Source organism: Pezoporus occidentalis, unplaced genomic scaffold (assembly GCF_034315485.1).
Source record: "Pezoporus occidentalis ecotype Australia unplaced genomic scaffold, CSIRO_AGI_Poc_V1 ctg116, whole genome shotgun sequence".
Lineage (NCBI taxonomy): Eukaryota > Metazoa > Chordata > Aves > Psittaciformes > Psittacidae > Pezoporus > Pezoporus occidentalis.
The window spans coordinates 1,151,602-1,357,950 of record NW_026912951.1 but is presented as its reverse complement, the minus strand read 5'-3'; the positions used below and the strand labels follow the sequence as shown (position 1 = coordinate 1,357,950).

At 40.2% G+C, this 206,349-nt stretch overlaps 3 protein-coding genes across 12 annotated transcripts; 1 reads left to right on the top strand and 2 right to left on the bottom strand.

Annotated features, from left to right (window-relative positions):
- The first annotated feature begins 15,718 nt into the window (after nt 1–15,718).
- KAT6B (lysine acetyltransferase 6B) lies at nt 15,719–131,530 on the top strand. 7 transcript variants are annotated; one of them, XM_062639287.1, is made up of 17 exons: nt 15,719–15,828; nt 23,503–24,397; nt 74,931–75,039; nt 83,592–83,707; nt 83,875–83,956; nt 84,948–85,080; nt 88,761–89,692; nt 90,609–90,730; nt 92,239–92,354; nt 94,421–94,562; nt 97,634–97,795; nt 100,149–100,242; nt 121,008–121,239; nt 123,349–123,508; nt 124,129–124,395; nt 125,635–125,941; nt 127,664–131,530. In XM_062639287.1, exons 2-17 carry the CDS (start codon nt 23,777–23,779, stop codon nt 130,144–130,146), a joined length of 6,078 nt encoding a protein of 2,025 aa, XP_062495271.1. In that variant the 5' UTR covers nt 15,719–15,828; nt 23,503–23,776; the 3' UTR covers nt 130,147–131,530. The 7 variants fall into 7 exon arrangements, with proteins under 7 accessions (XP_062495271.1, XP_062495298.1, XP_062495287.1 ...); XM_062639314.1 differs by lacking the exon at nt 15,719–15,828 and adding an exon at nt 16,158–16,378 and having other exon boundaries at nt 88,761–88,816; XM_062639303.1 differs by lacking the exon at nt 15,719–15,828 and adding an exon at nt 16,158–16,378 and having other exon boundaries at nt 88,761–89,143.
- A 5,146-nt stretch (nt 131,531–136,676) lies between these two features.
- On the bottom strand, nt 136,677–161,833 carry DUSP29 (dual specificity phosphatase 29). 2 transcript variants are annotated; one of them, XM_062639378.1, is made up of 5 exons: nt 161,678–161,813; nt 160,313–160,409; nt 152,805–153,017; nt 142,776–142,996; nt 136,677–137,681 (listed from the first exon to the last, which is right to left on the bottom strand). In XM_062639378.1, the coding sequence occupies exons 3-5, from the start codon at nt 152,987–152,989 to the stop codon at nt 137,434–137,436; spliced, it is 654 nt and encodes a 217-aa protein (XP_062495362.1). In that variant the 5' UTR covers nt 152,990–153,017; nt 160,313–160,409; nt 161,678–161,813; the 3' UTR covers nt 136,677–137,433. The 2 variants fall into 2 exon arrangements, with proteins under 2 accessions (XP_062495362.1, XP_062495360.1); XM_062639376.1 differs by lacking the exon at nt 160,313–160,409 and having other exon boundaries at nt 161,678–161,833.
- A 17,079-nt stretch (nt 161,834–178,912) lies between these two features.
- LOC134174350 (dual specificity protein phosphatase 13B-like) lies at nt 178,913–201,530 on the bottom strand. Of its 3 annotated transcripts, XM_062639252.1 has the most exons (4): nt 197,126–201,530; nt 188,816–189,007; nt 187,901–188,121; nt 178,913–180,384 (listed from the first exon to the last, which is right to left on the bottom strand). In XM_062639252.1, the coding sequence occupies exons 2-4, from the start codon at nt 189,004–189,006 to the stop codon at nt 180,170–180,172; spliced, it is 627 nt and encodes a 208-aa protein (XP_062495236.1). In that variant the 5' UTR covers nt 189,007; nt 197,126–201,530; the 3' UTR covers nt 178,913–180,169. The 3 variants fall into 3 exon arrangements, 2 of the variants coding, with proteins under 2 accessions (XP_062495236.1, XP_062495242.1); XM_062639258.1 differs by lacking the exon at nt 197,126–201,530 and having other exon boundaries at nt 188,816–189,693; XR_009968615.1 differs by lacking the exons at nt 188,816–189,007; nt 197,126–201,530 and having other exon boundaries at nt 180,246–180,384; nt 187,804–187,966.
- Between the last annotated feature and the right edge of the window lie 4,819 nt (nt 201,531–206,349).

The window sequence follows — 206,349 nt, the reverse complement described above, 5'->3', positions numbered from 1 at the left end:
AGGCTGGAAGTAAGCTGCAGGTCCAGGTCTTGGTCCAGAGCAATGGGCTCAAAGCCAGGGACAGGCATGACTGCAACACAGCAGGAGCTTTAGCTCAGGCAGGGGCCAAATGGAAGGGGCTTAGCCTAAAAGCAGGTCCTGCAGGAAGTGGTATCAGCCCTGGCTGAGGCCTCTCTGCAACACTGTGTCCAAGGCCAGTAAAGAAGGTGGGGCAGCTCTCAGCCCTAGGAGCTCCAAGTTGGCCCTGAGCCCAGGCAGCCAAACAGCCAGGAAGTGGGATGCTTTCAGGACCCTTAGACAGTCCTCATCTCTCTGTGTTTGCTCTTGCTGAAGCATGCAGGAATAAGTCAGAAAGTTGCTATGTGATGTGGAATGGTCCCTGATGGCTTGAAAACCCATAATCTTCCCTTTTGGATTTGGGCTTGCCAGATATAACTGCTGCTTGTTGCTTGGTGGTCCAGTAAATGATTTTTCCAACCCTATAAAGTCTGAAGAAATCATGAGGCTACTCAGCACCTGCTGGTGAACATTCTGATGGACACGGGATGGAAAGGACCCTGGCCCTAAGCACAATGTGAGACAGATGACCATCTGCAAAGTCCAAGGTGTGGAGTCATATTAAACCACAGAAGCTGAACAGCCAGAAATGAAGCACATTGTTACTGCTGAACTATAATTAAAATAAAGTAAAATAAAATAAACACCAAACCAAGAAAACACTAAACTCTTTCTGTATGTACACAGTTTGAGCAGGAAAGTGATTTTGCTGCATCCATGTAGCAGGGGTACAGAGCTGCTCCTGTATGCGCTCCAAGCCACATAAACTCACCTAGCTGCTGGACTGGGGTCTTATTCGGGATCTGAGCTTTCAGCCAGGCATAGCACAGCACAGAAACTGAGTATTGCAAAGCAAATTGCCAGGAACTCCTAGCATGAAACTACAAGAAGATTCTTGTCCTATAATTAGGATCTGCATATTTGTTTTGATTGTTTCACTGCAAAATACCTCAGTGAAGCTATAAAGGGTATATTTGACATCTATTGCTGACAGGTTTTTCTACACCATTCATGAAAGCGAAGTTTTTGTGTGCCTTCTCTTCTGTTCTATTTACTACATGAATTATCCGTGCATTAACGCAGTTTACAACCACCTTCATTTTTGTTACTGTTGCATTCTCACTTTATGGGTAACTTTGTTTATTAATTCCTTCCCACTGACTTGCCTGAAGGTAATGCTTTGTTCTGCACCAGCACTGCCCTGCTAAAATGCACTGTGCTTCTCTGAAGAAAGTCCACACTGTTAGCTCCATTTGCAGGATGGCCTAGGGAGGGATGAGCAGTTGTACTGGGCTAACAGTTTCTATTGGAGGTTCTGCTTAAATTCCAAGGCATGACATACGCCTAAAGGAGTTTCCCACATTGGTATCTCTTGTCAGACCTGCAGTTAAACTGATGGGGTGAGTCTCTTGTTCAGACTCAGCGCTTGTTGCAAAAGGCGTATTTCCACTTCAATCAAACAAGACCCAGCCTGAATCTGTTTGGAAAAACAATCTTGGAGCCTTAGGATGTCTTCCCCCTCCCCCCCAAATCCCTTTTATAGCTAAATAAGTGAATACAAATGTTGTAGGAACAGAATTAAATTGTTCATCTTATGGCTCTCTTCTCAAGATTATAATTTTGGTCTTGTTACTGCACTTTTTGCTGGTAATCTGCTTTGTTTCCTTAATTTATGTTAATTTAATAGCCTATATATAAACCCATTATAATATATCACTAACTAAAAGTGTGTGTGTATATGCACTGTGTATGATTAAGCATCTACAGTTTTATATAGATATGAACTATTTTGGTTTTTAATATAAAAGTTGTCTTACTAGATTTTTAAATGCGGTGCCAGCTTTTCAAAGTCCTAGCTTAAAATAATTGTATTAATTTGGGAATAAGATTGTGTTGAACTTCCAGAAGAATTTTAAGACACAACTGCAAAATGCAACATAGAATGGAAAATATAAGACACATTTTTGCTTCTGTCTGTTTTAAAAAACATATGAAATGGGAGAAATCGGAAATTAAAAAGAAAATCATAAATCAGCATCTGATAGAAAAAAAGTGTTGTTGTATATGTTGTATAGAATGGAAATATGGACAATTCTTCCTGGCTGCCTTTCAACAGGAAAGCATATATCAAGGATTGAAGTGAAAAAGAATGGGAATATTTGTCTGGACTTAAGGTTGGTTCTAAATAATGATTCTTCCAAAGGACTATTTTAATTCTCATAGCCAAAAATATTTGCCACTCTTTTTCCATGTGCAATTTTATATATTAGAAGTAAATGGATATTGCAAAAAGTTCTGAAAGTATATGGATGAGTTTTCCAGTGAGCATTCAAGAAACTGGAAATGTCACAGACCCTTTAATTTAGCCTTGCTAGCACCAACACAGCATTTTCACTGAGTAGTGACTCTTTGGAACTGCTCACATACTCAGATGTTTGCAGTGGCATTTTTATGCACGGCATACTTGCAGTATGGAAGATTTTCTTTTCCCTGGCAGTGCAATATGCAAATACACTCCACTGATGCAAAACTGAGCCCACTTAGTGCAGCTTATCATACTGAAATAGCTTCATCAGTGCAAACACCCAGCATCCTCTTACCCAGGCTGTAATAAGATCTCAGTGACATATACAAGAGTTTGTAAGATCAGGTTATTATTTGTGTAACATCAAAGTCCTGCTCTCTGTGTCAGGCAAACATATGGTACTTTTCATGGTGTTCATTTATAAAGAAAACTTTAAAACATCTGGTATATAGTGCATCTATACATCAGAACATATAAGTATTAATGCCCCTGACCAGCTTCACCTGGGCCTTCCTGCCACCCCACCCATGCCCAGGAGCCCCATTTCAGCTAACCCTAGGCTATGCAGTAGGTGTGGTGGTTTCTACCTCAGCTGCAGCTATACTCATGTCTGGCCATGGGCCCTGTTCATCCATACTGCAGCCCACAAGCTAACTTTCCAGCTTGACTTTGGCCCTGCCTCATCACCATGAACCTACTCGCTCATCAGTGTACCCAGTATAGATTCTGACTTGTGGATCGACTGCCCAGCTTGACCTTGGACCTGCCTCATCACCACAAACTTGTGTGGTGAGCTTGACTTTTGGTTAAACCTGGCCATGATCTCAGGGTCTGCCCTACCCTGTTCCCGCTCTGGATATCCCTAGGATACCCCTCAGCTCCTGGGCAGGGGGCAACTGATCCTTGGTCCTCCCTAACAAATCATTATGTGTGTCCAGGAACAAACAAGTAAAATCAGGAGATGAGTTACTAGCTCAAGAAAACTCATTCATAACAGAATCAGTGACTCAGCACCCTTGCCACCAGTAGGATGCGCCACGTGAAGGATTTTTTCTAGCATATCTCAGACCCTGTTCCAGCAGTATAAAATATAGATCATGAATTAATTAGAAACAATTCAGTTGCATGATCTTAAAATTGTTTTTCTTTCTGTGAATGGATATAACTCATCTGTCTCCATCACAAGTGTTCAAATTTGTCTCTTAATTGGATTTGGAGCCTCCTGTTTCAGATTCTCTCTCATTAGGGTTTTTAAAATTATACATGTGGTCCTGAGAACATCAGTCTTTTGGGGGGTTTAAATCTGTCTAGTAATAGGGTATAATAATCCTGCCTTAAACACAGCCATTAGGCTTCCCATGTACCAGAGAAGACTTGTACCTAGAAGAGTTGACATGCTATTGCTGCCCATCATTGCAGCAGGGGACTAAGTAGAGCAGAAACAGAGCCACAGGCCAGAAGCACAAGCTCTGAAGAACCTGGCAGCTCCAGCTCTTTCTCAGTTCTTCTGATGTCCCTCAGCTCAGCAGCACATCACACGAAGCCTCCCTTTTCATTGAACTTGTAATGACTGCTGTTCTCCATTGTAATTCATCATGAAAGAAGACTTTTGTCCCTGACAGAAGCCTGTATGTCTTGAAGTATATGCACAGTTTACAGGGTCAGTTTTCTAGATTCATGTTAATGACACCATTGTCAAGGGAATCTGTACATAGTGGTGTTTCTTGATGTATGGGGGATAGCTTTATTTCTTCACTGCATATTTTGTGGCCTGTCACAGCTTTTGACTTAAAAAAAAAATAATAATCCTCAACAGTTTGTAAAGCTGTGTTGAAAAATGTAAGACGCTGCTGAAATTACCATTGTTTAAATCCACAGATCATGTAATGTCTAAAATCTTCTTTCTCCACAACATGGAGGAGATTAATTTAAAAAACAAACACATGCACCCCCACAGCTTTCCCAAGGTTAACATGTAGTCATTCAACTCAAGTAGTCAGTCCTGCTTGTAAAGAACAACACACTTAATATTGCTAGACTCATGATGGAGATCACAGTGGTGTCAGTTCTCAAATCAAAGAAAATGTTCATGTTCCTGTCCCAAGAGAAGGCAATTGGTTGTGAAGGGTTGTCAATCTAGAAATTTCTAACACAAACATGTACATGTGCCAGAAAAGTCAGTCTTGTGAATAACCTTTCTCTAGACTGGAGAGTATAGCACAAAGCCCTCTAAATAGCACAATGTATGTGGTGGGTTTTCTTAATCTTTCAGCTGAAAAGTATTTCAAAACAGAAAGGTAAGTGGCTACAGGTTGATTAATTGGTTACTGGTGAGGAAGATGGCAATTGCTTACCCAAGATAATAATTTACAGTAAACACTAATAAGGGAGACAAACTGAGTTAGGATTATAATTAGGGTTGCAATGGCTTAAAACCTAGTAGAGAAAGATTTAGAGCATCAAGAAAGAACACCTGGAAGCAGCAATGTGTTTGTTCTATGAAATAAGAAGATATTGAGGGAACCTCCACACAGGTCACTTTAAAGTAGTTCACTGAAAAAAGTGCAAAACTGAGGTATGCATTTATTCTGGACTTCCCTTTGCAGGTCATCTTTAAACCTAAACTCTGAAGAACACACTTTAGGGAGCAATCTTACTGGAAAAAAAGTAAATTTGTCAGTATTTCCTCCTTTGGATGTATGTTATCTGCTTCCTTTCCATCACCCTATATTTGGAGCATTTAAAGAACTAAATCATCAACCCACACAAGTAAGTTTTCTTCCTACCTTCTCCACAAAAGAAAAAAAAATAGAGAAATAACAAAGATAATTTTGACTAGGTAAGTCAAGGAAATTTCAAATGGAAGTAGGCCCTTCTGTTTAAAAAGTGGTTAATTCTGTTACTAGTTAGAATCACAGTAGTGCCTAGATTTCTTAGGGGGGGGGGGGGCGGGGGCAGGGGGGTGTAATGTCATTTTCTTTAGAATAAAAAGGCAGTCAAAGGAGGTATTACTGTTTCTATATGATAGAAGATGAAACTCTGGGAGGCTAAGTGACTTACTGATAGGAAGTGTGTAACAAAGATGGAAAATGAAGCCAGAGCTTCTGAGTTTCAGTTCAATGCTTTATTCCAGACTCTTTCCCCCTGTCAGGAAGCTTTGTTAAGGTAGGGCTCTAACAGGGTTTGCTGTTTTTTGACTAGTACATTACTACCTATGCAAAATGGGAGCTACATTGCTTGGATCAGATGGGCTTTGTGGCAAGAATTGGAGCCAGTTAACGTGGCTGGCTGCGGGTTAATTCTTTATGAAATGAGATTGTTGTTCATGTGTGTCATACAACTGCACTCAAGAGACCTGATTTTGATTGCTTGCTTTACCAGCTGGGAAGTCAGAAGTTTGTAATTTTAGAAGCAAAAGGAGAAATGTAATTTCCTGGACTACAGATGATTTTTTTAAAAGCAATTATCCAGTGTCTATAGAGTCAACATATAAACTCAGTGCTAATTCTTTTGTAAGAGGTTAATTGTTGTAATAGGAAAAGATCTCATATGCAGCAATTGAAATTGAGTGGGTTCATCACCATATTCAGAACCCCCCTCCCAAGCTGAACATATTCTCTCAAATAACCCCCAGCATCTATACAGACAGGAGCATTTCTAAGCTCCAAGTCTGCTTCACCAAGACACATGTTAATATTTTTCCTATTTAACAAACGAGAAAACTGTAGCAAGGAGCTTTCAGCAAGACTAGAGACAGTACCATGTGTTTAAAATTCAAAAGATCCTGCTGCCCACTGTTGTATTTAATCTCTTCAGCCATATTATTTTCCATTAGATTATTTGCCTCTGATAGTTCTGGATAGCTGTGGATTTGGAGCTAAGGAAAGATTAAAAAAAAAAGGGGGGGGGGGGGGAGTGAAACCCTGAAAGAAACAAAGGACATACAGGCTGAGTGGGCAAAAGGATGTGAACAAGAATGCCCTACCAGGAGTTTCTGGGGTTTAGGAGTATGTTGTTAATGTATATAATTTCTCTGTGAGAATATCACTACTATTTTACAAGTATTATTGATTTATTTTTACAGATTTCCTCTGCAGAAGATAAACAAAAATAGCTTATTTACTGTCTTTCCTGAAACAGCTACATGTAGGCCCAGAAATTCAGGGCCTGGTTTGCAGAGGAGATGAGAAGCAGAAAAAAAAAGGGTCAGGCATTTACTTTTCCTGCATCTAATGAAGATGGAATTATTTTTCTTATATTCCTGAATGTTCTCCATTTACAGATAACTATTCAACTATGTTTATGTTTAAATTTTAACCAAATTATGGTGGTGGATTAACAGCCAACACTTGCTAATAAAAACATTGAGCTTATTGTGAATGCTCACTCTTTGAGATGCTGTCTGCATTCATAAAGAGAATTTCTACCTCAACAGGTTTAAAATTTAAATGGTATTTCAAATCATACCACATCCAATTCTTAGTATAAGGAAAACTTTTAGGGTAATAGATAAGTTGATGGTATCTATAAAAATATGCCAGCAAGATGACGAATTAGAAAATGCATATTTCCAATGTAAATAATTTATTTGTTTATTCAGTTTTACTACTAATTGAATGGCCTCCTAATAGTCTTGGCATCTGCAATGACAGCATTTGTGACAAAGTTATTTTTATGATGTAATGTGGGAATTTATTACACATATTTGGAGATTCCTTTCCTGTTAGATAATTTGATATTTGCTGTCTTTTTGATTCTTTTATGTATCCCTTGCTTCCCAGAAAGAGCACTGAGGCCACAGATGAGCTTTTTATTTAACTTTAAATTATTGTAATTCAGTCCAGAGTTTCCAAAGATTAATTATTTTGTGCACTCTACTTCAGATTGCTTAATTTGCAGGAAACTAATGTTCAGCATTACTTGGAAGTGAAGGAAAATGAACAGATCATTTTTAAAAGTCTGTCTTTAATATAATATACATATTTTTCTATTCTTAATGACTATGATTTTAAATCAGCCATGCAAACTTAAACCCAAACATGCAAACACTTAAGGTATGATGGTGAGCTCATCAATCAGTGGAAACCTTTCACTGGTTTTAAAAGATTTGGGATTATTCCCTGAAGCAGGTGTATAACTTCATAAATACACACATGAGTATCCCCACTAAAAACTTCAAGACTATTCAGTTGCAATGACAGATCTTGTTCAGGCCCCAGCAAAGCTGAGTGAGGACTGATAGAGGTTCTTGGTACTACCCACCTTCACTTCCCAGACTGTCTGTTCAGGCATAATTACATCTATAATCAGTCCCTCACCTGACCCCGACACAATTTATACACTTTTAATGAAAGGTCATTTCTAGGATGTCTGAAAGTTCTCTGCACCTTCTGTGGGGCTGCTTGCATGTAAGCAGGTGACAATTCAGGGGATGACACACTGGATGCAAGTTAAGAAGCCAACTCTTGTTGAAAGACGGTAAGTTGATTAACTCCCAGCTGAGCTTTTGAAAATACCCAACTTTGCTCTTCGGCCACCTTTCAGCTGAAAATAATGCACACAGAATGCTGCTGGTTGCAGTGGAGCAGAATATTCATCTTAGTTCTTAGCTCAGGCAGCATGATATCTCACTTAGCAGCAATACGCTGTGTTGGGAGTTTTAAAAAAAAAAAAAAAAGCCATAGAATTTGGCAGCCCAGAATTAACAGAGTGGGTGAAATACTGTCAAGAGCAAGAGAGACAGCAGTGGATGTTATGGAAAGACACAGGGTCTGATTTTCCAGGCGTTGAGAGGGATGGGAGGGGGGGAAAAGAGGGGATGTTCTGCAGCTTAATTAATGGAAAGAGGCTTGTGCATCTGACAGCAGCCCCTCTGCAAGGTGAATTCTTTCATGAAGAGCCTCATTCATGAGTTGCCAAGACATCCACAACCTATTCTTGAATTCACACAAAAATTAAAAGAAAAACAACTGACTGACTAATTTAGCGACTTGCAGGATGCAGCTGGTGCTACTGTTTTCACACAAAAAAAGGCCTTTTCCCTTCCACCTCCTAACCATTCCAGCGTTCCTCCCCACCCCCAGCTATTTTGTATCCTGCTGCACCAGTGAGGAGTGTGACAACTCCGGACTTAGCTGGCACTGTGGGATATCGAATAACAAAGGAGAATAATATCAGGATAACACAGGGGTTCTGGCCAGTGCTAACGAAACAATTCTGACAATCTCACTGCTTGCCCAGGTCCTGCCATCAGCAGAGAGGCAGAACTTCCCTCTTTATTTTTTTTTATTTTAATGAAATAAACAAAGGGCTTCATTATGCTGGATAATGCAACTCCTTCCCTGGCATCTTGATAAATCACCAGCTACCTATCTTACGTACCACTGAGGAGACAGTTTGTGTAGTTCAGTGTGTATGAAGAAGATACTTCATGTTGCCAGCACTGATAAATTATTACCGTAGCTCTTTCTAGCTTCCACTTCACATTCTTATATTGCTTGGCACAGAAAAACAAGTCTCTCCTGCCCCCCCAAATCCCTTTTCACTCAGATTTTCATTCCCAAAGGATATTTAATACAAAATCCTACTGTGCGTGACAATAATTCAACAACCAGAGTTAGTCAGGTTGGGAACCCTAATACAAGCTAGCCACTGGCTATTTTTAAAGCAGCATTGAGCAAATCTAAAGGTTTCTGAAAGCGTATTTGAAATGATGTGGCATATTGCTACCTGACTCTGACAGCCCTCCTAGTCTAGCTAACAGAGGTGGAGTTGCTCGAGTATCGGCAACTATGGGAAGTGACTGAAATAAATTGTTTGTGCAGTCAGAGCTTTATTTAGCAAGGGACCCTCACAACCAGTGCTGCCAACAAAGAAAGTAGAGAAAACATCATACAGACACAGCTAGAACTCCACCTGGAGAGAGCAGTTAGGTCCTTGAGATCAGCCAATCTCCACTTGATTCAAGCTGCAAAAGGAAAATACTAGAGTGGAGGTTGCTCAATTTTCAAACAACACAGAGCAGACCTAAAGTTCTTCTAAGCCTGGGCTCAGCAAATTCAGAGCTGGTTCATCACATGGGTTATTTCCCAAACTCCCATTCTTCTATGAGAAGGTGGGTGTGCCAGGAGATGGTGAGCAGAAGCTGAAAGGGGAAGTGTTTCAACCAGCTCTGCAATAGGCAAGGGTTTTCACTGTCCATTGAGTCTGAAAAGTGGTGGGTGTGCCTTTCAGTCATATTTCTTATAGCTCTGCCTTCTTGTCTAGTGCTGTTGTACACTAAGGGCTGGGCAGCATCAGAATGGTCTCCAAATTATGTGGCTGGTAACAGCCCCTCTTGTCATTCCAATTTCTTAGCTTATTAATAGGATAATATAAATATATATATAAGGGAAACTGTATGAGAATGGGATTAACAAAAATATGGTCAAACTCTCTCCTTACCCCTTTTTCTCCATGTTTCTTGGCAATGTCTGACCAATAAAAGACTGCAAACAACTTCAAGTCTGGAAATTATCCCCTTGCTGAAACTGAACTAGAATGTAGTACACCCACATCACGGCTGGAAATTCTGAGGATTCATTCAGTTACATTAAGGGCTGTCAGGATCCTTTAGAGGCTCAAAGTAACCTTATTTAGCAAAACTGCCTTTGCAGCCTCTTTTATTGGCTTCTAAGTACTGAGGATGGCCTTTTCATCTGAAGGGGTCTGCAAGTCTGAGGCATTTTGGAGAGACTTTTTCTTTTTATTCTCTCTCTTCTTGTCCAGTTGGATCTGAAGAAAGTTATAAAAGTAATATTAATTAAAACAGAGAGTAAGAATGTATTCCAGCAGTTTGGAGAGCACAAAAAGCTGTTGGGAAGCTGTGAAAGGGATTTTGTGTGAACTCTAAAAAGAATCATAACCCCCTCCCCAAAGTGACAACCCAATATCCCCAAAGGGAACAGCAGGAGGGAAACCTAAACCTGTCGACAAAGTCAACCGATAATGATTGGAGAGTTAATTACTTTAAAGCTCGCAAAGACAAGCTGAGGTGTTAAAATGGCTCCTGCAAACACCAGCATCCTCCGCTTTCACCTAGACTAACTAATCACAGCAGGATGGTAGCAAGAAGGACCTGAGCATCTACCGATTATGGCAGCTTTCACTACCTCTGAGCAAACTGATCTTTATTCATTTTTAATCCCATCCTTTATCTCATCAGCTGCCCTCACAAAGTATTGCTGTAAATGTGTATAAAAACACAAAGCTGCATCAAGTTCATTGATGCTGGCTGATATAGAGACCTGCAATATCCCAGGCCTTCCTCTTGGGATTAGCCTAGAAAACACTACTCTTGCAGACAGCAAGCAAAATGCTTCCTGTCATATCAGTGCATTTTACATGGCAAAAGGAGAAACTTAAATCCAGTATAGCTATAACTGACAATTTACTGCAGAGCACAGGTGCTAATCCTTTTTTCTCCAGCAAATTTGTTTGGAGTCACACTTTATATTAAGATCCCATTTATGAGGTTTAACACAAGGTTAGCAGGTGTTTCTATGTAAAGCATATAGAGTTTAAATACATCAGTAGGATGTTTCAGACGATGATGAGCTATTGTTAAACCCTATTGACCCACTGGACTCATAACAATTGATTACCATTTACTGAAACATCTATTAATCACTAATCCTTTAGCATGTGTGTATAAATAGAATCTCCATATGCAGTACCATGAGATAACATGTATATGAAAGACACCATTTTATCAGACACTATCATGTATAAGAGGTACCTGTTTTTTTCTGCTTTGTTTTTAGCATTTTCCTCTGCACTCCTAAATTCTATCCATCCTGTTGCTTCTTTAACATGTGTAATAGTTAATGCAGCAAAAAGACATGCCCCTGCTAAGGTTTAAATGCACATTAAGAGGCTGCTAGTTTATTCTCCATGACTAGGACAGCTGCTCTTTAACTGGATCTCTTGTGGCTAGAGCAAGGACCTTGGAACTCAGGTGGACAGATTTTTCCTTGAGCTGGCATCCTTTTCTACCACTTTGCTCTATCCTTTGTAACCCTGGTTGAAGATCAGGGAAAATTATACATGTTCACCTAAAAAAGCTCTTATAGGAACTAATTAATTAAGGATTGTAAAGTACTTTGACAAAGTAGTGTAGTATATTTGCCAGAGTAGAATGGAGTGTATGCGACTTCTTATGAAAAAATCATTGTCTCCATTCCTGTGAGATGACAGCTAATCTACCTATCACCATGTAAGGGATTGGACAAGGGGGAATGGCTTTAAACTGAAAGAGGGTAGATTTAGATTAGATATAATAAGGAAGAAATTCTTCCCTTTGAAGGCGGTGAGACACTGGAACAAGTTGCCCGGAGAAGCTGTGGCTGCCCCATCCCTGGCAGTGTTCAAGGCCAGGTTGTACAGGGCTTTGAGCAACCTGGTCTAGTGGAAAGTGTCCCTGACCATGACAAGGGGGTTGGAACTAGATGATCTTTAAGGTCTTTTCCAACCCTAACCATTCTATGATTCAATGAAACACTTCTTTCCAAATTACAGTGTTATGCCAATTACAACTCCCAAGTTGAGACTGTTACAGCATTTACCTTATAATCTGTTAGTTTCAGGAATTATAAAGTGCCCAAATCAATAAGATGGTGGCATGAGACTATTTTATTCTATTATTCAGTTTCATTAAATGTAATAGATGAGACAGAAAATTATCAGAAAACATGCCCACTTTTCGGTGTCTGTGGTGTGTATAAATATATGCATGTATATATTAATATAATCTACACTAGTATTTACTAATAGTGCTGAAATTGGGCAGTAATTCGTTGTTACATTCAGCAATGCATAGCCTCATACATAAACCAAGAAACTTCCTGTTTGTATTCAGAGTTAGTTACATGGATTAATCTTTCAGGTTAAATTGCAATATAAAAGGCTGTAAAAAAAAAACAAACAACAAAAACTCAAATCCAAAACTCGTAAGTGAAAAAAGAAAAGGCTGTTTTAATCCAGAAGGGATATGAGATTGAAAGTTAGTGTTTCAGGGAAGCTGCTGAACCCATGGCAGGGGAGCTAAGCAGAGGAGGTGGTGTAGGTAAAGAATCTATGTGTTCAGCTCATCAGCAGATATATGCTCAGAGTGACTGTAGAGGCTGGGAAGAAACTCGCTGCACTCTTAGGATGACTTTTATCTCCAAGCCAATTTCTTCCAACAGCGTATGCCAGGGAAGGCAGTTTTGAGGTGACTGTAGTACTTTATGTGGTTATGTGTGGTAATAATCAAAGGAACATCCTGGCTTTGTTGAAGCCATAGGAAGTTTTGCCAGACTTTGATGGGGGTCAAGACTTCACCCCTTAGCAGCTCCAAAGATAAATGGGGATTTGTCACCATACCAACATGGACAACTGTATAATTGTTTCTAAATATGTAACAGCCCCACCATTTCTAATGAAACTGCACCAGCGATTAAAACCCTCATAGGGAAATCCTTATTCTTATATGTGGCAGTAATTTCATGCACAAGAATTTTCTCACTGTTTTAAAATATGTGTTCAAACTCTAATTTACTGTTCTTTTTTGTATACTGATGAATTGGGACTGCACACGGCTGGGCTTCATCTAAGCAGTAGTCTCCAGCTTGTCTTACACCACTGCTACACACACAGCAGTTTTAAGATTTTGATTCTTGAGAACTGAATTTAACACAGACCATGCTCAGCGCTTAACTTTTTTGCTTTCTCTCACTTGTGATCTAAAAATAGCAACTGTACATGCTTTTTAGAATAATCCTAAGGACTGTTAGAGAGAAGGATATGCTTACTATGTACACTACAATATAGACGTGCAATCAAATATATTTTTCAGGTGGTGAGGGGGTGTCCTCTAAATAAGGGTATTCAACATTAAAGCAAGGAAACCAATGGAACAGAGTGATCCAGGCCACAGCACTTCTTTCTAAAAGCAGATGAAAGAGTGGTTTTGATTTAGATACTTTTTATTTAATATTAGGGACATCTTTTTAGCAGATGGAATGGATGTGTCCAATGTGTAGGTGTCTAGGCACCTGTTACTGCTCAGGGGCATTAACTGTGGTACCTCAAGAGTTTCACAGTGGTTATGGGAGAATAAATCCACTAAAGTCTGGCAGTAGAAGACATGCTAAAGTGTGAATTTTATTGCTTACATTAAATTCCTTGATGGGCTTATAACTTTTCCAGGGCTATTTTTAATGTAGGTGTTGGGGTTTTTTCCATACAATTAAAAAACCAAAAGCATTTCTTATCTAGATCACAAACCAAAACACACACAATGTATTAGACATTCTTGAGTAGATCCAAAGTGTTTCCAGTACTTAAGGCTTGTCTGTGTAACATGCACTGTCTCCAAACTGAGCTGTCCTAAATTCACATGATGCAATTCATTTGAGTCATTATTTTAGGAAATAGTATAATTGACAGTGGTAGTGGATCTAAGTTCACTGGAGGATGACTCATGTATAAAGAGGTTTGTGTGCTTGACTTCACAATTTACATAGTGTAAGGTACACCTGTAAATGTCAAGATCCATAGGAATCTCTCTTCAAACAAAAGGTTCATGAGTATGTTAAAAACTGGAACACAACACCCAATGACATATTATGTTGTATATAGCCTGTTTTTAGGAAAAGAATTAAAATAAGAATTATTTAAACCAGAAACTTTTGTGATTTTTCTCTGTGCTATTACTTATGCCTTCAGCACACTCATGATTTCAAAATGGCCAAAGAGATTGTTGAGTTTTCTCCAGTGTTTTGTTTCCTGAAGTGGGACATGGCCATGCCAAGTTTCAGTTTCAAGAGGTTAGTTTTCTGTTTTACCACTAACCAAGTTGTAAATTTCCCAGGAAAAAAAAAAAGTTTATAATGGAAATGTTGACACAACATTCGGAATAGTGTTGCTAATGTGATGCTCTGCTACAAATTGTGCTGTAATGATTTATATTGTTTCCAATAATCTAAAAACTATTTTCAATCCCAGCCAAGTCCTGCATAATACATGAACCATGAAGGATTCTCCAATAAATATTAGGTCACTAGACATTTCAAGTTCCCATTCTGTGCTTAAAAGGCTCTATCTGGCAGTTAAAAGACTAAAACCTCAGTCAACAGGTATGGTATGATATATACATACTGGAATATTATTTTCACCCAGTAGCTTTCTGTAAGTAGGTCATTCAGTTTTACAGTGCTCTAAAACATCGCCAAAGAGCTTCCTTATACAGCAACTCCAACAACTGCCTCTGAAAAAGTTGCAGTAAGCCTTAATGCTTAGTATTACAGCAACCTTGTTTGCTTGCTGGTCTACATGCAGTACATGACCTAGAAAAGACCCTCGTAATTTTCCACCCACTCTAAAATGAGATTATTGTTTCTTTTCTTTCGTCTTTATCTTTTCTTCTTTGGGACTAGTTATTTTTAGAAAACTTTGCAGACGGGCACCAAACACAACACGTCACCCACAAGACATGGGAAAGAGGATGCCTGGGAGATCTCCGAGATGGGCCACTGTAAGTTTGGGAAGCTAATTGGGTGTCTAATTGGTGTTTGCTTGAGTAGATGTTCAGGCGGTTAGATTACCTTTTCTTCCCTTGCATGGTACCCTGTGGTATATATACCCTATGGTGTTTTGTCATGCTATACTTCGGTGAAAAGTGGTGTTTGCTAGTCATAGCTGAGGAAACTATCATGCTAAGTGGCCTTTGGCAGCACGATTCAAGACAGCATGGGGAAAACCTTTAAATGAGTTTTAAGCCCGTATGTGTTATCACCTTGCCCTTTAAAATATATTCCTCACAACATCTTGTTACATTTACAACAAACTCAATGAGCAGACAACATCTGTAATTTGTTCACTCTCCTTTCATCCCTCAGACTAATTATGGTTGCCTCAAACACAGCCCTCTCCCTCCGGGCCGAGGAACTGTTCAAGCCCTTGAGAAAGGATTCACCAGAGCCTGCCTGTGACAGTGCTCCCACCGAGACACGTTAAATCGCCCCACACTGCCCGAGAAGCCCAGACCAAAGCCCCGAGGGCAGCGTATGAGGGCCTCCAGGGAGGTGGCGGGGACCACTTCCCCTCAGGCCGCCTTCCCGCCCAACGCGCCCAGCCACGGCCACCCGCGCGCCCCGTCCCTCAGCCCCACAGTGCCGGCGGGGACGCGCCTCCCCCCAAACTTTATTGCCTTTTCCCCCCTTTCTCTCCCCCCCCCCCCTTTTTTTTTCTTTTTTTTTTTTTAGGGAGAAAAGGTGGGGGGAGCTCAATTTCCCACTTGCCAACAGCAGATAAAAAAGTGGGGAGGGACCTCTTCTGTCACAGCCTATGTAGATTAACCTTTCAATTAACTGTTATCAGGTCCTGTGTTTTAGCACCAGTCCTCGCAATCTGCGTCCGCTCGGCATCGGGAAGGCTGGAGGTCTGGGGTGGGTTTCTGTTTTAATTTCTGTATCACTGATAATTGTTCGTGTGGCTCCCCTCCCCCGCCGCGAGCTGAACGCTTGTGTCTGATCTGCCCGTCCACCTTTTCTAGTATTTTGGAGTGAGAAGAGGAGCCCCGCGGAGGAGGAGGAGGGGAGACAAGGTATTCTCTCTGTATTCATCTTCTTTTTTTCTCCCCTCTTGCGAAGGGGCTTAGGGAAGGTAACTGGTGCAATCAATCCGCTGGCTGGGGATTCCCTCCACCCCCTCCCCGGCTCGTCTGGCTCTCCTGGCTGGGTCTCTCCAGTGTGTATGTGTTTGGGGAAGGGGGTGGGGGGAGGCTGTGTTGTTGTTGTGTTCCTGGCTCTGGTTGCAGCCAGGAGAGAGAGCGAGCGAGCGAGAGACAGAGAAGGGGAGAGCGAGCGAGCGAGAGAGAGAGAGGAGCCGCGATCGCGTTTCAGGGGCAGCACATTCCGCAGGAACCGCTGCTGCAGAAACACACACAGGCAGAGAAAGGAGGTCATTGCAAGCAGAGGGGGGAAACCTGCATCGGAGGTTAGATTCCCAGGAGTTTATGTGGGGGGTAGCAGGGAGCATGCGATGGGTTTTGTTTTGTGCTGGGTGACAGGCTGCAATTTGCCATAATAACCCCCTTTCCCTCCCCTCGCTCAGTGCAGGAGGCTTGTCACTAGGCTGGGTACTTTTTTTTCCCTTTTGCATTGGAGGCTGATGCACGTGTTTGCAGACACTTGTGCTTGGTAAATGCATTGCAATGCTCTGCGTTTTGCAGGGGAGGGGGAGCAGCAGCAGGAGGTGATGGCTGGGTTGGACGGGGTGGGGAAGGGGGGAATGGAGCGGCGGAGGGAGGGAGGCAGGGGATGGCTGAGGGTTTTGTGTTGCATGCTCCCACCCTGTCTTTCTGAGGCGGCAATTGTTCCTTCGCAGACGGGGGTGACAGGGAAGTCCCCTGCGCTTCGTATGGCGAAACTTGCAGGGACCTGCATGTGGCTGTAGAGCTGAGAGTCATTGTCGCCGTCCCCGCGCCCATCCCCTCCTCTCCTCCCCTCCCCTCCGCGGTGCGGGGCGTGCGTGTGCGCGATCAGCGCCTGCCGGTGCCGGGCACCTCGGGAGGGTTGTGCTGGGAGCACGCTGTTCTATCTCGCCCGCCCGGGCCAGTGGCAGGATCGGAGGCACGCGCGTGACGCTCAGTATTTAAGGCCGGTTATTAGTGTGTGTGGCGCGCCCGCCCGCCCTGCCGGGCCGGTTCTGGCAGCAGCCGCCGGTGTCTCTTGCTAGAGATCACCCTCGAACAAACTTCAGGAGCGGGTGGGGCGGTGGCGAGCGGGTGAGTGGGGGAGGGTGGTGAGGCCGGGGGGGGGAGGTCGGTAAGCAGACGGACGGCAGCGGTAGCCAACGGCAGGGCGGGCTTGCGAGAGCCCGCGCCTCCGCTTGCGGTGGGGTACCAATTGCTAGCGGTCGAGGCCCAGCGATGAAGCAGGCGGGCGGGCCATGCGGGTGTGTGGCGGCGGTAGCAGCCAACGGCAGCCTCCAGCCCCGCCCTTTCTGCCGGGTAGGCGGAGCTGAACGTGGAGGGAAGGGGCGTGCCTCGTGATTGGCACCTTCTGTCTTCCAGTGGGAGAGGCAGGCTGGTTGCTGGGCGGAACGGGCCGGTGTGGGCGGTTGATGGACGCGGGCCCGCGGCCTGTGATCGTGGAGCGGCGTGCGCAGGACGGCCCAATGGCGGGCGCCGGTGGGCGGGGCGCGAGGGTAGGTAAGGTTTTAATGAGACTCCATTGGGCTGTAATCAGTGTCATGTCGGATTCACGTTAAGTACAACAGGGCGAAACAAAATGGCGGCGTAGGTGAGGCGAGCCGAGCCGAGCCGAGCCGAGCCGAGGCACGGCGGTAGGGGGAGTCGCGGCTGCCGCCGGCAGGGAGGCAGCCCAGCAGCGGGGCCAGCCGCCTCGGCGCAGCCTGGCAGCGGGAGCAGGGGAAGAGCCGGCAGCAGGGGGAGCCGCTGCGACGCCTGGAGGAGGCTCCTCCCCCCGCGGCCCCGGTCCCGCGGAGGTGAGTGGTACCGCGGAGGGGGCCTCCTCTCGGCCTGCCTCCCGCCGGCGCGGCGGGGAGTGGGAGGCGGCGCGGCCACTGCCCTCGGCACCGCCCGCATGGGGTGGGTGCAGGTGCACGCCGTCGCCGTCCTCTCCCGGCTGCCCTGTCCTGCGGGGTCGCCGTGCCCCGGGGAGCAGAGCCTGCGGGCTTGGGGTTGTGCCTTTGAAATGGGGAAATCCCGGAGTGAGGCTCGGAGGGTTCAAAAGCCAGCCCCAGCTCGGCCCCTGTCAAACACAACAATGCCTTGGCGCGAGGCATGAAGTGTTGCAAATCTCCGTGGTTTGGATATACTGCAAAAATGTTAGGCAAGTTGGGGAGGGGAGTGTTCAAGCCTCTAAAGCCACGTTTGGGAAGTGATGTTCACGCCGTGTTTTCTTAGGTCAGATCTCTTCTTCAGCATTCTGTCACTGGGCACTGAAAATAACCAGCTCTGCAAAAAGCAGACGGGTACCCATTCTGTTAAAAATCACTATCGCATCAAGAAATGTCTTTAGTGAAGCCCTCTTCCCAGGTTAGCTGCTGGCAGTGAATATTACCTTCCCCATACGCCCTGGTATTTTCTAGTACCATATTTTCAAGTGCTCAGAACTTCCATGGAAGAGGATGAGGAGGGTGAATTTTGGTGATTTTGCTGGTGTTGTGTTGTGTTAATGCTGTTTGCTCTAGTGGTGCTTGCTGCTGTCATGTTGTGAGCTGCTTTTTTGGCATATTGATCTTAAACTAGCTTGTGGGGTATTGCAGAGTGTGAGCACTTCATCAGTTTGATTCACATATACTACTTCCCACACCACCAAGTCTTTTGGTGTAGTTTTGAAATTACTATGATGTCTACCCTTCTGTCTTTTTAAACCATGTGCAAGCGTCATTGCCCTTCCTTGTTAAAATGGAAAACTGGATGTTATTTAAAAAATAATGCAATAGCTGGCTTTATGATCTGAGTAATTCTAAGGGTGTCATTTATGCTGAGAGTCCTTGCCGGGATCTGCTTTTTCTCTGTTTCTCTGTAGGTGCATGTATTTTTGCAATGGGGAAGCAAGAAGCTTGCCTCTTTTTGCACCATTAATTCAGATGGGGGTGGAATGCAGAGTTGATTAGCTGCAGAATTCTAAGTAATGGCTTGGAGGAAAGAAAAATGGCAAAAAGCTTACCGAATGCAATGGCAGTCAGGCTTACTGAATGCAATGGAAGTCTTCTCTTCTTCCTTCCCCTTTGCTGCAATCCTTACCTGACCCTGATGCTGCAGCAGAGAGCTGGCCTGCTGCTGCTTCTACTGCTTGTGTGCAGAGCAGGTAGGAGGGAGCAGAACGAAATTATGCTTCGCAGGTCACCGGGAGGTTGCACAAGTTGCTGTCATCTCTTCCCCGAGCTCATGTCTCTCCACGTCCTTCCCCCCCGTTATTTTATTTTATTTTTTTTTGTAGTGTTAACCTCAGTTTTTAAAAGTTTAACTACATTTACAGTTAAGACAGAAAAAGTGCATTTTTCATCTGCTTCTTTAAGAACTTAGGTTGTAGTGAAATGCTTCTTGATTCTTGTGCAGTAACTTTTAGTTTTATTTCTTTGTGGTGGGGGAAAGCATAGCTTTTTCTCTTCTCTTTTTTTTTCTCTTTCCTCTTTTTCTCATTTTTTTCCTCTTTTTCTCTTTTTTTTCCCTCTTTTTCTCTTTTTTTCCTTTTTCTCATTTTTTTCCTCTTTTTCTCATTTTTTTCCTCTTTTTCTCTTTTTTCTTTTTTTTCTCTTTTTTCCTCTTTTTCTCTTTTTTTTCCTCTTTCTCTTTTTTTTTCCTCTTTTTCTCTTTTTTTTCCCTCTTTTTCTCTTTTTTTTTTTTCCTCTTTTTCTCTTTCTTTTTCTTCTTCTTTCTGACTGCACAGCTTGTTTTCACAATCTGGTTCGCTTGGAAATAGTTCCAGGTACTACTTCAGTCTAAAAAAGGCCTCATTACAGGATTATAGGATTACTGATGATACCTAAGATTGACATGTTCAGTCAGTGCATTCTTTAATTAGAATCAGCTGTACAATAGGTGTGTGCTGTATAAAGGGCAGTCTTGCATTCATTCTCAATCCCAAGATGCAATTTTGCAACTTCTTTGTATTTATCTGGTAATTTATGATTTAAGGACAAGCCTTGACTAGAGATGGCTTTTCATGTTTTAAAGGTAATGTATTGTACTTAACCTTCCTAATGCTTATGTTCTGCAGCTCTTCTGTGGTAGACTTGTTAATAGATGTGGTCAGTAATAACAGGATAATCAAATTTTCTCAAAAGTTCTTATTCTCAAGATAAGGTACCATAGAGTGCAGAAACTGAAATATGACATAGGAGGAGTTTGAGGACTGTTGCCATAAAACTTTGGAAGTGGTCCTGCATGCTTAACAGTCTGCAAAATCTAATCTGTGATTGGAAGGGTACTGTTGGGGGTTTGATTAAAAGGTATTTGATTATAATGTGAGGAAAATTAATATGTAGACATTATTGCCTGCTATTAATTAATAACCTTTAAAAATGTCCTCAAAATCAGGGTAAACATCACACTTTTTGTATTAAATGATGTATGGCCACCCTTTTGTGGTTTTGGTGAAATTACGTTTTAAACTTAGAAACCTGAATGTCATTTTGAACTTCTGTACATCCTCTTATGTTTAATCTGGAAGGTTTGTTTCTGGAGCAGTTTGTTTTGTCTTTATCCAGTCACTCAGTATGTATATCTCTCTGAATTGCCAATCTTGGATCAATCTGTCTTGATTTATGAAAGGCCTGTTTAACTTACTGCTGCAGGATCACGGAGCTGAATTATATTGCTGGCAAAGATGTTTGTTATTTAGAGGTTATTCTGAATCTTATGTGTGATAGACCTTGTCATGTCAGAAGCTCAGTTCAGGGTGCTACACTGCAAGTACATATTGGAATCAAAGTGGCAGAATAACAGAGGCTCTAGGTTGTAGCAGAACGATTTCAAAATTTGATTGGATGAGCTTTTCATGGTTTCCCAAAGCAGGATGAAGTCAGATTGTGTTGGAAGGTGTGGATTTAAGATGTATTGATTTTCCTCTTGAAATACCCTGTCCTGTGTGTAGGAAACTGCTCTTGCTGATAAACTCAACTAGTGTTGTTTATAGAAGGTGCTAGTATGCAGGAAGTTATATTACACATAGGGAGTTTTAAGAGAATATATAAAAATGTGGTTCTGAATGTATATTGCTGTGAAATTCCAGTACCAAGCAGCGGACTTTACACAAAGATATGGGTCACCTTTTGCCACAGTCACTGGCCAATGAAAATTCCTACAACCCCCAAGTTACAGCATTTATGCTGAAATGTTCATTGGTGTCCAGGTGCTTGGAACAAACCCTTCACTGTGTTCTGGAATTTAATGGGAGTGATGTGGTTACTTGTATGAAATTTAATACAACATTACCGCAGTAAATTTAAAAATGAGGCAAGTATGTCTGAGTCAGCAAATGCAGTGTTCAGCACTTAATTAAGTACTGAGTATCTTCACAAAGGCTTAGAGCAGAGCATCCTAACTAAATAATACTCAAGCTTAAAAGTGGCTTTCTAGGAATCTGGGGCTTTATACGTAGCTATAGAGAACTTCCAAGTCTATAGGCAGAATGTATAAAATAGTCTTGGCGTGATGGAGCCTCCACTATGTAAAGAGTTCTGCTTTGATGTGACTGTGATACTGAAAATACAATTATACAAGATGATTTGTAGGATTCATAATACCATGGAAACTTTTTTCTTCTTTATATCTGTCTGTGTTTTGCAGCTACAGTGTTATTTTGGAATTATATGAAAACAGTGAATATAAACAATGCTGTTAGGGGAAGAATAGCTTTTGCTAGCTGGATTAAATTGTCTGTTTACACAACAAGTTGTTGTATTACAAATATTTGAAGTACACAGAACTGTTATCAAATGTAACTTGTATGAGTACAGTCAGGAAGCAAGAAATAGGATCCAGTCTCTGTAGATCAGTAGGGTTCAGTATGACAGTCAGTTAAACACTGAGGCACTGTATTTGTATTGGGAATGTGTCTTTTCGTTCTCTTAGTCAGTTAAACTTTCATATTTATAAACCAAAAAATGCTTAAGCTTAAACTTAAGGAGGGACAAATTCATAAAAGAAATTTATTAGAATTTCTCCTATTTTGAGTATAGAGGAATTTTATGTTCACCAATAGCCAGCTGTTCTTTTGTTAGTAATGTAGGTATACAAATGTGTGATCTGGAGCTTATATTTAAGAAATTTTTTTGAGGAGAGTACAGGGAGGAGAAGGTATGGGACCAGAATTGGGCTCTACACACATTCTCTTCACAGTTGCAGGAGAATCTTTTTAACAAGATGAAAATAATTTAGATTATGCCTTAATTTTTTTTTTTATTCATAATTTATTCAAGTTTTAAACATGATTGAAGTACAAGATGACTTGAATAAATGAATAAAAATGAGGTCCAAGACTCGTGTAATCATAAATATTACTGCTAGTTATAGGCTGCTTGCCATAGTTTTAGAATTTGCTGGGAAACTGATGAATCTTCTATTTTATAAGACCAGCCGTTTATTGAGAATGAAGGTTTTTCTCTTCCATTTATATTTTTTGCTTTGATTTGAAGTAATTAAATGATTTTGTTAGTCTTCAAAAGTTCTCCATCACATTTTGTGGCGGAAAAACTTAATACCTTAAATGTATTTTATTCCTTAGCTAGATGACTACTGCCTTAGTTTTGTTTGTGTGGCTTTTTATTTTTTATTTCACATATTGTCCTGCCGAATGGATGAAGTCCTGATCAAGATATTCTTTCAGGTTTCTTATTTAAGTTTTTGCAGGCATTGAATTTTCTATTAGAGTGATCCTTGTCAAAGTGACCTCTTTATATGTGTTTAAATGTCTTCATGCTGACAAGGTGTTTGTGGGAAAATGCAGCTGTTTCTTCATTTCTGTTCCTAAGAGTTTGTATCAAAAATGCGTGCCTCTCCACACCTTAGATTGAGAAGTGCCTTCGTGATTCATTTCTGTATTGTAATATACTGGGGTATTAATAAGGATGTAACTAGTAACTCAGTTCTGATATTTTGTTTTTAATTTTATTGAGTTGTATAATCAACATATGGCATGACATGGGCAATCTACTGTAAGAAATAGTAGTGGTTAATAATTTTACTTTCATTGATTGGGCATTGCTTTGGTTTTTTTTGGTTATGGCTGTGTGGTTTTTGATGGTTTTTCTTGGTTGTTTTCTTATACCAGTGGGTGTAGAAATGGGTGGTAGGCAGTTTGGTGTAGAGAATATTTTCAGGTAGAGAATATTTTCAGGTATCTGGGTGGATGGAAATGGTCCAAGTCAGTAGGAGGTTAAGTGTTGGGGTGATGGAATTTAGGAAAACTGAATGTTACCAGAAGTGGAAGGATTTAATGATGACGTAATTGATGTGGTGTGGGAATTGATGCACGTTTTATATAATCGCACAAAGATTTTTGCATCCTGTAGCATCTACAGTGTAAATAAGTGTCTACTTAAGCGTTAACTATTCTCTCCCTGCCTCTTCTTTTTTCTTTTTAAAGGTTACAACAAACCTTCTTGTAAGGATGTACTAGTATCATTACGAATGAATCCCATCTACCTTTCCATAACAGTAAAGTAATTGGAAGTTTCAGTCAAGAGGTATTTCCCTGCCTTTTACACTCCTCAGGATGGATATTTTTGAGATGCATCCAAGCAGTGTGTGGTATCCTTTGGTTTGTGCTTGAAGTGTGAACAGCCGCTGACAGATCTGCCAAAAGGATAAGGAGGAACCTCTATGGGTAACCCTTGGCTGGAAGCAATTACTGGTCAACCATGGTAAAACTTGCCAACCCTCTTTATACGGAGTGGATTCTTGAAGCTATACAAAAAGTTAAAAAGCAAAAGCAAAGGCCTTCTGAAGAGAGAATATGTCATGCTGTTTGTGCTTCCCATGGATTAGATAAGAAGACTGTTTCAGAACAGTTGGAACTTAGTGTTCAAGATGGTTCTATTCTTAAAGTTACCAACAAAGGCCTTGCATCATACAAGGACCCAGATAACCCTGGACGGTTTTCAGCTGTTAAGCCTGGCACTATTCCTAAATCTGTTAAGGGATCTAGAGGAGCTTGTAATGAGCTTCGTAATGTGGATTGGAATAAACTCTTGAGAAGAGCAATTGAAGGGCTTCAAGAACCAAGCGGTTCCTCACTGAAAAACATAGAGAAGTATTTGAGAAGTCAAAATGACCTAGCAAATATTTTCAACAATCCTGCCTTTCAGCAGAGGTTGCGTCTAGGGGCCAAACGTGCTGTGAACAATGGGAGATTACTGAAGGATGGACCTCAGTATAGAGTGAATTATGGCAATTTGGAAAGCAAAGGAGCTCCAAAATACTCCAGCACTCTCCCAGCTTCACTTCCACCTGTCAGCCTTCTACCCCATGAGAAAGACCAGGTAAGTCTGAAAAATGAGAGTAAATTTAGTAATGCAGAAATTATTCTTACTATTCTTTATTTACTTAAAGCAAAAATACTGATTTTTTTGTGTTCTTTGTTTACCTGTTTAAATGTATAAGAAGGACGTATATCAAAGATCTGTGCAGAACTGGTTCTGATAAAGGAAATTTACTTAGCTCCCTGTATCTTGTCATTCTGTGTTGGATAGTTTGCTCTCTGGATTTTTGGTAGATAAACAGAGGAGCAGGGAAGAGTACAGCTGCATGCTGTTTTCTAGGTGTGAGATTCTTCTGTCTTGTGTGGCAGACTGGCATTGCTGAAATCTTCAATGTGATTTGATTGTGGCCTTTCACTTTAATTTTATGCCTGGACGTACTGATTTTCTTGTAATTTGAACATCGTCTAAAATATCACTAGAACTCTTGATATTTAACCCTGTTAGAATTATTATTTTGAAAGATATTTGTATGCAGATATTTAGTGTTCAGTATACAGTTGATAGGAACTGGAGTTAATGTAAATATTCCAGGAATGTCAGTGAAGGTGTCAAAGTAACAAATAGAGCTAAACTGCAGAATCTTTCTATTTTGTTCCTGCATGGGTTTATTTTTGCTATTACTTGGGCCATGTTTTCAGGTTAATTATTCACAGGGTTTAAGCCTTGAGGGTGAAGCATGTGTCAATTAGTGTTTTGTTTATGAGAGGATAGTGTCAAAGGCAGGTCTGTAGGCATTCTTTGATCATTCTGCATTTAGTATGGTGAAGTGTGTTTTGAGTTTTCAGTGTACTTGGGGGGGGGGAAGCTGCCTGTTCTACTTGAATTGGATTACTTAGAATATCTGTAAGTTGGTGTTTGTTTTGCCCTTCTTAGTGGTAAAGTTTCGAGGCAATTCTTTTTGGCTTGGAATAACTTTGCCATTGTAGAGGTACAATTAGTGTCTTCTCCTAGAAACTGCATTGTAGTTCTCTCTTTAGCCAGTTGTGAGGCTCTGGAGAATGCAGAGTAGAAAGTGCTTATGCTAGAAATATTTAGTCAAGTCTGCAAGAATGGTTGCTTGTGGAACTGTCAGAGATGACTCTATGAATGTTGGTAATTTAAGGTTGATTTTTGTGAGCTTCTGTATATGTTGATTGCTTCTATGCATGGAGACGTAGCTGTTTCTTTCAAATTGGACTTCTTGGGTATTTGAAGGATGTGCATTGTGCTTCACACTCAATAATCAGAAAGGAAGATCCAGAAGTGTTGCTTACTATGTGATTACTGCTGTAGCCATACACTATAAAGATTTAATTACTTGTAGTGATAAAGCTGTCTTTCTTAAGTACTTTCGGAGATTATTCTGTAATTCTGATACTCTACTGACATAAAAAATTGGAAGGCTGGAGTACTGAGTAACCAAAATGCTATGATGCTTCATGTGAATTCTGTTGAAGCAAAAATCTCCCTTTTTAGGCTATGTACTGGGACTGGCATCCATTGCAAGACATGTTAGTTGGGTCATGCTGCTGAAAAAGTCGTTACTTCTATACTAAAATACTGGTATAAGGATAAATCTGTCTTTATAAGTTAGCCAAACAAATCTGTTCTGTAGCAAGTGCTTTGGCAAGAAATAAGCTTTCATTTGGGTGCCTCAGAATTAGGAGTGTGACTTGTGTGTTTAAAAACTGTTTGGTATGCAGTTTTCCTGACAAAAATAGTTTTGGTGTGAGGTTGGTAAATCAGTAGTTGCAGATCAGAGTAGTGCACTGCTTAGTTGTACTAATTGTGGCACAGGTTACTGGGCAAATATGTATAGACTTGTTTTAAGTACAGGCTTTTTGCTGGTCTTCAGACTGTATGGCTTTAAATACACATACAGGACAGTTCTGAAAGTAACTATAGGTAAGTGTGTTTTACTGGGATGTGACTGCATGTTCATTTGAAATTGGGAATTCATGAATAAGCAGAGTAATACTGCAAGGCAAACTTATTTTTATTGGGAGATACTTAAGTGGTAACGTGGGACATGAAAAGATTGTATATTGAATTTTATACAGTAAAATGTAGCCAACTGACATCTCTCAGGAATGGCTAGTCTTTGAAGAAGTTGGTGTATTTGAAAATTTGACTGTTCATGTAGCTAGCACAAGTAAGAGCTGGTCTTCTGTTTGGTTGTATGTTTGCTTATTTTTAAATACAGTTGAAGTTCAAGTATTTTTTTCTGTTGACTATCCTTGGGGAGAAGAAAGAACAGAAGGATATACAGAAATCTGTTTAGATGACTGCAAAAATTTTAGTAATTTTGACCTTTTTAATGCATGATTAACATATCATCAGGATGAGACAGTTTACAAAAGTTAGCTTTGCAGACCTAGAGCCTTGACTCTGTTATAAGGGGGTGTTGAGTGTTTTGCATTTGGGAAATACTTACATGGAACTGGAAGTGCTAAATTTTCTTCGTGGTGGTGGTGGTGGTATGGAGGTGCTTTTCTTGTCTTAGTATTAACTGGGTGATCCAGTGATCCTCTTGTTTCATTAGATGTAGAAATAGATGCAGTTAGTTACAACAGCATAGCTTATATTGCTGTATTCCTTCCTGTTATCAATAGGCCTGGAAGGAAGCATTTTTAGAAAAAAAAAACCCCAAAAACCCAGAAAATTAAAAACCAAACAAAATAACAACCAAAAAAACCCCACAACAAACAAACAAAACCCCCAAACCACAAGAAAACCAGAACAAATATTGGAAACAAAAAACCCCAAGCAAATAAAAAAATCCCTGCTCCCCCTTCCCCCCTTAACCCCAAAACCGCCCCCCCCCCCCCAAAAAAAAAAAAAAACAAACCAAAAAGGTATGTTTCCTTGAAGTGTTAATCTGACTTGTCTGGATTTGGGCAAAGGTGTGTCAGCTCCAGAGTTACAGGAAGAGGAAATATGCAGTGCAGCTGTTTAAATCTTCTCTTCCTCCACCGCTTTCCATTCCCTAGTGTGTGTGGAGGGTTGTTTTTTCACTTCTGTGTAGAAGAGATACAAGCTCAAGGCTCATAGGAAGGACAGATGAAAGGTCAATAGCTGTCATCAGCTATATGGTATCTAGACTGTACATCCTTCAACATGTAATGAGTAATAAGAATTACGTTTCAAAAGGACATCCTGGTTATCCTAAATATTCTGGTGGTTACATCATGGTAGATGCTTACTTGATGTGGACAGGTACTTTGATTCAGAGTGCTTCAGAACAAGTGTTAAATTGATGTGTTACAAGGACCAGCCTTCAGCTGGAGATGGAGCTGCCCTTACGGTGAAGGGAAACTGAATCCAGTGGTGTCCTTTAGGATGTAGATTTGTAAGGTGCTTTTTCTTTCCTGAAAATAAAAAAGCAAAACCACATACACAAGAAGCAGATAAGAAGGAAATTTGTTGCTCAGTAGTTTGATCTTGTACACTTCACTATATTGCAGTACATAGTTTTAACAATTTAACTGCTCTTATGTGTTCTTCCTTATGTTCAGAGTATCTTGCAGAGCTATCTTCTCTCTTGTGCTTCACGCCTTCTCTCCTGAAGCACCCTCTGAAAAGGGCTGTGTGAGTATGTTAATCAGAAAATGCAGTGTAAAAACTGATAACATAGTAGGAAAGGGTGTGAACAGAGAGGAAAATCAACCTGAACATATTGAGTGATACTTAGCTTTTCGATAAGCCTTTGATGCATTAAAATACACTTCCAGAAATACAGCAGTAAAGTGGTATTTAAAAGATATGGTTAACATCTTTAAATGGATGTTTAATTTTTCTTTTAATGGTGTCAATTGTACAGTGGCAATATTGGTGGTGTTTTCTGTGTGCATGCATGCCCTGTGTTTTTTCTTGTTTCTGTGGTCACTTGGACAAGCATTAGGAACCTTCTGCAGTTTGGGAACGGCATGAAACCTACCTAGGTTTTACGAGGTAGTGGTATCTTAAGCACAAATGTGTGACTGTAAACAAAAATAAACAGGTCTTTGTAGGCTGTAGGCAGCTCTTTACTTATTTTTCAGCATCATTTAAGATGATAAATCCAGCTTCAAAAGATGAAGCAGTGGCCATCATAACTTTCCCAGAGGGCTATGGGAGTGTGTAGTACATCTCTGAATAATTACTGCCTAAAGTATTCTTTGAAAGTTGCAGTGCAAATGGAGATAACTTGATCCATACAGCATTTTCTTGGTTCTCCTGAGCGCTGTCTTGAACAGATCAGCAACTGTATTGGTGGTTGTTTCTATCTCTTTCCTTGGCATGAGAATACCCCATTCACTTTAAGTTTGTCTTTCTAAGCTGACTTTCATGCAAAATCAAACTTGTTTTATTAATTTTCCATACTCTGAACTCCTATCTAATTTTGTTTTCACTGGCCTACGTACATTTAGCTTTTCAAAGTGTAACTTGGCATGTGTTGAATTTCAGTTTTCTGGTATGTAGCTTGTGCCAGTGCAGACATTGGGTGTTCCTCCTTCTGTCTTTCAGGCAAAGAGCCAATCTACAGAGAATTGATTTTTTGGCATCCAGGCTCCTCCCTGTTGAGTTTTTCAGCTTCGTGCCTTCCTGTGGGTAGGCAACAAGAGACTGTTGGCTGAGATTTCTTTGCTTGCTCCATCTTGTTTCCTCTGGCCTCTAGCCTTTCCACTGAGTGGAAACAGAGAAGTTAGGCAGAAAGCACATGCTACATAATTTATCTTACCAATTTACACATAGGAGGATATTCATAATTGCCTTGCTTTGGAGCTGGCTCTTTGTGAAATCTGTGCTCCCTCAGGTGGGTTTGAGCACCAAAAGGCAGTGAGAAGTAAGCGTCTGGAAGAGAGTGTCTGCAGTGCTACTGTTGAAAAGACTGTAGACTGGTAGGAAGACAAAGAAGAAAAATGAAATCTAGGCTTGAAATTTGCCAGTCCATAAAATGCTTTAAAGACAGCCTGTGTTTCTCTCCTTGTAACTCTTCATGGTCATAAAAGACTGTGGAGTGTTAGTGTTACTTGACAAACAGTAACACTCATGTTTGTGCTTCTCATTATCACAGTTCACAAGATGGCTTTATTTCTTGAAAGGATGGCCTTCACCTCAATGCATGTAGCTTTTGTCCTTGGACTTTTGGGGTGATTACTAGGTGCTGCTGCTTTCTCTCATTTCTCTACTGTCCGTGTAGCTTCTGAAATGCAAAAAGTATCAACTCCATACATAAGCCAAGTGAACACTTAAAAGTGGAGCCTGTTCACACTTGAGATACTGAAGCTTACTAGAAATTGAAGAATTACTTACCCCATCTTTTGAGAATTTAAAACTAAAGTGGAAAAGTCTTGTCATCTCATATCATGGATAAGTGGCTTATACAATTGTAGATAGGTATATCAGGCTTTGTTTTTTTTTCTGTGTTTTTACAATTCAGCACATTTGGATCAAACCATGAAGCAAGCTTGTAAAAGTCTCGGAATTGTATGGTGGGAGTGAAATTTAAAACTACCATTTCCTAAAGTAGATTGGCCTGCTCCTTCCTAAGGCCAGGCAGAGGGGTAGGTTGGGTTCCAGTTAGTGGTGTCAGTGACTTATTTTCTGCAAGGAGGTCATTTGCAGTTTCCTCTAGACCCATTAAGGAAAACCCTTCTCAAACTTTTTTTCCCAGGCTGGGTATTTTAGAGCATAGTTCTGCATGGTGCACTCACAATTCTTGTTTACTGCAAGAAGTGGTTCCAAGCCTTACATTGCAAGCTGCTTAATCCTAAGACTTGCTAAAATTTAATTCTCCTGGCAGTTTCTCTTCAGAATTAATTGGTGTGATGTACTGCAGTGAGTCCTGTATTGAAACTGACAGCAAAAGAAATTCTGTGTAGTTCCAGCAGTTCTGTGTGTGTTCATCTGTGCTGTTTTCTGAGAACTTTTCTGTCTTAACTGGGAGTAACAGTTGATTCCTAAACTACAGTTAGAAGTTTTACTCTTTGGACTTTTACTCCAAGATTTTATTTTTAACTACTCACTACATGGATATCTATTTTGTGAAGATTCCTTCTAGAATATGGAAATACCAGAAGCCTGCCTTAAATATAAGGAGAACTGCCTTGCATATTTTCTCTGTGCTGTATCCTTAAGTATCTTAAGTGTCTGTCCTCTCCTATGTTGAATAGCAGGGATAGTCTTGACTCTTTGGGTGTGTTTTCTGTGGCAATTGAAATGTGGTAACAATTCCATGATATTTCTTATTGTTACAGGGACTTCATTATAAAACAGGTGATGAAAAACCTTGGTAACATGCAGTTGAGGTTATCTGCTATTTTTTTTGACAGCTTAATTTATTTTTTTTTCTCAAGAAAGATCTTCAGGTGTAGATCAGCTGTTCATCAACCATAGTTTTCCATTTTGGTTGTTGGAAATGGCGAAAGACTGTGTTTTGTTAAAATTTCCAGCTAGTATTGAGAAAAAAATTAGTTACTGTCAAAGTCTTTACAACTTTGAATCCATTCACGTTCCTATGATTACCTTCTTTCAAAGGGTAACTTTTCTCTGTATTCAGGACTTGTTTGCCTGGGTGTGAGGACAGACCCATAGTTCCTGTGATTGTGAGGGCTTGTTTCAAGTTAGGACATGAGGACTTTATAGAACCAAACAAGAGGGAATTGCTGTTGTGTACCGGAATGACATTGTTAGGGCTCAGGTTGTGGGTGTAGAAATCTGAGGGGTGATGCCCATCAAATCAGGCACCACTTAGGTGATGAGAGTGATAAGAGGGAAGCCAACTTTTAAGCTAGTATGATTGCCTTTGGTTGCAAAATCACTTGTGTTTGTTGTTCTTCCCTGTCTGCTTATATCCCTCCTCATTGAGGGCAATTATAACTGGTTTAATTTTTATATATATATATATATTTATTTTTTTTTTCCCCTCTCTCCCCTCTTCTTTCTCTAGGTTCTTGAAGAAGGTGCCTGAAGTTTTAAATTTGCAGGCACAGGCACTATTCTTACAGTATGAATTGTGTAAAACTGTTAAAGGGTTATTTGTGTAGGCAATTCCAGGACTGCTGCATTTAGTCCTAGGTTTGTGCAGATTGTTGTGACTTCAGGTTGTGCTGTATGTAAAATGTTATAAAAGGAAAAAGTCGGGGGGGGGGGGGGGGGAGTGATGAGGGAAAATTACAGACTTGTAAATAGTCAACTCTTGTGTGTTGGCAACAATAATAGACACACATGCAGGAATTCCTGCTTTTTCTCAAGCTTTTTGGCTTTGCCAGGGGCACAGAGTCCCATTTATCTGCCCTTGTGGTGGTACAGCCTGTCATTTACCAGTGTAATGGTACTAGTAATGCAGTACTAGGTGGAGTAGGCTTGAGACTTCTGGTTTTAATTACAAACTGGATTCTGGCACACGAGAAAAGCTGTGTATGATCTCAGCAAAATTGTCTGGGAGGCATGTCTGATGTTTCCTCATCTAGGAAGAATCCTTAATAGAAGTGGGGGCTAGCATAAGCTGTGATAAGTTCGACATACAGTTTCCACATGCTCTCCAGCATTTAATTTCATCACTAGTGGTGTTTTGAAGTTGGCTTCAATTTCACAGCTCTTGTTTTTTCCAAAATGGTGAACACGACTGACTTGTTCTAGTTTTATGTAGTGTCCATGTATCCGTGGCAACATTAACTAGCAGTGTTTGCTTTTGGCTCAATAAGAGACAAATGTTAATGGCACCCTCGTTTCAGACATTGAGTACATACAGTTATTAACTAGCAACTAAGTAATTACAAGTAACAGTTGAAAGGAGTATAGTCAAGAAAGTAAAGATAATTTTATCATAGCTGTGTAGAATTTTTTTTGTCCTGTGTGGCACTGTTGTGTTAAGGCATCTTTTTCAGCACCATCTATTGGGTGATTATAGTGAAGATGAAAACTGGTATTTTTCATATGGCAAAAGGATGAGAGGTAACTGACACAAGTTGCAGATAGATGCAGGAAGTCAAGATAGATGAAGGAGAAAATTCTTTGTAGTGAGGGTGGAGAAACATGGAATAGGGGTTTGGAGTGGCTGTGGGATAGTGGGACATCTGTCCTTGGAGTTGGTCAGAGTTTGATGTGATACGGTCTTGAGCAGCCTGAGGGATCATTTGAGTCTGGTTTTGTTTCCTGTGGGTTGCATGCTCTATGGTCTGCCCTAGTCTAGATTATTCTATTTCAACCTGAATTGGAAGTTTGTTTGCTGCTTCTAACTGTTGGCTAATAAAACAAAACCCATAGTTTCTTTATGAAAGACTAAGATGATGAAGATTTGCAGACAGCTGCATCAGATAGCCCAAGTGTAAGCTAAAGAAACTGAAGAGGGATGGAAGCTTCACCTGGGAAAACCCTTGCTGGAGGATTCAGTGTATTTGTTACAGTTTCTTTTGTAAGTGCATTTTGTGCGTGTTGCTTTAAGAATAGTGAGCACTCTGATTTCTGTTTTCTTGGGACTCTCTGAAATCTAGAAAAAAGTCACTGAACTTTTAGCTTTATGTATCAGACCCAGAAGGCTGGGTCTGAAGCCTGCTAGGTTTCATTTACGTTTCACTATTATGTTGTGTGGGTAACTTCTCTGGTGCTGTTGTCCTTTATATTGACCTGTAAAAACGTGAGTGACACCTTGCTTGCAGTGCTGTGGAAGTCTCTGAAGTGTTTAGAACTAGTGGATAATGAGCAGTAATTAGCAAAGGGGTTATGCAAAAATACAGTTAAAGAGTGATGAAAAAAGCAGTGTTTGAGCCTAAAAGAATTCTAAAGACCTAAGTAACCTCCATTATAAACACTGAACTTAATGGTAGTTAGTTAAGTTCTATGATTCTACAGGCTACTGTATCACTCATTTCTGTTCTGAGAACTTAAAAGATTGGTGGCTTTCATTTCTTTTTTTTTTTTTCTTAATTTTTTTTTTTATTTTGTCCTCTCAACACTAAGTGTACTTGCTGTAGGTGTCAGGTTAACAAGGGTGTATTAGTGGTGGAGGAAGAGAATGGTGTATTGACTCCTGCAAGTAATGTTTTGCTCCTCAGTCAGTTTATAAATATGCACATGGAGGTTTATGTAATAAAGAATGAGGTTACTTATGAACAAGGTATTTTCTGATCTGAATATTCTTGTTCTGCCATGAACTGTCCAGCTCTCTTCCCTTTTTACCCAATTGTGAAAACTGAAAGTCACTGAAAACTTGTGAATGGTGTTATTACAAATATTATTCTGCTTTAATATCAGAAAACTGTATAGTAAACCCCTTTTCTCTTTATTTAGATGTTTGGCACACATTCCGACGATTCAGCAAAGTGAACTTTCATTCAGGTGCTTCAGATGTTACAGATTTTCTGAAAGTCTAAAAGTTATCAGTCAAGAAATGACTAGAGAAAACCAGTCACAGGGTAGATTCTCAAGTTAGATAGCAGCATGTGCTATGTGCATACAGAATGATCCTTTAGTATGCTTGTAGATGCATATGAAAACTACATGGAAAAGTATTGGAGCTCACAGTGTCTTAGAAACCAGTGACTTGCTCTGCTGTGGCCATTTTAAAGAATTCCACTTGTTGGGTCAATTGACTTGCTTGTTTGCCATAATCTTGAAGAAGGAAATTATTGTTACTTAGGTCATTTAATGATTCTAACTGTTCTTAAAACAAATTTTAAATTACTGCATTTTTACCAGTGACAGCTTCCATTGTAGTCTTTATAGCTATGGATTTAACTTTGTTCATTCATGATTAAAAGCCAGAAGTGTTTTACCCTGAACAAAACACGGAATGCAGTAGTGGTTTAAAGTACCTGGCATTAGCTAGTCCTTCTGCTTTACATTTAATTGACAAATATTTAAAAATTAGGAACGTGAAAACATGAGTTTGCTTCTGGGCTTTGCCATTGGAATTTATGTGGCGATGGGCAGTTGTTTTTGCTTTATGCATTTGTGAACTGTGTTTAAAAAAGAACAAGTAGCTTGTCATCTTGCAGGCATATTTTTAGATTTTCCAGTAGAGAATTTCATATCTGAAAATGAAATTGATGGTAGGGATCTTTTATTGGGAATATTAAACCACTAGAGAAATCTTCCTGTGTTTCCAACTTCCTGTATCGCTCTGAATTCAAGATGGTGCCTCAATTCTGCTTGTGAATTTAAGGAAATAAGCAAATAATTGTAGCTGCTATTCAGCCCTGGATAGGCAGATTTTGTCCTATGTCTCCCAGAAAATACTAGTGGTGGGAGAGGGATGTGCTGGAATTTTGTTTGGTACCTCTCTTCAATATCAATATCTCTGCCTTAAGTGACATTTTCAACATATTTATTAAGCACCTTCAGCTTGTATTGATAATTTTCAGAGTTAGACTAGAAATAAAACTGATTTATCTGTTTTTATGTTAATAAACCTTCTGGAGTTGACTTTATTTGATAAAATGACTTTGACAGCTGGCAGCTCTATTCTGCCTGAGAAAAAAAAAAAAAAAGAAAAGCTGGATGTTCGGGCTTCATTGTGTGAACATGCCATGTTTAATTTTCTGTATGTAGTTCTAAACAGAATTGCTCATAATTTGCTAACATAAAAATGAATCTTAATGATTTATATTGTTTCTTTCTCCATACTGTTTGGGTGTATTTTGAAGAGACTTCTGAAAGATTTGATTTCTAGAGAAGAGCTCCTGATACAGCTGAGGGCAAGCTTTTTTCCTTTCCTGATCTCTGTCTGGTGGTAAAATTCTAATTTGCTTGCCATTTTGTGAAAACAAGTTAATTTCTATCTGTCTTGGAAGTTTTATATGGGATTAAATTGTAAAGCTTGATGCCTTAGAATTTTACATTTTAACTTAGAGTTAGTTAAGATATAAATACTTTTGTTCTCTTTTCCAATTAAGAAGACTACAGTAACTTTCTCCCCCCATGTAACCAAAGAGGCTTCGACCTTGAATCTTGTTTTTCTTTTTTTCTCGAGCATATTTGTCTTTATTTTTTAGCAGACTTGTGTCTTACCCGTCCATTTCTGGCAACAGCCCTAAGAATAATTTTTTTCGTCTCCCCACAACGTTATTTCATTGTTACTGATATCATTGCAAGGACAGCAGCTTTAAATGAGGTTAACTTTTGTGTTTTATGTGCACAGCTATAACGACTCCCATTGTTATTGCTTTCTTAAGCCGGGACAACTTGACTTTTTTTTTTAAGTATGTATTTAATAGATTTTGCCAATTAGAGTAGGCATCTGTTTGGAGATCAGTAGCAATCAAAATCACTTAGGAAGAAATTGTTGGCTCATGATGCATTTAAAATATTTCTGGAAGTACAGCTTCTTTTTAGCTGTTGCTAAGAGATAAATTTTCATTGACATGAGGGATGTGAGGACATGTCAGCATGCTACCAGTTGTTTTATAGGCAGTTAGCTCTGCCGCCTTGCAGATGGTTGGAAAACTCTTGGTAGTGCGTAAATGTGTGCTGATTATCTCATTGAATTAAGGTAACCTTTTGTTATTCATTGAATTCTGCAGACCACGCACTGAGCAGCTGCTCTGCTGTTGAATTCTGGATTTAGTCAACATAAAGATTATGCTAAAGGGTATTTAGTCCTGTTCCAGGTACTGAGCACTGGACCACTGTAAGATTATTTTAATTTTTTTTTATTTAACGCTACCTTCAGTGTGTTTGTAGTCCGGGCAATCCAGTAAGATGGTATCTTCATTTTCTCTCAACTGTATTTTCCAACTTTGTTGTCACCTTATGCTCATTAAAAGTTTGGAAGTAGGTCAGAGACAGAGAGTTTGCAAAGGGCCTTTGCTTTCCCCTACCTCCTGCTTCTTTTCCTCTTTCTTAAAGTGTTGCAAAGAAAGTAACTCTTGTTCTTACCCGCTTTTAGCGTTACTAGTTTGAGGTTGGGTTGTGTTCTGGTGTGGTGTGTTTAGTGATGATACTTGCCTTAAAAAACAGAGTAAGCAGTCTGATTATTACAAAGTTCATAAATCTGGTTATTTTGGATTATACTTCTAAGCGTGCATCTCATCTACTGGAGGGTATGTAAAGGTCATAGCTCACCGTCACATTACAACTTGCTTGTAAAACCCTGCCCTTTTGAAAATAAATTAGTAGGCAGAATTAGGTTTTTGATTTGGTTGTTTTTTTATTAAAGAGTGTTTTCAAGATTTAAATAAAAAATTAGTTTCTGGAATGATTTTGGAATGGACTGGGGAAGGAATCGAAACATCCCACAGGTAAAGCTCAAACTATTTGGACTGCAGAAAGTGAAAACGCTTCTGGATTGCTAGTGTTCACAGACTTTCAAAAAACAGTTAAGGTCTTCAGCTCAGTATGGGTTTGTCTGAGAAAATTCTATTCTGCAAAGATCTGGAAAGTTGGGTTGAGAATAATTTATTGCTTTGGAAATACAACAGATAAAATTAGGATAAGGTATCATTATAGCAACTGTATATAAAGGGTTATACTTGTATATTGTGCTGTATAGGAGGGGTAATATGCTGTCATTTGTAACATAGTAGAGGATTGAAGGCTTAAGGGATCTCCTAGAGAGCTGCTTTCTCAAGCTATTAGGGTCTTCTCTGAGAGATTCAGGAATAGATTAGAAGTAACTCTGTTTGGTATTACAGTACCTATTTTTTTTAGGGTAAAAAGTAAAGAAAAGGGGTCTAAGAGTTTTAAGGGTCTTTAAGGGTCACTGTCTAAGGTACCTTATAGGAGAAGATGTTTCTGAGATCTCATTTAAGTTCATCTTTCCAGCCCTGTTTAAGAGTAACTTTGACTTTATTCATAAAAGTGTGGGGTTTGTGGTGGTTTTTTTTTTTTGGTGGTTGTTCGTTTGTTTGTAGGGTTGTTTTTTGTTTTGTTTTTTGTTTTGTTTTTTTTTTTGTTTTGTTTTGTTTTTTTTTTTTTTTTTTTTTTTTTGTTTTGGTTTTTTGTTTGTTTGTTTAAATCAAGTATCTAATGTTTTCATGGTGGCTTTTTGGTCCGATCCCTAAACCAAATCATATGTACTGGTTAGATTTCTGCCAGTAGATAGTTGCCCATCTTCTGTGCAGTTTCAAGGAGTATTGTTGAGCTGTTTCATTTGAAACTACGTCATTCAAAAACTAGTCTATTTTGATGTCAGGATTATAATGAAAAAGCTGATTAAAATTAGTATTTGAAAAATATAGTTTAGAAAATAATCCCTTTTTAAGATTGATTAGTTTTGTTACATAAAACTACAGTAAGATGGGCATATGATATTCTGAAGAAATCTTTGCAGGAAGTCTGGGAGCTGAAATATTTTCCCTGCTGTAAAAACACCACAGTAAAATAATACATCTTTTCAAATTATGGAAAAAAAGAAGCAGCATGTATTTGTTTCATTGCCCCCAGTACATTTTTGCCCTAGTAATCAAATTTGCTTCATTTTTGAATACAGTGTTAATGCTTAGGTGGAATACATTCCATCTTGGACTGAAGAAATTTCTCTGTACCTAGAGGATTTATTTTTTTTAATACATTTTCCACCCTCCCCTTCTAGTTCACTGAAACACTGACATGTAACTCCATTACATTTCCAAGAATTCTCCTCCACTTTTGTTAAGTATCTAGCAGGTTTCTTTTGTGACTTGATTCATCTTTGCAAGTCAGTCATGTTCATAAAGTTAAGAGTTAAGTCTTTCATTTCTGAGCAGCCTTTCCTAGAATATATTAGGTGATTAAGGTAAACTGACCATTAATGCTTGCCTCAGGCAAACCACACCAAAATATAACAGCTCATGTAATGGTACCTTTCAGGTGTTAGGGATTGTGATCGCATTGGAGACGAGTTATCATGAGGCTGTGTGGTAGCTTTAGAACAACCAACTTCTAGTATCAGAGCTCAAAATGACAGTTAATGGCATAGCCTTGGTTACAGCACTGCTGTTTCTTGGTGGTGTTATGTGGCCAAAAATAGCATTGATAAGCATCGTGTATACATACTACAACAGGAGGTTTTACTTGGTTTTGTAATCTAGCAGTCCATTCACCTCAGGTCTGTTTAAGTCGTCTAGTAAAGCGTGCTTGCTTTTGGTTAGCTTTTTAACAAAATTTTGCAAAATGCTACAGTTGGAGAAAACCCAACTGAGTAGGCTTAATAATACTATGAGTTTCACCAGGAGGAGGTACTACAGGGAATATTGTACATTACCTTATTATATTACTCTTTATTGAAAACAGGCTGTTAGACTATAAAGCCAGTAAGAGAGGGTAATTAAATTCTCAATTGGGGCTGATAGTAGCAGAGGTACAACAACAAATGTTTTGATACAAGCAAAATAGCAACAGGGAAGCATTACATAGAGCTGAATTTCAAACTAAGACAACAGTTACTGCTTGTAAAGAGCTTCCTGTAGTCTGTTAATATACTGACTTACATAGAAGTAAAACCACCAGTTTTGCTAAGTTTTTTAAGTAGATGTACAAGAAAGCAATGTATATATTTTGAGTTTTAACTCATTTGTGTGCACAAACCAGTAAATATTTAGTGAAAATATTTTGGTAACAGTACCTCTGTTAAATTCTGTCACAGGTCTATCTGATGCAGCTTATACTTGCTCTCAGCACCTATTCCCTCCATGGTTATTACCACAGAAGACAGCTTTGGTATTTATGCCTGGCTTTGTTTCCTAGGTGTGGGGCTCCAAGTGATTTTCAGCCAAGAGCAACATGATCTAGAACGGACAACCCACTTAGTGAAAATAATAGCAAAGCATATCTGGCTTTTTTGTTTGTTTGTTTCTGAAAAATGCTTTTTATGCAGACAGTGCATCAAAAACATTTTGTGAGATTGGTGTTTGTTGTTTAGCCTCAGCTTAAAGCTTGAGGGAAAAGCTTTATTAAGTACTTGATTAAAAGCTTTCATGGAGGTACTAAGAAATGACCTGGTATGAAAGTGAGAGACAGTAATGTATAACCCATATAAAACCCATTCACTCTACATACTCTACGTAGCTAAATTCTCAGGGTAGTTTTGTCCAAATTACTGGTTTATATTCAGACTCTACTTCTGAGGTGCTATGAGCATCAGTGAAAACAGTATCATGTAGGGTTTTTTGTTACTTTTGTAGTAATTTCAAATGCTTCTCCAGAATGCTAATTAGGAAATCACAAGTACCACAAGTGATAGATGAGGCCCCCCTGTTGCACCAAGATGGACAGATTTCGTTCTTCTAAATTTGTGGCTACTTCAGAAACTTCAAGCTCAGAAGTGCTTGTTTCTTTGTACAGCTGTTCCTGAACTTTTCCTGTGTGGGGACCTTAACTGATAAGATCTTAACATGGGTTTTGCGGTTTCACTGCTCATAATTAGGGGAAGGAAAAAGCCAACTATGATGTTGAGTTTACCATTGTGGTATAGGACACAGCATAGCTCACGCTGTTTCCTGTCATGTCATAATCTTTATTGGGTTCCCTTGCAGAGTTACATATTTTAATATTTAGCTTAAAATAATTCGGGGAAATTGAGAACATACATGCTGAAGTGTTGTGCTGATCATCTGGTGAAGGCGGAAAAAATTCTTTCTCACAAGCACTATCTTCTCCCATGCACCTATCTGCCTTCCGTCATCAGTTAACATAGCTTAAAAAAATAAAAAATTGTCTGGGTTGAGGCCCTGACTACAATGTATGTATTTTCTTCAGTAGAACTGACTGCAGGCTTAAGGCAGTGTTTAAATTTCTAAAACCTTGGGAGAAACTGACTAGTCCCAGATATGGTATGTTGTACTATGGTATATGGTAGTAGCACAGGTGAAGCTTAAGTCTTAGCTCAAGCTTTTATAGCTGAATTAAAGTAACATTTCTCTGCTCATGAGTTATAACAGTGGATTAAGTTGTGACTAAGTTAAATAGACAGTCCATTAGAGTAGAATCAAAAGACCAAATGAATGCAGTGAAAATAGTTTTTTTAGAGCCTAATGCTTAATTACTCTGACTCAGGAGAAGAATCTGTCCCGAGAGGTGTCATGCAGATGTTTTATTTGAGGATACAAAGGCTTTTACATAGATTATAGGAGAGAGCTGTTCTGCAAACAAAAAAAGGTGGAATTCTGTTATTCGAACATTACTCAGAATTGAGTAGCCTGCTGTATTCTGCAGAAGCAGTTCTGTAGTACAGTACTTTTTTCTGTTTAACAGCTGAAATAATTCACCTGATTTAAGACAATCCTAATTCTTCTCCAGCATATAACAAGTTAACTAATTTATCCTGGCAGCCAACATGGGATTTATTTTTTGGTCACTGATTAAGGGAACCTGAAGACTAGCCTCACTAGCCACCTTTTCCATGTCTAAATAATACATTTCTCTTAAAGGATGTCTTGTTTGAATTTGTGTCTTGAACAAAAATATTCAAATCTCTCTAATGGAGTACTAAAAAATTCCTGGTTTGTGCCTAACATTCTACCAAAAAGGTCCCTTTCTTCCTCAAAAGTTAGAGCATACTGAAATTGTGATGTCATATAAGTAAAATACTATTTTCCTGCTGTATAACTTTGCTGTGGGTTTGTTTTTGTATTCGTAGTACATTAACATAAATGTGTCACAGTTGATACGTTAATGAATGATAGTCTTTTATGTTAAACAAGAAAACATTGGGCTGTAAGAAAACGATACTGTGCTACAGAATCTTAGTTATGCTGCTGTGCTGTTATATCGTGTGGCGATCCTGTAAGACTGGGTGAGGTGTTTTGCCTTGGTTTTTGAAGACTTCCAGAATTTGGTCAGTACAGATTTTTATGTGCAAGATCCTTAGTGATCTTAAGTGTTGTTGTTCTTTTATGGGGTGAAAACCTGGAGTATCTTTAATTTTGTAAAACAAGAATGCCAGATCAAAGCTTAAGTGTAGTGTACAGGTTCTGAGGTGGAATTTTGCCTTCTTCTGCCTCTTCCCTTTCCCGGTGGATTATACAGCTTCATTTGAATGATGCTTCAGACAACATAACCACACCAGCAGATGCTCGAGACACCTTTTCAGCTGTCATCAGTACTGATGGGCACCTACCTGTGAAAACTTCCGGAGACATTTGGCTTGTGTGTTATCCTTGATAAAATAGGCTCTCTCTGGAGGAAAATGTCTTGCGTGCTAGCAGGTTTTTCTGTCCTGGTTGTGAGGGTTGACAAGTAACACATATTTAAAGTGCAGCAGCTAAAAGGCAGAGTTTTTTGCCTCATGACAGGAAGCAGCTTTGTTGCTCTTTGTTGTGTTTTTCAGTGTTGGGGGATTTTTTGTGGGGTGTTTTTTTTTGGGTTTGTTTTTTTCGTGGTTCTTGTTCCTGGTAATACAAAATAAAATACTTTAAATTGTCTGACATTCCAAGCCATCACGGATATACCTGATGTGAAAACAGTATGAACAAACCCCTTAAAGTCCATAACAAAAAGCTGTATTATGCAGCTAACAGGTATTGTCCTTTAAATTCCAAGCAAGATGCAAAGAAACATTTAAAGGAATGTTATTTACTTTGATGCTATAAAGTAAAAAGTAGAAGTGAGGGGGGAAGAAAAATACTTCCTTCCTGTGTATTCTTCTTTGTGTATGCATGGCAGTATACAAACTTTTAGATTTCAAAAAGTAAGTTTTCCTCATTGCTTTTTGCATTGTAGGGATAAAGGATGCTGTGTACAGTACAGTTGCAGGCTGTTGAATCCTGTCTTTCTTTCCTGCTGCTTTCTCTTTTGATTCATTGAAGACCAGGCTAATAAAAAAGGGTTTCTTAGCTTTCAGACTTTCAGACCTTCTGTGCTGATCAAGGTGCAGGTATTCTCTCAGATCTCCTTGGATATAAGGATTTGCAGCAGTAGATGAAAACATCTTAGGGTTTAAGATGGCTATTTGAAATTAAATACTTAGTGAATTGTCCGTTGTCTTCCATGTCTGTGCTATGGGGAGTTGTGATTTCAAGTTGCTTGGGTAGAAGACATAAGAACATGCATTGCAGGTTTTTCCATAAGGATTTATGGTAGAATTTAGCATGTTGGTTGCTAATTGAGATTTCTGTCAGCTAGGACACTTCCTGCCCCTTGTTAGTACAGGAGGGTATCTGATGTGATTGGACCTGCAGAACTATCTGCATGTCTCATTCACTGCTGTAATCAGAAGTAGATGTATTAATTTCTAGTACCAGAGGTAAATGAATCTTGAGCTGCTTTTCAGTTTCTAAGTAATGAGTCTAATCTATTGCAGTAAAAGCTCTACCAGTCAATGAGTGTGGTACTTTAAGTAATTCTGTGGTTTACATCTAATTACTGTACAGTGCTTTTTAAATCAAACTTCTGCCGGCTGCAGGGCAAAGCATCTTAAGCCTTGCCCAGCTTAAATTGTACACTATGGGGAATTATTTTAAGAGTGGTAACTATGATCCTGTCTTGTGCAATATGTTTTGTATTTACACAAGAAGAATTGCAGCTGTTGAAGTTGGTCAGTTATATAGGAAATAATGGAATTGACTATACTGAGATGCCAGAAAATAATTGAATGTGTAAATGAGAGCCAGACTCATTAGTCTGTGACATCATACAGTGAATGCAAGGTTTTAATGATAAACTAGGTACTAATTATGAAGCTTTTTCTATGCTGCAAATGAGCTAATTTATAAACTGCCAGCACCTGAAGAAGGAAGTCCCTTAGGGCCAGAGGGTGTGTATTATAACGTATTTATTGGTTTGATAAAAGCTGTATTGCATTATCTGTCCAATTTAACCAGGAAATATTTTTCTTACAATTTAACTGTAAATCTCAAGAGGAGAGAACTGTAGGAATGTGATTTTTATATTGTAATGCTACTTAGCAGTAGAGATTCAGGAATTGATGCAAATAACTGTTCTAAACAGCTTCCAGGGAAGAGAATTTTCTTCTGAGAGTGATTTCTTGTGCCTTGGGGTACTCTCTTTTTTTAATACATAACTTACATACACTTGTATGTGAATGAATATGTGTGTGTGTGTGTGTGTGTGTGTGTGTGTATAAATGGTTTATTTGCATAACCCTCATTTATACATTGAGTTACCAACCTTGTCTTGTGAAGACTGACAGATTCTAAATCTAAAAATAGAGTGCAAGATTCAGTGGGGATGGAAGAGAAAAACTGAAAACTACAGGGAATGATAGGTGAAAGAAAATAATACTCTGTGTACTGTTAACTTTGTAGTGGTGTTACTTATGGTTGAGAGCACCTTCCTTTCTGCAGGTACTGGCAGCCATTCTGCTGTTTTCAACTTTGTCACTTGTCTTTTCAAGTTAGTTGAGTAACTTGGTGATAGCAGAGGTCAGCTGCAAATGCTTGGGCCAAAAGATGTCTGGTTGCTGTAAAAAATGGCAGGGCATCATGTCCCACTGTAATAAACTAGGCTTTTATTACTGACATGTTGTTGGCCTTCTGAAATCCCTAGCAAAATTGTCCTGAAGCCTGTGGTGTCAGTGTGTTCCTCACTGGTGGGATAAGTTTGTGAGAAAGTCGTCAGGAGGAGTAGAAATTCAGTAGAACAGCTGTTCTGGTGAGTATGGATTATTCATACTCTCGTAAGAATTTAAGGAATGGTCTTTGCACTATCAGACTACCTTAGTGCTTGCTTATGGAATAAGTGATAGTCACCTGAACATCACTTAACCTTGTTATCATACTAGTTTTCAGAGTTGGGCAAGGATTTCTAGGTACTCAAATCCCAGTTCGCAAATTGGTGCCACAAAAGTAAACCAGAATAAGCCTTATGGAGAGTTAAAGGTTGTGAGGAAGACAAACTAAATATGTCCTTCCCTCTTTCTTTTGCTCTGCTGTTATAATTTGTGAGCTTAATCTTTACCTGGAACACCTTAAGTATTCTGCTGATTAAAGTGATAGAGAATTAGTTGAAGAGCTGTGCACATTCTCTGAGAACTTTCAGAGTTGCCATTGTCTAGGTGCATACCTGTGATGCTTCACTGAAATCTTGATATAACATGTAAAGATTGTAAGTTACCGTCTTTTTTTTTTTTTCACGCCATTTTCAGATTTAGTTTTTTGCAATACAGCTTTGTATTTACTAAATTATCCCTGTTGAAAAACTAAGCCTTGAGAGATTTTTATGTTCCTTGCCTAGCTGGTCCTTGGTTTTCAGGTCTGTCTTACGGACCTGAAATTACAAACTTAATCTGCTGCCAGAAGACTGGCTTGTTGGCAGCCAGTCTTCATCACCTGTTGTCTGTGTACCAAGTTCATAGCAATTGGAGCTCTACATTCCCCATAGGTAGCGCTGTTGCTGCTGACGTGCAGATGTCATGGAGGAGCCAATGCCATTCTCTTACTACTGCAAGAGGAGGGGAGTGAGGCTGGAAGGTGGTGTTTTCTGCCTGTAAAGCTGTAAAGCAACAGTTTGCTGTTGCAAAGACTGCTTTTGAGACTCTTACTGGTGAAAACCTCGCTATAAAGTTGCAAGGATCAGCATGTACTTTTAGGGGGTGTTCTGCTCACTGGCATTTTTTCTAGCACCTCTGTTACTTGTGGTATCTTATGTCTTGTCACGTTATTTTCTCATGCAGAGTAATTTCATTGCTGCATGTAGGAGTAACCAGGAGTGGTTTGAAAGTAGTGCAGCCTCCATAGCTTTTGGTGGTAGCAGCTGTTTGTTTTGAAGAATGGGAAAACCTTTTCATAAGAGCTCATAAGGATGAGTGGGAATTTTTACTTTTTTTAATTGCTGAGAATACTATTGTATTTCATGTGAGGTTATCCCTCCCTTCCCACCCCAGTCTAACATGTGACTGCTATTAACTCATTTGTGGCAGGTATTATACTGTATCTCATAGTAAGGTGAGTACATGTGTCTCTTAACAAAAGAGAGGATGTGAAAGCATAAACTATGGGTAGTTGTAAGGGTTTAAGTCCAGCCAGTAACTCAGAACCACATAGCCACTTGCTCACTCCCCCTTCCTCCCCCTGCTCCCAGAGGGATGGGGACTAGAATTGAAAGAATGTAACTCCCCCGGGTTGAGATAAGAACAGTCCAGTAACTAAGGTATAACACAAATCACTGCTGCCACCACCAATAATAATAATGATAAGAGAAATAACAAGGGAAGAGAATACAACCGCTCACCACCTGCCGACCGATACCCAGCCTGACCCGAGCAGTGATCTCACCCTTCTGGGTAACTGCCCCCAGTTTATATAGTGGGCATGGCGTGCTGTGGTATGGAATACCTCTTTGGTCAGTTTGGGTCAGGTGTCCTGTCTCTGCTTCCTCCCAGCTTCCCCTCCCCCATGGCAGAGCATGAGGCTCAGAAGGTCCTTGGTCAGAGTAAACATTACTGAGCATCAATTAAAAACATCGATGTTACCAGCGTTGTTCCCAGGACAAAAGTCAAAAACGCAGCACTGCACCAGCTGCTAAGAAAGAGAAAAATGACTGCTACTGCAGAACCCAGGACAGTAGTGAAAGCAGGGTGGGTGGGATGGGACACAGCATTATCTTGGAAAGATTAAAACGTAATTCTTCACCTCTTGATGTGTGTGCACTTTAAGAAAATACAAATTTTCAGCAGATACATCAGTTTACTCATATCATCTTGGATTTTGCTTGAGTGCCTACCTGAGAGCAAGCAGTCCCTTTGCATAAAATGTACTGCCTGTTTTGTCCCTTAAACTAGAACAGAGTAGAAAGCTAAATGTGTGTCATTGTGATTAACAGCATGCATTTGATTTACTGCACACCTATTAAGCACGTTTTTAGTATAACTGTCTCTATTGCCAGAGGTGAATTCATACTGCATTGTTCATTGACTGTTGTGCCCTGTCCTGGAAGAAACTGGGGTAAAGACTTCAAGCTGGAGGCATGCCCAGGCTGCTGAACTGTTTAGTGTGTCCTGGCAGCTATAGACAGAGCTGTGATTGCTGACACCTTTTGCGGAGTTGCTTCTGACTTTGAATTCAAGTAGAGAGGAGCGTTGGTATAGTCTTCATAGCTAGATCTGTCACAGTGCAGTCAAGTGACTGCACAAGTTTCCCCAGCCCCTGGATGTGATGTCGCCCAAACTGGCTTTACACAAGCCACCTGTTGCTGCTGTTGATTTCCAAGGCAACTAAGTCTGGGAGCCAGAAAGCTCAACCACATCTGTATTAGAAGAATTAAATGTAACTCTTAAAACAGGAAGCTGGGAGGTTGTTGTAATAGCCTGGGCTTCTTAGCACTTTATTTTGGTGGTCTTCCTGTTATTTGTCACTGAGTTTCTGTGGTCAGTAAGAGTATCTCTGTGCCTCAAGAAAATACACTGAAAGCAGATAGGTATTAATGTTGGTTTTTGCTCAGATCAAATGTAAATGCCTTTATTGTATTATGTATTAAATAGTTTGTTTTGGTTACTTTATAATGTAGAATTGTTTTAAAGGAGATGAATCTTTTTTACTTTGTTCAAATACACCAAGCTTAATAAAAGGCAGTTCAGAGTGGTTTCATTTAATGAGGCCCACTTCTATCAAATTTACTGCTTTAAACCCAACTACAAATAGAGTGAATTAAAGACCTAATTATTTCAATATAGATGTGCATTGAGTCAGAGTGTTATAATGATTCATTTCCTCAAGTGTTTGATTCCCAGTAGGTTTTTGTGTCAACAGCCAAAAAGGAATTTATTGACTTTACAGTACGTATAGTTTGATCTAGTTGATTATATTGTTCAAGTGTAAATTAGTGGGTGGTAGAATACTGTGTTGTATTGGAATTTTATTTTGTCTTAAGCAAATTGTCTGAAGCCTTATTAACTACTAGTGCTTAAAATGTATAGTTCTGACTCTTGAAATAGATGCTAGGGCATTCGGAAGTGTTTTAGTGGTTTTCTCCTACTCATTATGTAGGAACATCTGTATTCAAGCAGTGTTTTCCCCTACCCTGCCCTGAGAGAGTGCTGTTAAGGCTGCATAGTAAATTTGAATGTTCTGTGGCAAATTCACTAGTTGATTTTTTTTTTTTTTTTTTAATTTACTTTAGTTTACAAATAATAAGATTCCTAGGTTCAATTTCAGAGTATACAAATTTACAGGCTATTTTCTCATGTGGGATAAGCATAGTTTAGGCACAAAACATGTTCCATTGCTTCTCTTCCAAGTCCCATTTTGTACATCTGTTGCTGTAAGTAGATAACTTTCATTTGTCTGTTTGCATTTTATGGGCTGCAGTCAGGAAACATGATTTGAATAATGTCTCCTGTCTCATGCAAAGATAATGCTAGAGGAGTATCTATTTTTTTTGGTTGCGTTTTAAAGGGCAGCAGGTACCATGTGGAGCAGTTAATACAGTGTATTTATCATTGTCATAGAAGTTGTATCCTCAAATACATTCTCTTCTCCTGTACCTTAACATGGCATCAAAGTACCATTAGAAATTATAGGTGTTGAAATAGATGATCCTGATAGACCTTTTTGTGTTTCAATTAAAAATTGTGCTGTGCAAATTTAATTTTTTTATTTTTTTTTTTTAAAGCAGATTTCTAGTTGGGCATGACAGCTCTCCAGTTTGAAAAAATAATTATGGTTGGATCAAACTTTCTGCTGCATGTCTGTTATCAAGTTATCTATCAAAGAAAATGAGATGAGTGATTAAAAGGTTCAGATCAAAGGCAACTGATTTAGCTTCACTGGAGGCTCCCATCTTTTAATTTAAAATGTATCTATGTCTAACTGATTACCTCTCACATTTATAAAGAAATATTGACATCCTGCTAAAGTATGCAATGACCTCACTTCTAGCTGAGTTGTCTGGGTTTCACTGCAGGCGCTCTGAAAGCATTGATATTCCTGTAACCTTTTGAGGCAAGATATGTGTTTAGTGTATTAATGAGCTGGTTGAAGTGATGTACAGTAATTTCATCCTTGGGTAAAAACAGATGTGAAAGATTCCATTTTAATATTTAATCAAGCTCAAAGCCTCTGTTGGCTTGTTTAAGTTGACCTGACAGCATTATACCTGGAAACACTTTGAATTAAACCCTGAGTGCTTGACCTTGTTCAAACAGTTGTAATTTAATAAGGCTGCTGTCTTTATGGAGATAGTGCAGCTAATGGGCAAATCCTTTCTTGGCAGGATTACTTTTTATTGCAGTGGAAAAACTTCCTATCTGCTCTTAAAAAAGATTTTAATCAGATGAAGTAATAAAAATGAAATAAATAGCAAAAAGTTTTGTATGAGAGTTGCTAGTTCTAGCTTATAGTTAAAGAAGGGATTCCAGAAGATACTTTCTTCAATCGCCTTCCAGCATTCTATCATGACGGGTCCCTGGCAATCACTATACTGTAGCTCATCTCTTGCCAGAACTTTTCTTAGGGTTAGGAAGCTATTTCTCAAGTTGTATATTTTTGGGCTCAGTAAAGTCAGTAGAGCTTGCATCAGTTGAAGGCAAATGGAATGCTTTATTGTTTTTCTGCTTGTGCCTGGAAAAATGTGTCTAAACTTTGGCAGGTTTTTCGAAACAGTGGGTCCCAGGAAACAAGTGCATGAATGTGTGTGAGCAAGTGTCACTGTATTAGTTAAGCTTTTGTGAAAAGAGGTGGTAACGGAATGCAAGACAGCTAACCACAGAGAATTTAAGTAGGTTTCAGCATGGTATCTGGGGTCTAAGTGAAGCAGGCTATGTAATAGTGTGAGAGAGGTCCTGAGACAAAGTACTTGTTCTTGCTCATTAAATTTTATCACCAAGCCAGGAGTGAAATGAGAGATATAAACTTGTCCATATGAATATGATTTGCATGTACTTTAAAACTTGGTCTTATCTAATTTTCCAAAGAAATTGGACCTATGTGTCAGCACAAATTCTACAGCAGCACTTACGTCAAACATGGAGAACTGCTCTGTAGCGTGCATGTACACTGTTTTTTCTCTATCCATATTTTCTGTTTTGCTTGCACTTTTCCACAGTTTTGCTTTTTTAAGGTATACGTAACAACATTTGTAAATAACTTAAATCTGTCTATAGACAGTCTGAGTAGAACTGGAGGTAGATTATAGGTATACGTTGAGCATTACGTAGGGAAGACTTAAGGTTTGGATAGAAAAGAAAGGAGACAAATGACAAGGAAATGCTAGTTAACCAGAAAAATGGATGAAGCTGAAGTACAGAAATGTAGATGGTTACATCAGCAGGATCCCTGTCTCTCTAATTCTGTGTGTATATTCAAAAGTTTAATAAAATCATCTGACTTCTTAAAGACTAGCTGGGTAGAACTGTGCTGCTGTTAAAATTTGCCATCAGATCAGCTATTTGACAGTTTGATTGTCTTGCATCCCAAGATTAAGCATTTGTTTTAGTAATTCCAGAGGCTATGTAGTTTAGCAATAGTAAAATCAGAATTAATTTGAACTCATTTTTATTCTGAAATACAGCAGCACTTAGTTATGCTACATTGTTGTTATAAGACATCATATGGTTGTTGCTAGAGAGTATTAATATATTTCAAAAGTACATACTGGCAAGGACTGCATATACTTGCAGAAGGCTACCACAGGTTGTAATGAATATGCCTCACAATGCCAAACAAAATAATCATTCATTAAAAACACTTCTTATAGCAATACATGACTTTTGTTCTTAAGTTCGAGATAATTCCAGTTTCAATGTAATAGATTTTATATTGATGTAGAACATTACAGCTTTCTTTGTAACCTAGGATGCCATTGATAAACATGGTATCTATGGATGAATGCATTAAGCATTTCTGTTCTAAAGTCAAGCAGTGACTCAGGATAAGCTTGACTGTCCATTATAAAGAATTACGCTAATACTGACTGATGCCCCAGAATGGATCCAGCGCACTGTGATTTCTTCAATTATCATTTTTTCAAAGGCATTAAAAGGAAGTAACTGTTCAGAGTTCTGCTACAGTTCACTGAAGCATAGCTAGTTGTGGTCTTTGACTTATGTGGGTGAAGAAAGGAAAACAAAATCTAAAATGAGTGTTTTTTCATCTAATAGTTACTTTCTTTATTGACACCTTGTGTTCAGGGATATTTGAACTCTGCTGTGGTTTGAGAGCTTGATGATACTTTGTCAATCTTGAATTTGTTTCTCTGATCTGTCATCATTTTGTGCAGTAGCTTGCTGCTACTGAAGCTTGAGTTTCTATTAAATCCCTAGTATGACCTAAGGATAAGGATACCAGCCATAGGAAGTGGCTGCCAACTTTGCGTTAGTATTGGGAATCTTCGGCAAGACTTCAGCTTCAGTTTGAGTCTTTGTTTTTGTGGAGGTTCTTCAGATTCTGCTTTGGCTGTTGAAATGATAGTTGACAGCATTTTGGCACTTGATTGTTGTTTGGTTTAACCCTAGAAGGCTGATGACTTGATTCTTTTCACTTCCAGTTGACCATTTGAAATACGGTTCAGGCTCTTTACTATGGGAAGTTATTTTGCCTGCTTGCAGGTGTATGTAAATGACAGGGAGTCTCAGTCCAGTTCTCCATGAACAGATGCTCATTTTAGACTTAATTAGAGTAATTTCACAGTCTTCCAAGTTTCACCAGTGTCTGGACTATTGATTTCCTGTAGCTTTGGAAATAGGTGAAGGTATTGCCCTTTAACACAGTCGTCACTGTTTTGTTTCCTTAGAATGTGTCTGAAACCAGCTGATAAACATACTTGAGGAAACTTCATGTGCTGTTCTTGTTTAACCTGCTAAAAATATATAGTCCTTTTCCCAGGGCTGTTCCAGTGTGGTACTGTAGCATGCTGTCAGGTTTCTGCTGTTGTCTTGTTTTCTTGGTAGGACCTGGGGCCTTGCTGCTTGACTCATGGGGACAGGTATGGCTGCTCCTTAGACCAAACATGTAGAGGTAGGATGTGCTTTTGGTAGATGTATTCTGTAGCAGTTCATTTTGCTAATAGAAGGACAGAGGCTTGAAATTAGGCTTACTTGGTTTGAACCACCACCACACTTTGCCCAATCCCAAACCAACAGAACAGGCTAGTCTTAAAATCTAATTAATGTTCTATGACAAGTTGTTACTAGTAATTTTTTTAGTACAACAGAAGGGGGATCACAGGCTTCCTTTTCTCAAGCCAGACTTATAGTTCAGGAAGATGAGACACTGTTTAAGGTATTAAATGTTTCCTTGGAAGTTAACTGTGTTCCTGTGACACTCCAGGAACCTTCCAGGTCACATCTTTACATGCCTTTGTAGTATATGAATGCTGCCATTAGCAAGAATGTTCATTCTGTACTTCCTTTTATCCTGTAGTTATTAAGAGCTTTATTAGCTACATTTAAAAATTGTAAGTTTGCTAATTCTGGGTGTAGCTGGGCCTGAGGAAAAGGTGTCCAAGTTTTGACTTGTGTAAGGTTGTTTTACAGTGCAGCCCAGTAAAACTACGCAGGGGGGGGAAAAAACAACTCCATTCCAGTGTTTTAGCAGATAAACAGGTTTTGTTTGGATGGGAAGTCTCTAGTTTTTAATGTGTTTTTAAACAGTGCTAGTTTCTTCTGAAATATATGGTCTTGAATGTACAATGCTGGAATTAGTAGACATGCTTAAGGTGAGACTGGCCCAATATTCAGAAGAAAAAGTATTAGAGCTAAAACTTCTGTGAGGGGAAAAATGTTACTTTTGGCAAGGTTGTCTTCTTGCTAGTTTGCTTTCTGCTTTCCTACATTAAAACTCCCTGACAAAAAAAAAAAACAAAACCAAAAAACAACCAACCCACACAAAACCCGCCAAACCAGCCAAACAGAAAACCCCCAAACAAAAACCACACATCACAAACTCTTCTCTCCCTTCCCAACCCCAACCCTGTGGCAGTTACATTGCAACTGCAGTCACTGTCAGTCAGATGTACTTTGCCTCTGTTCCCTAAGTAACTTAATGGCCAAACAAAGAGTTAACTCCCTTGGAAGCATTATTACTGAAGAAAAAAGGTGGATAGCTCTGTCTAAACTTTGTTGATGGTATTTCAGATAATGGTAGAGGTGGTAATCAGCTAAACAAATCATCTGTGATACTGGATTAGATGTGGCATATATTTCTTGGTAAGATGGAGACTTGGAGTATATGGAGAGGACAAAGAGGAATATTGTTGATGTGAGTGTGAGCATGAGGGATATTGTTGAAGAATATGGAGATGAGGCGGGTAGTGAAGAAAATACAAGATATCTAATCTAGTCAGAAGCCAGATTTCGCCAGATGTGTTGTTCTGGGAAATTGACTGTTCATATAGGTCCAAGACTCTAGGTTAAGCTAACTCTGTTATGAAACTATACTTTCAAATCTCAAGGGTTTAAAGGCTATTTCGTAGCCTAAAATAAAATAGGAAAAATCTGTGAGTGTTGGTTTCTTTTTTCTTTCATAGCAACAGATGCAGATTTCATCATCTTGTTTAAATAAAGGATATGTATATTCAGTCCCTTAGTATAGGCTGTGAAATTAATTAGCCTGCTGTGATAGGCATAGTAAGGAAAAATACTTGGGTTTCTTTGGTGTGATATCTCTGGCCTTTATGTCATTGTCTCTCACCTCCTGTTTCCATTACACAAAATGGTTTCAAGAAACACGCTTTGCCATTTGCATACCTTAATGGAAGATGCAACAAAGCTGGGAATTGCCAAATTTTATTTAATAAGATGAACTAGGAGTCAAATGTAAACTCTTGGCATGTTTTTTTTTGTTTTCGGGGGGGCGTGTTGCTATGTGTGTGTGTGGAGAGGTTTTTTTCTTTTCTCCCCCTACAAATTGACGACAGCCAAGTGAGTGGATTTTGCTTTGGTTAGACTGTTTGGCATGTGTTCATAAGAGATTATCTCTGGAATCTCGTGTATATACAACTCCCCCATCCTCTTAGAACTTGTGTAATACAAGTACAGAACATGATTCTTGTCTGAAAAAGTATCCAGTGATACATCAGATTTGCAGAGCTCTTCAGAAGTTTGAGAATTATGAAGAGAGAAGTATGATTTCTAGTGGTTGGGATGTAATATGTGAAAACTTACATAGTTCTGATCAGAGAAACGCCCTTGCATTATTTTCTTTTAAGCTTCTCCACTTGCTTTTCCTTCCACAGAAAATAAATACATGCATATGTAAATAAACCAGGAATCAGAGTAGGTGAGTTTCCTCAGTAGGAAGTGCAGGTAATTTTACAACTTGTTTGTCTTGACTACAGCTTTATTTTCAGAAGATGCAAGCAATTAGCTGTGTTGATTTAGCTATATACTTGGTATCAATACCCTGCACTGTCCTTACAGAGTGATCAATGTCATGTTGAGTGCTGCATGGTAGGATCTCTCTAACACAGTTCTGTAACACCAAGCCCGGGGGGGCCAGCAGCATGAGCAGCAGTTTGCTTTTGACAGCAGAATGTCCTTGTTGCTATTGATTGGGTTGTTCAGTGAAGTGAAAAAACATTGATCCAGCTTTACACTGGTAGTTATATGATAATCCTGGAGATGAATGAGTATCAAGTGAAGTATTGCTTGGGGGGAGGTGGCATGGGAGGAATCCAGTGCTGGTTTTTTGTGTAGGTAATAATAGGCTAATGATACTTTAAAAATAAAGGGCTTATTATATAGATCTGCACTAAATTAAATGCAACTAATAAATATGAAACAGATCTTTCTGTATAGCAGATGTAAATAGTGGTAAAAGGATGTATGTCTTGTCTCTCTTAATTTCCCAAATAGTTGTTCTGTGTGTCTGTCTCTAGTCTGGGGCACTGTAAATAATGCTGGTATCTTGACTGGTTCTGGAGAGTGGGGGGACTACTCTTCCAGTATTTTCATGTATGATTGGCGGTTATGTTCCATGCTGAGCTGCTCTGAAATATCATATATATATATTGCAGCCACTGCAAGTTAATTCATATTAAGTCACATCTCCCTGTTTCCAAGGAAATTCTTCATTTCCTTTTCCTGATGTTAAGAATCTTGGGGACTGGAACATTAACTATCAGTTGACTCTTCCTACACTTGATCTCCTGATTCTCAGGTATTAGGCTAAAATGGATGAATAAGATGGCATTGCTGGTGTTAATGTTTTATGGGTTTTAAATCTGTTTGGACTTCTGCTCTCTCACCTTCTTCTCTTCCCCAGTCAGTATATGGTAAATGTCAGTTAAGGGGAGGACTGAATGCCACTGTTTTATTGCTTAGTCTGTGTTTTGCTGCAGTAGTTGTGAATGGATGCACCTCTGTTCCTGGCTACTAGAGTGTTTCTGGTGCTTGTTCAACCTAGGATCTAACATAATTTAGGTTTATGAGGGGTTACAGCATCTCAAAATAGTGTCCTTGCAACACTGTGCTTTTGATACCTGGTTACCACTTCAGCTCATGAATTTCTAGGTTTGTGGTACTAAGGGGTAGGATTTTGAGTCTTTCTATCTCTGTAAAGTTTCAGTTGTGCACCCACTTCTATGAAGACAGCACAGAAAGATCCTATGTGGAGATCTTAATTTCTTTGATCAGTGCGGTCCACAGAGCCTTCTCCAAGTAAGTGTGTCAACTGCCATTTACACTAAAAAAGCTGTATTGAACAGACTGCAGGTCAGACTTTCAGAAATGCTGAAATCCATCCTTCTTGCCTGTCTAATTTTGCCTTTCCCATCCCACTAAAAGATTGTAGTCTCTGAAGTGCTTAAACTGTCTTTGTGTGTAAGCTTTGGAGATAGTGAAATAATTTTGAAGAAAACTGAGTTATAATGTGTTTTTAAAAAAAAAACCAAATCAATCAAACAAACCCACCTCACACAATATATTCCTCAAACAAAATAGTCAGCTAGTGGTGGGGTATTTTTTGTTGTTCATTTGGGGGTAGGGATTGCTTCAAGACATAACAAGTCCAAACTCTGTCCTACAAGAACGTTGCAATCTTGGATTTTTCAGCATTGTAACTTAATTTGGGCAGGTTATGTTAGCTAGAGATAAATTTACACAATTGGTGAAGAATCCTTTGTCCCAACTTGTATTTGCTTTCTTCAAAAATTCAAGTGGTTCTTAATGCAGGAGATCTGGTAGGTATTGCAGTATAACTGAGAGAAGCTGTCACAATGCTCAAGCTAAAAGTTGGTGAAGAAGTTTTGATCTGAGCAGTTAAAAGTGGTTTGATTCTGGTCTACATTTTATTTCAGTGGCGTATTTGGAAAGCAGATGACTTCTGTAGTACATGTATTTTCTTATTCCAAGACAATTTGTTGCATATTTTTGTGGAATTTAGAGTAATGTTACATTAGATCAATTTGGACTGAGTTAAGACTGCACATTCATAGAATTTGTTCATCTGATTTATTTCTAGGATTGTTAAGTATTGTTACTTGGGTTTAGATTGTAGTGGTAAGAGTTTGCAGTTTCAGCACACTGTTCCTTCTGCAGAGCTACAAATGAGGAACTGTTGGGAAGGATGGAGGCAAAACAATACATACAAGACTTTCTTTGAACTCCTTTTTATGGTTTTCCTTCTTAAGAGAGGAGTTGGGTAGAATATTAAGAAGGAAATACTGATGCACTTAAACTCAGTGTTTAGTTGGCATACTTCGTCATGTAAATGTATAGAAAAAACCTTTTATAATCTGAGTTTTGGAGAAAATCCTTTTACAGAATGGGGAGTTATGTATTAGAGCTGCATGCTGTTTTTAAACTGTTTCATTGGCAAGGGTATTTTTCAAAAACGTGTCTGATGGACTGAAGACTACTGTACATGTTTGTTGCTACACAGAAATGCTCTTCCTAGCTTTAATTATTTCACTTGCTGAAGTAGCATAAGCCACACTTGAGTACTTCTGTCCACATAAACGATTTATGCTGAAATGATGTGTTGCTGTAGGTAACAGCGACAAAAACCCTTGGAGGAGTTGAAATTTGAGCCCAGGAACCTCTTTTGGGAACATCAGGAAATTCCCTTTCCCCCTGACATGTTCAAAACTGAAACTTGGGATTTCTGGTGTCCCTTCCTCCCTTCTCTCCCCCCTCACCCCCCAAAAAACCCATGATTGAATATTTTAACATATTTTTCGTTATGGACTGCGCAGCCCATACGGTTTTTATGCTTACCTAATAGGCAGCTGTTCTTACAAATAAGTGGAAGGATTTGGTTGTTAGTGATCAATTTTCAAACTAAAATAAGGCATTTCCCTTAATTCTTCCTGATACATCCGAATGCATGGAAAGGTCAGTTGAAGAAAGGTGTTATGATTTGCAGTAAAGCAGGGGTGGGATAATCTAAAACTATGAATAGCATATTACTTTGTGGTTATGTTGTCTTAAGAACAGAATTGCTTTAATAAAATACTAAACTAGGGCAAATAGTGAAGTTTCTTCAGAGAAGTTATGTTTGCCTTGACCTTTGAGTAGATAGAGAACACGCATTCATCCATACTCGAACTGCTAAATTATAGCATGGAATGAAAACTTAACAATCACTTCTAATCTGCTTTATACTGTAGGTGTCTCAGAAGCTCTTCACTCCAACAGTTACTGCATAGTCTCTTCAGTTCTGTCTCCTATGTACTCAGGGGTTTGGGTTGGGGATGTTCCCTCTGTCTCTGTAAACTTGTAATCTTGAAGTTGAGAAGTTCTTGGTAGTTTGTTCTCTTCTGAGAACAAGTTAGTATTAATTTATTATGCTACTTTCTCAGAGCTGACACCTCTTGATTGGAATTGTGCTGTAGGCCTGTTTCTCTTCTCCCCCGCCCTCTTTTAGGAGATACCTGTCTCTGCTGACCATGACACATTGACACTGTGTGCAGAGCTACAGTCCAGATGCATATTAAGCCCCAGTTCAAGGGGTGAGGGTAGAGCTCTTAGCTTGATTTTCTGACAGTATTTCCGTATTGCTGGAAGGGGAAAGAACACTCTGTAAGTTCTATAACCAGCACTCTTTTCTAGTCTTTATTCTTAATTAAGCAATGATACTATAATTAGCTATCCAAAGACAGTGTAGAGGGAGTCAAATCATAGGTCCAAACCAGAAGCTGAATCTTTCAGTTGAGTTAGTATTCTAGCAGCTGTTTCTACCTTAACTAAGATGCTTTAATATAAATAGGACTGTGATATCCATTGCTGTGTTTCCCTGTTGTTTGACTTGCCAATCAGTTTATTTTTTTTAGTGTAATTTGTCTTCTCTGGATACACCACAGAAGTTCTTTGTACTTCCTTACAGAGATGGTTCAACAGAGGTGTTCTGGGGAAAAGACAGTGAACGTAGTAGATAATGGTTTCAGGAGCCTCTAAAGATTTGTGTGGGGAATACCTTTTGCCTAAGCTGGTGGCTTCAGTATTCCATTCAGCTTCCACTCCACCTTTCCCCTCTAAGCAGTGCAAATGCTCTGCAAATTCTGATGAGGAGGGCAGACATTTTAAGGTCTTGATTTTCTTCCTAGAAAGCAGTGCGGGTGTAATACTGCATGATTAGCTATGACTATGGGCAGGAAAAAAGTGTTTTCTCCAAGGAAACAGAAGTCTCAGAATGTAGAAGATGACTCTTGCAGTATCTTTTCTCCTGCTGTTGTAATGGAGAAAATGACAAAATGCAAAAGAAGTAATAAATACAAATTTGCCTGATGTCCTAACATTTTTACTCACTTCTGTCCTGTGGGTATTATCTGTACTTGTGAAGAAGTAGATGGTGATTTGTTTTGTTTTTTATGTGGGGCGTGTGTTTTGTTTTGGTTTTTTTTTTTGATTTTGAAGAGGTGCAGATCTTAAAGCAGAAATCTGTGCACTTTTAGTTCAAATTTAAATTTTCCAGACCTAAAATGCTTGTGTTTAAAATGAAGTATTTGTGAAAACATACATAGTTGTATCCATATTGTAATCCTGTGAAGTTTAACCATAACAAGTGCAAGGTCCTACACCTGGGTTGGAGCAATCCCAGGCACAGCTACAGGTTGGGCAAAGAAGAGATTCAGAGCAGCCCTGTGGAGAAGGACCTGGGGGTGTTGGTTGATGAGAAAATGAACATGAGCAGGCAGTGTGCGCTTGCAGCACAGAAAGCCAACTGTATCCTGGGCCGCATCAAAAGGAGCGTGACCAGCAGGTTGAAGGAGGTGATCCTGCCCCTCTACTCTGCTCTTGTGAGACCTCACCTGGAGTATTGTGTGCAGTTCTGGTGTCCTCAACATAAAAAGGACATGGAACTGTTGAAACAAGTCCAGAGAAGGGCCACAAGGATGATCAGGGGACTGGAGCACCTCCTGTATGAAGACAGGCTGAGAAAGTTGGGGCTCTTCAGGCTGGAGAAGAGAAGGCTGCGTGGAGACCTCATAGCAGCCTTCCAGTATGTGAAGGGGGTCTATAGGGATGCTGGGGAGGAACTCTTCATTAGAGACTGTAGTGATAGGACAACGGTAACGGGTTAAAACTTAAACAGGGGAAGTTTAGATTGGATTTAAGGAGAAAATTCTTTCCTGTTAGGGTGGTGAGGCACTGGAATAGGTTACCCAGGGAAGCTGTGAATGCTCCATCCCTGGCAGTGTTCAAGACCAGGTTGGACGAGGCCTTGGGTGATATGGTTTAGTGTGAGGTGTCCCTGCCCATGGCAGGGGGATTGGGACTAGATGATCTTAAGGTCTTTTCCAACCCTAACTATTCTATGATTCTATGATTCTATTTTGCCTTTTGCCTGTTATCCATAAGACAACATTAGATAGTATGAATGCATGAAAGATCTCATAATCAGTGTTGATTTTGGGGGATGTTGCAGTGCAGCTTCTTTCCCCTGAGCTTCTGGGACGGAGATGTTAGGAAACACAGCATCGCAGTATTAACAGCACATTTGGCTTCTAGCTGCTGTTGTCTGTGCTGGCAGCTTCTGATATGTTCTTGGTCTTATTTTTGTTGTAGCAAGGGGTGTGGCATATAATATGTAACAAAATTATTAGTTCTTGTCCCGCACACTTTGAAGAATAAACTTTACTTCAGTGAATAACTGTCAAACTTGTAATTGTGCTTATACGAATATAGTATCACTAACTTGCAATGATATAATTAAAAGGTATGTAAATCTGCAGGTTGTGTGGGTTGTTGCTGGTAGAGGATTTGAAGAAAGACCTTTTGAGAGCCTTTTTTCTAACAGTAGAAATTCCTTACATTTTCAAGGTGAGTTTGGTGTATGTGGGAGTAAGTTTTCTTACTTTGTTCTCACCAGGAGAGGTGGGACTGTTACCCTACCGCAAAAGCAGGAGCTAGAGACACTGCAGTAGTGGTGTTGTTACTTGAGTGCATTTTAACTGTTCATTGAGGGACAGGTGGAGGAGGGAAGGGAGAAGAGGGGAGTTGTGTTTGGTAGTCAGTAACAGCAGAACTATAATCCATTATTTCCCAGCAGAAGGAAAGGTGCTGCTGTCCCTGAGAATTTAGTGTGTAGCAGAGATACCGCTAAGAAACTTCTGTTACCACAACCTCATTACCTTTGCCAGACAGCAGGAGTGATAACTATTATCTTACAGATATCTTACAAGTGCAAAGTTGTTTTCTCAGGTATATTGAAACTTAAAAAGCATTTAAGAGGAATAGACTGTGTAAGCCAAGGTCATAAAGTGCTCATGACTTGTCTTTTGAGAAAAATGCTCCTCACTATACATTATTTTGTTATTATGCACTTTGTGCTCTTGCTAAACACAGTCTAACTGAAATCTGTACTGAGTGGCCAGTAATGTTTTAAGTATTCTGTCTGTAAAGAAAATAGTATTTGTTGTGATGCAGAAGTACTTGTCCTTTCTGCCTGCTCTCAACTCCTTTGGGTGAACTGTGGGATTACTGCTACAGTGCATTGGAACTTGGCAGTTGCGTGCAGCCTTGAAGCCTTCCAGCCAGCACCAAGGAATGGTGCTGTTCTCTTTGTGTAATCAAAAATAGCGAATATGAAATGTAACACCTTTACAGATGTCATAAATAACTGTAAAAGTGCCCTCTTCCATCTCTCCTTTCTCCCCTAATGGAAAAAAGCTAACTGTAATACATATTAGTACATATTAATACATAAATTTATGTATTAATACATTTAGCTGTTGGATAGATTTGTACATTGTGGATTTTTTGTGAGACATAAAGTCCCACATTTGCCTGTCTATGTGTTGTGACAGATGCAATTAGGTAGCTGCTGTAAACCCTTAGAGGAGTTGAAATTGATGCTTCTAGAATATCAGTTTGACACCCTGTTCCTCCCCCCCCCCCCCCCCCCCTTTTTTTTTTTTTATTTCTTTACTCCCCAGATCAACTCTCCTGTCTGCCTTTGTGGTCATACCAGTTAAGAGTTTTGGCCATTTGGGGTTTGAATGCGTTATCAGAAGGGCCTAGAAGGGGGATTAAAATGTTGCCAGGAAAAATTGATTTCTTTATACCTGGCTTTTTTGTATATGTTTTTAACATATAATCTGCCTTAATCACACTAATTTATTGGCAGGTTGGAATCTGAGATTCTTTTGCTGAAATATAGAAGTGATCTATGCTTAATCTGAGTACTACTAGGTTTACTCCACATGAGAAATAAACACACTGTTATTTGAGATCAGGAATCTCCTCCTAATGAGTGCCAGAATAACTGGGATGATTTAGGTTTGTGTTTCTGAAGTTCTGTCAAGCAAGATTTCAAGAACAGCCTATCATTTAAAAAAATAAGAGTGAAAAGGCATTTTGGTTGGTGGGTTCACTTAATTCATGTACTTTGGTTTTTAAGCTTTGCTGTGTTTTGAGTAATAAAATTATAATGGGGGTTTGTGCTATATTAATACTTTCCCCTTCCTTTCCCCCCCTTCTCATCATGTTTTGTCACTGTCATCTCTCTTCAAGTGTAGATTTATTTCTCGTACAAATTGTTGTTTTCTTTGGCAGGAGCTATAAGCAAGTCTGTATGAAATTATGTAATGTCTGAAAAGTTACGTTTGTGATTAATTAGCCTCTCCTGAAACGATTTTGGTGTGTGTGGAATATCTAGATCATACATTTTGTTTATTTGGCTATGGTAGAAGGCACTGTGGTCAGATCAAGTAACTTCAGGGTGTTTTGTATTAACTATTATACACATTACTTGATTTCATTTGGAAAATGAAATATATGTCTTTTTTATTGGTCAGTCAATGTGAACCCTGCATTTTGGGTTCAAATAAAGGAAACTAACTTGGGCTGCAAGTATGCCTTATTTCCTGAACAGTAAAATTTATAGGTGTTTGCTTAAAGCTGAGCCCCCTTTAAATGGCATATCCAAACAAAATTTTGTCAGTTAAAAAAATGGGGGAATGGTACATTATATCCAGACTGCATTGATGTCAGTGGCACAGCTCTTTGGCGGCGGTGGAGTCAGGATCTCATCCAGAATTTTAAGTGTGAAGAGGACTGACTTCCATCTGTCTTTCTGTTGTTGTTGTTTGGTTTTGTGTGTGTTTGGGGTTTTTTGTTGTTGTGTTTTGTTTTGTTTTGTTTTCAAGAAGTCTGTCCAGTACAGTTAAATTATGTTCCAAAATTCCAAGGTGTAGATGTTGACTCTTTCAGATCTTGACTTGGTTACCAAGACTTCTTGTCAGTAATGAAGGCTTTTAGGTTATTCCTTCTGTGTGTTGAGTTACTATTCAAAACCTTCTCTACCCTTTAAAAATGCTGATTTGTATCACTTCATTGGTACTTCACAAATGCTTGCTTTTTCCAAGACTGAGGGGAGGTACTGTGCTCATCCTAAGTGTAATTACTGATTTCAGCTAGCTTTGCAGTTAAACATGAAGTGTATTTTCTTTGTTTTTACTGAATTGACGGTGTTCTTTCTTATGCTCTAAGCATAGATGCTTAGTTGTAAGAGTTTTAAATAAATACTGGAGAGTTAAGCCATCAGTAACAGGAAGTGTAAATAGTACTTGGATTTAGACTGTTAAGAAATAGCAATGTGACCAGTCTTTTTGTTGCTGCCTCTAAATCTGCTGTCTACTTCCTACTTCTCATTGGTTAAGGGAGCTACTTCTCTCACACTAGCCTACAAGGGAGCCTAAAATATCTAGAGTCTGTAGGGATCAGAATTGCAGGCTTCTTTCAAGAGATCAAGGTCAGAATTTTGCTGTGTTCATCTGCTAGTGCTAAAACAGCTGAACAGTGAGTACATGAAGTGAAAAATTGAACTACTTGTTCCTTGGCCTTACAGGTTAATCCAGTCCTAAAGACTGTTTAGTGAGTTATAGCTCTTGCCATGCTGCATCTCTGTTTTCATTGGGATTTCACATTTTCTCCTGTATGTAAAGGAAGAGGCAAGGGAAAAATTTCTTCACAGAAAATATTCTCAAGTAGATTCCTGCAGTACATCTTAACCTGAGTTTATCAGTGTCTTGTCGCAGACATGTACTGCATTCATTTGGAATTGGATCAAAGGAAGTGTTTTTGTGGTTGCACTACATAAGAAAATTTTCAGTGGAAGTAGTTTATGGCAGATAACACTTGTGTTTTAATGGACAGTGGCCCTTAACTGTGAATGACGATGTAGGTACAGGTTATTTCATTGCTTAGTTCTGTTACTGAATGGAAGTGGATAGGAATAGCTTCCTGTTACATTAAATAGTCCTGTCGGTGTTGGAGAGAGGCTCATGCTAGAACTTGAGTATAGAAGTTTCAAATGTGAGTATGGTCTAGTAGCATTGTTAGATGGATTTGCTAAGTGACGATTTTTAATACATTTTTTCCTTTGGTTATGCCTTTTTGTCAGAGTGGAAGTTTCTTGGCGCCTTCTGTAGGCTATTAGCAATACAGTTGCCTTTCTTGATCAGAGCATAACTACCTTAAAGCACTGTTTAAAAATCCCTCACAAAATTAGAGTAAGCAAGCTGCTGGCTGGTGAACTTTGCTATGACCCTTACCCATTTTTTGTTGTGTGAGTTGTGATGCTAGGACTTGTGTACTTTACCTGAGTAGTTACGCAGTTCAATATTATTGGTAGAACAGAGAATGGCCTCTTGGACTTAATGCATTTAGCTTGATACTGCAGACTTTGAAATAATGTTAGAACATACATTAAACCTGGGGTCTGGGAGCCTGACCAGACTTGGTTCCAGAACCCATGCAATACAAATTCCCCCCCCCTCCAGCTGTAATAGCTGAAGGCAAATCTCAATCCTGTTTCCTTCAAGAGACTTTCATTTAACTTTATTTAATAGGCCTGCTTGGAAGCCTCTGTAAGAAAAGCTCATCCTCTGTGAAATATTTACTGGTTTGGTTCTGAACTGTTTGAGCTCTGGCTTATATAGCATGGTTAGTTAACAGTGCTCTATTATATTCTAATGGAGATAATTTTACTATATTTGTCATATGAACTACAATGATCTGGGGTTTTAATTAAATTACATTTTGATGGGGGGGGTGTGTGGTGTGTGATTTCTTCATGTATGTCAATATTGAACATTACCTATACATATAAAGGAGCAAAGACTAATAGAGGAATCTGTTTCATTTTGTTTGAAATGCCAGCCTCTTGGGTAGCAGCTTGGGATATGGGGCTACTTTGCCTCTTCACCTTTATTATTATTCTGTCATGGATTTCAGCACTTGATCAAGTAGAAAAACTGCTATTCTCTTAGGTCTTGTAGAAAATACGCTGCATATACTTTACAGATCTGCAGATTTTCAATCGCATCATGTCTTAGGTGATAGCTTGTAAAGGTAAATGCCTTCAAGTGACTTCAGTGTCTTGGGTGCTGAATAAACTGCTTTTCTTCTCTGGAGAATAAAGTTCAGGTCTTGTTTGGGGAACAAAAAAAATTAAGCTGCTAGAATTTAAATCATTTTTTCAGCTTTCTTCCTCTTCAGAAAGGAGACTAGGAACGACTTTATTTATTTATTTTAAAATAGATTTTTTATTTTTAATGCTCTGGTATTCCTTTGGAGCTCACCTTGTTTGGTAGTGTCTTAGTGCCAGTGCTGTTTTTTTTTTTTTGTGTTTGCCAAATCAAAACCAGTGACTCGGCAACAGCAAGGCCAGTGGTCTAACTGCAGTCACTTGTTGCCTGTTGGAATAAAGGTGTTTAGCTATGTTAGTTCTCTACTACTTGGGCCTCAGTAGAAGTGGCTGTGTTATTGACAATGACATCATCTATAGTACATCTATTCTTATAATAATTGTTCGAGCATAAAGGGTGTGAAGTTATATGAATCCATTAAAACTAAATCCTTAATCACACCCCCCCCCCCAGTATAGTATTATTTAAAGTGTCCACTTCATAATCAGTGGAAGAAATCTAAAGAAACAGTTCTATTTAATCCCATATTGGATTGTGGAATTTGCAGCCTTAATCATTTTGCTGTGGTTCTAATATTTTTCCCTTCAGGTATGTGAGGTAACTAGGGAGCATATTTCTTGATTATTTTTTTTTATTTTTTTTGTGTGTGTGTGTGGAAATACAGCTGCTTCATGTTGAAGTAGAACAGGGCTCTGCTTGTTATATTTAAAATTGCATTTCAAAGACTAGCCCAGTCTCATGAAGCCCTACGTCTGTATTTGGTATAGCACTACTCAGATCTAGAGAGTGCTGACAGCAAACTTGTCCCAGCGAGTAAACTAAAATATGCATATGACCAATTTAATACGCAATTAAACATTTTCCCTGAGCAATTAGCATTGAGACAACTAATAATTATCCTGTGACACGCCGCAAACTTATTACACACATTTGTGTAGGATGACTTTGGTAACAAGTTATGAACAAAAATATGCATATATACAAACATTTAAGCAAACATAATATGGCAGTGAAGTGCGTGCTTTTCCATACTGGAATTTATTTAATCTGCTTAAAATCAGTACTTTTCCCCAAAGAATGTAGCAGTTGACATGCCTGTGGGATCATGGTCTGTGAATTGCACATCTGCTTACCTGCTTGTCACTACATGTGTCACCTGCTTCATCCTAGTTGCATTTCAGTAACAGGTAGAATGTGGAGTTAGGAAATGCAGTCGCACTCAAACAACTGTACGTGCAACAAGAACCAGTGGATTCTGTGCCAGAAAGTTTGGAAATGTCCTAGGCATATGAAGAAATAGAGATCTATGAAGAAAATGTGAAAGTAGAAGCAAGTGATGAGCAGGATTATAGAAAGCAAGATATGTAATTGAGCTTATCTCTGAATGAATACCTAGAAGTGTACTTAAAAGTTTCTTGAAAGGGTTACATAGTAGTGGTGTGGATCGTGTGTGGTTTTTATTTGCATGTTGTCAAACACAACAGATGGCATTGTGGTTGATAGGATAGAAGATGAAGTCATGATGAGAATGATGATAGGCAATTGTTTTAAGGTGTCAGTGCATTGCTTTTGTGACAAGATAGAGTGCATGGCAAGTAACAGAAATGTATGATGATGTTAGGATGCCTAGATGGATCTAAAGGGCTGAGTTTTAAGGGAGGTGTGAAGAGTGAAAACTTGTTACTTTGAAAAAAGAATTTGAGCTACATAAAAAGCAAAGGTATCATTTGGTAGATGACCTCATACTTTGACTAATGATTGCTGTGTAAGGAGATATAATCTGCTTGGTTGGATCTGCAGTAGTGATTTCACTTTGGTCTGTGGGAGTCAGTGGACTACTTTGAAGAGAGAGAAGCAAGCCTGTTGCTGGTACACTTGAGGTGGTTCTGTGTGCCAGATTGAAGAGTTTAATTGCCAAAAAAAAAGAAGCTTGAAGACATCAGTTTTTTTTGTGTCTTGTGTGTGAAGAAAATGGATCTTATCTTTATATAAAGTCTAAATTAAAAATACATTTTGAATTAATTTCCCACAGGTACATTGCAGAAGGTGAAAGAAGGGAACAAACCCAGTAGTAGCTGAATGTGGAATTGGGGAGCGTTTTCTACATGCAATGCTGATGGTGCATGGTCCTTTTAGTCTCATCTGTTTGATAGAGACAACTTACAAATATGTGTTCCTGAAGAGAATATACTGCTACAGGTATCAGTAACATAGCTAAAAAGTACTAAACTGAACTTCATTTACTCCTCTTGGTCTTTGCACTTCAAACCACTGAAGAGACTATTTTGAGAAGTCTGAAGACTGCTTGGCCCAGGGTTAGAGTAGCAGAGGGTAGGTCATGGACATCAGAATTGCAGGAAGATGCAACTGAAAAATGGTAGTGTATATAGGATGTATTTACAGCTTGAACTATTTATAGCCTAGCAAGTAAGCGTAAGTGTCCCTTAGTGGCAGGAGCTGTAGTTGGGATCTAATCTCACAGTAGAGAATGCAGAAGAAGGAACTGTAGGTAGCCTTCTTCATAGCCTAGTTATATTGATAGTCTTGGTTACAGGACTTTTTTAATTGTCTTAAAAACACTCTTACTACTACAGTGGAAAGGTGAATACATTTTTTTTAATTGTTTAGTCCCAGGTACAGAACCAAAGTGGGGAGCCTACACATGAAATAAAAAAAAGTCTCTCATGTTCAGGAGAGAAGAGCCTTCTTTCTCCTGTAGTGCTGCCATAGGAATTGACAAAAGATCACAGAAAGATATCTGAGTTTAGTAACTTCTGAAATGGTAGCAGGGCCTACATCTATCTGAAGTGTTGGCTTTAGGCTGTCTACAATAATCTTGAGTGTCTGTTAAACTTGGATTATGGTTTGAAAGCTTCCTCTCTGTAAGCATAGAGGCTTTTTAGATTGATTCTGTTAAAAATGAAAGCTGAGCCTCCAGAGGACCGGGACATTTCTCCATCTCCAGAAGATGTATCTTGTGCTCTGGGTGATGGTTTTTCACAATTTTCAGTGGATATAACATCAGACAAAGTTGGCTTATGTGAAGCTAATTAAGAGGACTGGGGCAAGCAAAGAAAACTGTAGAAAGACACGTGTGCATTTCTGTGGGGGTTTTTTGGCCTTTTTGGTCAGGGTTTCTTCGCTGCATATTGAGCAGTACTCACTTTTCAGAGCACTAGTCCTAGTTGGTTTCTAGAATACAGTTGAAGTAACTTCAGTAAATCAGTTTTGATTTTGTTTAATATTTTGTACTATTATATGAAACAACAGAAGTCTAATTTGAAACAGAATTTGACTTTTATTGTCTTTTGAAAATTGAAAGAAAAGGAGACTTTTGAAGCCTAAAGGTGCATTCTGTTCTCTAAGCAAAAGTTGTTGCTGTCTCCCCTGTTCTAGGTTGTATTGTTTCCCAGTTTGGAGGAAGGAGCAGGAATGTTCCTTTCAGTAACTAAAAATTAGAAACTGTTTTTAGGAAACTGCCCTCCTTTCTTGCAACTGCCCTAGTGCTGTCTTCTGCTTTGTGCTCGCTGAATGTATAGGTGCTACCTTAAGGTTTGTTTTTACACTTCTGTGGTCATAGCCCATCAGCAGGAGTTTGCCATCACTGGAGTTGGTGTACTTTCTACCATGTGGTACCTGTGTGGTGCTGTAAAGGTAACATGGGGTCTACTGTGCAGTTGCCATTAGGAAGTTGTTTTAAAAAAAAAAAAAAAATCAAAGTTCAGCTTACCTTATAATAATTAGTTCACCTGAACCAGGACTTCTTTACTTGCAGAATGGATGCAGTAAGGGGGTTGCAGGTGAAAGTCCTTGTAAGCACCTCAAGGTGCTTTGTGAAAATGTAGGGATTCTGAGAAAGCAAGCTTTCTGCTTATGTCCTTCTAAGCCTGTAAATGCTTAAGTGATTGAGGGAGGGTAGAGACTGGGACCAGAACCACAGATTTATAGTAAAGGTCATGGCAGTTTCCATTTTCAGTAAAATTTGCCCCTCTATCCTGTTAACCCTGAAATTAATTGTATGCTGTTTCTATTCTAGGGTAATAGAGATCTAGTATTTGTATATCATATATAAAGATGTGTCTTCCAGCAGGTTGTCAGATGATGTTGAGGTGTTTCTGAAAAGGCACTGAGATGTAGTTGCCAGTGTGAACAGTTGAGGTTTGGGGTTTACTGCTCAAACTTAAATTTCTTGAGAATGTGAGTGAAACTTTTATGTCTTTTAATATGTGTATAACATTTAATGACACTAGCACTTTAAACTGTAATTGTGTGTACACAGCTAATGCCTAACCATTTTCAGATGACCTGTTTAAAGCCTCAGAGTGCTATAGCAATGGAAGTAGTAACCTTGCTTTCAGTGGGATTTATAGTTGTGGGTAACTTTGCATATTCCAAATTAAGACTTTTCAGGACTTAACAGTATGACATTTTTGAGGGTGGGATGTTAGAACATGCTAAATGCTTTAGCAATTTCAGGGGAATTTATAAATGCAGTCAGATGAGCATAGAAATTCCACAAGCACAGAAACTACGGGGGAGGAAGGAGAGGTTATTTTGGGCCAGAGTTTTGAGATAAGTAAAGCAACAGAAGTCCAGGATGATTTCTGCCAAGGATGTGTTCTATGCAGTGGCAAAGCCTGTTGGTTTCTCAGAATAGGTAACTGTGATTCATTAAAAAATAAAAAAAAAAATATTTGTTGGCTGTGTAAATTACTTAAGTCTTTGCTAAAATATGGAAACTGCACTAGTTTAAATGCTAATACTGTGGTGTTACTTCTAACTCAGTGTGATTTTGTGTGGACCAATCTCAGGGCTTGCCCCAGTATATGTGAAGACTGTGAGAAAGCAGTAAGAATAGTGAGTCCTTCATGTGTCAGAACTTGTAAACTATGATAAATAGTTGAAAATGATGTCTTTTGGGGTGGTTTGTTTTGGGGGTTTTTGTTTGTTTGTTTTGTTTTTTTTTTATGGTTACTTTTTGTGTTTGGTTTTTTGTTGTGTTGTGGTTTTTTTTTTTAATTTTTTTTTAAGCCATTACAAAATGCTTTCTGAAAGTACCGAAACCAGTATTTTTGTTTATTCTGTATCTGTAGCCCAAATTTACAAAGCATGTTTTTTCTTATTTTCTGAAGTGACTGAAATGATTAAACTATAATCAAAATCTAGTGTACATGCATCATATAATTTTTACTGAAAACTCTCTGAAGTGTTAGGACAATTACAAACAATTATTGTATAAAATTGTAAATGCTTTGAAAGCATTTTGAGGGTGTGCTTATTCTAAAATAAAGACTTGGGGGGTGGGAGAGGAGCCCAGACTTTTTCAGGGAGTATTACTGGACCATCCAGTGCTCCAGTGACATCTTCAGTGCATAACTGAGTCCTTTCTGGTCTGTGGATATGGGGCTAGCATCCTTCTTAGGCCTGAAAGCCTCACAGTATTCCTTGGGTAGCCCATGGCTTTTTTGTAATTACTGCAGTAATCCAAATCTGGAAACGCTAATCTCTGCTGTTCAGTTCCCTCATCTTTCTGCTCTGCCAGATGTGAAAGTTAGATGATATTTAAGGTTCTTTATGGTGAATGATTTCACTCATAGATTTTCTTCGTTATGCGGGTAGTTGCTCTTTTTTCTACCCTTTATCAGATGCGTGCAGGGGGATGATTTGTGATGCTGTCCTTCTCCACTTCACCTGCTGCTGTTAATGCATTCCTGTTTTGCATGGTGAAGTAAGAGTTCTGAAATCTTCATTCTTCTGTCACTCAGGTTGAGGATATTTGGGCATACAGAGATGAAATTGTTAATGGGTTTGTATTGCCCTCATGATGAAAGGCAGTTGCTTTGAAATGACGAATCTGATGGTCTTCATTCTTTCTCTCTAGATACTTCATGGCTGGTACTTGAATATGATACTTCTACTGATAGTTTTGGTTTGTCTGTGAAGTATTTATGCAGCACAAAAAACCAGCACAGTGTATATGGTGGACCAGACTTTTTTGTTGGCTGTAACTGAACTGCAGATCTTACTACTTACTTCATCGTTTTAATGCCCTTTATAGGAAGGTGGTACATTTACGAGTTCAGAGCAATGGTTTGTATAATGTCTAAAGCAGAGACACTGACTGCAGCCTGCTAAATAGACTGTGATACTCTCTTTTTTAGTAAGCCAGTCTCTTGAAAATGTACCTGCATAGCTTTTCTGGTTCACACAGTTTTTATGATAGAATTCTGATTAGCCTCAGTCAGTGGTTGTGTATAGGAATAATTTGTCTCTGCAAAGGGAGAGGGGGATGAATTTGAGACATTCCTATTATGAATGCTAAAAAAAAGAAAGCCTGGTTTAATGTTAGTGTTGTGGTTTAAGCCCTGTCGGCAAGTCAGCCACACAGTTTCTACTCCCCCCCCCCCCCCCCCCCCATCTTTCTTCCCTTCTCCCCCCCCGGTCCACTAACTAAAGTATAACACAAATCACTACTGCTACCACCAATGATAATAATGATAAGAGAAACAACAAGGGAAGAGAATACGATACCACGTGCCAGAACGAGCCCAACCCGAGTAGTGAGTGCCCTTCCGGGTAACTCCCAGTTACATCCCTGGGCATGACGTGCTGTGGTATGGAATACCTCTTTGGTCAGTTTGGGTCAGGTGTCCTGTCTCTGCTTCCTCCCAGCTTCCCCTCCTCCCTGGCAGAGCATGAGGCTCACAAAGTCCTTGGTCAGACTAAACATCAGTGTTATCAGCTCTGTTCCCAGGCCGAAAGTCAAAACACAGCGCTGCACCAGCTACTAAGAAGGAGAAAAAATGACTGCTACTGCGAAACCCAGGACAGTTAGTACTATACAAATAGCAGGATTAAATAGGTATCTCCTACCAAAGTCTACTAATAGATTTGTCAGCGTAAAGTTATACAATCTGTTTAAAACTTGTATATACTTGAGAAACTTATATACTGTATTTTGCAATATAATCCCTTCTTTCTACTTATTGTAGGAAACTACTAATGTAGATTTTAACAGGTGATCATGGTGTGTGCATCACAGGGGTTTCTGAGCCAAAATTACTTTTGACAGTAAAATATCAGGATTTGATACTTGTTTTTAGTGTATTCAGAGGACAGATGGACTGCAGTGGTTGAACGTATGATGCTTTAAAGAATTGACTATGACAGTTGGATATCTGATGCTTAAATAAGTATTGTTCAATTTCTAATAGAAGAGTAAAATAACCTGTTTACAGGTGCTGAGTTGATGGTTGCTCTGTAGTATATATGGCTTTTAAAATTAAAAGCTAAAAAAAGTCCTATTGCCTGACTGCATTTTAGTGAGGCTTCAGTTTCTGAACACTTTCTGAAAAAATTCTTGCAAATTTGCTCTTAGTGCAGTTGGAAATAAAGTTATTTGAACAAGGCAGCTTATTATATTTGGATGTAAAATTTCTAGTGACCTACAAAACTGAACACTTAGCAAAGTTCCTTATTCCTGGCATTAAAGGAATGAAAAATTCTTCTTGGCTTATTGGCTCTGTTGAAGAAATAATAGTATGTTACTGGATAAGGGTTATTTAGACTTATCTTCAGTGGCAGACCAGACTCCATAAAGTTTTTGTAACACAATTCTTAATGTGGTTCTTAAATATTAGATAAAAGTTCCTTTTAAACTGAGGTTGAATGACAAGACAAATACTACTGGCTCATCTGGTATAAAATACTGCAGTGTAGAATAACTGGCCATACTAGTTCCTGTAAGAGATGAAATAGAATTAACCTTCCTGTTGGCTAATCATTGTTTTTCAGAAGATAATGATAGTCAGTTGCTATATTTTTAGAAGAGAGACTACTGATTATGAAAAGAGATAAAGGTAGGAGATGCAATTCTGTTTGATTTATATTCTGACAGAGTCAAAAAACTAAACCAACCCAAAAACCCCAACCAAAAGCCCACATAGTTTATATTAATTGAGACAGTTGTGAGCCAGAAACAATGCTAACAATATCATAGAATCATAGAAAGGTTGGAAAGGACTTTAAGATCATCTAGTTCCAAACCCCCTGCCATGGGCAAGGGTGCCTCACACTAGACCATGTTGCCCAAGGCTCTGCACAGTATATGAATATAGTTTTGCTTTGACTGCAAGCTAAAGCAATACGAAAAAAAACAGTTTTGTTTACTGTGCTGACAAGAATGTGTGGTTTTTTTACCTTTCAGTAGCTCAGAGATCAGGCCCGGTAATACAGTTATTAATATAAATGGCTTCAAAATACTGGAGCCAGTAAGTTTCTGGAAAACTCATGTGTGAAGTGATAGGATTTGCAAGCTCTCTATTATTAGATTTGGTTTGGGAACATCAGTCTCTGTAGCCCTGAACCGCAAGCAACCTTTCTCCTTTATTTTACCTTCAGTTAAAAAACAAAAAACAAACAAACAAAAAAAAAAGGGGGGAAATGTGAGATGGGAAAGTAAATGAATGTTGGCTAATGGTTGTGTCTTTTTCTAGAGCAAGGAAAAAAACCACAGATAAAAGAGATTGTGGACCTGGATTTGAATGATACGTGGTGTCTTTTAAATTATTTATCAGAGCAAGCCTTTCTGAAATGCCTAACACACTGTTATATCAAAGGGAAGGAGAATAGCATAGTTGCCCAGAGGAGGTTTTTACTGCGTTCCACTAAAAGAATAATCTTTCTTTTAAGATTGTCTATATTAAACTTTAAGTAGCAGTTTAGAAATGTCCACAAGATCCTGCAAGTGAACAGTTGTGTTTGGACCATTTTTCTGCTGATGATTATTGGTGTAGTCAGTTTTTTTGTTAATACTATTTTGTTCCAAATACAGGTCTGTTTATAGTGATGCAACAGATCTGTTGAATTGTATCTTACTGGCAAGAATAGTAGCTAACTAATTTTATTGTATATGTTGTTTTTAACTTGCAAGTCAAAAATCTGCAGGTAATTGGTATATCATTTCCACCTGTAGAATTACTGATCTCATTTAATGCTGTCCTGCCAAAACTGACAAAGAATATAAATTATTATTTTATTTTTTTAAAAAATCATGACTAAATTGGAAGTCTGCCAGTTTTGTAACTTCAGTTATTTTTATCCAGGCAATATTGTTATCCAATATTTCAGATGTCTATATAATCCATAATGGAGGTCTTAGTAAGACTAAGGACTGCAGATGTTGTTTGCTCCTGTTAGATATAAGAAGGTAATATTGCAGTTCCCTTTTGTAGTTTATGGAAGAGACCAGACATCTCCGTACTTGTGAAAAGTCTTTGGCCCTGGACATCTTTTATGTATATTCTTTGGGGTATGTCAATATCCCGATAACTGGATTGCTTAGGGATGAGCAATGAACAGACTTTCTGAGGACTAAGCTTTCAGAAAAAGCACTGTGTCTGAGTATGTTTGTATGGAACTGGTTGTAGGCTAGGGTAAGGATATGTTGTATATCGAGTGCACCCTCAGTAAACTTGCAAATGACACCAAGTTGGAGCGTTGATCTGCTGGAGGGTAGGAAGGCTCTGCAGAGGGATCTTGACAGGCTGGAGAGATGGGCTGCAGGCAACTGTATGAGGTTCAACAAGGCAAAGCGAATTTGGGCTGCAACCACCGCATGCAACACTCCAGGCTTGCAGAAGATTGACTGAAAAGCTTCTCAGTGGGAAAGGACCTTTGCAGGGAAGTGGTGGAATCGCTGTCCCTGGAAGTGTTCACAAACTGTGTAGACGAGGCCTTTAGTGACATCGTTTAGTGGTGCATTTGACAGTCCTGGGGTGATGATTTGGCTTGATGATATTAAAGGTTTTTCCCAACCTGATTGGATTCAGTGATGCTGTCTGTGCACCTCCTTGATGGGAGGGTTAGGTTTACCTTGCTTGTGTCAGTATTTTGGGGGATCTATTGCTTGATTTAACATAATCCTAAAGCTCAATAATATAAACCTAATTTCAGTATTTCTGTATTCTGTTGTGTTGAAGTATAAGAGCATATCTACATGGAGCTGATACCTTCTCAAGAATACCCTTAAAAACAAACATTCTCCACTTCTCAGAACTGTAATGGAATACAGATTTGTAGGTCAAGTGAAGATTGTTAACTTTCAAAGTACTGTGACAGAGTGGAAATGTAAACAATGAAGGTGAAAACAACAGTTACTTTGATACATAGAACTAATAGCATTTTTTAGCTAAATCTGGAAACTATGAATTTGCAAAAGAAACTGTCTTAACTTTTGAATTGTGATGCTAGCTGGTAGAAGCCAGTCTGTGAACATACTCTATTATTTCAATATCCCACTTGAAATAGTTGCATATAGCTTTATTTTTACAGATCTGCTTACAAATACTTCTATGTAGTCATTAGTATGTGAATATTTGGGATGATGCAGGTAAGCAGTTTCATTAAAACTCTAAAATTAGTGCAGTTAAAAAATTAGTGGGTTATTTAATCTCTGATAGTTTGTCACATAGCAGATTAGGAAGATAAGGAAGTAAATATGTATTAATTCTTGTCTTTCTCTGAGTTCTGTGTATTGCTGACAAACACTGAAAGATTTGTGTGGGGTTCTTTTATTCCAGTTGTATATCATAGCTGATGGCACTCATCAGTCTGGAATGGGTAAATGTTGAATCCACTGCTTTTATCCTAAAACGGTAGTTTCAATGGGAGGTGTGAGTTGTATTGGATGGAAAAGTATCAAGTCTTACATCTGAGAATTTTTTTTAGGGAGGTGGGAGATGTGTGGTGTTTGGGAATTTTTGAGGGGTGGTGTTGTTTTGGGGTGGGTTTTTTTCTGTTTTTTTTGTTTGTTTTTTGTTTGTTTTGGGTTGTGGGGTTTTTTTTTGTTTGTTTGTTTATTTGCTGGCTAACTTTGTCTTATTTTTAAATCTAGCCACGAGCTGATCCCATCCCCATATGTAGCTTTTGTTTGGGAACGAAAGAATCAAATCGTGAAAAAAAACCGGAGGAGCTGTTGTCTTGTGCAGACTGTGGCAGCAGTGGTAAGTTGGCTGAACTTAAAATACTGTAAATGTTTATATTAAAGTCTGTTTTTCAGGTATAAAAATATTTTGAACTTCTGAATGTCATCCTTTCTTTGGATATAGCTGGAAAACTACAAGTGAGAGGTGTGAATTCATCTTTAGGCCGAAAGTATAGACCTGAGTAAATCAATAAGGGAACCACAGTTGTAAAATTCAGGAATTCTGTTATTATTTGGGATCTGTGTTTGTCTGAAAACTGAGTTTTGGATTGTGACATCAAAAGACGATCAAGAATTTGGCTTGCACAGATTTGCAGCATTTTGGAAGCTGAGGAACAGTCCTAATAATAAAGACATATGTAGCCGTCTTTGCTGTTCTGTATCTTGTGTATCCAGTTCTTTTTGGTTGGTGTTTGTTCTTTTTTCTGTTTTGTTTTTGTTTGGTTTTTGGTTGTTTTTTTATATAAAGTTCATCTGTTACTCAAATGGGAATTTGAATAATATTTCAGGTAGCATAATGAAGCTCTTAGGCACCTGTTACTTGTCAGGCACAATGTAGAGTCTTTACTGGTCCTGTGTACCTCTCTCCTGTGTGTTGCAGCAACTTTTGCAGACTCTGTGTGACTAAGGGAAGCACCTTCATTCATAACAAGATGATCAATTAGGTTAATATTGAAAATCAAATGCTGTAGCACACTGTTACTTTGTGCAGTGCTTGCACTTGGATGATACCAAATACATTCTTGGCTGAAGTTATTCCTGATTCACAGAGGGATTTGGCTAAGCAACTTAGGCAAATCTCTTCAGTAGCTCTATGCCATAAAGGTTTTCCTGGCGCAACTGTAGAGTTCTGGATGTGAAAATCCTCTGATCAGTTTAACTATTCTAAAAAAATCCCCTGTGGAAAATAGCTTTATGCTGGAAGAAGAGTTACTTGGCCAGAACAGTTAGTTGAGTGGACTGCTTTTGTTTAGCTGTGCCAGTAGAAAACCTTTTGCTCCCATAAGCTTACAGCTGCATTGGGAAAGTACTTTTGTTGAAGCTTTGCAATGTAGTCCGTCTTAGCTTAAAGACAAAATAGCAGTGCTGTTTAAAGTCACAGGCTGCACCATCCAACTGTTTGGTGCTACCCCTTTGTGTTGTCGTGGTTTAAACTCAGTCAGGTAATTCGTTCACTCACTTCCCCCCCTTTCTTGCCCTCCCCCTGCTCTCGGAGGGACGGAGAGGAGAATCAAAAAGAATGCAACTCCCACGGGTTGAGATAAGAACAGTTTAGTAACTAAGGTATAACACAAATCACTACTGCTACCACCAATGATAATAATGATAAAGGAAATAACAAGGGAAGAGAATACATCATCTCACCACCAGCCAACCGATAACTCGCCCCCCCAGCCCGACCAAGCTCTGACCGATACCTCCTCCAACCCTGCAGTCTCCCAGCCCTTCCGGCTAACTCCCAGTTACATCCTGGGCATGACGTGCTGTGGTATGGAATACCTCTTTGGTCAGTTTGGGTCAGGTGTCCTGTCTCTGCCTCCTCCCGGCTTCCCCTCCTCCCTGGCAGAGCATGAGGCTCACAAAGTCCTTGGCCAAACCAAAACATCGCTTGTTATCAGCTCTGTTCCCGAGCTGAAAGTCAAAACATTGCACTGCACCAGCTACCAAGAAGGGGAAAAATGACTGCTACTGCTGAACCCAGGACATTATCCACCCCTTATTCCATACCATTCACGTCATGCTCAGATCCCATATTTTCAATATACTCTTATCTTAGTGCATAGACCAGTCCCTATAAAGCTGCTGAGTCCATCTGGTCCATGATGTCAGGCTCCATCTCTTGTAATAGTCTTCCAGAGCAGGAGAGACTGTGTGCAGTGTTCACACTCGTGAATAACCTGGGCAATAGTGTCCATTGCTAAGTCCACCCCTCGATCATGAGTCCATCTCTATGTTGCATCTCTGCTCTGATGGCCTGAAGTGCATTGGGCCCACCAGGCTCAAAATAATTCACTGTCCCCTGCAGCAGTTTCTGCAGCTTGTTGCTGGGGACTCCATACAGCTGCCTTCCATCTCCGACGCTTCCAAAGCACTGGAGGGGCCCAGTGGACTAGATACTTGCCCATACTGTCACATACACCCTGCCACTCCTGGCTGTCCAGCCTTGGGGAAAACTTCTTGGTCCCCCTGTATTGTCGTCTAACCCCAGACAAGACCCAAACCTGACTCTGCTTAACTTTTGAGATCAGACAAAATGGTCGTGGGTAGAACACAGCCTGTGTGTGTGCCAACATGCTGATCCCCATCACAATCAGCAGGCAGGTCCCAAGGACACCCAAAGGCCATTCAAAACCTTCAGAACTCTCAACTGATGCTGCTGTACTTGTCACTGGGGCTGGTGTAGCTGCTGTGCTTGCCGGCTCTCCCACCTCCAGCTTCTCTTTTCCTGAGTCCAGCTCTTCCTCCTCTGCCTTGCTGGGAAATGCTGCGTGGTCTCCTGCATCCTCCTGGGGCTCGGCGGGCGGCTTCCGGGAAACGCTCTCAGCCGTCGCGGGGCTGGGCTCCTCCGCGGGGCTGGGCTCCTCCGCGGGGCTGGGCTCTGCCGCGGGGCTCGGCTCTGCCGCGAGGCTCGGCTCCTCCGCCGCCTTCTCCCGCTGCTCGGCAGCCCCTTCCTTCCTCTCCTCGACCGCCCCGACCTCCTCCACCGGCAGCCGTCCCCTCGCGGCCTCCGGCCCCGCTCCCGCCGCCGCTTGGTCCCCGGGGCCGCTCTCCCGGGCCGCTTCAGCAGCCGCCGGCTCCCGGGGCCGCTCCCCCTCGGCTCCCCGCAGCCTCACGAAGATGGAGAGTAGGGTGAGGGCCAGGACGGTGAAGAGCAGCCGGACGGCCAGGTACAAGTCCACGGCCACGTCCGTCCCGCCCTGCTGCTGGAGCCCGCCCGTATTACAAGCCATTGCCATAAAGCACAGTGAGACAAGAACCTTAGCCCAGGCCCCATACTTGATAAACACTAACACAGCAAATACCGGCTCTACGTAAGTTACAACATTCTGAAGCTGTGAGATCAAGCAAAACAACTCTGAGACCCAATAAATCAGCATTGTGACGAGTGACTATTAATCCGGTCAGATCTGTCGTTATCTCAACCCTTCGTGCCCCACGTTGGGCGCCAAAAAGAACTGTCGTGGTTTAAACTCAGTCAGGTAATTCGTTCACTCACTTCCCCCCCTTTCTTGCCCTCCCCCTGCTCTCGGAGGGACGGAGAGGAGAATCAAAAAGAATGCAACTCCCACGGGTTGAGATAAGAACAGTTTAGTAACTAAGGTATAACACAAATCACTACTGCTACCACCAATGATAATAATGATAAAGGAAATAACAAGGGAAGAGAATACATCATCTCACCACCAGCCAACCGATAACTCGCCCCCCCAGCCCGACCAAGCTCTGACCGATACCTCCTCCAACCCTGCAGTCTCCCAGCCCTTCCGGCTAACTCCCAGTTACATCCTGGGCATGACGTGCTGTGGTATGGAATACCTCTTTGGTCAGTTTGGGTCAGGTGTCCTGTCTCTGCCTCCTCCCGGCTTCCCCTCCTCCCTGGCAGAGCATGAGGCTCACAAAGTCCTTGGCCAAACCAAAACATCGCTTGTTATCAGCTCTGTTCCCGAGCTGAAAGTCAAAACATTGCACTGCACCAGCTACCAAGAAGGGGAAAAATGACTGCTACTGCTGAACCCAGGACATTAGCGTATAAACTGGACTGAGAAAGAAAAGTAGTTGAAAGACAAGAAGTTTGATCAGGTCCCCCAGTGCAGTTCATGATGGAGTCATGCCAACTTCTATACCAGAAAGAGGGAAGTGCTCAGGAGGGAAATGAGTAGAGAGGCAGTAGGGTCTGCATAAGCCAGCACTGCTTTTGAGAAAGCTGGAAGTGCAAGTGTTGTTTCAGTGTCTTTCCATGTAGTTGAAGATAGCCTCTCTTGGGTACTGTGATAGCTACATAAGTGCTTGAATGAAAACAAAACAATGTTGATCAAAAATGTGTTTTCAGTTAATCAGCATATGCTTTTGTTTATGTGCTTCTGAATCAGTCACCCCAGATAAATCCTTTGTATTTTAGCCAGTGTATTTTTTTTTTTAGTACATTTGAGCAAATTATTAAACAGTGAAGTATGGAAGTGGCTTTTTCACCCCAGTACGCAAAACCAAGCCCCGCAGATTTTAAACTGTCTGCAATGGTTTGCAGGTTTCCTGTATTTTCAAATCTGCATGTTAATATTTGGAAATTTAATAGAATTTGAGCTTGCTTAGACTCTGCTATGCAGTTTACATTAATCAGGTGAGCTTCAATACCAGCTACTATTCTGTTGTGTAATAATCCCCCAGTAGGTCTAAGATGCTTTAGAACTGGAAGTCTGGACTTTCATGGATCAGCTTCCATGTGAATTAACACTGATACATTCTCTCTGATTCATTAAGACTAAATTATCTTTAATTAGTTCCTCAGATGTATTACATACAAAGAATGAAACGTTGAGATTGCCAGTCAGGTTGCTGGATGGTTAAACTTTAGCTACTGATGCCTAACTAAAATAAAAAACAATTTCAGTGCAATATGTAAATACCAAAACTTCACTCAAGTGGAGGTTTATTGTAATTGCATTTGTAATTTTGCACATTGTGTAGTGTATGTCAAAGCTGGTCTTGCTGTCTAACAAACATAAAGAAAATTACATGTTGTGCACAGCAAGCAGATTGTACAGCTGATCAGAGAGTAAATTTCAGTGCCCGCTACTGGCATATCTGCTTTCGTTTATGTTTCTGTGTCAGCTGCTCATGTATTTTCAGGTAATGTTTCTGCATTCTGAAAGCAGAGAGTATCTAGTTATCTTCACATTGCATTGCTACTAGTCTTATTTTATGATGTTTGGAAGGATAATGTATTTGGGCAGTGGAAATGAAATGCATTCCTCTGTCACTTAGCACAGGGTGTTTTCTAAAGGAGTAACAAGTTGAAAGTTTAGAAAGAGGAGTTATTGGGGAACTATAATAAATATTTTTTAAAGGGGGGGAGAGAAATGGCTGAAAGTACCTGTACCTGTGGGTACTGTCCTCAAGTTGTATGTTAGGCTGAGAAGGCAAGAGGGTTACCAGTCAAAGATGGGTAGGCGAAATTGGGGAGCAGAACACATAAGCATCAGATTCACATCAAGAGAAACAGGGACAGAAAATATCTCGAAAGTTCTGCAGAGATTGCTTTGCAAAGGATATGCTTTAGGAATAAGGGGTATGGAAACAGTCTTAATTACTGTTGTCTGTGGGAGGAGGTTGGTTAGTTGGATAAGAATGAACTGCAAAGAAACCTTCAGATGGAAAAATTTGCTATATGCGTGAGATAGGTGCGTTGATTCTCTCTTCTTATAGGTAAAGTCAGCCTAAGTAATAATTCTTTGTAACAAAAATGTTATCAAACACAAAGTGTTTTTTTAGCGAATTATCTTGTACATTAGTTTCCAACATGTGTATCAAAGTTAAAAATGACTGGAGATACTAGTATATCTAATTTAGCATTGATATAACTGTTGCCACTGATACAGTGCTTATTCTTGTAAAAGACTAGTTTTGTTGTAAAGTCCTTTGAGGAATAAACAAGGACCAAATTTGCTATGAGGAAACAAAAGGAAGCGGGTTGAAGGAGTTGTCTTGAAGTCTCAAGGAGTGAGATATTCTGTCTTAATTTCTTGATCTCAACTTATTTCTGCCACATCAACGTATTACCTATGTTAACCTTTTCTAACTGGGATGGTTAATAACTAATTTTGAAGTGTTTAAACTTTAATAGCTTTATCTTAGAGTAAGCCTATATGTATTCCTAGTGGAAATTGCCAGCTTTCAAAGGTCTTAATGTCCAGTAATTTGTTAAACATGTGTACTACATTAAAATATTGATGCTTCTGAGGTTTAAAGGAAAGTCAAATGATTGAACCAGGAGAAATTACCATTTGAAACACTTCAAACTAGAGATTGATCAAGTGTTGAAAACCCCTGGACAGATGTATCAGCTTCTGGATATGGAGAAGATGGTATGATCTTGATTTTCAGTTTGAGCTGAAATACTGTGAATTTTGAAGCCAGAAACATGCTTTGCCTCTTCAACTCTGGAATTTAAAGAAACTAGCTGTAAAATCACTGAAAGTCACACTGACTTCATTTGACTGAAAGACAACTGTCAATTTTAATAGAAATCTGTTAAACTACAAAATTAATTAAAAAGGGGCCCTTTTAAATGTGAAACCTGTGTTGATTACGACTTCGTGGCTTGGGTTGGTTACCTCTACCTGTTACTGTTGTGTTTGCACTATGTCAGTTTGTCTTCAAGACTGTGACTGCTGTCAGCTGTTACAGGATATTTTGAACTCTGAAAATTTCTGTGCTGTCTCTGCTAGTGCATACGTAGGAAAGACGGTAAAAGAACGTGGTATATGCATAGTGATGATTCCCATTTGCACTCTTCCAGCCTCTGGTTATTTGTTGTTCAAGGACTTGCAATTGCAGGCATAATCTTCATATTTAATGGCGGTGTGGTTTTGGGGTTGTGGTGTGTTTTTTTTTTTTTTTTTTTTATTGCTTTGGGGTGTTTTTCCTTGAATTTTTGTCCAATAGTAAAATCTGACACTTAAGGATATTAACAAATATATAAAGCTGTGGAACTGCTTGAACGAGAAATGTTACATTGGTAGATAGCAGAGAAATGAAGTAACCCTGTTAAACCTAATCTGTGCATAGTTACCAGGCTGTGAGAATGGATGTTTCTTATGTTTATACTTCTCAAGTTATTTACTTAAGGCAAAGGTAAAAGCAACAATTTAAACCAGAATTTAATTGCTCCTTGAAGTAAATCACTTTTGCAGGGTGGATGACTGGAATTAAATGTACTTACATGGAGGTAATTGGTTTATGATTACATTTTAATGTGTTAATACAGTTGTTAAGTCATGGTTGATGAAATAAGTCTTCCTCTGATATTGATTGTTAATATCAGCTGTTCTGGGACTTTTTTCTTATATCTTAGCAGATTTTTTTAAATTAAGTACTTCTTAAGCTTTATTGAAGGGGACAGTGTAGCATTGAACTCAGCTGTGCAGTTTCAAGAAAGAATTGCTTTAAGTGTATACTCAAGTTTAAACACAGAAATTCAGTAATCTGAAACTGTATGCAAAGATTCAAATGGCAATGCTTTTTTAATGTAGTTGGTTTTGAAGCTACTCTTTGACTTTATTATTGATTATTCTTTATGAACAGGCTATATTCCTGCATTTTTATTTTGAGAATATGCTATATTTAAACAATTGCCTTTTTTTTTTTTTTAAAGTTTAACATAAAGGGGATTAAGCCTTGGCTACCTACAGTAAAGGAAATAAAATCTGAAATTTGCTTTTTCTGAAGTGGCTTTTGCATTCCATCAGTCATGTTTGCAATTCATGACTCAGGCTGTTAGAAGACAAAAATAGCAAATGCTCACGGATTAGCTTGCATTCTTGTTGTGGTGATTTAGCTCAGTCTTGGACTGAGAAACAGCAGGCGGAGAAAGCCTGAATGACTGTGACTAGACCGTTATCTGGAAGAAAGCACGTATCTTGACTCTGACAGTGAGAAGTAAGCAATGCAAGTCACATCACTGCAACCATCTAAGTGCAGATTGGCATCACAGATTCTTCTGTCTCACAACTTGTGGGTTGCTGTTCTTGAATATAATACCAGCAAAAAGTGCTGGGAAGGATTGTCGCTTCATATTTAGCAGTGCTTTTACATTTTCTGGGTTAAGGGCATACTCTGAAGTTAGCATATCACTGCTGGTATTGCCTAAAGTACTGTATGTGTTCATTTTTCTCATGTCTTGTATGAATTGGAAAAGCCACATAGGCCTTCTAGCCTACCACGAAAAGAGGATGGTCACACCAGGGAATAGTAGTTTCGTGGGAGGTGGCAGTTCAGCTTCCCTCATTTCCCCAGCCCTGCCCCGTTTACAGTCTTCCTTTCAGTCAGCTTTGTGCCAATTGCCTGCTTCGTTTTTTTTTTTCCTACTGCTCTGAAATTATATTGTAAATAATTAAGTAATAAGTTGGAATGAAAAATACAGACAGTTACGTTTCTGTGGTAGATACACAGTATATTTAGATAAATAATATGGTTTTATCTTAAGATTTTCTCTGTTTATGTTGCACTGCTGTGAGGAGGGAGTGGAGTCAAGTTAGTAAAAATACTTTTTCAGAACCAATGGTAATTTAATATGCTATGGAAATAACCTAGTGAAAATAAAAATTCAGTTCCAGGTGCTTGTGTAGACCATTCACAGGTGTCAGTTACAGCAGGAATAAACTTCCTACTTCTCTTCATAAATGAGTTTTGTGGCAGTTAGGCTGCATCTCTGTATGAAGCAGATGAGTTAAGTAATGTGTTGCAAAGTTCTGAAAACAGCTGGTGCTGGTGGTGTTCGCTACATTCTGTTGAACTTAAAAACTTGTCTTCCCAATCTGAAATCTCAAGCTTTAAATATTTTCTTTTCTTTAGGGCATCCATCATGTTTGAAATTCTGTCCTGAGTTAACATCAAATGTGAAGGCCTTAAGATGGCAGTGTATTGAATGCAAGACATGCAGTGCATGTAGGATCCAAGGCAAAAATGCAGTAAGTTAGACTGTTGGTCTGTTGTTTGGCTTTCCTTTGTTTACCATAACTCTGTACTTAGCATGTGCAAATACAATTCACTGATGTACAACTTCAAGCAATGCTGTATTAAGTCTTGTTTTCCTCTTCCTCTTCCTTCCCCTCCCTCCCCCCCCATCTCCCTTCAGGATAACATGCTTTTTTGCGACTCCTGTGATAGAGGGTTCCACATGGAGTGCTGTGACCCACCACTTTCCCGAATGCCAAAAGGTGATAATAATAATCCTTTCAATGAAAATACTTTCATTCACAGTCTTTTCTCATATTAAGTGACCAAAAGCTCTTGACAGTGCTGCCTTTTTTTTTCACGTTGATAAAGAGTACGATTTCAATCATGTCAAAACCAATTTTATTTTTCTTGAGATTTTTTTTTTTTTTTTTTCTCCTTAGGAAAATAATAAAGGTCTGTGGTCATTGACCAGGTGAATTTGTTCTATATTGAGTTATTTGCCAATCTATTAAAGGAGGAGTTTTACAGAGTTAAAGTGTTTGAAGTATATACACTGACAAAGAAATCCTTAGAGCAGGTGAAAGGGCCTGCTTCTTCATGCTTTTTGTAAGAATAACTTTTAAAGCCAAACAAAACACTTGTGTCTTCAGGTTCTCTAATATCTATAGTTTTCTGATATATAGCACCTCACTTCTGCTCTCATATCTTTATGGCTTTCCATATTTAAATTTACGCTTAAGACTTTTTCCAGTTTCTCTTCCCCTCCCTCCAAGTCCCCAGCCTTAAGTCTTCAGACACGATCATCTAATATAAAAAGGATGCCAAATTGAAGGTGTATTTTAAAACAAACGTACCTAGTTGTCATCTTGTCTTTTCTTTAGCACACTTTAGTCTAGATTGCTTTGTAACACTCATTTTTTGTAACACTGTGTTAATTGTGTCTGAAGAAAGCTCTAGGTAGTATAAAGAGGGACAAGCCAGAACATAAATTATTCTAAGAACCCATTTGTTCACAGTATTTTCTGTGATCCTTGTTGCCACCTCTTTTCCTCTTCCCATGAGCACTTTGCTTTCAAAACACTTCAAAATACAGGTAGAAGTGGATCACTTTTCTATGTCCACTTCCTCTTCCCTATGTCCTGTTCATAAGATAATTTCTTGACCTTGTATACTTGGCATGTATCTTGATATGCACCTGCAGAACAGATTAAATAAACTGTGTACTATTAAACTTTTTTTTCCTTTATGTAGGGATGTGGATTTGCCAGGTCTGTAGACCAAAGAAGAAAGGGAGAAAGCTACTTCATGAGAAGGCTGCCCAAATAAGGCGACGATATGCAAAACCTATTGGACGACCAAAAAATAAACTAAAGCAACGAATGTTGTAGGTTTCTCTTCATTTTTTGTTTTGTGATGGTTTTTTGTTTGTTTGTTTTTTGTTTAATTTAGTTTTTTCCCCCCCTTATATTTCTAAGAATGTAGTCAGGTAAGAGGAGACGGTTGACACGAATTCAGCTACAGTTTTTTACTGTATTTCAAGTTGGGGAAAGCAGGTGACAAGTATTCTAGTATATGCCTTTGAGCCCAGTGGCCCATAACTTCTTAATTATAGTGGGTGCTTTTTGTGTCATGTTGGAAGGAGGAGAATAAACCTCTGTAACTTGCTTTCCTAAAAATTTATTAACAAAACTCATAGCAGATGCAAATAAAATTCTGAATGATAACATATGCCAAAGCTATCTTGTAACTGTAACTTCAAATAATTGAAATACCTACATAATACAGATTCTGTATGTAATAGTGAGTTACTTATATCCGACTTCAGGAGACTGTTCTGCTCAAAGACCTGTTCAAAAGTTATATACAATTGACTTTATTAATTAATATTGGCTCCAAAACTCATTTCACAAAGTAAACTGTGCAAGTACTATGGAAGTTCTGGTTTCAGTGGTACTCTGGGAGAAAATTACTTTAATTCTGCTGTTGTGCTGTCACTGGTTACAGGGAAGGAGGTTGCAATTCCTCTTGCTTCTTAGGAATGTGTTTATCTAAGATGAGAGTGCTGTAATTCTTTTGGCATCTATCTTTCCAGGGAACACTGTAGTTGGACATCTTAAGGCTTGGTTGGACAATTGTTTAAGTAACATTCAAGTGCTGAGTTGACATTACACTGAGTGTTAAACAGGAACTGATTCTGTGTTGACTCCAGTAGCATGTTGCCCTCTATCACATGTTCCTAGGCACATGCACCTTTCTTCTCCTCCTGTTTAGCTACCTTTTTGGCCATATCAGCTTAGCAGCTGAAAAGCTTTCTGGCTTTATCTGCTACTCGTTTTGTCATGTGGCTGTTACCCAGCCTTTTTTCTCTGTAGTCTAAACACCTGCCTGGTATTCTTCAGAGCTGTATGGTGGCTGCTGTAAAACTTTGCATTTTTGAGAATAAAATCTTTGGAGCCAGTGGAGCCACCATGTAAAAATAGAAGGGGGGGGGGAATAAATACTTGCAATACTGCAAATACAGCACACTAGTTAAGTTGATGTATGTGGTGCTGTGCAGCTTTCTATATTCTCTTTCCCTCTCTCTCAACCAGGTTTTCTTGTCTTGCCTATTTGGTCCTTTTCCTAAAATTCAGTGTATGTTGCTCTAGGAAAGTAGTACAGGACAAGGATGAAGAGTGGCACTACATGAAAGTAAAAGATGTAGTTGTAGTGGCTTATGAGGGCATGCTGTTAAAGGAAGAGTGGGTGAACCATTCTTCCACTTCTCCATTCGCTTCCTGACTAAACAGCTTAAGAATCTGAAGGTCATTGAAATACCCATACAACTACTAGTGTTTTAACTGAAATTCCTGTATATCATTGTGTGTGTGTAATTAAAACATTTCACATATCTCTAGCTACCCCTCTGGTTTGTTTTACCCCTTTGAAAGTTCCTAAGCTTTCAGCTGGCATCTGTCTTTCCAGGGAGCACTGTAGTTGGACATCTTAGTGGCAATAATACAGTACTGCCATCTTCTCTAAAAATATATCCCTGATTTGGGTTCCTACGGTGGAGTTAGCAGGAATATCTTCTCTGACACAGTAATTCTGCTTCTCTTCTGGCCTCATACGTGTAAAAGAAAGGTTGGAAAGATTGTGAAGGTTTTACTGTTACATTTTGCTAATGGGATTCTGTGCTACAGCGTTTTAAATAAATATGCTAAAGGGTGCAGAAGTTCTCTTAGCATTGGATAATGTTTATGAATATCTTTAGAGAGGTTTTATTTTCTTTGTAGCACATGAACCGCATGAGCATATTAGAGTAGTACTTGGGGAGTTCTTCATAGCATAAATACTTGCAATACTGAGGGCAAGTTTCTATTACTTCAGCATCTAATATATGTAACAAGTAACCTTGTTTTGGAAAAATAGTGATTAGGAGATTGGATAAGAGAAGAGGCTCTTCCTCGTTGGATCCTGTTTGAAAGAGGTGGTGTGATTCAGAAGATGATAATGTCATACATGGAAGTATGTAGTCACATGAAATACAGGAAGGTTAGCTAACGCCACTTAATTCTTTTTGTGTAGTACAAAGAAAATCTGTCCAGTAGTACTGGAATAATTTTTTTGCGTGTTGACCATCTGTAGAAAGCCTTTCACAGGCAAATTACTGTGCAGGTTTAACTAAAACCAGGTGCATGTTGGCCTCTGGCAGTGATGGTGATTACTACATGTAGTAGTGAGAATAGGTCTTGTGGTGGACATAAGTTTACGGCACCAAAGGATTTGAAAAACTTTTGTCTTAGTTTTTGGTTTTGTTGCCTCTTAGAAGCTAACCAAATTTAAGGATGTGTGAGTGGAAAAGGGGCTAGTTCTTAAACCGGTGGGCCCTTGGAGTTTGGTAAACCAGATGGTAGCCCCAGGCTGTTCGGTCTCTAATTAGAACTAACCTGTTGGAATTAATTACTTCAGCATCTCAATTAAGAAGGCAAAATCTCTGGAAGAAAACTTTCTGCTGCAAAGTAAATAAGCTAACTTCAAAGAGCAGGATGGAAAAGGGAGTGGAAGCATTTGATGCAACTATATAGCTTTGTTTGGATTTGCAATTTGATCCTGCCTCCTGATAGCTATTTCTTTTACTTGCAAACATTTTTAAATGTTCCTTTTCTATATACTTGCAATATACTACTCTTCAGTGTATTCTTCAGTGTTGTTCCTCTCTTCAGTCATTAGCAACAGCTAAACCTGTACTACATCTGTCAGAAATGTTGGTTTTCAGCATGCCCTTTTTCTTCCTAGCATTTAAATAACATTAATTGCTATTCCTTCCCATGTTAGGCCCGATTGGTTTACAACTTTTCTGCAAATACCATGTGGTCTTACAGTTCTGCTCTTTCCTTTCCTTTGCTATTTTTGTTTTTGCTATTGTTACAATTTCTGAAGAAAACAGAGTTTATTTCTTTGGTTTTGTTGTAATGCTTTTCATAAATAACCTCATTTTGCTTTTAGGTCTTTGGTGGTGATTTTGACTACTAGTTTTGATATATATAATCCAACAAGAGTGTGGGGAAAAAAAATTAAGTTTCTTGAAAAATGACTGTATTGCTTTATAGGATTAATAGTTTAAGCAAATACAGTCTGAAGTGTTTTGACATCAGTAATTTATTAGCACTGAACATGTGCATTTCCTTTGTGTGTACAATAAATTCTACAGTGATGGAACAGTTCTTGTGCTCAGACACAATGCATTGAAGTTTTTCTCCCAATAAGCACACTTTTGCCATGTCTTTTGCTGTTGTCAGGTGGGAAGGCTGCATGCTTGGGAGAGCCTGCTATCCCAGCTGCTTCTACTTAAATCTACTAGGAACTACCTTTTAAAATAAACGGGGGAGGGGCAATGACAAAAAAAAAGGGAAAAAAACAGTCGGATGTTATGTCACAGTGTGAAATGTATTTCGAAAGTGAGTATGTCTTTAAATTTCTTTGTAGTTTTTTAAGTACGGTGGCATAAATAACTTGTGTAAACTGTAGTACTATTCGGCAGTAGTTAATGCTGATTTTTATTTTCCAAATTTTTTTGCATAGGTCTGTAACCAGTGATGAAGGATCCGTGAATGCATTCACAGGAAGGGGGTCACCTGGTAGGGGTCAAAAGACTAAAGTCTGTACCACACCTTCATCTGGTCATGCTGCATCTGTGAAGGATTCAAGCAGCAGATTGCCTGTTACAGACCCCACTCGGCCTGGTGCCACCACCAAAATCACCACCACCTCCACCTACATATCTGCCTCTACACTTAAAGTTAACAAGAAAACCAAAGGGCTCATTGATGGCCTTACTAAGTTCTTTACACCATCACCTGATGGTCGCAGATCACGAGGTGAAATAATAGACTTTTCAAAGCACTATCGTCCAAGGAAAAAGGTCTCTCAGAAACAGTCATGCACTTCTCTTGTGTTGGCGACAGGTACCACACAAAAGCTAAAACCTCCACCTTCTTCACTTTTACCCCCAACCCCCATCTCTGGTCAGAGCCCCAGTTTGCAAAAATCCAGCACTTCCACTTCTTCTGACTCTCCCCAAAGTTCTTCCAGTCCGTCGAGCATACCTTCCTTTAGTAGCCTTCCTAGTAACAGTCAGCTAAAGGGACTCTTTGATGGACTCTCTCATATCTATGCCACTCAGGCACAGTCTCGAAAAAAGGGACACCCAAGCTATGCACCTCCCAAGCATTTGCGTCATAAACCAGAGTTATCTTCCACACCAAAATCTAATAGCTGTTTCTATGGAAAGAAAGAGGTTAGGAGTAGGTTTGTTTCTCGTGCCTGTACCTCTAGATGGGCTGTGTCTAGAGGGCACGCTTTTAAAGCAATTGCTCACCTCAAGACAACAACTTTCCTTAAAAAACACAGGATTCTAGGCAGATTAAAGTATAAAGTGACCCCTCAGATGGGGACCCCCTCACCAGGGAAGGGGAGCTTGGCAGACGGAAGGATTAAACCTGATCAGGATGATGGTAAGCAAAGGTCAAAGCGCCAACCAAACCTGCGTCCCGTCCAAAACCAAAAATCTTATATTGTCACATAGGTCTTAGCTATTTCTCTTGTTCTTATTTCACTTTCATACAAAAGCAACAAAACTTTGACCTTTATCTAATGCTGACTAAATCTCCAGAACATTTTTTTTTTCTCTGACTAATACCACACCACCTTCTTATTATTTTTTGCATCTGTAGTGACACTAGGAGCCCCAAGTGCCTTCATAATGTTGCTTATGGCTGTGTAGTACCGCATGAGTGGCCACTTTTCATGCTACTTACGTGTTCTTCCCCTGCCTTTTCTTTGGCAGTAGTGCTGTCATCATGATTCTGTGTTGTCAGTGCTTATAATGGTGGGCATTTCAATTCATTTCCCTCTGCTCCATTGCTTTTTCATGAACAATTCCATCCTACTACAGTCTCCACAACACTTGATCTATAATGCTGTGAACTACCTTTTTTTTTTTAATTACTTTTATTTAAGAAAAAAGCTATTTTAATGTAGACTTAGCATAGCATTGGTTTCCAAATTTAAAGGACAACCTTTTTTCTCTTATTTTTACCTGGTAGAGTATACTGGAGTCTATTAGGTGGCATAGTTCTAGTGATAGAATGTGCTCCATTTTATGAGGTTCAAAACTAATTTAGTAGAACTGGACTGTAAAGGCTTATACAGACAGACAATCAACTACCAAAAATAGCTCAGGCAACAGCAAACTACAAAACAAGAAGGGGGGACGGTTTCATTTCTGTTACTTAGTAATCCCAAATTTAGTTTTAAGTGGGGAGTCATAACAGCCGTAGTTGCTACAATTCTTTTTAGGAGTATCACTTTGATAAGGCATGTTTAACCTTCATGTCTGTGAATAAACTTTTTGCTGGTTTTAAATAACAGATACTGAAATCAAACTAAGCATCAAACAAGAAAATACGGATGTGTTTCTGGTGGGAAGCAAGGACACTGTTACACAGGAGGATTTGGAAGTATTTAAGCAGGCTCGAGAACTGTCCCTAGAGGTAAGAATCATGTAGTATAAAACACATTTATTTCTGCAACTAAAAATTTAGTTCACCTTCATATGTCTTATTTATCTTGATTTTTTTAATATATTCCTTCCGAATTAATATGTCATGCTTGCTGTGAATTTAATTTGGGAGGCACTGTATATACAGTTACATTCTCTTGGATAGGAGACAAAACATCACACTGGAATGGGTCAGATGATAAGTGACACTTAGGATAGATTTCAAAAGATAAACTTGAGCATTTTGGACACAGGGCTACCACTGATTAAGCATGGAGATTAAGCGTAGCTGACATCCTGGTCAGCCCTGAGAGGATGTTGGTCGGTAAGAGTGTTCCTGCTGATTTTCCTCTGCAGATAAAGCAGCTGCTATGAGAAGCTACGTCTGTCCCAGCAAATACTGTTCGGTAGGAAACTGGGTTTAGTGAGTTCATAAGTTCATTTTACCAAATGATTTAATGCTCTTTGAATTTAAATAAGGTAGACTTTTTTTCCAGTGCAAATATTTGAACTGAATCTGATTGAAACTGTTCATACCAGCTGGTGGAGACTGAGTTTTGGTTTGGAGGTTTTTTGTTTGTTTTGGTTGTTCTCTGTCTATGAGCAGTGTGTTTGCGAACCTAGGTTAGAGAGGAGGTGCATGTAATATTTCAATGGATGCTTTTTTTAAAATTGCGTCATAAATGAGTATGTCTTTCACTGTTTTCAGTAATGGAAGTCAGTGTTTTTTCAGGCTTAGTGTACAAGAACTGACTTTATCTGCTATGGGTCAAGGAAGTGACCTTTTTATAGTCTTAATTCAGAGTGTTTTAACCAGAAAACTCAGACCAAAATGTTAAGTGGTAAGACTTGTAGAATTAATGGTGAAATTGCTTTTCCCTCCCGCCTTCTTCCTTTTTTTTTATTTCTCCAGCCCTTTAGAGTCTAGTAGTTGTTTTCTGATCAGCTCAACTTCAGTGTGATAGCTGAAATTAGCGTGCGTTAATATACTGCTGTTAGAGGTAAATTCCAAGGACTCTAGAAAGGTTCTGCTGATGCCTTCTCCCTCACTTCGCAGTCCTGGGGTAAAGGTTGGACTTCATGACCTTAAAGGTCTTTTCCAACCTTGTGGTTTCCACGATTCATTGTTTGGACAAAAGGACAGCTTTGAATTTGAACCAGAACTGTAGAGAAGTCCTAGCACTACACTAGATGGTGCAGGAGAGAAAAACCGAAGCAGTTGTGCCTCTTTTGTGGCTAGGTCATGCACCATCTATTTGTATGCACTTGTAAGCACTGCTCTCTTAACTTCATGTTTAGTTTTATTGCACCTTGAAAGACATTTTGACTGTTTATATTTGGCTGTTTGCGAACTCTGTCCTCTGTCCAGGGTGGAAGAACTTAAGCAACTGATTTGGATGCTTCAGGTTTCTCACACCTTCACTGGGTGAAATTGATATAAAGCTAACTTTCCTTTTACTTCTTCTATGACTAATGTTTTTCTTGTATTACACCTGACAGAAAATTGGGTGTAAAAACACTGGTGAAACAGGTGGGCGATACCCTTCAGTGATTGAGTTCGGAAAATATGAGATCCAGACCTGGTACTCTTCACCTTACCCACAGGAATATGCAAGGTACCAAGTTGTCAAGATTGCCATACGTTGTTGGAGCTTTTAATAATGTGATAGTTGCAATTTATTTTCTTACTCTTTTGTAACTGTTTATAGTGTGCAACTATGAAAAGTAAATACGCTTTCCTAATTGTGAGAGCAAGGATTTGTCTTTTATAACTAGTTCTTAAGATGCATTAAAAGACTGGTTTTCCTAGTCCTGCATCAGTACAGTCTTGCAGTGTGTATTGGCATATGTGGTTGGTTTTTTGGGGAGGATTTATTTGTTCATTCTGCTTGAGGTGTTCTGTTGTTTTGTTTTGTGAGGAGATGGTTATTTTGGGGGTTTCTTTTTTTGGTTGGGTTTTGGGGTTGTGGTTTGTTTTTTTTTTTTGCATGTTTGGTGTTTTTAAACCATTGCAACCAAACATGTCTGATTTCTGGCCATTTAGAGAAATTAATTGTTTGTCATCCAGAATTCGTTAACCTTTTTTTTTCTAGGGATTAGGGAGAAATGTGAACATGTAAGATAAATAAAGCTAAAGTGAGCAAGTTGTGGCAAGAGCATCTTGTTTCTAGCCTTCTTTGCCAGGGAGCACCTTGGAGTCAGGCAGAGAGCATGGACTGGTGTGTGTGCTCAGCAGATTTTTTGCTGATTTTTTTTTTTTTTTTTTTTTGCATGTGCTAAAAACATATGTTCTATGAATCCATTGGGTCTGTGGCACACATGGGAGATTTTCAGAACTGTATGATTATCAAGCTTTACTACTAGCAAGCAACCAAGCTATGTGGTCTGTTCCAAAATGCCTTTGCATATTGTTACTGTAAACTGCCTTTTCACCCCCTCATTTCTAGATATTGCCGTCTTTGTGTGGTGGGAATCAGAGGCACTTTATGAAGTGGTAATAATAAAAATCAAGGGCCAGAAAAAAGTGTATAGATCATTTCTATTTCCTTTTATTACGACTGCTTTTATAGTGTTGAAGTTTTCTCTCATTCACTTTATAACATAAAGTTACCTGCTCCATCAAGTAAATTAATCTGAGAGAGGCATAAGGATAGTTATTATTAATAAGGGGCAGTGGTGGAGGTACTGTGGTTCTTTTCAGTGGATTACATCATTGAACAAACAGTTCAAACTGCTTTTTATGTTGCTGATAAACTTTCTTAGAATATGGGAGGAGTGTAACAATGACTGTGATCCCACCATGATCCCAAGATGTGCCAGTAGGTTCAGAGCAGATGAAGATTGTCCTCTGCTCTAAAACTTTGTAGGCTAATTAATTTTGTATCAGTCTTCCACTGCTTCAGTAATTTAAAAACGAAGGTAAAAAGCCATAAAATTCACTGAAAGGAGCAATTTCTGATATGTAGAACACGTGTCAGCATTGTCTTCCACAGGGTACTACATTCTGAGTAGTCTGAACTAATCCTTCCTGGAGGATTACAATCATCTATGTTGCCTGTGTTGTCGAGATACGTTGGATACAAGCAAAATGCTCCCCAACTTTTTGGATGGGCTTCTGTGTTCAAGTGAAGTGATAGTTTAGGTGGGGGTGAGGTAGTTACAGTCCTAGTACAGCTTGCTATCCTACCTAAGTGTTTGGAAGACAGTGGAAAGAAAAATCATCTCCTAGCCTTTCCCACATATAAAATAAGGAAAATTAAAGGGAAGGAGATTGCCTGTATTCTGCTGTGTGCCTCTTTTGTCTTCGCTGGAAGGAGGGTGAAATTCAAGGTATGATTCCAGTGTGCCTGCTTTGATGGAAACCACAGCAAAAGCTTAGGTGGAATGTGGAAAGGGGAAAGTACCTGGGATCTACCAGAGGTGGACCACAAAACAGCTGATTGCAGTCCAACTCTATAGTACTAAGTTCACTGTGATTGAATCTTGTCTTCCTTTTCTTATGGCTGATGTATTCTATGTTCAGTCATTCACCTTACTGTGATATTTATTTAAATGGAAGCCGTATTTGCTCATGGTACCTTGTATTTAAGCAGGAGAGGGACTCTTTAACTTTGTGGTAGCCTTTTTATTTACAGAATTTAATGATTTTTTTATATAAAATATCTTTCTAATTTTTGTACAGATTACCAAAGCTTTACCTGTGTGAATTCTGTCTTAAATACATGAAAAGTAAAAACATTTTGCTGAGGCACTCAGAGAAATGTGGCTGGTTCCATCCACCAGCCAATGAAATCTACAGAAGAAATGACCTTTCAGTATTTGAGGTAGGTATATCACAAATCCCACATTTCTGAAGGTTTGTAGCTTAAAGACATTACAGATCAGTAGAACTAGTGAACTAGTAAAACCTGTAACATACTGAAATACTCCTTGGAAGATTCATCTTACACCTCAAAAATAAGTCCATCTTCCCTGTTCCTCCCTGCCATGTTCTTACACTATTCTTAATTTCTTTACTAGTATTTCATGCATTAGCCAGTCTCTGAGGATATTTGTATAGCATGCATCTTAGATGGGGACTGCAGTGGAAGTCCTTTGACTCAATTGCCTTTATCTTCTCAGTAGAAGTACCTCTTGGCACCCATTGATTTCTGGCTGTTTGAGTGTCTTGGGTATAGAGAGAAACTAATCTTGCTTCCCATGTATAAAGGCAAGCAAAGTAGTTTTCTGTGTACTGTTCTAAAAAGACAAATGTGGCTACTGCATCTGCATTCCTTTCGGATGCTTGAGAAGCTTGCCCAGAAACATCCTGGTTGGGTGACAGAGATTCAGTCTGACTTTGGTCAGAACACATTGCCTTTAGTTTTAGAAGTCCATTGTTGAGCCTGTGAATGTGTTCTTTTATAATCTAAATTATTCTCTTGGGACATGACTTCTCTTAAGTTTTTATGGATTCATGCACAACAGAATTCTCTTTGAAGTTGCATACCTGCAGTTATTAAAGCTATGCATCAACCTCCATGTTACTGTTTATCAAGAGTTGTTACTTTTGTGTATAAGCAGAAAAGACTGCTGGGATTAGTAGGATTTCTTTTGAGGCTGATTTTCAAACAGCAGTATGCAGATGTGTGTACTGGTAACAACTTTGTAATTGCAGGTATCATAGATTTACTTGAAACTTGTGTTTTCTTACTGTATATATGTCTGTTGTGCTTGGTCATTGCCCATTCAAACAGTGGTAGATGCAGTCCTGAAGTTTACTTAACTTAGAACAAGATCTTAATATACTATTCAGTTGTTTGTTTTTGTGCTATTAGCAAAATAGCTGTCTGCATCAGGATTGCTTCCTTCCTGACTTTGGCAGTTTTCATAAAGATTATAGATCTGCCAGTGAAAGACTGAAACTGTAAACAGCCTTAACTCTTTTCCTGTCAAGAAACAAAATTGCCTTAGTCAATCCAAAAGTAACTTGCATTTTCTCTATTAGGTGTTCAGAACTGTGCAGCATACAATAGGCAAGTCCTGCTTTCCAGTTTATTTTCATTAGTTACTGCTAAAATGTAAATAAAAACTTCCTAAAAAATAAAATACAGCTCTGAGAAAGCGGGTGGGGAGGTGGGGAATTGACACAAAAAGCACATGGAAAACAAGGTGCATGTGAAAGCGGTGTCTCAGTTCTTTCTCCACTGCTTTTATTCCTTTATTTCCCATGCTTCAGTAAGCCTGTATGTTAAGACTTCTGAAATGAAGTGAGGCCTTTTTTTATTTTGGAGGTTACTATCAGTTGTTACTCTGGTAACTGTAGAAACTTACTCATCAGTTGATACTCTTCCTCACTGATATTTTCAGGAATCCTGTGTCCCATTTTGTGTTAGGCAGAATGAAGGCTTTGTGGTTTCCTTCATACTTGTTTTTGAGAGAAGTAGAAATGAGTTTGGCATTTAGGACATGTATCTCTGCTCAGTCCATGACTGATATATTTGAGGGAAGACTGACATAGTTTACTGCTATGCTGTAGCCAAGAAACTTGTGACAGAAGTTTGCATTTGAACTTGCAGTCCCTTTTTGTTTTGTGTATGGTTTTGTTTTTTGTTTTTTTCTCTTTCATTTAAAACTGATGAGCAAGCTGTGTTTGTGTGGAATTTAAGTTGTTTTTGTTTTGTTTTTTTTTTAGTTTTTATTTTTTTTAATATTTCTGTAAAATGCTATTACTAAAAAAGAGAGCTTACTAAATTTGAGGTTTCAGGCTTGTGGCTTACTCAGTGATGATTTCTATGTGCTTCATGTTTGCATTTAATTTGCTAGTAATTGTGAAAATGAATAAAAAGCATCTTAACAATGGAGTGAGTTGTATGAGAGCTTAACATATTTGATAGGTTCTTGAGTCCTGTATGCAAGTGTTTATTCTGATGTCTTTAGGAGTAGCAGCTGTCCATTACATCTTTTTTTCTTTAATCCAGATAATACAACTGTTGAAGTCACCTTGAAATCCCTAAATATACCCAGAAGATTGGGGTTTACTCAGATTCGTAACTCTAGGATTCTTATTAAAACCAAATTAGAACAGAATAAAGCTTCTTTTTCAGCATGCAAATTGCCTGTCTCTGTGAATGAAATACAGTTAGTGACTTTATCGAAGAAGTTCAGTGCAAGCAAACCTTTCCATTAAGAAGATTATTTCAAAAATGCTTTTGCCTTTGACTCAGCCTTCCCTTTCAGGGGGTAACTAACTGATCTAGGAAATCTGCATCTGTGTCTGGGTTTTCTGTATCTGAGTCACAGCTTGACTCTTTATACTTGTAGCATACCTAGGCTAATTGTAGTACTTGGCCTGAAAACTTACTTCTCTCAATAGCGTTTTAGTCTGGCATAGAAATTTTGTCCTAATTTATCTAAAATGTTGCTGTGATTAATACGTAATTGGCGACTCATTTATTGGCCTTATGCTTTAGGAATTCAATGCTTCATTGTTTTGTAGGTTTTTTTAGTTGTTGCCTGCCACTGCCTTCTAGCAAACTGCAGTTTAATGTAGTTTGAAGTAGTACCTTTTTGTTGTCTGCCAGTCATATTCATTTTCATTCCAGGGATAAAGTGAAAGAAGTAAGTCTAACTTGAACGATTAAAAAGGTGATGTTATTTTGCTTAATAAATATGGCTGCTCAGAGGTTATTTACAAGTGCAAAATAATTAGTACTAATTTGAGAATTTTATTTAACAAGAAGCTGGGGCTTTTCTGAACCTTAATGTGGTTTTTTGTGTGTTTTTTTTTTTTGTTAGTTTGTTTCTGTAAGACCATAGTGTTTACATTTCCTTTCATGTTATGATTGACTAATAAGTTGTTTTGTCCTAATATGTTGGTGACACTGGAAATAACTTCATCTATCTTGCTTTCCAGGTTGATGGAAATGTGAGCAAAATTTATTGTCAGAATCTTTGTTTGTTAGCTAAGCTCTTTCTGGACCATAAAACCTTGTATTATGACGTTGAGCCATTCCTCTTCTATGTCCTTACAAAAAATGACGAGAAAGGCTGCCATTTAGTTGGATATTTCTCCAAGGTAAAAAAAAACAAACATACGGTTGTTTTAAACATTTGTCATTTCCAGTCAGCTAAATACTTGTGCCAATAGCAAAGAAAAAAATACTCAGAAGCCTGATATCTCTATAAATCTCAAAGATAATGTGTATTGTCTCAACTACACACATACTTTTCTCTGTCAAAGACTGATGCAAATTGAGAAATTGTATGTGCAGTCAGCCACATGCACTGGGGGAGGTTTGTGGTTTGGGCTTTTTTTGTTTGGTTTTATTTGTTCTCAGAATGTTTTGTTTGTTTAAAATGCTGTCTTTTTCCTCCCTCTACCATTTTTGCAATACTATTACAAGTCTAAAATTTAAAAGGACTAGGCATTTGAAACATTGATATGTTGTCATGGTTTTACTGCTAGCAGTTCTAGCTGCCTACTTAGACGTAAATGGCCAGCTATGTTCGTATCAAGTACAGTCTGGTCTAATGTAGTTAGTCATTGCGCTGAGCGTAAGAATGCGTTGCCTAACTTTATGTTGGATATCTTTAGAGTTGATGTGTCTGTTGGTTCTGGTTGAATTTTAAAGCAGTAGATAGCTGTTATGGACAAAACCAATGTTTATGTGGACTGTCTTGACAGATGATCAAAAATAATGTTAAAGTATAAGCAGTTATACCTGCAACAGGAAAAGCTTCAGTTACTACCCATAATTTGTTCATAAGAAACGTGTTGAATTGATACAGTTACTTCGGAGTTCAGTACTTCTTACCCGTAGTATCACCAGCTTCTAGCAGCTCTAATTTTCGTTCTTAAAAGAAGTGGTTTGTATGAAGATACTATTTTGAAGAATTTAAAAAATCTTATCAGAGTACCTGATTACTATACGGTGATTTCTTGGCGGTCTGACCAGTTCATTCTTGCTGGGATTAAAGTAACTGAGATGCTTAGGCACAATTTGCATTGTCTTTTATGTCAGTCAGAAGTTCTTGTGGAATACAAACATGTCAACTCTGATATAGGCAAGTATTTTCTAGATTTATTTAAGATACTGCAGGTGTTAATGTGAATCGCTCTTTCAGCAAGGATGCATTTTGTTCGTCCACTTCACCCCTGTTGCTTCTGACTAGTCTGTCACATTTGATGATCATGAATATTTTAGCTACCAAAACTTAGGGGGTGCAGGAGAAACCCAAACTTGCCTCATCTCAAATTATGCACTCAATGCTCTGGCTTTTCTTCCATTATTGCATCCTGGCAGTGTATTTGTATACTTCGTGCTAGTAGCAGTCTTAAAGAAAGCCCCTACAGAAAAAAATAACTCGCCATACTGTAGAAACTAAGAAACCTTGTGAAAACAGCTTAGATACCTGCTTTCGCAGCTGGAGAAATATTTGGAAATGAATATAGTGGCATGTGATCCTGTCAGTGCCATCCCTGGTCTGGTGTCATCACGTGTGGAGGCTGAAGTGATAGGTGGTGTCTTAAACTGTATATGTGCTTGCCACAGCTTCCTGCTAGTTATGAGTTACGCTGTCTTTGTTTTTTGATCTATTTGGTCTCCCTTAAAACTCCTAGACGCCACCTATTGCTCCCTAAACTCCCTAGTTTTAAGGGAGCTGACTTTTTCTGGGGTGTGTGTGTAATATTTCAAAGGTAACAAGACGTTGAGGCTCTTCCTTTTCATCAGCAAATCTGAAAGATCTCTAACCTTACTGTTGTTAGAACAGCTTCCTAGTTTAGATTCTTCCTTCTGTTGTCTTAAACAGTGAGTGTAGCACTTGCCTCCATTGCCTGTATGTTACATGACTTCATTCTGTCTGAAGGAGCTCTGGCTTCTAATCATTCTTCATTGATTTGGATCCATGAGAGAAGCCTTCAGCTCTGAAAGTCAGTATGCTTCAGGTGTTAGTTTTACAAGCATAGGGGTTTTCCCCTTCACCCTGTCCCCATGTTAATTCAGAGAGACAAAATAAAGATGGAAACCAGTAGGCACTGTAGCAGTTGCTGTGAAAATACAACTGCACCATGTGTATGGATACTATTTTCCACTTCTATATCCTTGACAGGATCATCAGTGAAACATAAAAATAGTTCACTTTTCTTCCCTTCCTCCTCCTTTACAACACATAAACTTCATTATGCTGTTTAGACAATATATTTAATTTTTAAGATGCTGAGTAGTTAACTAATTAAAAATATTCTGAAGGGTATGTTTGATCCTTCCTTCTTATAATTAAACATTAACATGGCATTATTTGACTTTGGTACTGACCCCCTGCATCTGTTCACTGTATTGGATATTTTACAAGGACAGCGGCAGGTGCAGGCAATTGCCCACTTCAGCAGTGCTTTGACATACTTGATCTGTTTCTCCTTCCCCCAGGAAAAGCTTTGCCAGCAGAAGTACAATGTCTCCTGCATAATGATCATGCCCCAGTACCAAAGGCAAGGATTTGGAAGGTTTCTCATTGATTTCAGTAAGTGAAGTGTTTTATTTACACTTGTGATACAAGGAGCTGATGGCTGTTATGAGAAATTGAAACATATGAAACTTTATTTAACTTGCTTTGTTTTTATCAATAGATAATGGATTTCTGTGTTTATACTTAACATAGGGTAGAAAAGCTCCCTGAAGTGAAAAAACTTGCTGCTGCTCTGTTATTGTACTCAAGGAAATTGAGAATGGATCTCGTGGCAGTAATACTACCTCACAAAGCTATTACCCTGAATGAATTATCTAAATTACTTTCCATTTTGCCTTGTTCATTAGTATAAGAGGTGTCAATTATTTGTGATTATAGCTAAGAAGGTGTTAATCCAAGGCATTCTCTACACCCTAGTATTGCTAACTAATATTTTTTTAGCTAGAAAACTCTGTTTTAACTGAAAAATTGCTACATAGAAGGAATATGTTTTGTTTTTTGTCTCGAAGTTCATCACTTTCTTAGTGGAAGTTGTTACCAAAAAAAATGGAAGTGCTCATAGCTGTGTATGTACTTGCTGCTTTATTTTGCTGAGTTGTCTGACCCTTAGAAGGCTTCAGGCACACTTGTTTAAATATAGATTTGTTATTCCCTAAATCTTTAAGCTGCAATGAAGCTTCAAACAAACTGTCTGAAGGAACTTTGCAATACTGCTAAATCCAACTTTCTACTGTAATTTAGAGGGAGAATGATAAAGAATGAGTGTATATTGTATGTGGTTACTTTTCACTATTACTTTTGAGTTTTTTCAAAGCACTGTAGAATTACATGACTATAGAAATAGTTATGATACTAGGATTCCTGCCCTGAAGTATATGCAGGAAAGTTCAAATGTAAATAATAATACCTTGTTGTATAACAGCAGGACAAAGACAGTTTGTAACTGTAGCGTTTTAAGAGTTCTGTGTCTTGTAGTATTCTACCCAACATGACTGCAGTAGAGTTTGTTCAAGACTTAGGATGTCTCAGCATTGTATGGCTTTTTAAACAGTCTTCACTATACCCATATGAGTTAGGTAAGGATGCCACTGAAAACCCACCATTGAAATATAGCCATGACTGGAGCGGAACACAGCAGCTGTTCCACTGTGTGCCTTCTGCAGCTTTTTAGGAAAGGCAGTAAGTACCACTGCGTATTTCTGGAACTGTAAAGTGAACTTAAAGCTTACTTAGTAAGAAATTGGCCATTTCAAAATTAGCATCTCTTTTTGCAAAAGGAAATGGGCAATTTACTGGGCACAACTGCTAAGTACTTCTAGGCTTTTTCATTGTTACTCTGTGGTGTCTTTCAAAAAAAGCATGCTCAACAAATTATATTCTGGTTGAGTTTGTGGTAGTTATGTCTGCTTCTGCAAAGCTGATAGCACAGCTGTGACACCTGTGGATTCCACAGGAGGTCTGGAAATGGGTATGCCGTGTTTCTCTGGATCTGTGCTCTGTTGCTGTGCCATGATACTTAAGTTGGAAAACTCAGTAGGGTGTTCTGTCCCTCTTATCCTTTTTGAAAAATCTGGAAGCACATCAAATTGCTTGAATCGTTAGGATTTCTGTGATAACTTGCAGCATGACCTTGTAGTATCCTTAGCTTGAAGCTTATTTGGTGCTACTCTTACTCCTTTTCTCTTTGCAGATGTGTTTGTATCACAGGTACAGGCTGCAGCTGTGTACATGCAGGGCATAGTCCAGAGACCAGCTTTAGCTTCTGCTTTAGCTAACAGACTGCCCACTTTGTGAGCACACAGTCAGTCGTTCAACTTCTTTCTACAGTATTTTCCCTTTGTTTTCTGGACAGATGTTCCCTTAACTAACTGGGAGTCAGGCTATTTCAGTTTCCAACAGAATGAAGAACCAAAAGGTGACTGAGAAAGTCTAGCTTTGTAGTGAGAGGGAGGTGCAAACTAAATGAAGGGTAGTCTAGCTCTGTAGTGAGAGGGAAGTGCAAACTAAATAAAGGGTAGTAAGAGAACTGTGTGGCTGTTTTTCCCTAGGTGTAGAAAGTGAGGTGAAACTTTAAGGCTTTTTTTCCTGGATTGTATTTATATCCTTTTGCAGGAAGGAAGCTGAATGCCACGAAACGGGGTAGCCGTAGCTTCATCTGGATTAGTGAGCCCAAAATCGTGTCTTCACACAAAAAAAACCTTCAAAATGAATTATTTGCTGTTTTGTTGGAATTTGATGTGTGTTTCTAATTCCTGTATTGTAACTATCATCCTTGCACTTCACCCTGTCTGTTCAGTTGTGGTCTCCTGAGAATAAGGTGCTCTAACAGGCCTGAGATGGGCTATAACAAAACCCCTGTTACTATTCTAAACTTAACCAGAACAAGTTTATCATAGCTTAAATTTTTTTTTTGCCAGTAACATTATCTAGATTGTCATGTTCTCATAAAGTTATTAGAAGATAAATTTTATGCTCTGAATGTTAGGTCTTCATTTGGTATGTGAGTAGTGCATCTGAAGTTCTCTGTTTTGAATTCCGTGAAGCAGTCACTGACACTTTTCTGGTTTATAGCAGTACGCAGAACAGTTTTTAGACTAAAATAATAAAAATGTAACTGAGCACGTAATTTTCCAAAAATTATAGTTACAAACCACAAAAGGGAAGGTCTCAAGAACTGCGTGCAAGCAGTTGACTGCTCACATTACTTTGAATGTATCTAGACACTTGACAGGCTGGAGAGAATGCAGCCTTAAGCCACTACACAGCTTCTGCTTTGTCAGCAGTCTGGTGAGAATGTAGTTTGTGGTACAGAATTTGCTGCTTTTTTGGTAAGTGAAATATATTTGTTTGCTCAGATTGTGATGCATTATTTTGTCTTGAACTAATTTAACTTTACAGATGAGTCTGTGTGGTCATCTTATAACTTGCAAGGGAAAATATATTGTTTTGCTAAAAGAAAAACAGCTATTTGTTCTCTGACCATTGATTTTTTTTTTTTTTTTTTTTTATTTTTTACTCTTTACTCACATTTAAATTTATCTCAAATAAAAAATTATACCACTACTATATCTTACTCTGTAGACGCCAGCATAAAGCTTTGTGTGAATTCTGGCTGTCCATCTCTTCAGGAATCTATAATCTCATGTGGAAAAGTGATTTTTAGGAAGGGTACTTTAACTTTTGTGAGAAGAAAGCAAGCTGTAAAATGCTGGAGTTCTCTAGTCTGATAATCTTCAGAAAAAATTGCCTGTGCAGTTTTCTGTATGTCATTAGTCATTTAAACAGAAATGTTTTTAAAAATGCAGTATATGTGCCTGTATCTGTTCTGCTTTTTAAAGTCTGGTAAGATTGTGGAGGGGTTTTGATGGTTTGTTCATTTGGGGTTTTGTTTGGTTTGGGTTTTTTTTTGTTTATTTGTTTCTTTGGGTTTGGGTTGGGTGTTGGTTTTGGTTTTCTGGTAGGTAAGTCGCAGGTTTTGACTGTGATAGAAAAATGCCGGGCTGTTAAAAATGGATAAAAATGTCCTTCTGAATTTTTATATACGTACAAAAGCATTTCCTGAAAAGGAATAAGGGTCTTAATTTTCTTTTATATTTATACCTTTCTGCTTTTTACAGGACTGATAATTCTTGCCAAACTTAGGTTTGAGCTCTTTGTTTTCTTTTCATTTCCTTGTTCTTCTCGTATTCTGTGAGATTGACTGGATTGTGATTGCAGGGTTGTACCTAAGAGAGAATAATTGACTTCTGCATTAATCTTCTGTATTTGTTGTAAATTAAAGTAAACTCCAGCTTAAGTTGATCCAGAAATAAACCAGAGAGGAGGCTCTTATTGTATAAGATCCCATTCTGGGTTTGTTTCACTCATGTCCATTTGTGGTGATATGCAGCTGTCATTCCTGTCATGGGGGTTATATGTACTTGCATTTGGGTGAGTCTTTGTATGTCCTCTGTCAGTGCAGCTTGCGTTGCTATTGTGGTTTTAACAGTGCAAACACTTAAGTGTAGTAACTGCTTCACTCTGTGCAATCCCACTTCTTCTATAAGCTTTAGCAGCTTCTCTATACAAGAAGTTTCTCTTGACTTTCATGATTTGAGCTCCTGCACAGCCTAGAATCTTCATACCCTTTCTGTTTCTATTAATTAGGCTGCAATGCCAAAAAATTAGTATTTATTTATTTAGCATATTTAATAGAGTTCAATATTACTAAAATGGAATACCGCGTACTTCTTATTTTCCTGTAAATTTAAAGTAATTTTTTGATTCACACTTGCTCACAAAACTTAACCTCATCATGGTCCCATATTCCTGCTTACTGGATTGTAAATTCTATGCTGGAGACCTAGCAGCAGTTGGCAGAAAAAAAATGCATGTGGCAGTATTAGGATAAACCTTTCTAACTGTGCTGGCTCATATGTTGGTTGATAGTTTATTTGTGTCACACTGACAACTGAGTTTAATCCTGAGGAGCAAAGTTCTTGATAGCCTTCTGTTACGTACTTTGAGGGTGTTTCTGGTCCAATTGATTGTAGCAGTTTCTTCCTGCCCTTCAGAATACCTTTTTTTAATTTGGTTTATCTGTTCATTGTGAAATATTTATTCTTGCTCTAGAGAGGAAACCTGCTTATAAGGATGCTAGGATTCTGTTTAGGCTAAACCTGCTCTTTGGTTTGGGTGTGTGGGGTTCTTTCATTTCACTTGTCTGTATGTTTGGTAAAGTGGGTGCTGACTTTTTGACCTTTTGTGTCATTAACGTGTGCAACTTTTAATGGCTCTTTTATGAGGAGACCATGATAGGGAAAGGAAATTGAAGACTGGCAGTGGAAGAATCAAAGTTGTATTCTGGTGTAGGAAAAGGGGCTCTGATAAATGAACTTACTTGCTCCTTTCCCCACATCCAATGTCTATTTCTTGGTCAAGTATTTTTTCCATTCAAACAGGTAAGTCTGCCAATTTCTAATTTGCAGAAACAGTAGAGTACCAGTAGTAGCAGCACTTGCGCAACAGCTAATGTATAACACCAGGAAAGGCAAGTTTCCACAGGATGAGAGGAACAAAAATTGTCTCTACCAGTGAACTGTTAATGAAAACTTACGTCTTTCCTCCTAAATGCTTTTTATGAGTAAGCACCAGAGCAATTGATAAAGGGGGCAGTATCATTACCAATATTTCGAGCTTGGTAACTGAGAGAGAGATACACTGTCTTGCTCAGTTAGGTTCATGGCAACATTAATTAGCCTACATGGCTCCTCAATAGAAAATTTCTCAGCAAAGGCCTGTGTGCAGAAGCTGAACTGGTGAAATATTCTGTTCTAAAAATGGGTGGGAAGTAAGGACAGATGTAATCCTGTACACACTTTCACTGAGAAGTAAGGGACAGTGATGCGGCAGTGAATAGGCAAACCAAGTATGGATACCTTTATAAAGTGCATTCTTGAATTCTTTCCAGTTTGCGCTTGTTTCAGAACATCTGCATCTCTGGAAACATGGAAGATCTCAATTGCTTAGGGCTCAGTTATGCAGAAGTGGTAAGCATATTGGATTGAGTCCAGAGAGTTACTTCAGGCACGAAACCTGGCCCACAGACATGTGTAACATAAACCTGTATTTATGAGAATGGGGACAGTGGGTTGTTTTTTTTTTTCTTATTGCCAGCAGTTTTGAGACAGTTTTGAAACAAGCTGGGGAAAAAAAAAAAAGCATTGTATGAAGACATAGGATAGTATTCAAACACAGTGTAAGGAGACTGCGAAAAGTATAAGATTTTCTTCTGGTCTGTAGTGCAGTTTTGTTCTCAGTACAAGTTTGGTAAAGAGCTGGTGTAGCCTGTAAAATCAGATTTGCTGTGAAAGGGAAGAGGTTTGGTTTCCGCTAAGCTTGAACAAAAGACCTGAATATTGTTCAGAAATAAAACGGCTTATTTCTGTATATGCTTTATTCAAACAGCATTTTCCCTTATAGGCTCTATTAAGGATTTCAAACTTCCTAATGGTTCCAGTACTTTAAAAGCTCTGTCCTCTGATACAGACAGAAGAGTATTTTTGATTGAAAATAAGAATTTCTTTTAGACAATTTTGGGCCTAGTTTTCTCACTTGTGTCCATTACTGCAGATTATAGGACAAGAGGAGACAGCCTCAAGCTACACCAGGGCATGTTTAGACTGGACATTAGGAAAAATTTCTTCATCAAAAGGGTGGTCAGGCATTGGACCAGGCTACGCAGGGCAGTGGTGGAATCACTGACCCTGGAAGTGTTCACAAATGGTGTAGATGAGGCCCTTAGTGACATGGTTTAGTGGTGGACTTGGCAGTCCTGTGGTAATGGTTAGACTTGATGATCTTAAAGGTCTTTTACAACCTAATTGATTGTGTCTTGGGTTTTTGTAGTGTTTTCAGAAGTAGTCAGGGTTGAGCTTTCCATAGCTAGTTGCACCTTGGACAGTGAGCTGCTGTTCTAGTTCCATCTTCAATGCTGGCTTTGTGCTGCTTTAAGAAGATGCAGAAATGTTGCTGTGCTATAAGGTTGATTCCATAACTCTTATGTCTGATTCCTGCAATGGTGTTTCTAGGCTTTCTGCTTTATCAGCAAATAGGTTACTCCTCTCTGAAAACCTGAAAACAATGACTTTTTGTCAAGCACTATGTTTGTGCAGTCATCCAAAAAAATCAAGTTGAACAAAAATTAACATCGGTAACAGACTCACTTGTGGGCTGTCATTTAGGGCAACATATGGTTGATAGATGATACTAGCATTTGAGAAAATGTCATCCCTGTTTTGAAGACGTGTAACTTCTTTTAAATACAATAAACATGTTGAAATTAAGTGATGGAATAGACTAAAAATGCTGCCTGAGGTTTTTACAGTGGCTCTGAAAAAGTATTAGGGAAGGCAGAGCCCTGGAAAAGGTGACTCATTTTCTTTCCTGAAAGGCTTTCATTTTCGATAGGAACCTGGAATGAGGCAAATGAGCAAAGCATTACAGTACAGAAATGGTATTCCTTCTTCTTTAAAGTATACTTGAACATAGAAGCAATGATGGACTATTTAGCAGAAATGCTAAAAGGGCAAAAGAGGACAGAAGTTGATGAAAAGACATAGTTCTCTGTTGTAATGAATTCGCACAGTTTTTTTTGCTGTGTAGCCTTGGCTTGTTTTAAGTACCTATGTAGATTTACCTTGTAGTAAAAGGTGGAGGGGGAAGGAGGGTAACTGGTTTAAAATTTTATTCAGCTGGAGGCAAGGCACAGACCTTGACCTGAAAAGAACTTGTGGTCTTTATGCTAATTCATAAATCAGCTCCTGGAAAAATGAAAGTAGACTCGTGACTGGGGAGGTGGATGCTGTAATGATGGAGGAAACGTGTTAAGAGAGATCAGAGGTGTTTATTTTACATGTATGGCATGTAAGTTTTGGTATGCTAATGGAACTGCTGGGAAGCACTTCTGACCTGCGTGCTGTTTAAAGCTGGACCCAAGCTGCATTGAGCTGCAGGTGTTTGGATCTACATTTTTGGTATGTGTTTATGTAGAATTGATAGTCTAAAATACCTTAATCTGGTCACGAAAAATAATGAATTTGCCAGAAAGTAATATTTGGGGGGCGGGGGGGGGGAGAAGGGGTGTGTGAAAATAAGAGCCTCAGAAGGATTTTCTTTCAGTGGGTAAGTACTTTAATCAAATATGGGTAAGAAGTAGAAATAATATTTGAAAAACTCTGGTGTTTGTGGAATAATGAACTCTTTCGTAAATAGTCCTTACACTGGACTGGTCTTATCCAAATTGTGATGTTACGATGTTTTACGGTTTGCTGAGGCAAATACTGAAATACAGTAGAAATACAATCTACGAATAAACACACTTCCAAAAAAAGTTGTTTACAGTTATACTTTGCTATGGTCTGTAAACAGGGTTGAGATGGGGATGAAGTGGGACACTATTTTTTTTTATTTATTCATATAAAGATAAGATTTATTTTAGCCAAGAGCATTTTAGCATTCCCTTTCTCACATTACAAACCTGAAAGAACCATTTTGTTATTGCTGAGGGTGTGCCAAACAACAGAGAGTAAGAATAAGAGTCTGAGGTTGGAGAGAAACAGCGTATTTTTAAATAGGATATATTGGGAAAAATGTATTCTCAAACTACACTTACGGAGTCAATGCCATGAATTTAAGGATCAGTATAAAAGAGGTTTATGTCATTTATTGCCTTTGGTGGCCCCTGTTTGAATCATTGTGTGTTGGTTGACTTTGGTTGTTTTTTTTTACTGACTAGGTCGATCTTCTAGTCTTTTTTGTTGGTGTGTTTACAGATGTATTGTGTCCAAATGAAAGGCTGAATTACCTGCCTTCTTTCTTTTCTTTTTTCTTTGAGGGAGTTGAAAGTGTCTGAGAGAGCAGTGGATTTGTGAGGGAGCCTGAATGCTGCTGCTTATTTTACCTTCTGTTCTTGGTGATTGATTATGTTGCTGACCTGAAGGCATGAGTTTGGCCTTCCCTAAATAACTAATAAGGAGCATTCTGTCAAGCTGAGATTTAGATGAGGGGAGAATAAAGATGGATTTTGAATCAAGCTTTGTTGATTTAAGATTATTCCAAGAAAATCAGCCTCTTGGGATTTCTTGGCTTCGCTTTTATATAGCTTGAAGACACTGTGTGTTTATCAGAACCGCAAAAAAAGTGAGCATGTCACTTCAGATACAGAAGCTAAGGTTTTTAACTGAAGAGCATCTTAATTTCAGATAGTGTTGAAAACAGCTAAAAGGCAAGGCCAAACATGGTAACAATGAAAGCAAATGTTTGTTGGACAAAGCTGTCTTTATAGGGCATTAGCGAACAGGAGAAAGCCATCTGCTGAGAACTGATGGCTGAAAACAGATTTTAATTAAGTAGTGCATATTTAATGATCAGAAATTGCTGCTTTTGACTGCAGTGTAGTTCTGTTGCATCAAGTCAGTGGGCAGAGTGGGTATTTTGTAGCCTGTTGCCCTGTTGAGGCACACTGAGATGTACCACCTCAATTAGATAACCTTGTGGGTTTCTTAACTGATGTCTGTTTTTTCTAGTGCCATCACTTCTGTCAAGCACCTTCTTGTAAAAAAAAAAATAAATAAAATCTATCGTTTTTTGCTTGTTTACTGCTGTTTTGTTTAACACTAGATATTTAGCAGGTTACTGCATCTTGGCTTAGCTTTTTGTAAAGTGTGTGGTAAATGGATTTTTGTGTTTGGTGCTTGGTAGGTAATGTGCACTTTCTTTACCATGCAGTTTCTGTATCTGCTTGCTAGCCAGGTATCACTGTAAGTGTCTGTAATAACTGCCTTCATGTGTTGGTTCCTTCTTCTAAATCTTGGTTAATTCCCTGTTCTACAGCATGCTGTAGTACAGCAAATGAGCAGCAGGGATATTTTGCTGCTCACATAAGACAAATGCAATTCACATCTCCTACTGTCTTAAAGCATCTGTATGTCCTGACCATTTAGCTGAGCAAATAAAGTATTTGCAGAGGTTTTTCTAGATGTGCCTTTTGACTTCCCAATAGTGACTTCCCATTTTGCTTTTGTTTGCCTTCTTTCATACTACTACACTGTCTTTTGTAGGTGTGAATAAAACAATGATGGAAAAAGCTCTTGGGTTCTGGAACTTGGTTATCTACTCTAAAACTGTCACATCCATCCTTGATGCAGTTTTGATCCAGGGCATCTGTCACTTTCCAAGTGTGGTAACAATTTTCCTGAGCTGTGAGTCTGGGAGAACTACATTAACAACCAGGTTAACACTCTAGCTGAGAGTTGGAGCTTAAAGATATAGGTGCCATTTGTCTGTGCTGGTTGGCCTCAGTGCCATTTAAAGGTTCTGGGCATATTGAATTTATTCTTTATATTAGGCATAGCCTGCTCCATCCATTTTCCTGTCCTGTCAATTGAGTCTTGTAGGAGTACATAAAGCTGGTAAGAAGGAAAACAGGTAGTGCTTTCTAATGAGCACATTTGATACATTTTTAACAGCAGTATTCATGTGCTGTCAACACTAAACACAGGAAGGTAATGGAAGTTCTTAAATTCATTCATTCAACAGCTACAGTTGTATAAACAATTTACCGTTTAGTGTCATTTAATAACTAAAAAATGTAATTTTAGGTAATAACTTCAAATATTGCTTATAAAATCAAGAACAATTGAGCCTTGTAAATGATTTTTCTAAGCTACTTAACCTACTGACAAATGTATTCATTGAACTGGTAGTCAGACCTCATGCCCTCTGTGCATGCAAGGGTACTTGAAGTCCTTTCCTCTTGCTTATGCTTTCACTCAGCTCATAAGTAGTCCACTTCGTACACAGAACCTCCCCTCAATGGGGTTTACTGGCAACTGGCACAGGTAAAATAAGTGTTAGCCAATTAATTCACTCAAAGGGTGCCTTTTGTTGGTCTGACTGTAATGCAGTCATCTTTACCTTTCCTTTCCTTCATGAAGGGCATTTGTTTAGCCCTAACCTCTTCTGTGAAGCTTTCTATAAAGGAACTAAAGGTTTTGGGCCCCCTGTGTTGAGTTTACTTGAGGATGTGGAGAGGAATGAGAGCTGGCATTATTTCTTGTAACAATAATGAGAGAATCTTTGGCTTATTCTGTTCATCACAAAGAAAGCTTTTCTTTAACCAGACAAAGAAGAAAAGAGAATGTAGCGGGTTGTTCACTGATCTAAGCATCTCAAGTTACAGCTAGTCTTTCTTTTTTTTTTTTTATAGTGTTTGTGTGGATCTTGGCATTGGGGTCCTTTTGAAGTTGCCTCAAAAGTGCTTTCAAAAAGGGTACTAACACCTATTTCAGGTCCTCTATCTTTGACCTTCTTCCCATTGACATAGCTAAGAACAGTTCAGAGGCGCACAGAATAGTCACAGAAAAAATGGTAACGTGAATTACCGTTTTAGGAATCTTAATCAGTTCACATTTTAACCTTAACTGTTTCTGCCTTCCACTCATGGTCATACCTTTGAACTTGGAATGCTGAGTTGACCCAACTGCATTGAGCTGTCCTGTCAGAACACTCAGCTGTTTTGATTTTTGACTACCCTTTTGAACCTGTGTCTTCACAACTTGTTCATATTGTTTCATAACAAAGTATTTGGTGTTTTGTAAGACGAAAGGAAGTCTCTTAGGATAACTTGACCTGCTGGTTTGAGGAAAAATCTTCACTTTAGATACTGGTGTATTATAAAAAGTTACTAGCACTTGCTGTTACTTCAGATCTCTGGTTTGATACAGAGCCTTGCATGAAAACTTAACAAGTTCTTCCTTTCCATATTAAGGGACTTAGTTTAGTTTATAATGCTTCTGGCGAAACAAAATTTAATGCAAAAGTGCTTGATTCTGTCTGTCCAACTTTGGCAGTTAATTTGTGGGAACCTTAAAGAGACCAAGAAGAACTCGGAACTTCTCATAGGGAAGTAGTTTACTGATTGCTTCTTTTGTTCTGGCTAGATTCTCACTAATATGTTTTTATTATGACATAAATATTAACGAAATAGAAATCTGAGTTAAACAGTGCTGATTACATAAGAGCAATCTTCTGAGCACAATCTATTGCGTATGACTTTCAGAAAGGCTCCATTTTATGACTGGGAGCCTCTGAGAAGTAGATCTTAAGCTGTTTCCAACTTGGGGCAGTAGTGTGATTTCTTTTTTTATTGCAGCTCTCCTGTTTGTTCAGGGTTTCAGCAGTGCATTGGCATCTTACAAGTGTTTATCTGGAAAGCTTTCATAAGTAACTTGATTCTGTCTTCTGTATGAGAGTTACTTCAGTGGTGTTGGGATACTGTTGCTATGTGTAGAAGCGTATGTAAACATTTATATGTGTGGTTGTGATGTGCATGGATAACTGAACCTGAGATTGACAGGTTTAAATTACAAAATATGTGAGGAAAAGTTATTATTCTTATGAACAAGACTGAAGGCCAGAATGCTAGCATAGTGTTATCTTCTCATTTTTCTGGTGTAAGGTGTGTGTTTCTGAACAGAATTCTGCTGTGAAGGCTACATTCAGTCTGGAATTTGGGAAAGACCAGTAGACTAAAACCTGCTCCTGCTTGACTCCTGTTTATGAGACATCAGTACACTGTTGTGATCCTTTTGCTGCCCTTCAGCAGTTCTGGTTAATTTTTGATCTGCCTTTACTGTCAGGTAGGCTAGATCAGTGGACTTCCTTGCAGACTGCTGAAATGCATAACATGGTGAGGTGAATAACCAATATGATCCAAATGCTTAATTGCATGTATTACTGCAGTGCAGTTAGCCCGTATAGCTGGTGCAGAAGTGCACCATGCATGTGAGGTCCAAATGTTCCTATTTATCTTGAAATTACTGTGGGTCAGGTGATTAATTGAAATAACTTTTGAGTTTGTCATCTGTTATTTAAACAGCTGTAGGCATATACAGCTTAGAAGGCATATTCATGCTAGGTGCAGTACTTCCTGATAGGAAAATAGTGTGTAAAATTGACAAAAATGCAACAACAATTTTACTACAAAAAAAAAACAAACAAACAAACAAAAACCAACCAAGTGTTGAACTTTCCCCAACCTTTGTCTGGTTACAAGATCATAGAAGTGCTTTCCAAGATGAAACCTAAAAAATAGGAGACATATTTGCTTCTTGAAGTTCTTTATAATTGTCTGTCTTACCAATTAATGGAGTCACATACTTGTTTAAACTATTTTTTTCACTTTTTAATAACAATAGAAAGCCTGAAACTTTTGCTGTCAGCATTAGACTACTTCATGGTAGGAGAATTTACTTTGGAAGTAAACTTGAAGTTTTCAAGTAAAACGCTGTCAGCAACCTGTTATTTAAGTGCTGTATTGCACAGGCACATTTTGAACTGGAACTTGGTGATGTTGTACTCAACACTGGCAGTTTTCTTCAAGCTTATATATATATAATCAGTGATGTAGTACTGTTTTACTTGTTGGTAAAACTAACAGGTCCAGTAAAGTAAACAGGTCCAGAAAGATAAAATCAAGTCAGTTGTGCATTGACAGCAATTCTGTATAGCTGTTCAGATTAAATTGATTGCAGTGGCTTTGTGCATGGCTGGAGAGCAAGCATGTTCCTTGGAATGGCAGCATTGCCTCTGTCTTTGGTGTCTGTCTTGTCCTTGATTCACAGACGGTGAGGCCATTTACTATACAGATGCTGAATACCAGTAAATACAGATGGTACGTCTCGTAGGCAAATGGAAATTGGTGATAGTTTACCTTACTATGACATGCTCTATGTTGTAGCAGCTCAGTAGCTGTTTTGGGACTCTGAGAAATAACAACATCACAGTTATTCTAAGCTATACGTTCTTCCTTGTTAGTTGAAACCTGTTTTTAAAATGGGCTTTCTATGCAGGCAAGGCTTGAGCAAGTTTGGAAACTTTGTTTGCCTTTGCTGTGAGGAGAATAACAGTGGCAAAAGAAACTTAATTTTGGAAGCCAAATTTAATAAATTTGAAACTAATCCTTCATGATTCTCAGTCATTACCTAATACAAGCATACTCTCTTAACATTTTGGGCTTAAAATTTATTGGAAGATAATTCAGATGCATTAACAAGTGTTGTCTGTTTCTTGGGTATTTTAATGCATAAGCAATAAATTAATGCTATTGCAATGATACTTAAATTTTGATCCTTTCTATTATACAAAGGTGGAGAGTCTTTTTCTTACATATAAATAAAGATTCACAATAGAGATTTTCCTCCTTGAAGCAAGACACCATTATGATGATCAAGCAGTTGTACTAGGAAGCATGGAAAGTGGTAGCCTAAAAAGCACAAGGGGAAACGGTCTTGATGAAACCCTGCTGAATAGAAAAGGATTTCTTACTTGCCAAGTCCACTCTTTCTTCAGAGTCCAGTAGGTTATAACGGCAGGGTTACTGCTGAAAGATTTCTGTGTTTTTCTCATCTAGCGACCTCTGCCACATTGTGTTTTCTGTACAGTTTGTTTGCTCTGTAAGAGTTGCTCCCATGAGAGCTTTGTGTATTCTGCTTATTAATAATTCTGTGAATTGATAGGATTGAAACAACATAAACATTTTTCTATAATGAGTATTTGGTATGAAGTAAAGCTTTACTTCTTTTCTTGCATGAAACTATCACCAGTGTGGTTCTGGTTTTGGGGAAAAAAAAAACAAACAAAAACCTGCATTTGTCTGCAGCTTTTCTTGAAGGTAAAATCCAGTCTTATCTGTAGATGATTAAAAACAAAAAGTGAAGATCAAAGCTTGAATTGCAGAATTGAAGAGCTGTCTTCTGTGGAGCAGCTAGGGTGATCTAAGGTGAGAACTCTAGAATGCTCTGGTAGGACACACCCTAATTTTAAGATGTTCGGGGTTTGGGTTTTTTGAGTTCTGTGTCTGTTACAGGAACATAACAGACATTCTTCAATGGTATTTGTAACTTATTCAAAGAGATATTACTGATTTTCTAGAAAGTGATATTGAGCAAGACTTCTTAAATAGGATCAGAACTGTGTTTTGTCTCCAGTGCTTTGTGAGTAATACATAAAACTGTTTCTTAGATCACAGACTCTTTGATAAATTCCTTTTAAGCTTTTCAGTGTAAACTTATTTCCAGCTTTTTGTAGCTAACAAAAAATATCTGTCCTAGGTGAAATAAAGAACTCATGAATCCCTACACTCAGGGTCCACTTTGAAGACTGTTTTAATTTTTAATGTGCATAAGTGAAAAATACATGGATTTGTTGCTAGTGGCGTGGGAGAAACAAACTGGAAAATCTGGAAGTACTTGTCCAAGTGCAGAGTGAGATTCAGTACTCGCATTTGCCATTCAGGCACATTTTTGCTGATTCTGTCTGTTTCTGTTGAAGAAAATGCAGCTAATTTTCAGAACAAAAGTTAAACATCACACCTGATGGCCGGCCTCACAAGAATGAAGTGCCTTTGTGGCACTTTTCTCCAAGAACCTGCCTACCCATAAGCAGTGAGGTTCAGGGAGTGGAGGAGTTGAGTTAGGTCAGCACAGTGTCTGTTGCTTGTGGCAGAGAGTGTGGTGAGGTTGATGTGTCAGATGCAGATAGTAGAACATAGATAATACTAGGTTCAGCTGCTGGCATCTTTTAGAGTAGATTGGTTAGAAACTGCTTCAGGAGACTCTGGGTGAATTGTATTCTGGCTGTGTTGAATTTTCAGTAAAATGTGTAATTATATCGGCCAGTGGAGATTGCAAGAGATGTAGTGATAAACTCAGAAAAAAAGAGCAAATACACTTAATTTAACAAGCCAAATATAGCCCTCGTTTTAACCTTCTTAGAATCTAATCTGCCACACTTAAAAGTGTGGATGCCAACCAACTGATTATTGATTATTCAAGCTGAAGAAAATAATCTTTGCATTTAATACAAAATACAGCATTTCTAGGATTATTCAAGAGTTTTTTTTTAATAGGAATAGCAAATGTAATTACATCAAAAACACTTGTTTAAAACCTTCATATTGGCTAAGTTCTCCTGTTTCTCAGGTGAATAGGAAACCACTAATGGAAGTGTTTATTTAATCCTGAGCAGTATATATGCCACAGTGTAACTGATCCCCAGTGCAGCCATGCTCTCTTGCATTGCACACAGTCAAGTGTAATTCAGCCACCTACATCCAGTTCACAAATGGGCTGGAGGGAAGGGAGGACAAGAGTGGGAGTTTTGGTTTTGTGGTTTACTTGAATCAGGCTAAGTTACTTGACTGACTTGAAAGCTTGATGGCTTTATAATGATTGTAGTCAGTCTGAAACATACTCAAAGAAACGGAACTTGTTTTTAGCTAGAACTCTTTTCTTTGACCATTCATCAGAAATGAAGTTATAAAATGATGTGTTCATTGCTATAAAACACAAAGCTTGTATAGAGAGCGCACAGATTGCAGGTGAGTCCTTAAAGAATGTCTTCAGACTTCATTTGACTTCTTTCTGTCAATTTTAGTTGGTTCACTTGATTTTTCTCAGTATACCAATTCAATTATTTAGTGTCTTTGGCTCCTTCTTCCTGTGCCAGTGGTCTCTATGTAATCTCTCTCTGTGACATTTTGCAGCTTTGGCTGCCTTTGCACAAAGTTCAAAGCAAAGGGACATGTTTTTATTTCTTCAGTAGATAATAGAATTCAGTTCAGCTGCCTTAAACTAAATTATATCTGCCATATTTAAAACTGGTATGATTTATGCTTAATATTAGAAAGCCAAGGTATTGAAATTTAGAAATATGTATGGCAAGGAAAGAAGGATGTGTCTTCGGGATTTGGAGACTTGAAAGAATAGCTGCTTATGGCAGTTTATAACTTGTATGCATAAAACTGCTTTCATGCCACAGAACTGAAAAGGGGCTGGTATGATGCTGATTTTTAGATTTTCAGGAGAGAGCTAGGGAGATAAAAGTTCATCTCACATCAGTGCCAGGCGTATTAGTGGACATGACAATAAAGGCCCGTACTAGCGAGCACATAGGTAAATGCAGTGAATGGAGGAGGAAGATAAACTCTGTGCTGCTTGTAGAAGACAGTGATACTTACCAAGTCATACAAGCTTCTTATAAAATTCCAAATGGTGTGAGGATGATACACATCTCGTGGGTTAATTTGGCCAGAGCCAGACTAATTCTGTTGACATGTGAGTGTCACAAGATGGTTGGCTGTTCTAGTCTATCCTGTGGATATTTTTTCTGTTTGCCACTGACAGAACAGGGTACTATCAAGACAGACCTCTGATCTCATGCTGTTTGATTTAAGAGACAGAATGAAACATAAAAATATCAGTAGTTAACAAAGTTTCTGGAGACTGACACAGATGTATTCAAGTTTTCATTTTTATGTAAGTGCTTTGTTTTCATGTAACTGTTCATGTGAGCTACAGCATTGTGGAGCATGCTGCAGCTATTTCAGGAAAGTTACATACTAGGGATGATGTAGATTGAAATTGCAAGATACTGCTCAAGTTAATATCTTTTATGTTTTAGGGTCTGATTATCTCCTGAATTTTTATTAGAGGCATGAAATATATGCATCATACACAGTTCTCGGATTGAATTTCTTCTAATTGTTTTAAATCTTGAATATGATAAAATCTTGAATATGATAAAACCTTGGTGGTTCTAGGGAGGTTTGCATGACAAAACTAAAAGGCTGTAAACTGCATGTGGCATGTTGCTTCACTATGAAGTCTGGAGATAATGCAAGAAATAAAAATCATTCATAGTATTTTGGCTATTTAATTTTGAGATAGTATCACTGCATTCCCAGAAAATAAGATAGACAATCACTGTTTTTCTAGATTAGGTTTTATACTTGGTTGAGGGGCTTTTTGTTGTTGGGGTTTTGTTTTTTTTTTTGTTTGGAGGTGTTTTTTTTTTTTTCTCTTTTTGTTCTGTTTTTAATTTAGTGTGTGTGTGTGTCTAACTTATATTCTGACTTGTTTACTCTTGGGGGCTGTGTGGGGAGGAGCTATTTTATCCTCTCTATGTTGGTGTTGTTCATGGTCTGATATCAGGGGTTATAGTTTAAGAAGGTTCTTCCAAGTTTCCACCTTATGGCTATCCATTACTTAGATCGACACAATGACACTGGGGGTATGTGTTTAACAGGGGTATATTGTACTCATTTCGAATGCTTCAGAAATAGATACGCAAGAAACCAAGATTAGTGTTTTTTATTTACCAGCAACTTGGAGCAAGTCCAGAGGAGGGCCACAAGGATGATCAGGGGACTGGAGCACCTCCCGTGTTAAGATAGGCTGAGAAAGTTGGGGCTGTTCAGCCTGGAGATGAGAAGGCTGCGTGGAGACCTCATAGCAGCCTTCCAGTATCTGAAGCGGGGGCTATAGAGGTGCTGGGGATGGACTATTCATTAGGGACTGTAGTGGTAGGATAAGGGATAACAGGTTAAAACTTAGACAGGGGAAGTTTAAGAAGTTTCACATTCTTTGCTGTGAGGGTGTTGAGTCACTGGAATGGGTTGCCCAGGGAATTTGTGAGTGCTTAATCCCTGGCAGTGTTCAAGGCCAGGTCAGACAGAGCCTTAGGTGACATGTTTAGTGTGATGCGTCCCTGCCCATGGCAGGGAGGTTGGAACTAGATGATCTTAAGGTCCTTTCCAACCCTAATTATTCTATGATTCTAACTTAGATCAATTTTATTTGGCATCTCTTTGGTAAGCTTAATTTAATGGATGTCATTCAAATCACAGAATCTCTTTTAAGAGAAACTTTCCATTCGGTGCTGGCTGCATGTAACTGAGACTGTTAACTTCAACTTTATATTTTTGATCCTATAGAATGTATCTTGGATAAGCATAGGTACATTGTAGAACAGTTGAAGAATACAGACAAATGTTACTGCCATGCAGGTTGTGTCACTCCTTTAATGCAGGGTGAAAGTATGAGAAAATTTCTACTAAGAAACTAGTCTCAAAGTTCCCAGTGATTGGTAAGATCCATTGAGCAGGGATATACTAGTAGAACTGTAAAGCTACTTGTGGTTGCTTAACTAATGATTCAAACTCTGGTACTGGTTTCTTACTAAGCCTTGTATGATACTTGCAAAGAAAGTATAGTTACAGCCCTGTTACGCATAAGGAAAATGGAAGCAGAGGAAGAAAGTTCTTGTCAAAGTAATTTTCAGCTGTAATGAAATACAAGAATGAAATGCAGGTTTTGCAGACAGCTTGCTTACAAACACTGTATTTGTGTATGGGTTTTCTTCAGTGTGAAGCTGGAAGGTTAAACTGTAAAGTTACTCAAAGCAGCTGTAAGTTCTCTTAAATTTATTTTAAAAATGCAGGTTATTCTCCTTCTGTTTTTCTGCGTTAAGACTTCTTTCACTACTTGTACCGCTGCAGTTTTGCAACAGAGTCTTAGTCTAAAACTTATCGCTATGTGTTGAACAAGCTATTTCAAAATTCTTTCTAGGTACAGGTGAAGTTTTGCCTAAAATCATGCAGAATAGACTAGGTGTTACAGGTCTTATTTTGTGCTTATCCTTTTGTGTTTATCCTGTTGAGAACAGTTACATATAGTACAAAGATGTATCATCTAGTTCTAAAAAAACTTAATGTGCTGCAACTTCACATGGTAAACCACCTTTCTTCAAAGTAGTGTTTGTTCTGTAAAACAGAATAAATTTACTTGCTGAGTTTCCAGTGGTACCATGCAGATGAAGACAGGTTTTACATAAGCATCTATATGCTGTGTAGAAGTAGGCAGATGTGGGATGGTATTCCTCCTGAAGCTCTGACAGGTTTTTTCATAAATCATTCTAATAGGTAGGGAACAGTACTTATTTCAGTATCTGTGTTGTTACTGACCACCTGAAATGTAGTAGGATGTCTGCTTTTCTGTGTAAGCATCTTTATGCAAACTGGGTGTTTGCATATGATGACCATCTGAACTCTTTCCAAATTCTGTTGTGGACCTTTTGCATTGCCCTAGAAAATGGGAAGACCATTGTTTGACGCTGAGTAAATATACATGTATGTGTGTGTGCATTTCATATTTTTACATATTTGAGAAAATAGATGTATGAACGTGCACAGTTTGCATATGGTAGAGCATACAGCAAAATAGGGAAACAGCCACTGCTTCACTCAAAGCTGAATGTTAATCCTATGATTTTAATTTACAATTAACCTGATTAGAAGAAACTTTGTGAAGAAGTCAGGAGAGTTTATTTAGCAAATGGGCTGTCGTTGCACTAGGTAGTTGTTAAAGTGATCTTTGAAGACTAAAAGGAGGGATTCCAATTTGAAAAAAAAAAAAGTATTTGAAAATGTTGGAAGGCAAAAGAACTGTACATGTTGGTGGATACCAAATGACATTGAGTAAAGTAATTCCATAAGCATGATGTCCGTGCTTTTGTTGGAATAAGCGTTTTATAAGCCTGGTATTCAAGGCCCATGTTTTGGTGGTGTTTGTAAAGTGTAGAATATGTATCACGGAGGGATGAACTACTGTGAAAGGATATATTTTAATAATTGCGGGGGTTTATTCCTGAACTAGTTTTAATGGTGGCAAATACGAGACTTAAGTTACTACCAGGCAAGTGTGTTCTTTAAATGGTAGAAGTTTCTTAAAACTGAAAAGAGTTAAAAAGGACTTATTACATATATCGACTATAAAATGAAGGTATTGTGTTTTATAACAGCTGATTGGAAATTGGTTTTGAAGACTGTGAATTGGAGTTATGTGACTCTTCTTAAACATTAAGGGAGATTATTATTATTTCTTCTAAGTAACTCTTCTGGTAATTCAACTTGTGAATTACATGTTACCTCTGAAATGCAATTTACTGTTTAATCAAAAACTTACGTCAACTGGGGCTTCTTGAAGAAAAAAGACTTAAATGGTATTACCCATTACACTTCCTCTTGAGATTCTTCTGAAAATTCTGTGGCTTCAGTGATGTAGCTCAGGTGTAAAAGTTTCTCAGAAGGCCAGGAAGTTGTAGTTCTAAACGAGATTGTGTAGGATGAGACTGGTTCTGAAACACGTTGGCTTTTTCTTTTCTCCTTATGATTAAGGAGGGGGTGTGTGTGTTTGGTTGGGGGTGTGGTTAATGTTTGATTCTCATAAAATCTGAGTCTCCTAGAAGGATTTAATCTTTTCCTGTAATGCTATAATGATGAAAACCAATCTCTTTCATGGACAGACTTTCTTTAATTGCAAGAGTTGCCAATAATTAATCAGTCATGATGATCTTTGTATTAATACCACCTTTCTTAAGGGGTAGATAAAATTCCTTGGTTTTGTTATCTCAATAAGGTTTTCTGGTTCTTTTCCTTATAGGCTATTTACTTTCTAGAAGAGAGGGTCAAGCAGGATCTCCTGAAAAGCCATTGTCTGATCTGGGTCGTCTCTCATACTTGGCTTACTGGAAAAGTGTTATATTAGAATACCTTAACTGCCACCATGAAAAACAAATCAGCATCAAAGGAATGAGTCGAGCTACTGGAATGTGCCCACATGATATTGCCACAACACTGCAACAACATAGCATGATAGATAAAAGACAAGATAGGTCAGTGAATCTTGTTTAAAGAAAAAAAAATATTAAAAATACTGAGACCAGATATTCACATTCTCTACTTGGAAAATGGTTGATGTGAAAAATGTCTATGTAAATTTCAGTGTAAATGATAAACATCTTACTGAAGAAGTGAGTACAGCCAGGTCTTGCTGATGGGGTAAAGAGTTTTCTCCCTATACGGATGGTGGGGTTTTTTTGTATCCTCTTTTCATGTTAATGGTTATTTAGAAGGGTGCAGCCAGCTTGAAGTATTTTCAGAGAAGAATTTTGTTTCATTCAGTATCATCTTCCGTAAGTACAATTCCCAGCTCTTGTTTGCAAATATCTTACTTTGAATACCAGTGAGGGAAAAATCTGGGTTTGTGGGTGGCAATCTCTCTCTACATATCCCCTTTTTCAGTCATGACTGAATTCACACAAGCTATTGGATCTGATCAGCTCTACATGAAATCCTCCTGCCCAAAGTACTGGGAATGGTAGTTTCTATTTAATGTTATGATCAATCTTGAATGTTTGGGAAGCACTGGGAAGCTGATGGCCTGTTCTGTAAATATCTTAACTCTTAATGATCTTGATTGATATTACATATTTTAAGTGTGGTGGTTTTGTTGTTTGGGCTCTTTTTTGTAAAATGCCTTAAATGACTTTCAATGGTATTTGTGTTTCTGAAGAGCTTAGTAATTCTATGATTGGAATATCCAGTAAGAAACTTTATAATAAGCAAAACTGCCTTACTCATTTTTTTTTTGGCAACCATCTGTATCAGGAATAGCTCAGCTTCAGTGATTTTTCACTTGCACCAGCGTTAGTATTCAAAGCTGGGAAGTTTTGAACTAAAAAAATGCAAGTATTCAGAAAGGAGATTGGCTTACAGGGTGGTGTTATGAGAGTATTAAGAGAAGGGCTGTCACTGCATTGAAACATTAACTTTCTGGGATGTTTATTTATGAACAATCCGATGGGATGAATGCATTTTAAGGTAGAATCCAGTATTACTTATGTGCAGCTTCTACCCTGGCACAAATTATTACAGACCCTGAACTCTGACACCCCATTGGAAAATACTGTGTTTTTTCATATATAGAAATCAGAATATAAACAAGGTTAGTTAGTCTTTTTTCACAGGTAGTAAAGCTTAGACAGGCAGATGAACTAACTTGGCTCAAGGTATCCAGAAGGTCAGTGGCTGAGCCAGGGAAAGAAATCACATCTTTGAAATTCCTGCTAGAGACCAAGCTTGGGAATTTGGTATGGCTTTTTATGATTTGCTACACTTCGTTAATTTTTCTCACATGTAGTGAAGTAAAAACTTGTCACAATTCTGTGAAAAGGGTTCACCTGGTTTTGAATTTTTTAGTTTTTTTTTTTTTTAAAGCATTCTCTCAGTGGAAAGCAATGTTGTCATTTAACTTGCCTGATTTTTACAGCATTTGAAAGCCTTGCTAAAAAACACCGAATTTTTTCGTTGTTTAGAATTGTATAGTTCTTCGTAACAGGGGACTCTGGCAAGATACATGCTGGTATATTAGCATAGTGTGCTTTATGTTAGTCTTCACCTACTTCATTTCATAGTAATAAGAAAATTGTTTTCTACTGCATCAACATAGGGCTAAATTACATGTTTATTCTTTGTTAGAAAACCTGTGTTTCTAACTCGCTTTCTTGTCCAGTTAGCTGCCATCCTCAGTTGTGATATTAATGGTTTTCTCACTCTTTACTTGATGATCCACAGTGTTTTCTATTTATGCTTATGTGTCATATTAAAATCAGAAATTGTTCTGCCAGTTACTGAAGTGCCAACACTAAGCCTCCTGCATGCATTTAGAGTAGTCAATTATAAAACCTTTATGTTCCTCTCTGTTGCCCTGGTGATGTTTAGCATTGTGCTTTCACTTCATATACTTCTGTTTCTGCACTTCCTCCTAGTAAACAGACAGTAGTGTAAGCATGTTATCATCTATGTGTGTCAGCTGATATTTGTAGTTTGATGTATCCATTTAGTTACCCATCTATTTTTTATTGTGCATAAGGATTTAAACTGTAGGAAGGTTGATTTGGGAGATTACTTTCTAAAATAAGTTCCTGTTTATTGGATTGTAGATTTGTAATTATTAGAAGGGAAAAGCTGATTTCAAGTCATATGGAGAAACTGAAAGCGAATCCACGTATCAATGAAGTAGATCCTGAAAGCTTGAGATGGACTCCTTTGTTAGTTTCCAATGCTGCAGTTTCTGAAGAAGAGAGAGAAGCAGAAAAGGAGGTAATAGCAGCAACTTCTTATGCTGAATTTCCCTTCCTTTGGATTTCATTAGTCTGAATATTCAACATTAGGCTGTCTTAAATTAGAGCAGTTTTAACTTTGGTCACTGCTTAATGGTAGAGGATACTGATATTACTGTAATGCTCAGTTTTTGGAGGCTGTGCAGCAAGACATGGTAACTTTTTGGGAATTAATATGATAACTTAAAACATTGACTCACTTGTCATGGAGCTGTATTTATCACTCGTGAAGTAGTCGAAGAGCATGTAATCAGATCAAATTTGGTGCAGAGCTCAGGGGCTGCAGTGTCAATCGATTCTTTGTGTTATGAACTTGCTCAAAGTGATCCAGTCAGTGGGCATGTAATGTACTGCTAAAGGACTTAAATCAATTCGCTGCATCATTAATAGTGCTAAATATCCCATGAAATGCAATCTTCTTTGGTTTGTTATCCTAACGGTTGTAAAGGAGCTACTAGATGATTCAGCTGAAATGTTGTTGCTAAGTTAGCCAGCAGTGCTAATCAGGGTTGACTTATTGTAACTCTTTAGCTGAACGTAACGGATATGGTTAAGTAAATGCTGTTTCAGTGACCTGTTATTTTAACCTCAACCCTTCAGGCTGAGCGTCTGATGGAACAAGCTAGCTGCTGGGAAAAGGAAGAGCAAGAAATATTCTCCACAAGATCTAATAGTAGGCAATCACCTGCAAAAGTACAATCTAAAAATAAATATTTGCGATCTCCGGAAAGTGTGGCAGTGGTGGGGGAGCGAGGGCAATCCACAGAGCAATCGAAGGAAAGCAGTGAGGAGGATGGCGGGGATGAGAGTCAGCAGAATTCGCCTCCCCGGCTGACAAAGCCACAGTCCCTGGCCATAAAAAGAAAGGTGTGTTACTTCAGTGGTTTGGTTTCAAGTCATTTATCTCTGATTTCAATCAAATGGTTATTGCTGAAATAACAATCTGGTCTTTTATGAACATTTATTAGACTGCTGTAATCTGTTCTGTATTGCTTGGACACCGAACAACTCCTGTCTTCTGCTTCTTCCTCTCAGTCCATTCTTTCATCTTTTCAATTTTGACAGAACTCTAAAATGCTAGTGACACAAAAAAAAAAAAAAAAAATCAGAATTTTCTGTTAATTTTTAAAATAGTGGTTGCCCTCTGCTGTTTGACACTGGTATTAGTTCGATGTTTTTTCCTTTATTCATTGTAAGATGGAGTCCAGCTTGTGGTGTTTGGTATCTTCTTGTCTGTAATACAGAAACTCCTTAAAAGGGAAATACTGTGTTTTTTTTTTTTAAAGCAGGTGCTGTTAAAAGGGAAGGGGGTTTGTTTGGGTTTTTGTTGTTTTTTTTTTTTTACCCATATTCTCCTAAATTCCAAGGGATTTAAATGTTAAATTCTGGTTACAGCAGTGCTTATTAACACTTAATTTCATTGAAAAAATCAGCTGTTTGAATGGTTTAAATTACTAAGCTAAGCATCCAAAAATTTTAAAGCAGTGGCCTAAGTATATGTATTAGTATATATATTTACATGTCTGGTTAGAATTAGGGAACTGGAGTGTCCTTTTGTTTATACTTTAGATGAGCAAACTTAAAAGTTACTGTAAATCCCTGAGAATGCATAATAATAGAAATATAAACTGTTGAACAGTTTTTTTCCTTTATAGCAGCCAAGTGTAGGATTCTTTTAGTGTACTCTTGAGACCAGTGTGAAGCTTGAGGGTCACATTCTTTGCTGTTACCTGTTTTTCTATATACATACTTCTAAAATAGCAGAAACCAGAAATGCAGAAGTATAGACTTTGATACTTGTGAAGGTTGTTGGGAAGTTACAATTTATGTAGTATTGGTATGAATATTATTTGACAGAAGGTAAAAGTCACTACAATATGAAGAAAATTCTAGTCTTAATTTTTGCGTACAGAAAGGTTGCGTGCATGTATACATGCATACCTATTTTACATTTCACTTTTAGGATCTACATAAATGTGGGGGTTTTTTCTCAATCATTAACTAGATTATTATAAACTCTGTTTACAAAAATGGATTTATTTATGCCCAGATTCAGTTAACAAACAGGTATGTAGGAAGACTTATATTTGTGGAATTATTTTTCAGAGACCTTTCATACTGAAAAAGAAAAGGGGGCGTAAACGCAGAAGGATTAATAGCAGTGTTACAACAGAGACAATTTCTGAAACAACAGAGGTGTTGAATGAGCCATTTGATAACTCAGATGAAGAATGTCCCATGCCACAGCTGGAACCTACCTGTGAGATGGATGGGGAAGATGATGACTTGAAGCCTGTAATTAGAAAAGCTTTTGAGTATCAACCTGGGCAGCAAAAAGAGGAGAAGGAGGAGGAAGAAGAGCAGAGCAAGGAGGAGAAAGATACTTGTTACAGGAGTGATGACAATTGTACAAGTAAGCTGAAAGTTTTCTTTTATCTTCACAAAATTGTATTGGTGACCTTCAAAGGAAGTGTTTATTTTTGTCATAAATCCGGGAAATCTGGAAATCTTTTAATGAGATCTATTTAGCTATTTTTTATTTAGCCATTTTGGTCTTAAAATCTTACAGTCTTAATGCTTCCTGCTTAGAGGTGCTACAGGAGCCATTAATCTCATTTAGTTCATTAAAATTCAGTGGAGGCTTCAGATTTTTCATGTTTTGATTGTGTTTACTACTTCTGTTTTTCATAACCCATTAATATTCTAGTTTTTGTGTTCAGAAAACAAATTTTTTTTTTATTCTGGAGCACTGCAGTCCTTGTCATGTTGCCAGAAGCAACTTTTATGTCCCTACAGCATGGTGTTTAATGCACAACAGAGCAGGGGTATCACTGGAATCTTGTCTAGTGCCGCTTTTGTATCCTTAGTAAAGGATACAAGCAAGAGTAAGATTTGATTTACACAAATATCTTTCCATCCAGTATTGTTGGTAATTGAATGTTTGCTACACTAGGCATACTAGGATCTCAGCATTAGGGTCCCTATGGTTTTTTTACCCACAAAGGGAAGAGGTAGTTAAAACTATGTCCTTTCAAAGCTGCTTATCTAGTTTGATTTCAGGGATATTTCCTGGCAGAAAAGGTAATGGATGGAGAGTGGAACTACTAATGAGCTGTTCTGAACATACACTCATCCCTTGGCCTCCTGGTTCTCAAGTCATGTGTATAAGTTTTAATTCCAGAATGAATGGCTGGAATCTCAGAACTGTGTAATTTCTAGAAGAAGCCAATGGGTACTATTTTAGTGTTTTCATAATTGCATGGGAAGTTAATCTTTGTAATCCTCAGTGGAGGGATCAGGCACTGATTTCTATTTTAAACAGCTTTTGTGTGACTAGAGCAACCATGCTTACAAATGTTGGTGCTGTTCCAAACCAGTACACAGGTACATTAGAATATTAGCACTTTTTCCTGCTTCTCAGTGGAAATGAATTAAACTAATAGTAACAAGTTCAGAGTGTTCCAGCTGTGTCCCAGTGGTCAGGTTTGCACTTCTTTAACTAGATTGATACTGTGTGTCTGTCCATGAACCATGTCATCACATTAATTGATTGTAGGTGTGTTCTAACACTACAGTGAGTGGCAGAAGTTGGCAAACGAATGTCACTGAAGCCATTACACAGCATATTATATCCTGAGAATTCTAGGTTTTTGTGGTGTATAAGTGGTATCTGGGAAGAGAGAAGAGGAAGGAATGTGTTTGTGTGTTTGGGAAGGGTGGTTTTTTTTTAATAATCAATGGATTCATTTAGTATTCAGATGCATTCTGTGATTAATTTCAACTATCTGTTGCATTTGTCATGTACTTTGAGCTTTGTCATGATATACTGCCCATGAGAAGATCCTAGGATTTAGTTCGCATGTGACTTAAAGCTCTGGGATTCTTCTAGTGTATAAATGGTGGTTCTGATAGTCACTATAAAAAGGCCACTGAACAAGAACACTTTACAGACTTGTGTGTGTTTGAGCTGTAGATATTATATCATTCTGTTGTGCTTTGAGATCCATTTATGCCTCTTGTTCCAGAGTTTCTTAATGTTTTGAGTTTATAATTATTTTTGGGTTTATGTTTGAAATATTGTTTAGTTTGTGCAAGCTAAGACTTTCCTTCTGTCTCTGTTTATTGCCTCCCAAAGATAATACAGAAGATGTAGCTGTGTTGGAAGAAAGCACTAAAGACAATCTTGAACCTTTAAAGAGTAAGCAGGGTTGGCCCAAAGGAGTTAAGCGTGGTCCATCTAAATGGAGGCAAAGCAAAGAAAGAAAACCCGGCTTTAAGCTTAACTTATACACTCCCCCTGAGACTCCTATGGAGCCTGACTATCAGGTGTTGGTGGAGGAACAAAAAGAAGTAGCTGAAGATAAGCCCTGCTCAGTTACTGCTGTTACAGAGGAAGTGATTAAAGAGCCTGTTGAAGTATTACCGCCACCAGATGATGAGGTGAAAGAGGCAGAACCTGAACCTCTGCATCCACCCAGTGAACCCTTTGAAAAACAAGAAGATGACACAATGAAATCTGGGGAAGAAGAAAGCAATGTAGAAGAAGATGGAATCGATTCAAAAGATGAAAAAGAGAAAGTGGAAGAGGTGTTTCTGCAAAAAGAGGAGTCTGTGCATTTGGATGATCAGGAAGAGGAGGAGGAGGAAGAGGATGAAGAACCATCTCACAATGAGGATCATGATGCAGATGATGAAGATGATAGCCACATGGGTTCATCAGAAGTGGAGAAAGAGGAATTGCCTGGTGAAGCCTTCAAAGAAATGCTGGAAACACAGCAGTCTTTTTTAGACGTAAATGTTCAAACTGGTAATTCAAATCAGGAGGATTTAATGGATTGTGGTGTTGACCTTGCAGCTGATGAGTGTGAAAGTGACCAGAAAGAACTTGGTACAGATTCAGACCCAGTGCCTGAATCTGACGATGATCATACAGATAACAACCAGGACCAAAAAGCTGGTGAAGAATTACATTCCAGTTTCAAGGGAGAGAATACTGAGACCATGGAGATTGATTCAGAGACAGTTCAAGCAGTACAGTCTCTAACCCAAGAATCAAGTGAAAATGAAGATACGTTTCAGGACTGTGCAGAGACTCAAGAGGCCTGTAGAAGTTTGCAAAACTATACCCATAATGACCAAAGTCCCCAAATGACCACACTAGATGATTGTCAGCAGTCTGACCACAGTAGCCCAGTTTCATCTGTGCACTCTCATCCCAGCCAGTCAGTTCGTTCTGTTAATAGTCCAAACGTTGCTCCTTTAGAGAACAGCTATGCTCAGATCAGCCCAGATCAAAGTGCCATTTCTGTGCCGTCTCTACAGAACATGGAGACCAGCCCAATGATGGATGTTCCCTCAGTTTCTGATCATTCGCAACAAGTTGTGGATAGTGGATTTAGTGACTTAGGGAGCATTGAGAGCACAACAGAAAACTATGAAAACCCAAGCAGTTATGATTCTACAATGGGTAGTAGTATCTGTGGAAACAACTCTTCTCAAAACAGTTGCTCATACAGTAGCCTGACATCTAGTAACCTAACACAGAGTAGCTGTGCAGTGACACAGCAGATGTCTAGCATTAATGGAAGCTGCAGTATGATGCAAACAAACATCAATTCTCCTCCCACTTGTAATGTAAAATCTCCCCAAGGTTGTGTTGTTGAAAGGCCTCCAAGCAGCAACCAGCAGTTGTCCCAGTGCAGCATGGCTGCTAATTTTACACCACCTATGCAGTTAACCGAAATCCCTGAGACTGGCAATGCCAACATTGGATTATATGAAAGAATGGGGCAGAGTGAATTTGGAGCAGGGCATTACTCACAGCCATCTGCCACCTTCAGCCTTGCCAAACTGCAACAGTTAACTAACACGCTTATGGATCATTCTTTGCCTTACAGCCATTCAGCTGCTGTAACTTCCTATGCAAACAGTGCCTCTTTGTCAACCCCCTTAAGTAATACAGGGCTTGTTCAGCTTTCTCAGTCTCCACATGCTGTTCCTGGAGGACCCCAAGCACAGGCTACAATGACCCCTCCCCCCAACCTTACTCCTCCTCCCATGAATTTACCACCTCCCCTTTTGCAGCGTAATATGGCTTCATCGAACATTGGAATCTCCCACACCCAAAGACTGCAGACTCAGATGGCCAGCAAAGGTCACGTTTCTGTGAGAACCAAATCCACGCCACTGCCACCTGCTGCTGCAGCCCATCAGCCACAAATCTATGGGCGTGCTTCACAGACTGTGGCCATGCAAGGGCCCACGCGGACCTTAACGATGCAGCGTGGTATGAACATGAGTGTAAATTTGATGCCAGCCCCAGCTTATAATGTTAATTCAGTGAACATGAATATGAATACCCTTAATGCTATGAATGGTTATAGTATGTCCCAGCCAATGATGAATAGTGGATATCACAGTAATCATGGGTATATGAATCAGACACCCCAGTACCCTATGCAGATGCAGATGGGGATGATGGGAACCCAGCCATATGCACAGCAACCAATGCAGACAGCACCCCACAGTAACATGATGTACACTCCTCCAGGGCATCATGGCTACATGAATACAGGCATGTCTAAACAGTCTCTTAATGGATCCTATATGAGAAGGTAGGCCCTTTGGAAAGACAGACTACCAAACTGGCATATTGTATTGATCTGCACAAGTATCTTTCGGAGAGTACGATTTCAAAACCAGCAATTGGTGTGAATGCAAAAACATTTGTTGGCACCATTTAAAAGCTGTATGCAGCAGAAAGCCTTATACAAGTTTTTATTTTTTTTATTTTTTGTTCTGTTGTTTTGTTTCTTTATTTTTTTTTCTTTTTCTTTTTAACTTTGTGGGATTAAACTTTTTGTTTGGGGGGAATTAAGTGGTTTTCCATTTTTTATTTCATTGAGCTTGAAGTTCTCTGGAAAGGAAGAACTCTTTCTATGAACTGCAATTAACACAGCAGCTGATGGTTCAGAGCCATTTTATGTGCCTGCTCCCATTAAAAATGTGGATAAATAGACTCCAAAACTATCAGACAGTACTGGATCGTGAGCTTTTTCTCTCTCCTTTCCCCACATGTAAATGCCTTTTAGTAGTTATTTTATTGTATTATTTTGTTTCTGAAGGTGACACTTCTGCATGCCGCTAATGTCTTTGTTAGTGACAGTGCATTTTGTAGTACTGTACAAGTGTTGTGCTTAACAGTAAGCCATTTCTTAATTTTTTTGCCTTGATTAGGTTACCCTAGTTTGAAGGGTAAAAAAAACAGAACTATATTTTTGTTAATTATAAAACTTGTAAAAATTAATAAAAAAAGCTGCAAAAGCTATTCACATTTTGGTTAGTTCAAAGGGTTTTATTGCTGTATGTTTAGTGTAAAGTTGAGATTCTTTTCCATTTTTGTGACCAGTTTCTTTGGGGCTGGGGTAGTAAAAAAGGCAGCTTTCTGTTTTATAAATACTGTTATGTTTTTTTGTTGGTTGAAACATCTCAGTGTTTATTTGTCAAGTTTTGAAACATTTTCATATATGTCCAGATACTTGGCAGGATTTAAAAAAAAAGTAGTGAATTTGGTGTAAAGTTGCTATTTTATGGAAATGCCTCTAACTTTACATTTTCATTCCATCTGTAGATTTTTCTATCTTTATAAAATATTGGAGTTATTTTTTAAGGGAAAAAATAGAGCAGTAGCGTGTGAATAGCTCAAACTAAGCTTACAGATCGCATGTAAAAAGGCAAAAGTTATTTGTGTCTGTTTATATTGCTTCCTTTTTTGTAGCCTTTGTACCTGTACAGAGTGACTGTAAGGGCCGAACAGAAGAGGCTTGTAAAAATAGGACCCAGTGACACTCTTGTATTTATCTGTTATCTTTTTAGTCAGTCACTTAAAAGTAAATCAACACAAAAAAACACCCAAGCAACAAAAATAAAATCTGCAAAAAGCAACACCCCCCCCCCAAGCTGTACATTTTAACATAAAATAAATTATGATGAGCCATTTTTAGCCTCTTGTGTCTTGTCATAGTTTGATGTTGCATGGGAATTACCTCCTGAAACAGTGTTTGTTATAGCGCTCTCACACGCTTGATCTAAAGCCCATTAAAGTTGATGGGGTGTAGATTAGGCTGTTAGAGCGTAAGTGTAGGTGGTTACTCATCATAATTGCATACACCTTGTGAAAATAAAGAGTATCTAAGATTATTTTTTTTAATAATCTTAATAAAATCTTGAATAAATATGTATTTAATACATTACAAGGTTGTCAATATTTAATGTATGAAACATCTTTTCCTATAGAAAGTGTTTATATATTTGTAAAAGGGTATATGATAGCAACACACATGGTGTTTGAGCTGTATCTTAACAACAGAATTGTAATTTCTTCCTTTGTCATTGTTGCTGAGTACAAGATGATGCAGATCTTGTGTTGAACGTTTGAGTTCTGTATATATGCATGTACATGTGCGCACACAAGCACATACATGAACACTTCTATCTCACCTAGCAATAGAAGGTCTGTAAAAATCATAAGGTTGCCTGTATGTGGAGCTCATGAGTGGACCAAGGTTAAATTGGGTGTGTGAACCTGCACCGGAAAATGTCCCTGTGAGAAACTTTCAAAATGCTTCTCATGTGAACATTCCTACTGAATCCCCCTTCTAGCCCACTGCAGGAAGGTTACTAACTAAGGGGAAAGGATTGGCTGTCTCGACTGAAAACTCGTGTCCCCATTCCAGTACATAAAGCAGCTTTATAGGTGATATTTTATATGCTCGAAAGTCAGAGAAATGTGTATTTATTTAAATAAAACCCTTGAAGTATGTGGTGTTGCCAAATCAAAAAACTGACATTTCAGATTCATGCAAATAACCTGTTCATTTCTAGCACGATGAGGTAGCAGTCAGAAGTAGTGTATCTGAATGGGACCTACCCTTGTGGGTCAAATGGTAATTTGGAGTAACTTGTGATTTAGGAGTTGAGAATGGTTGATAAGGAGAGCACGGTACAACAAACATGTTGTTCATGCACTTACACTGTCAAATTTGCTTTTTGAAGGCAGAAAGTATTCATAGTACTTAAACTATATATGCGTTCATCTTCACAAAGCTACTGTCACCTTTTTTTATGCTTAGGAAAAGGTAAGTTAAACTCCACAGTTAAGGTGCAGCCTTCAAGTGTGTATAATTAGGACTTTGTACCCTTCGTCAGTGATTGCGTGTCAGAGTAGCACTGCGTTTTGTGATTTTTTTTTTTTTTCATTTGTGTGTTTTTTACAGTGAGTGAAAAAGACACCTGGATCTTTACTCACTCCTGGTTAGTTTCAGGTTTCCAAGCCTGCCACATACAGGCAGGTTAGACCTTTTTACCATTTCAGTATGTGCTAACCTTAAACAGTGCATCCTGACTCCAGCATATTGCTAAGATTTTGTATTTGCAATATATGGATTAGAGGGTGGGTGGACGATGACGTACTTGGTCTGCGTGCACAGCAGGCAAGTTCCTAAGGCTTCTTTGTTTCAGAACTGAATTCCTTTCAAGAGGATATATCTTCTCACTTCAGCTGTTCCCGTAGCGACTATTTAGCTGTGAATTGCATTACTTCTATAAGGCTGTTTTACAAGAAGGCTGTCTCTTCCTTGACAGATGTACCTGTTCTACCTATTGTGTGCCCAGTGTCAGTTTTGACTGTGTGTTCTAGCACCGTTCCAGCTGAGAATTAACTCTTTCCTTTATTGTCTTAAAAGAATGCTTCACAGCATAACAACAGATGATTCTTGTGAAACGCAGAAGGTTTTCCTGCCCATGTAATCTTATTCTTTGGTTTGGCAGAGAATACTTCATGCAAGAATGAAGTAAACTCTCATTCTGCATCTAACATTGCTTGCAGACCTGGCTTGTAGGTGAAGGCAGCGCTGCCAATACTTGTTAGGTAGTTAGCTACCTGCAAGAGTTGCCTCCTTTGTGGAAGCTACATGTTCTAGGGCTTTTGCTTTTTCTGATTCAGTCTAATTGGTTCTGGAAGGATGGTAGGGGGAAAAGCTGAGAAGTCAACAAGAAGTATGTTTACTTCAGAATTGCTCAGTTAGCATAGCCGTACCAGCAGAGTGATTCAGGCAAGACCTGATGCCAGGGAAGATACTTGCCTTTGGAGATGATCCTTCTTCATCTGGAAGTTGCAGGATGGCAGTACTCCTGAAAGCTGCACTTTAGCCCTTTTGCAAAGACAGGAATGTTAAGTGTTAGTGCACTCTGACTACCTGATCTATCAGTGATTGATTTTTTTTTTTTTTTTTGTGTTGTTTTTACTAACTTCATAAGAAGCCATGTGATATAAGCAGAAACAGGACTTCTAAAGATACAAGACTTCTATCTTAGATCGTTGTCTATGTTTTAGTTTTCTAAGCTGTTTTAATTTATCCACCACACAGGTTAGTTGATGGAAACAAGCTCCATTTACTTAGTTTGGTAAATGAAGCGGCCCTGGCAATTGCCTGTAGTGGTAAGGGTGATGCTGGTACAGCCTGTTCTCTAGAGACTGCAAGCTGACCAATGTGGTAAAGACTTACGACTCTGTTTTTCTTTCTTTTTTTTTTTTTTTCCCTTCTCTTCCCTTTACCTTTAATACTTCTTTGTATTAAAACTATGTATTTCCAGCATTTTTTAATGAACTATATAGCCATATAGGTCAACTCTTCCCTAGTGAAGCTATGGGTTATGCATTGATCAAAAGTTGTTGTTTTGAGTCTTGTGGCGTAGGGAGGAAGTTCATAACAAGATAGAAGGTAGGATTACAGTTTGGACTTTATTTTAGTTGAGTAATTTAAATTCTTGTTAGCTTCTCCCCATCTGCTAAATAAGAATAAGCTTAATTAAGCCATGTTTAAGGTCTTCAAGTAGTATGTGCAGAAATAAGGGAATACAGGTTTTTATCAATTTACTTATTAAGAAACCAGTTTTGTCCTATTTTAGATCTCCGTGCAAGAAAGGGAGCTCCTAGTTTGAGTTGCTTGCAGTCCTGTCCTTTGGAAATTGTTGATGCATTCCTCTGTCGTTATGTCAGTGTTGCCGTGTGCTGATTTCCTAATCTCCTATGCAGGACAGAATGAGTGGGAACTACTTAAGAGTTCTAGCATTTTGCTTTCTATCAGTAGTTGGGAGGCTGTTGTGTGAAAGCTCTTGTCAGTCTCTACGAAAAGCAGCTGGACCCCAGAAATTAAAATTTTTCCTGTGTATTTGCACAAGTGTGGTTGCAAAAGAAACACTCGTCTCTAAGCCTCTGAAAACCTTGTTCGAATACAGTTCTGCATGTAAATTGGCTAAAATCCCTCTTCCAGTTACAGCAGTCTTCATGCTCTCATGCGGGGTACAGGAAAGAAAATAACCTTTAACTTGACTGAGGGAGATCCTGGTAGATATTTGTTGTGTATTATTTGGTACAGAATTCCTGTCTGTGAGGCTAATGCTGAGAAATACACTACTGCTGCAGAGGCGAAAAAGTTCAGCTTTTTCCATCAGGGTAAATGAAAGAGCGGGACCATGTGCCTGAAAGGCAGGTTTATCAGACACAGAGCTGAGAGAACTGTTGCATGCCTGGGTTGTGAACTGTATTGCAGCAGGCAGTAAGGTGCTGTGGGAGAGGTGTGTTTGAAGGTCTGTGGATGTAGATGGAAAGTTGAGGAATCCCATCTTTTTTGCCTCTTTACAACATTTTTTGTGACTGCTCATTTATAATTGAAGTGTCAAATTGACCTTCTTTGAGTTTCCTTTTATTTCTGGTTGTTTTTTTCATTGTGATTTTTTTTTGTTTGTTTTGTGGGGGGGGGAGGGGACATGACAGGGATTGTTGTTGGGGGATTTTTTTTGGTGGTTTTTTTTTGGGGGGATGGGGGGGTGTTTGGTTTTGGTGTCTTTTGTTTGTTTGTTTGTTTTTTCATAATCCAGGAGTAGTGATACTTAATTTATTGTAAGTCTCAGAATTTGTGTATCTTTCTCAAGAATACTGTTCACATTGTGATGTCTAATTTGTTTTTTAAGAGGCTGGTTGCATTTAATGTGTTCTGCTGTGTCTAACAATTTGAAGATAAAGTGATTACTATACACATAAATTCAAATGATAAATCAAAAGCATTTCACTGGGTTTGGGACCCCAACAGGAAGTGAAGGAATAGGAAAGCCTTCACACTAGAGATGCTAAGCCTGTAAAGAGCTATTAACATCTACAAAAAACGGTTTAAAATTATGTTCACTTAACACAGTGCCACCGAAGCATCCAGGACTTAAGCAGTCCATACTGCACTGAAGTCACAAAGTCTGTGTCAGCTTGTAAAGAGAACTCTCCAGTGCTCTTGATGGCTTGATCCTTCATCTGAGGCGCTGAGGCCGTATGTAGCTCTTGCCTGATACATGTAATTAGGAAAAATTCCAGTAGGAAGGGTGATGACTTACCTTTTTTTGCAGATGCAGAAAAGGTAAATGTGGCTCAATTGTGATCCTCCTCTACAGTGTATTTTAAGAATATCAGATGTTGCTGAAGTAGCAAAACTCTGTGTGTCAAAACACAATTACTGATAAAAACACAGTTATTGATAATTTGTTTTAAATAGAATAACTCGAATAAATTTAGGCAGAAAATTAAGTCAGGTGTCCCTATTTGTGTATCTGGACTGCTTCTGTCAACAAATACAATTATTAGCAACTGTATTGGAGCACAACAATGTATTAAGGTTACTGAAGTTGAGATAGGAGGAAACATTATCAGTAGTGGTAAATACAAACCGTGGTGTCTGTAAGCACAGCAGCAGCTTTCTCCTGGTTAGTCAGGGCACTGAGATTTTTTTTTTTTTTTTTTTTTAGAAAAAAAAATATTTTTCTAAAAATAGACACAGGCCTTACCTGTGTCTGTTTTTAATCAAAACTAAAATTTTGTTGGAACTGGTTATAGTCCATGGTTCTTTAGGGATGGATAGGTCTTGGCCAAAACCAGGATGTTGGGGCTGCACGTTTTCAGTGCTGAACTTTCTCTTTGTAATGTAAAGGCCATCCTATTTTTCTTGCTTATTGCTCTGTTAGCTTTTTCCAAGTGTAGGAAAACAAGTCACAACACATAATTTGCTCAGTCTTTTTTTTTTTTTTTTTTTTTTTTTTTGGTGGTCTTGTAAATTCGGTTGGATACTGTATGTGTAGGACCTTTAAAATTCAGGCAGTTCAAGCATTTAGGAGAACCAAGTTAAAACTGAAACTGCTGAAATGTCATGTACATATCTCCTTGAATTGTCTGTTGTAGCTGCTTATGCATCTGACCTTTTAAAGGATCTTGCTTTGCTTCTGGTTTGCATGGTCTGCTGCAAAGTCTGTTGTGAAGTCCAAGTAGTTGATCCTCATCTGGAGGCTCTTTTAAATGCTGTGCTGCCCGAGATTATTACTGTGAAAAAAAGAAATGGAGATGCCAGGAAACAGCACAAAAAAGCAGACTCGTGTGAAATACTTCGCAGGACTTTGGGACTAAATAATTCATTTTTTGGTGCTACCATGTCGGTGTATTTCCTGCAAAATTTCTTCAGACGTGACTTGCTCCATGCTTTTAAAGACCATGTGCTTAAGTTAGGACTAGGATTTGGGGAGTACTCAGCTAGAAGAGAGTATTTTTGAAGTTGTGCTGCTTTTGTGCTGCGAAAACCTTTTTACAGAGGGTAAAATTTATTTGTTGGTGTAACAAAAGAATTCTTCTAAGGCGTAAACATTCTAAAAAAATAGGTTTAAAATTTGGCTTCCCTTCTTTCTTATCCTGACAGTATTTGAAATTACTTTGGTTTTCCTTCCAAATAGCAAATGGTTCTTGTGACTGTAATTAACTACAGTTAATTTTTATGGAGTTTCTTTTCCAGCACAACCCTGCCAGCAGCAATACTAGATCGTGGTGCTGTTCTCATCATCATCAGATGGTAGGCTGGTTTTGGTGTTCCTCCTCTGCAGTGTCAGCGCTATGTCCAGTTCTCTCAGCTGCTTCAAGAAACCCCGGTTTGGCAGAATGCATCGGTGTCTTGACACTTGCTCAATGGCATCCACTACTGTCATGTTCTTGTAAATCATCAGGTAAGCCAATACCAGTGTAGCTGACCGGCTGCGACCCATAGCACAGTGAACCAGAACCTTGTCTGCGGAAACAAAGAGAAATGATGCAGAGATGACACTGACTAATTCCCTTTTTTTACAGTGAAGGTTTCTGTGGTGCCCCTGCTCTCTTTGGTGGCCTGACTATACTTACCAGCATTTTTGTAAGACCCATGTTTTTACAGGTGGGGAAACTGAGGCTGTAAATCTTACTGTAGTAACTGAACACCATCTACATTGGAGATTACCCATTTCATCCTATACCAGGTTGCAGAGAAGCCCCTGGGACTGCAGCCTTGTGTTAAATAACATTTGCAAGCCCCACTGCACCCTAACTTTATATGCCTCACAAGTGACGTGTTATGTAAATCTGTGTTTGGACGTAATGACCAAAGCACAGGAGCGTGAGAGGGTTCAATGTGCTATCAGACAGTCTCTCCATGAGGATAAACGGGGTGCACGGAGGTGCCTTTCTCAGTTCTACAAGCTAGACACAGAAGCTAACCGAAGCTGATTATATTTTGTGGTTTTGACAGTAATGTCCTTCAGGATCTAAATTACATCATTTAATGCCCAAATACTTCATTTGTAAAATACAGCTAACAAGGCTTTCTTAAAGCTCAGTAATGTTTTTGAGGGCAGAGGATAAGAAGGGCCATGGACGTTACTAGGCATTTAACAAGGGGGATAGAAAGAAACCACTTCTTAAGCCTTAGTCAAGCTTCTTTAAAAGTCTGGCTAGTCACCCTGTTATACTGAGTGAAAGTAACATTTCACCATCACCCCTCTGAGTCTTTAATATGGTCATCTCCTGGCAGTAGTAGCTTGTCTTGTGTAATGCTGTGAACACAGAATCTCTGCTAGTAGTTTTGATGTCTGAATAGATGTGCCTCAAGATTTAGCTTTGTGACATTGTTTGGTTTAACTTTGGACTTACAGAGGCAGAAAGTCTATGGTTTCAGGTACTAGCAAGGATGTAAGCCCAAGTGAGACCTTCCCAATTTACTTCGTCTGGGGGAGGTGGAGGTTTCATGTGTTTTCACGTTTGATTAACAGGTTTTGAAAGACTTCAAAAGATTTCCAAAAATTACTTGAATCCCTTGAGGGGGTCTCACAAAGGGTTGAACTGCTGAAGGAAGTGGATTTGGAGCACTCTCTCTAACACCCTCCTAAGCTGAATTGCCACAGGAAAAAAATACCTTCTCACAGGGCCAATAATAGTTTATCTCTGTCAGCTATGCCTAGTGAGAAGTGTTGGGTGCAAAGCCATGACTCCTGCTGATTAACTCCTTTGCTTCCAGGCACAAAAGGAAGTCTTGGCACAAGCAGCATTGGTGTGCAATGGATTCATCAAGAACTGCCAACATGAGAGGATAAATGGTTACAGTCTGCATCCTAATCCCAGCAGATAGTCTTAGAGGCATCTTGGCAAAATTCCAGTCTCTCTGATAACTAAAAGTGCCTCTTCCTCTCCTGGAAAATGCTAATCCCTTCTATTATTACTGCAAATATTTGAAACGGATAAAAACCTCTCATTTGTTCAGCCCTTCATGCTTCTCTTTAGAGCTTCCCACCTTGTAAACGGGTTGCTGTTGAGGTGATAAATGCATGATAGGACAAGGAAGGCTTTCCTTTGTGTGGGTGGCAAATGCAGGGGATCTAGGAGAAAATGTACAGTTTTACATTGTTAACAAAGGTAAAAAATGGCTGTACAATGCTGAAATGCCCCCTGCTTGTAGGAAAATGAAGTCTGTCCTTTTTTCTGTGTGAATATTTAAGATCTGACTGACTATTACAGCAAAACACTGATACTGACCTGCAGAGCTGCATCCCTTCTATCCCTTTTGTACCTATCAGTTTTGATGTAAGAACCAGTCTGAATCTTCGTTTTCCAAGATGGAATGCACTCTTGCTCTCTTTGATTCTCACACTTGATCCTTCAAGGTATGGCTGAATATAGAATACCAGTGCACAGAACCAGAGGTCTACTGAGTGGTGGCAGGTCCCTGAACTATTTTGGTCACTTGACTGGGGCTTGTGTTTCTTGAAAATCTGTCTAGATGCACCGCTCTCTTTCCAGAGTCAGATGGAGTGATGACTGCTGAGGTGTTTGGTCAAATGCCTTGGATCTTTGTGCCTGTCTCTCATGTTTCTTCTCATGTTGCTTTTTTTACATCTAGCTTTATGTTCTCCCATGACATTTTCACATGGAAAGAAAATGCTATTCCCCTCTAGTTCACTTTCTGAGGAATTAAGGCGCCAAGGGAATGAGTACTGTATCTGTAGCATAGTAGGGAACTTAAAAACTTCTTAAAATAACGTCTTCTGTTTGGGTTAATCAGGCCTTGCTGACACAAATTTTCAGCTGTCCTATGGTCTGAATTGCATGGGTTTGGAAATCTTTATGCACAGCTGAACGGTAGCATGCATAATTGTGGACAGTTTTGAGTTTGCCTCTAAAACTACTCTTAAGAACATTGAAAGCGGCTCAGATACAAGTCCATCTGCCTGTGTTTTAACTCTGCGGATGCTGATCTGATCAGGGAGTTTCTTCATCATCACAAAAATTTTGAAGGTTAGGTCAGAATTAATGTGTTAGGACTATGTTTTGACAGCATCTGAATTGCTAAGCTTTCTGGCCTGTTGCAGAAAGATAGAGGCTTCTTCATCTGCAGGGAAAGTTGTTCCAACAACACTGACTTGAGTTTCTTCCCAGCAAATTATTGTATGATGACATCTATTCAATGAATTCAACCATTTGGCTGGCTGAAGGTTGCTCCCCAAGCAATGTGTTAAAGTAGACTGATTAGGACATGCATTCTGGTCACAAACGTGTAAACTGTCCTTGTTGCCCTTTTCCCTCTCTCAGTATTTGCTCAGTTCTGATGCAAAGTAGCAAAGGACTGTAATTGTGTTACTGATCAGAACTATTTAGAGCCTTATACTGAAATCCCATGTTGGGGGATAGTTACTTGGTTACTTAGCATGAAATCCTATTAAGGAATATGGGTGCTATTTGTCAGGAAGATACACACAAATAGCCCTTTCCATTAGACCCTTGAAATACAGAGCACCTTTCTATACTCGATGTGCATTCAAAAATAATGCATGTAGTTCTTGGAGGAGAGCACTGGTTACTTACCTCTAGGCTTTTCTCCTGTTAAGTGTGGGAGACATCAGTCTACTCTTCAATTTAGCTTCTGGAGTCATTTTGTTCTGTAAATGTGTAGTGGGAAGCTGCTGTCATTGTGGGCCATGCATAGGTGCATATCTTTGGCCGGAATTGTAGATGTACATGTTGTGTACTTTTCCCTCATAAGAAAGTTAAGAGCTTGCTCTTTTTCTTCATGAGTATTACAGTAATTCCTTATTTTATTGATCTCTATCAGAAAAGATCCTGTCTTGTTTGAAAAACAAAAACATATGAATATGGCAAGCAGCACACAGATGCAGAAATTGCTGCAGTTTGTAGTATCTACTTGACTGAAGATTTTTTGTTTTGAGGAAATTCATCCAGTCACTCTTTGATTTGACTTTATGTTTCAGTGCTGGACTGGTGCCTGATAACTGTCTTGGAACCTGCTGGACTTTGATATGGTTTTGAAGCAAAAGCATTAATACTTCCCCCTCCTCCCCATCCTACCCTTCCCTGCCCCAGTGTTTATTGGGATGCAAGGGGGGGGGGTGGGGGTGGGTTCTAGCCTTTGCTGCTTCCTTTGTGCTTATTTCTTTACCCCAGTGCAGTAGAGAAAACTCCTGTAGGAACAGGAGGGTGGTGGGAGTGAGGAAGTCTGCATTTCTTATTTCAGCTACTCCAGTCTGATACTGACCTCTGGCTTCCAGCCATGGAGATCACTAGACCCCAGATGCATATTAGTTGTCCACTCCTTTCCAAGGGCAGTGCTTCAGACATAATTTTTTTGAAATGTCAAGTACCTTTCTTCACAAGCAAGAAAGTTCCTGAAGCAGTTTCTTCTGCTGTTAGTACTTTGATTTTTAAAACTGACCTGCTTTAAGACTTTATTCTGAGCAAGGAAGGGGACTGTTGCTGTTGAAAGGGTAAAATTGTTAAGACCTGTGTAGCTATTGGGGGCAAGCCACGTAATAGCTGGCTACGGCTGAGCTAAACAGCCAAGAACAGAAGCTGACAGAAAGCTAGAAACTTGATAGCTAGATATTAAGGTATTTGTAGGTCAGCAGGAAAGTCTTAAGTTTCTCAGCTGGTTTCTGGTAAAATACCCTGTAGAGATTTAAAAAAGAAAAAGAAAAAAACACCCAAACCAAAGCGTGGAGGGGGAAAAGGAGTAGGAGTAATCTTGAAAGCCAGTGTGAGGCCTAGGCTTTAGCACTTCACATCGGTGTACAGCTTTCTGATAGAACACTGTTGGAGGTCAGCAAATAATGAATTGTGATAATCAAGCTGAGAAATTACGAAGGCTTTAATGAAATGTTTCTAGATCTCTGGTGTCAGAGATGTTTTGGTCACCTGCTGCTTAGAAGATGGCGGAGAGGTAAATCTGCTATAGCTTGTGGTAGATTTGATGACTAGGTAAGAAGGTAGGTTTTGTATTCGTAGAACAAATCTAATGCTGCAGAGCATGAAGCTGTGGAGTCTCTGCAGAGCACTTGTGTTCCATTCCCACTGCTATGCAACTAATATTCATTAAACCTTTCCTAATAGGGACTAATTTGAGGAAGAGACAGCTAATTCATGGAACCTATGCGATGTCCAGTTGTTTCTGATGAGTTTTATGAAAAAGTCAAGACAAAAAACTTGTCAGAAGATAATGCAAGCTGTGATGTGGTTTAGTGCCAGGTGTCCCTGCCTGTGGCAGTGGGGGTTGGAACTAGATGATCTTAAGGTCCTTTCCAACCCTAACTATTCTATGATTCTGATTCTGTGTGGGCTTTATCAAAGTGCTTGGTAAGAGGCTCTGGGGGTGGTACTAGTTCTGCAGTGAGAAAGGTCCTTGTTTACATCACTACCTTCTCTTAATCTAGTTTTCTGCTACTAGTTTTATATTCTGTGTTAAACTTGAACTTGTTTCCTTCCCACAAGGTTAAATGCAATGGAACTATGCTTATAATCAGATGGAGTAAATACTACAGTTTTTAACCATATTCAGTATCATCCTTACTTCTTTCATCCTGAAGCGCATTATCAATGAATTTAGAAGCTGAATAAAAGAACTGGCTGAGCTTGAAAGCGGGGAGATCATCTGCTTCCACTCCATGGTACTCCACAGCCATGTCGTGATAATATTCTGGTCCTGTGTCCACGTTTCGCTGACCATGGGCCGCATTGAGGATATGGGTGAAGCCTGCCTTCTGAAGGCTGTAGCGATCTAGTGCAGTTTTCCTGTTAAAACAAGATCTATCATGTAAGTGAAGAACCTTCTTAACCAGCAAGCCAGGAAAAAAAAAAAATCTGATTTGGTACGTTCTAAATGTTAATGGAACTGATAATGCTTCGAAAATGCATCATTTACCCTTGTAAAGATCTTCAGATACTGTCATTTAGAGTGAATGATACTTCTGGAGTTCATAACTATCTCTCCCAGGTCCTTAGAGCACCTTAAAAATGAATTTATTTTCCTGATGCCTTTGTAATGTAGGAAATACTGGCTTCTATCCATCTTATGCAAGAAGAAACTTGAGATACAGAAAGTAATAGAATGAATTATTCAAAGTCATAAATCAGTGGCAGAACATGAAATAGGACCCAGGAATTCTGCTTTCCCCTCCTGTCCCATCAATAGATATTGCAGAACTAATTAGAGTGAGTGATATGTGAGTAGTAAGATACTTAGGATTCAAAAAGAAGCTCTTTGTCCCTAAAAGAAGTTACTGAGTTTTTTCTCCAATTCTGTTTTAAAAAATAAAAATAGTTCTAAATATCACCCTTTTGTGGTCACAGCTCCCTTCCAGGTTTCCTTTTACTGTAGTGTTTGGTTAAACCAGAGGTCTAAAGCAAAAAGAACTAGATACAGAAACTGCATATTAGCCTTCAGTGAAAGCTGAAATTCTTGCATTTATCATAATATTCTAATTTATTATTGTCCTCTCTTCCCTTAGATAAGAGGAGTCAGATAGGTAAGGAAATCCTAGATTTTTGTGTGCCTAAACCCACTCTAAGTGCTTGCCAGCAGTCTGGAATTATTCAAAAAGTGCAGTTTGTAGCTAGGCATGTAAAAATCTTTTTGTTTCATTACAGAAAGCTTTTAGTTTTGGTAAGTTTTGTTCAGGAAAAGCTGTCAAGTATCATTAGTACCTAGGAGGACTACTGAGTTTTTTTCCCCCCAAAAAATTGCATAGGCTTTATTCTCGTAATGTTTTCACATAACTACTGCTGCCATAAATGAATTAGTGCATGATGTGAAACAGCTTTTTCCAACCAGGAGTACCTCTCTCCATAATGTTTCCTGAACATTTCAATGTGTAAATGCAGCTACTGCCACACAGGACATTGTGGTGGGCTACCTGTTGTGCTTCATAATTCTAGTGGTGACAGCTCAGAACAGCTTGATGCTGACTCTGCCTTCCCGGCCTCTGTCAGAGTTAAAACCCCCCTATGAACAGTGATTAGGGCATTTAACTGGGATATAAATACTGAATGTCTTACCTATGCTCACTCTTATCTAATTAAAGCTCATGGTAACTGGCTGTTCTGAGTAAATACTCCTCCCTGCAGAAATTACTTTGTGGACAGGAATGATAATGTCTTGGCCCTACTAGCATTGTTGTCATGAAGTAAAGTCCACTATGCAGTGATTTTTAAAAGTAGATAAAAACTCCAGATAGCGTGGTGATACCTGCTTAAGATCAGTCAACTCTGGAGGACAGAGAAGAAGCAGCACCTTGCTGCTAGTGCTGTGACTTGTCACCTTCACCTCAGGTTAATTAATGCACAGTCCTTCATGTTGCAGTGGTTGACCTAGAAAACTTTTTTCTTCCTTCTTTTAGGAGATTTGTGCCTTTGGATTCTCTTAAAGTGTACATCCTCTGTACACTTCACCAGCAAAGGCACTTCAGTTCTGTACTGTATGGATGGCCAGTAAAAAAAAAGAGTAAAGGTGCATGAACCACTTCTCTTGGTTTTGATGTGCTTGAGGTGAACTACAGGTTGTGCTTTCAAATTGTCTTATTTGACAATTGTCCCTGATGCTGGGATAGAGCAAATATGTTTTCCATTCACCAGGTTGGGCCAAAGCATGTATCCAACAAATCATGAAAGACTGATGGTTTCAGGTCAGAGATCTGTGCTCAACTAGAACCCCTGCAGTTGGAGACCTACATCCTGAATAGCAAGTAGGACTGCAGTGTAGTTAGGGATCAGTGAAAAAACAAAGTTTCTGATGGACTGTGGATGCTACCAGACATTAGCTTCTGCAAGTGCTGCTCAGGCTAATAAACAGCATTTGAATTATGTAATGAAATTGTTCTCAGCAAGGACAATGTCAAACAATAGGTTGCATGACAGTCATTAACATTTGACGCTTACATTCATCTGAAACACAGTTTTCCATTTCCTTGATTAGGTTCTCAGGGGATTGCCTTTTGACACAGTGGGTGAAATTAATGCATTTGTTTCTGATGGTTGCACTTACAGTCTTGTTCTCTGTGGAAGGATCTCATTTTCAAGTGTTCAGAGGCACCAGTGTTTCAATATGTATTCAGAAAGAAGGGATGCCATCTTTTCATTAACTGAGCAATCAGGTCAGTCTAGCTAACTACCTGGGAACTTCCCCCTCCACCTCCCAGTCTTGCCTATATCTGCATACTGTGCATTTTGGGGCTGGGATGGAATTAATCCTCCTCCTTTTTATTTAACCAATTAAAGGCAAGGCAGTTGGGTGTTTATTTTGCATCACAATTTGCATTAGCCATTGTTTTGCCTGTGTCCTGCTGGGGTTAGGGGATATGCATATTGTTACTCTTCTAGTTCCTTCTGTTTTCCACGGTTTGGGCTAAAAATGGAATCAGCAGTGGATCAACCTTGAATGCTGTTGCAAAAAGCCCATTGTAGATACTCAAGTGTAACAAAATCTTCTGTGAAATATCTGATTTTTCTTTTTTAAGTAAATTATAGGTGTATCAAGGAAATACTTAAGCTGTCCACTGTTTCTGGCAGCCAAGAACATTTACTCTTTTCCTCAGTGCTTGGGATAGGCTGATTTTAAAACATCTGGTTTTTAATTGCACTTGATATGTAAACAGGTTCAGCAGTACCCTTCTGGACTGAATGTTGCTTTGCCCAGTATAATTCTTATCTTTGCAATATGGATGCACATTTTCTTCTTTCTACAGATGTTGCTAATTTAGAAAAACTTCCAGAAAATGAGTGCTCAGTGTTGAGCATTCAAATCTGTTAAGATCTCCACACTTCCACTGGAATAGGTACTCAATGCGGTGTGTAGGTGTTATAGAACCTGTCAATTGAACAGAGACCCAAAATGCTTGCCCTGGCCAAGTGGAGCAGGGTCAATGTATGCCATGTGGGTAGATATGTGGCTTGTGCATCTGCAGGCTGAGCAGTTGCATGTAATCTGTAAAGTGGATGTTGGTACCTTTTTTCCATTAGATACTCTGGACAATGTGATCTCTGGAAAGCTTTTCTTAAGGTTTCTAATACATGAGATTGTGTAGAGATCTGATGAAACAGTTACTGTGGGATACAAAATAGGGTTCACTGGACTGCAAGAGGTGACTGCCTTGGGCTTTAGGATCTGCATCTTGTGAAGAAATCTGAAATGATGCTTACTCTTTTTCAAGAGCCAAGAATGCTTAGTTTCAAGCTTGATACGCAAATTAGAAGGCAGTTATGTTCTTCCTCCTTTCTCGCTATCACCCCAGTCTTGCACTTGATAATTATGTTTTCATAAAAGATACCTCTACTGTCCTTTCAAAAATTTTTTTCATTTTTTTCCTGATAAAATCTTTACCCAAAAGCTAGACAAACAGCCCAGCTAGACCACCACTTGTCATATGGGCCCAGGTTTGTCTGCTTTTTCACTCCCATCAGCTTTTTACCTTGTTCTTTGATCATAAATATTACTGGGAAGAGGCTGTGCTGAGACCCTGACACTGCCATAATATAGGCAGTTAAACTTGAGGTCATGCTGGGTCTGCAGTATGTTGATTGCCAGTTAACAGAGAGCAAGGAGCAGGCTGTTAAGCCTTCATATAGAGGGACCCATATGCTTGTAAATGGAAATGTTACTGTGCCCCTTGATGTGTTTGCTTGGAATGGCTTTAGCCATCAGTGAACTCCAGGTCTGTGCAAAGGACTGGCTTTCTTTCCAGCCTCAGCTGAATCTAGTGTTGTGGAAGCATCCCTTGTTACCGGTTTACCTTTACTAGAGCCTAGATTTTTTGTGTTTCACCATGCATCATGCTCCTGGTTATGTCCCAAGGAAGGGGGAATGCTTTTGGTCTTCCTTGATGTTTTTACTATGCCTGAGGTACTGGTATTTTAGATGAAAGGGAGGAATAAATCAAGCATAAATTTCTTCTAATATCCAACTGGTTTAGGTGACTAATAGCATAGGATCATTCAGGGATATATGAATCATAAACCTTATTGGGGGATTCATAACTCTTACTACTAATTCACTTTCAGCTAGAAATGGCACAGATTTTTCTCCCTTGCAATTGGCTCACTAGAAGAGTTTCATAGTCAAGCTAACAGTATTCCTCTTTTCCCTCTTCGGGTATTGCTGTTTCCTAAATTGCAATTAATAGTCATATTTTTGTGATCATGGTTGAGTTTTAAGTAGCCATTGTAAAGAAGAGTTTGCTACAAATGCCAGTGTAGGTGAAGCCTTAAACATTTGACTACTCTTGTGATTGTTTTCATTTTGTATGTCTCCACCATCTGTGCTCTTAGGACTTGATTTCTTTTCACATGGTGCAACTGGGGTCTCCAGTGTCTGCCTCGAACATGTTCCTATGCAGAGAAGGTAAAGTGTGGCACTGGGAGATAACAGTGAAATTTTCAGTGAAATTCACTTTAGTAAGAGACGAACTGGACAGATTGGTCCTGTGTAAAAACTCAACAGTTCTTCGGTTCAGAGCACATAAACATATGCTGATAGTTAAGCATACCCAGAAGTCCTTCCCTCTATAGGAAAGCATGTTAAGTAAAAACTCAGTGCTTTGCTGAATCAGACCCTGCATTTACTGTAGGACAGATGGACTCATAAACATGTTTTTAAAGTTCTGAGGCAAGGGGGAGTACTTTGATATGGGAATGCCACCTAAAGGGCGAAAACTTGAGATAAAATCACTTTCATGTAGGGACATATTGATAATAACAGACCCTCACTAAGAGCGGGGACTGTCCCAAACAAAAATGTCATCCGTTTTCAAATGGTTCCTAGAAGAGTATTTGCATCTTTCATGTTGTGCAAGGGCAAGTTAAGGGCTTGTCCAAAACTAACTGTGCGTGCTGTCAGTTTTAAAGCTTTAGATTCACAGGATTAAAAGCAAGCACTGCAGAAAACTCTCCCTTCTTCTGGAAGCAACTGGAAGTAACAGTGTAAGTAGTTGTAATGCGAAGGAAAAGCCTTCCTTTCAAGTTGCCATCTCCAGTGTACCAAATTCCTTCTCTTCTTTTCAAAAATACTGTCATAACAATCTTTAGTCCCAGCTGCTTTCATCAGGAAGTTGCCCAAACCAATGGAGTTGGAAAAGAGGGAAAAACAACTTGTAGGCACTGCAGCCTGAACCTCCACATCAAATGTTAAGTATATTAAAAGCAGCTAATGAAGAGAAGAGAAGCCAGCTGATGATGAAAACCCAAGTACATCTAAAGGAAGGGAAGTAATCCTCCAAAATGCCTCATGAGGATGTGGGCAGAGCAGCTTCCTTGACAGGTAAGTCAGCACCTTATAGCGGGTACTGGTCAACCAGACAACTGGTATGCTAGTAAACTCTTAAGTACAGTAAAGTATCTTAAGCTTGAGCAATGCAAACATATTTCAGTATAGACTGTTAAAACCACAGATTGATGTGACCCTGATTGACAAAACACAAGGAAATATGAGGCAACCTGTTACTAGAAGAGGAATTATCTCTCAAACTTTTCCATTTTCTTTAGCGCTGAAGGAAAGCTTGATGCAGGATGATAATTTACCAGATGGTCAGTGTCAGAAAGAAGCTTCCTGAATATAGGCAATACTGACACTTGCTTAAGAAAATCTGGCAGTTCTCCTTCCTGAGGAGAGATGTTGAGAATTTCCAATAATACTGACCCAATTTCCTTTGGTAACTCCAGCACTGAGGGAGTCTAGAGATAGTGAAGCACTGTATCCCCTTTTCCTTCTGAGGTGTTGCTCCATTTCTGTGGATACCTCCTGTTGAGTGTGAATTAGAAGAATTTTTAGGTACTGCTGAAAATGCTGAAGAGGATCTTTGTAATACGTGGTACAAAAAGATTTAGTAGTCCATTTTCTTCTGGTCCAAAGTGGTGGGGTTTGTTTTTGTAAATGATGCAACCTAGGTACAGGGAATACCTCTCTGCTTCATATGCAGCAGGGAGGCATCAAGTGAAGTAGTCAGTCAGATCCTGGTCTTGACTTCAGTCATTTGCCAAGTGTTAGGAATCGCCTGTGGAGAGAGATGTTGGTATCTGGGGAATTTTTACTTGTCTTGGAATTCATTGCTGTTTTAAGAGGTTTACGGTCTGGTGTTACAGATTTGATTTTCTGAATTGTTAAACTGCTGTTGCAATTGGCAGATCTTCATATTAACAAGGTTGAAACTATGTCCTCAAGAGAGTTCTTATAATCTAAATTTGCATGCACTTCTATTTTTTTTATGATTAATACTGCTGTAGATCCTAAGAGTTCATAATGGTAAAACAGTGGGTGGCAACTATTTTCTACCCATCTGTTTTCTTCTACATTAGTATAAATTGTCTTTATACTTAATCTCTTGGAAAAAGCCATACTGTATCCTTTTTCTGGAGAAAGGGTAGAGGAGAGAAGGAGTTTTATTTATATTTACCTATATTTAAAGCTTACTTATAGATGTTCATTATCCTACAGTTCAACCTGTAAGTCTGAGTTACTCATGTATCTTGTTGAATCTTACCTGTGCTAGTTCTCAAGACTCTGGGACAAGCACAGACAATAGCTTTCTTGAAGTACAAGCTTGGCTCAGCTGCATATCCAGAAAATTATTTTTCATATTTAACCTGTAAGGAAGTAGATTCCAGAAGACTTCTTTTCCTCTGGAGTAGTTTGAGAACACAGAAAGACCTGAAACTGTGATCAGGCCTTACATCCTAATGAGAGCTAGAGGGTGGTTAAAAGGAAAATAAAATCTGGGGAAGCCTTTGTCTTCAGCTAAAATATTCTTTGAAATTCAGAAAATTGGAACCATGATCATCATCTGGGGTAACAAGGCGATAACTGTTGCAAGAAGAAACTATAAGCTACATAGCTAGCAGAGGTATTTTCCATGTGATTGCAGTGAACCAAGCAGACTTGGGATTAGCCAATCAAACTGCCCATGCAAGTAACCCAGTGACCAGTGAAAGAAAGGAGCAAGACAAAGCTGCTTTCTATCCCTTTAGGCAGCCTTTAGGTGTGAGGAGGATATATGCAAGCACTAATCCTCGTAGCAGATGAATCAAGATCTTGGCAAAGCTTGTTTTATTCCTATCACTGGGCTGTCTCCTGCAAGTTCCAGTGTCTGGTCTTTAAAAGTCCTTGGAACTTGCTGGAGGAAAATTTCAATTGGAGCTGAACACAGCATGTTATATTTTGAGGCTTTGATTATTCTGGGTCTGACAGGCTCATGGAGATTTCATTGCCTCTGGGCAACATCTGCAGTGAAGCCTTGTAACAAAAGGATTGAGTGGCCTCACAGGGCTCCTTGGTAGCCTGTATTGCATTAGAAAGAAGATGTGGTTATGTAGTCAGGTTAATTAATTAGCATTTCCATAAGCAGTCACAAGTCCTGTTAACCTTGTAAATGCAGGAGGCAGGAATGAAGCACAGATGTGAAGGCTCTGAAGATAAACCCTGCATGTGTGTGTTCACTTGATTTTGTTGATGAGCTCCACTAAATTCTTTCAAGATCAACTTTAATTTAGCATGGCTAAGGATGCAAATGCAACCAACATCTGTTCATGTCTCCATGGCAGCTCTTCAGCAACCAATGCTACAGCATGATCTTAAAATAAAATAATACAAACCCCCCTGCCACACTGAAGGAGAAAGCTGTTGGTTGGAAGTAAGGTGTGGAGCTGGCTGAGGACAGATACAGAGGTCTGGACTTTGCCTGATTCAAATGAAATTTTAGTTCCAGTAATGAAAGCTGCATCTTGCCTGCAGACCAGTCATCGTCTTGGGCTTTCTGCTACTGAATGTCAAGTTTGCCCCTGTCTGGCTGACTAATTGGTCTTTTCCAGGGAGTCCCATTTTCTGGTGAACTTTTACTTCTGCTAACTCCCCATCTGCTCCTCAGATCTTTTTTCTTCTCCATTAGCTTTCTCATGCTTTTGTCCCAGTCAACTTGAGGAGCTTGTTTCCTCTTGAAGCACCATTGCTTTTCCTCCCGACTTAAGACTGGTCCGCTGCAGAAGTATACTCCCTGGTTTAAGTGGCCATAGCTAAAAGTACCTTTCAAGAAGTTTGGTTTTGCTGTTCCTCTGGTTAGTTTGTACTAAGTGCAGGTGTATTGTATTCAGAGTCACGCCTTCCAACATTTATTAAATTAACAAACCACTGCTACAGGAACAATTACAGGAAACAGTCAGTGGCTGCTGTCCTGGGCGCAGAAACTACTGTCCAAATACCTGTTGTCTCATTAGATTCCTTTGCTAGAGGGCAGAGCTGTAGCTTCATCACAGAGATAAGGAAATTCTTCCAGCAGCTTAATTCAGAAAATTCTGCTGGTGATTCTGAACAAGGAAGTAGGAAATAAGTGCTCTTTTTTACACTGAATCTTGAGTTAGAAATATGTAGCAAAACAGATAGGATAGGGTGGAGAGAGGACAACTCAACCCCCTTTTCTTTGTTCCTGAGTCATTTGGCCAGGCTCTTCTCATGGCTTAATCTCTAAAAGTCTCTGAAAGTGGGAGCCCAGAAATTATGTGTCTTTCTGTTCCCTCTGGCGCCACAGAAGTAATTGGTCTATGATATTAGGAGCCTTGTAACTTTCAAGGCTGTATATCTTTCCTCTTTTATAAGCTGGCAACAGATGAATTTTAGGACCTTTTAAAAAATTATTGAGAACTTTGTAGCCAGTGGGGCTCCTGCTTGTGCCTTTTGATAATGATGTAAAATAAACGTCATGTTAGCACAGGGTGTAGAGGAAAATGGGAAGTAGACCAGTAATGCCTAAGGGGTAAGAAAAGCACTCTTGCTCTGCTCAGGAGCTTGGGTTGGGGGATTTTCTGATGGCATGTCTCTGGGTTGCAGCAGCCATCTCTGCTTGTTGGAACAGGCTGTTTCTAGTTTAGTCCTGTGCTCAGCAGAGCTAAGTCTGTTTTGTGGGTTTGTTTTTTTTCCAAATCACACTTGGTCTGATCTGCAGCTTTGCCTTCCACAAGGTTCTGTTTGTTTTAATCTCTTGAGCAATTTGGAAGTACAGAGTATTCCATGTACAGAAGCACAAGCTTGGAAATGCAGAAATACCACTGTGAGTTGAGCTGTCCCTTTAATCACTTTTCAAGAATTACGTTTTAGGTTTAAACCAACCTAAGCTGTGGTCAACGCATCTAGGTCATGCTCTTCTGTCAGTGTAACTCTGGAATTTCACAAATTACTCCTTGCAATGAGCCATTTAAAAGTAGATCATGACTGCCTTCAACCGCAGCAGCCTACACTGGTGCCACAAGTGCTCCTGTTACTGAGACTTGAGCAGTAGACCCTGCCACGCTTATTCAGTGCTTTCCTGAACCAGCAGCAACCGACATGGTGTGCCCATATCTGGGGGCCTTCCCAGGCTCTGATGGCTCTGTTGGATTCTGGCATCTGTCAGTACCTTGTCAGACCACATCATCACTGCTAAAACTAACGAATGAGTAGGAGGAGGAAAGAAACACCGTGCTCTGTTGGTGAGCTGTACTTAGTGCAGCTTAGTCATCTCCTATGTAGAAGAGATGTGCTGTGTACACTTGCTCGTCCACTGTGTAGAGCAGTACTATGTATACTTACTCATCTCCAATGTAGAGATTGGGCCAGACTTCGTTGACATGAGTGTACTGTGGGCATCCTTTCCAGAAGAGTCGCTCCAATTCAAATGCACCTGGGGTGGAGTAATCCTCATCAGGCTCTACTTTCATTGCTTTGTATGCGTTTTTCTTCCCAGCATTCAAACCTTCTGATGACATCTTGTCCATGGAGTAGTGCTTTCGGTCGTGCAAGAAACTGGAATGTAACCAAAACAGAATGTTAAGGTGAGGAATCACAAAGCAGGCAACTTCTGCTCCAATTGTGTGATGCTGGGAGCAGCACTGGCCAGGTGTGTTTGGGCCGGGCAAGGAATGCTTTTGGACAAGCTCACCAGCAATGGGAGCAAAAGGCAAAAGTTTGTGATCACTGAAGATCGGTCTCCACTGGGAATTTGTTTCCTGGAAAGTCTACTGGCACAAATTTGTTAGGTCCAAGAGCCTGATCCAAGGGATCTAGAGCAGCTTGGAGAACTGAGTAGGGTAAGTATGTTTCATTATCGTTAACTGTGAATTTCATAAAGGCTTCTCTGAGTGGTTTTCAGCAATGCAGGGAGGTAAAATGTGTAGATTCAGGTAAATGTTGGGTGTACCAGTTCTGGTCTTTAAAGATCTTAATGCAGCCCTGCACACTGAACCTTGTAGGCTTTTTGCAGGAAGGAGAGTTTGCCTTTTGGCAGCACCACTGACTGATTGACAAAGTATTTTCTAGCCAGGTTGGGCTCAAGGACTTCCTTCTTTTGGGGTTCAAATTTGGCAGTTGGGGGGGGGGGGGGGGGTGTTTGGGTTTTTATTTTTTTTAACCTTGATGCGTACCTGCCAAGTGGGTAGGAAGAAGCAGCGATGAACATACAGAGGAGAGCAATGGAGTACTATTATCCTGTAGGTAAAACCAGAGTATCATTAATGGTGCTAAAAACAGCACCCTTTGCCTGTCCATGCTGTCAAAGCTGAGTTGCTCAAAACTGACAACCCTGATGTCCTGTGTGTCTGAGCTGTCTGCTAGTGTTGAATCCTTTGGTGTCAGCTTTACACATCTCTTGAAGGTCAAGATTCTTTCCTGGTTGCTGTAATTTTCTCAGCTGCTGTCCTGATCAGGGCTTTTCCCTGGGAAATTTTTCCCCCTCAGCTGTGGAGTCAGTAGTTAAAGCCCAGTTAGGTGATGTCCCTCCTCCCCCACTTCCTGAAGCTCTGCCTTGCTTAGGAACTGGGCACTGGCCCCAGGAGCAGCCTGGAGTTTTCAAAAAGCTGGTGAGCAAAGTTAAAGGCCAAGGACTAACGTGAGTCTCAATGCATTCCCCATCCACGTCTTTATGAAGACACTGCCTTAGGACGTGGCAGGTAACTGTAGGTTTGTTTTTGGACAGGTAAGTTCTTTGAGTCCACGGGTCATTTACATCTTCATTTAATTTTCCTAATCTCCTGCAGCTGAAGTATCCCAGGTAAAAGCCCATGAAATACATGTGATACAGAAACCCTTGCACCAGCAGCAACCCTACCAGCCACTGTGGGTGTAGTGCAGCTGCAAGAGTGCAATGCTATGCTCCTTAGCTCAGGTGTGGCACTGCGCTGTCCTCCCAGAGAAGCCACTTGGTATCCACATGCATACAGTGTTGGTGTGTTTAGATGAAGGATTTTTCAGATTATGTTTTATTTTCATTTTTTGATGACTTAAAGACAGTTTTGCATGGGGAGCGCTAAGGTACAGTACATCCACGTATTCTTAGTAAAGAAGAAGCAAAGCAGTGATTGACAAGTGATAAAGGTGTACATGAGAGCTTTTCAGTCCAAATTAGCAGCACTCTGCACACTACCAGACAAATACTCATGTCACAGGTCTAGGCACTATGTCAGAGAAGAATTATTGTGAGGGACATGGGTGTTGCAATTAATGTCTCCTTTGTTTTCTTCTGTGGCTGAAGGCAAATCACCTTTTGTTCTGCATGTTGTCAGCAGGAAGTTAAATCACTCATGCAGCTGGTCTTTACAGCAAACCTCTAGGAACTGGAATCTGGGGCTGTCTGCATGTCTGGCCTCCTATTTACCCTGTTGCCAGTTGTCACTTACCTATCTTGTCCTCTGAAAAAAGTGCTTTTTTTTCCCTTGTTGCCAGCCTTCTGCTGCAGACTCTTGCCTGCTCCATCTCCCTGTTGGGTCTGTCTTGTCTTCCGCTGGACTCCCTGATGTCTCAAGGCAGCAATTGCTCCTGTCTCTCATCCCCTTGAAGGGAGAAGTTGAACCTTGCAGTTCCATAGGAGACTTGTAACAAGAAGAGGTGGAGTTGGGCTTGACCTTATGAAGTATGCAAGTACAGCCTGCCAAAAATCCACCTTTCTTGCAGCGAACAAATCCTGTAGTGGCTCCCACAATTTTTTTTGTGTTGGCCACTAGTGATGTTTGTGTCCTTTAATTACAAAAATCTGGCTAATGCCTTCATGCAGCTGTTGTAGAGCTCTCCTGAAAGCAGGATGACCATTTTTCACTGACATCCCATGTACCCATGGGGTTTGTTTCCTCAGTTTGGGCTCTTTTGTGCATGTCATGTTCTGTTTCTCCACAAAACTTGAAAAAGCCAAATGATTCCTGTTTTCCTACTCCAAAGCTAGGCAAGATTGTGGAGCCAGTTTTTGTTTGGCATGTGTACACCTTTGTTCAAAAATTGGCTTGCTTTCACTGGCAAGGGGATCTGTCTTTCAGCCAAGCTTCCTAAAACATGATGATGATGTTTAGCTAAGTGGTCCTCTGCAGAGATTTGTAGAGGGCTCTGAGAAGTCTAGCTTTTAGCAGATTTACCTTGGGCTTGGGCTTGCCTGCCTCTGAGTAGCACCAAGTCCCATCTCTGTGCCCCCAGTAGACATTCCCCAGGAGAGAATTTTACCTTTCCATGCCAGAATTATGCAAATTCTACGTGCAGATTCCACAGTATAGATAATGTTAGGTAGTCAGAGATACAAATCTAATACAGTCTGACTTCAGAGTGAATAGGCTGTTATCTAGAACTTGATAAGAGCTGCTATCTGTCTAGTAAGGAATTATTTGTCTAGTAAGGAATTATCTTAGCTGAGAGCCTGCTGCCCTCATGCTGAAGGACTGACTATGGTTTTATTCACAGCTGCATAAAATGGGAGGGGAGGAAAAGAAGGGAAGAAGAGAAAGCAATGTAATTGGTAATCGTGCTCGGTGGCCACAATGCATTGATTTGTTACACCAATAGTCCCTCCTCGTAGACTGCAGACCTCAAAACAGGGCAATTACATGTGCAAATGATCGTTTGTGGTAGTGTGACACCGTCTCGCTTTGAAGCTTTGTTAGCACTCTGAAAGTTAGACCGCTGCTGAGAAATACTCGTTTCTGTCCTGGGAAGCCATATGCTCCCTGAACTTTCAAGTAAGCTATGTTCTTTTATGCCTTGCCAATATTATCTGCTGCAGGGATTTTTAAATTGAATTAGAGCACAGGAAAGCATCAGTTGAAATTCTTCTAGTAAAATATGTATTTCAGATTTGACTCTAGACTAAGTAAGAAATAACAGAGTTTAACTGGAAGGGGGAGAAGGGAGGCTGGTTTGCTACTTGAGCTCTGGAATTAATTGCCGTGAAGCATTTGGTTGGGGGTAGAGGGATGGAAAAGCTTGTGTCTTTCCAGGAACCAAAGATGTGTAACCTCATCTGTTACTGACTTTTCTGTGTACACCAAAGGGAGCTGAGGGAACACCATTCCCCAGGCCTGCCCTCTTAGATTAAAAAGTGAAAAGTAGATTGGATTTTTTTTCCATGGTGGTTCTTAAATGCTGTTGTGGATATAAGGATGACTGTCTGTGTAAAGATGACTGTCTAGCACAAACCCAGGCAGGAAAAGCTCAGATTTCTTTCACAGACCTCTGGGGAGAGGAAACCATTCCTTGCAGGGTGTTCACCCGGTACAGTCAGATGGCAGATTGCAGGGTTAGCCCTGCACAGGCTCATTGGAGCAGTTTCAAATCCCTTGCTGTGCTTCGTTAGGGCTAAAATGCTTTGCTTTACAGACTAGTTAGCGTAGACTGAGTGATGTAGCAGTGCAGCTGTCCCATACCAGTTCAGCAGTCGCTTCATGGCACCACACTGTGCCGGGAGCACACAACCTGTGATATGAAAGCTCTCTGCAGTAGGTACAGTCCTCGTGCCCTTTGCATGAGTCACTTCGCATCCCACTTGCCCCTGGAAGTGCTGCTCCAGCACAGGACAGCCTGTCTTACTTCATGGGGAGGGATGAAGAGGACAGTCAGCTAGCAGGAACTATCGTTGTTCCAGAGAGGTTCTCCTTGGCTGAAAGGTTTGAGCCCAACTTAGGAGTATAGTGAGGAACAGAGCCCTGCATCTGGGCCCAGGAATTACCTTCCAGTGAGGGCAATCTGCAGCGCAGCCCACTCTTCCCTTGTGCCCAGGCCACAGCTCCTCTCGTGCTGTGCTGTGCAGCAGCCAGCCTGTGTGAGCTGCTGAGATCTTCCTGTTCCCTCTCTGCCCACGCTGCAGTGGCTGGGTCCACCTCAGTGGGATGAGGTTCCGATGCTCAAGCCTGTGAGGTTTTGACTGCCAAGCCTGATGTCCTGCAGGTTCTGCTTCTCAATCCAGTGTGTGGATATAAAATGGAACTGCTGGTGCTCACCAATTATGCTGTCATGGGCTTAAGTGTATTATCAGAACAAGGGTGATAAAAATTCAGTCATCTGCATTTTTATACCCTAATCTTTCTCTTCATAAATAAGACCAAAGTGCATGTTATCTAATGAATTTTATTTGTTAATCACTTAGATGGCTGGAATATTTCTCCCCCTTGGGTTATATGTATATAAATGAAAATATTGTTAGTGATTTCATAAAATGGTAATTCAGAATAATGGAGAGTTAATCCTCTTTTCATTAGTGAGCCACTTCAGGACATACACTGTGGCAAATTACACTGCATTTTAAGTTGTTCTCAAGTGCTGTGCACTAGAAAAAAAAAAACATTAAACTGTTTTCGCATTGATAGAAGTAATTGTGTGGCTAATTTGGATAAGCAGCATGCATTAGGCACAACAAAGGAATCTCTTCTTTATGTTCACTATCCACTCTACAGCTGCCAAATGGAATTTCATATAGAGCTCTCTAGCTTTTTTCTATTTAAGAGAACAGGGAGAGAGAAAATAAAGTGCAAAGGGTAAAAAGAAAAAGGAAAAATCCTCCCCTTATTATACAGTCTATCTGCTGTATAATTCAAAGACTGAACACAGTCTAGTGGCTGGAGCAGTGATATGGCAGTGAAAGATTTCCTTTCTGCACCTTGTTCTGAGTCCCTTGAACTACTCAAATTAACCCAGAATTTCCAGGAAAGCACTAGAAAGTCACAGAACATAGTGGTCCATTTTCAACTTGGTTCAATGGGGGAGGATGTTCCTCCTACACCCCAGAATTTCTAGGGGGTTAGTTAGTGCTTTTGGAAACACCATACATGGGCTCTGCAGTTTGGTAATCCCACAGTTCTGGGGGGAGTGAGGACTAGGGTTCACATCTAGAGGTGAAGGTCAGAGCTTTGGTGGTAGTGCGTACATTTCTAATGCTGGTTTCCAGATGCGGTGGAAGTTTCTGAGTACTTTGAGACCAAAAGCTATAAGTCATTATCTACATAACAAAATACTATGTTTCTTAATATTTTTGGCTCAACATGCTATGCAAGCCTCAGTGCTGTGTATAAAGATGCCAAACAACTTGGCAAGATTTATGCCTGGGAGTGAAGATTCAAGTCAGCTGTAGAGATTTAAAAAAAAAAAGGAAAGCAAAGCAAAGAACCAGACATGCACAGAAAAGGATCGTCCTTTGCAAGGACCCATGTAACCTCTCCCCTTCTTTTTTGCACCCCTCCCTGACCCATGGGGGTTCCTCCATCACTGCTGTTGTCCCAGATATATGTACTCTGCCAATTTGTAGCTGTGTTTGTGTGCCTGAAGCTACAGGTCTCTGATAAGGTCAGAGCCCAATGGTGTTGCTACAAACATACAACTGAGCGAGGCTAAAGAAATAAAAGGTGAGAAGAAAAATGGAAATAGACAATTTTCCTTGCTCTTTCCTTCAGAAGGAACAACGGCAATCCTGTTAGCTATTCTGTCTTGCCTGTCATAGGGCACAGGGCTTCATTGCCTTAATGCCAGCTTCAGCCCGTATTTATATAGCAGAATAGTTTAAATTCTTTACCACCCATATTTACTGATCTTGGGAGTTCTCCCAGACCATATAACATCAATCACCTGTGCTAGTGGGGCTTTTGATCCTGGCTTTATTAAATTCAATTTGGTGTGCACAAGTGTACCAGCTGTGGTTTTTTACTTGTCTGAAAGATGCTGCTTCTGAAAATACCAAACAATCAGAAATTCTTCTGACTGTCTGTCAGCTCTGGGCCTTTCATGGGAAGTCTACAGAAGTAGAATCATAGAATAGTTAGGGTTGGAAAGGACCTTAAGATAATCTCGTTCCAACCCCCCTGCCATGAGCAGGGACACCTCACACTAAACCATGTCACCCAAAGCTCTGTCCAACCTGGACTTGAACACTGCCAGGAATGGAGCATTCACAGCTTCCCTGGGCAACCTATTCCAGTGCCTCACCACCCTTACAGTAAAGAACTTCTTTGTTATATCCAATCTAAACCTCCCCTGTTTAAGTTTTAACCCATTACCACTTGTCCTATTACTACAGTCCCTAGTGAAGAGCCCCTCTCCAGCATCCTTGTAGGCCCCCTTCAGATACTGGAAGGCTGCTAAAATACTGGAAGGCTGCTAAAATGACTGTAATGACAGTTCCAGTAGACCTTATGCCCACAGCAGTGCAGGAGGAGATAAACAGGGTGCCCCTGAAATTAGCCAGTGGTTTGACCCTCAAGTCTGGGGACTGAATTTATCTACTGGAAAAAAAGGCCCTGGAATTATGATTAAAAAATTATATATTTGTGTGAAGTACTTGTTACTGAGAAATTACTCCCATTTTCTTTTCTGATGTACGGAGAGATGACTTATGTTTTTATTTATCAGGTAGGATTCAACATCACTGAAATCCGAGGATGTCTATCTTACAGAAGGTCCAAACCTGAGACCTTCTTGGCTTCCAGACAACTTCAAAAATGCTTTTATTTTTATTTACATTTTAGCTTTATAACTGCCTTCATGGAGGAACAGTGTCTGTAACAAGTATGTGCAAGAGAGGGAAGTATCTAAGAGAAGGTAAGCATGGAGAATACCAGTTCTCCTACACTTTCAAGAACATGTGTAAAAGGCTTGAATCTAGTTTGGTAACCTGACTCCAGGTAGGCCCTCTCAGTGCTGAAGGCGAACAAAAATCAGATCTAATGGCTGAGGGTCTTCTGAAATATGAGGGAGGATCTATTTCTTGAGCAAGTTCTTGAATACTTAAGATATGTTCTGTTTTTCCATTTCCAGCCAGCATGCCAGGTACATACCTCCCTGCAGGGTGAAAAAGTACTTACTCTTTTTGAGTATGACTAAGCAGAGGGCTGGTTTATAAACTGGAAAGTTCTCCTTGCAGAAGCCAATGCACATGCTCTCTGGAGAGCAGTGTTTGCACTTGGGAGGAGGGTAAACAGTGCTTTGGTTTCTAAGCTTTTCATGACTCAAAGTACATCAGTCGAGTTTAGAGTTGGTTAGCTGCAGTAACAAAAGCTTGCTTTGTCAGATGGTTTAACTAAATGAATTTAAAACGGTGCTCACTGATATGCCACCCTCATGACATTTTACTCAGACCCAAAAAAGCTGGCAAAAGCTGTATGCTTCCTGTGTAACTTGGCACTGCTGCACCCCAGGGAACCGCAATGAAGTGCGGCACTGCAAAGGTTCCTTAGGTGGCTTTTCCCTCCTAACACTAGACCAAAAAACTTAATTTTGTACAAACACGTCTTGGGGGGGAGGAGGAGTAAGTCCTTTTAAAATAAATCTTTCTCTAAAAGAGCCCAGGAACAATTAAGCAAAGTGTTGTACATCCAGAACTGGAAATCCCTGGGGTACCTGCAGTATACTTAAGAATAACACAATCCTCTGTTCCTTCTTACTGTCCTAGGCTTCAGCAAAAACTGTCATTTACTTCAGCTCTTTTATTTTACCCTGCATTCTTATGCTGGAAGTGTTCAGGGACTGTAAAATGTTTCATCCAATGCATTTGTCTTTAAACAGTGAAACTAGAGAAATCATAGCCTCTGTGAAATTATTTCCCAGCCCCTCCTGCTGTGAATATTCAAAACTAACCAGCTATTTCAATGAATTTCTAAGCCACTGATGACTCTTTAAAAACTTATTTTTTGCCCTCATTCTTTATTGTTGACTGAACTGGTTAATGTAAAACAGATTATGCTGAGATTTCATTAAATATTATGAGAGTGCCCAAAGAAACTTAAAACACAGCATCATCTGAGAGAATTGTAATTCAGTTGGAAAAGTTAGATTTGACTGGAGGGTGGAGTAATTAGCAAAAAATAAGCAAAATGTTCTGAGACAGATGTTACAAAAGCTTGAAAAACTGCACTTTTATTCCTAACTTTTAAATTGAAATTATCTTTAAGATAAATACCCTTCTGGCACCTCATTTCCTTGTCTATAAAGTCATTTCTGTAACATGACCGATTGGTTTACTAAAAACCTAAAAATTATACTTTAACAGCTGTTTTGACTCTCCAGTAGTTTTAAACCTTTTTTATCTCTTCAACAAGCTTGTGAAGTTATAAGTTACCTTAGAAAGTTTGCCAGCTCTTGGTCCTCTCCCTAGTTTAGTAAACTAGGTAATAAAAGGAGGAAAAGGAGCACAAGAAGTACAGCAGAAAAGGTATATTGCTTAGCCTTACCTGTAACCTTAGGTGGGTGCTCTGGGTAGCTGGGTCCCGTTAAGTGTGGCAGAACGACAAAAGAAATCTTACCAACTTTGCCACTGGAGTCTATTTTTAGAGGAGGATTTGCTGCCTCTGACCTTGAGTACTACCCACTCCAAAGGGCGATCTTTACATCTGCTGGTAAAACTATTCCCTGATGTGACCCGAAACATTAAACCTGGTAATTTAGTTACCCAGCCTTGGTATGACTAAGATAATGTGATCCTGTGTGTTGACTGTAATAAAACTCATCTTTTATCTTCTTGTCCTTTGTCAAGCCTCATGCTATGTTTACTACTGCATGTGGGTTAGGAGCATTGCAGTGCTGTTTTCTGTCATGCTGTGCACAAGTGATTTGGCACTGGCACAGCAAAGGGCAGTGGGAATGAGCCTGACAAGACCCTCATCTCTTGTATGTTCACTACCATTAAGACATCTTTCCCTACTTAGGTTGATCAAAGGTCAAATCTGGTTTCCCCAGTGTCAGAGCCACACTTCTTCAGCTCCAGCTGTTTGTCCACTGTGAGTGTGGTGACCTTATTAGCCCACAGGGCTGTTTGCTAGAGGGATCAATGTTCATGAGAGAAGCTGGTGCACAATATCCTCTCTCCAAGCATTTGTTCTGCAGCAAACCAAGGCTCAGTGTTGCCAACTTGGACAACATCATTGAGATTAATGTGAATTTGGTCTTGCTGGAGCCAGGCTTCCAATGACGTATGAAGCTCCAACTGTCACTTGAGTATCCATATTTCTCAGGGCAAATTCTTCAGATCCATCGCCTTCTGCCAGGGAGTTGGGGAAGGAGGCAAAGGGGTCAGTCTGCATGAGGGCATGACACCGGGAAGTAGCCCATTGGTCTTTGCACCTACTTTCTGGAGCCTCCTGGCCCCTTCTGTTGAGAGTGGTCTCTCTGAGCAGACCTGCGTGTGCTGCTTGCCTGTCTTTTGGACTCACAGCGCTCCCTACTTTCACCCCCCTTAAAAACATATAGAAAGCAGCCAGTTGTTGATGAATACCCACTGTGGACCTTTTCTCATCTCTTGCAAAAACAGGAGCAATCCTCAGTGAATGCAAGTGCCTGTACTTGACCAATGTTTCAGGTTGGCCGGTCATTTTTTCCTGAAGTATGCAAGTCCCATGGTAGGTGCCATTAATTTTCAGTGGGATACAAGTTCCTCTGTCAGTTATTTTTAATGTTACTTCAAATCCTTCCAACTACCTTCATCATCTCCTGCCTGTATAACAGATAAAAGTTCATCCCAGAAGGACCAGGACCAGACTTGGTCATGGCCTGTGTCTAATACTGCAGTACAGATGTGAAGTAATAACAAACAGTTTCAGTTCAAGTTCTGGGCATTGGATCTGCTGCTGTTTCATGCTAACAGCATCACTCTAGCCAAGTTTCTGTATTACAGAGCAGCCAGGCTCCTCCCTGCCAATTATTCAGATAGTTGCTCTTAAAATGAGAAAGAGCTTAGATATTAGAAACCTGCTGTGTCTTCTAAGTTACCTTGGAAGGTTGTTGTGCAAATTAATTCTATACCGGTAACAGAGAAACTTTGTGGAGAAAGAGATACAGACCCCATATAACAGAACCTAGCAGGGACTGGTTTATTTTTATCCTTGCAGGCAACCCAGTATGGGTGAATATGGGTAAGATGATACAGCAGACCAGCAGTGCTGGTGTGGGAGGCTGCTCTGTGAGGTGTGCAATGGAAGGTCTGTGTGCTGCGGGTGGTGCAGCATGGGGATACGCAGTGGTCTGTAGCTTCTGTTGGGCTGTCACTCCCCAAGGTTGTCTTTCTGATGTCAGATCGATGGTATGACAGTGTTTTGTGGTATTGTTTTTTCAGGCTGGCATGTTGAATTCCAAGAATATTAAGTTGAAACAGAAGTATTTGTTTGTCTGCCTGGCTGTCAAAACAATATGAGCCCTTGTGCCCCTTTCTCTGTAGGGTCCCAAGAATGCATAGGGAGGGATCATTCTAGTCCTGGAATAATGTTCTATTTTTGGCACCAGTTTCCATTAGTGTGTGTGTTTCCATTAGTTTTGCTCTTGTTAAATAAAACATGCTAGCTGATGAGATGTTCTGTGAGGGTCCAGTGACTTACAGTGCTGTGGAGCCTGGACACATGGAAAACACCCCAGGAAGGCTCTTATTTTGGAGGAGGTAAGCACCTGCCCTCTGGAAAGTTGAATAGTTGCCTTGGGCTCCTAAAAGCAGATGTTTGCCATGTTATTGGACACTTCTGAAAACCTTGGCTAAGCTGATGTTGGTGCTTTGAACATGCAGTTCACTCCCCCTTCCAGCAGCCTTGCATGCATTCAGCTTGCTCTTGCTCAGTGTGCACGTCCCTGCTCCTGCCTGTGGTCACCCACTGGCCCTGTGTGCCTGTCTAACCAAAGCAACTGCACTAAGCCCAGAACATGACCCTGGGTAAAAATTCCCTGGGTAAAAATTCATTATCCCTCTATTTTTCATGTGTATTCTGAAAGTGTCTAAGAGCCAACCAAGAATAGGCCAGGCACTATCCAGATGCATGATAAAAGACAATTCCTCCAATTCAGAGATGATGTTCTAGATAGAAAGGCTTAGATGACACCTAAACAGAGTGAGAAAGTCTGGCCAAAATGTCACTGACCAGCTCCCTCAGTGGCAGTTTCTGTGGCACAGAGTACGGAAGCTATTGAGAGCTAAAGGCCCATTCAGGGAGGGAAGAAGTGGGAAGTGGGGAGAACAGAAGTTTAAAAATGGGGGAGGGCAAAAAAAAACTTAGGAGGACTGAATTTCTTCAACAAGCACTGAGTAAAGAAAAGGAGAAGAGAGAGAAATGACAGATTTCTGTCCAGACCACACTAGAGGTGCAGTTGGAAAAATCTGACACTCTTATTTTCTAAGGCTTGAAATTTTTATGTTACTTTAAAGTAAAAGCTTTGAGTAAAGCTCTGCTTTAGCAGACTTCCCTCCCCCATCCCAACCTGGTGGACTGGAAGATTTCCTCTTCGCTACAAAATATGCTATTATTTGGAAAAGCTGGGGTTTTAACAATTGCATGGGAAGAATAAGTATATAATTATATAAGATTGGCCTAATGGACATTTGCAGCTGTACTGAGATGCTAACAGCATGCAGAAACCATTATGTTTCCAGTTGTTTGGCAAAAGTTAAGAAACCTTATATATATATATTTATATATATATATAAGTTAACCATAAAGTAAATCCAGATGGTTCTCTCTTGCACAGACAAGCAGTCTTCAGACTAGACATATAGCTGTAGCCTGGCTATAACTTGTTTTGATTACTGCAGATAAAATATTTTAAATGACTGTGCACCCTCTTCACAAAATGCTGTGTGCCCTTGATTCTTGCTGAAGTCAACTGGCATTTTTGCAGCACTACATAAAACTTGTTTGACAATACCTTGTGTGCATGAGTATGTAGTTGGGTATTACTTGTTTAATTTCTCTTTCTACTGAAGTATTGCTTAATGGCCCCCATCAGGGTTTTGGGCTCTGCTGAGGCAGGCATTGCAGACTCATAAAACACAAAGGACAGTTGCTGCCCTATGCAACCTCCCGCTTGAGCCTGTTCTTGTCTCTTCATTGCCTAGTTAAGGATTGCTGGAAAATATTGGTCGTGTTCTTATTTTTGATTGATGTATTCAGATTTTTATTTGATTCTTTAATAAGCATTGTCTGTTATGTTCATTACTCCATTTCATCTAGACGTCAGTTGTGCTAGCTTCTATCAGCAGGGGAATCAGAATTATGTTGCCTTGAGAGACTATTCTGCAAATCAAATCAAACCAGCAGCTTTGCTTCACAGGGCAAAGATTTAGGTGTCTGAATGTTTTAAGTCAACACATTAGGAGCACTTCTAAAGTTCTGAAAAAAGGGGAACTGAAAGGTTCATCAGAATGTATAGATTCATGGTATGTTACTTTTTATGTTGGTTTGTTGGGTGTTTTTTAAGTCAATAAGCAAGTGTTCTTGTAGATAACAGTTGATGTTGTTTGTCCAAGTAGTATAACAAGTAGGAATACTGTTTTATGAGCTGCTTAAGCAGTATTGTCGGAAGGGCAAGTTGGATTTGACCTGGTAGGAGTCAGATTTAATGGCTGATGAGTCTCCTGCTAAATCTCTGACAGGGCTAATAGCCCAGCATTAGTGGCTGTGTTTGCAGGACAGTGTTTGAGGCTAGAGATGAAACAAGCTTCCCTGGGGACTAGGAAGGAAGGACCCCAGTCCTGAACAAGGTTCCCTGGCCTTCCCTGGGCTTGTGGGGGGAGGCTGAGGCCATGGCTCTGAAAGGCATTTTGTTCACTGTTCTGCTTTTTCTCTGTCAGCAGAAAAAAATGTTCTGGGAGATTTGTGTTGAAATGGAGTATAGATCCCAAGGCACAAGAATGTGGAAAATAAGGGATGAGGGCTTTGTTGTGTAACCTCCCCTTACCAAAGAACGCTGGGAACAGGAAGAGCATGGGGCCCCAAACTGCTTACCCCTGTTTCCCAGTCAGTACTAAGAGGTAGTCCTTCGAGAAGAGCACCTACCATGGAAATCCTACACACAGAAAGTATTAACCATTGAGTATATACTTCTGTGCAGGGCACCCTCATGTGCTTCTGAGGCCCAAAAATGGGACACTTCCAATTGGTCATAACATGTAAACTGCTCTACAAAGAAAATGGCATTCCCAAAATTCAAGGTGGTTTTGTCCCTAATATCCCATAGTATCACACACACAGGATTGCACTTAAATTCTCTTGACAACATGTTGGGAAACTGTCACAGTCTGTTTCTACTCTTGTTGTTCATTGGGGTAAGAAAGGTTTTTCTTCTTCTCTATTTCCTTAATAACATTGCTGCGGATTCCAGAAACGTGTGGTCTAACCCATTCCCTAAGCATAGCATGTTTTAAAAAATAAAAATAATAGGTACTTGGTATGTCACTCTCATCAGAAAGTTTTGTCCAGACATGCTGAGAGCAGGTTTTGGGTCAGCATAATCTCGTGGTATACAGAGTGCCAAATTCAGAGTTGAATAGAGCTCAGAGCCAGAAATTGGATTGATGTTTACTGTCCTCTTGATACAGGCTTCTGACTCATTGGCAGTGCAGATGTGGAAACACAAGAGCTGCTGTGCTGGTGCCATTAGCCCGGTGTCTGTACTGCTGACCGCGGTCAACAACAAATGCTTTAAAGTACATGAAATCTGTGCTCCCCACTTATGGGATAAATTTTCTGCCCCACAGAAAATCTGTTTAATCTCTCCACTCCACCTCCTTAGATAAAGCTTGGCTGGAAGCCTGAAGCCTGAAGTTTTACAGCTTTTCCAAAACCATTTCTTTTCTTCCAATGTAAATTGTCTCTGGTGGCAGTTTTTCTTATTTATGGGACTGATATTCTCTTTAACATTTCTATGCTCTTTGCCTCCAAGTGTTCTGATAATGAGTTCAACAGACTAAATGATGATGATAACTATAACTTATAACATTAACTGGTTTAAAATATGTCCCCTTTTCATTTTTAACTAAGCGAGCTTGGGGGAAGTTTGCCGTACCACTCCTCAGGTGCAGCTGTTCTGCTGTATTCAGAACATCTGGTCCTGTGGTACCATATGGCTATGACCAACCATACCCCTAGAAGTAATCAAGTACACTTCATGTCATAAAAACCCACAACAGCAAAACAATGCCTCATAACCCACCAGGAACGCTCCACACCACCTCAGGGCAAGTGCCTTTTAATGTTTTTTTTCTCTGAGTTTGATCAGGTTCCAGACTCTTTTAAGCTGAGAACACCATAAAAGTTGGAAATTAGGTACTCCATTTCAGGAAAAATACAAAAGCCAGACCTAGTGGTTATGTGAACTAGAAATAGAGTTGTTACACTATGAGAGATAGCAAGACTGCCTTAATAGATGGCATTCAAGTGCAGCTGTTTATGGGTCTTAACTGGTGTTGGCCCATGAAATGCATACTTAGAAAGGAAATCAGGGAAAGCTAACACATGCCTGGGGGCTTTGAAGTTGTTATTATCATCCACATGCATAAGAACAGGAGATTCTCTCTAGTCCAGTAAGTACTGAGAAATGAATGAGTTTGGCTGGCACATACATCAAAGGTCTTCACTTGTAATTTGCTTAAGAGATTAAAAATGAAATATGAGGGAATTATTGAGGAAGAGCTAGCTGCTGGTTTTTTCCCCCTTGCAGCAGGAAAAGAACAATTGAGCATCTCTTCTGACTGAAAGTGATTACTGAAAAGCTTTCTGACAACCTTGAGCAAAAAAGCAGTTGCATCCTAGTTTCACTGACATCAAATAAGCATTTGATTTACTGAGACTAAATTGGACCTGTCCGGTGCCAAGGAGTGTCTTTGAGAAGCAAACAAACTTGATAAAGTCTTTTTTTACAGAATCACAGTCTCTAAAGCAATGTATTGCCAGACCATGGAATGTGCTCTGCATTTTAGCTACCAGAAATGTTTTGCTTTGAGAAATAAAATAACAAAAACCTAGGGGCAAACACTTAAACCTTGTTACTGTTCTCTGTGGGTTTTATTGAGGTTCTCCAAGAGACTGAGTAACCACTGGAAAGTAGACAGGGTTGTCAAGTTATTAAGCTGTGGTTGGACTGGAAGATAGAAAGGCTTGATAACAACTGTGATTGTCTGGGACAAGACTGACTATGAATGCTTTTGAGGTGGAAGGAGGAGAGAGGTGGCTTTCTTGAGAAGCTTCCAGGAGGAATGCAGAGTGTGGGAAACTGTTATTTTAGGGGGCAGAGGAAAAACTGTGATGAATTTTTGATAAAGGTACAGAGATGCTGGCAGAGGTCTAGATCGTTTAAGTCTTCCCATCCCATGTCCTTTGCTGTTGCCAAGTCAGAGATCTTGTGGATCTCTTAACAAACATCTCTCTTCAGAGATCTTGGAGTCTTTGAATCAAGATCAGACACCTTAAAAAAGAGGCTGGCATTTTTTGGAGGTAATACAGGAACTGATGGGTGTTAGTCTACAGCCAGTATGACCCAATATGGAAGATGCTGACTACAGCTAATTTCCATGTTCATTTTAGGCTTTCTTTGGTAGCATAAAATTTGTATTCTTTGCTGATTTTTCTATCTAGCATGTGCTTTAACAACTTTTTTCCCCTTCACCACACAAACTCTTATTGAATGTTCTTGATCCACATCATCTTATTTAGACTGGGATTTTACCATTCCTTTTATATTCCAGTAGATCATAGAATAGTTAGGGCTGGAAAGGACCTTAAGATCATCTAGTTCCAACTCCCCTGCCATGGGCAGGGACACCTCACACTAAACCATGTCACCCAAGGCTTCGTCCAGCCTGGCCTTGAACACTGCCAGGGATGGAGCACTCACACCCCATTACAGTGCCTCACCACCCTCACAGTAAAGAACTTCTTCCTTATATCTAACCTCAACTTCCCCTGTTTAAGTTTAAACCCATTACCCCTTGTCCTATTACTACAGTCCTTGATGAGGAGTCCCTCTCTGGCATCCTTGTAGACCCCATTCAGATATTGGGTAGTCCTATAAACATTCTGGCTGTAACTTTATTGTACCTAGAACAGAACATCTCATCAGTCCAGCTCATTTTATTACTCCAGACAGGAGTAATAAAAATGAGTGCATGTTTCCCAGTCAGAATTAATCAACTACATCTATAAGCATTGCCACTCTTTATTGAGGTAAAAGTTAAAATAGTCTTTGTGAAACCAGCCAGTCTCTCCCACACCATTAAACTCATCCACACAAACACACTTGCACTGAGAATTTCAAGGAAAGCTTTTAGCTTGACCCATTGCTTTTCCATTAAGATTACAATGCACCCCCGTTTCTCCAAGAATCCATTCAACACACTTTATTCCAGCTGTTACAGGTGCTGATTTCAGTATAAATGTTGGATCAGTCCCCTGCATTTTCCTAACTTACACTTGAAATAACAGCCAGTTGTTTTAAAAGATTATAGCGTAGAGCTATAGAGCATAGAGGATTTTCATGTGAATGGAAATGAACTGTGTGTCAACAACAGACCTGAGAATACCACCCTGTGCCAGAGAGGAGGAAGCAGAGAGGTGCTGGGAGATGCCCTACCATCAGAAAGGGAGTGCCAGGAGACAGGACTGGCTGTCAGGAGCCCCAGCTTGAGGTGTAAAACCATGGGGAAGCTGGCTGGGTGGTCAGTGGTCTCTTTTTTCCAGGAAAAAAGGACTTGGGTCTGAGATGCAGAACTGAAGTTTTTGAGAAAATTGAGCTATCAGCAGGCGTTGCAGTTATAGCTCATTTACTAGTGGAAAAGTAATATATATATAAACAATGCATAAATTTACTGCTAAGCATGGTTTTGAAATGTCTCGGATTTTTTAGTCATATGAATAAGCCTGGTTTTAGAGAGAATGGTGCTGCATGCCAGAGATAAGCAAGTACAGATTTTACCTATTGACTTATCTTTAAAAAGGTGGGGGGAGAGCCTAAAGGAAGAAAAACTTGAAAGTAGAATACATCAAATATTGTTTCCTTGGAAACAAAAAGGAAGATTACATCACAGGGCTTTAAGCCTATAAATAGCCACCTAGCAGTGCAGATGCCGCAGAAGAAACTCTTGTTCCTAGAGGGAAAATTTAGAAATGAGGATGACCTCCCTTTAGACACTGCTGTCACAATGCAGTCAGCACAACCTGATCTTGAGGACTAGCAGTAAATTTAGCTGATGGTATATGACAGTCTTCTCTCAATTAGCTGTAGCATTCAGCTCAGGGAACTGGTTCAGTTGGTGAGAAGAGGTACAATTTTCAGGCTGCTATAAATACCATCAGTGTCTCCAGAGCCCTGCTATGCTGCTGTGGCAGAAATTACTGGAAGTCTTCAGTCTGAACTCTAAATCCTTCAGGCAGCCATGACAGGACAATGAAAACCTCAAGCCCACATTAATGTTTGTGGGAAACAACCTGGGCAAAGCAGCACCACACTCGGGGGAGTTCAGGCCTTTGGAGAAGATCAGATGCAGCTCACAGAAGCCTGTCCTCCCATGGTCCCAGATACATCCTGCCCCTTTTCCTCTCTCTTTAGCCACCTCTCAGTCATGCAACTGTTGTGCCTGGGGCTGCCTCTGTCCCTCTGAGGGTGAGCAACGGCAGCTGAGGAAGGTCTAAAGGCAAGCATAGAGGGACAGTGGCTTGGCACACACAAGGCTACTGCCCCTCTAGCCAGCTGCAAGCTCGTGGGCCCAGCTGTGTTGGGGGGTTGTCAGCTGCATCCTGCTAGTGTTAAGTGCTGATGGCGAGTGTTTTATGTTTCAAGAGTTATGTTTCTTGATGCTATGGAATATTCATACCATTAATTACTAAACCAAATAATACAGATGTTGTCATTGTTACAGGTTCCTTTAGGCTGTGCTGTAGTTCATCTTACAACCTTTACTTTTTAGTGACATGCAACTCTCTGCTTACTTTTGCAGCTGAACTCATCAGTATGTGTATACAACACTGCTAAAAGGATAGCTTCAAAACTGGGCAATTCATGCATCTTACGGGCTAATGTAGCTAAATCTTCCTTCAAAAGACTAAAGGAATAAGTTGCATTATTATATGGTCTTTCCAGATGTTTTTAAAAAAATTGATTGGTTATGGCTCTGTTAGGAAACAATCCCTTTCGAGCTGAAACACAGATTTGTTCCATCAGTTTGTATGTGATAACACTGGCCCTGCTCAAATTTCCACTTTCTGGTGGGAATCATCTCGGTTTGAGTAGGGATCTTAGTGTCACTGATGGCTTGCAAAGGGCTGTTCCTTCCCAAAGCTGACAGAGCAGGGCTTGGGGCTGCTGGTAAGTGAAGGGATTCGTTAAATGTCCCAATGTCACAGATGTTGATGGTGCTGTAATATATATGTATGTATACATCCTTCCCTGGCACTGCTCTCTTTAAGGCATGGCCAAGTAAATGAAAGAGCATGTGCTCCCAGCTGCTTTAGCCCTAGGACATGGCTGTGGTGTACCAGGTGGCAGTACTCCAGCTCTCATAGCTTTATTTCCGTATCTCATAACTTGGTACGCACTCCCAAATCTACCAGAGAATCTCAGCTTTCCTTGGCACAGAGGAGAAGAAATATAAGTTTATTGCCCTTGTCAAGAAAATCATGAAAACAATGAACCTTAAGACAAATAATAATAATAAAATCCCATGCTTTATAAAGACATTCTCACAGTGGGAAAGTAGAAGACTTGATACATGAGTTCTGAACATCTGGGGCTGGCAGAAGTTCAGTTCTTGCTTAGGTAGATGTGGGGGTCATTTGTATGCATGTCTGAGCATAGCTGTGATTCTGGGTCCAAGGTTGTTATTACCATAGCAAACCTTAAGATCCCAGATCTGTAAGTTCTAGTGCTAAAGAAAATCTGGATGAGATTTGAACCTTGTCGTTTGCGTCAATCTTTATTTTAATCTTGTGTTTTAATTTCAATGAATTGTAAGGGATTTGGTATACTTCTTTTCATGGGAAAAGGGGTTGGGGTAGGGAGAGGATCCTGATATGGTGGTGCTTTGTTTGACTTGCTTGGGTTTGCTGCTGTAATCTCTCATCTCTGAGTCATTGTGCCTGCACAGTTTGCTTCACCCACCAAAAAAAATGTCTGTGCTACATTGTGAACTGATATTCCACAGTGCAGTATTCTGCCAGTCCAGTCTCACCCCTCTAGAAGCACTCTTGCTGTACTTAACACAGGATAACTACTAGAATACAGAATTTTTAGCCTCACAGGATTTTTTTCCAAGTAGCCCAAAACTAACTTCTTTCTTTTTTAACAAGTCAGGACTTTTATTGGCAGACAGGCGTTTCTGAGCATTGGAATGACTGTCATCAACATGGCTAGCCTGAAAAAGATGTATTAGTATTCATCTGTTGATGTGCTTTTGGATGACTGACCAGACAGACCCCTATAGCGCTGATACACTGATTGACATCTGACCAAAAGGATCTGGAATAGCGGAGATGCAGGTAAGTTGTTATATGTCTGGTGCAAAGCAGGATGGGTTAGAAACTGAAGGACTTGCTGGAGGTTATAGTGGTTGTAAAATCAAGGTGTAGCCACGTGGAGGCATAACTAAGCTAATGTTTTGGGCTGTTAGTTTTTTTTTTCTTTCATGGATGTTGACAGTAGGAAAAGACATCAGGTGAATTGATGGAAAGCAGCTTTGATTGTAAAATCTAAATATTCCTTTCTGTCACTGCCTTCTCCCAAGCACTCACTACCTCCCTAAAAAACAATCTACAGCTATTCTGCCTCATCAGATGAGCTGTTTAAATTAAAGCCACTCTGTAAGACTAACATGCATGCAAGGGCTGATTTCCTTGGTACAGTTTTCATTTCTTGTTAAGCGATGTCTCCTTGGATTAATTCAGATATGTAGGAAATTAAAAAGATGGTCAGTCTGATTTCTAATCAGTCATGTGTTTTTGGGTCATGTATCAGCTAATTATATACAGACAATTAACAGTTGCACCTGAGCAGCGTGCAGCTTAGCCTTCCAGTGTGCAGAGCATGGCAGGCAGTGATTTCCCCAGGACAGCCGAGGAGGAGGAGGGCATTGTCCCCTGGGCTGTGAGGTGCCTGGTCCGCACAGCCCCTGCTGGCTGCCTGGCAGGGGGTGGTGTTTCTTCACAAGTGGAGATTATTCAGCTGCAGAACTCCTGGCCAGGCAGCATCTTCTGGCTGCTGTTTCTTGAAATCATCTTGTCATTGGCTGTTATAGACCAACCCTTTAGAAACATTCCCTTCGTGGGTGACCTGGCCAAATCACACGTACCCCCAGACATGGTCATAGCCACAGAAACTGTGCGGCTGATTGATAGTTATCCATGCACAGAGGATTAGAAATGCAAGTCAATGAATAGAACAGAGAGCAAAGAGTAAATTTAATTTTCCAAATATCCGTAGTTTGAATAGTCTCTGATAAAATGCTCTTGTGAGAATGGCAAAGAAAAGTGTCTTTGAGTCCAGCCCTGGGATCCTGCTGTGTGTCTCTTGTGAATGAGTAATGAAAAGTGGCCATTCATTGCTGAATGATTATTTTTCCCCTTCAATGGAGTGGGGGGGGGGGGGGAACCCTCCAAAATCCAAGTCTTCTATGAGTCCAACAGGCTAAAAGCATCAGGAAACCTCTGAAGGGAAGTAAAAACTTATGAATGGAGAATAAAATATTGGTGCAGAGCAAAAGGGCTGTTGTGTATAAAGAGCAGATGGGAAAATGTTGAGTTTGAAGTTTAAAAGACAAGGATCTGAATCTCATTCAGCTGAGCAGGGGGAAGTGGTTTGGGTTTCCTTTCCTTGGAGGTTGGCTCCATTTGATGAATTGTCGAGATGTGCTATAAATGTTTAAGATTTATAGGAGAGGCTCCAAGTAATACTAATGAGCAGCTAAAAATAGATATGATAGGAAAATATAAACTGACAGACAGATCATCCAACATACCAATAATTTCATAATCACACAACAGTTGCCAACTGAAGATGGGAGACGTGGCATGAAAATGAGCTTTTGTTTTTCACATCTGAAAGTTAAAGTAGTCAGAGTGGAACCAGATGTTCTCCAAAACAATGTGTCAGAATAACTCTAGTAACAGCCAATTGTCACCAGAGCTGAGCAAATAATTCCTTGCTCACTCTTTGCTGGCTGATGGTTTTCCAAGGACTGGTGGGTTTTTTGTTAAGAACTGATCTCTTGATTGATCGATTGATTGTTAGTAACATAAATGTTTTTGGTGCAAAAATTACCAGTGTCTCACTGCTTACAGTTCTGTGCTTTCCATGTTTGGGGAATTTTTGTCAAAGAGCTGTTGGTCCTCCAAAAGAAATCTTCAGGGCTTTGGCAAATAATTTTTGTGATTATTTCATTGTTGGTATTAAATAATCAGATGAATTAATGAATTATATTTATCATTGAATTAGGAGGGATTAGATTAATTAGATGCTTTGCTTTTATAGAAAAGGGCTTGTAGAGCAGCAACTGCCTTTCAGAAGAGTTTACATTGGGAATAACCAATAACCATCTTTGTCTACTACAGCAGCAGACTTGTTGAGCTTTCATTTTCAGGGTCTGCCTGCTGAACACCTACAGAAGAGAAACGTTCCAATCAGTTGGTGATGTATGGGCAAACTGAAGGATCAAGGATCCTTTGTGCTGCTGTATCTCGGTGTGTGCTGGGTGCCTGCAGAGTGCACTAGAAGATCTTTGTGATCATGAAGATGACTGGCAACAAGCAGGATCAGACTCAGCAACTGGAAGACCCTATCCCTTGGCAGGTGGCATCTTGTGTGAGTGGAGGCTCTGCCCACACCTTGGGCCACAGACAGGTGGGAAATGGGAGCTGAATCCCAGACCTGCTTTTGAATTTCACCTGAAGTTCAATAACTGGTGTCTTTGTCACCTGGCTGGATTTTTGCCTGTGGATTTTCTATTTGTACTACAATGAAAATATTTTTCTTCACAATGGTGTTTCCACGGGGAGAATCCTTGTCTCCACTGTAACCTCCGTGAGGGTGGTGTCAGAAGTTCATCTGCGGAGTGTACTGCATCTTGCTTTGCAGTCTTCAGATGCCCCTTTATAAAGTAAAGTAAAGTAAAAGATGTTATTCTTTTTCTGGTCCTATTTTTGCCCTGACATGGCACCATCCCATTGCCTGAAAAGTGGGCAGAGCCGTATAGGTGTGATCACGGATTTGATAAAGCCACTAGGATTTATTGATCAAGTGAGAAGCACTGGATGGGACATAGCATGGCAACATCATGGAAGTTGTTCTGTGGCAGGGTGGAGAATGGCTACTGGCAGAGGAGGAAGGAAAAGGATGATTTTTCTAGTGGGTGAGACAGGAATAAGGTTGCTTGAACAGCTGGGGTTGTTGAGCATGAAAATGATGGAAGGATGTTATGGAGGCACAAGCAGGAGGAGGAGAGGCAGAGCCAGGTCCTCAGCTAACATTGCCGGGTATTTTTAGGACTGCTTCCTGAGAGTGCTTTTTGTATATAAACAGACAAGGTTCCAGGAGGCAGCAGTGAGGGGGAGTGGTGTAACTCAATGATACTTGTACTGCAAATAGTACATTGCAAAGAGCAAATTATGTGACTTTATTAAACTGCAGCCTCCTGCAACAGATCAAAGGGTCTGGTTTCTAAGCAAAGTAATTGTAGCCTAAAGAAAACTTAACCGTTAAAAGCCTCACAGGCCCTAGATTCCTGTTTGACTTGGCTTCAGGAGCTCCATATACTCTTAAAACCTTAGACTATCAAGTACATTTGCAAAACAACAAGCTATAAGCCTTTCTTCACAATAACGTGTAGATCAGCCTTGTTATTGGGAAAACACAAGAAAAAACAGGAGGATTATGTGTGGCAGGTGGACTTGACAGTGCTTTGTAATTCTGGAGGGGCTGTCAGTAGCAGGGCAGATCTGATCAAGACATCAGGGTTATGCAGAAGAAAGTCACCTGCTCTTCGTGGGCAGCAGTGCTGAAGTTGAAGCAAAAGTGTGAGCCACTGCCTCAAGTGGAACCAGGCCAATGTAACACCAGGACCAGGGGATCTGCCTGTGAGCCTGCTTGCCTCCATCCTCACCTACAAGTGCTGTGTGTTACTTAGGATACTGTACTCAAAGAGTGGTCGTGTGTATGCTGAAGGTCATGAACAAAATGGTTACTCTGTCATGTGGTCAGCTTAGGCTTGGTACCCAACCATGACAAGTCAGTCTTTGCCACACTTAGTTTTTCAGCTTTGTAAGTCTATTCTGGTCCCAGTTCAGATTTTCTCTCTCTCTCTCTCTCTTCCTCTCTTTCTCTTTTTGGCAAGACAAAAAGGGCTAAAGTTGTGAATTAGGAAGGTCCCAGAGGAGGGCCATCCTTGCTACAGCAACCCCAAAGCTACCTTGGCAAGGAGGAATGAATTAATGCACCTGCAAGAAATAGGCTGACACTCTTAGCTGTTGCCACTACACATCATGGGTACCTGGGGGGTATCCTGGCTGACATTTCTTTCATGGGAAACCTATCGTTGGCATCATCTTTTTCCATGCGACTTGTTGAAAATTTCTGTCCTCTCTTCCCTTGGCTCCTTGCAGAGCAGATTTATGGTCCCACTTTCCTTTTACAAATAAAACCCCAAGTGCAAATCCAAAGGATAAATAACGCAGTGCAGACGTGCCTGCAGCAATATCCTCTATATTTATCATTGCCGAGAGTCTGGGAGGAAAAGCTGGTGAAGGCAAGATATCTTATGTGAGAAAACTGCTCTCATGCTCTCATGCCAATTCTGGAGGCTGGAGAGCACTCCTGTTGTGCTTTTCCCCAAACATCCTGCTGCAGCTCAGGAAACTCCAGGTGCCTTGTCTAAGACATCCATCCTCCCTCACAGGCTTACTGTGTGGGAAGTACACCAGCTCCACCATAGTGCAGGAGGTTGCTCCTTCATAAGCACATACAATGGGTAAGTGTAAACAAACCTCAGTGTTTGCTCTGTGCTGGGTAAGAAGTATGCAACATCAACGCTGCTCTGTCCATTAATGCATCTGAATCTGCTGTTCTGATCACTTCCACCCTGCCTGCAATCTCAACTGACATTGCTTTTGGCAGGTAATATTTAGCTATGGCACTGGGCAAGTGTGATTACAGCAGAGGCCCTACACCTGCAGGGGACTGAGTGGGGCTTCTTCTGCCTGACTGCAGCAGCAAATTGACAGCTATATGCCAGGGCCAAATGCTGTGTTGTTAGCAGGGATGGCTGTGGTGGAAAAAAGCTATTCCTTGTTTCTTGGGCCAAGCTGGTGGCTTGCAAGAAGTCAGCAACTCTGGATCTTGAAATTGCAGCACAAGGTGTACCTGGAACTACCCCCAGTATTGTTTTCAATCTCTTTGTGTTGACTCCAGCTGTAATTCTAAGACACTTTTGCTTAACTAAGCCCAAGGGCAATAAGCCATTTGAGTGTGCAATACATGTGGGTTGGAAATTAGGACTGCTTAATTGTCATAAGCTACAGAGCCTGCTCCTGTGTCCCTGCCAGGCCACCTCCATGATGCTGCAGCGCTCGCATCGAGGGAAGGTGATGGTGGGCTCAGGTATCCTCATCTGCTGAAGGGTGGAGAAACTGCAACGAGGCACGGGGGACCTGCCTCCCATTGTCTGAAATTTACAGCAATCTGGAACCAGCTCAGACTCTTCTAGAAAGGGAATTTTTTTGTCCTGGGCTTGAATAGCTACTTTATTGTCTTAGAGACAGTGTTTCTGACCTTTTGTTCTTCATTGTTTGGTCAGGGTTTTCCAGGTTGAAGAGGAAGCTTCCACCTGTGAAAACAGTGACATACAGCCATCAGCCCTGCTTTGCCAGTGCCCTGGCTTTCCCAGCAGGCTGCAGCTCCATCCTGACTTACTGCTCCCAGTTGCAAGTCACACATGGCAGGGGAACTTATGGCTGTCCATGGCCAGCTGAAATAGTCCTGCAGTGGCCAGCAGGCCTCAGCTGGGGTAAATGTAGACTCGGTCACTCTGAGAAGTTACTCACTTTAAGTTCTACCCTGCAAACCACAGATGTTTCCAGATGTGCAGCTTGCTGAGAATTATGACCTGTCCTGATGGGCTCAATGCAGAGTGATTTTGGACCGCTGTGTTTCATATGCTCCTTCTGCTTTAATGTAGTGCCATTTGGCTTGGCATAGGCTCAGTTACAGAGACTTGAAGGCAGCGATTAGTAAGGCAACTAAAAAGACTACTTGCAAAACAGCTTCAGTGTAGTCTGTGATAAAAAATGATCCCCAGACAGACCAAGGTGGAGGAGGCTCAAGTGCCAGGAGTGGTTCCACCACCATGCTCACTGAAATCTAATCTCCTTGCTGTGGTGGCCAGGGAGAGGCCTGTGAAATCTATAAGTTCACTGATTGTTTTTCTTTTTTCTTTCTTTTCCATCATTATAGCTATGACCTCCCTTCTGGCCACTTACTTCAGCCTCAAGGGATGGGACCCTTTCTGCAAGGAAGACCCATCTCTCTGTTCCCTGAGAGGAAATAAGTCTTTAGCATTGCTTGTGTTTTACTTACTATGTTTAGAGAAATGGAAACACCACGTGAATTTCTCTATAGGCTCTGCGGGGAAATCATGTTTCCATATTGCATTATGAGAAATGCAGTGGAAGTGTGATATGCTCAGTTAATTTTTTTAATGTATGGAGGCAAAAGAAACTTCAGTTCAGAATGAGTATATGATTTTCTCTTTCTATCCAACATCCGTAGTGCTATAAATACAAACTGCAGGGTACTTTCAGAACTGCAAGCCTTTAAGACCTCTCAAGGGAAAACATCACACCAAATTAATCTGCCGTCAAGTGGAAATTCTATATTGTTTGCATTTGCCAATGTTCTGTATGTGGCTGTAATTGCACTGAAGCAAATATCTGCTTAGAGTTCTTCACAAGATTAAATGTGGCCAATTGGGCGTAAAAGAGTAATTGAAATGCAGAGCTGCTGCTTTGGATTTGTTAGAGGCATTGCTCATTTTTGCTCTGACACAATGACATTAAGTTCTGGTTTTCCATTAAAACAGGGAAATTTGGGGAATGTGATTTGGAGCATCTGGTTGCAAGCCAAGTGGAGGATGTTTGTCTGGCACTGCTGCTGCCCCACAGTGCACCGTTGGGCAGCGTGCCCTGAGCGTGCCCCCTGCTTTGCAAGGGGCCACCTTCCTTCCCTCTTGACCAGCAGTGAGGCTGGTGATAGCCATGCCCCAGGGTGCAGCATCTGGCTGGGACCTCCAGTGTCGGCTCCTGAGGATTTCATGGTCTTTTTAAGTTCTGAGTGTTTGCCATACATTTGAAATAAAAGGACGTGTGGAGGTCCCAGAAAGAGCCTCCATGGCTTTTAAAGTGGGAGCCCAAGGTCTGAGCTGGATCCTGACTAGTGTCACTGTGTCAGACTAAAGGAGCATGTCAGCTTGCAAAACCTGAAGTCTCACCCTAAGCCAGCTGGATGTGAAATGTTAAAGATTTGCTGAAAACCCTCATACTTTCTTTCTCTTTTTACTAGTTTAGCCATTTTCCCTCTTGCATTATAAATGCAATTTTAAGCAAGTAAAAAGTCTTTTTTTAAGTTGACTGTAGTGCCTTTTAATTCTGCATGAAAACTCAACTGCTCCCTATGCCCTGCCCAACAGGTAGTTAAATAATAAGGCCCAGGTGGGCAAAACTGCCAGTTTGAATCCTTTTTTATTTCATTTTCTTTCTAATTAGTAGGCTTATCCAAAAAACACATACTAAATTCCTATGAGCTTGTACATGCTCAGCCATCTCCCAGGGTGTTTCTTAGTGCAGCAGCTATGGATGGAGTAGTCTTAACAGCATCCTTGCATTGTCTTCAGTGAGGGCAGCATCTCTCAGTATGGTGCCAAAAGCCATGTCCCCTTGGCACTAGCAGAGTGCTGCTCTTCTGCCTTGCCTCCTTCCTAACCGGAGATCCAACTCCCAAAGCTGCTTGAGGAAGCCGGAGTTGGGGCAGATCCCTCTGTGTGAACGCACAGTCTGAATTGCATCAGCAAGGGACATATCTTCACAGATCATTAAGAAAGCGAGGACAAGAGTTGCAGATCGACTGATTCCCATTCCGCAGTGAACTAGTACTTTGCCTGGAAAAAACGAGAGAGAGATGGGATTATGCCAGGAGGCCAAATGGTGGGGTTTATTGTGCTGGAGCAGAGATGGAAGTGGTGCTGACACTGAGGCTGAGCGAGCCAGCCAGTGTGCTCAGCCCTGCAGAGCAGACCTGGGGCAGTGCTGGTTGGAGAACAATGCATTTTTTAATGGCTGAGAACAGAAAATTCGTAGCTGTATTCCGGGATCCATATTTGGGCTTATCTATCAGCCTGATGGCATGCCCTTCATCCTCCTGCCCAGCCTGCATCTATGGTGCCCCTGCACATGTGGTTTGGGGAGTGATGTGCTTGCTAGCAAAGTTTCGAGTTGTCATAATTGAAGGCCATGCTATGGGAAGCAGCCTTGGCGGGTTACTTCCTACCGGTAGGCCTGGAAACTTGGGATTTCAAAAGTGCTCAGGAGTGCTTGCTGTTATTACAGGAATACTCCTGTTTTTTTTTCCCCAAGCTCTTTTTAATTCTTTGCCTAGGGTAGTAATGCTTTATGCTTTCTGAGGGTGCTCACTGCTGCCCAGACCTTGTTGGAAGTGTGTACCATTAAGAACCGTTCCTCTTTGTATGTGCCATTTGCATCAGCTCATGGGTTTTTATTTTTATAGCTTACCCGGTACATCTCTAGTCACTATGCTTCCCTAATGCCTAATGATCACCTAATCCCTTCTGTATTAGGTGATCACTAGAGAAACAATTCATGACATGCCTCCAGTTCCCCAGAGATTTCAGTGTGAGGTCTGGATCTTCATTAAGAGTAATACCATGAGTCCTCCCATGTTGCTGTGAGCGAGCTTCAGGGAAGACCTTCCAGGGATATAAGAGTATATCTCCCTCCTTCTGTCTCCTTTGCTTTCCTTTTTTCTGCTGTGATTGCTAATGGAAGCAGCCTGAGAAATGCAGGTCTGTATCATGACTGCTTCCTGGTGTCTAATGTGTGTCTGACCCGTGCTGGAAGGAGGTAAACACTTTTTAAAATGGTCTTACGTGAAATTAAAGGAAATTTTGTCAGAAGAAAAGATCAAGTTTGTAGTTCTTTCCCTCTGCATGTGAACAAAGAGCTCATTCTGGAACATGAAAACCTGCATCTTGTACACGTTGTGAAATGATTCAAGCTTCACAAAAAGGTATGATCCAATGAGAAATCTTTAATTGGAAAAAAGAGAATTCTGATTTTCGGCTCAATTATAGCCATGCCTGAAAAAACTCTTTCCTTTCTGCAGTCACATCTAGGCTTTTCACAGAGCCCATAGCTCAGCAACTGGGCATTATTAAACTAACAGAGACTAGACTCAGGTTTGAACTTCTGACCACCTAATGGACAGTTCTGTCACCCATTAAGGCAGCTGAATGAAAATGTTGTCGTCTTAGCATGGAGACACCAGGACCCTTTTGACTGGCAATCTTCCCTAGTCTGAAACAAAGATTTTTCTGCCTTTTTTTTTTTTTTATCTTTGTTTTTTTAGCCTGTCACATTTGTGGTCTCTCATTTACCAACTGTAAAGCTGCAGCAAATGCAATTTAACAACAACACAATTTATATCCAGAAAAAAATGAAAATCGGTAATAATCATCCCAGGTTGTTTTTTTCCCTTTGGACATGGAATAAAGGGTCTCAGAAGCTGCTTCTCTCTAAAATGTGAGGAAGGGTGCAAAGAATGGGTAGTTTTTCTGGGCTAATTCCTTGTTTTGTTTGTGCTTACAGCATCTTAATTTCTCTATTAGCAGTGAGTGAGACAAAAATACCCTTGTTGGATGATAAGCCTAGATCCAGCCAAAACCCTCAGACTGATTGCCCCCATCTTCCTGGGTGTTAATTCTGGGTACTTTGTGCCCAGCTTTTAATCTTAAATCCCATTTTGTTTGTGACAGGGTATTTATTTAGCAACTGCTCCAGTTCTGACTAATGATGATGGCATAGCCACATGCTCAGAGAGCACGAGCATGTGTTGTGAAAACCTGCTCTGGCCAGCAGGTTGAGGGAAGTGTTGAATTCCACAATGTATGTGACACAGCCACCTTTCATTATCCTGGCATGAGAAATCTGAGCTCAGCCCTAAAGATAGACATGTCTTCAGTAGAAATAAAGGGACAAATATAGTCACCAAGGAAGCAGCGAAAACAGCTCCTGTGATAGCAGACTGGACTGGGTGTCAAAACCTTTGGGGGAAGGAAAAGGGTTTTCCAGCATCATGTCAGTTTTGCAGAATTAGAAGATCAAGTGATTTCTGTTTGTGTTTTCCTATTCAGATACAGCTTCACAGGATTTTACTGAGATACAATTTACTGCCATTAACTCCATGGGGATTCTTGGAAGTGAAGTCCTACTTTTCATGGCAGTGTGGAGAAAAGCTTTGCACCCCTGCTAAAGATAATGCTAATTTGAATTTTCACTAGACTTTTTTTCAGTGTGCTTTCAATGTTTTTCATTAGCCTTCACATCAGCCTCGTGGGATATGGATGTCGAATTACCTTCCCCAGAGGAGGCACTTCAGACCCAAATAACCCAGTCCTGAGATTTTCCTGGTAAAGAAACCAGGAGCAGAATGTCTCTTTGACAAATACTGTGAATAGGGCTGAGACCAAAAAGTCTTTGGAAAATGCATGCTTCACTAGTCTGCAGTAAGCCTGACTGCAACATAGTGCCAGGGGCTGGTCTGAAAATCTCTAAGCTGCCCACACTCTACAACTGCACCAGGAAGGGAGGGGAGACAAAGAAAAAACAACAGAAAGGGATGGTCTTGATGTTGGATTTGATTTTGAGTCAGTAAATATTTCAAAATTGAATCTGTTTGGCTGGAAATTGGACAGGGGACAGGACACTTGTCCTGAACCTCATTTCTGTAAAGTTGTTGTTGGGTCCATTTTTTTTCCACCCAGATGGAGCTTTCTGCCTTGGGAAATGCTCGGCACCACCTGCAGTCTGGAACTGAAGATGGAGCTGAGTACAGATAAGGATGCTGCTGCTGAGTGGTTTTGTTAGGGGCACAGAAAGCAGAATAAATTCCAAGCCCCTGCTTGTATAGGCTGGCTCTCTAATGGTTTATATCTAGCTCTGTATCTGGGAGCAGGAGGTGGTGAGTAAGAGCACACTGAATTTTCTTCCTTGCATCTCTAGCTTATCTTCACTTCAAGAGAGTTCTCCTAGATCAACACCTGGACAAGCCCCAACTATTGACCTTGAATCTTATCTGCATGGCTCTCTAAGACACTGGTTCCCATGAGGATGCAGGTATATTATCTTTTTCACACGTGCAGAATCTATTCCACATTGTTAGCCTTTGTTTCACCATGCACAGAGGTTACAATAAATGCTGGTACACTGACAATAAAATGACTGTTTGTTACAGATAAATCAGTCATGTGAAATGATTTAATTAATGTAAAATTGCTCTAATGAAAGCAGATTTGAATTTACTATGTGATTATTTGTAGCAAACAAACTGAATGTTAAACTTGAGTCAGGAAACAAAAGCTGTGTTGCTGTTTGGTTCTGTTTACAGGCTCAGGCCCTTGTCTCTTAGCAGTATCTGTAAATGGGTTAAGTGACACTCTGAACCCACCATGATATACTGCATTTGACGAGCGCCTGAAGCATGTCTGCACCATGTGGGCTGTCTGCAGTGGGCTTGGTAACATGTGTGGCATCAGCCTCTCACGGGAGGCTCGGGTTCCCGGGTGGCTGCTGGACCACAGCCTGGGAAAGCAGCATTCGCAGAGGCAGTCGTGGTGCATACCCCTGTCATGGGGTGGGCAAGGAAGTTATAACCACATCTTCTGTACCACACAATCTATGCCGCGAGCATAGCATTCTCCAACTGTGCCTTCCCTGTCCCCATTTGTTTTAACATACAGTGCAAAGAGAAGTTGGACTGATCCCACATTAGAGGGCCATGTTGCAACCTTCTCTCTGAGCGTGTAACAGGATCCCTTAGGAATAATGGGATTAACTAAAGAGAAGTGGGGGCACTTAGCTTCTGCCATTATTAAATCTTGCAATCCTTACTTGAAATTTTGCATTGCACATCTCAAGCTGCATTTAGCAGAGGCAGACAATAACTGTCATCTGCCTGGGATTTGTGCAGAACAATAACACTTGGTTTTTAACAACGGATTATGGATATTATATCCAGCTCATGCTTGCTGTAACTCCACTGACATCAAATGGTTTGCACTAGGGATAAAGTTTGCACATTCAAGTTTGTTGGCCAAATTCAAGTTGGGAAATTCAATGTTGTTGAACAAATCAGTCATTAAAAAGCATAATATCTTATTGTTCTTTTGCACTCATCATTAACTGAGCTAAATGTCCTGAGCTAGCCTTTGCTTTATTGCAGCATGGATTCGATTTGGCATAAGACCAGGCTCGAGATCTGTCATCTGGAGTGAGCACCCCAGCTACCCTCATTCCATTGAATCCAGCAGAATTATGCTGCTCACCAGGAGGAGAGCTCAGGTGGGCTTGGAGGGCCCCAGGGGCTCTTCCTGCTCCACTGTGGTTTTCTCATCTCCTGTTACCTTTTAGCCACCATCCTGTAGCCAGGTGCAGAATCAATTGTCTTTTTCTTGATTATTCAAGTGTCTATTGTGTCACAGCTGAAAATAGCAAGCAGCCTACAGAGAGATCTAAGTGGTGCCGTGTCCCTTCTTCCTACGCCTCCTGGAACAGGTAAGGGCTGTCACCTGCTGGAGTGTGGGAGGTCAAACTGAAGTATGTGATGCTCCTGCAGCAGAGTCAAGAGAGGGGAGCCTTCTTCTCCTAAGTTCAGGTTCTTTCATAATCACTACCACCAAGAAGGCAGCAGGAGAGGAAGCCTGGCTTTTGATTTTCTTTGGTGAAGTGGAAGAAGGAGATGCCTCTGAGAGGGTTTGCCATTTCAGGAATTTAATGGATGATTTTAACTTGCCTGTTGTAAACATGTTCGAAGGTCAGTAAAAGGAGAAGCTGTCTACTTCAGAATCTGTCTCTCTGGATGGTGTTAGTTTAATAATTTTCATGGTGTGCTTTCATGTATGCTCTCAAGTTCTCTCTCCCTCCCTCTTCCACTAGACTTTACCAAACCCTCCTAATTTAAGCTTAGGTTTAGCTGCGCTCCAGAAAAAAGCAGGTTGTACAGACGGCCGTGCAAAATGGCAAGATTGGTATTCAAGTTGTTGCCCCTTGAGCATGAGCATGAGGGAGAAGGCCAGTACTTCCCTGTCTGTGATTTCCTTGCAGAGAAGAGGGCAGATTGCGTATCTGCTTGCTCTTGGCTGGGCCTTCCCAAACAGCTCCGTTAGGTGGGCAAAAGAACAGCAGGGCTGTGCTGAAGGAAAGGCAGCCGAGGAAGCAGGTTTCATAAAATAATGATTATATGGTATGGCTGCAATTGTAGTGCATGTATTTCTTAGTCTGTATCACAAAGATGATGAAGGAAGTCATTCAGGGTATGAGGCAGCCACTAACCACTGTAAAGGAATAACTCCCAATCAGGAGCATGTGGGTGCGTGCTCCTCTGCTTCCTTTTGCTCATGCTCTGGCATCCAGGTTTGAAGAAATTCCCTTAAAAAAAAATTCCTTATATCACCAAAGACACATTCTGTTCAGCTAAGCTGGAAATATGCAATAAATCTGACCAAGCTGTTTTCTGGACTTCTGGTATAAGGCATCAGATTTTTTCTTCAAGTGCGATAGGAGTAATGATTCTTACTTAATTCTAACGAGTATTTGATTCTAACGAGTTTTAAGTATGCTTGTGCTGCATACAGTCTTAACTTTGACTTATCCTCCCAGGTGAAAAAGATAACATAATTGCATTAAAAAAAAATGTTAAATTTGTTTGTAATAGTTAAGAAGCAGTTTTAAATGACTTCTCAATCAAACAGAAGTACCTTGTTACATCCTGAATTTAATATGAACAGGCCTCTTGTCACCTGGTATCATTTTTTGTTCAGCATCACTCCTTATAATAAATGCTATTTTTTCTTTTCTTCTAAATGATGTGAGTAACAATCCCCTCCCTGTCTCATCCCTGCACAGGTCATGGGTATTTAGCTGCTAAATTTCTGTAGCTCAGAAAATTATGCTTCCAGAACATCTTGTTTATATATTTTCTAAACTGTTGCACTTCCCTTAAAATGATGAATGTCAGCAACAGCTGGACTATGTATGATTAAATTTCACCTTGTCTCCATTCCGAGAACCCTGCTTCCATATGGAGTTCAGTAAAGTAATATCTAAAAGCAGGGAAGTAGGGATAAATATGCCTTGAGCCCTAACTTCTTCTGCACTCATAACTTTCAGTATCTGGCAACCATCTTGCCAAGGACTGGTTTTGTTTGCTTTTGTGGCCACCAGGATTCATCTGTGTTTTCTGTCTTTTATCAATTGATTTGGAACATTTTTTTTTCTTACACATGCATTAATAGATTTGGATCTTACCTTTCTCTGGAGCACCAACAATAATTTCTTCAGTTGCAAATAGCGATAGAAATGGGTGCAGATCCAAGTTCCCCAAACATGTTAGTGGTTTTGAAATCCAAATGTAGCCCTCAGTTGCATCAAGGTAAATACTGTCTAATGGGATGGATTAAGCCCTCCAAACAGCAGTAAAAGCTGAGGCATCTAGCACAGAGGCACACTACTTTTCACTATTGTGTCCCCCTTTCCTAGCTTGTGTGGTATGGATCGGCTCTGCTAGTTGCACATGATTAACCTGGGTAGCTAGTGGTTTAGGACTCTCATTGATTTTGAAGCTCACCATGATGCAAGCAAAACAGTTTGAGTGCACAGCTGTTCTCTTAATAAATCATGTCTGAGTGGGTATCTGTACAGTTTTGAGACACAGTGGAGACTTTTGCCAAGGTTTGTCCTTAATAATAAGATCCCCCACTACCTCCAGGCCTCTGGTATTGTACTTGGCCTGTGTTTAGCAAGTCCAAGGCTTTTGCAGGCTATTTTCCTATTCCAAGGTTATATGCTCTCTAGCAATAGCATTATCTCCTGGCTGGTGGTGTTGCTTAGGTCCTCTTCTACAGGACTGCTTCCCAGCAAGTTCTGCCCTATCCTGTGTTTGCGGGACTTGCACAGCATTATAGTTGACTCTTATTCAAGTATGATACTTGCCCTTCTCTTTTTACCCCATCCTAGCCTGTATTTTAAACCCCATCGCTACTTTGAAAAGATCAACTCTATGTGTCTCCTCCCAGGTCAGTGTTTCCCTAGAGATAATAAAACATACTTGCTATTTTGGTGGGTTTTTTTTGCTAAGCAATAGCACTAGGCATATGGAAAGCCCCTTTGAAAGCCTTGTCAGTGCATCCTTCCTTGTTTCAGGGGAACAAGGGAACTTCCACTCTGTGGCAGTTCAGGAGGCAGGTGTGATGCTAATTTGGGAGATCCCCAAACGAAGGTATTCTTACCTGTATCTGCAGGTGGTTATGCCAAATACTGTTTGATAACTTGCCCTACATGGCTGCTATGCAGAAGATACACAACATGCACAGATGGTCTAGTTACCTCTTGGGGAATTCAGCGCTGCTTTTATGTGTTGAGCAACTGGGTAGAAGTAAATGCTGAGATCAAAGTTTGGGTTGTCCTCCGCTTCTACTCCATAGTAATCCACAGGCAGGTCTTTGTAGAACTCGGGTCCAGTGTTGATGTGAGATCGCCTGCCAATGGCATTCACAACATGGGAGATGCCCATTCGGCTCAGCTGCTCTTTGTCACGAGCGATGTGCCTGGAAGAAAGACAGTTGGTTATATTCACCCGCTGCATGACGAAGGGTAGAACATGCTGCTGATCGTGCAGTTTGTTACAAACTGCATGAAGCTCTAGTGGCTATTTTCTGACAGGTTCATCAGGTCCAAACTGTCCACCAAAACGGTTCAAGACGGAAATGACCCATTAAGAAATTGATTTTCAGATTTCCTGTGGATTTCTCCCAAACGCCAGCTTAGGTGGCTCTTCTCAACTGATGAAAAATAAAAAGGTGCTGGTGCTTGTGATATTTCTCCATAAGCCAAGAGTTTTCTGGTTTGCCTTCTCAACAACTCACCTCTGCTGAGCATCCATCAGTTCAGGGGACTGATGCCATCTGTTAGTGTGAGGAGAAATGAGGCTGAACTTGTTTTACCTACCTCTGGCATGATGGCCTTGAGTACTGGTGCCATGGCCCCACTAGGCTTTTGTAGTGTGGGACTTCAGTACTAATGGAGGAGGAGAAATCTGGAGAGGAAATACTCTTTTCAGATAGGATGCCTTTTCTCTATGCTACAGCATCCTATGCACAGTCCAGGCTTGCTCAACACTTGGACTTACTTTCCACAGAGTGAAAGACTCGGGGGGGGGGTGGGGGTTGGGGATGAAGTGAAGGAGAATTGGGTGGGAATTAAGAGTTGCATTAACACCTTCAACCCTTCCCTCTCTCTTACAGGTCTCCCAGGTAAAGGTTTGGCCAGACTTCATCCACGTGCCCTGTGGAGGGGATGTGTTTCCAGAGCAGGCACCGCAGCTCCTCCAGGGACAGCGTTCCAGGATGGCTCCAGCTGCCAGGCGTCCGGCTTGATGTACTCCTTATCCTGGGGTGCAGCAAGTCCCCGCTGCACAGGGTGTACCAGGCCATCCTGAAGGGTGGAGGGCAGACATTCACAGCAAGCCAGAGGCATCTCTGAGATGGCCCTCTCTTCCTCTTGCCTTCCCCTATCCCCTCACAAAGCTTGCCCACAGTTACAGTGGCTCACAGCAAGTGAGAGGGCAACCTCAGGGGCTGATGGTGTCTTTCTCTTGTGCATTGACAGCTTATCACAGCAGAGGCCACAGCTGGACTTGGGAATACTGTTGCAATCTAAACAATGACAATCCAGTGGCTCATAGTCCCATGCTGTGATTTCAATGCCTGTGCTTCTAAAATAAGGTTTTACATTATTATGGTAAATCGGAAGCGAAAGCTTTTGCAAACTACGAGGCTCAAGGCCTAAGGTGGCTTATTTTGACCTGACTGCCCAACTTCTCTTTCTAGGTATGACAAACTCTTGATTAAAAGTTCATAATTATATTTTTAAAGATTATATTTTTTTATAGGAAGTGGGAAAGTTCATACTATGTGGAATTGTAGACACTGTTGTTATTGCAGTGGAGCAGCCCAGCTCTCGATATGCCAGTTTGAGTTCTGCTTTCCTGTAGAAAGAGGTAATGCTGCAGGAAATGTTGGGTAAATGTAGCTACAAATGTAGCATTTGGTCATGAAAAATCTTACTCACTGGTAAGCTCTTAGTTGTCAGCTTCAACAGGGAAACTCTGTAAGGAGTATTTTGATTCTTTCCAGTAGCAGTTACCAGTCAGGAGTTACCTGTGTTAAGTCAGGAGACTATGATCTGGTGGCAATTACAGAGACTTGGTGGGACAGCTCACATGACTGGAATATAGTCATGGAGGGCTATGTCCTTTTTAGGAAAGACAGGCCAGCCAGGCGGGGTGGTGGGGTTGCTCTTTATGTGCGGGAGGAAACCGAGTTCTGTCTGGGGACAGATGATGAGCGAGTTGAGAGTCTGTGGGTGAGAATTAAGGGGCAGGCTGGCAGGGGGGATACTGTTGTAGGTGTCTGTTACAGACCACCAGATCAGGGTGAGGAAGTTGACGAGGCCTTCTACAGGCAGCTGAGAGAGGCCTCACAGTCACAGGCCGTGGTCGTCATGGGGGATTTTAACTTCCCTGATGTTTGCTGGAAGGACCACTCGGCAACCCAGCCGCAGTCCAGGAGGTTCCTCCAGTGTGTGGATGATAACTTCCTCCTGCAAATGGTGGATGAGCCGACCAGGAGAGGAGCGCTGCTGGATCTCATCCTCACTAACAAGGAGGGTCTGGTTGAAGCAGTAAGGGTAGAGGGCTGCCTTGGTTGCAGCGACCACGAGATGGTGAAGTTCAGGATCTTGTGTGGTAGGACTAGTAGGATACCAAGTAGAATTGCAACCCTGGACTTTAGCAGGGCAAACTTTGGCCTTTTCAAGCAATTGCTAGGGAAAATCCCATGGGCAAGGCTGCTTGAAGGAAAAGGGGCCCAAGATAGTTGGTTGACATTCAAGGACTGCTTTTTCCGTGCTCAAGATCGGAGCATCCCGACACGTAGGAAGTCAAGGAAGAGGGCCAAGAGACCTGTGTGGCTAATTAGGGAATTGCTGGGTATGCTCAAGTGGAAGAGGAGAGTTTACAGGTCATAAGGAGGGGCTGGCCACTTGGGAGGAATATAAGGCTGCTGCTAGGGGATGTAGGAAGGCAGCTAGGAGGACTAAGGCTTCCTTAGAATTAAACCTGGCAAGAAGGGTCAAGGACAGCAAAAAGAGCTTTTTCAAGTACATGGCAGACAAAACTAACACCAGAGGCAATGTAGGCCCACTGATGAACGGGATGGGTGCCCTGGTGACAGAAGATGCAGAGATGGCAGAGTTACTGAATGCCTTCTTTGTCTCTGTCTACTCTGCTGCAGGCAGTCCTGAAGAGCCCTATACCCCTGAGACCTTAGATGAAGTCAGGTCGACGGAGCGACTTGCCTTAGTCGATGAGGAATGGGTTAGAGATCAGTTGAGCAATCTGGACGTCCATAAATCCATGGGTCCAGATGGGATGCACCCGCGGGTGCTGAGGGAACTGGCGGAAGTCATTGCTAGACCACTCGCCATCATCTTTACCAAGTCTTGGGAAACGGGAGAGGTGCCTGAGGACTGGAGGAAGGCAAATGTCACTCCGGTCTTCAAAAAGGGCAGGAAGGAGGACCCGGGTAACTATAGACCGGTCAGCCTCACCTCCATCCCTGGGAAAGTGATGGAACACCTTGTCCTTGGTGCCATCTTAAAGCATATCAAGGATAAGAGGGTTATGAGGGGCAGTCAACATGGCTTCACCAGGGGGAAATCATGTTTGACCAATCTCTTAGCCTTTTATGAGGAAATAACACGGTGGATGGATGATGGCAGAGCGGTGGATGTGGTCTACCTTGACTTCAGCAAAGCCTTTGACACAGTCTCTCACAGCATCCTCACGGCTAAATTGAGGAAGTGTGGACTGGATGACCAGGTAGTGAGGTGGACTGCGAACTGGCTGAAGGAGAGAAGCCAGAGAGTTGTAGTCTATGGGGCTGAGTCTAGTTGGAGGCCTGTAACTAGTGGAGTGCCTCAAGGGTCAGTACTGGGACCAGTATTATTTAATATATTCATCAATGATTTAGATGAGGGAATTGAGTGTACTATCAGCAAGTTTGCTGATGACACTAAGCTGGGAGGAGTGGCTGACACGCCAGAAGGCTGTGCTGCCATCCAGCGAGACCTGGACAGGCTGGAGAGTTGGGCAGGGAATAACGGGATGAAATATAACAAGGGAAAGTGTAGAGTCCTGCATCTGGGCAGGAACAACCCCAGGTTCCAGTATAGGTTGGGGAACGACCTGCTAGAGAGCAGTGTAGGGGAGAGGGACCTGGGGGTCCTAGTGGACGACAGGATGACCATGAGCCAACACTGTGCCCTTGTGGCTAAGAAGGCCAATGGCATCCTGGGGTGTATTAGAAGGGCGGTGGTTAGTAGGTCGAGAGAGGTCCTCCTTCCCCTCTACTCTGCCCTGGTGAGACCCCATCTGGAATATTGTGTCCAGTTCTGGGCCCCTCAGTTCAAGAAGGACAGGGAGCTGCTGGAGAGAGTCCAGCGCAGGGCAACCAAGATGATTAAGGGAGTGGAGCATCTCCCTTATGAGGAAAGACTGAGGGAGCTGGGTCTTTATAGTTTAGAGAAGAGGAGACTGAGGGGTGACCTTATAAGTGTCTATAAATATATAAAGGGGGAGTGTCACGAGGATGGAGCCAGGCTCTACTCAGTGGCAAACAATGATAGGACAAGGGGTAATGGGTGCAAACTGGAACACAAGAGGTTCCACTTAAACTTGAGAAGGAACTTCTTCTCAGTGAGGGTGACGGAACACTGGAACAGGCTGCCCAGGGAGGTTGTGGACTCTTTCCCTGGAGACATTCAAAGCCCGCCTGGACACATTCCTGTGTAACGTTATCTAGGTGTTCCTGCTCTGGCAGGGGGATTGGACTAGATGATCTTTTGAGGTCCCTTCCAATCTCCAGCATACTGTGATACTGTGATACCAGTCATATTTGTCCTCATGAACAATGTTCATTGTAGGAAAAGATCTACCTGAGTAAGTTACAGTGATTCCAGCTGCCATTCATATGAGCATTAACCTGTTCACAGGTTGTTTCATTTGCTCTCCTCTCTGCCCCCTCCAAGAGCAATCCCATTTCTGATCTTGAAATAAGTGCTTCAGTTACAAGAAAAACCACTTTTTTAGGCTTCAGTTTATGTCTGTTCCCACGTGGGACATCTCTTTTGAAATAGTAGTTCCTTCTGTTACATACAGATTTGAACTGCTGGGAGGATTTTTTAAGAGGGGAATAGAAATTCTATTTTTACCAGAGTTCTGTTTTAAGAAAGCATTTCTTCTTCTATGTTCTAAACATTAGTCAAGCATCTGCATTACAGAGATATTAGGAAGTCCGTCAACTCATGCAGCTTTAGAACAGAAGCATCTGTTTAGGACATAGGTGAAGTTGTAGCCACTGAATCAAAGTCTTGCTCTGGAACTGTCTACTTGAATGACTTTTGCATAAACAATTAGAGGGATGGTTTGGGGTAGAACAGTCCAGGACAGCAAACCTGAAATCTTCCATCTTTTTGCTGAACATCTCTATCATGTTCAAGCACTCCTACTGACAATTTCTTTCCAAACACTACTGTGGTGAAAGGTTTTCCTGGTTTCCCATCAAGGTACGTTCACTAGCCCAAAGTTCACCTTTTGGTGTAATTTTGTCTAAAAATACTTGGGTTTGCATGCACAAAGACAGGGAGAAACTAGCCTGCCCTGGCAGCTCATTGCACCTTTATATCAATGCATAGTTTTGCTGAAAGAGAAATGGAGCAACTAAGTCCCTGAAATGCTCACAGAAATGGAGGGAAGCGGTGGCTGTCTTGTCAGTGTTAGGCCACTGAATGCTGACTAGAAGCCACCCATCTGCCATACACTGGGGGTGGTTTGCCTTGTGGCCCAGCTGCCAAGAGAGACTCTGCTGTTTTGGTATACCTTGTTCTGCTACCTTCCCAGGCAGCCTTGTCCTCTTAAATACAGTAAACTTTCACCAAATAATGATGTTCCCAGGATAGTTTTGTATTGCTTGTATTACAAAAAGCTCTACTGTGAAATGTGCTTGCCTCCCAAATGTGCATATCTCCTCCAGTGTCAACTTTTACTGTGAAAACAAAAGCAGATGTTCTTGCCCATTTTGGATGGCTTTATACAAGAGGAGGCATGGAGGAATTCCCATACTGGAATGGACATCTCCTATTGATTTTGGTAGCTGATTTCACACTCACCACCCCAGTTCTACTGTGTCTGTAATCTCAGGCATGATTTCTCTGATCCCATATAGGAAGTCTGCAGCAGAAATGGGACTTCCATTTCCTGTGTCCTGTCTGTAAGGCCATCTGCGAGTTCCTTAAATACTTTCAAGAATAACAGCCTCCTTCCCGCCTCGTAATATCTGCAGCAAATATTCCCCTTTTTGATGTATCTATCTCATTCTTTGCAGTGTGGCTAATGACCACGCTAGGGCAGGCACTTACTCCCTACAAAACTGCTTTCAATTGTTTTGGGTTTTTCTCTTATTTAGTACTCACCCTCTCCACCATATAAATACTTTGATTTTCAGGACTGAAGGCTGCTGTCAGCCTTGTTTTCCTAAGCCTCATGGGAGTGGAGAAACACTTTTATGGGTACTGCCCAAAAGCCCTGGTAATGTTGTGTCTTTCAGCTGGGGAGGGACAGGCAGCAACTTACTCGCCCTGCCCTTGTGGGAGCTGTGCTCTCCAGGTTCGTAACTCCATCCCTGTAACAGCTGGATGGACAACTGAGGTACAGCACACCTTGGGAAAAGTGCTTCTTCAGAGTTGTTGGGGGTTTTTGTTTGTTTGTTTGTTGGATATTGAAAGTTGTAGAATTACGGTCTTCGTAAGACAGGTGTGCTTCTTGGAATTGTCTTTAGATGACTTTCAGCTTGTGCTCACATTGATCTTGTATTATAGCTGAGAAATTTACTTCTGTTGAAACACAGACATGAACTGCTGATGCCGTGTACAAAACATCTAATCTGCATTCTGGTCACATTATTTTTATTCGTGGAGAATAGTATCAGTTCATGTAAACTCTGTCCAATAAAAAGGAAGGACTGGGGTTCAGATTTCAAATGTGAAATAATTGGAACTAACAGGCTGTGAATGATTCAAAAGCAGAAAAGTCTCTGTAGGACTATTCAACTAATATGTTGAATAATGAATACACTGAAAAAAATAATAGCTTTCCATAGAAAATTCACAGACATGAAAACAAGGCAATTTTTTCCTGAGTAAATGACTGCTCAGTTCTAACACCAGCTTAATGTTTTAACTCACTAAATTTATACATGCAAGTGTCATTTACTGAAATGCACATATTTAAGGAAAACAATGCTACGATTAAAATTTTGTGCAATGTTTTATAAGGAGCATGAATAGATTAAAACAAATTAGTGTGAAAGGAAAATAATTATATGTAATAATGTGGTTGTTCTTCATTTTTAAATACATTTTTAATGATCTCAGCTCAATTCTTCTATACCCACGTTTTGTAAGGGATCTGTTTCTGTGATGTGTGTCGTATGAATGAGCAATACAATTTTAAAATGCCAGTTTCTGAATGATATTCATATGAAATGTTCCTGATCTTTGCCCTACTGGAGTTGTATTGCAGTAATTATTCAATCGCGTAGGAGAAATTTAACATTATATTTAGATTAATTTGGGATTGGTTTGTACTACAACTGTAATTGTATCTGAACTCTGTAATAGAATTTCCTTAATTATGACTAGCAGGAGAATAGCAATCAAAGAAGCCTATCACAGAGCAGAAGGTCATTCTGCTGATCTACAGTGACCTAGGGTATGACACAGGCCATACATATCACTGTGCCATGCCTGCATCTGTAGCTGCCTTTCTGGAAGCCGGTTAGTGCCTTTGCTGTAGTTAGGCTATGAAAGCAGCCAGGTCAATGGTTCCTTATAGAGGAGACTAACACAAGAAGAAAGGAAAGTGGTCCTGTAAGAGGCCCCAGAGAGAATCTTCTTCCTGACTGTTCAGGCTTCTTCTCTTCCGAGCAGTGAATGCCCCTGTGGATTGCATACACTGTGGACACCTTGGTTGTTTTTCAGTTTGTTCAGTGACTACAGCTTTATCCGTAAGTGCTGTTCAGTGCTGTGCTTGAGGGAAGGGCCCCAGTATCTCAGTCCTTGGAAACATGTGCCACCTTTTATTCAACTTCTCCAACACCACAGTATTTAAACAAGAACAAACTCAAAAGTCAGTGTAATTTGACAGTTTGGCATTATACTGGTATGAGATTAAGCTGAGAGGATGGTGTGAAGGGTGAGATGGCACAACACAAAGCCCTGGAGTATGATGCTGTGGGAAGTCAGGAGGAAAAACCAACTCTTGTGTCTAGGATATTTAGTAGAAAGCTTTTATATTCTCTGCTTTTCCTTGCATTTTCTAATGCCAAGATAAAGGAGGGATTTGAGTATAATGTAAGGATGTCAGTGCTTTCATTTCAATGATGTATTGAATATTTTAATCATCCTAGTCGTTGTATTGGCTTTTGTGTATAGGTAAAATATAGCCATTTTCCTCTGGCTTTAGTAAAAATACTTCTGAATTTTTAAATCCTGAGAACAATATGCTCTACATCCTGCTTTTCTCAAGCCAGTATGTGCTGTAACCTTGTCATCTCAGTGAAGATATCAGTCTGACTGCACTTCAAATAGGCTGATTTGTGGTGGTAAAAGACCAGGCTGAAGCCCAGGGCTTGGCCAAAGTAGGTCATGTCAAGTTCATTCCTATCGCGCATTCAAAAGCCATAAATGCTTCTCAGAAAGCCTATCCCTTGGAAAGATTCCTCCAAGATAACATATGTTTTAGAGAGGGTTTGTGTTGCTACATCTCTGCACAAATGACAAGTATTACTGTCATCATTCTTTCTTCCTTGATGTTTAACCTGATAGTCTCGCTGGAACCATAATTTATCAATTGCTAGGAGCGTTCTAGGATATAGATAGTATGAATCAAATACAGCGATGACTGAGGTAGGGCTGGCTGGACTTGAAAGCTGAGATAGAGGCAGTTTTCATGGAGGCACGAAGTATTTGAGTAGCCAACTGTTTGTAAGAAAATCTCTCCAGCAGCTGGAGGATGTAATCTGAACAGCACTTCCAAATTTAGTAGGGGCTTCCAGACCCACAACTTTAACTCAGCTATACATTTAGGGTAAGGCACCCACTTGGTGTGACTTGGCAAAATCCATTTAGGTGGACTTCCTTTCTACAGACCATGATGCAGCTCCTGTGCTGAGGAGTAGACTAATCTCTGTATCAGGAAGCTTTGAGGAGCACAAGGAAACGCAACTATCTGATAGGGGGTTTTCCCCTCAGTATTGCATTGGTACCAAATTTTCTGCCCTAAGTGGAAGAGGGATCATGACACCTCTCCTCTGTCCAAGTAGAATTTTCCTCTGTGGGACATCCAAGCAAATCAAATTTCTGATGCAAAGCACTACTCAGATGTAAGGAAGAAATTAATCAGCCCATCCTGGTTCTCAAATATGCTGAACTTACCACAGCTTCCAATGATGTTTCAGGCTGCCAGGCCTCAGAAGCCTCAAAAATGTCTAATTTCTTCATAGCAAGTCTGTGGGCCAGCCAGCAGGGCTCAGACCTTACTTGACAGTCAAGGCAAGAGCCTTGACTCTTTCAGGATGTACATAGTCATGCCGGCCCCAAGGCAGGGTGGCCTCACTTTTGTCTGTAAAACATTCTCTTGTCATTAGCTGATTAGTACACTTGTATTTGCCATCCATGTGTGTGGCTCCTGGTGCTGGCTGGACAGAAGCAGCCATCCTTTCATGTGCAGCAATGTTGTACCAAACGTGCAAAACCAGGCCACCTGCTGATTTTGCTCATTTTTCTTGGTCTTGCATGTATATTTATTTTATTCTTTAGCCACAGGAAATCCTCTCTATAGAAATATTGCCCACACTGCAGCTTTGACTGTGTAAGAGAAGGTAAAATTATGGGCAGCTAAATGGCCTGACCCACCCCTTACTCATGGAATGCAAAACTAAGGGTTTTCTGGACAGAGTTGCATTTTTGTAACATAAATGGGCTCCTAATCATGTTTCTGAGGCAAGACAGAGAGGACACCATGCAGGGTAAGGGCACATGCAGTATGCTTTGCAGAAACTATGGCTGATAGGTAGTACCACCAGAAGAGTGCTGCAGATAAGAGGAGATGGCTCATCCACCCCAAGCTTTTCTGTGGCTTCTTTACCACTGAAGCTTGGTTGTATTTTGTTGCTGAATCGGACCTTTTATTTACTAGTTACAAATTTTACATGCCGTTTTAATAGTGTGCATTGTTAACTATTTAAAACTGAGCGTTAAACAGGCCCAGCCACTGTTAACAATCTGCATGTTATGATATATTTTTTGTAACTGCTTGTTATAGCATTAGCTATTAAGAATTTATTACTAGTGCATTTTAGGTGGTGCTTTACAGTCATGTAATTACAGCCATCTAGCAATCATTACATAAATATGCATCTAAAGCAAGAACCCCAATGTAAGGTGACCCGAAAGGCTTTTACCTGCCAAGACCAGAGTTCGGGCCCTCAGGTGGCAATGATGTCATCGGCATATGCAGGGAAACACAATCATTTAAAGCCGTGCAGGGAGCTGTGTTCCTCCCGACAGTAGGTGTTCATGAAGTCATCTGCTGGAGTGAGAGCACTGCAGAGCTCTAAGGGACCTCTTGGCAAGCAAGCAAAGGGAAGTCGGTTCCCCTCCAGCCCTAGTCCCAGCAAAGATGTGGGGGCTTTTGGCTGTGAGAAGAGAAGTTCAGCTGCAAAACCGGTCCCTTTGGAGCTGCTTGGTACTCCTGTGTTCTCAGCTGCCAAGTGCATCCTTACACCCATTAACCCAACCTGAGCTGGTAAAGAATCGGACACACTGCATATGAGTCAGACAGTAGTATGACTCAAGGACAGTCAAAGCTGGTCCATCTACCACATCTCCATGCTATTTGTTACTGCAATAGCATGCCCATATTTGAGAATCTCTCTACCTCCCTGCCAGGCTACAGCTCTTACATCAAATATCATTGCTAGTGTCATCTTCTGCAATGTACTTCAGCCATCATAGTTGACCAATGATCAGTTCTGACAGTCTGTAACTCCTTCCTCTATTCAGTACTGATATTTTTCACTCCCTTTTGAGACAACAAGAATCCCCATTTACCATATTGTAGCACTAAACAGCTCTTGGACATGCTACATTCATGAGACACTCTTGCTATCCCTATGCTCCTACTTGAAGACAAGCTTGCCTAAAATTCAGTTCTGTGTTAAGGCTATCTCTACTGGGTGCAAGGATTGTAGGATCACTGTGTCTCTACTACCTCCAGTAATGACTTGTCCAAGGTAAAAGCCAGGATGATTTGAATGGGTAAATTGTGTTTCCTTCTGGAAACAGCCTCAGAATTTTCAGAAGATTACTGAAAAACTCAAAGGCTGAAACATTTCTGAAAGATAGGCTGGCAAGCTGATGCAGGTTGCTGTAAATCAGGAGTAATGTTTGCTCCTTTAATTTCCTATTGGAGGTGCCAGTAACCAGTTGGGCTGTCTGGCCAACACTGGTGTTTTGGTACAGCCACTCCAAAGCCTTTGCCCTCCCTGAACAACAAAAACCCTAGTTGCTTTTTCATGACTTTTAGTAATGCTTTCCCAGTATTTGCAGCCTGCAGTTGCAGAGAGCGTGTGGTGCTCTCATTACTGGATGATGTTAGTACAGCATGACCCTGCGGAGAGGTACAAGCTTGGGTTTATTCACAGATTGGCTGAAATGTGCTGAGTCTATTTCTCTGAAGCAGATCCAGTGGACTGGAGGCTCACATTTGAGGTGATGCATTTCAGCCTCAGCACTGTCGCTGTGTGGGAAGCAGAGCCTGTTCGTGCTGTACGCCACAGGGTACATTCTCTGCTCCCTTTCTGTGGCTGTTTGGGGTGAAACTGCAGCTGCCAAAAAGCCCTACTACTACACTCTTTCACATACTGTCTACTTTGCAAGGGGTGTCGATCCAGACATCGCAGTTCCAACCGAGCACAACACAAGAAAGCCATGGATGGGTTGCTGGGCACTCTGCATCTAGCTTAGTGAGAGAAGGGCAAAACGTTCTTAGGTGCTGTTTCCAGCCCCTCAGCTGTGCTTTTACTCTTCAGGCTTACTCTGTGTGGCCTGATCTAATTTTCCCGGGTCACCTTCAAAATGATCTGAGGCAGAAATCATGTTTGTCTCTTGCTTCAGCAGAGACCAAGGAATTTCCTGTGCTGTGCTTTGCTCAGAACCATTGTTGTAATGCAGTCCCTTAGGCTGGTGTCCTGTGCTCCCACCAGCATTTAGCAGGCCACATCTGAAGGTGAATGAGGGTGCTGTAACAACAGCTAATGTAGCAGTGTCCTCCAGCACAGTGCTGATAACACCAAGCTTCGGAATTCAAAGAATCCCAGCACAAATGAATGGTTTCTGCCCCATGGTTTTAACCAAAAGGATGGCACAACACAAAGCCCTCCTCCCCTGTGACTGGCTCTGGTATGTTCTAGCTTAAAAACAATATAAAGGCTTTTTCTGGGGTCTATTCTGTTTGGGGGCATTGGCAGCTTCACTGTTCTTTGTTCGTGTCCTGGGGTCTCTGCCAGCACCACAAAGATAGCTCTGTGCTACCCAACTTACAGGAGACAAGCAGACACATATCCCTACGCCTGCATAGCCTGAGGGTTGAGTAACCTGCTAGGAAGGAGACAGGAGAACAGCAGGAGGTAGGCAGCCACGGTTCCATGGTGTTTCTTGAGCACTGGAATGCATTTTATAGTTGCTATCACAGTGAGCCTGTGAGGAAGACACTCTGTTTCCACTGCACAGGTGGAAATGGTAAGTGATTTTGCTATATCTCTCTACAAGTCTGAGCTGGGAGGCAACCCAGGGGCAGAGTGCTGCCAAATGCTGCTAGTGATAGCTGAACCTGGGCAGGGAGTCACCCTCAGATTTAATTTGGGTTCAAAGCTGTGCCCACCTCCAGTGAGTCAAGGGCAGCTTGCGTTACATGGTGGAAGTCATGGTCATGTTTGGATTTCCATGATGGGGGACAAGGTTTCCTAGGAATGTTTCAGCAGCTTTTGGCTTTGGGCTCAAAACAGAATTCAGAACATGCAAAATCAAACCAAGGACACAGAAACTGTATCACCGTGCTCTATTCCTAATACCTTTCTTTTGGTGCTTGCGAAGCCCTTCTTTAGAGATACCCTAAAAGAAAAAGTAGCACAATCCCTCATTAAATGAAGTGACATTATGGCTTAAAAACAATTGCAGTCTTTCTAATTGTTTCTTCATCTTTCTTTCTCTCTCTTATCCCAGCCTCTCTGATCTGAGCCTTTCTAGCAATGTGATAGCCATTGTAGGACTTGGAGAGGTTTACAAGACTAGTTTCAGTAGCCTGTATTTCTCACCAGTATCTTCTGGCAGAAAGATAAACCACAGAGCTGATAGCAAGCTCCTGTTGCCCAGGTTTTTGGCTACAGAACCGGGAAGGATAAACACCTCCTTAAGCACTGCAAGATAGAAATAGAACAAGAGAAAGTAATGGAAATCCTCTCATAATGCAATGGTTAGAGGCAATCCAGCTGTTTTATTTTATTCCCACCATGAGAACTATGGTCAGTCCCAGTGCAAGCCTGGCCACCTGTCAAATCAGGTTTGTGAAGTAAAGCTTATTGGAATTTGACACGCTCTTGTCTTGGAGCATGCTGGTATGATCAATGCAGATTCCTCCTACAGCAGTGACACAACACGTATGCTACACAATCCCAGATGCCCCTCATAAATCCTTAAAATACTGGCCAGCTCTAATCAGACCCTTTGGGGTATAGTGTAATATACTATTTGAGAACTAAAACAATAAATCAAGTTAGTACAGAGGTCAGACTGAGACTGAACAGAGCTGAGACTTACTTGCTGACGTGTATAGTCAGAGATGCAACGGAAGGAGATGAAATCCCAGTTCAGCTAAGCAGATTGCTTTCTTCTCATTGTAAAATCTCACTACTAAGCCTGCTGAAGAGGGGAAAAATAGGAACTCATCATATTCTGTAGCACAGCTGATTTGAGGTCCACAATTTCCCAGCAGTTGTGTCAGCTCTTGGGATTACAGGCATTTCCAATCATTTGTCCTTTAGGTTCACTCTTACCATTTCTCTAAAACAAACTAGCAGTTTAAAATACGTGCTCCCAAATGTCATAGATCACCCGGTACAAAAAGAACACATTTTCTTCTAGAACATAGAAACCAATTAACCACTAGCAAAAAGATAATTCAGATTCCATTAGAAGGCAGCTGCTGTGGTTGCACTCTTCAGTCTTGCCTGGGCTGCAACAGGCAGATTTGTGAAGGGGAGGTTGCTTTGCAGTACCCAGGTGCCAGAACAGTAACAATCTGCATGCTCCAGGGAAGCTGCTGCATAAACTCAAATAATCAGTGCCTTCTCTGGCACTTCTACAGAAAAGTTTGAGTCCCATCCGTATTCTTCAAGCGTTAGCTGACTCTGAGGACAACATGGTATGGAGTACAGCCAATCTCCATGCCCAACATATAGTTTACCCACCATAAATGTTATCTGGCAAAGAATAATACTGAAGGCTAACTCCCTCATTCATGCATGTACCTTTTATTTCTTACCTTATATTTAGAAGATAAATGCCTAATAAATGTTTCTTACCTTACCTTAGGGCAAGGGCAGTCTGTGGCAGAAGACCCTACTCTGCATGTACACTGCAGAAGCTAAAGCTATGTAACTCAGTACTGCTGTTTAATTCCCCTTGCTTTCCCTTACACCTTTTCCTCAAACCTCTCTGGCATAAACTGGTCAGTGTTTTTAAAGCCCATACAGCAGAGTAGCTTGGCACCTGAGTTTTACCTGTGGAGCTGTGCTTCTAGTAGTGGTCTGTGGGGAAGGCTGTCGGAAGCCCTAGTTGTGGTAGCCTCCCTTCCGTCATGAATATCAGAAAAGGGCTTTGCTCTAATCCTGTAAAAGCTGCTGTTATGCCAAGCACAGGCTTTGCTGTGGGGAGGTGTGAGTCGTTTGAACTGTTGGTATTCACACTGGTGGCTCTTGAGCTGAAACGTCTGGAGCGCAGTGCCAGGAACTGATATCAGATTTTGTCTTTGGTAGTGCAAACCAGTAATCCAGAAGGTCCCCATGAAACAGTGAACAAAGTCTCTGTGAAATGCTAGCAGTAAATAAAAGAGCTACCAAAACCCATAGCAGTAAATAACTGGTGGTAAACAGAGTAGAGCTTGGTCTGTTTGAATAGTACACCAGCACCTCCAACGTGGGTGCATGCGTGGAGCATGCTGGATTAATATTGTGGTTTATTTCTAATTAGACCTAAAGCAAGTTTGAATTTCTTTAAGGCCTGGTGGAGAAATAGTTGAAACACGGATGGAGACACAGTAATCAGTTTCATTGGAGGTACAGCACAGCTTGGTGTGAGACCTTAATGAAGATTTGTTGGTCAACAACAATCTCCCAACCCGCTTAACGTGCTGTCCATTTAATTTGCTCTACTATGTAGTAAATGTGAAGCCCCCAGGTCAGACTCTGCTTTTGTGGCTCTCGCAGTCTCTGCAGTGTCAGCAGGAAGCACAAACCGAAGACTTAGAGCCTGGACTGGAGCAGTGTGTATTTCTCCTAATGAAACCCACAGCCAGGTGAAATTTCTGGGAGAGAGGAAACAGGATATGGAGTCCCTTTGGAGGATGGGGGGTGTTCATAACACTCCGAAACTTGGCCCGCGTTTATGGTCTCCTCCCTTTCTACTCCACAAACGGCTTGTAGCGTTTTTAGACAAACTTGGATCTATCATATGTTGTGAGAAAACCTGCTGGGAAATTTGGTGATTCCTGCACTCCAGGGCAGAGGAAATGTGTGTTTCTGCTTTGTGTTTTCAGGAAAGTAGGAAGATGAAATTCAAAATAAAACACAGCAGATGGGAATCTCACAGAGACAGACTCTGGGAAATGTTTAGACAAGTTTTGTCCTCAGTCCTTGAGCTCAGGATTTAGCAAGTAAACCACAGAGAGACTTCAGAAAGACAATGAAATGCATTTTGGCTTCAAATACAGTTCCTCCAGAATCCAGTGAGAGTCGTGCACGTGAATCTGAAGGCAGAATATAGCCAGCAGTATGGGGAATAGATGTAATGTGAGAAACTCTCATGCTATATTATTATAGTTTGAATTGTTTCCATCATTTTGGGTTAAATAATTCCCCTCTATCCATCTCTAAAGTGCAAACAGTACAGCCTTGGTGTGCCCCAGGGAAAGGAAGCAAACCAGCCTTTGAATCTTTACCCAACCTTACTGCTCATATTTTGCTTTCAGTGAATAACTGTTCAAATCCTTTAATATTTCATTCCCATAAAAATATATTTACCAGGGATTTTTGTGGCAGCAGTGAGGCTGTGTTTATTATTTTAGGAACACCACACGCCTGGCTTCAGAGAAAAGACAAGGCAGGAGCAAAGAGTGCTGCAAATCCATCAGAGAACAGCATGTTTTCCACCTGTTGAGGCAGCAACCACAATAACAGATGCACATAATAATTACCTGTCCCTCGAAGGCAGTACCAAGTCCTGCACCTTCTGCTCCCCACCTAGCAGACAGCTTGATAACAGAATTACAAAAGAGGAATACCAAGAGAGCAGAGTAGATAGTGCTTTGTGAAGAATGTAAGAGCAGCTCTTATTAAAGAGAAATGGAAAGGTGGAAGATGAGAAGGAAAGATCTAGGACACCATGATGCTGAGAGTGGAGATAAGGAACTCCAGGAGCCTGCCTTATTTTTAGAGAGGTGGTCAGGTTTTTGCTATTACGTTTTCCAAGGCTGCTCTCATTTGTACGCTTAACATCAGAGATAATTTCTACTGATAAATAGGTGCCACACACACCTATTTATTAGCCCACTCCTTCCCAGAGATGGATGGCCCTACAGTGGCAAGAGGGCACATACCCTTACCCATAGGGTAAGGGCCTCATCTCAGTAGGCAACACCATGAGTGACCATGATCGTGTGCAGAGACCCTGTTCCTCCTCCCCTCACTGGTGGGATGCTGGTATGATGATACTCTTTTATTTACAAGTGCCCCTGAGCAGCTGGTGTAAGGGAAGGGCTGGCAATGGTAAGAGGGGCAGGGATGCATAGCAGGTGAAATGCCTTAGGTCTTCCCTGCTAAGGCAGGGAGGCTGTTTTTCTCCCCCTCCTCTGACTAACAAGAGGAAAGAGGTGGGTGAGGACTCCCAGACCATATGAGCTCTGGAGTGGTTTGTACCATTGTAGTTCCTTAGTTTGCAGAAAGGAACAGATCCTTCCTAACACAGATTTGCATGGGAAGGGAATGATCTCAGCTCTGATTTAATCTTGACAGAAGAAGATGATAAGAAGACTGTGCTGAGTTGGAGTTTTCCTTTGAATTCCTACACTGTTGAAGGCAGTGCTATAAATAGACACAGTATCCTTTTTACCCTAGTACAATTCTGTCTCCAGCTCCCCATATAGACAGCAAGTGTGCTAGTAGGTATTTAGCAGGAATTAATTTAACCCAGTCTTCTCTTTCTGTACTCTTTTACCTTAAGCATCCTGATGGCTTCCACAGCCACACAAACATTATTTCCTCAGTAAAAATGTTATGAGGAAGGCTCTGATATTAAAAATCCCATTTCTGTCTGAAAAGTCTATCCTAGTAATAAATAATCCATAGAAACCCAACTATAAAGAGTTAGTATTTAAAAAAAAAAAAAAAAGGAGCAAAAAAATTCCCCTCCCATCTCCTTCTCAAACTTCTTCATGTTTCTGTTTCTCCCAGGTTCTGTATTTGAGCTGCACAGCATTTTATTCATAGCCTGTTTCACATTTGCTCCAGTGTAACTGGATGGCCAGTTTCTCCCTTCCCAGGAATGACTCTTGTGACCATCAGCTGAGAGGGAAATCCAGGTACAGTGTTTCATGGCTATGATCTGTAAGAAACTTAAATATAGCAGGACTGGTATTTAAAGAAACTCACCCTTGAATTTAAGATGTTTTTCAGTGGGAGAGCCTCAGCCTGGGAATCCAGCTGGAAAGCAAACTGGAATTTCACAAATGTGGAGTTTCTGAGTACAACGGCAGAGACGATAATCTGGCCTAGCCCTGCAGTTGTCTCACTGCTTGCAGAGCTGGCTGTGGTAAAGTTCATGCTGCTCAGTGCATGTATTGAGCTCACTGAGGGTTGGTTTGTAAACAAGCCTAAAAGTACTTGCCTGGTAGTTGAAGTTCCTGTGCTGCGGTGTCTTGGATAACCTTTGTTTGAGTGATACCACTTGGCTTCCTCCTAATGTGGCAGTTGCACACCAGATTTCTAGCTTCTCTGTGCTCAGCTTATTCACAGTCTATTTTTAATTGTGTTAATTATAAACTGTAATCCACTACCCTCTCTGAACCCGCAAGCAGCAGCCAGAGCGAGGCAACTGGAGGGCAGCAGCAGCAGGAGGCTGAGTTATCATCAGGTGGTGTAAGCAGATTTGACCTGGCCTCCTGGGGCTCTGCTGCTTTACGCTGGGCATGACAGTGCTGGTGGCAGTACTAGGATTTGCACTAGAGATGTGAATGGCAGTGGGATAGCTGGGTTTTGCCCCAGACACCCCATCCAACCTGGCTTTGAACACTTCCAGGGATGGGGCAGCCCCAGCTTCCCTGGGCA

Bases quoted from the DNA above. Each gene is read 5' to 3' on its own strand.
- KAT6B (XM_062639287.1), top strand. From the start codon at position 23,777: ATGGTAAAACTTGCCAACCCTCTTTATACGGAGTGGATTCTTGAAGCT. The intron at 90,731-92,238 runs GTAAGAATCATG...TACACCTGACAG, and splicing joins CTCGAGAACTGTCCCTAGAG to AAAATTGGGTGTAAAAACAC. The intron at 124,396-125,634 runs GTGTGTTACTTC...ATTATTTTTCAG, and splicing joins CCCTGGCCATAAAAAGAAAG to AGACCTTTCATACTGAAAAA.
- DUSP29 (XM_062639376.1), bottom strand. From the start codon at position 152,989: ATGGACAAGATGTCATCAGAAGGTTTGAATGCTGGGAAGAAAAACGCA. The intron at 142,997-152,804 runs GTAAGTATACAT...TTGTTTTAACAG, and splicing joins AATCTCTACATTGGAGATGA to GAAAACTGCACTAGATCGCT. The intron at 137,682-142,775 runs GTAAGGATGATA...TTGTTTCCGCAG, and splicing joins TGCGCTTCAGGATGAAAGAA to ACAAGGTTCTGGTTCACTGT.
- LOC134174350 (XM_062639252.1), bottom strand. From the start codon at position 189,006: ATGGCCTGGTACACCCTGTGCAGCGGGGACTTGCTGCACCCCAGGATA. The intron at 188,122-188,815 runs GTAAGAGAGAGG...TCTTTCTTCCAG, and splicing joins AACCTTTACCTGGGAGACCT to GCACATCGCTCGTGACAAAG. The intron at 180,385-187,900 runs GTAACTAGACCA...CGTTTTTTCCAG, and splicing joins AGCGCTGAATTCCCCAAGAG to GCAAAGTACTAGTTCACTGC.